General features: G+C 39.8%; 8 protein-coding genes across 12 annotated transcripts; 5 read left to right on the top strand and 3 right to left on the bottom strand.

The window, feature by feature from the left end:
* Positions 1–31,601: 31,601 nt before the first annotated feature.
* On the bottom strand, positions 31,602–34,197 carry LOC135468937 (large ribosomal subunit protein uL14m-like). Its single transcript, XM_064747427.1, has 3 exons — positions 33,980–34,197; positions 33,609–33,691; positions 31,602–32,576 (listed from the first exon to the last, which is right to left on the bottom strand). Exons 2-3 carry the CDS (start codon positions 33,680–33,682, stop codon positions 32,204–32,206), a joined length of 447 nt encoding a protein of 148 aa, XP_064603497.1. The 5' UTR covers positions 33,683–33,691; positions 33,980–34,197; the 3' UTR covers positions 31,602–32,203.
* A 5,550-nt stretch (positions 34,198–39,747) lies between these two features.
* On the top strand, positions 39,748–60,244 carry LOC135468167 (uncharacterized). 2 transcript variants are annotated; one of them, XR_010444207.1, is made up of 7 exons: positions 39,748–40,223; positions 40,859–41,015; positions 45,217–45,387; positions 47,817–47,932; positions 51,599–51,716; positions 58,644–58,790; positions 59,169–60,244. XR_010444207.1 is itself a non-coding variant. In XM_064746256.1 (6 exons), exons 1-6 carry the CDS (start codon positions 39,925–39,927, stop codon positions 58,728–58,730), a joined length of 948 nt encoding a protein of 315 aa, XP_064602326.1. In that variant the 5' UTR covers positions 39,748–39,924; the 3' UTR covers positions 58,731–60,244. The 2 variants fall into 2 exon arrangements, 1 of the variants encoding a protein (XP_064602326.1); XM_064746256.1 differs by having other exon boundaries at positions 58,644–60,244.
* A 7,315-nt stretch (positions 60,245–67,559) lies between these two features.
* On the bottom strand, positions 67,560–72,977 carry LOC135467814 (sphingolipid delta(4)-desaturase DES1-like). Its single transcript, XM_064745679.1, has 3 exons — positions 72,739–72,977; positions 69,926–70,668; positions 67,560–69,446 (listed from the first exon to the last, which is right to left on the bottom strand). Exons 1-3 carry the CDS (start codon positions 72,818–72,820, stop codon positions 69,204–69,206), a joined length of 1,068 nt encoding a protein of 355 aa, XP_064601749.1. The 5' UTR covers positions 72,821–72,977; the 3' UTR covers positions 67,560–69,203.
* A 1,724-nt stretch (positions 72,978–74,701) lies between these two features.
* Positions 74,702–90,401, top strand: LOC135466871 (transcriptional repressor protein YY1-like). 2 transcript variants are annotated; one of them, XM_064744624.1, is made up of 8 exons: positions 74,702–75,183; positions 76,734–76,896; positions 85,602–85,652; positions 87,214–87,271; positions 87,776–87,934; positions 88,139–88,308; positions 88,678–88,753; positions 89,742–90,401. In XM_064744624.1, the coding sequence occupies exons 1-7, from the start codon at positions 74,748–74,750 to the stop codon at positions 88,727–88,729; spliced, it is 1,089 nt and encodes a 362-aa protein (XP_064600694.1). In that variant the 5' UTR covers positions 74,702–74,747; the 3' UTR covers positions 88,730–88,753; positions 89,742–90,401. The 2 variants fall into 2 exon arrangements, with proteins under 2 accessions (XP_064600694.1, XP_064600695.1); XM_064744625.1 differs by lacking the exon at positions 85,602–85,652.
* Positions 90,402–97,180: 6,779 nt separating this feature from the next.
* On the top strand, positions 97,181–105,341 carry LOC135467758 (solute carrier family 25 member 45-like). Of its 2 annotated transcripts, none has more exons than XM_064745596.1 (6): positions 97,181–97,196; positions 98,880–99,023; positions 99,540–99,583; positions 99,829–99,909; positions 100,772–101,021; positions 101,367–105,341. In XM_064745596.1, the coding sequence occupies exons 2-6, from the start codon at positions 98,975–98,977 to the stop codon at positions 101,843–101,845; spliced, it is 903 nt and encodes a 300-aa protein (XP_064601666.1). In that variant the 5' UTR covers positions 97,181–97,196; positions 98,880–98,974; the 3' UTR covers positions 101,846–105,341. The 2 variants fall into 2 exon arrangements, with proteins under 2 accessions (XP_064601666.1, XP_064601665.1); XM_064745595.1 differs by lacking the exon at positions 97,181–97,196 and adding an exon at positions 97,350–97,474.
* A 1,653-nt stretch (positions 105,342–106,994) lies between these two features.
* LOC135468112 (cyclin-dependent kinase inhibitor 3-like) lies at positions 106,995–114,579 on the bottom strand. Of its 2 annotated transcripts, none has more exons than XM_064746181.1 (8): positions 114,524–114,579; positions 114,349–114,431; positions 112,468–112,517; positions 112,056–112,100; positions 110,401–110,623; positions 109,974–110,005; positions 109,661–109,764; positions 106,995–107,627 (listed from the first exon to the last, which is right to left on the bottom strand). In XM_064746181.1, the coding sequence occupies exons 1-8, from the start codon at positions 114,533–114,535 to the stop codon at positions 107,541–107,543; spliced, it is 636 nt and encodes a 211-aa protein (XP_064602251.1). In that variant the 5' UTR covers positions 114,536–114,579; the 3' UTR covers positions 106,995–107,540. The 2 variants fall into 2 exon arrangements, with proteins under 2 accessions (XP_064602251.1, XP_064602252.1); XM_064746182.1 differs by having other exon boundaries at positions 110,401–110,572.
* A 438-nt stretch (positions 114,580–115,017) lies between these two features.
* Positions 115,018–158,474, top strand: LOC135469219 (uncharacterized). The gene is made up of 22 exons (XM_064747800.1): positions 115,018–115,127; positions 116,987–117,241; positions 117,464–118,716; positions 119,127–119,323; positions 119,947–120,053; positions 120,254–120,350; positions 121,170–121,236; positions 121,588–121,740; positions 122,156–122,215; positions 122,673–122,720; positions 123,447–123,593; positions 124,927–125,044; positions 126,425–126,524; positions 127,855–127,977; positions 132,008–132,136; positions 132,593–132,661; positions 132,995–133,083; positions 134,421–134,561; positions 143,736–143,817; positions 150,923–151,074; positions 151,936–152,023; positions 156,784–158,474. The coding sequence occupies exons 2-22, from the start codon at positions 117,000–117,002 to the stop codon at positions 156,910–156,912; spliced, it is 3,591 nt and encodes a 1,196-aa protein (XP_064603870.1). The 5' UTR covers positions 115,018–115,127; positions 116,987–116,999; the 3' UTR covers positions 156,913–158,474.
* A 17,473-nt stretch (positions 158,475–175,947) lies between these two features.
* LOC135466599 (bone morphogenetic protein 2-like) lies at positions 175,948–207,176 on the top strand. Its single transcript, XM_064744174.1, has 3 exons — positions 175,948–176,546; positions 203,938–204,316; positions 204,654–207,176. The coding sequence occupies exons 2-3, from the start codon at positions 203,953–203,955 to the stop codon at positions 205,535–205,537; spliced, it is 1,248 nt and encodes a 415-aa protein (XP_064600244.1). The 5' UTR covers positions 175,948–176,546; positions 203,938–203,952; the 3' UTR covers positions 205,538–207,176.
* The last annotated feature ends 31,801 nt before the right edge of the window (positions 207,177–238,977 follow it).

Below are 238,977 nucleotides of genomic sequence, written 5' to 3'. Positions count from 1 at the left end.
AAAATTTTTGAGTGCAGTGTTAAACAACAAAGACGTAAGCGCACAGAACGCCCTATGATGATGATGATGATGAACCACATAAACCACAGGTCATCCCAGTACCAATTTCATTCTCGAAAGTTCGCGCTTTGCTTGCCGCGACGTGCGTCAATGAACAGCGTTGAATTTTGATCTCTGTCACCATTGTACATACAGGTTTGCCTCCATCTGGGTAAATTGACAATGTTTGCAGCCGCATGCTAATTTTATTCTGAAACGTTTCAATGCGTAAATTGAGAGATTGTTATCAAATGCCAGGCAGAATGGCACCTCCATGGAAAACGAAATAACTGCTCCGATGAAACCAGGGTATGACTTGTGGTCCAAGAACGGGCGTAAAGAATATAACTTGAGTATCCTCAAAGACTGCACAGATGCTACGGTTCTATAAGAACAGCCTTTTTCTAAACTATTAGGTTAATCTAAACGATGTACGTGTTGGCTATTTGGAATGGCTTATCAGTTGATCTGCAATGTGTAGGAAATCAGTGCCGTGAAATCTGTACATTCTAGCCTGGAAGTGGAGATTCGCGTCATACATTTAAACCTGTACACAGACACATATCGTGCAACGTCGTTATTCAACCTGTCTGAATTGCTTGAAGCATTCTTCTGCCATAACAGCCTTCAGCTTTCTTAAAACAACTGCTTCCCGGTCCCAGTGTCCTGTGTCAGTTAATAATTAAGCAGCTCCCAGGGCGAGGGCTTTTTACAGCTTTTGTCGGGATTTATCCGCCGCCGCCGCGTTGTCTGCCGCCTTTTGTTTTCGGATTTACTCCACTACCTCAAGGACTCTGGGCATTTCACCCGGCGTAACGGCCATGGGAAATTGTTCATACTGATCATACGGAGGTCAAAGGTCATTAACTTGCTTTTGTTAGTGTGGAATTCAAAAGTCAAAGGATCTGAACTGAGATAATCAAGGTCGAGACAACACAGTAAGGTCTAAGCCAATACTAACGATAGCTAAAAGAACTCTTCCAAAGAAAACGCGATTTTGTCAATAAATCGCCTTCGAAAAGGAACAAAAGACTCCACAACTTGGATCCGAATTACTGTAAACGGTAAAACTAGATTATCAGTTGGTGAAGGAACTATTCCACCATGGTGATGATTGGGTTATATAGGCTATAGGACATTTTGTTGCAATGCAACCAACTTAGCCGTAAAAAACTACTAACCGAGAAAGCTATTTTATTCAAATATACAACAGAGAAAAATCTTTATAACTATTGTAGCTAAATCGCACGACACAATAGCCTTTAGATCATTTAATTCTAGCTGCATGATACGGGACCCATGGTATTTGGTTAGAACGCTGTGGAACAGTTTAGATTTATAGCTGTGCCATAGTATTATTATTTTCAAAGTGACCATGTTTTGTTATCAAAGCTATTCCTTAGATGTTTTATGCTGATACGGCATTGCGATAAGTGCGATGGTTCATTAAACATGTACCAAGTCTGGTCATCTGACAAAGGCTGGTTTTGTTGGTTCAAGAATGGCATGCGCCATAAACAATAAAAAATATAAATGAAGCACGTATGCAAATGTCAACTGACAATGAGTATGAAGGGATCATAATAGCCTGTTTGCACTGTGACCTTCCTCCGTTTATGTCTTATCTATAATATATCAGGTGTTAGCATGAATGTTGCACGGTGCTTGCTTACACCTAGCTATCGTGCTTCATCCATGCTGAACTGGACGAGAAAAATATATCAGGGAACCCCATTAAGTAGGGTTGTCTTCTGATATGCGAACCTTGGGAATCTCATCTCATGGAATCATGGAGATCTCAGCTCAGAGGACAGCGGAGATTTTTTACTCCGAAAACCACAGAATCACTCGTTTCAAGAACCGTGCATAGAGATCCCATTTGAGAGAATTACGGGGAGGAACAATGGAGATGTTATCTCTAAGAACCATAGATATCTCTTTTCGTAGAACGATCAGGATCTCATCTCTGATAACCATGGAATCCCATGTAAGAGAAAAACGTGGATCTCATTTTAAAGAACCATAAACATACCATTCGAGGGAGTCATGTGCATCTTGGATATACAATCTCATTCTATAGATGTAAAACAGATATAACCCATAGAGACATAAACTATGAGGACTAAGGGAATATCTTTTTTCTTCTCGTCTCAAAGAAGCGTAGAGATCTCACCTTCAAACAGCATATAGATTTGATATTAGAGAAGATCTAATTGCAGATCACCATGGATGTTTGATCTCGGAAAGCCATTGATATATAACGTAAAGGATTTAAGGAAACCTCATTTCATTTAATGAACTCATTTCAGACAATCATTAAGATATCATTCTAGGCTACATGGTGGGTATCTTATCAGAGGATTAGATGTATTATCTCACTAACTATGGATATAAACCAGACATGAACCATACAGTCCTCTGAAGAAAACAGAAACCTATTTTCGCAAAATCAATGGGGATCTTGTCTCCAAGAACCGTGGGGATCTCTTCACCAGACACGTTGGGAATCTCCATCTTTTCAAATCTAAGCGTTAAGTCCGCCATTTGTACAATGGCAAGTAGACCATGGAGGGACCTCCCAACCTTAAAACAGCAGGCACTATTTCAAAGACGAACTAAAGGATCAGTTCACAAAGAAATATGCCAGAAATAATATACAAATAGTACATAAAGTAACATGTAAGAGAAAATAAGTCAGAGAAATGCAATGAGGCTGGGAAGCGGGGCGAAACTATGGACATCTCATCTCGAATAACCCTTGAGCACACAGAGAACTTATAAACAAGATAGGTAGCTTCTTTCCAGGGATGCCCATAGATGTAGATAGTCATAGGACATTCAACATATCGTTACAAAGAACCGGTGTGTCATAGAACCATTAAGACCTTACTTCATAAGAACCTTGGAGATTTTCTCCCATAGTCGTTCATTTCATCACATACCGAACTACTGAAAAAGAAATCCGAAGTATAGAGTCGTCAATGCAGTGTGTTTTAGCTTAAACATTTAAACTTTTTAGATCACTTTCGTGTTGTTTTTATTAACTTAGTTTAGCATTATGATGTGAAGAAATCTACATGAGTTGGTCTGCACAATTCCAGAGGCCAACCTAGGATAGGATACGAATTCCAAAGAAGACACAATATAGTGAAATTAAAACAAACTATAAGCGCGATTTTTACGCGATGTTCTGGACATTATGTCGCTGTGTCTTCCGGATTCTGTTCATTACCTTGTCGTACGTAAATTACAAACAAATCTTGTGCTCCAGTCATGTCGATATTCCTGTTTTGGGTAGATGAAGCTGTGTAGAGCTTAAATGGCCAGTTCTGAATTCTATAAAGTAAGCACTCATTTATACTAAGTGAGAGTATTTTTTCCAAATGATATTTATTCATTCAGTACAGTTCAAATCATGCATTTTTAACAAATATTAGCATTTGGTCAATATGCACGGTTTTCCTCTGTGGATGTTTGCAATAGGCCCTAATCTAGACGTGCGAACAGCATTGACAGTTTTGAACTGAATGACGATAAATGATGCTAATGGGTCTGAGGCAAAAAGAAACAGGGAAAGTGTCATTGCGGACTGAATTGATCTGTCTGTATATCAGCAATTCCAAACAGCAAACTGGTTAGACGAGATGCGGTTGTGCTGGGTAGTGTTTGCGGAACATGTCTGACAAGGTTTCCAGCCTCTGAGCTCTACCTGAAGAAATCTTCTCTCGGCTAGGCAGAGATACTTCGAGCGAGAGGGTAGTGAGGATGCTGGCGATTTCCAGGCACCGACGGTTTCAGCAACAGATCATGAAGGAAACAGTACATTCCTTCTTCCAACACCAGATCACCATAACCGATATTAGCATATCATGATGGTAGCTCACAATGAAGTTATGTATTGATGCGTGAATGGATCACTATATAGCTGTGTACATAACGTAAGGTTGAACACCGTTGTCTCATCAGAAAAGGTAATCCATCCGAATGGCAAACTTACGAATGGTATCGGCTTTCATTGGCATGTCCATCTGGATGGCGTCCGGTATAGGCGCAACGTACAACAATACCACTGTAATCCAGTTAGGTGAGTGTTCGGTTTTATTGACATGTTTTCTGTTTCTTTCCGATTATTCTAACCTACAGTTATATTCCAATGTTTTTGTTTTTCCAAGTCAGTTTGGATCCACTCGTATTTGGTGAAATTACTATATACACCATTTTCATTTATACGATATCTTGTTGGAATTATTTATTTGTTTATTTCATTGGTGTTTTGCGCCGTACTCAAGAATACATGTACTTCACTTATACGACGGAGACCAGCAGAGCAAACCGGGCAGAGAAACTCACAACCATATATTCTTTGAAACTAGTTTGAAACATGGCTACAGAGAGATTGCTTGGTAGGAGGTCCTCTCCATGTTCCACATCCTGTTAAACTGCCGTCTTTATTTATTTAATATATTAAATATATTTAATATATTTTACAGTTAGTATAAATCATTGATTATTAGGAATGAAAGGCAAAGAAGACACTAAAGCATTTATTACATGGAAGACCATTAAAGACCATAAAAAATAGTTTCATTTAACTTTTTTAGAATTTGTCTGTTAAACCGACTAAAATGCATTTAAAACATATGATTTCATGGTGGTTTGTTGGGAACAAGAGGGTGTTACTGACGTCACAGCAATATTTTTTACTTGAAATAGTTCATTTCAAGGTCCATTTGTTGTATTCATTCATAGCTCTAAATGAAGATGCATTTTAAGGGATGAAATATAACAATCTATGTGTGCCAAGTGGCAAAAAGTGACATCACTGGTATCAATATGGTCAGAAAAGACCACAGTAGAATCTAAAATTTTAAATTTTGTATTTTACGCGACCGAAATAATATTCTAAAAAGATAAATCAAGCTATTTTCCCGGACAATATTTAATGGCCTTTCGTCTGACATGTACTTTGTGCTCGTGTGTTCATAACCTTTAAGTTTCTGGCGAACTTTGCCACGTCATATTGATGGAAGCCAAACTATTCCCCGGGAAATTAATGTAAGACCACTCAACTGATTCTTATGCACTAGGCCATGAGAGCAATGGAAACACCCAAATCTGTAAGCATCCACATAATAGACTGGGACTGAATCTACGTCTCGAATGGGTTAGCGATTGAAAGCAAGCACCTCAGCCACCCCTTTCCTCATATTCCATGTATGGTCACAGATTACAGTTTTATGAGGGTCTACTTTGTGATCAAGATCAGCTGATATGAAAGCTACCTCTTTAAATATTGGCCCGTCAGGGAGCAGTGGTTGCGTCAAGCGCATGGTGATGTATCTCTTCAGTGCGCCGGCGCAGTTCACAACTGCTTCAAATAACGAGCCCCAGATCTTATCCACACAGAGTAACCTTTGACTCGAATGTTATCATTGCATTATGGGCTACAACGCATTTCTTTTTTCCCACTTTAACTCCCATACCTTTTCTTCAGATGAGTTTCTGAGATTACCACAAGTTCTCGTCTTAGACTCTTATTTGATTGCCTTATCATTCGCCTATCTTTAAATTTTCACATGCTTTGATTCTCTACGCTTTGATTCTCTACTCTTTTTCAAACCAAATATTTTTTTTCAAATTATGTGTTGTTGTTTAGAGTAGTTTCTGGACAGGTACAGTGGAAATAGCCGGGAAACCCGTTTGAGTTGTACGTGCACAAAAGTAATGCCATTAGAATCAGAAACGCTCTGTACTTTACTAAAACAAGAACAGAGCTGACACAATCCAAACGCATTCAGTTACTAAGGCGAAATTCGAAATTCAGTACAATCCAAAATTACACATGACCTTCAGTTTAATCTAGAATACCTATAAAATTCTACAATTCATAAGAGTTAGCTATCACAAATCTAGGGTAAGAGAAACAATCTAAATTACAGTTCTAGAGCGAGGGTCAATTACAACGTAGTTGTACAATGAAAATTCATGGATCTAGATGACATATGAAAAGAGATTAGACTAAAGTCACTACTCTGATACATAATGTTAACGCCAGAGATACTAAGGCGAGATGCAGATTTTAGATCAGATGTGCACTACTGAGCAAGCAGGGGTAATCAGATCAATGTGTCCCCAGGTCGTCTATTCGAATCCAGACTCCAGTATAGCTCGGTTGAATACCGGTCAGATAAAATAATCAGTGAATATACAGCAAATTATGCCACAGATTTCAGCTGTGATTTTATACGAACAAAAGCACTGTAATTGGAAATGACTTGTCAAATATGGCATTTATCAATACTGATGTTTCTATTTTAGGACTCATGCAGCGAATTGGACTTTGTTCCCTTGTATCCATGGCCTTTGATATGCGTGTGTCGAGCGGGAATGAATAGTTTTCTAGTCACGGGCTTTTATCTGTACTGTTGATAGATTTCAAAGGAGGGTTTAAACTCTTATTGATCAGTTATGCTGGCGTACTCAATACATGTTAGCTTATGGTGAAGTGATTACAAGTATATTGTCTATGCGCAACATGCAGTAACATGGACATCGTAAGAGGCTAACCCGGAATTCTTAACGATTGCACAAACATGATATGTCATCTTAGCATAATGCTCATTTACAGATAACACAATTCTCCAGGTATGACAGGTACTTGGCTATCGACGTGGCCGTTTTTACTCTCCATGGCACTCCCATCATTATGCAGCTGGTCAAATAACACCGATCCGCCATTTTGCCATTGATTCTCTAAACCATGTCATTATTTTTCCAATGGGATGCAAAGCCTGGTTTGTATGTTGACACATGCTCATATTATGCTAGTAAATATACAGATAAACTTATAGATTGACCCTGTTTGGGATTTCCCTCAGCGTCTGAACACGTGATTCTCTTCAAGGACGTTTGTAATTCCCGAAGCTAGTTCGTCCAATACTTTTTCCGACATTCCTTACAGCGCATGGGCCGATCTCTACGCCTGCTTTAAATGACTGCCACCGCCAGACAATTTCAATCTTTGGACCAGGCTGCACTCCAGTCCACATTAGCGAGTATACCTGAGTGTAGTGTTCTCGAGCCCTCCGATGAGAAGTACAAAAAGAAGACTGATGGCACTTTATTTCACCGAATATCTGAATTGCTGTTTGTGGCCACCATCTTCGTTCTTGTTGCACCTCATGTCAACCCCGGGGAATTGGGAAGTAAAAATCTCTTTGGCAAACAGCGATCTCATGTTAAATATTGACTTTCGAAATCTCCTTCTCGTGTGGCCTCAACTCAACACGTGGTCTTAAGTCTTGCCACAGACCTGTAATAAACATTCATCAATAAATTGTTCCAGGCGTCCGTTGGAATATTGTTATGCATACTTTAGTTAAGGAAAATGCATTTGTCTCAAATATGAACACATTGTAGAAGTAATGATAGAGGCAAAGTTCTCGTGTTTTCTGCCATCAGAAAAACTCCCTGCTTCGTTCTCTTGCTTGGGGTTGTTTCACATTTCTGTACAAAATTTGCTAGTGGTGGCAGTGATGTGAAGTGAGCGTGGAGAACGGCACAAGCACTGTAAGAAGTATGACATTAGCCACTTGTCTTTGAAAGATTGAACATTACTTGGTTCATGTAAACTGTTCATTGGTGATTCATTCTGGCACCATACACGTTTATACCATCATTTACACCTTGTAACTATCGTGTTGTATTGGGGTGCTTGCTGGACAAATCGGTATAAAGTATTTGTCATGGGGAATTCGTCAATTATGTTTGATCTGCCAATACTGATTCACCGATTGGTGTTTAACGCTTTGCACAAGAATTTTTCATTTATATCTGTTCGACGGCGGTCAGGTTTACGTGTGGAGGAAACCAGAGGGCCCAGAGTAAACCGCCTACCTTTGACGGTACCTTAAGTCGTAACCTAAGGCAAAACACTTATGGCTGGATTCGAACACGCGACATCATTGGTCAATGGCCTGATAGTGGCAGAGAGCAATCGTTTTAATCATCTGGGCCCAGTTGTACAAAAATGTATTGGCGGTTAAACTTATCAACTTTAGACTGGGATAAAGTGCCCTTGGTTTTACATTAGGTCGATAGTGGCATTAAGATTCAAGTCTCGTTTAACTTTTAATACACTTTTGACAACCGGACCCTGAACAAGCGAGACCGTGTGAGAGTTTTATGAGCCGTATATGTAACAGTCGTGATGCCTTTCCCTGTCTCATTATAAGTAATCGCGAGTAAACTTTAAGAGTATACCTGTCAACCAAATTAAGGAAGAAATATAGACAGACATGGTGCATTTCATGATTTTTGATGTTCAGGTACTATGACAATGGCATGCCAAATTTTTTAAATAACACTATAGTACGAAGTAAGTTCTTATGATACAGACAGACATATTTGGCATGGCCTCTCATAGATTCCCCAGCTTCCACTGCTATCGACTCCTTGGCGACAATATAAGTGATTGACATATGAGATAGTTCGTCATGCAATGGCCTAAGGGTGATGCTTTATATAAATAATAAATAAATTCCATATCTTTGACGTAAATTAAAACCTGGTATCAACTATATTTTCACGGGTCATTTTTCAAAATAATCAGAAAATTGTCCCTTGAGATAGTCGCTGTATTTTTTTTAGTGAAGTAAGGTTATGATGGTATCATCAATCATTATGTATTTATGACCTTTATACGATATTTCAATCAACGTACTTTGATTTGATTAGATTCAATTTAAGCTTAGCTGGCACAAAGTTTCCAAGGAAGTAAACTGATATCGACCGGCCTTTGTTAGTAATGGGAAAGAATATTCAAGTCTGTTGTAATTGACTCCTTGTTTTCATACAGGTATAGTCAGGAATTCTGCTGCCTTTTCTGGCACCTCGGGATATTGGACAACCAGTCTGCCGCCATCAGCCCCAGACGAAGAGAATGATCTCTACAGAATCTCACTTGACACCAGATATCCTTTCATGATATTGAGACAGACCAGAGGTAAGTACAACTAAATACTTTCATTTCCTATGAACAGAGATAAGGCGATGTATTGTACAAAAAAGATTTGAAAGCCAGCTGAATAACAATATATGGAACAAGGTGACTACAGATATAAATAATGCATGTTTTTATAATAAGTAAATAAGTAAGTAAATGTAATTATCGACATGCGACAGCAGGCTTGCTGGGACTATTGTTAAACATCAATAGATACCATATCTCTTTGAATTCCCGTCGTCTGTCATGATCAACGTATCGCGAAGCACAATCTCCTCACATCTTCTTGTCTTCTCTGGCCCATCTGAAAGGCTAATCCTATGCTATGTCAGGTTTTCAACTAGCTCCACGACCAGCAGTCCGGCCAATTCACTGAAAACTTGCTAGCTCGGCTGGCTTCCCACAGTGAATGTTACCTGAATCACTTGTTTTGGAATATATATCCACATATCCCATGGTTACACATCTATTGCATTGCCTAGCTCTTTGGTAGTTTGTGTTAAACGTCGTTTTGGGAATTCGCCTTGCGATTATGGACCTGGAGCGATCTTCTTGGTTGACGGCTGGTATACGAATGTCTGTTTCGAGGCATAGATTTATATATTTGAAGAATTTATCTTACTTAAGCTTGTCGCCCGCTCCCTCTGAAATGAACAGTTTAGTAACACATCACTTGGAGGATCTTTGTCCAGTATGTTCAAGATGATCAGTGATGCCCTGGGATCTCTGACGAACCGATACTTTACCTGGACTTATCATTTCAAATTAGTCACCTATCTGATTACCTTTTGGATCCGTGTTCAGAACACTTTACGTGGTTCATAGGCAGTTCATAGACATGTGATCCCTGAAGAATAAAACCTCACCTTCAGCAAGTAGTCTTATGCTGAAGTCAGGAGAAGTCTAAGCTTTAAATCAGTTGTGCAATAATTGTGACTTATCTGAGTATTATATTACTTTAATACTAAGTGTGTACTACAAAATTGAAAATTATCTTTTAAGTTGAAATTCCATAAATAATATCTTAACTTAAGAATAAGCCTGACTTGAGTTTGTTCGCTGCCTTGATCCAGGATGTTCCAGAGGGCTAGTGGGCAATGGCGCCATGAAATTGCTGAAGAACACCTGAGATTGCCCACCAGGCAGGTGACCTGACTGACCCATGGGTTTGTCCGTGTCCCATTTTCAATGTGCATGTAGCTCATGACCAACAGCGAGTGGTTAGAAGAAATATCTTTTGATTTTCTTCATGCAGGAAGATTTCATTGACCTTTCTCCATCAGTATTTTGGGGGTTTGAACTGAAAGCAGTTTGGAGTTAACCTGATACAGTGTATATTTCATTGTTGTTAAATATCAATATAGCTTTCTGATACTTTTTATATTTTCTCAGATATTGCTCGAGCGTCTAACATCTTACTCTTATCGGCTCACCCAGTCTTCATCAATTCCACACTGCGCCTACTTGGTGACCAGATCCAGCCAATGAGAGTATATGAAGCTCTTACGACAAGCTCCTCCCAATTCTGTCGCCTGCAGGATTCAACGAATTCAACAACACAAGGCTCCAATCTGCCATACAGATCATTTGGTTCACAACCTGGATGGACTCTCCTACCTTTAATGTGTTACCACCTGTCTCCGGTTGACCCCATTACGGCAGTGCTGTTCTGGCTGAGGTGGAAATCACTAATTATTATATCTGATGAGAGTGCAGGTAAGATGTTCATTCTTACTTAGACCATTACACACGATAGACAAAACATTGTCTATCTGTCAAATAGTTGAAGTTTTGGTAAAATTCAAGAAAAAATTTACTTTCCTGTTTTCCATGATTTTTAGATCAATTTATGACATTCAGCCGCGTACACTATTTAAATCCTTTAATCATATCTCCGTTGACATTGTTTGACAAATCTGATTAAGAATACGCGCGGCTCTCGCGTGACTTAAGGTCCGTACCACGCTCTCCTGACACGTTATAGTAGACCTGGCTCATCGTAACCCAAACGACCGGTAGATCCAGGATCAATCCTTGGTCGAGTCACACCTAAGACTTTAAAAGAGGAAGTTGTAACTTCCTCGCTTGGCGTTCAGCATGAAGGGGATAGTGCAACGACTGGTTGACCCGTATCAGTATAATGGCTCGGGCGGGGCGGCTTACTTGCCTTCGGTAAGTCGTCTCAGTGATGCAGCACTAAATAAAAGAGCGGTGGAAATCCGTCCTGCAACAAGGAGGCACATTACACGTGCATGCACCCTAATGATTCCTTCGTCGTCATATGACTGAAAAATTGTTGAGTACGACGTTAAACCCCAAGCACTCACTCACTCACTCGTAACCCAAACAACGTCATCCACAGGGGCATAACTTTAGTTCCGGGATAGCCGAGCGCACTAATAATGTATGCGTGTGCATTTTAAATGCTGCATTTAAAAAAATTAATTTGGAGATAATTCTGTAATTAAAGTCTCTGAACAGAGTGGTTAATGTTTGTGTGTTATCTGTTTGCAGTTGATCTGTCGGATGCGCTGCTGTCTCGTCTATATGACCAAGACATAATGGTTTTACACCAGAGACTCCGTGTCAACGCGTCCGAAGCTTTGATCAATGATCTGTTGTTATACCACTACAACAGGGAAGAACGACATACCCTCAACTTCATTCTGTTATGTGGGTGGCCATTGGTCGAGAGAATTTTCAAAATGGTACGATGACTGGCAGCTGCTGTTAGGAACCCATCTTCAAGCGGTATTAATCACTCATGCGTATGGGTGACATGTTATATGATCAAAACAGCTTTCCGTTTGCCAAGTAACCTACTAGTAAAGTATCCTCAAACAAGTATATATTCAACGCCAGTACGTTGAAGTCAAATGAAAACATTTTCTTCCTGAACCTTTTTTGCTGAATACCGAGATTGCATTAATCATGCAGGCACGAAAACATGTTGTCTGTCTACACCGCCCTTACCTTCACTAACACCTAATGCACGCAAGGTGAAAAACCATGTGGTGTATTTGTGTCATATTACCTGAGATAAGAAAACCTCATCAACACAATAATAACAATAAAATAATCACGCATGCATTCATGCTGATTGTAATTACAAGCACCCTCTATCACTCCTAGCCATTTTAGATCTCTCTCAGTCATATCTCTCAACATTGTGAACTTTTTTATTTGTTTTAGTGGTGTTTTTATGCCGTACTCAAGAATGTTGTGAGCTTATAACGTTACATTCTAAATGGCGATATATGTACTGTGATGCAGTTCCGGAACACCATCCTAAAAACACCAGACACAATGCCATATAAAATCGCAGTATGGTGGACCTTCCTTTCCACTGTACAATTTTAATTCTAAGTCAATAATGGAGACACTGTCGTACGTAGGAAGGTCATTCAGCAACCTGTGGACAGTCATGAATATCCCCTGGGAAAAAAAGTGAAACATTATTGAGTATGGTGGTTGTTTGTTTATTTGCCATATTAAATCAGATGACAGCAAGTAAGAGTTGATTTTAAATACAAAGATGGCGGAGATAAAGTCAAATGGACTTGTTATATCCCATTGAAACATTCGTATATCAATGGACAATATTACAATAATTGTGAATAGCATAGTACACATTTCCTAGGGTGAGCAGTAAATTTGGATTTAAACAAAGTGTTTGACTGGATACTTCTGAATGAATGATGCAGTCTGTTCCATTCGCGAGGACCAGAGAACGGTAAGAAGTAACGGTAATGGTCTATGCAAATTTAAATTTTCTGTCCTTGTGGGATAGTGGTAGATATCAGACTGTTTTTTAACAACTGACGTAGTGATAAAAGAATGAAGTTTTTGAAGTACATGGACAAGGAACAAGGCATGAGAAGAGGTTGATACAAAATTAAGTATTTGGTAAGATTTGAAAATAGGGGTAGTATGCTCAAGTCGGTGTGATGCGGATCTGACACAGCACGCTTACTGAGGTCGCTATATTCTCAATAATACCGATATTTCAGGAAATTTTGTTACGAATATAGTTTATATGCAATGTCCATGTGAGATTATCATTAAAGTTAACAGGATTCCTAAAAATTTAAATTCATATATCGAAGCTATGTTTATGTTGCCCAAGATCACACATGATGAGAATGACCTGCATTTAGTAGGCCTAAAGGAGAAGGCAGCACCCGGCTAAAACATATTTCAATCGAAGGCAGGGTAGTCAACCTTTCTAACAAGTGTCATACTTTATTATTTTAGTGAGATTTCACCGAATAACATGTAAAACAAAATGACAATGCTGTACAAATGGCTGATGTGAATTATGAAGCCATTTTGAGATTTGTATCCAATCAAACAAGTTCCTATCAGATTACGCGGCCTAAGTTGTGACGTAGCCTTTAGCCATTCACTCCATAAAGTGACATATGGTAACACAGAACTACGGCATTGAGATCGTTTACAACGATTTATTTAGGTGTTTCCTTGAATATAAGTAAAACAAGGCACGTACACCGAAGTGAAAGACAGCACCTGGCTAATGTTTATGTCCACTGAAAGACAAGATCCCAGATAGTAAACTCTCTTAGTGAATATTTTTATACATGTTATCTATCCAGGTAGCGTTGTTAATATTAACTCGAGTGGGCTTTGTAATTTGCGGGAAGAGAGAATTGGATTTCATGATTTCAAGAAACTCTTTCGATGGCTGGTGTGCATCCGTCTTAAACAAGTCAACGTTAATACCTCCAATCAACACGACTTTCTTATTGGCCGTGATTGGCAGAGTGGTATACAATAGTTTAACATGAGTAACTTTCTGAGCTGGTGGGACGTAAATGATGCCATTGATAGAGTTTGAGGTTTGCGTAGAGATATCAACACAACCAGATTCAAATCCAACAGTTTCATCATATATAGCTAAGTCGTCTAGCACTTTGCATGATCGTACATGGTTATTTACATAAAGAATAATCCCTTGCCCACGCTTGTTGCTTCTAGATTTAGAAGTGCGGTGTAACCTTGGATATGACACAGCTGTTCCGTCGAGGACCTCAACCGGCTCTTTATAAATCCTAAAACAGTAAACTCATGATTAATTTTTGAAAAAATGAGGGTTGCACCAGTCTGAGGTATTTCGGACTCAGAATGGAAGAGTAAGATGGAGAAAGGATTCTGGTATGGAATAGACTGTGTCAGTTTCAAGAATACCCATAGTTAACATCATTTAGTGGGGGTAATATAATATACGTGTCTACAATGCATTCACAGTAGTCCTGGATATCAGTAGTAAACTGTAACAAGCTAATCACTACATAACAAACAATTATAATGAGAAACAATTCAAATGACAAGTAAATTACGCGTGTCCCAGAGAGACCTATATACCACCTGACCATCTGAATAGGCTCGTCCACATGAGAGGGTCACTGAGATCCAGACACGGCCATTTAAAACATTTTATCTCGAATATAATACTTGGTCACTAAAACTTTGGAGATCAGGTTATAGTCTTCAGATAAGATTCATTTAGTATATAGTTTGGTATATATATTTGTATAATTATATCATTATATACGGTATAATTTATCAAGAATATATTAGAGAATTAATAGTAATACGGCGAGTAAATCATGAAATTTGAAAAACGTATTAAAACCGGCCAGAGCTTGGGGGAAACCAGATAATTAATACATACATGTCACTTGTACGATTGTGATCTGATATGCGGCTGGAGAATGCCGTTTAGAGCGTTTGGGGAAATCATCACATGCAAATAGGTCCACATGTGTAGTACATACATCCAAGAAAAGGAGAGTACTATACAATCCATAAGGCAGATTTACGGCCGATTATGGGTAAGAATCAATCTGTTTGTAAAAACCCTGGTGACATTTACCTATTGTATACAAAACAGTTAAGAAGTTAGATTTCAATGACAAACTGTACTCGTTCTACAACAGGCACACCCATGCGGAGTAGGACGAGGTGGGCAGTTACACGCTTAAGATTTGAGTTATTGCCCGATTGACCACAGTCATACATTGACCTTATGTAAAGGAACATTTAGTTTGTCCGTCATATAAAAAACCACCAGTAGTAACACAAAGTAACGGATGCTTCCATGCGACACATAAGGAGGAGTTGAAGTCAGAGTACGAGTGAGATTAAGTAGTCCATGAAGGTAAGGGGCATATTTTGTAGGCAGCGGAAATATGACAGTTCATCATGTGTGAGCCCATCTTCGGTTGGGTGTGCACTAGGCTCTGAAGGAGCAGAGACTCGTAGCGTTGATCTGACAGGTGGTGCCGAACTGACAGATGGGATAGATCTTGGAGGTGATGTTGACCTGCCATGTGGAATAGATACAATAGGTGGGGAAGATCTGCCTGGTGGAGTAGACCTGGTAGGTGGGGTTTTCATGCAGACCAATTGATCAAAAGCTCCAAGTAAAAAGCTAATAAATATGAATCGAAAAAGGATTTCACGTACTCTACGTGCCCCTCCCCCCCCCACCAGCCTTGTAAATATACATACCTAACAGTACTGAACACAGCGACAATATCTTTCACGTCATATTTTGGATCAATTCAAGCGATAATGAGTGTTTTATTTTCATAAAACCTTTCCCAATCATCGGGCTTAATTAATTTAGCTTAACATAGAAGGCTATACAATACCAGGTGCGAAGGACCGGGGGGAGGGGGGGGGGGGGGGCGGTCTGCATTTATCTGTCAATAGAGCCTTAAACTTAGGGTACACAGACCTAATCACAGTTATACACCGGGCTTTGTTATGTCTTATCATGTGCATCTGTTGTTTTTTCCTGCAGGTGCGGAAGCTGGATGATGAAAAATTTACAGCTATGTTTTTCTACACCAAATGGATAACAGTATGCCGACTTAGTCAGTTGCCATATTATGGGAAGCTAGTGAACGCCATGAATAATGTGTTGTTGATGACTCTTGACGCGGGTCTGAGTCCGGTAAGATTTGTCCTGTCGTCCAATCAGCCTGTCGATGCTCTAAACTGTATATTCAATCCATATCTAAAGTCACTCCCTGAAGTATCGGCTCATAGAAGACCGATTAATAAATTTGATTTGTTTGCATGGGGATTTAATTTCTTTCAAAGTTGTTTTAGCCATATATCACTACAGTGTCTTCTTGTAGGTTCGTCTGTACACATACCGCCAGATTTATGGCGCTGCTTCACTGAAACGACATGAAAAAGGCACCATTGTGATTTTCAGCAAGCTGCAGCATTATGACACGAAACCGAAGAGTAAATTTCAGATAAAATCAAATAAAAACTGCAATTTGCGAAAAAAAATCCAAAAAAGGCTACATTTTGCGAAAAAAATGTCAATGGCAAGTAATCTTCCTGAAAGCCCCAAGTCAGCACTGTCCTGTCAGTGCAGTGAGATTTATAGGTCATTTCTGCTTAAAGATGTCTTTTTTAACATGATTTTAACCGCTCATTATTATAATCATATCATAGTGTTTAGAGTGATAACCGCATGTCAACTTTCTTACTTGTAAAATACATCGGGTTGTAATTATATTTTGGTTAACATGCATCGGCAAATCTACTTGATTAACGCAATGCTTTCGGTTTACCAGTATTTTGGGTCCATCATGCAAAGGATAAAACCTACATCGGTTTGACCGTCTTTCAACCAGTCATTCGGTTTACCAATGTTTTGGGTCAATCACAGGAGATAATAACTACATTGGGTTGATCGTTTTTCAACGTCATTCGTAGTTTATCAATATTTTGGGTGAGCCACATGGGACAGCCTACACGGTTCGACCATTTTTCCACCAATCATTCGGCTTACCAATATTTTGGGTCAATCATACAGGACAGAATCAGTCACCGTTAAAGACAAAATCTACATCGGTTTATCCATCTTTTAATCGGTGCTTTTGGCCTACTGGTATTTTTGTTCATTAAGGACAAAATCCGGCTACGAGCCACGTGCCTAATTATTTTATTTGGCCCTATGTTTCACCAGGTAATAGTATCTGACCACTTCCGTTGGTGTAAGGCAGATGCAGAGCTGTGGTCGTCCCTGGGGCCGGGCGGTGTTGGTCCGGGCGGTGTGAGTTGGCTAGGGTGCTGGTCTCGACGCACAGGTCTCATTTTCTCCCATAAGCCTTTCCCAAACTTCGGATTCAACGCCAGGCTCTTTAAAGTTGGGGTTTTTGAGGTGGGTATAACGTGCAAAGAGCCACGTAGGAACCCAGACATATATTTCATATACCAGCATTATTGGAAGATGTCATGTTTATATGCAATTTTACTCAAACTTAAGAAAGAAGCGTCGGCTGGCATGAGATCCAGTCTTTACTGATTTCAGGAAATCCTTATGTTCCACTGAGACTTGTGTTTTATCTATATTCCAAATATGCTGATACGGGGTATCAACTTTGTCAGCACTAATAGGTCGTCTCATGTAGACGATGTAATACGAACGATATTTGTTCTATTCTATTTTTATTTATAGAATCTGTAACTTGTCATAGTGAACCGTGTACCAAGTTTTAATTCAATAAGATGAGCCATTTTGAAAAAATTCGGAACACTGTTGATGTTTAAATTTGGGCAAAAAAAGCCGATAATTTTGCCTAAACTAGCCATGGGGTCCGAAACTGAAACTTGATCTGTAACTTGTTATGCTGAAGCCATGTACCAAGTTCCAATTCAATATAATGGACGGGTTTTTTTATGAAGTTCGGACAGCTGGTGTGACTGACGGACTGACAGACGGAGTGCAAACCTATAGCCCCGCGGGGACCGGTAGAGAACTAATAACAATTTAACTGAGACAGCTTCCTGCAGGAATGAACAAATATCAAAATTATGATCTCATGTTGATGTTGAATATGTGTTTGTAGATGATGTTAATATTTGTTGTGTGTATCAGTTATCTAACATTTATCTAGCAGTTATCTTCAAACACATTCATCTGTAGTGCTTGTTGACACAGGCCTATAATGTTATTGACATCAATCTAACACTGGGGAGGTTTCGCAAGGCTACCTATAGACTTTCAGATATGAATGCGATAGCTACGGTGGCTCGTTAACTTTATGTAAAGAACCAATAACTGGTTCTGTTTGCGGCTTCCTTCGTAATTTAAGGACGTGTGTATTACCGTACTGAAGTGTATGGCTGCTGATATCCGTTGCACACAGACAGAAAAGGGCCTTATATAAAACGAATATACGTCACAGAAGTCCGCAAGCGTATAGGTGACGATCATTACTGATGTAAAGCTCATATTATTTTATCCATCGATTGGTTAAAATGTAAAGCCCATATCACACAGCACCGACTAACAGAATTCAAGAAAAAAGAAAGCTGTGAACTGTCAGTCAAATTTAGGTTCAAGGTACAAATCGTAGGAGGTATAAAGCTTTCATAGGACTATTGGCATTAATTTTACGACGCATCACAAAATCTGAAAGCGGCATTAGCTGTGTCTCTGTCTTTATACATGTGTATAGCCATACACCATAGTTCGTATGTTCAAATCTATCTTCATAACGGTCTGTATTCAACCTTGGGTGGTTGAGGAGTGAGAAGCATATAGCATTCCCATGGACATTTCTGTATAATTTACTGTTACCATGAGGAAATGAGGTGGTCATGTGCCCATCCCAAAGCCACATAAGTTGGCGACACATCGTCAAGTCACCAGTGCAGTTTACAGTGTAACCTCAGTTACAGTTACAGTGGTCTAGTTGTTATCTTCCAGCAACATGCGGATGGTCGTGGGTTTCTGCACTGTTTCCTCCCAGCGTAATGCTGGCCCCCGTCGTGTAAGTGAAATATTCTTCGGTACGGCATAAATGTAACAATGCACATGAAACAATCTTGTTGATAACCTAAGGCAGCATTCAAATGTATGCATAAATTACATATTTTCTTTATCTTTTGTACAGTGGCGACCATTTATCATGCAGAACCTTACGTCCAGTGAGAACTATACCGGCTTCTGTATAGACATCGTAAAGAATTTAGCAGAAGCCTTAAACTTCAGGTGAGACAACATTAGGTGACAAAACAATTTCCTCCCCGATTGTTTTAAATATCAGTAATGTGTTCATTTTGCCGAGATTTATTCGTTGAAATTACACACATATACACGTAAAAACTTACTGTCCCATATATACCGTAGCTCGGTTTGATGACTGTGACTGCGAATATTATCACAACCCAGTCTTGTTCCATAAGCTAATTTTGAACACCTCTTCACGTCTCGTGCTGTCTTTAATGGATCAATGCGTTAAGTCGTTAAAAACTCTCCGCCCGTACTTACATGTATACACATCTCAGCTATTCATTCCAGATTGGTGTTCCCATGTGTCATCACTGGTAAATCAGCACGAGCCTAAAGCTGGTCAAAATTTGACAAATTCCAATTCCAACAGCTATGTATGAACGCAAACTCCTCATAGTGAGGGTAAACGTGCATACAAAGGATAAAACTGCCACTACAAGACAAGTCTGACCGTTCAATTCTGAGCGACACAGATAAGCTTTCTTTTGGATCAGTCTCGCCAGTAATGACCTCGCGCGGACCTATACCGGTAATCAACTTTCATTATTCAGTGAAAAGGTTTCTGTACAAGTATTCAAGAAATGTCAGTCAGGTAAATCTAGACCAGAAACTAGCCCCTTGGTCGTCTCACTTGTATGGTTCCCTGCGCTTTTAGGAGTTTAAACATGGGCCATTTTAGGCCATTCAAACATGGCGGTTATTGTTGGAATTCATCCGATTTTGACCAGTTTTAGGCTCTTGTGAATTCACCAGTGATGACACGTGCGGACACATACAGGGATAGAAGTGTTCAGGACAGACTTATAGAACAAGACAGGGCTGTAAATGTATATGTAATGATAGGCCTACTTATTTGAACCGATGTTTTTTGCTATATGTTGTTTCAAAAGATTTAACTTCTGTAACCGATGATGTTTTTTCAATGACTCCCCTCTTGACTGACCTTTTCAGTTACACTTTTATGACAGCCAGTGACGGAGAATCAGATGCTTTTCTACGAAATGGCACATGGAAAGGAATTACAAGAGATATCATTGAAGGGGTAGGATTTGCAATTCGTGAATTTTTTAATACGAAATAAAAGAGAATACCGTTGAAACTTAACTGATGTTGCATTTTATTGAAAAGCTTTAAAATAACGCATACAAGTGCATTAGGTATACAGTTCCTATCACTACGTAAAAACGTCAAAGATCTCTGCCCGCCTTTTTCACCCTGTTCATACTGTACTTAACGGAACAAGAAGCGATTTAGTGTATGAGCCAGCTGTTTACATCTATATAACTATCTGAAGGTACACCATAACGTCATCAGTATAATAATTCATTGTCTTGTTTTACTCCTCTTTACAGCTGCTGGATTTTTCTATTGCCCCGTTCTCTAGAACCTGGGAGAGAGAAAGGGCGGTAGACTTTACTTCCGATTACTTCACTGACTATAATGTTATCCTAACAAAGCGATTCACCAAGGAAAATAGTTGGCGACTCGTTATCGACATCTTCTCCTGGCCTGTCATCGTCGTAATCGTGTCTGCTGTGCCAACCACGGCTATCGTCATCTACGTCCTGGAGGCCTGGAATCCTTATCCATTCCCTGTCCATTACAAATCCCGAGGGTTGGGGCGCTTAGGTCAGCTCGTCTGGTATACCTATGGCGCACTCCTCAGCCAAGGTAAGCCAATGACCTGTTGTTTGCCTTTCTAGGAACTGCACATGCAGTATACATTAGTAGTACTGTTTTTATAAAGACTGTTCGAAAGAAACATCATAAGCTATCCGCTAATATCACTGGCATAAAATGGTCAACTGTTTGATTCAGTAAGACTCAAACAGCGTTTTCATTCATTGTTTATGTCACAAACCGTGGCAGCTTCGAGAAAACGAGATATCACTAAAGCTAATGTTCAATATTTACAGCCTTAAAAATGTTCTTTTGCTTCAAAAAGTAACACTTACATTTTAGCAATAAATCAAGCCTCCTATGAAATATTCATCAATTCACAGATTCACATGACAGATATGTGTTAACGCTTGGTGAAACATCCACGCACCGTGCAGTGTTCACCAAACCAAACATACAAGCCTTGTATTTAGCCAAACTCGATAATATATTAGGATTGTTACTGAACGCTACATTATATTTCAGTGTATACAATAATCCCGTGGTATAGTTTGCTTATAGTTGTTCTTGGGAAACCGACTTTTGCCAACTGCGCTAAGCGAAGCTAGTGGGCGTTAGAGGTGGGGGTGGGGGTGGGAACATGAACTTAAATATGATACTTGTACGTTTTGCATTCGTGTAATTGATGGCAAGAGATACACACGCTCGTTCTAGTATTACTAGAATGTGAAGTTTAGTATAAAACCCACAGCTTACGTACACTATATAGTGTACTCTTCTGAAAGTGACAAACGATACCAAAACCTATTCAACAGCACACATACCAGCGCTGGTTTTATTCACATCTGACTATATTCATGACAACGCTGAACAGAACAAACTACAAATAATTTATACTTAGTTCACGTTTGTTTCGAAAGGGAACAAAACTGTAATGGCTACAGTAGTTTTGTTCTGATGAACATGCTAACTCTGTAAACCAACTTTGAATCTAGACGTCTTGGTAGGCACCATCTTAGAGAACCCGTAAATACGGTGTTGCTTCACATGAACCTCAGTCTCGCATGACTAAAAGGCAGAACAAGGTTCGGATAATGTCGGCGGAAACAGGTACTTTCTCAGGCTATAACAATAACTCTCGCCTGATCGGTTAAAATTGATAACATGGAGAGGCTTTCGATTTTCTCAGTTGTGCGCGATTTTACTTCCTTTGACCTGCTATTTCTCGGTCACGCCCTATCACAAAAATAAGAAGGTTTGCTTTTTAAATTTGATGTGGGATGCTTTATCGATGCATATATACCATTGATGAAGTGTTGTCCTTTTGAATTACAGCTTCATCCACACACCTATGCATCACTGCTTAGGCAGAATGATGTGAAATGCACGATAAAATGTTTAAATACCTCAGTACGTGGAAAGGTCTGCCAGCAACCTGTGGATGGTCGTGGGTTTTCACCGGGCTCTGCCCGGTTTCCTCCCACAATAATGCTGGTCGCCGTCGTATAAGTGAAATATTCTTGAGTAAGGCGTAAAAAACCAATCAAATAAATAAATAAATTAAATACCTCAGTAAATCTCATTTTACTCTAGAGATACATGCGTCTTCATGCATACAGTCGAAGTCACCCCAATGCTAGATGATACCCAGTGGTTCACATCCAGCCTTGAAAAGGAAATTTGCAGATTCCTCGGCTGTCACTGTTCTTGGAACCTTGGTTATAATACGCGGTCGACAAAGCTTGTGTTACCGTTTGTGCAGCCTAAGGTTTGTTGAGGACAAGTTGTCTTTCATCAATACGATGTACATGCCTACACAATGTTCATCGGTTATGTGCCAAAGGTCCATTGTTTACCAAAGGCACTCTACTTTCATCCACTCATAAAACTGTTCCCCCCCCCACATACATGGAATATGTGACAAATTCTTGTACATGGCATTAAGCAACACTCAAATAAATAAATACAAAAATAATAAATAGTATAGTTCTTACACATTTATCCGCTGGGCGATTTTAGGCGGTAGCCATATCCCTGTGTCTCAGGCCGGCCGCACCATGGTGGCCTTCTGGTGGCTGTTCAGCATCATGCTGACGGCTACCTTCAGCGGAAACCTCATCGCTTTCCTTACTGTGCCCAAGTCCTTCGTGCCGTTCCAGAGTCTTGACAGCATGGTCCGCCAGAATCAGTTTAGCTGGGGTGTCAGCAGTACATCTTCATTCTTCACATTTTTACAGGTAGGTTTAATTATCAGCTTATCCTAGCAGTTCAGTTATAACAGGGCTTAATTAACAGCTTGTCCTAGCAATTCAGTCATAAGAGGGTTAAATTATAAAATCGTCCTAGCAGTTGTGTTATAGTTAAAATAACTTGAGATAATTTGTCTTATATATGTAGAAAAACAAAACATTTGGATTTCCCTAATCGCATAATCCATTGATTGTTCCAATAGTTCAGTATCACGTTCATTTTTTTATAATTAACTTCTTGCAACTATGTGATGCGTACTGGATACACTGTTAAACCTTTCTTGTTAACATTCTCATGTCATATTAAACACCATCATATTACAGATAACCACGCAACAATATTCATACTGAGGTTTGACTTTAATGAAAAGTGTTCTCGTTGGTAACTTGAAAATGTATTTACGAAACTCGAACATCTTACAACCGTATGTCCGTGTAGCAGTTTGCATTATATTTATCATTTTACATTCAAGACAACAAATATCACCCCGTATAACGCAGTCTGGCGTGGTGTAAGACACCAAGACTACTACCAGCGGACCCATGTGGACAGGGTGCTGAAGGAAGAATACGTATACCTTGGCGACAAGTCCGGATGTCTGTATCATATGACCAACCGCTGTGAACTGACCATATCCAAGCAGGAGTTCTTTGCCTTGAATTACGCCATTGCTTTACCCAAAGGTTCTCCATACAAACGTATTTTCTCAAAAAAGTAAGTTGAACTTCTTGAATGTTAGTAACGTCACGTAAATTGAAATAGAGGAGACGGATACATTATAAAACCTATCCTTGTAAAAAAAATGAAAGAGCTTATCATCGAGCTAAGACTGCAGCATAATCATGCTCGTTGGAGTAAACAACGTATTTGCAGTATGAAAAAAACAGGGCAAAGAGGACCAAATTTCTGCATTCACGAAACAGATATAGATTGTTGCATTCTGAACTTATTCAGCATTGTTTGGCGAAATTTTGAAACTTTACTGAATCCAGAATCGACACATTTACCCAGATGCCGGATGAAAAGAATAATTTTCAAAACAACGTAAAACCCAAACCATCAAAGCATTGCGAAAGTCAGAAATTAGAACTGATTCATGCAAATGGAAGCACTTAGCAGTTTTCAATGATGATGGTAAGACGCAATTAAGGAATTCAACTATAAGGTGTCTTTATCGCTGTAGACAAGTCGTGCTCAGTGTAGTTTCATGTCAGAATTTTGGTTATTTTTACACTGGACAAGAAAAGTCCCTCAACAAATGGTTATCCTGGCTATGGAAAAGACGATCCCTTAACGAATGGTTATCTTCACATTGGACAAGAGAGTCCCACATCAAATGGTCACCCTGATATTGACCAAGACAGTCCCTCAACAGATGGTCATCCTGACATTGAACAAGACAGTCCCTCAGCAAACGGTCATCCTGCCATTGGACAAAACAATCCCTCTATAAATGGTTATCCTGACAATGGACGAGGCAAGTCCTGAACAAATGGCCATCTGCCAATGGACAAGACAGTCCCTCAACAAATGGTTATCCTGACAATGGACAAGACAGTCCCTCAACAAATGGTTATCCTGCCAATGGACAAGACAGTCCCTCAACAAATGGCCATCTGGACAACGGACAAGACAGTCCCTCAACAAATGGTCATTCTGACATTGGACAATACAGTGCGTCAACAAATGGTTATCCTGACAATGGACAAGGCAGTCCCTCAATCTAGTGCTCAGTGTAGTCCCACGTTCGAATTTTGGTTATCCTGACATTGGACAAGACAATCCCTCAACAAATGGTTATCATGACAATAGACAAAGCAATTCCTGAACAAATGATCATCCTGACATTGGACAAGACAGTCCCTCAGCAAATGGTTAACGTGACAATGGACAAGATAGTCTCTTAACGAATGGCTATCCTGACAATGGACAAGGCAGGCACTCAGCAAATGGTTATCCTGCCAATGGACAAGACAGTCCTTCAACAAATGGTTATCCTGCCAATGGACAACACAGTCCTTAAATGGTCATCCTGACATTGGAAAAGGCAGTCCCATAACAAATGGTCATCCTGACACTGGAAAAGACAGTCCCTCAACAAATGGTTATCCTGACAATGGACAAGACAGTTGCTCAACAAATGGTCATCCTGACATTGGACAAGACAGTCCCTCTACAAATGGTCATCCTGACATTGGACAAGACAGTCCCTCAACAAATGGTCATCCTGACATTGGACAAGACAGTCCCTCAACAAATGGTTATCTTCACATTGGACAAGACAGTCCCTCAACAAATGGCCATTCTCACACTGAACAAGACAGTCCCTCAACAAATGGCCATTCTCACACTGAACAAGACAGTCCCTCAACAAATGGTTATCCTGACAATGGACGAGACAGTTCCTCAACAAATGCCTACCCTGACATTTGACAGACTGTCCCTCAACAAATGGTTATCCTGACAACGGACAACACAGTCCCTCAGCAAATGGCTACCCTGACATTGGATAAGACAATCCCTCAGCAAATGGTGATCCTGACAATGGACAAGACAGTTCCTCAACAAATGGTTATCCTAAAATTAGACAAGACATTTCCCCAACAATTTGTTTCCGTGACAGTGAACAAAACAGTGGACAAATGGTTATCCTAACAATTCACGCTTTCTTTTAAATCGCTAGTACAGGCAAGGTGAGGGTTCAAACCCGGTGGTGGACATGATTTTTTTAGAATCATTCGCTCTGCTACTGTTTTGGGCTTTGATGATAGCAAGCGGTCGATGGCACTCTTGTGTGGCCTTTTCCACAGTCTGGCCATCGTTAAAGCTCACTAGTCTTCCACCAATAAGGTGTGCATATCTGTGTCACGTGGGGGTTTAAGTCGGGCACTACAATTTCCTCCAACCAGGAGTAAAATCTTCTTGAGTGTGGCGTTAAGCAACAATCAAATAAATAAATAAACAAATATTATGTGTGGTTTTAATTTACAGGTTAAGTCAGATGACAGAGGGTGGATTGATACGAAAATGGCAGAAGGATTGGTGGCCCACGCGAAACTGCTCCTCTAAGACAACTAACGCTAAGAAGATGACATTAGGAGACGTTCAAAGTGCCTTCTACCTTCTTATCATTGGGATAACGTTGGGCGTAATAGCAGTAGCTTGCGAAAAAATATACTCAGAAGTGATAGCTCGAAATCGAACAAACCTAGCTGTGGAAGACAGAGGCCCTCGAAGAAATGGGAACACAAAAAGTGTCATTTGTGGATGGTTTAAAGGCAGGTTCAGTGCAGAAGTGGAAAGCTCGGCCGAAGCTATGCGCACGGATAAGCACAGAAATTCTGATGGGGACAGGGACAGTTTAAGTGAATCAGAAAAAGACTCAGTGGAAAATGGTCCGAATTTAGTAAAAACCATAGCTTGAATTGCTACACTGACACCAATTTGCATGTGTGTTGTGTTTACGGCTTATGCCAGCGAACAATGAACAATTGCTGGACGACAGAATGTGCGGGTTGTAAAGAAAGAATTACAGGTGGAATCGACGCCAATCCCAACTAATCACAACGGGGTAATTTTCCGTGCTGCCACATCATCCATCAGCCTATGAGTGATCGGCTTAATGGATACAGCTCTGGTTTTCATCACGTGTGTATTTCAATAGTTCCCTTCGAGTGTGGAAAGTTTTCATGGATATATGGGTTCCACAAGGATCACAGAATAAAGGCGAGGCGGCAACGCGTGGGACTGACCCACAGCTGAAACTGAGTGTGTCAAACTGAACGTAATCCATATGCCTACATTAGCCGTCAATCATCGGCTGAACGATAACTGAAAGGTGTATTTATTATTAAAGGAAAAGAGGTTTATTAGTCGAACCTCCCCCCCCCCCCCAACACACACACACAGAATAACATTGTCATGACCAGAATACGTCTCTGCCACTCTGCCACAATGTTGTGTTTGTTTCAATATCTTATGCTAAAATTATACAAAAAAAGGCGCAAGGGTATTTTTTTCGAGTCACATAAAAAAATAAATTTGAATCTCTGATGTATTTTGAATTATCCATTAATTTAAAACAAGAAATAGGACATGGACGTCACCTACTAGGACTCGATTCCACGACCTCCCCGTCCAAACAAGACATAGGCCGCCTTGGTATAATCACATATGACGAAATAACATTTATTTACTCAAAAGAAGTGTGAAAGGGAGTTATGGTAAAACAAAACGCAAAGTTACTGTTTTAATCATTAGGGATGCTGTGCCCCAAAAAGATGTTTAGAAGGTTAAAACTTACTACTGTTCAGGGGCCACAGTTACATGTACTTCAACAGCTTGTGCGAAATCAACAATGGAACATTTTCAGTTGGCAGTAGCATCTACAACGAAACCATAATTGACACTTTATTACAAACTCACATCAAAACATATATTATATATTTTATAACTGTTAAGATGTGGGGAAATATTTTTGAACCGATTTGATGTATCAGCTATGGATCAAATCCCCTTCTTACCGCCTCACCCCCTTTTTCATGAAACTTCAGTCCAAAAATTATTTGAAGATGAATTTATGAACTTTTATAATAGGAAAATGATTCCCCGGTAGGTAAACTACTCCTGGCAAATCATCGGAAGCAAATGGGGTTTATTAGCACACAATCTACGTATATTGTATACGATGTGATGACTTAAATTTGTCAACGTATGTTTTGATAATGACTATAATGTTACATCCCAGAAGGGCGTGAGAGACATTTTTGGACATCACTTTGTGATAAGTTCAATCTTCAGTTTGATCTAAACATTTCAGCGATCATAATGTAAACCCCCAGGTCAGATCTGCCCAAATCTCCAGGCCAGATCTGCTCTGGGTGTTCACCAGTAAGCTAGTCACATCAGTAACCAAGCCTTATGCTTGTGGGGGAGTGCCCATGGCCTGAGAGGGGGTGGGAGGTCACATGACCTCCACACCCCAGCCTTGCCATGCGGCCCTTTGTTTTAGCCCCATTCCCTCCAAGACAGCCGAGCAGTCAAGACGTGTTTTACCAAGATCACAGCCAGTCTTCATTCGTACATTTCACCCAGGTAAGAATTTAACCCTTGTGGTCTCAGAACACTTCCATAAACTGATATATGTAATTGTTGTTACATATGCACTTATCTGACTGTGCCATATAGGATATATTATGCACATCTTTTTGAGTAATTTAAGTTATTACTTTGGTTAGCCATTCACAAGTTAGTGTGATCTCTGCAAAGAGATACACACATTCTAAAAGGATTGGCTGAATAGATTTCAGGAATTTACACTAAGAAACAGGTGGGATAACTGCTTCTCCCATCAACCTGTTTACAGTGAAAATATTTGGTTAGCTGTGTTAGTTTGGGATAAACCTCCACATTGGAACTATTAACCCACTTAAGTTCACTAGTTTTAAAAGTGACCACTGTTTACTTGAATTAATCTGGAATTTAAGGATTATATGTATCAACTACTAGCTTTTGCCTAAAGTTAACTTGATCTCCTAACTTCTAGAACAGATAGTTCCTTTTACACTGGTTAACACATGGTCAAGCTTAATTCCTTTGTTTGAGCTGACCATGCCAGCCTCCAGTAGCTACAGACATGTGTATTACCCCAGTGTATGTAAGCAAGGTGGCAGCACATCTGGAAGGGATTAATTTCTCCTTGGCATCTATTGCCCCTGATGACCCCCGCTGGTTAATCTCATCCTATCAGCCCAGCCTCTATCAAGTGGCTAAACAAGATGGCTGCACCAGCAGTACACAGGCCAAATTAAAACTCAGTACAAGACCAACCACTTGTAACTGTTCTGAGTTTTTGTATTTAATTATGCCTGTGATTGTCCTAACACAACACAATCCTCAGAAATTATATATCACTGCAGATGCACATATACTGGAATTTATCATGCTTTTGGACTTTGACATTTTGAGTCCAGTGTTCATGTTCTCTATGGCCAGTCAGTAAGCATTTGTTATTATTGTTGATAGATACATATATATATATATAGATATTAGCTTTGTATATACAGTTAATATGCATATAGGCTATCGCCTGGTAATATTGTATTTAGTTTATAGATATTATCAAAATACCCTGCGTGACCCGTATTATTGTTCTTCATGCGGTAACCGTTCTGGGTTGTACAAAATGTATGCAGCCCCTAGCATAAAAATGTACCACTCAGATTATTAATGCATACATTAGCCTACACTATTGATTTGTAACCTGTATGTTAAATGATCGAAAGAGTAATTTACGAATGTTATGTTTTGGTTGGAGGTGAAGGTCAGCTGGCATAGACCAGTATGTCTTGTTATATATGAGATATGACCTGGCATCATAAAATGCATTTGTACCCATCATGTGGATACACTGAGTCATCTAAATTTCTAATGCGAGCCTGGCCCCTTATTAGCCTGGCAACGTACTCGACATTATGTTTAGATGCCTCTCTTAAACAGGATACCGGTAACCCTGTGACCCTTGGCCTCTCTAGTATTGACTATATTGCAATCATTGTTAGCATGATGTCACTTGGTTTCTAGATGCCATGCTTAAACGTTACATGCATTATGGTCTGACTGTCAGGCTGACCTCTCAACTTCAACCTACCTTGACCTACATGTATGTGTACAGGTCGCTGTGTATACATGTGGACACACATGTAACATGTCTTATATAATTGGGTTAATTATCATGTCCAACATCTTAACTTGTTTAACTTACCTGTTATGACCATATGGCACTTCTATTAAGTCTTTGAAAGCTAAGTTCTAAATCATTTACTCATTAATACTTGAAAGCTCTAGTAGCTTTCCCATTTCCCTCCAAGACAGCCGAGCAGTCAAGACGTGTTTTACCAAGATCACAGCCAGTCTTCATTCGTACATTTCACCCAGGTGCTGTACCGTCTTGACTGCCAGACGTTACTCTCCAGGCTGCTTTCCCTTGAGAGTCCCTCAGCGGGAACACTATCCAAACTCAGAAGGAAGGAAGGAAGGGAAAGGAACATATTTACAGATACCCCTACTTTTATACTGATTACCTCTGTCTTAAATAATAAATTCTCAGGCTGTGGCACTTGTGAAAACCCACCAGAGCATTTGCGTTCTTTGTCCAGCATATATTTAACACTTGTTCCCCCAAACGCCAGTCACGTGTCCACCCGACAACGTAAGATAGTCTCGCAGGTGATTCAACCGCAGACAAACAGGTCTTACAATAAACAGCTAGATTATACTGTCACATTCATTTTCATTCTAAGCTCAGTGCTTTAGTCCAAAAAATATGACAAATAAAGCGTGTTAAAAACTTGCCTCTTTAGATTCACGTCCTCCTCTGAAAAACTGCGGTGTTTCTTGTCGACGTATTTAATCCAACCATACGCTATCGAGGTCTATACAAGATCTGCGGAACTAGGAATTTGGCATCATATGGTCCTTTCCCCACACCAGTCGACAACTACATGCAGCTGTGTTACACAAACTAATAGTTGGCATAGTTGATTATTATTACATTCGCAACATACAAATATGTCTTGAGCAGGTATTCTCAAGGCAGTTAAATTCAACCTAGCTCACAGTGGCTCACCCTGAGCAACAGGGGCCCGGCTATGATCTGGACGACCTGAAAGACGACACAGCTTTCTTCTGTTGTGGTTATTGAGTAATTCAAAGATACTACAATTTTCTAATATTTCAAAAGTTTACTTGTTTTGACAGATTCTGTGAACAATATGTCCTTGCTCCAGAAATAAAAATCACGCTGCACGTCATTCAATCAGATCATATCATGGACAAAACTGTAATCCTGAAGCCGTCGTTACCAAGCTAAGTTTGTTTCACCTGTGAATTTAAATCAAAACGCTAACCATACTTGTCGTACTTGTAAGATATCGCACATAAAGCTCAATGATACGGTAACAGTGACGTACAAAATATCGCACGACAAATGCGCGATAAAAGATGTACGCCGGTTTGTGAAATTAACCTCAGACCCTTGACAACGAGGTCGCGTAGTAGAGTCAGCTCACGCTGGCTGGATTGCAGCGATTTACGCCGCTTTCCTCCACTCATAAACCCGGCCACCCACCTATATTTGAAAATTCCTGGATACAGCGTTAAACACAAATCAAATCAATATTAATCTGTATACACCTTTTGTCTGTAGGTCAAAGGCTAAGCTCAGTTGCATTTAATCACAATGAAACAGTCGAGGGTACCCACCATTAGATGAAGTTTCCATGAAGATTGCCCAACACTTTTGGACATATTATGTTCAAATCAATGTGCAACCTTTCCCATCGAAAGCAGTTTGAGCCAAATTGAGCAGTGTAGTCTTTTGTTCTTTCCTGCCTGTGCAATGAAGACTTGTTTGCAAACTGGTGACGTAGTACTCGTTGCAACAAAACGCTGGTCAATCCGACTTGGACCTGAGTCACCACTGCGCAGGACAAAGTAATCTCTAACATTATCCTGAGAAAGTAGATCAAACCCAAACTGTAACTTGGTCTCATGCCCAACCAGCCAGTTTTATCACATTTGACCAGGTACATGGAAAATAAAGTTGGATATTCAACTCAGGGGGCATAACTTCCCAACGACCGACTCGAATGAAAATGAACAAGTTCACAAAATTAACTGATAACGGTCATATAAATGTACATAATCTATCACAATATCTTCAGGCAATATTATTTGAGGTTTATAAGTGGATGAATAACTATATGATCATAAATTCTCTCAGCAATACGACAATAATTTGGTGAAGAGAACCTAAACTTCCCTGTCTATGGCCTGGTTTGAACCTGCAGATGCCCTTAACTAACAGACACTGCGAGTGGGCCATCCACAATTCTGAGAAAAAATCTGTTGAAAACTGCAGGATGAGATACAAATCTCAATCTTTTGTGCAAATCAAATGAATATAGACAGGTGTAGGGACAGATGGACAGATCTTACGAATGTATGAACAGATGGGCAGACAGACAGACATGCTGAACCCTACATCTTCTAGTATTATATACTGAGAGAAAAAAACAACAATTACATGTACATCCACCAGATACTAAAAATGTAGCTGTATTTCATAGAAAACACAAATAACAAAAATCAGACTTCAACAAAACCCCTACAGTTGATGTCTTTAAGCACAATTTCAGTGAATGTTTCTAGTGTGGCACAGTCTGGCATCACACAAATTTTGTGGCCAGGGCTAGAAGCTTTGTGAAGTCACCACCCTTACCCCGCAGCACTGAGGGCACAGGTACTTTAATACGCGTCCCACTAGGCATTCCATTGTCCTCCACAAGAACTATGTTGTTACTGTCAAACTTTGGGATGTTAGGTTTCTGTTTCTGCTTCAAGCCAACCAAATAGCCACGTTTCTTCTGTCCTTTGATTGCCACTAATACCTTGTCACCAAGGAAACCGACCCCTGTGGGAGTGTACACATGGATACAGCGTGGAGGTTTCCCAGCAGCCATTGCAGCTCTCCCAATCGAACTATTGTCGACTACTCGTAACCGAGCCATTTTCCTTATCTCTTGTAAACTTGTGGTTGTACTGCAAGAGAGATAAGAAAAATATACTAATTCAGTACATGTAGTAAAATGAACAAAAGTTTAGAGTTGTACAGTAAACAAAAACTGAACTTGATTCAAACATATTACATCAGGTTATCAATAAAAATATATTCACTGGGCCTAACCCAACCTACACTCTCAAAATGGCCCAGTTATAAGTTGGTGAGCTTTTAATAAAAATTTTTTTCTCTCAATGTTAATTTCTTTACAGTGGTTTTCTTTAAAAAAAATTGCCTATCGACCTAACAACCAACAACAACAGCCCCACCCCTGCTCCACCACCTTTTTCTATTGTTTTTGATGTGACACCAAAAGATGTCCCTGCAGGAACATGGTCTACACTGAGCCAGCTGTCAAGTTGTAACATGGCAGTAAGACAAGACATGCCAAGAGGAAATTTCAATGGACCAAGTAGACTATGCCCTGACACAAAATGACGCAAAATGACCAATGCTACAGCTAAGTTATCAGATGCCGTTGATGCCAATGTTACTACCAGAAGTGAAACTCCACTGAGCATAGCCTGTGTACATATCCACGATCATGAGACAATGACATTATCAAAGATGACACTCTACTGAGCATTGCATCAGTCAAGCAAATTTTATATCATATAGGGCAATGTTACCATCAGGTGACAGTCCACTGAGCATTGTCTACATGTAGCCTAGTTATCATATGGCTTTAATATATTGTAATATTCCTCTGCCATTAGATCCCCTTCCCACCCTACTCCACATTTCTTATGCTATCCTAATTAGGCTCACCGTCAAAAATATTAAAGTCAAGCAAACCTTAGAAAAGAGGTGCCTCTTGACCTACTTGATGAACAATAAAACCAGCTTTACCCACTTGTACTGTTACTGAAAGCACTGATGTATGTTCCAAAAACTTCAATTTGTAGAGAGTTAATGTGCCTGTTCAACTGAAGGTTTCAGTTTGCCATCATTAACTTTGTTAAGCCTCTTTTAATACAGATAAAAAAAAGTATCTATATCCACCTCAGCATTACCTAAAGTTCTTTGCTCCTGTTGCCATAACAACCCCAAGCTTCGTACATTTGGCCACTTTAACAACTGCTGTCATGGTGATAATCTGAAAGTTGAATAAACAACACAGACGATGAAAGCAGATATAGCAGAAGGTTATATATATGGTATAACCTAAACAACAACGAAATAAATGAATATGGCTGAGGTGAGGTGTGTCAGAAGACTCTAATTAATCAAGTATTTCAAAAATCTAGACATGAGACGTGTGAAGTGACGTGGACGTTCCTCACAATGATTGCCACAAATTGGTTTTGAACGTATCCACAGACAATTACCCAACAAAATGGGTTAGTTTCCACATGTAGGTGAGTGTCGAAAATTGGACCCTTACCAACTCGAAAAGAAACCTTGGTAAGCTTAAAAAGTCAGGGGTGACAAGCAGGATGGAGGAACGCAGATGACGTCGTGCTAATTCATCAGTCAACGTTACTGTTTCCACACGAATGACAAATTGCAAGACTGTCAAGGAACAACCTCACTGGAATAAATATCCACACGTTTCACGTCGCCGGTCGAGCCAGTCCGTTTTTGTCATCTGCAGTTAGCTCCCCTATCCCACACAACAACACGTCCTGTCTGCCTCGCAACGATAACATAAATATCTGAACTGCTTAAAAGGTTGTGGTTTAAGCTTCGAACGTGCAAATTCACAGGTTCATTGATTTGTTTGCTATTTTCACGCGGTGTTCAACAATATTCCATTGGTAAGCCATGACACAGTCCTGAGAAAATCCTTTATGCAATGATATGCATTCCTTATTGGTATTCCTATGCCGGACTTACAGGCCTACGTGTCGTGCTTATTTATAGGCCTATACATATGATAAACTTGGGAATTCCCAGGACAAACCGACTTTCCTATAACGTTTATGCAAACGCCAATGTGGAATTTGAAACAGCGCAAACTTAACTGTGAAAACTCCATCTTTGTCTTTATTTTACACAGTAGCCGTACAGCAACCAACCCATCGGGCATCAATATAGCCTACACCTCCAAACTGAACACTTTGAATATAATAAGCACACGTTACGTACCAAGATCAAACATATATACACTAATTACATCCTTTCTTATTCTGTTTGTAGCCTTGCCCTCTCTGGCACCCTATATACTCATATTTTGGAGAATTTCTGACACTTAGCACACAGCAGACCGAACACATGTTCCTCTAATTCAACATGAAGATTGTATTAGGCTAACTGAGAACCACTATATTATGATGAATATCACACAGTATTATGGTATAATAACAGAATCCATTCAAGCATCACTCAGACAACAGACTTCAATCCTGTTAGAATAAATATCATTTTTTGAGTGTAGCTATAAGTTCATATATATTCTGCAGCATCATCTTATTAAAGGACTATTCCTCTACCGACCAAGTGCACCTCAGTTTCTGAGAGCAAAGAATCGTCTGCTGTTTTACCAAAGCGGCCTATATGCACTTTGGCTGAACTATACGTGACAGATATGAACAGATACAGGAGAATTGACGAGTCCGAATACTAGGCCTATATATAGACTCCTACCGCTGAAATGGAGTAACTTGGGAAACTTAATTCTGCCTATATATTACAGTTTCTTGTAATTTATTTATTTATTTATTTGATTGGTGTTTTACGCCGTACTCAAGAATATTTCACTTATACGACGGCAGCCAGCATTATGGTGGGTGGAAACCGGGCACGGCCCGGGGGAAACCCACGACCATCCGCAGGTTGCTGTCAGACCTTCCCACTTACGGCCGGAGAGGAAGCCAGCATGAGCTGGACTTGAACTCACAGCGACCGCATTGGTGAGAGGCTCCTGGGTCATTACGCTGCGCTAGCGCGCTAACTGACTGAGCCACGGAGGCCCCCAGTTTCTTGTAAAGTATTCGACGTACATGCATGTTAATAACACCGACTTGTATGTATTTTCATCCTATAAAATTGCACGATTACGCCCGAGTGCATGCATGGCTATACCAACATAATCTGACTTAAACTCGATGTTTAAGTCATGCAGATCTAACTTACATGCATGTAATGACCGCACGCCCCATGCACTTGGACCTAAAAGTTGTCACGTGTATTCCACGCAACATGCTGTTCACGTGTAGACTCAGCAATCAATAACCAGTGAAAGCTGATAAGAGTTGTCAAACCTGATACTAGGAGTCTATATACTATCACTCTCGTCAGTGTAGGCCTATCTACCAAACACTGTATAAATAAGAACAGTTCACCTTTGAAGTTCAAGATGTCTGTACACACAATGACATATGTTAAGGTATCGAAGACATGTAAAGGCATATATACCTTATACAAAGGGAGACTAAAATAACTCCATGCAGTTCTGTTAAGATTAATATAAACATATAAGGAAATTTAATATAATGAAATCTCCTAAACAAATATGTGCTGAGTGAAACCAAAAGATAATCACTGGGTGGTTCGACTGTGTAATGATGGCAAATGACAGCAAGATTGGTGATATAAGCTATGTATGGTGATATTTTGTTCATGGGTGGTATAGTGGTGATATTTGATAAGGGGCTATCATGCTTGTGTCAGCGACATGCCAGTAATTGGCCTGCTCAATTTCACCTCCATTGCTTTATGCACTTTTATGATGTATAATCCTAGCCGTGGATGACTTTATGTTCGATTTTTATGTTTGCTTTTCTGTGTTTGAACTGGCGTTCGCATAAGTCAATATGGCAATATAATCTACATCGCATGATGCATATATGAACACGTCTCAAAGCATTTATTTATTTTATTGGTGTTTTACGCCGCACTCAAGAATATTTCACTCATACGACGGCTGCCAGAATTATGGCGGGAGGAAACCGGCAGAGGACAGGACAGGGAAACCCATGGCGCGCCTATCCGCAGATTGCAGACAGACCTTCCCATGTATGAGCGGAGAGGGCGCCAGCATGAGTTACGTCTCAAAGTATAGCATTAACCTATAAATTTATTTCACACGACACTTTCACTGGATTGCGCTGTTTTGTCCTGCATGAATAAACATTCACAGAAAGCGTGACAAATTATCAAGACAAGTTTGTTTCATTCCGGGAGTTTTTTTAAAATTTTTTGTATTATAAAGAGTATATATAAGTTAGCTACAGGAAACTATACAGTATAGGTCAAAGATCTGTACATTGTACAACAAGGTAAATCTTTAATGTGAACGGATCAGGTTGATTGCATTACTATTCAATTTATTGATTGATGGGCGGGGGGGTCTCCGTGGCTCAGTTGCTTAGCGCGCTAGCGCAGCGTAATGACTTAGGAGCCTCTCAACAGTACGGTCGCTGTGAGTTCAAGTCCATCTCATGCTGGCTTCCTCTCCGGCCATACGTGGGAAGGTCTGTCAGTAACCTGCGGATGGGCGTGGGTGTCCCGGTTTCCACCCACCATAATGCTGGCCGCCGTCGCATAAGTGAAATATTCTTGAGTACGGCGTAAAACACCAATCAAATAAATAAATACATAAATTGATCCATAGATGGATGGATTTACCGCCTTATTTCTTGCTTCATTACAAACACACACTCACATATATATATATATACAATGGCTAAATTTTGCATGGGATCAGTGTATGTGTTGTGTCTTGTACGTCAGCTGCATGTATATTTAATTATAATAATAGCAAAACCTCGGATTTAAGCTAATAACCTTGTCCACACGAAACAGTGTATTGGCATGAAATGGTAATTACAACAGAAACGTAAACGGTCATGTACATGTCTCTTAATGTGGTCCCGTATTCATGTTACCTGTTGCTATGTAACCATCGATACATGCACTGTTAGGAATATGAGAGTTTAATGATATTTTGTTTTTCACTTAGCCATGCATGGATAACAAGCTGTAGGTATGCAATGTAATTGTTGCTGATAGGACGTTGACGAGACCGCATGCCAGTAAGACATGCCAGTGTCTCAGGCCGAATGTACCATTCCATCGAACGTACTCCCTCATATATTCATTTATTTGATTGGTGTATTCATTTATTTGATTGGTGTTTTACAAGAATACTTATACGGCAGTGGCCAGTATTATGGTGGGAGGCATTCTGTCGTGTATGTCGTGTATCCCCTTGGCGCCCTAATCTACACTGAATCTCGACTAAAGTATCGGTCAAATGTCGCTGTTTCTGGTTTGGGGCAAAACCGGGAGAGACAGAATGGCCGCACCCGGCTTCCATACTACATATATAGAATATATAGATGGAGGGAGCCTCCGTGGCCGTGGTGGTTATCACGCCAGCGCGGTGCAATGACCCAGGATCCTCTCCCCAATGCAGTCGCAGTGAGTTCCAGTTCTTGCGGCCTTGCTCTTCGGCCATTCACAAGAAGGTCTTCCGAAACTTGCTCCCACCATAATGCTGGCCGTTGTCGTATATAAATGAAATATTCTTGAGCATAAGGCCTAAAACACCTATGAAATGAATAAATAATATGTATATACATATATAGAAAGAGTGATGAACATGGGTCAGAGAGGGTAAAAATACGAATTTGTGAATATTAGCAGAGCATATTAAAATATATGGTTCTAGTAGTCCAGAGCAAACAGTAAAATGTATCTAGCCTTTACATTCCTTGACTAAAGAGCCTTTTCTGCATGTATATCTTTAAACATAGACAGCAAGAGTCTTATTGCCACTTTATGCAGCTTTTCGCCAGTGAATACAGTTGTACACATGTATGTTAATTGGCGGGAACGCGAACACAATTTCGCACGTGCACAATTACGTCATAGCTAGTCTTTGTTTGAACCGTACAGAGAAGTAACGTGACAATGCAACCTTTCTGTTGCGAGGCAGTCACCAAGAAGGAGAAAATGATTTACTTAAAATAAAGTACTGAACATAAGCGTAAGTGGTTTACCAAGTTTTCAGTTATATTTTAAAATCTATAAATATACTATAATCGTATATAAATCGTATTATGTTATTTTGCGAGAGACAGCCAGTTTACTAACTGCGGAACCAGACTGTATTATAATTATATAGTTTTAGAAGTCTTAGAAGTCTGGAGTTTCAGTTTCTTCTTCTTCTTGAGTATGAGTTCATGATCTAGTGCTGAGAGTTTAATATATTAAAAATTCTGTAGGCCCTATTTAATTCATTTATATATATATATATATATATATATATATATATATATATATATATATATATATATATATATATATATATATAGGGCCTACACAATTTACAGAAACTCTCAGCAGAAATTTACAGAAACTCTCAGCACTAGATCTTGAACTCATACTCAAGAAGAAGAAACAGAAACTCCAGACTTAGACAACATTTTCAGTCAATTATCGGAGCCATTTTTTTCAAGACTTCTGGTCCAAGATTTGTAACTGTATGACAAATGACATCCGATGCTCAAGAGGCATTGATTAGCTATTTTCGGAAGTTGATGGACAGCTCCTCGTGTTTCTGTAAATTTGGATCGGTTTTTAATTTATAACTTTCAAATTTTCACTCCCATCACGGTCTTAGCAGCATTTTAAGATATTGACTGTTTTTATTAAAGACTGTTTAACGATAAAAGTTTGTGGTATAGTGTGAATGTCTTTATGCATATGCTTCTCCACTGTGTATGGACAGCGTTGTGTGAACGGTTTGCTTTTATTGATTGCACCCGTATGTCCATAATACATGTATGTATGTGTATCAAATATGTTATGTAAGTTTTAACATATATCAGTGTTCATTGACTTTTGTTGTCTTTCCTTGATCTGTTTCATTTATATGCAATGATTATATTATCAATACTTCGAATAAGCTAATAACCTTATCCACACTGAACACCATAGAGAAGTTGTATGACCGCATTTTTGACAGTTTGGAATCTGTTTCATCTCTTCTGACCTGTTTCATTTAGCATGCTGAAGTGCCTACACATATGGTCAGGTATATATAAGCTGATCAGAACTAGTGTTTCTGTTTGTACCGCTGGGTATAAACAAAGTCCTCCATTGTGTTGTACAGGCTACATATTTTGTACGCTCTTGAATTTTGATCCTTTTTTCAACGGGTTACCTCCCCTTAAGCCGACGTATTTCACAACCGGACACCTTTCTTGAATCATGTCTGTTCCCAACGTTCAACGTTCAGAATGTGTTCAGTTTATTGCAGATACGGCATTCATTAAGCGTTGATGAGACAGGACGAATTTGAAGTCGCATTTCGCCTGCAACTGACTAAGTGGCTCGAGAAACTAGACTCCGTAGAACAGTACGTAACAGCGCATAGTGATAATGGACGCAGTAAAAGGGCAGGGGGAGGTAACTCTCAAACAAGATGATGTGTTTGATTTATCCATACCTGGGAAAAAAGAAGATTATGTGGGTAAGGGAAAAGCAATCTCTGTATACAGTGATCCAACATTTTCACCTCAGAACGTGTCGCGTACCGAAATCCTGGACTTTGGAAACGAAGGATTTTTGTTGAATAATTTGTTAACTCGGGATGAGTGTGTACACATTATTCAAGAGGGAGAGAAGATTGGTTTCGAACCCATCGAAAACGGACGGTTAGACTATCGCAGTTCTGAGAGGTATGTATGACAAGTGAATTCTGCTGTGCTTTATCAGATGATTGCGGAATTCCTTACTGTCTATTGCTTGAAAGAAATAATATTTAGCATTTTCCTCTGAAGTCATCATGCAAGAATAAATTTACTCGCTAAAAACGATTGTTTACAAATTTGCACGTCCACAATGACGCGTATCCGCTGTACACACTTATATACACACAAGTCACTGTGGATGTCATACATGAATTACACAGTTTGTGTACTGCTGGCTCATAAAATTATGTGGATGTGTATTTTTGCCACGACACTGTGTACCACGAGTGCACAGTAGTTTTTATAGAGCACATGCGTGCTGAATTAACAATAATCAATTATTAGGCCTAACGGTCGTATAACGGGCCTAAATGACGCTTCATGCGTGCATGTATGCATGTATGCATACCGGCATTCTTTCCATATTTTATTCGTCAATTTATAGCGCCTATAATGTTTTAATAAATTATATACTTTTTTTAAACAAAATTTAACTGGCTGCCAGTAGACATACAGCGGAGAAAGTGCCAGAAGGTTTATTTGAAAATATGGGTAACAGCGGTATATATTATGGTCATAAGAACGACATTGGTATATTCTGACTCTGAATGGATCGGTTACAGGATACTGCTGAGATGTCCCGAACTCTCTGAGCTGTTATATAAGCGGACCGAACCCTTCCTTGGACAAGTCACCATTGACGGGGAGCCCACCGACTATCATGTACAGGGGGTCAAAGCAGCTCTCCAGGGCACATGGACACCAATAGGTCTTAACGAGGTAGGCTAATATCTGATAAGTCGAGTATAAGCCCACACTGCTGCACAACATTGTTTCTACGGTTTTTATGCTTAGTACCACAGTGCTTCTACGGCTTTGAAGGAAACAACGCGATGGTACTCAGTGCATAAAGTATCAGGGCCTCATTCAAAAAGCCTTCAAAAACAAACAAAAAAAAAATCTTCTTTACAAAACAAATATTTAAAGCTGAATTCTCCAACCTGGCTGAAATTGTACTACCACAGCATAAAAACGGTTAAAATTCTATCGATTTCATCAATATACAGTGAGGGTTTAATTTGGATTACTAAAAATCGCTTGGTGAAAAGCGGGCCCCAGGACTGACACACAAAATACATGGCATTGTGACAGGATGAGTGAATCCAAGGAACCGGTAATTTATAGTGTGGTGCAATGACTCTCCACCTATGAACTCTAAATACATCCGCTGTGGCTTGTTGTTTGTGTCTCCGAACCTCCTATGATTACCTAATTCACCCATGTATAGGGCTGGCCGCCGCGTCATATTTAAATGACTCTAATTTAAATTCTCTTCAGTATAGTCTATATATTTTACCTTTATAGGTAAAATCATAGTGCATAAGCAAAGATACACCGAAAAAAAGAAAGAAATCGGATATTTGACCTTTCAGTATTTTGACAACATTGTATTTGTCATGCCCAGGACCAAATAATCGACTTCTCATTTTTTTGGAAGTATCTTTGCTTTTGCACTATGCCAAGCTAAACAAGAATATGGTAAATTACCAAGCGAGAAATAAATGAATGCTGAACGTCGTTTACGGCTTCGACCTCCAACACAAATATAGTATACTGGCTTCGCAAACATATGCCTTTCTGTTTCAAGGAACAAACTAGTGGATGCCCCATCTAATTTCTTCATGGAACTTTTGGCTGCGACGAGCAGATCTTAAAATGGCTTCGTCTGTCTATCTGTCTGTCTTTTTGTCTATCTGTCTGTTTGTTTGTCCGTCAGTCGGTCAGTCCGCTTTTTGACATCCTGATGTTTTTAACTTGGGCCATTCGCATAACGGTCGAGAGGCCTGAGTTCCACAATACATCTGCTGACATCGCCTGTAGGCCTACAGATTATTCTCATTTTTCTGATAACGGGGAAGTGTAGACTTTCAAGGTTTCAGTTCACCAGTACTTGCGTCTTAATACTCGGTTACCCCACATTTAATGTGAATGGAGATATTGTCATAGAATGGCAAGAATAGTAACAACACACTTTCGGACGACGGTATGGGATGAAGGATGGGTATACGGACGGACGGATGGGTTGATCGGTTTAACGGACGCACAGTCAACCGGTTTTGCTTGTCGGTGGTTCTTTCATTCAGTCGGTACGTCAGTAGATTAGTCGGTTGGTAGCTCGGTTGTCCCGTCGATCGGCTTAATGGTCCGTTTGACTATCGGCCCGTTGGTGGGTTAGTTGGTTCGGTTGGCCAGTCGATCGGTTGGTCGATCGCTCGCTCATTCGTTCTGTTGGTCGGTATAGCTTAGTAGGACGGAGATACTGTCTGTCGGTTTGTTAGCACCCGGTCGGGTGGTTGGTCGGTAGATTAGTAGGTTTGATGATCGTTCAAGACAGATGGCCGCTTTCGACGTTGTCGCTAAGGTGGGGGTTAGATGGCCACTATCAGCCACCATAAAGATCTCTCACACCGCTTCACGTCACATCTGGAGTTGACTACAAAGAGGAGCAAGGTACTGATTATTCTGATCGACACAATTTTCTGCTCGGTCACATGATCACAGATTTACATTCAAACAGCCTCAAAAAAAAAAAAACAAAAAAAAAACAATTATCACGTGACGCTTTTCAGTGATTAGCCAAGTTCACTCTATACATAAATATGACTGTGCTTGCGCCTGTATGTATATACATAAATGTATTTCTACTTGTATTTGGTTTAAATTGGATATAAATCATGAGATACTTATATGATATATATTTGGCTTTGATATTATTCATGAGATCTATATTTTTTGAAATTGGCTGCGATATTATTTATGAGATGAAATTCATGTATATATATTTTGATTGGAAATTAATCGTGGGATTCACGTATTCGTACTTGTATTGAATATATATAAATATATACCATTCCGTTTGGCTTGGATATTACTCCTGGACTCCGGGGTTTGGAATTTAATATCCACCTGTCTTTGCACCATCATTAAAATGTGTCCTCTCGCAACTTGTTTACATGTATTTCAGTATTTATTACACACGGCACACCTTGGTAAATAGTTTTAATGGTCGTTTTGAAATGGAGTTTGCCTACGGATATCGACGTGCTAGAGAAGTTAAATAGATAGACATAAATTAAAGAGGCTGTCATCCAAAGATGTCTGGCAAAAAATCGATCAGTCGAACTCAAATAGGTATCTTTCACTAAATATCATCCTTGTGTGATGTGCACGTGCTATTATGCAAAATAGGTAATAAGTTCGGTTTGCGTTATAACTTTTTCACACGTTAGGATCTCTGTAACATTATAAATAGTACAGACAGGAATCTGATGTGTATTGAAAGGTAATTATTTGGGCTGTTCTTGGTAAATACAGAAACTTTGATTTGATTAGCGAATAACATTTGTTATATTCCTTACCCGCACACAGCAGATTGGCTTGTAACGTCTTGGAACGAAGTTTACGAGTGGTATGCGAATATTGATACTAATTGGCATTTGTGTTGATAAAATAATTTTCAAGCTGATTTGTTCTGACATTGTTCTGCTGTGTGGTTCTGAAATAACCATGTTTTATGTGTACGTGAATTATTGACAGAACAATATGTAACATATATATATATATATATATATATATATATATATATATATATATATATATATATACACACTGAAAGCATGTATACGTTAGACATTGCAATGTCTATGTCATGTATACTTTAGACATTGCAATCATTCCACTCGGACTGGACATACTGCTCCATACAAAACGGTTATGGGTTGAATAGAAAGAATTCGCGATGGAATGTTAATTCTACGTTCTGAAAGCTGCAATCACGGATGCGTTCATGTGTGGTGCTATGTGCAGATATTAGGCAGGGTGTAGGAAGCAAATAAAATTCGGGGTGGGGTGGGGGCCAATATCCCATCCAGTCAGGCGAACTTCAGGGTCCGCCAACGCCCAGGATGCTAGCCATATACCCGTGTTTTAAGAGAAGAAAATAGATATTCATCTCAGAGTTGTGATGGATGAACGTTTTGTGCACAAATTTATATATAGTTACCCAATGGCTTCCATTTATGCATAATAGGAAAATATGTATCATGAATATGTACACGGTATAGGCGTTCGGCGTGTACCTGTGAAATACAATAAATGGTGTTTAATGGCTTCTTTACTTCATATTTTTTACACAACTTGCAGTGTTAACTAACACAGCACGTGTGGTTAAACCGAACAAGATGCAAAGATACCGTGTTTACTGGAAATCACTTCTTCGGTTTGCTGTCCGTTGCTGTTCTTTGATATGTTTGAACAATAGTTTTAACAGAAGGTTGTAACGATCGAAGCTAATAAATTTAACAACATTGAGGTGAATATTGAATATAGAGTAGGGTGTATTTTTTAAATGTTTGGGCTGGAATATTAGGGGAAGGGGCCTAACAAATACTAGCCCTCTACACAAAGTGCGGGGAGTACCGAACCCGGTTAGAGCGTCGACCGCGAAGACCTGGGATCAAACCCAAGTCAGGCCATACCATAGACATTAAAAATTGTACTTTCTGCTGCCTTGCTTGCATGGCTTTCACCACTGAGCGGTTAGAGCAAGGAAACGTGACTGATTGGCCTGGTGTCAGTATAATGTGACTTGGGGTATCATGTCTGGTCTCTTCGACATGATACTTCAGTGGCGGCAGCATTTTGGCGACATAGACTCGCCTTGCTACAAGAAGACAGTATACATGTATGTACACGCACCCAGTGACTCCTCGTCGTCATGTGCTTGAAAAATTGTTAAGTACGACGTTAAACCTCAAGCATGTACATACATACACCCATACATACATGCATACATACATACCATACATAGCGCTGGAAAAGGTGACCTATTCAATCTTCATGTCTCCAATCTGTGTTCATTCTGGGGAACAGCGCTGTATCCGGTATTGTCTTAATCAGCTGACATGTTTTTTTCCGTTAGATCTGGAGACTATGTCGTTACTATCCCGAGGGCCATTTCGCTCCCCACTTTGACGGACACTTCGTGAGGAATCAAAGAGAGAGGTCATTGAAAACGTTCATGGTCTACCTGAACGCCGATTTCACTGGAGGTACCACAAATTTTGTGCAGGAGGGACAGCAGCTCTATAAGGTAACACAACTTATGTCTTTACACACAGAACTTTCTTTATATGCTACTAGATGGAGAGTTACAAAGTGAAAACTATAGCGAAAATAAGCTGGTGGCGAAGCTGTTCAGGCGTAGATCCTTAATTGGCTTATTACTGAATTAAAACGTCTGTTTTCAGTAAAGTTATACTAGTATCTTGTGCAACAAATCAGGATATAGTAATTTACCACAACTTCCATACACTGCTAATATTTCTTTTCACACCAGGTAACCCCTCTCCAACTGAATCCCGCCATATATTGCCTTGTAGCCTCGTTTTGGATTGGACTGGATCCGCCAAATGTCTGCTTGCAACGTCCTCTCTGTAGCTCTTTGTTCATCAGCGCGTGTAAAAGTGAGAGCTACGGCGCTATATCTATTGATGTCTATGCATGTGCCAGTCGCACAGTTAACATGGCGTGAACGAAATCAAAATTTAAAAACGCGGTGCCAATTTTACAAAGCATTACTTTCATGTATTTATTTATTTATTTATTTAAGATTTTTTTTACTCAAGAATATTTCTCTCATACAACGGCGGCTAGCATTATGGTGGGGCAGGGCCCGGTGGAAACCCACGACCATCCGCAGATTGCCGAAAGGACTTCCCCCGTACGATCGGAGAGGAAGCCAGCATGACCTGGACTTGACTTTCATGTATTAACGGCGGCCAAGTAATGAGGTTAACAACAACAACACATTAAAGCATACGATTACTTTGGCAATTCTCAATTATGTTAATTAGCGATCTGTACCAGGTACATGTATGTGGCCTGGTTCAAAAGAGGTAGTATTGAAACGGAGGGCCACGGGCAAACAATCAAATAGCAATCCATCAACAGCAACTAAACAGAGCTGCGTTCGAACACGTGGCAATCATACTTAAAGCTTTTGGTAATCTACGCTGGGACACTTGTATACCGATTGACCAACATGCGTCTGTTATACTTTCAACATTGGCTGCCGTGAAAGTTACGCTCCGGTTAGGTTATATGTATATAAGCTTAGTGAAATGATCACACTGCATCATCTTTGATATGTCTAGATCAATGCCGTCCGATGGATTGTAATTGGCATCATTACCTGTTTTTTTGTTTTTTTTTTTTTGGTTTTTTTTTTGTTTTTTTTATATCTAATTCTCCTTTTTTTACTTTTACAAAATGGTTGACGAATAAACTCCTGGCGGAGGCACATTTAAACTGACAAAATGTTTCACCGGTTATAGGGATCTTCATGGCCGAGTGATTAGCTTGCTAGTCCACGACAATCACTCAGGAGCCTCTCACCAATGCGGTCGCTCAGAGTTCATGCTGGCTTCCAGCAGATGTGTAATTCTGACTCGAGTGGCGGAGATCTGAAAGTTACAATGCGGAACGAGATCAAAGGAGATAACACGAAAATGTGATTTTATAGATGTGATTTTCCTGGCGGCAAGTGGCCGAAAACATTGTACAACTATCACTGACAGTTGTGGGGTGTAAGCGTTACTTTTATGTGAAGAAATCACACGAAAAATATGGTGATTATTTTGGCGACTACGACATATTACCACGCATTGTAACTCTCTTGGCTTGGTCACTCGAACCAGATGTATATATTTGCGATTATAATCTGTTTCTTTTAGCCAGTCGGCTTTATTCAGGCGTCAGTAAAATCAGTCATACGCGCAATCAAAATTGCCTATAGTCAGTGACACGTAACGACATAAGCTCTACACATCCATATGTTGGAAGTCCATATTCTCGCAAAGGAAATGAAGTCTAAACACTTTTTCTAATGTTAAACTCCATAAGCCCTGTTTCGACACCAAGAAGTCATCGCCTCGGGTAACGTCATAATTATACTGAGAAATTAGTTTCATGCTGGGTATTGGGCGGAGTTCAAATTTGTTTTGACGAAGGGCGACACCAGTAACCGAAACTGCTATCGACTTCAAATTAAAACCTGTTTCTAACACTGCCATATTTGACGTTTTTGACTGCCATATATGTTCGCACGTTTTATTATCATGTAATCGTCTTCTCTCAATTGATGCATGTTAGGAAATTCTGTCATAAATAAACCAACAATATTTGGTGCAGTTAGGTTAAACCAAATTGATCTCCCTGCTCATTGCTCAGCACATAAATAAATACACTCACGTGTTACGTGTAGCGATTTGCCAGATATCACTGGTCTTACTCTGTATGCTGAAGTCTTTAATATTTTATATCGTATCTGTTCCCGCCAAATACCTGATTTAAAGCCATTTGACTTCTCCTAACTCACGCTAAAGGTGATGGTCACCATTACACTTGAGAGGAAGGTAACGTTAAAACCTTGTGGTCTGACACATTATAGGAAGGTAACGTTAAACCCTGTGATCTGACACATCATATTACAACTGGGTTTTGTTGTTGTTGTTGTTGTAGGATGATACAGGGAAGTTCTGTGCCGAGGAGAAAAAGATCTTGTGTCGCCTTCAGCCTCTGGAGGGTCAGGCCATTGTATTCAATCATCATCGCCTGCACGAGGGCGGGAGACTTAAGTAAGGCCACTATACGTCTTTACACTAGTATAAATGTAAATGATTGGAACCAAACTTCTTGCACGCATGCACCGCTCTGTGTGTCTGCTTTATATTACTGCCACCACCAACAATTTTGTACAGAAACCTGGAAGAACGTCGAGAGCACTGGGGTCACAGTCATGAGACAGGAAAAGGTCAAAAAAGGCACACATTCAGCCCCAACCGTTGTTTGTAATAGTACCTGATGCGTGTGCATATGCACTATTGTCCACAATTAAACCTCTGCGCACTGAAAGGATTGAACTAGATCCATTGACCTATTAAAACTACATGTTTAGGAGTATAGCCTAAAATATGTATTTGTACAAGAATCTGGCTGTATATGAATCTCTTAGGTGCCCTATATACATAGAAGTCGGGTCAAAACAGACCCTTTATTTCACGTGTTTCTAGGAGCATAAGATGCAAATGTCGCTGCTGCTAAACAAGCGGCATATTAATTGTCAGATTTTTCAGATCAACCCGAATAAATTGCCGCCATATCCTTACACCGTTACTGCTATTCAACTTGTCGTTAACTTTAAACTTCTCTTCTCTCGTCAGTCTTCTGTGACAGAAAATAAAAACTATAGGTTGACAATTCTAACCCATCCACTCATAAACCTAGCAAGTGTCGTTTATATCCATATGCACTTCAGCATTATAAGCGTTAAGATGTAGTTTACAGGAAATTGTATGGAGATTTTTATTATCGCAATTGGTATTCTGCTGCAAATATTACATACGAATGTGGGTATAGTTTTAATGTTACTGGGAAGAAGGAAATGAAATTATTAAAATTAGAATAAGCCTGACTGTTGAAGAGAGGAATAAAATAAAGGGCGATGTATTGAGAAAGTAGCTCTAAGAACATTATTCCTGATATATGAGAAAATTAAGTGGTCCTGTACTATACTCGACACCATGCCATTTTGTGATATTTAAGAGGGGACAATTTCCGTGTGATTTTGGCGATACTATAATACCAGCAGCACAATTTGAACTTTGGTGTGCAAGCTAAAGGTCATGCATGTTGACAAAGTACATGACCACAGTGTCCCAAGAACTAGGCCATGATGAACGAAGCAGAAGGCCATGCATGGTGAACGAAGCTGAAGGCCATATATGGTGAACGAAGTTGAATGCCATGCATGGTGAACGAAGCTGAAGGCCATGCATGGTGAACGAAGCTGAAGGCCATGCATAGTGAACGAAGCTGAAGGCCTTACATGGTGAATGAAACTTAAGGCCATGCATGGTGAACGAGGCTGAAGGCCATGCATGGTGAACGAAGCTGAAGGCCATGCATGGTGAACGAAGCTGAAGGCCATGCATGGTTAACGAAGCTGAAGGCCATGCATGGTGAACGAAGCTGAAGGCCATGCATGGTGAACGAAGCTGAAGGCCATGCATGGTGAACGAGGCTGAAGGCCATGCATGATGAACGAAGCTGAAGGCCATAAATGGTGAAAGAAGCTTAAGGCCATGCATGGTGAACGAAGCTGAAGGCCATGCATGGTGAAAGAAGCTGAAGGCCATGCATGGTGAAAGAAGCTGAAGGCCATGCATGGTGAACGAAGCTGAAGGCCATGCATGGTGAACGAAGCTGTGGCCGAAACACAGAAACGTGATGGTGTCCAAGCACAAGGTCGTGGTATACAAATCACAGTTCCATGTGACCAAAGCACGAGACCAGAAGCACAATGTACTACGGCCCGTTTTACGAAGCAATTGCAACATCTGAACGACGTAATGTTTATGGCAACATGTACTGGAAAGATACATCACTATGTATTTAAGATATAACGCGCATGACGTGGTGCTGCGACATGGTAACTAAAGCACGATGACATGTATGATAACCGAAGCCCAAGGACCTGTATGGTAACCAAAGCACGAGGAACTGTATGATAATGAAGCACGAGGACATGAATGATAACAGAAGCACATGGACCTGTGCGTTAACCGAAGCACGAGGACCTGTATGATAACGAAGCATGAGGATATGAATGATCACCGAAGCACGAGGACAGGTATGATAACCGAAGCACGAGGACGTGTGATAACCGAAGCACGAGGACGTGTGATAACCTGAGTACAAGGACATGTACATTAACCGAAGCACGAGGACCTGTATGTAAGCGAGGACCTGTGTGGTAACCGAAGCAGAGGAACTTGTGTGATTACTATGTTTAAAATTTAATGGGCCTGGCGTAGCGTTGCGCATGGTAATGCGCGTGAGGTGTTTGGACCTGTATGTAAGCGAGAACCTGTGTGGTAACCGAAGCAGAGGAACCTGTGTGATTACTATATTTAAAATATAATGGGCCTGGCGTAGCGTTGCACATGGTAATGCGCGTGAGGTGTTTGGACCTATATATAAGCGAGGACCTGTGTGGTAACCGAAGCAGAGGAACCTGTGTGATTACTATATTTAAAATTTAATGGGCCTGGCGTAGCGTTGCGCATGGTAATGCGCGTGAGGTGTTTGGACCTGTATGTAAGCGAGGACCTGTGTGGTAACCGAAGCAGAGGAACCTGTGTGATTACTATATTTAAAATTTAATGGGCCTGGCGTAGCGTTGCGCATGGTAATGCGCGTGAGGTGTTTGGACCTGTATGTAAGCGAGGACTTGTGTGGTAACCGAAGCAGAGGAACCTGTGTGATTACTATATTTAAAATATAATGGGCCTGGCGTAGCGTTGCGCATGGAAATGCGCGTGAGGTTTTTGGACCTGTATGTAAGCGAGGACTTGTGTGGTAACCGAAGCAGAGGAACCTGTGTGATTACTATATTTAAAATATAATGGGCCTGGCGTAGCGTTGCGCATGGTAATGCGCGTGAGGTGTTTGGACCTGTATGTAAGCGAGGACTTGTGTGGTAACCAAAGCAGAGGAACCTGTGTGATTACTATATTTAAAATTTAATGGGCCTGGCGTAGCGTTGCGCATGGTAATGCGCGTGAGGTAGTGCTGCAACATGGTGACCGAAGCACGGGGATATGTATGATTTTATTTATTTATTTGATTGATATTTTACGCCGTACTCAAGAATATTTCACTTATACGAATTATAACATTATGGTGGGAGGAAACCGGACAGGGCCTGGGGAATACCAACGACCATCCGCAGGTTGCTAGAAGACCTTTCCACTTACGACCGGAGAGGAAGCCAGCATGAGCTTGACTTGAACTCACCAGGACATGTATGATAACCGAAGCACGACAACATATATGATAACCAAAGCACGACGGCATGTCTGATAACCGAAGCACAAGGACTTGTATGGTTACCGAAGCACAAGAGCCTGTGTGATAACTATATTTAAAATATAATGGGCCTGGCGTGGCGTTGTGCATGATAATGCGCGTGACGTAGTGCTTCGACATGATAACCACAGCACGAGGACATGTATGATAACCGAAGCACAAGGACCTGTAACCGAAGCAGGCTCCTGGCGAGAGGCTCTTGAGTCATTGAACCCCGCTGGCAGGCTAACCACATCGGCTACGATATATACTAACCGCAGTGCGAGGGTCTACTGGGTAACCGAAGCAAAGGGATCACCAGGGTAACCCATTCCAAGAACAAGGTCTTGTGTCGGTTTGGGTGTGTGTAATCAGGTTTGTTGTTTTCTTTCTAGGAGCGGTGTAAAGTACATCTTGCGGACGGATCTGATGTACAGGAGGTGTGATGACGGGAGAACCAGCCCGAGGGAGGAGAGGGCTATCCTGCTGCTCCAGGACGCAGAGAGGTGTGAGGTGAGAGAATGGGGTCAGTGAGCTCGACACGGATTTGTATATATCCATTTTGTCAGTATCATACCTTTTGAAGACTCGAACTGTTACATATTTCCAAGGCAGTCGAAGATTTCATGATAGAATTTTATGTTTTGTGGACATCTATATTTCCGTCCACTTTGCGTCCACGTTTATCGTCTTTTTAGTTTTCGGGCATCGTCTGAATTTTAAAACACACTTCTATGCCCGTCAAAGTGGGTCTTCAAAATGACACCTATTTATTTTTTTTATGAAAATAAGCATTTTTCATCATGACAGCGGTCTGGTGACAGGTGAAAGAAACCGGAGTGCCTGGAGTACCCCCCCCCCCCTCGGCCCCCCTTCCTCAGCCCCCCTCCCCCTCACACACATTCTACACACGCACGCGCAGATGCACACATACCCACTAACGCTCTCATCTGGCGCACTTTCAGTGTCGCGAGTCCTGACATGCCATGCGGCAATGTTTAAATAAGAGCTACATGTATAACCAGAACATGTCAGAGTTACTCTGATTACGGGTCTTAGCTTGATCTTTGCCTTATCTTACCGGCATTATCTTCTTCCGTACCAGCATGACCGCGCCCTACCGGTGACATGTGTGCTGCTATTAGATCGATACAAGGTGTTCGTGCTAACGTGAATATATGCAATCGCCATCGGATATGCTAGTCCTAAACCCCAGTGTAATGTCACAACGGTTTGTTATAAACCCGAATTCCCAGAATGCAGGCTTTTACGATCCAGATTATATTAAATTTACGATCCAGATAATATTAAATTTACGATCCAGATTATATTAAATTTACGATTCACATTATATCGATAATGTCTGGCAGGATCATTCGCTTAAACGTTATTTTCGTAGCAGCGGATTAACCTCTGAACAGAGAGGTCGCAGTTTCCAGCCCATGCCTTCCTGATTCGACCGCGTCTTTCAGTCAGGATGTTAAACTACTTCTTACTGGAATATTTATTAGTAAAGGATTTAATAAATAATTAAAGGCCAAAATAAAGGAAGAAAAAAAACGGCATCTGAGCGCTTGTCGATGTGGTATAACACGTGGATGTTGTGGTCATGAATGAAAGAATGAATCAGTGTGACTTAACACCACATCGGCAATATTTTGGCCGTATCGTGGCAAGACCATTCGTATGAGAACAGGCTTGTACGTCAGTGATGCCGTGTACACATGACCACACGTCTGTACACCAGTGATGAGTAAACCACTAACATAAGTCAGTGCACCAGTGATGAGTAAACCACTAACATGATAAGTTTGTGCACAAGCGTAAACCACTAATATGATAAGTTTGTGCAACAATGATGCGTAAACCACTAATATGATAAGTTTGTGCACAAGCGTAAACCACTAATATGATAAGTTTGTGCACCAATGATGCGTAAACCACTAATATGATAGGTTTGTGTACAAACGTAAACCAATAACATAAGTTTGTGCACCAATGATGCGTAAACTACTAACATGATAAGTTTGTGCACAATCGTAAACCACTAACATGATACGTTTGTGCACAAACGTAAACCACTAACATGATAAGTTGTGCACAAGCGTAAACCACTAACATGATAAGTTAGTGCACCAGTGATGAGTAAATCACCAACATGATAAGTTTGTGCACCAGTGATGAGTAAACCACTAACATGATAAGATTGTGCACCATTGATGCGTAAACCACTAACATGATAAGTTTGTGCACCATTGATGACTAAACCACTAACATAAGTTTGTGCACCAGTGATGAGTAAACCACTAACATGATAAGTGAGTGCACCAGTGATGAGTATACCACACCACTAATATGATAAGACTGTGCACCAGTGATGAGTAAACCACTGATATGATAAGATTGTGCACCAGTGATGAGTAAACCACTAACATAATAAGTTTCTGCACCATTGATGAGTAAACCACTAACATGTTAAATTTGTGCACCACTGATGAGTAAATCACTAACATAAGGTTGTGCACCAATGATGCGTAAGCCACTAACATGATAAGTTTGTGCACCACTGATGAGTTAGCCATTAACATCATAAGTTTGTGCACCATTGATGCGTACACCACTAACATAAGGTTGTGCACCATTGATGAATAAACAACTAACATGATAAGTTTGTGCACCATTGATGAGTAAATCACTAACATAAGTTTGTGCACCAGTGATGAGTAAACCACCAACATGATAAGTTTGTGTACCAGTGATGAGTATACCACACCACTAACATGATAAGTGTGTGCACCAGTGATAAGTAAACCACTAATATGATAAGACTGTGCACCAGTGATGAGTAAACCACCAACATGATAAGATTGTGCACCAGTGATGTGTAAACCACTAACATGATAAGTTTGTGCACCAGTGATGAGTAAACCACTAACATGATAAGTGAGTGCACCAGTGATGAGTAAACCACTAATATGATAAGACTGTGCACCACTGATGAGTAAACCACCAACATGATAAGCACAAGTGATGAAAACATACGAGTATAGATTGAAGCCGTGAATGAGCTGCGTACGAAAGCATATGGATACGGAGGATCGAATAAACCACAGCGTGTCGAAGAGTGTGTGCACAGAGTAGTGAGTGATTCACTACGTGTGCAAGAATGCGGGCACAGAGTAGTGAGTGATTCACTACGTGTGCAAGAATGCGGGCACAGGCGATTAAATGAACTACTGTGTGTGAAGGTAACTCGCTAAAGCGGTGATAAGCAATCCTTGCACTGATGAACAACTACAGTAACTTAAAATTTAACTGGATGGCCTCCTGTCCGTTTTCTCCTATTTTTGCATCAAATGCTAAGCGTGGTCCAGATCATTGCATCATATGTTAAGCATGATACGGTGCCAGGGTAGTACGTTATACCTCTACAACATAGGCTGTCCGGGTAGTACTTCATACATCTACAACGTACGTTGTCAGGGTAGTACTTTATCCCTCTACAATACACGTTGTCAGAGTAGTACTTCATACTTCTACAACATACGTTGTCAGGGTTGTACTTTATACCTCTACAACATACGTTGTCAGGGTAGTACTTCATCCCTTTACAACATACGTTGTCAGGGTAGTCACAACTTAGCTTAAGCTAAGTTGAGCCGGGTCCAGGGGTCGACTCCACAAAGCCAGTTGTGACTTAGGTCAGAATTTGAATATAGTTTACATCTACCGTTACCTTCGATTTAAACTAGAGAAGAATGTCTAGTTCGAGTTGGCTTAATGTTAACTGATTACTAATCGAGTGACAAAGTACAATAGGCAGTCTGTTAAAAACCGGTCCGGATGTATACAATTAATGTATATCCCAGAGAAAATGATGTGTAATATTTCAGGCAGCCTGTGCACTCTGAGAAATCTCCTCATCCCAGATAACGTTCGTACAGGTGCTTATTGGCGGCAACGTAGAAACAGAGCATGTTTCATTAAGTTAAAAAAAAACCTCTCCTACACCCGAGGAACATGCAGACGAACAAGGTCACAAACACCAGACTGGTTGGCCATATATTTTGATTTGCTGCTTTATTTATACATGACGGACAGAAAAAAAAATAATTTAGGCATATGGGGAATGCTAGCCCCAGGTGACTCCAACTCCGCACACGCAACATCCCAGGTATATTTCACTCAGCAATGGCACACCAGCTCCGAAATCACGAGACGGTCACCGCTGAATCAGCAGCCATTTTGCCTTCACCGCAGTTATCGGTCTTGAAAAAGTTATTTTTCCAGGATGGCGCATATGCGTTAACCCTGAAAAGACAGTCCTAATGGCCCAATATGTTGTAATGCCGTGAATACGGGGCTGTTGTGCCACTACCAAGTGGAGTATAGCTGGGATGTTGCGTGCACGCGTCGGCCGAAAGGTAAGAGGCACAGATGACATTTGTTTTGGACTGCAAACATCGTGTAGAAAGGACTTATCAGACAAGGCGTAACACCCATTGGTTGCTCCTATGGCTACGATACTTCGCCAGCCCAGTATAAAGAGAGGAGTTGAAATAGCTACATGGAGCTAAGGGAATACAGACAACTCCCTATCCGAAAATGGGATTGAACCCTGTTTCCTGTGACAAGATAGAACCCTGCCTCGTGTGACAGGATAGAACCCTGTCTCGTGTGACAGGATTGAACCCTGCCTCGTGTGACAGATTGAATCCTGGCTCGTGTGACAGGATTGAACCCTGGCTCCTGTGACAGGATTGAACCCTGCCCTGTGGCAAATTACCTAGGGATAGAAAGGCAAGCGCCGCTCTGCCACATCCAGCTCCGGTTGACCGTAAACCACTGAGCCGTCTGGTTAAGCCATGACACTTCACCTCCTAACTGGCTGTCGCCTGGTGTATATTTTATAATTTGGCCAATCATGCATTCAATTCTCATGTGTTTCTGTAACACTGGATTTTACTCAAATTAACAACCGACATGTATACCAGGTATTTAATATATACGCCGTGCATAGGAAGGTCTATCAATAACGTGCGGATGGTCGTGGGTCGCACTAGGACTCTGCCCGATTTCCCCCCACCATAGTGCTGGCCGCCGTCTTATATGTGAAATATTCTTGAGTATGGCGTAAAACAACAATCAAATAAATTAATTATTTGATATATATTACCATATATATGTCTATTACCATTAGGACTAAATAGCATTGTAGATTGCAACATAAAAAGAGAAATGTTAAATAGGCCGAGAGAAAATTACACTATAATATTCGAGAGCCAAGTTAATGTGGAAATAGATTAAGGTCGAACTATATAGTGTCATACAACACGTAATACACTCGTGCGTTGCTCTTTATAAGTGTGTACTTGTGCATGTACATGTATATGTGGTCAATCGATTTGACAGACTTGTGTGTAAAAATAATACTGGATTCAGCATAGTTACCATAAACAGTACTGTAAGCCTTTCGTGAGGGACAGACAGTGGATTGTCTGATGTATGATGCCTTTCACTAGAGAGTGCCGTATCGAAGGGAGAGTCGATCCGGGAACAAAAAAAAAATCGGTTGATCTGTATGTATGTTAAGAGTGTTACCTAAAGTGTTACCAGCACATTTACGATATGAGCATATGTTAGAAAATTTAATTGATACATTCATTTTTCATAGTGCACCGGGTTTTTGTAAATCAGCTCGTATCTGCCGAACTGTGGACACACGTTCGTGGAACAGTATATAGGGCCTAATATTGTAGCTCATCTGGGTTAACACAGGCTTTCGGAGAAGACCTGCAAGATGTTACCCTGGTACAACATACGATTTGCATACATATTCTTCTCCCTGAATGATCCATTCTCCCTGTGGTCTTCAATGGGCGTCATAGCAGCATGTATATTTATACAAACACACACATGTAGCTTTTTGGTTGTTGTTTTTTAGCTGTGCGCACTAAACAAATTCACGTGACCTTCATCATATGCATGAATCTAGAGTTTTACATGTTTAAATAATGTTATTCAGAATGTGTGACATGGCTATACAAACTCTAAGGCTGGGGAAGTATGCTATGTCACGTGACCATATCATATGAATCTCGCGCATTTTTACATGTTTAAATACTGGTATTCAGAGTGTGTGATACGACTATACAAACACTAAGGAGAGGAAGTATATACCATCTGGAATGGATTGCGTTGTACTGACTGGAGGCTCATGCAGTTTTACATGCAACACAGGATTTGCCTTATGACTCGAATGAAACATGCCGTCCCTGGCATGAGATATCCTAATTCCTCAGCCTGTTCGCATATAAAAGGATAACTTTGAGCTTGGAGACAAACTACATGGCTAGATTCGCCAACTTACAGCCTCTCTGTGTGTGATGTATACGCCTCTCTGCGTGTGATGTATACAGTCTCTCTGCGTGTGATGTATACAGCCTCTCTGCGTGTGATGTATACAGCCTCATGCATACATCATGTGTAAAGAGAGGCCGTATACATCACATACAGAGATGCTGTATACATCATATGTAATGAGAGGCTGTATCCGGCATATGTAAATCACATCACATACAGAGATGCTGTATACATCATATGTAATGAGAGGCTGTATCCGTCATATGTAAAGAGAGGCTGTATACATCATATACAGAGAGGCTGTAGACGTCACATGTAAAGAGAGGCTTTATACATCACATACAGAGATGCTGTATACATCATATGTAATGAGAGGCTGTATCCGTCATATGTAAAGAGAGGCTGTATACATCATATACAGAGAGGCTGTAGACATCACATGTAAAGAGAGGCTTTATACATCACATACAGAGAGGCTGTATACATCATACTTAAAGAGAGGCTGTATACGTCACACGACATAGCGACTCTACACACACAAAACACTTGAGTTGTATGAACACAAACTTGTATTCTTTCCAACAAAAGTCTTGTGCCTCATTTGAACAACTCTGTCTTATGTTGAATTAACACATGGCCTTGTGTTGAAAGAACACAAACATGTGTTGGAGGTTATACGCAAGCTTTTGTTGTATAAACAACTGCCTTTGAAATGCATAAATTACTTCTTTTGGTTGAAAACAAGTTTTTGTTTTATTATTTTGTAACACGAACATGTGTTTGTCACATTTATTTAACACGCTTGTGAAGGCCTCACCTGGTTTGTACTAATAGAAAGTTTTGTTCAACTAAAAATATGGCTTGCACTATAATACATTGTTCCGTTTCACACAGATTGTGTCTTACAGTAGAGTTGGAGAGTAACTGAAAGTTTGACACATGTAATACAGTATAGTAGATTACATCAGGAAATATGTACGTTTTCTAGAAAACTTCTGTTACTGTCATAATGGATGTGTAAAACAGCGTGTAATTTATGGCAGTATTAATTTTTTATGTGCTTGTGTTTCGTTACAGGAAAATGGGGAGAGCACCCGGGCTGCCGAACTTTACCGGCAAGCTTTTAAACTGTCTCCGAGCATTGCCGAGCAGTTTCGGAGCTGAAACAGCAAGGCATTGACTAGCTCGACCTGCTCACAGGAAGATAGGAATGGATTCAAGCATGTAAAACACTGAACTAGAGTAAAATAATTGCGATATCTCGTGGTGCCTTGAGAGTATACAGCATGCCAGTCGGGTATATATATTTAGCAGTAGTAGCAGAGATTTTCCACAACACTAGTTTTTAATAGAACTAATTATTTTGAGTAAATGTTATGGAGTCGGGAAATTGAACTACATTTAAGGATTATATATTCCAGAGGGAAGTTTAATTTTAAAAGACGACAAACACCATTTGAAAAAAAAATCATAATTGGAAATATGTTATCGCGTATATTATATTATATTAATGTCTCCGGCACACATCACTCATTGAAAATATTGTATTTTCATGGACATGTCAATTTTTGTCTTTCCTTTTCTCCTTTTGTTCTCGTTCAGTGTATTGTGATGAATCGATGCTGAGTTCAGCATGTCTCTCAGACAATGAGTGAGTTCCTGGAGATAACTGGATGTGTTGAGCTGTATCATCCCGCGTGATTCATCACGCCATTAGTGTTGAACCTCGTCGTCTTAACGATCAACATACAACACGGATGACAGCCGTTAATCTCTTGTCAGCACAGAGGATTGAACATAGGACACAGGACAAAGACTTCAGGTTGCACACAAGGCTAAAGGTAACGGTGGAGCTCCAGACAGTACATTGGCGCTGCAATTAACGAAGGCCATAGGTAACTGTTGGGATTGAGATAGTACACAGTGACGCAGCGAGGGCGAAGGGCAACGATGTAACTTCAGATAATACATGGACGCAGCATTTAGTGAAGACCTTATATGTGACAGTAGAGTGTTACGTAGCACACTGACGCGGCATTTAGCGAAGAGCATAGGTGACAGTGGGGCTTCAGATAGTTTAATGCTGCAGCATTTAACGAAGCCCGCATGTGACGTTGGGGCTTCAGCTAATACACTGACACAGGCTGAAACGGACAAAGGTGTACATCATCTATGCATCATGTGCTAGCTAAACATCTTCATTGTTCCTCCAATGGAGGCTTTCCGTTCGAGCCCATGCAAGGAGCTCGTACTGAGGATCTCACTATCACACGAAGAAGTACCTACATGAGTTAATATCCTTGGTGTAGCTTTCTTTGGTCCAATTATAGGAGCCACGACTGGACAATCCTTTTGTGTTATATAAAAAGATACACACATATATACATGTTGTCAAGCAGGGGATTGGTGCATGCATTGTTTGGAGAAAGCGAAGTGGATCGATGATGACAATAATACTGGATATATCACACAAGCGAATACTGAATGGTTCTTCTGTATAAACTGTCACCATGCATGGAAATGGAAGCACTTACGCATGCACTGATGCAGCTTTTTTATGTAGGAACACTGTTGGATTCGGGCCATGAAGTCAGAATATTCCGATATGTATCGCATATTAGCTGTGCAAATAATTTATCTTCGCCACACATAGGCGTTGAAGTATATGCTTTATACTCCCCCCCCCCCCCCCCCCAAATGAATCTGTTAAATTTAACAGAAAGTCTGTTGTCTGAGTGATGCTAGAATGTATTCTGTTACTGCAGCACATTTATTCTATTAATTCAGCATAAGAATTGTATTAGACTAACAGGATATTATGTTAAATATGACACACTGTTAAATCATAACAACAGAATGCATTGTAGCATCACTCAAGACAACATATTTTCTGTCAAAATTAACAGGTCATTTTTTTTAGTGCATGTATGTGTTACGACCCAAACTGTCTGTATTATAAAGATTTTTTTTTTTTTTTTGATTGGTGTTTTACGCCGTACTCAAGATTATTTCACTTATACGACGGCGGCCAGCATTATGGTGGGTGGAAACCGGGCACAGCCCGGGGGAAACCCACGACCATCCGCAGGTTGCTGGCAGACCTTCCCACGTACGGCCGGAGAGGAAGGCAGCATGAGCTGGTCTTGAACTCACAGCGACCGCATTGGTGAGAGGCTTCTGGGTCATTACGCTGCGCTAGCGCGCTAACCGACTGAGCCACGGAGGCCCCTCTGTATTATAAAGAGATGGCTTGTTCGAAATACACAACAGTTTAGCCGCACAAAAAAAGTAACCAAAACCAGCAGATTTTAGTTTACAACAATTTATTATCCTTAACAAGAACAGATAATAAGACTTATACAAATACTAAAGTACTTAAGTTTAACAAGAAAGGATAGCAGTATCTATACAAGTACTAAAGTACTTACATGTACAACGGTGTCAAGTCCAAACGGACGCATATATTCCACAATATACACCACACAGGCATAAATGCTCAGAGGCAAATCCACAAGAGGGAAAATCCACAGTATAACTGAGTGTATGACGAAATATACACAAAATTCCACAGACAGGGCCCGTGTACTAATAAGCACTGTGTACACAAGAGCACAAATTAAATATACAAGTTCAGACTGAACAAGTGCTCGGTGGAGATAGGATATAACAAAGCCAGAGGCTATAAAGACACCAAAATTCAGCACAAAAGGCCTACTAAAGTAACACACAGCGAAAGCATCCAAACTCTCAATAATTCTCCTTTCTCTTCCTTTTGACCTGCTTTCATAGGTCTTATATAGACTGGTGGAATTGTCTAGAATAAGAAAATTCTTGAACACTTTTTGTAAACAAACAGGCACCGAACTGAGCGTATTCTGGAACATCCTAAGGTAGAGGCAGACAGCAGGCCCTGAACTCAGCATATCTAAACAGTGGCAAGCTAAACTTAGAAGCTAACGGCGGTTGTTCACATAACATATGTGTATGCTTGTTTTTTAAAGTCGTACTTAACAATTTTTCAGTCATTTGAGGATGAATGTACACAGTGTAGGTTGTATATAGCTTTAATAGTGTTTAATTCAACACTGTAGAATTGGTGGAGGAGAGTAATCAGCTACCATGTTAGGATAACTAAGTTACAGAAATATACTTGATTAAAAAAAATAATTAGAGAATGTTTAGGTTTAATATTATTTTAGATCAAATTAACACTTCCACGCATTGCGTAGCTGGTTATAAATGTTAAAATCGTGTATCTTCAAGTTATACACCTTACAAAAAGCATTACGTGGTGTTAAGATCGTATTACAGCATTTAACACGTCTTAATTTAAATCTTAAAAATGCCAACATGTGATCAAGAGATCGCCGCGACCTTCACTCTACACCATATATAACACAAATTATAGATGATAGGCTGCACAATACCGAAACTTCACAGTCTATCCACCTGCAGTGAGATCTACAAAGGTTAACTCTCTCCAGTGAAAATACCTCTGTTTGCGTCCGGTTGCCTAACCCAAAGAAGACTAGCAACAGAAACACAATCAGTCTAACGTTTTACTTTTATATGGAAACACTGAGGAATTCAGTGAAAAATTCAATTTTCAAGATAAGGTTGTTGAGAAACTCGACAGGAATCGAAAGTGCGAAACTTAAGGCCTACCATGAAAACGAGAACAAGAGCAACAAAAACATATGAACACTCACACTAACATGGACCCACATTACGAAAACAAGTACCATTTTAAAGTCTTTGACGAAGGCTCTTTGAAAGAAAAGAAAATACATAATATAACCTGAGGTACTCAGGAAGACAGGTTACTCAGGAAACAGACCTAAACGGAGGCAAACATTTTTCTGATGTGCTTGGTAACAGAGTAAATCAAGTTTTAATCTGAATTCTTATCAGGACATGACAGGCGCCATATTTAAGCAACCGGAAAGATGATGTCGTGTCATTCGGGGGCCCGCAGGAGGAAATGTTTTCTCAATATGTGAACTGCGATGTCTAGATTATATGCAACATCACATAGAGAAAGGTTATGTATCGATGCATACAAATATTTAGTCTCGTGTTGTCTTTTATAAGGCTGTGGTCCTTTACTTGATGAAACTATCATTTCACATCATATAGAGTTGCTTAATTCTTATACTATTTTGGTCTGCAGCTGTAATTAAAATTTTGTTTGTCTGACACACACACACACACACACACACACACACACACACACACATATATATATATATATATATATATATATATATATATATATATATATATATATATATAGAGGCATATAGGCCTACAGGTCTTAACATTTGATAAATACCTAGTTAAAAGAAGACATGCTACTATTAAACTATGTGAATTTATTTATTTATAACTGGAGTTTGATTTATTTATTTTTTGGGTTGGCGTTTTACGACGTGCTCGGGCATATTTCAGGCGGCCAGCATTATGGTCTGAGGAAACCGGGCATAACCTACTCTCAGTAATAATAATAATAATAATAACAATATCTTAAATTTAACAGAATGTCTGTGTGTGCTACTAAAATGCATTCTGCTATTGTAGCAGATTATACGTGTAACACACATATTCTATTAATTCAACATAAAGATTCTATTAGACTAACAGAATATTAAGTTGGGTAGGACACACTATTGTGTTATAATAACAGAATATACTCCAGCATCACTCAGGCAACAGACTTTCTGTCAGTTAACAGATTATTTTTTGAGTGTATACGCTGGACATCAGTGTACAGCTGTGAAGCCATTTTTTTTATGATGGATGGGTTTATATATAGTTACACCCTTACGTAAATATTGCTGCACACGAAATCTACAGAATCCAATTTTCAAGCATGCAATGCATATTCATGTTCGTCCTGTTCAATGTTATTCGTTGTTAATGCAAGTAATCAGAACCTTTTCAGACCGTTAACAGTGTGTACAGCTCATTCACGCAGAGCAAAGCCAGTGTACAAATTAACGCAGTATTATTATATGTTCAATTACTAAATGTAAGGTACGTGGGAAGGTCTGAAATATTCTTGAGTACGGCGTAAAACACCAATCAAATAAATAAATAAATAAACAAATAAAATGTAAACCCGGTTATCTCCCACCATAGTACTGGCCGCCGTCATATAAGTCAAATACTCGTACGACGTAAAACACCAATCAAATAAATAAATAAATCATAAATAAATAAATAGATGTGAATAACAAATTAATTCAATAATTATTCACAGTATACAGCCTCCTGGGTTAATGCTATTTGGATTGCCATTAGGCCAATTGCTTGTTATCATTATAGATGCCTATGATAGTTCAGTTTTTCCAAGAAATGTACCGATGCAGGGTTGTGATTCGATGTCGTATAGATCGCCCGATGATCTATACGACATCGAATCACAACGACAATCACAGTGATTCGATGTCGTATAGATCATCGGGCGTTGACAGTACACTTGATTCAATCCAAAGCATTAACTGCCTTATATATTGGTATCGGCGCAGGCCTTGTGTAATTCGATTAACCAGTCTGCCACTGAAGTAGACGCTGCTGTTGTGTGGCTTTCATGACATCAGCAGAGTTAAACATCCCAAGGTTTATGCTGAAAGGCACGTATACAGTTAGTCTGACTGACTGTGTCACCAAGTTCTCTTGAACGCCTAGCAACCCCACCCTGCCCTTATCGCCCACCACCCACCCCACTGCCGTGTAAAGTTGCCATGCACCATATGTAGAATACTATACCACCTCCAGCTCTGTTGTCTTATTGCTGTCTAATTAACATTAACAGATTACGTGGCGTATACATGTGCCACAATAGGCCCATACATGTCTGTGTAGCTATATATAGAGACTGCACCTGCCAGGAAAGTATTGCTCATCTGTAGATTCATGCAGCTGAAAAGATGTCAAATGTGTTAGCAACATTGGACAAAAAAAAAAAAAAAAAAATCAGTCGACATTTCCCATGTATGAGTCTGAACACCAGCCAAGTGAACATAGATGCTATGAAATGTCAATTTTGAATGTGTGTAAACCTCCGTAACGCATTTCCGGTAAACACCTGGGAGTAAGATGGTCCTTAATCCCAGGTAACACTAAATATTTACAGCTTCCAAATGTGAGCTCAGGGATTATTACAATTTGAAACGGTTCAAACAAAATGCAACGACACTACATGGTTCAGTTTAAACTATTAATTTAAATAATTCTACTTCATTGAAATCTGGTTTATATAAAACAATGTTGCATATAACAGTACCCTAGTGGCACAAATATATTTACATAGTACTTATGTACAGCGTTACCCCGACACATTGTATGAATAGCAGGACCTAGACTATACTATACGGCTCAAAGGTCTGCTTTCATAGGTCCCAGGCCCACTATCATTTGAACCCAGGGGGAAAATTAGACACTTCGGATGACTGATAGAGAATCTGTGTACACCAAACATGTCAATTGTTTTGTGAGTGGCAAAGATCAGTGAAATTTTCTACGTGGGGTCAAATGATGAAACGTGAGCTCGGATTTGAGGTTGTGCGGGCTACACAAGATAAATTTAGTTTTCCTCAATATTCTGTAATAAACGCAATGAAAGTAGTGTCAGTCATTCTGAATGCACAGCTACGGTGAACCCACCCCTTCATTCCGATATGGGATAGGTGTTTGATCGTGGTTATACACCTGGTAAAAGGCTACATGATAGATCGAGGGGCTTTGACATTTCGTCACACAAGTCACATGTGCACAGTTCTGCCTTTTCTTTGTCAATCACCAAAAGCCATATGGTGCACGAACTTATTCTATCCTGCATTCAGCTATGCCTATATGCCTATACATGTAAATACATAGTATCTGCTGGTTGTCACCCCGCTGATACAGGCTCGTTGCAGCTATCAGGCGCGTGCTCGAACACAGCTATCGTCGTTTTGGTCGTGGGTTTTAGGTACTAGATGACGGTTCCCTCCAGTTTCCTCTACCCATAAACCTGGCCGCCGTCATATATCAGGGAGTAGCATTCAGTGCCTACGCGGATATATCGTGCCTTAAAAGTTCCGTGGGACCTCCGTGGTTCAGTCGGTTAGCGCAGCGTAATGACCCAGGAGCCTCTCGCCAATGCAGTCGCTGAGTTCAAGTCCAGCTCATGCTAGCTTCCTCTCCGACTGTACGTCGGAAGGTCTGCAGCAACCTGCGGATGGCCGTGGGTTTCCCCCTGGCGTTGAGCGGTTTCCACCAACCATAATGCTGGGCGCCGTCGTATAAGTGAAATATTCTTGAGTATGGCGTAAAACACCAATGAAATAAATAAATAATTAATAGCTCCGTGATATAGCCGGAGGTAAGTCTTGGATTCCAGGAAACAAACGATACCTAAGAACTGCATGTAGACTCATAACCTTCTTTCCCTTATAGGATGTTTTATAATGCCAGTGACAATGTCTAATCGATATATCCCTGAGCCTTATTCCCGTCGTGGATTCTTCAGTATATTCTTGAACAATAATCGATCGTGCAGATAATGGAACTTCAAAGCGAGCGTTTAACCACAAATGATTGAAAAATAACGTGGTATTCCTAGGCTGAGAAGTAATGACTCTCCTTTTCATTTATTTGACCGTTGTTTTACGGCGTATTTAACAATATTTCACTTATAAGACGACAGCTAGCTAGCATTATGATGAGGTGGAAACCATGCAGAGCCTGGGGGACTGAAGATCATTCGCGGATTGTTGACACTCTTCTCATTACAATTTCATTTTAAGTTAACAGGGCATCATTATGTGGAATACATTCAATATGTAGACCTGTACCATTCCACGTGTTATGTCATAAACATAGCAAACTTACACTACTAAATTTGTTTTTCTTTTTTACAGTTAAAGTTGTTTCCTGATTGCATGCCAACCTGCAAATGCCGATATATTCAGGATACGCAGAACACCATACTAAAGCCACCAGAAAAGATGTCACATATGGCAACAGAACAGAACAATGCTTACATCAAGTAGCGCGGTAGCTAAGCCATCGTAAGGCTACATGTATGGTCTTACGTATGACCCACCATGAATCTAACATAGATCACCTTCAGGAACGGAGAACGCAGAAATATAATAGAAACCTCAGCATTTTAGTGCCCTCAGAATAAGTGAACACGAAACCACAATCCTCCGGACAAAAGCCATGCATATTTTATTCAACATTGAAAATCGGTAAAAAGCAACAGTTAAATATGTACATTCGATCATACGGCAATAATGCCAGTACTTAATTTAAATACAGTAGGGTACACATAGCAGCCTGAGAGGCAGTCACTGGGTGCTACATATTGCACACTGATCAGTTATTACAAAACGCCTGGAAGACTGAATACCTGTGTGATGATGCCGTGATCGTTCTGCCCTACATTTCACTGTGCCATCAGCCTGGTAGTAGTGAACCACTAGATGACTCTTGGTTGAACATATAAGGAGTCTTACCAGCATACAAAAGCTATGAAAACTCCCTTGTTTGTGAAATTCTTCAAAAGGACCTAGAGTCACCTTTTAAAATTATTTTCATCCTAAGTATAGGCCGTGACTATAATATACAGTCCCAGGCATAGGGCTATCTGGTTTCCTGTCCAGGCACTCCGTGATAGACCACCCTGTGAACGTCAAAATGTGACTGAGAGCATAATCCATTCCATTACTTACAATGTACCATTCTTAAACATTACTGGATACTCCATCATGCTAACCTCCACAAAGATAACAATGACAACTGAAAATCTATTAAAATTCGAACGTATGTATACGTGTGGAACAAACCAAAAACACTCCAGAAAAATGTAACCGGTAGCTCTCAAACAATTTTTTCACATGCACGTAAAACAAAAGGCTCAAAAACAGGAGAAATACTGATGAAAACAGATACTCCATGAGTATTATTGAGATAAAAAAAAAAAAAAAAAAAAAAAAAAAAGGAAAGGAAAAAACAGTACAACCTTTGGTCATTAATGTTTAATATGTACGCCCAGGATGGCTAAAGCATTCCCCTATGTTATTTTTGGTATCTTCACCTATCCCTGGCCAAGGTTTATGAGATAACATGTATATAATGGACTTCTTTCTGGTGTATTAATACCTTTCTACATGACGACTGACGTCACTATGACGTCATAACACGTGGTACCCTACTATCCATACACATATACAAAATTTCCCTGTGACTGTCAAAGCGTATATCACAATTAAGAAAAAAACCGTTTAAGAACTGGAAAGAGAAAGTTAGATGAAAAGTAGCAGAAAAACAGTGAAAGCACAAACATGAAGTTTAAATATGCACTGACGGTTTTCAAAGCTCAATGCATTTATCATAGCTGTACCTAGCCAACAAACTGAATGCCTCATCCCACAAGAAATCTATAGCTGAATGTTCTCTGTGCTCTAAGGTGCCTTACCTTACAGGTGTTTGTAGGTTAACAGGGCATGTCGTGTCACTGCTAAGTTTGACACATGATTTCACTTCTCTTGGGCTACATCTTCTGTCAAAAATAACAAGGGCTGCTGAAATGCAGCTTGCCACAGTGGTTTTCAAATTTTTAAGGAAATGCGTCTATTGTTCATGCCACAGGGCCATTTTGGATTATGTAGTTTGTATAAAATTTTCTGCTGGCTTTGACCATCTATTCTTTCTCGCTTTGAACTTTTTAGTTTTTGATGGCAGCCAGGGGTACATACATGTAAAAATCCTATTGTTTTATAGATCCATATGCCATCCTTCGATCAAACCATGTCTTCACTATACACATTAACCTTACTGGTCAACATGCCAATAATATGCAAGGACATCATTGCCTTAATTAATCCAAATGACGTAGTATCATGATCTTTGAAGTACAATATTAAAATCGTGTAAGTGTAACTACTTTAATTGCTCACCTGCCTGTAATATGTCAGGAAATATAGAGTTACTGTTCAAACTATGAACAGGATTTCTTGACCTGGCTCCACTAGTGTCAAACTTATGCAGTGTACACAAGAATATCCCTATTCTTGTTTGTCTCATGTTTTTTCACATAGATGAACACCATCCTAGCCTTGATTTTAATGTATAAACATTATTAACAATATTCGTTGTTTGAAACAATGTAAGGTAGATCTTTTTTTTCCCGTCAATTTGGTAATATTTGATTTACAAAACATGGTGGTGCGAGAGGGAATTTATTCTTTTCCATCATGTTATGCCTAATAATGTACTAATTTGTCAATAAAGAAATGAAGTTAATGAGACCATATTAAATACACAAACAAAGAGTAAGGGGAGACTGAATACAGATTCTGGCTAGAAACTGATATACATACATATACATACACATGTCATACATCAGTGTTCTGATCATATCATGAAGCAGAACAATAAACAAGAGAATGAGCTGCTGTTACACAAACCTTCTCAGCAGCTTAGTTATTCTGGCTGGTATGGCAAGAAACACAAACAATTTCACACAGGAAAGCTGACAACAAGGTTAAAAGTACAGCCAGTACCTCATCAACACACACAGAAGGGCAAGGACCATACGGATCATACAAAATTAGCTAAGATATCATGACAGAATGAAGTCCAACAGAATCAAAGTGCCCTCGCACCCTTCTGGTTTGGTATTGCATGGTGTCTATTCTGATCTGTGTCTACAGAACATCCACCCTTCATCATCCCACTTGAATCAATGGGAACATTCTTGCCATCTCCAGTCCTCCTCTTGACTCGAGCATATGGCCCGATGTCAGGGTCAGTTATGAAGTCCCAGATGACTTTGGTCCAGGAGGTGTGGTATGGAAGATCCTCATAAAACTCAGGGGCAATTTTACTCACCTGAAAATGACAAAACCAGACACTTTCAGCTAAACTCTTGATTTCACAGTTTATCAATCATCATTTGTCATAAACTTAAAAACAGGAGGAAATATAACGTTCATCTCACACCAGAAAAAAAAAAAAAATTGAAATGACGTAATCTCAGCTTCCAAAGCCTGGCTGGTCTTCAGCAACATCTACATGAATACTAATTAAGACAAATACACACATATACATTGTACATGTATGGGAGGATCACAGAACATCCAAAAACATTGGTGACATTCTTTGGGGCAAAACTGAAAGTCCAAGTTTCTGGTCATAGGTTTATACTTAACATTCGCAAATCTGGTCACTTATTTCTCCACTGATGTAGTACATAACAGTTTTGCTAATCTTACACTCTGAAGGAAGGAGCTATTAAACTTATGCACTGATTTTCAGATTTGACACATAATGAATCAAATACATGATACTTCTAAATGTATGTGACTTACCTGTGCCAATCTGGAGCCTGGAATATTGGGGAAATCATGGTGTTCGTTGTGGTACCCCACATTGAAGGTGACCCAGTTGAGGAGGCCATAGTAGGAGTAGGTCTCGTATCCCTTGACAAACACATAGTGCTCAGAAATGAAGTGGCCAGCTACAGGATGTAGTCCCATGGCCAGCAAAGTTCCTCCCAGCAAGAAGACCATGGATTTCACGCCCAAAGTAGAGCAGATGATGTAGTTAAAGCTAACCTGGATGGCCACATTGATAGCTTCCAGTCCAGATAAAGGTTTGGGATTTACAAACAAGGGTCTTAAGCTATAGAAAAAAGGCTGGAGTATAACCCAGACAAGCTTTGAAAGCGTATTGATGAAGAGGACCCCTTCAAGGCGAGACGGTATGTCCACATCCATCAGGTCATCGCCCTGGAACTTATGGTGCTCCAGATGGTACTTTCTGAATGATATAGACATTGGCACACCTATCGGCAGATTAGCAAACATACCCAGTGCTCGGTTAGCCAATGGGCGAGTGTGTCCAAAAGCCAGATTATGGGCAATTTCATGAATGGCTAATGTCAGAGCATGGTTAATGACACCTCCCACAACATAACTCAACAAAAAGACCACGGGCCAGGAGGCATCTCGTACCATGCAGGCCAGCCAGATATTCACTGTCACCAAGACCACCACATAATATTTCATATTGCTGTCAGGGCCCATCAACTTTTTCACCTCTGGGTGCTTTTCTGCAAAGGTAAGATGTAAGCGATGTTGAGTTAGATAATGTAGATAACAGTGCTGGAATTTTGATGATGTACATCTATTTACTTATTTGATTGATGTCTTATGCTGTAATCAAGAATATTTCACTTCTATGACGATGGCACACATTTTGGTGGGAAGAAACTGTTGAAACTTTAAGGCTATCAACTTGTCACCATGCAAGCATTCAATTGCCTAAAAATAGAAAGAAAAAGTTTTCTGTAGATGTCAAAACAGATCAACTGTATCCATTTTGTCAGGTTTATGGATTTATTTATTAATTTGATTGGTCTTTCGCGCAATACTTAAGAATGAATGCTTGCGGTACAACGTCGTACTCAACAATTTTTCAGTCATATGATGATGAGGACTCATTAGGTGTGTGTACATATACTGTGTCCATGCTGTCAAGGTGCTGTAGCCACTAAAGTATCATGCTGAAGACAATCATCGCTATATACTTACTGGTAACTTTCAGTTCCTGATAAAAATCCTTTACAGTTCATATTTAGGGATTATTTACCACAAATCTATACTTGAGCAAGGCCAGGAGAACAAACCAAATAATAATAATTTTAGAAATCTGCAACTATACTGTACAGGTAGGGAGAGCTTTTGTTATCTTTTTTACTACAAGGTTACCTGGAAAATTGGCTAGCTACCAAAGAGCGAATTAGATGAAGGAAAATACAAAATCTGGTCAAAATCAGCAGCTACATGCCCATTTTTTCCCCAAAAGTAGCAGGCTGCAGGTAGCTGGTAACTGTTTTCTATTGGACAACCTGGGTAGGGGGAATATGAACTTCACAGAAATTATGATATGATCTAGATCAGATAATGCTCCTAATACAAGCACTTTGTAGTCAAATTGTTTCAGGATTTCAGGGCAGTTACTATCACAGGGTACAATATTATTTCATGTCACCTCACCATGCAATGAACACAATTCTAAGCTCACATACTGACATTTTGACACGAACTTGTGGGGTAGATACCGGGTAAAAAAAAAATTTGACCCACATATTGCTGCACCTAGGTCAACTGGGGTAAAATCTTGTGCAGACAACTAAATGCTAAAGTCAATGACAGTTAAGTTTAATCCTCATTTTTATGTTGCATTTGATTCGAAATACATGTACACAACAAAGACATCATGAATAATAATATGGGACTCTTTTTAAAATTATAACAGAAAAGCTGATGTGAAACGCTCATGAGCACTACATCTGGGAAGACAGCAACTGTCAACCATCGGTGCAAAAACAAAACTTGCTTAACCACTGGTTCCTGATTATATTCACTTGTTCAACAACTGGCATTTAATAATGTAGGACTACACACAAGTATCAAAACGTCCATGGATTAAGTGAGTGAGTGAGTGAGTGCTTGGGGTTTAACGTCATACTTAACAATTTTTCAGTCACATGACAATGAAGGAATCCTTTGAGTGCATGTAATGTGCCTCCTTGTTGTAGGATGGATTTACACCGCTCTTTTATCTAGTGCTGCTTCACTGAGATGCCTTACCAAAGGCAAGTATGCCGCCCCGAGTCCCAACCAGTCGTTGCACTGTCCCTTTAATGCTGAACTGATCTGGATCTACCGCTCACGAAGCGGACGCTCCACCAACTGTGCTATCGGGGCCGGTGGATTAAATGGATTGTGAGCCTATGTCAAAATATAGTAACTTATGTCCATACAGATATTCAAAACACAGTGTTTCTATTTGATAAACTTATTAGATTCAATAATCAAATATATCCCGGGGAGGCTGTCGTTACTAAGGTCATTACGATTGCAGAACTGACGACTGGACCACTCAAACGACCGTCACCGTGGGCGGAGCGAATAATCGAACGATTCACGCTACCGGTGTTTATGTAACGTGTTTTCCCCACGCTGACTACGCGATACTCGGAATGCCATAACATGGCGGTTCTGTCTCTTCATCGATCCCGACTAGAAGCCGACATTTCTTACAAATCATGTCGCATCTACTTAATGCTGATCAACCAAATTTGGGACTGTCTCAATCCAATAATCTACTCCCTTACCTAAAATTTGCTTTCGCCTTGTCGCGTGAGGCTCCTCCGTATATACCCACTCAAAATCCGTCCTTGAAACACTTCCACCCATGGCTGCTCCGTGTACACTTTCGAACTGACAACACCGATTCGAAAAGCAAGATCACAAAAACAGCTCTTCACCTAGGCCTCCGCTTTCTCCTGTTCTGTATCAGACGAGTGGAGTGACTCAATGCACCACGCGATCTTTCTGACACCACTCGTGGGCTTCACCCAAACGCAGGTTAACCTTAGTCATACGGGAGCAGGACCGACTATATTGTAGGCTTGTTTGGACCAGACTGAGTAAGTTAAAGCGCCACACGGAGGCTATGGTAACGAGGTTAATCTCGTCGAGTGACTGGTACCTTTTCTACAGTTTCTTCTCTTGTTTAATATTTAAATTGCCATATATAGGCCGATTTAACACGCATGGTTTAGATTTTGTACGTTGAAATATACCCACCAGAATAGACATTTAGTATGAAAAGAAACTTGGATTATCTAGTTATATACACTTTGATATGGAGTCATTAGTATGTACATTTAAATTATGTTTAGGTCATTAAAATTGTGTACATTACCTATATACATTTATACTATAGGCCTATACGCATATATTACACCCGTAGGTCTGCCAGGAACCTACAGGTGGTCGTGGGTTTCACTCGGGCTCTGCTCGGTTTCCTCTCACCATGATGCCGGCCGCCGTCGTATAAGTAAAATATTCTTAAGTACGGCGTAAAACACCAATCAGATAAATAAATATGTTATAGGCCTAGGCACTACGTTTACAAGGGATCACGATCATTACACCTCGTATATTGCTTTCCGTTACTTTAGCTGAAGTTTTTTCTACAACAACGATGACTTAAATGAGCCTAAGATCGCTCTGAGATCCCGGGGCCTACACATGTAGTTTCTAACCGTAACTTGTTTCATTGTAGGTGTGTCTTTCAAAAGACGGTCACGTCAGTTCACAACAATTCATGCATTGAATTGAATTTATCCCGATAGTAGTCGGTGGGATGCCTGACGCCGCCTTCTATAATCCAGTAAGTATATAGGTGATGCTGAAGGCTCTGGTGAACATGCAAATATAGCCACTGTAGCCTAGTTCGAATTGACCTTAATAATGCATCGGTTATTGCATATAAGTAAGACTTCTATAGGTCAATTCAACTGCGATATAATTTATAGATGTTGCTTTTACGTTGTATATTCAAACATTCCAACACCTGAAAAAATTCCTCAAGGTCACCCAACTGCTGCTCCCCCCTCCACTCCCCAAAACGTCAGTCGGTGTTCTCAGTTATCTACTGATCAGTCTAAAAGTCTTTGGAGAGTAGATGTTTGAAGGAGATGGGGGTGGGATGGCGTTTACAAGGCTATATATTACCGATACTCGACCAGCCCAAGGGTGAGTGCTTCATAATATGTTGTTTCAATGAAGATGTCTAACGTACACCAACCACCTAGGCTATAATGTACAATTTGTTGTTTTGGTCTATTATGTTTTTACTTAATTCCTTTCCAGTGAGCAACATTTTCCCAATCTTATCTAAATTCGATATTTAACACAGCAAAATACTTAACCATCCTAACATTCCTATCATGTGCATACGACTTTCCTGAATGCAAAAGGTAAAATTAAATGTACTTAATTGTGGATGTACATGCACGTCTACATACGTCAGAATTATTTCATTTATTCAATTTAATTAATTCCTCATGTTCTGCATGCTAGAATAATTTAAAAAAGTAGTGTCAGCCATGTGAATCACCATATAATACAGAATCTACGTCACCACTCCCTCACACCATATCTCTTCTTTATCAGATTGAGCGATGTGAGAGATCTCAGGAAAAGTGTGGACCATGTTTGAGTGAGGTCACACAGAGTACGAGTCTCCTGCTCTCGCGCACTGAACGAGATCTTTCACGACCCCCAACGACGCCAGTCGCGGCCATTGCAGAAAGGGACGAAAAGAGTTTCCAAGATGGCGTCTGTTATCGGCTCAGAAGTGGAAATACAGGAGGTGGAAGTAGAATCCATTCCTGTAGAAATGCCCATGGAAACGGTAGAAACTACAGATGACACAGTTGAAGTTCAACCTATGATAGCCCTACAGCCTTTGCCAGAGGTAGTTCAAGAAGAAATTGTCTTGCAAACGAGAGAAGAAGTTGTTGGAGATCCCCACCTTGTCTACGGAGATACCATCCCTGTCCCCGCACCTGAAATAGAAATATCTACAGAGGAAATTACTTCATCAATAAGGAAGGGAAAGGGTGGGAAGAAGAAAGGTGGGAAAGCAAGGGCTCTGAACATTTCTGCGGCTGCAGGGGAGTTGGCGTTTGAGACACGAAAATGGGAACAAAAACAAGTTCAGATCAAGACTTTGGAAGGAGAGTTTTCAGTCACAATGTGGGCTTCAGGTAATTGATGTTATTATATTATTTTGGCTACTTTCAGACTTACGGAGTTTTGCTATTTTGTAGTTGCTCATTTCTTTAGCACCAAAGTTAACGGGAAATAGGTTTTCGGATTGGGGAAGTTGTCGTACAAGTGAACATCGAAACCAGCCTAAACACGCCACGTTTGCGCAGTGACGTATGTCATATGTGCAGGCACACGCGCCCTACGAATAGGCGTCTGAGGAACTCATGGGATTTAATTTTTGTTTTCAATTTAAGAAAATATAACCAGCTTTCAGGGTTTGTTTTGATTTTGAAGTCCGCCATCATGTTGTTCATGGGCGCCGCCATGTTCTGGTAATATGGCGGAAAAAGTACGATGGCGGCTGGTAGCCATGTTTGATCAGATGGGCGGATCTGTGCTCCCGATTTCATCGATCAAAAATCTTGTTTAGATGTCATAAATTGCATCAAATCTTGGTCTATTGACTCCAGTTTTGCATAAAACGTTGCTTTCTGTGAAATTCAATCGAATTTACAGAGAAATAAATGCGTTTTGACCACCCCTGTTAGTGACCTTGAAGTGTCCTCTGCATGAGAGTCGATTGTAACAAAGAGCAGTGGGTCGGCTACTCTCTTGATGATAACCGTAAAGCAGAGGGATTGGAGGCACCCCTCCAACTGTGGGGTTGATAGGTGCAGAAATAATCATTACAAGGTAGAGTACTATGGATTTTTGAGCAGCAGGAGTTCTGTTTAAGAGGAATTTTACTAAATTTCCCCAGATTCAAAAGTTTAGGAATGTAATACACTGCGCTGTGTTGGTAAACCTAAGCTGGCCTACCCAAGTGAATACATTTTGGACATCAGCAAATGTATCTGAGTTCATGTCGAGTACAGATTATTCACCAACTTTTTTTTTCATGAATCATGCCACAAAATTGCTGGCCAAGTGTGTTACTACAATTTTATAATTCTCTGAAGATGTGGTAGTAGTTAGAACATGCACTGTCAGTGATAGTCCTTATACACAGTGAAAAAATCTAAGAACTGCTCAGTCTTGATTAAATGTCAGACATGTGGTATTCGTTGTATTTTATTTCTAATTGTTTTGACAGAAATGTAGATACATAAAAACTGAATAGGGAATAGTAAAGACTAGGTTGATCATTTGGTTAGCGAATGAGCTTCTTCAATGATTTAACATCGCTTTACCACATGATAGAAAGCTCAGTTTTAAAAATCCCACCAAATATTACATAATGATGTTTGCATGCCAGTTGTAGGTATTGTCACAAATGTGTCAGACAGTAAGTTATCTACATGTACATGTATACTCTGCATTGTTTTGTATTGAAATGTCTCTGTGCACGTCCCTTTACTTTTTGACATTAAACATTGAAGACAAAGAATGAGCTGCTTTTTAATAACTAAAAGTCTGAAATAAGAAACCGTTACTCTGCATTCTCAGGAATACCCCTCCAGTATAGCATGATGTACTCTCCAGATGTAGATATATATTTTTGGGATGGAGTTGTGAAAATGAATCTGACTGGAATGATGTGTTTCAGGTAATGATGATAAGACAAAATTGGAGGATGACGCAACACTGGCTGCTGCTGTGGCTGAAACAGATGCAGATTTTACAGAGTACATGACTGGTAAAAAACTTCCTCCAGGGGGAATACCTGGTTTAGATTTGAGTGACCCTAAACAGTTGGCAGAGTTTGCACGGTGAGTTAATACCATGGGTTAAACTACACAAGCACATATCAGTTTTAAATTTTAAATACGGCAGGTAGAGTTACTGCTATTGACCTGTCAAAAAAAGTGTATGTGGCATGTGTACGACAGTAGAATTGTGACAAGGCTCATCTATTAGGACTCTACACATATGTATGTTCACCTGGGATATTCAGGATCTTCACTGACTGTTGAAACTGTAGCCCTTTTTTTAAAACTAATAGCTCTGAACCAGTGTAGACTTGCTTACTTATGAAAGCTTAGTGCCACCATACTAGAGTAATGTTTGTAATATTGAGGACAGAAAACTAATTAATATTAGTCAGTTTATATGTTAATTTCAACAGAACACTCCAGGATTAGTGATCACAAGCATGTTAACCCATATGTCCTATTTGTTTTTTCTTAGTACAATATTCTGACCATCCACCCAAGCATATGGATAGTTGGCGTGTGTTGATCAGAATTTACTAACATTCTTAAAGATGGTTTTCTGGAAGATAAGTGGCAACATAATGCGCTGGTACCTGAAAAAAATGACTTTGCAACTAAAAAAAAATGTTTTTTTTTTGTGTACAAGCTTAACTGAAGAAAATGGATTTTATTTTGAGTTACTTGCACTGAATCATCAAGTTATAACTAGATGTTTCTTTAGTGAAAATAATCAGTGGATGGTTTTGGTCATAAATAAGTTACCCTTAAGTCGGCAAAAGGAAAGCATGCCTGTCGTCAGGAACAAAAATCAGCAATTAGTTGAATTTATAACAAAAGTTCAAAGTTACCCATCACTGTAGTTTGTTAATTGACCATTGTGCTAACAATAGATTACTTTGTCTTTTTAGACAGTGTACATGTACATGTAAACACTGTTTGTTTGGTACTCTATTCTATGACTAGTAAAGCAAACTTACCTCTTCTGTGAATATATTGATGAGGCAAACTACTTGTTAACAATACTGGACTAAAATCCAGCAGCCAGTCACAGTGGGGCCCACACATGAGTACTGTGAAACTACAGTAATGGTAATGGAGCAGTCAGCAATCAAACTTTCTGATGATCTTTAAACTTAGTCTCTCATGGATTATATATTAAGAATAGTCTAGATTACGTGGAAGATGATTACAACCTGTCACAGCGGCCAGAAAGTAGGGAAGTCACGATTACAACCATTTAATGATGCTAGAGCCCCACATGGGTGAAATTTTGCCTGTTTTTTTTATTTATTTTCACATTTTGATTTTCCTCTTTCATATCTTTCCTCTCAGTTAAAGATAAAAACCAATTTGAAATATAGCTGCTAAAGCAGCGATGCCGGGTTCAAGCCGGTATTGCCAGCCTAGGCGGTGTCACTTTGGGTTAATGAAGTCCATGTATAGATACATAACCAACTTAATTAGAAGGCCTCATAGTCACCAGTGCATTGTAAGTATAGTGTATATCATATGTATGTAGATGTACCAAACTAAGTAAATTGAGCTTTGGGCCATATTTGAAGGCATGCAAGTCCCCTCTTGTTTTTTTTTTTTACACGGCTCAACGATTTTCAACATACATAGAGTACATATATTGCGCTTTGCACGCAGAGATTTTCAGCTTTACAGCTGTAACAGTTTTCTGGAAAGAAATAAGACCAGATTCATGGTCAGGACTTCAAATCATGTTGGGTAGCATGCTTACAATATTTGTACATTCATCCTAGACAAAAATACATTTAAAATGCATTATATGACACGGGGACCTAAAAGTGCCAAATATGGTAAGTCAACCGTTGGATAATTTTTGGAGCGCTACAACTCCAGCATTTGTGAAGACACTTCAACGAATTTCCACACACATATACTACACATGTACCCCTTTGCACTCAGCATTTTCAGCTTTACAGCTACAGTGGTTTTGTGTCACATGACCTCCAAATATGGGGCAAAATTGCACTTTTTCAGACTTTAATGGCAATTCACGACAAAACTATGCATCAGGGAAAAAGAGAAAAGGAAAAAGACCAGACTCATGATTTGAACATCCAACTACGCCAAGCAGCATACTTTAAATATTTAAATTCAGAAAATTGTGATCACGTGACGAATTCGCTAAGCTGGGATGAAACTCTGACATGACTGATTGGCGTGAGCGATACAAGCTCGGCGTAATCTGCCTAATGTCAATTTCCTGATGTCAATCATCTTCACCGTTCAACTGCCCAGGACACATCTGCATCATACCACACAGCTGGGAGACGGCTAGCGTGTAAATCCATCTGTAATCAGGTCCAGTCTGGGAAAATTTTGCTAAAATCCTTTTCGGGGTAAAATTTTGCTAGCACCTCCCTTACTATCCACTCTATTATATATATGACTAAGTCCAAAAGGCAGTCGCAATTTTCACTTCAAATTTCCATACACCTTTACTTTACACTTATATATTTCATATGAGAGCATAAGTTATTGGTTGAAAATCAATACATAACCAGATACACGGTCTTAAAACTTTCAGTGTGACCTTACACAGTTTATCACTGAGGCAGTTGGCCCCTCATTCGCATTCTCACGAATAGATAGGCGAGCTTGATGATGGTACTCTATACCCAAGGAGAAACAGCGAACCCTTCACATAAGTAGCATGCTTTTGTGTAAGAAATAACATAAAAATCATGGCCCATGTAACAGCAAGTTTATACTTCCACGTATGAATCGACTACCTGCCATGCACAGACTGCTTGCTTTACTGATTAGTGATAGCTCAGCCATAGTTAGAAACCGAACATCTGGGGCAGCGCACGTCTTGATATCTGTCAATCACTGGGGCCTGGTTAGCATGTAGTAAAGAAGACCAGGTTTGCACAAAACAAAGCTTACAACATAGGGGTGCAATGGCACTGGGTGATCCAATGGCAACTGCAGTGCAAACCAGATAATTAAGAGAACATATACAATGATACATATTACCGGCCCGGATAGCACAGTTGGTAGAGCGTCAGATCCAGGATCAATCCTGGGTCATACCTAAGACTTTAAAAGAAGAAGTTGTAACTTCCTTGCTTGGCGTTTAGACAGAAGGGGATAGTGCAACGACTGGTTGACCCGTATCAGTATAATGGCTTGGGCAGAGCAGCTTACTTGCCTGTGGTAAGTCCTCTTAGTGAAGCAGCACTAGATAAAAGAGCTGTGGAAAGCGGTCCTGCAACAAGGAGGTACATTACATACACCCTAAGGATTCCTTCATCATATGACTGGAAAATTGTTGAGCACAACGTTAAACCCCACGCACTCACTCACTCACTCACAATGATAAATATTCATCGTAGCCATCCATACATTTTATTACACTGTATATCGTGTACATGTAAATGTGCCAGATGTGGTAAATCTGTTTTTGAACATTATTCAGAAGCGTACATGTCCTGTGTGTTTGACAACAGTTTTCACCATATGTACAGTACATGTGTAGCCCTTCATACACAGCGATTTTCAGACTTACAGCTGTAATAGTTTTCTGATATGTGACGTGCAAAAATGGGGAAATTGTGCTTTTTTGCGTTATGATCGCAGGAAAAAAATTAGACCGAATTTGGGATCAGGACGTCAAACTATGTTGAAAGTATTTCTACATTCATCCTAGACACGAATAAAGTGTATATGAATTGTATAACGTACACTTGTAAATGTGCCAAAATATAGTAAATCAGCCTTTTGTCAAATGTTGATGCCCAGTATATACTGTGCTTAATATGACAGCTCAGATTTTCAGCATACATCCAGTACATATGTAGTCTCTTCGACTCAGCACTTTTGAACTTTCCAGAGATATCAGTTTTTTTATCATGTCACCTACAAATGTGAGTGAAAAATTGCAAATTTTCGATTTTTGATGGCAATATGCAACATGAGTACAAAAAGTCAAAAAAGAAGACCATGTTCATGATCAGGACGTCAAACTACATCAGATATCATTTAGAATAACGAAAATCAAAAAACAGAAAAAAATTATGTGACATCATTTCCAGTGTATCATGTAAAACCTGATTTGCATAAACATTGCATTCTTTCTTCCAAATAGTCCCTAGGGAAAATGCCCAAAAGTTATGATGTACAAGTCATACAGACAAGCATGTTGAAATATTATAAACTTAGGACTAACTGTTTTTGCTGGAAACATGACACAGTTTTGCCAAGAATAATAATAAAAACAAACTAGAACTGCATGCAGTTATACAGCTTCCAAGCGGTCTGTACATACAGCTTTTAGCTTCCACGTTCTAAAACTTTCCACTTTCTCCACCACAGACTGTTCAAGCCCATTAGTTCTATGCTCTTCTGAAAAGACCACAGGGTTGTTTAATACGAGCAAAAAAATACACGTAATTCTTATTAGACAATAAACTCTGTGAATGAGTGAATTGCATGTACCTTGTGGAAACCACATCTCGTATTTTCAATGAAAACAAAGCTATCTCCCGCAAATGAACCATAGTGTCTATATTTAAATCAGAAAGGAATTTGGTGAGAATGGAAAGGAGTAGATTGGATTTGAATCCCAGGATGCTAGGACTGGTAGTCTGGTGTCTAATAATTTCATGGTAATTGAACAAAGAGAGAACAAAGATTAGCAGGAATGAACTGGATCTGGACTGGCTAGGGACGATGTTCATTGGGACTATAGTGAAAACAGTGAAAAAAAAAAAAATTGCTCTCAAATAGCAGTGGTGGGCCACATGTACATGTATATAGAGAGATTGCTCCTTTAACCTACTGCTCCTGTCGCCAGACAAAATTAGAATACACTCCCTGTGGCCGGCACTCAACAGCGAATGGGCTTCTTGCAGTTTAGAATGACTCTCCCGTGTTGGTCTTGTCAATGTTTGTATGTTTTTGTACACTAGGAGGTTTTATGTCACACAGATTTTTAATGTTTTTTTGGTCACAACTTGAATTAAGTAAATGAATTAAGTAATAAAATTCAAAATTGCTGCTAAATCAATTATAGTTCATTTTTCATGTGCACAAAAAACAGCACAAAACGTCAACAAGTGCTTCATATGTTCACTATTAAAAATACCAAGTTTGTTTTTTCTATTTGATGATATTGCAGTTTTACGAGCTGACTATGAATCAAAGTAACAAGTTTTTAAATGCATTTTAATGGCAAAACTATCAGTAATAGCTGTGCAATCCTAAATCCTAAATGAAGATCTGTGGTTGATCTGTCTACTGACCAGTTTTCAGCTTCATAGCTATTATGGTGTACTTTCACATGAAAAATGAGCTATAATTGCAATTTAAAGAAAAACCATACATCATAGGGAAAAACTAAAACCACAGTTGTATTCAGCAGGCCAAACTACATCCAGTTGCTATCTTGTTTTTTCAAAACTTATCCACAGGTCATCACGTGACTAGAACGACCAATAGCAAGCTTCCACATTTCTTGACCTATTTGCATTTTCAATCCTGATACTCCCCAGTCAACTTGTACATGCACATCAATACTGCTCCAATATGGCTGAAAAAGTGGGTCACAGGTAGAGTTTACACTCTAGCAGGTAGCCCAAGCGATTTAGTAATGAACATGTTTAGAAAGTTAACAACTATGACACGCAGTTTTCTTGCAGAGCAAAGAAGAACTATAATCAGAGCGAGAACAATAGTCTTCCAAGCAAATCTTGGAACAGGCATGAGATTTGTTCTCTTTTTGGAGGAATTCATCTTTATTTATGTAACAAATGCATCAGAAAAGTGTTCAGAATTTAATTCAGAAATGCTAAAAATGACAAAATTATGTTTGTGCTGTATAGTTTCCTTTTTTTCATCCTAGTGTCTGTCCCTGTTGGAAGGCTAATAATCCTTATAGATACAATAGGGACTCAAGCCTGAATGGCTTGAACCTCTAATAAAGACAAATAATCCGAAAAGATACATTAGGGATTCAAGCCTGAATGGCTTGAATCCTAATTGTAAATTACCTTGTATTGGACCAAATGTGTAAGTTGGGAGCCAAGGCAGTCTGGTTTTCCTAGTTCCTGCAGATTAAGGGGACTAACTCACTGAGGGAGGTTAGTATCCTGCGATGAATACACAAGCCTCTGATAAATGTCTATTGACTCCTGCTTATACATGTATTTGTCTATAAACTGTAAACCACTACATGTGAAACATTTCACATTGACCTTCAGGGCAACACTTTGAAAATCATACACATTATACCTAAAAAAAAAGAAAAAAAACGGCCCCATCATTCCCCAAATGTGGCATTGTGGGAGGGGTTAATAGACACATTCCAGTAGCTTTTGCTCAGAACTCTAAAACTCTTATTTACAAATTTTGTTATAAACAGGGCTCCTGCTTATTTTCTCCTGTTCTGTATATTTTCTCCTGTTTTGTTTTTGAAACAGTGATATGGTGAAATAGTGTTATTTCTTCTTTCCCAATGTGTTGCTTTGACATTTGTGTACATGTGTAACTAAATACTTAAAAGATGGCCAAATTTTATATCTCACTTCCGGTTTGAAGATCTACTTATATGTAGTGAAAGAATGTCAAACATTTCAAATTGAAAACTTTTGAAACTTTCTGAAGTGTTATCTTTAAATGATGAAAAATAAAAATCAATGCTAATATCCTGTGAGACTGTCATTTATTTAGTTTAAATATTTGACCATACAAGTGGACAATAAATGAAAAGTAGCATTAAAAGGAAACAGGTCTGATTTGGTTTTACAATTTTCTTTTCATTGTGACAAATTTAATACTAATAGTTAGATGAATATGGAAGAATAAGATATTAGAATGGAGAAACAATTCTAATGTGGAGGAATGATAGAGCAAAGAAACAATTCTGGTGTGGAGAAATGATAGAATAAAGAAACAGTTCTGGTGTGGAGAATTGATAGAATAAAGAAACAGTTCTAATGTGGAGAAATGATAGAATAAAGAAACATTTCTGGTGTGGAGAAATGATAGAATAAAGAAACAATTCTAATGTGGAGAAATTATAGAATAAAGAAATAATTCTGGTGTGGAGAAATGATAGAATAAAGAAACAGTTGTAATGTGGAGAAATGATTGAATAAAAAAACAATTCTAATGTGGAGAAATGATAGAATAAAAAAACAACTAGTGTAGAGAAATGATGGAATAAAAAACCAATTCTGGTGTGGAGAAATGATGGAATAAAAAAACAATTCTGGTGTGGAGAAATGATGGAATAAAAAAACAATTCTGGTGTGGAGAAATGATAGAATAAAAAACAATTCTGGTGTGGAGAAATGATAGAATAAAGAAACAGTTCTGATGTGGAGAAATAATAGAATAAACAAGCAATTCTGATGTAGACATGATAGAATTAAAAAAATTCTGATGTGGAGAAATGATAGAATAAAGAAACATTTCTGATGTGGAGAAAGTATAGACTAAAAAAACAATCCTAATGTGGAGAAATGATAGAATAAAGAAATAATTCTGGTGTAGAGAAATGATGGAATAAAAAGACAATTCTGGTGTGGAGAAATGATGGAATAAAAAAACAATTCTGGTGTGGAGAAATGATAGAATAAAAAAAACAACTCTCGTGTAGAGAAATGATAGAATAAAGAAACAGTTCTGATGTGGAGAAATAATAGAATAAACAAGCAATTCTGGTGTAGACATGATAGAATTAAAAAAATTCTGATGTGGAGAAATGATAGAATAAAGAAACATTTCTGATGTGGAGAAAGTATAGACTAAAAAAACAATCCTAATGTGGAGAAATGATAGAATAAAGAAATAATTCTGGTGTGGAGAAATGATAGAATAAAGAAACAATTCTAAGTATAGACTAAAAAAACAATTCTGATGTGGAGAAATGATAGAATATGAAAAAAACAAAACAATTCTGATGTGGAGAAATTATATTTTAGATTATATATACACACACACATGAATATCCGATCCAATACTTTGAAGCAAAAGTGTGCTGAAGAGTAGTTGTAGTGTCTTGAACACTTATCTACGAAACCTCCTTAGTAATTTAATTTCTAAAACTCCAAGCTTGATTTTAGCCAGATCCCATACTTCAGGAACCAGTTTTTTACATTTTTCACAGAGGTTTTGATAAAATTATAAATTTAACTTCGAAATCTAAAAATACAAATGTTTTTATCTTCATGGAATGAACAAAAAAAGGACCTTTTGTGATACAGTATACAGATTCTGGGCCAAGTGGGGTCCATGTGTGAATCTAGTTAAACCATACATGAAGTGTTCTGGAACACCTTGCGATGATAAAAGCCAGCAATCTTGGATGATGTGTAGGTCCCTATATCTCAGCCAGTATGTTTCTTGCCAAGTCTTACCAGCTGTGACCACCGTTTTGTAAATGATAGCCAAGAGACTGAAATGAGTTTTGACTTAATGGTTTATGTCCTGTAGTGCAAGTATTGATAATGATCTGTAGCATGAAATGTACAGATCTTGCAACTGGTGCTATTAAAGGCAATCTCCATCACTAAAGAATGCTTAAATTACATGTTGAGTGCTGAGAATTGCTTTTTTTGTGGCTGGTTTAGTTGTAGTACTCTACAATGCTGCTTGACAGATCTTGTTGCTGGTCGTTGAACTTCCAAAATTGGCCCTTTGTTGGTGACTGGGGTGATAACAGTCTTTGGTATGCCATTGACTTCCCGTTGCATATTGATTTGACAACTTTTCCCTCTATTTATCAGACCCGGGATTTCAGTGAACAGTGCTGACTATATACTTCAAAAAGATCTAAGGTAACACATTAAAAATAACTAATTTACTGGTAATGTTGTTGAATTTTGTCTGTTCAAGTTCACATGTTAAGGACAACTCGGTCCACATCTGATTTCCCTTCCCCTTTTTTAATGTTTTCTTTTTACACACTGATATCAAATTTTTTTTATCAAAGTTGTATTTAAACCCCAGATCAGCAAATAAATTGACCTGAAAAGCTGTATTATGTGTGGTTTATTCTTTTAGTGTAGCTTTAAAGCTCAGAGACAAGAATATAGTTGGTATTGACTAAGGCAAAGGTCTGATTATCATGGTGCATAGAAAAGTGCTATTTTTCATCGATACACAATTAAACAGTTTCTGTGATGTTAAAGAAGTGGTGACATTTTAAAATCGTGCCCTCTCTCTTGTTTAGTGACTGTAATAAGAAATATGTGTGTGATTAGGGTAGGACCAACCACAATATTGTTTTAATATATGAAGTTATATAGAAAACCTTCCGAGTCCTGTTTGTACTGACATTGGTTTTCATCACTAATTTCTAACTCTTATTGGTTTTATATTAATTGTTTTTTGGTGATTTGTCTTGACGTTGTTTTTATAATTTATACTCCGTTCGCTTGTGTAGCTTATGCGTTGAGATATTTTTCAAAATTTTCTGGTTTGAAGTGATGTGCAAGTTTTGGGGTGTTCCAGGTAATTTTCAAGCAAATTTTGAGGAACTTCAAGTGAACATTTGGCAAATACACGTATATGTAAGTGTAGGAGTCCAAGGGAAGCGCTCTATCAGATTTAGTCAGTCGTATCTATAGGCTATGTGTTCAGTATTTGTTTTTTTTTTTTTTTTTTTCTGATGTCATAAATGTTTTTCATGTTATGGAGGTGCGAAACATAACATTATGAAATTTAACTGAAAATTCTAATTCAGAACGTAAGCAGCATATTGAACATTTCATTTTGGCTAAAGTCAGAAATTCCTTTGTAGTCTCTGTTCATTACATCAGAGGAATTAACTGGAACTGACAACTGGCTGGGTTGTATAATGTACAGATCCAAATGTTTTATTGTTTAGTTAGTCTGAGGAAGGGATGTTCAAGAAGCAGGAATGCGAAAGTTACACATGCGAATATGGTATACTGGTCCATTTGTCTTTTAAAGCTGTTATATCTCTACTTGTTCAAACTCTTACTAATCTTTGTTTGCGGGTTATGTTTACACATATATACAGTATATCACATTGATTCCTATATTATGAAAACTTGGTAGAATACTCATGGAAAGTGCTGATATGCAGTTTTAAATCAAGTTCTTTTCATACTGTATGGTCTTTTTGTTTTCTGATTTCAGATTTTGACTTTATTCAGAGCTATTAAAATCTGTTGTCTGTTTAAGTGAATACATGTATATGCACGCCATGTATTCAGTGGGTGTTTTTATTTTTCCACCATCACAGGTTCGTCTGTTTATAATTGATCATCGATGATGTGATGAACTGCAGCATTTTTTTTTTGATAGCTACACTTTCTGTCCTTGTGTCCCTGCATCATCCATATCAGGTTGTTATTGAAATATGTTTTCCAGAATCAAGCCCAGGAAGCCAGCGGATGATGTGCCAAGAACAGTGCCTTGTCCACATAAGGTAATGAAACCTAGCAAACCTGATTGTGTCTTTCTCTGTGAACACATCTCGTGCCTCTGTGTTATACTTTTGAGATCATTTGGTGTCTAGGGTCAATGCTGGTCAGATGGTATAATAGGTTCAGTTACTAGCCCATTAGCCTATGACGAATGGTTCAAACTCAGCTCTGGTTGGTTTGGCTGTAGTGTTACATCTGGGTCCAGGTCATTTATTAAGGCAGTTTAAATATTTATACTCGTCACATCCTGTTAAAAAATAAATGACATTTATTAATGACTGGACTAAATACTGGGCTTCAGTCCCATAACACTTTTGAACAAGTGTTCCAAGAATATTTGGTAATTACCTAAGGATGTGGTAATTAGGTTGTTTCCCTGGGCTCAGCACTGTTTCTCTTGAGTTGTTCAAGTGACATATTTTTTAATACAAGTTAAAACACACATTCAGGTTAAGATTTCCAAAATATGTGTCAGTATTGATGCATTGTGATATATTTTTGTGCAGGGCTGTAACAAAATGTTCCGAGACAACTCTGCTATGAGGAAGCATCTTCATACCCACGGCCCTCGTGTACACGTTTGTGCTGAGTGCGGCAAGGCCTTTGTGGAAAGCTCAAAGTTAAAGAGACATCAGCTGGTACACACAGGTGAAAAGCCATTTCAGGTGAGCTCTTTTTAAATTAACCTAAAACGAGAAAAATCTCAAAATGGTGTGGTTGTTATGAGAAACTTCATTGTGCTTGGCTCCCCTTTCACCTCAAATCCCACAATGGATTGGGATTTATGTGTGTCACATCGCTATTATTATTTTGTACCTGAATCTTCGTGTATTAAACTGTTTATCTGGGAACATTTCTTCTGTTGACAGTGTACATTTGAAGGCTGTGGCAAAAGATTTTCGTTGGACTTCAATTTGCGGACACATGTCCGGATTCACACTGGAGACCGACCATATGTGTGTCCATTTGATGGCTGTAATAAGAAGTTTGCACAGTCTACAAACCTCAAGTCTCATATTCTGACACATGCCAAAGCAAAGTGAGTTCTCTTTATATTACATGTTTAGTGTTGCAGCATCATGGCATTATTAACCAAATTTAAGGCAAAGAAATCTGCACTCTGTACATGTGTATTAAAGATGTAAGATGATTTGTGGCTTAGGTGAAGCTATGCTCATAGACTTATCAACAAATGTTGTGTACCTTAAATCTGGTATTAAGCAACAGTTAGGCAAATAAATAAATGGTTTGTACAAAATATTATTTGAGAACAGTACAAAATAACATCGGTTCACATATTGAAATGCAGTGTGGTATATGGTGCAGAAAGAAGTACTTCGTAAAAATTTCATTAACTGGGAATTACCCAAGGATTCAAACATTGTATTTCTACAATTTCTTTTTGCAGAGGTCAAACAGGAACGACTTTACAAGAATATGTTTTTGCACCATTGGAATGAGGGGTGAAATGCGAATGTGTTCCAGTAAGTTACTCTTCAGGTACTGATTCAGGCCTGTGTCCTTGGGTTTTAATTTTTTTTTGTTTTTTATTGTTTTTTTAGCTGGTTTTACGAAGTTAGAAGAGGTATTGTGAGAGGGTGATCAGATGCTGTAGCCGTCCAGTTTGGTGAAAGATTTTGATCAATCATAGGGTTGCAGTGGCCGCCCATAGTACACAGATAGCCAATCATTGGTAGTGATTTGCATGTCAAAGACTTGTGGTAAAGTTGTGCAATGACTTCCCATGGAGTCTTTTTACCACCACAATGTTTTACAACTACATAACATATGAAGTCACTGCTCTGCAAGCTTTACACATATGATAAACAGTCATAGTTGTAGCAGTATAGTATTTTGGCCTTTCTTGTTGATCTAATGATCTTAGCACTATATGATTGATTGTGTATGACTGTGTCAATCATTCAACTTTTTGGAGTTTAGCGGTCAACATTTGAATGTATCGCGTGACTTAAACATTATGTAGTATTACAAACTGCTCAATCAGGCGAGCTATCGGTATTCTCTGAATATCTTGTTTTTTTGTGTCTAGCTCTACTCAGTTTTCATTACTTAAGTCAGTGGTATATAATAGTGATACTATTTCTATCATGGTTTAAAATGACACCATACACAGGCATGCTCTGTAGTGGAATATTAATGGCTGCATGCATAAGACATAGTCGTGTAAGTGAAGTATTCTTGAGTATGGCGTAAAACACCAAACAGATAAATAAATACACAAACATTGATGGTGTGCTTACAATGCTTAATTGTCAATTTTGATTTTAAATCTGTGAAAATTGTCACCATGGGACAAATCAATCATTAATCTTAGTATAAAATGGGCCTTACATTTGTGTTTGTATTGAATGAGTTTCAGTGGTGCTTATTAAAGGTCTACAGTGTGTCATATCCAGTTGAATATTCAGTTATATTTGCTCTATGGTGATTAGAGTATTTTGTGTTTTTCAGGAATTATAACAGTAAGCTTGAGGTGCTGTCCCACAGATCTATGAGCACATGAGAAGACTTGTGCAGTGTCCTGAGACAAGTGCCAGATGTATTGTACATACTTCTTCACTCCACTTCTCACAATGGCTGTACATACTGTAAATTATGCCAGATGTGGCTCTCTGTTTTGTTGGAGTGAACAGACACTCAGATTCCTTGGAATATTATTTAAATTTGACTTCATTGGACCAAAATGTCTACTTCAGGATGTGAAGTGGTTGTGTATAGAGTGCTGAAAGCATCGACTTTGGCTTTTCTCAGATAATGAGTGTCTGTGAGGCTATGTGATGTCAACAATTATTTTGTTATTGTGACATGCGAATTTTGTTCAGTCTGAACTGCGCTTCATACTAGGGCCTCAGAGTGGGCTCTCCGTGAAACTCCATGTTTACCGGTATCACAGCAAGGGCTCTTCCGGAAGGAAAATAGTCCGACTAGTCCATGACTGATCATGGAACTATTTTACAGGCTACAGCCCTTCACAGAAGAATGGGAACTGAAGGTGTCTCTCAACAAGACACACAACCGTTCAACAAGCAGTGGCATTGCTACCAATCAACGAGTACTTTATCAGAAAATAAACTTTCAATAAAGTTCTAAGCAGATCTTACGTACAAAGTACACATGTATGAGTGTATGAGTTGTTTCTTTATTATTTTATTTATTTATTTCCTTTTTTTTTGTTTTTTTGAAATTGCTATGATACGGATATAAAAGTACCATTACTTGTCAAAAGTAACATTCTTGTTTAAAAAAATGGTTGCCTGTTCAGAATTAGAAAATGTGGTTTTCTCATGCTCAAAGGCAGGTTTCAAATCTTGTTTGCATGAAGTAAGAAATCGAATATCTGCTCTGGTTTGGTTCACAGTGACCTCTCAAGTTTAAACTTGTTTTAAGACTGCTAATAATGTTTTATTGACTTTGGGTGGGGGGTGGGGATTGATCAGAATCTGCGAATGATGGGTTGATAGTGACTCCTGTTTATGGGCCATGGGTCTTTGAAAGATGAAGCTGTTTAAATACATGACTATAAGCACTGCCCTTAGGAGATGGCATCTTTAAATGGCCAAAATAATGCTGACTGTGATGTATACACTAAGCAAATAACCAACCTTTAAATTCTTGCAGCAACCATTTAGTTCATGACCAGTGATGTCCCAGGCTCAAATCCAGCTCAAGCTTGTTATAAGTAGATCAACTGTGATTGTGAAGTTTTACTCTGGAGGGGGATTCAGTGGCTCAGGTAATTAATGCTGGTTCTTTGTGGTTGTGGGGCCGTAGGCCAATGAGGTTGCTTGTTCAAATGCAGTGCTGTGTTGGCTGCGGTTTGACAGGTACATGTTTCAAGCGAAGGTCATCCATGGGGAAAAGTCTGGACCACTGCGGTAAAGCATCAGTTAAAAACTGGGAGGTGAAAATATACTCGGTGCACTCCGGTTTCCTTCGTTCATGAACCTGATGGTCGTCTTACTGGTGAAGAATTCTTAATTTTATGATTTCCAAATATCTGTTGCTGTATGAAGTTAGAAGCTGGAATTTAATGAAATAAGAGTAGATATACATGTTTTATGTATCGGTAGTTTTCTTTAGATTTTCATGAATGTGTACCCACCTGAGAGTAGTTGACTTGTGTTAAAATGAGATAAAATTTGGCTTTAGTATAATGAGAGCTTCTCGACGCAGTTTCTTCAAGCTGTTTCCAACGGATTGGTTTTCATCTGAAAACCATGTTTCAAGGCATTTTTTTTTACCACCATAAAAGAGAGTTGATGGGATAGCTTTTCAACAATGAAATAAACAGATTTTAATTAACGGTAAATATGAAAGCAGAAATTGCTGTAGGACAGTGTGTTCAACTCCCCAGCTGTACTTGTGATGATGCTTTCTTTGCTTGTACTCTGTAATTCTTCCAGAATAAATTAATACTGTTTAGTTTAGCTAAAGTGAAATTCTCTCGCGTACTAGTAATGGTCATGAGATTCAAAGAAAACAAAAAAGAAAAAAAAAAGAATAGTTTTATATCATCCTCTGATACTCAAGAACATATTGATTCCGAAATCTGCAAATATCCATTTTGAGGAATAGTTTAAGCCAATTTTTTAATGGATGGTTGCAGTTTCAGCAACATGTTCATGTTTTCAATACCGCTGATTCTCAAGTAGTTACCAGTTTTTCTGCAATGAGCAAAGCGCAATCCTCAAAGACAATGTCATTGTGTACTTGTTTGGTTTCCTTAGAAAATCCCAGCTACCCGAAGCTTTATATGAAGAGAGATGAAAGAGGGCAATGCAGATCACATGATACACCAACTTGCCCATCTGAATGATAGATGTAGAAGCATATGCCTTTTATGTTCGTGTGAAGGGTGAGCTTTTCCCTAGCAGAGCAAATCTGGATGTATACTGATATTAAACCTTGATCTGTTCACACCTAAAACCTTTCAGACTTAACCATAATTCTTTGCTGCACGGGTAGTAAGACTAACTTCAGTATTAGACAAGTACTGGTCTTCTTGGTCTCTGCACAGTGACTGGGTGGGGTGTGTTGTCTTGTGTCATCTACATGACATTTCAGTGAGGCAGCAGTATAAGTACGTATAGGGATAAAAACAGATTTGTTAGAGAGATAGTGATATCAATGAAATGATGTTTAAAGCCACGAATGATGGATTGTTGTGAACGAATTGATGGACTAGACAGGCACTGGGGAGTTGTAAAGCTTGGGTTGCTGTATACATCAGGTGATCGAGGGAAGGAGGGGCCTCCGTGGTTAAAGCGCTAGCGCAGCGTAATGACCCAGGAGTCTCTCACCAATGCGGTCGCTGTGAGTTCAAGTCCAGCTCATGCTGGCGGCCGTACGTGAGAAGGTCTGCAGCAACCTGCGGATGGTCGTGGGTTTCCCCCAGGCTCTGCCCGGTTTCCACCCACCATAATGCTGACCACCGTCGTATGAGTGAAATATTCTTGAGTACGGCGTAAAACACCAATCAAAAAAAAAAAAAAAATCGAGGGAAGGACGTCAGTTCATTGAAGAATCTGCTTTACACAGTGAGCATCAGAGAAGCATGTCAACAACAGAGGACAGCAACCCCAGCTTTATAACTCCTGATTGTTTTGTTGATAGGTGTTTAATGCCTTACTCTAGAAATTTTCACATACACCATGGTGGTCAGCTTTGATGGTGAAGGCAGCGCAAACTGGGGTCAGTTTTATGAAGCATACTTAGTGTTTAGTAGCGACGAGCTAAGTGCATTTTATATCTTTATAACCATCCAGCCCACGATAGTTTTGTGATCCTGGGCCCAGGAGAATCTAGGCCAGGATTGAACTCAGACTTTGCGTGCCTCGTGGTCAGTATTGTGGTTAACCAACTCTACTTTCCTGCTTCGCCGGCCCTTTATTTAAAGGACTTAATTTTATCTTATTACAACACTTGCTCATAAACACTAATTTACTCTTAACATTTCCCTACTCTCGATGTTTGTGGGGTGGGTGTTGCTTGTGGATCCATTTGTACAATGTAATATTTGTTGAACAGGGCAGGTCTTCCATCAATAAGGTGTATGTGCACATGTCCACACCACACATGGGAAAGTTCATTATCGACTTACCAAAGGTTTGTGGCTTACTCCAGACACCCATAAAGCTTATGGCTAAGGTGTAACCATAAATTCTTGAATATGGTGACCAGCAATAATCAGACAACTAATGTTAAAAACTGTGTATTAATTATATATCAGTCTTCTGTATATCACTTGGCTAGCATTACTACAAAAAATGACTGCACTTCACCTTATATGAATGACAGGAATGTATGTTTCATACTTGTTGGCTTATGAACAAAGTGAGTACTATAGAGTATTATATAGCGAGATACAATTTTCTGTGGAACATAAATTAACATTTATCCCAGCATGCCAATTAAAACATTAGCAAGGGTATAGTCACGCAGCTTTTGCTTAAAATGAATAAGTTATTTATAAAATATAAGCTGAAGGACAAGTGATATACAATAGTGTATACCATAATATGTGTAGTCATGATACACAGAAATGATTATGTGGATGTGTATGTTTTGCCGCAATGGCAAAAAATACAGTGGTACACACAACTGTGTAGGCCTACATGTATCACATACAGATGTGTACTATGTGTACATAAAGTTGAGAACAGTGTACACATTGTAGTGTGTCGTGTACACACTGCATGTGTAGATACATGTGTACCTTCCTTCATAAGTTACCGGACCGGATAGCACAGTTGGTAGAGCGTCCGCTTCGGGACCGGTAGATCCAGGATCAATCCTTGGTCGAGTCACACCTAAGACTTTAAAAGAGGAAGTTGTAACTTCCTCGCTTGGCGTTCAGCATGAAGGGGATAGTGCAACGACTGTTTGACCCGTATCAGTATAATGGCTCGGGCGGGGCAGCTTAATTGCCTTCGGTAAGTCGTCTCAGTGATGCAGCACTAAATAAAAGAGCGGTGGAAATCCGTCCTGCAACAAGGAGGCACATTACACGTGCATGCACCCTAATGATTCCTTCGTCGTCATATGACTGAAAAATTGTTGAGTACGACGTTAAACCCCAAGCACTCACTCACTCCTTCATAAGTCATTCACACACTATATATATATATATATATATATGGACAGGCGCTAAACACAGCTGGCAAGAAAACACAAAACGGCAATAAAAAAAAATCCTTTGTTTCTCGATTGTTATCCCACCTGTTCCCACTAGACACATATCTTTTCTAATCTCAGCGCATTAAGCGCAATTCCGCGTGAATACCACGAAAATGTCCAAAATCTATCGACTCCATCATTAAACCCGGCGATCCCGCATGTATGGCCTTCGGGAGCTGACGGAGATTCACGAACTGACGTGCATGCATGTCATACTTAATTGACAAAGATACCAACCATCTGTTAGTTAGCGTATTACAAGTCCAAAGTAGAGGACACCGTGACAAATATTTATTTATCAGTTGAAAAATATGGAGGTGTAATTATTTTAAAAATCTATTCACAGGCACAATTTAAAAGTTAGAATTTACATACACATATCATACTTTAACTGCTTTTTCACGTCCACTTACATAACTTGATGTGCATATAAATTGTCTGAAGACAATAAAAAAAAAAGAAGAAATAATGGACGTATTTAAATTCGCACAGTAACCCCTACATTGTGGCCAGAGACGTATGTGGTCACAATAAGTGAATCCACAGTTCTATAATTATCAGCTAGAATTTTTTTTGTAGTGTCCTATTTCTACAAAGTAAATTAAACATAAAATATGTCTTTGACAAATATATAAATATTTAATAATAGCGAAATCCCATGTACATATATAGGCTGAATTTAAATCCTGAATTTAATCTTTTCAGTAATTTATTATTTATTAGTCTATAGTTATTGCTATGATTATTTCTCTTCTCTTCTGACATCTGTTTTTTTTTTTGTGAAAACTGCGTGTCACAGCTGTAAACTTTCTACACATGTTCATTACCAAATTGCTTGGGTTACCTGCTGGAGTATAAAACTTTACCCCACCTGTGACTTTTCCGCCATATTGGAGCAGTATGGATGATCAGATTGCACGTAAAATTGATATGCATGTATAAAACTACTGGGGGTACGAGGATTGAAAATGTAATGCAAATCGGTTGAGAAATGTGGAAGCTGGCTATTGGTCGTTTTAGTCACGTGATGACCTGTGGATGAATTTTGAAAAAACAAAACAGTAGTTAGATGTAGTTTGAACTGCTGAATACAGCAGTGGTTTTAGTTTTTTCCTATAGATGTATATTTTTTCTTTAAATTGCAATAATAGCTCATTTCAGTTTCATTTTTCAAATTTCATGTAAATGGACACCGTAATAGCTATGAAGCTGAAAACTGGTCAATAGATAATCAACCATAAATCTTCAGTTTTAACCGGTAGGACCACACAGCTAAGACTGATAGTTTTGTTATTAAAATGCTTTGAAAAAAATTGTTATTATTAATCACAATCAGCTCGTGAAATTGCTGTTTGGATAATCACATGATTTAACAGCCATTTTGAATTTTACTGATAAGCTTAAACCATCTTTACCACACTGCTACTTGGTATAGTTTTCAGGTTATGACCAAAAAAAAAAACAAAACAAAAAAAAAACATCAAAGATATAGCGGCTATAAAGCACCGATCCCGGGGTTCAAGCCGATATTGCCGGTCTATGCGGTGTCACTTCAGGTTATCTTAATGGAATGCATGTATAGACACATAACCATCTTAATCAGATGGTTCCCCTCTTTTTCAACACAGCTCGACGATTTTCAGCATGCATAGAGTACATGCATAGCGCTTTGCACTCACTGATTTTCAGCTTTACAGCTGTGACAGTTTCCTGTACTGGGACTGCTAAATATGGTGGAAATTGCGCTTTTTCGCAATAAGTGGCAAAACCATACGTCACAGGAATGAAATAAGACCAGATTCATGATCTGGACGTCAAACTACGTCTGGTAGCATACTTACAATATTCGCTCATTCGTCCTAGTCACGAATAGAGTGTATATGCATTACATAACACACTCTTGTATAAATTTCCAAAATACAGTAAATAGTCCTTTTGTCAGATTTTGAAGCCCTGTACATCCTGTATTTATTAAGACAGCTCACAAATTTTCAGCATACGTACATTACATTTACCGTCCCTTCCACTCAGCAATACTGAACGATACAGATGCATTAATTTTCTGTCACGTGACCTGCAAATATGGGGAAAATTGCAAATTTTCGATTTTTAATGGCAATTTGCGACATAACTACATATTGCAGAGAAAAGTAACACCGTCCACACCACCGTGTGGCCGTCCAGACAAATTCGGACTGCATCCCGCTGATGTGAACTGCTGGCTGTCATTAACAGCTGATTGGTATCTGTGTCAACCATGACGCACACGCGCGCCAGTTCGTGAATCTCCGTCAGTTCCCGAAGGCTACCCAAGGAGGTTATAAATGGTGGAGAGCCGGGGTAAATGATGGAGTTGATACACTTTGTGCATTTCCTTCGAAGGTGATATTCACGCGGAATTCAAGCTGTTTATTGAAGTGGGATTAAGAAGCATATGTGTCTAGTGCCAGCACGTGCGATTACAATCGAGAAGGTTTTTTATCGCCATTTCCTGGTTTCTTGCCAACGGTGTTTCGCGGCTGACCTTATATATTAATATTTAACTTGTTACTATTACATACATTATGTATTATAGTATATAATAGTCCCAGATTTGACTGACTAGTAAAGGGAGATAACTTCGAGAGCCTGTGCCCTGTGGCTACGACACTCCGCCAGCCAAACATAAAGAGAGGAGTTTGACGAGTACTGTTGCACCTGGGGCTAGGGTGTACAGAGTTTTAAGGCTGAGTATGTTGTTGACCCATTTCTGAGATGCTCATTCTGTGATCTCTCCTATATACAGAACAGCTGAACGGGGATGTGTGAACGTGACGCTGATGTTTACTTCACTTGGCGGAGGGTAGGGTAGGGTAGACGTCTGTCTTAATCTTATGGTATATGACGTCTGATCATTGAAGAATGTGCTTTTTACACTGTGCATCCCAGAAGTGGATTAATAACTGACATCAACCCCAGTTTACATCATTCTGCTGTTCGCAAAGATTCGACAGCTGAACTTGGAAGAAGTGGGTTAACGTTAAAGAAATCAGGGCCCAGTTTCACAAAGCAGCGTACAACATTTTTTAATCGAAAGTTTGTCGTATATTTCTTATGTCACTAATACCGTACCATTTTCCTATAGGTGCGAATATTGTACATATATGACATCTTTGTGAAACTGGCCCCAGCACTGTCAACTTGATGTTTCATTAATTAAGCGTATAGTGTAGCCTATATAATGGAGCATGCTATCGCTGTCATGTTGGTAGCATGTAGCCTACTGACAGGTAATCCGTATCAATGTGGTATATGTAGGGCTGCACCTGTAACGTCAGGTTGATACATGTAGCACAAGGGTTGGAATAAAGCAAAAGCTGGTAGATGGGCGTGGGTAGGTGGGCGGCATAAATTAACCTTGTCAACCTGACACCCTGGAAGCTGTGGGGTATCAACATAGCCGTACATACATCTGAATAAAGAGAGGAAAAAGTCATGAACATTTTGGCACAGTTTTACTAAAGGGATGGCCTAATATCCATACTTTCCATGTGCTACTTGTATGTCGTGCAAAGCTGCATTACCAACCACATCAGAATTACAACATCTTTCAAAAGTATAGAGCTGAATATCAGTTAAATGCTGATTTAGATCACAGGATATTGTAATTTACAGAACTTGAACAACAAAAACCTGCTTGCTTAAACGTAAGCGAATTTAGAAAATCGCTCATGATAAATTTCACATCAGTGAAGAATACATTTCAGATTTCACATGTGCAGTATATCTTAAATTTTTTAAATATGGTAGGGTTAAAAAAATGGAGGATGGGTGTAAGATATAGAGAACCAGTGGATTTTGTGTCATTGTGGTAGGCTTAGATGGATGGAATGTATTATCTCAGTGGGGTTAGAGAAGGGGTCAGATTGCTGGTTGAACATGAAGAACAAGTGAATGTTAATGGCTTCACGCCACATCAGCAATATTTCAGCGATATTGTGGTTACTGATCATGTAGAGTGTAAGCCATATTGTTTTTATGTTACTACCCTAAATCACCATCATTTTAATCCATGATAAATTTCGTCCATGACTAACTTGCCTGTTTTTCTTGATTCTGAGAGTTCTGTTGATTTTAGATAGTTGTTTTGAGGTTTGGTTGGAACATGAGATGATATTATACTGGAAAGCATCAAAGTAATATTTTATGTCATGTATTTGCCTCTATAAATGCACTTTTGCAGATGAAGTTTTAGGTCATTTTTGATTGGACTGAAGTGAAGTGTATCTTGTATTTTGTGTAACTACAGGGCTAATGAACTGTATTTCCAGGAGGATGTCATTCAAAAACACTAGGCTGGAATTGATATGAGTAGCTGAAAATTGACTGGTTCTCTGTCAAGATTTATGTGTAAAATACTATTTTCTATTGTAGATATGTGAAGAGTTTTACAGATGTAGTGAGCAGTGAACATTTTGGTTGTGAAAAATAATCTGGAGAACATGATCCAGTTGGCACAGAAATGAGACATGGTCAACAACAGCTTAGTCAACGATTACATAGCTGGAGCAGTTGGTGGTAGGCAATAACTTCAGAAAAGACTAAATTTATTATATGCATTGGTGAAGTGCCACCATGCTATCAATTTTAGCCATCCAGGTGCACTGAGAATACAACTGTTTCTGTTTGACTTTTAGTCACATGATAATAATGTTGTTGTTTAAAAGTTGTTTTATAGAGTTAATATAAGCATTGGAAAAGAACAGCTGTGGTAGTTTAGATCTGCATTCATCCCTCATCCAATCTAAGTAAGCTTAGATTATTTGTTGTATTTTCTTTTAAGGGCCATGTGGACATTTTACATCTATGTATTTACATGTATATAGAATTATATTTTAGTTCCTAGAATGGTATGGCAGACACAAAAATAATGTTCATTGTACTGTAAACAAATGAATTTATTAATGCCAATAACTATATAAATCTGGGGCCTCCATGACCAATAGACATGTGTGATTGCTTGGCCATATGTTCCTATGATATTGGAAAGCGAAGATGGGTTTTTTTCATGAGACTGTCTTATGTTTTCTACAGGATGTGCGGGGCTGGTTGTAGGACATCCTTTCGATACCACTAAGGTAGGCACACATATCTTGAGGATACTAAGGGAGGTGTTACTGTGTGATTGGACATAGATGACATCTGACCCTCTTTCTCACTTAAAACAAGTCTTGCAGATTAATCATCTGCAGATTTTTCTATCGTATATGTATGTAAGTTAAACAAATGTTTGCTAATATTGTACTGAAAAGTATGATTCACAACTCAATTGTATATCCTTAATTGTGCAATCAAGTAAATGACCAGTATATGTTGTTTCCAGGTGCAGCTGCAGACGCAGGCAGCACACAACAGGTACTCTGGCACATGGGACTGTATTAGAAATGTTCACAGGCACGGATGGGTAAGAGCTGATGCGGGTGGAGCTACTGGTATTTTGTGAAAACAGCCTATTTAAGAATCTTAGTTGGTTTATCATCAGCAAGACCTTAAGCTGGAACTGTTTTAGTTCCGCAAAATGTTTGGTCTCTCAAGCTGAATTAAATGTAACCCAAAAAATTAACAAAAGTATAAGAGTTGACCAATAAGAAGTTCAGTTTCCATACAAATTTCTTTCACAGACTTTAAAGCTGTCAGACAACATCATTTGGAGTTTTATAAAATTTTATACAATGTCACCTATAGAGTTTTGGATCAGAACCTTTAATTTTTTTTTCTAGACATGGCCTGGTACAGTAAATTACCTGTGTCATGGATTTTGTCACCAGCTAATCTTCCAGTATTAAATAATATGCAGTTGACAGTAAATCATATACAACTTTATGCAATTTTTGAACCAATTAGTTAACCTTCTGTTCTGTGGCTCTGTGTACTTCTGTATTATAGGTATTTGATTTACTCTATATTACCTGGTTTTGAAATGTCCCTCAGATGTTACACTATCATGCACTGAAAATTTATAGCTGAACAAGTAAAAATTTCCCTTTGGACAAGTGGTAGAAGCCCATATTACGGCCTGAAAGGCTGCTGGCTCAAAACCCCAATGGGGTCACCTCAATCCACGTTTTTGTGCTTTTGCATCACTCTTCCGGGAGACCCAGTTTTGGTCTTGAAGCCAAAGTGTGGACCTTGAACAATGAAATCATGGGTTCTAATCCAGCTCTTATACTGGTTTGTCTTCAGCTTTATGTTAGAAGGTTTATCAAATCCCTGGTAAAAACCAAATAAATAATAAATCCTTTATAATACACTTTTTTGTTTTTCAGACCAAAGGTTTTTTCCGTGGGATGTCTTGGCCTGTTCTCTCTTATGGCGCCGTGAACTCTGTGTTTTTTGGTGTCTATGGCAACAGCCTGAGCCTGATTCAGCGTTACAGCACTCATACAGGTGATAAACCTCATTACTGGCAGATTTACCTGGCAGGTTGTATGGGTGGAACCGCTCAGCTGGTGCTTGCCTGTCCAGTTGACCTGATTAAGGTTGTGTTACAGTCTCAGATCCCTCATGGCTCCATAGGTATGACATTACACACCATTTTAATTAGTGTAAGTATTTAATTTTACACAGAAAGCCAATATGTCTGGTGTACTGCCAGAAAATCCAATAAGCCTACCAATACATCATATATGACAGTAATGAGGAATGTTAGCAGCGTGAAATGATTTAAGAACCTGTGAATGTGTTGTGTGAAACAAAATTACACTTTTATTGTGTACAGGGAGTGATTACCCCTATCATAGTGTTGCTCTTTAAGTCAACGGGGTTTGTTGGGTACTTGGAGAAGTGTGGTATTCTGTACAGTTTCCTAAACTCATTAACCTTTAATGGCCTGCTTCCTATTCTCTTCCACTCCTTTTCCAGCCAATCCTTCTCCTGCTTATAAAGGCCCCCTCCAGGTGGCAGTGAGAGTCCTGAAAGACAGGGGATTGACTGGCCTGTACAGAGGCTTGAGTATACAAGCAGCAAGAGACCTGCCTGCTAGCGGCACATACTTCACTGTGTTTGTGTGGATGAACAGATGGTGTGAGAGTTACCTCCCTTCAGTCCCTATGTCACTCTTTCACTTCCTCTCTGGGGGCGTGGCAGGAGTCCTGTCATGGATGTTAATCTTGCCACTTGACGTCATAAAGTCGCGATACCAGGCTGACAGAGAGGTGGGTCGTTACAGGTCCGTCCTGCACTGTGCCTCACTAAGCTATCAGGAGGAGGGTGTGACGGTATTCTTCAGGGGCGTCTTGGCCATGTCTGTGAGGGCGTTTCCTGTCAATGCCGTGACACTGGGCGTTTATGGGTACTGCATAAAATTCCTGAACAGAAGCTCCTGTGTGACAGACATGTAGCTGTTTCCTTCATAATAAGCCATGAGTCAACTTTTGTCAGGGAATTAACTCCAAGCTGATAAAGTACACCGCAGTACAGGTGATATAATAACTAAGTTATGTCCATGAACTAATTCCAGGCTGATAAGTATATTGCAGTACAGGGGATCTGATAACTAACTTATCATGTCCATGAACTAATTCCAAGCTGATAAGTGTATTGCAGTACAGGGGATCTGATAACTAACTTATCAAGACTCAACAGTAGACTATTTGTACTGATACTAGAATGTTTTTTTTTCTTTAATTTTTATGTGAAAGATATGTGTGGCAAATGTGAAAAATTTTACATTTATATGTATAGGCTACTTTTGAAAGGGCCGTATGTTCTTTTGAAAGGATTCCAACTTCACATGTTTGTTTGCTGATGATTTGATAACCATATGCATTATAAACACAGGTTGCAGCTGATGGTTTATTGACCATTGAGAGAATTTAACATATAGTGTGGCTCAGCCAGAAATGTCATCATACATTCCTGTATCCCACCGAGCTGGTCTGACCTGTTTGCATGCTGAGCCCTTCCTGATGGGGTGACCTCATGCTCCTTACCTTTCCATACATGTACCTTTATTTGATAAATCCCAACAAGGAAAAAATTTAAAGCCAAACAATATCTAAAATAGTAAAATCAGTGGAATGTATTGACCCTTGGATCAGTATTGCTTAAAAATGCTGTGTTTTGGGCTAACATCTATCACCACAAATCTGATCAACTTCTTGCTATTTCATAATAACCCAAATTTTTACCTTTCACAAACTTTTCATACATTAGAATCATTTACCACAATAGAGCCTGATATTTTCTGAAAGGCAATAATTTGAGTTATTCTTGAATAATTGAGATAATTTGATTTGAATAGTCAATATGGATCTTTTGTCAGAAATCTCTTTAAGGTACCATTCTTGTTTTACAAGTTTTATTCTCAAGTTGTACAAATGTTATGCCACTCACATGGTAGGAAATATTCATTGCCAAAGGTATTAACAGTTATTGTTGTACTCATCTTGCCAGTTACTCGGTGTGTGTTTGTTCATGTATTCAGGGAAGAATGACCAGTTACAGGCTGATGTACACCGCATCCAGTACAGAGGTATGGTGGACTGTATTGTATAGTCTGAGGTCAGGGGAATAACCTCGTTATTGCGTGGCGGGTCACTCATTTGTATCCATGCCTCCCTAGTCAATGCTGTCACCTTCCTATTCTACTCACGAATGCGAAAATACCTCAACTCAGAGTAGTGGGCATTAACTGAAAACTTGTGATATCTTTCGAATCATGCATTTGAAAGTTCTTTAACTGAACTTTAATTGAATCGACCAATTTTCATTATGAGGATTGTGTGTCGTGACTATACGTGTGTGTGTGCTTGGAAAAGCAAACCTGCAAAGGTTGAAAACGGTTGTGTATTCTACCTCATATGGAATTGTTGTGATTTTAACGAGTGAAAAACAATCATGTGTAGACATTTTGGTGAGTGACCTTGATGTCCATTTGAGTATACATAGAGTGGAATTGGTACAAGAATACTCTTATGGTTTGTTTAAGATGTGATATCAGTTTTCTTACAACTAATAAATATACACTCAACATTGTATAACATCACGTAATAATATACTCTGCATATTGTTGTATGATTGTCACAGGATGTATTACCAATATTCCAAGCTTATCTTTTTATTTGTAATATTATGCAATAAATATATACTCAACATTGTATAATATCACGTAATAATACACTCTGCATATTGTTGTATGATTGTCACAGGATGTAATGCCAGTATTCCAAGCTTATCTTTCTATTTGTAATATCATGCAATAAATATATACTCAACATTGTATATATCACTTCATAATACACTCTGCATATTGTTGTATGATTGTCACAGGATGTAATGCCAATATTCCAAGCTTATCTTTTTATTTGTAATATTATGCTGATAAATGTTCAACATTATAAAATATCTTACATAACACGGCATCCAGGACCAGCTTAGACCCCTTCTAGCTAACAGAGAAGCTATTGTTCAACATTGAAAGGTTGCCAGATATGACAAGTAATATCTTGGATAACACTGGTGTCAGAATGAACCTTGCCCTCATCTTCTACGTCTGTACAAATTCAGTGTCAAGGCATGTTCCCCTTGACTTCTCTGTAGGGCTTAGTCTGCCTGAGCCAACATTTTGTACATGACTCCAAAATAATTATGCATTCAGCTTTTCATACCATTAGGGAAGTGTTTAAACGTGAGAATAATCAAGGAGATAATAATTGTGGCAGTTTTAAAACCACTGTTTTACAAATTTTGTAAAATTTCTCAATTAATTAAACTTTTAAAAATGTAAATAGGATTAAATTTTCTGTCGACATACCAAGCAAGAAACTTATGGGTGTTTTCTTCCCAACAGATGTATTTCTGATAGGCTATTTTGCACCATCTTGGGTGCATTTGTTAAAATACAAACTTCAGGAAAATTCAAGATAGCAATGGTTACCACAGCAACCACCAATGTGAACTAACCATGTTGACTGAAAAGTTATTGGGTAAGTTTTGTGCAAATTAGAGATGAATTTGTAAAATGGCTTAGACACTTGCCATGAGCTGCCAAAACCTTACACATGGTGACCTTTACCCATATACCTGGTGACTTTTACCCATAGACTTGGAGACCTTTACCCTACACAAGTGACCTTTACCCTACACCAGGTGACCTTTACCATACATGTACACCTGGTGACCTTTAAAATGCATCTGGTGACCTCTACCCCTTCATCTTGTGACCTTTACCCATGCATCTCATGACCTTGACCCATACACTTGGAGACCTTTACCATACACCAGGTGACCTTTACCCCTACACCTAGTGACCTGTACTTTACCCATGGTGACCTTTACCCATAAACCTGGTAATCTCTACCCCTACACCAGGTGACCATTACTGTGCACCTGGTGACCATTACCTAGCAACAGGTGTCCTTTACCCATGCTCCTGGTGACCTTTGCCCAGCTGACTATAGCTATATACTATACAAGTTCCAAGTATGGTGGCACAAACATCCATCAACTACAGGAATATAGTTGTTGAAAATAGAATTTGTCAGAGATCATGGATACAAATTTTCGTGTAGTTTTTGGTGTGAATTTGATGCAGTGGTACATGAACATATGCAAATATGAATTCACACATAAGTTTAACTCATCTGATAATTTTTGATATGTACATAAATGGATTATAGCAGTAAGCCTACATATATTAATAGTTTTATTTTGTGCAGGCTGATGAAGGGTCCAATGAGCAAATGTTTCCATAGTAAGTTGTGCTATTTTTTAAGTTTTGCTGTATGTTTTAAGAAATTCAAAACCAATTAACCTTCACAAATATTTTTGTTAAATGTACACATAATAATATTAAATTTGTATGTTTTGTACAAGATAAAGTTAAATGAATAAATGTTTCCATATCAAGTTGTATGCTTTATTTGCATAATGTCATTTCTAGGTCATCAGTGTTGTATTGATGTTACGAGATTTTAAAGTAACTTATGCCTCTGGCATTTTCCATCATGGCTGGATGACTTCAGAGTGATGGTGGAGATTGTCTTGATTAACTTGGAAGTCAGCTGTTCGACTGCTTAAAGACTGAGTTAAGATTGGTTATTCTACTCTAAGGTATAAAAACAAGAAATTAACTCAGAGTTTCGAATGTGAAAAAAAATGCAAGTTTCTTATATACAGTTGTAGACTGATGTTACACAAGTTGTATTTTTACTCTATCTGCCAGCCCTTGACCAAATGAGATAGTGTATTTGAGTCTAGCTGTTGCTGGCTAAAGGCCCTGTCACACCTACACATGCAGCAATACCAGTTAAGGTAATCTGCAAGTGAAAAATCATGCAAAATAATCATAAATCTTGGGTTGATCATACAGTGAGTTGTGAGGGATCATGGCGAATCTTGACGAATCTAAAGATATTGTCAGTGATCTTGAGGCAGTTGGAGTGGTGGCAGGTATTTTTGTGCGCGCTCAAAAAACAGCAGCAATCTACATACATTGTTAATCAGTTCAGGATTGTCACAGACAAATTGTATAAACATTTTTGTCAGACATGACCTTTGATTTTATGCAAAAGTCTTACAAGTCCTTAGGTTTGACTGCAAACAGTTTTGATGTCATGACTGTGGTGTGACTAGGCCATTAGGCCATTGCAAGAAAAAGCTGAAAGATAAAAATAAGGAAAAGCCACTAGTTCCGTACCTCAGAAATGTCATTCGGGTTTGGTCAATTTTTGCAAAATTATTGTCTGTATTGACATGACATATTCACTGCACAATAGTGTGCAGTTACAGCTTGCTTTATATGTGGTAGCATTGTTACGTTCTATACCTAAGTGGAAAACAAACCCACTGATACCCTGCAAACAATATAGGTGGGGTGGATTATCTGAAGTTCACTGTCCAAGGCTGGGATAGAACCAGAACCTCTCGTGTCCTCACTCCAGTAGGTAAAGCGTCTGCTTTGCAGGGGTCAATCCTGGGTCAGGTCACACCTAAGACCTTACAACAGGAAATTGTAGCTTCCTCGCTTGGCATTATCAGTATAATACCCATATAAGTATAATGGCTCGGATTGGGCAACTTACTTGCCTTCGGTAAGTTGTCTCAATGAAGCAGCACTAGATAAAATCCGTCCTGCACCTAGGAGGCACATTACCTGTACATGGATTCTAAGGACTCTTTCGTCATATGACTGAAAAATTGTTAAGTACGACGTTAAACCACAAGCACTCACTCGCTCACCCAAAAAGGCCTCGGAGGCAGTGAGAGGTGGATAACTCACAATTTCCCTGTCCAAAGCTAAGGATGTACCTTTAACTCGTCTGTCTTAGTGACTGAAAAGCAAGTGCCTCTATTCACTAGACGGTGACCAACTCAATCCTTGCATTTTAAAGAAAATTCATGTTGAGAAGCAGAATATAACAGGACATGAACTGTATGCCAAGACCCAAACTATTCCTCACATCATCACCTGGAGCTACTCCAGGACTTGGGACTAAACTTTGTAATACCAAGTCAAAAATGGAAAATCTGAACACTTTTATGGTTTGATTTTATTGTTGCGTTATATTTTTGTATTATACACATGCACATTTGTCATAGTTTACTTATTACAGGTACTGAGAACAAGTTACATTTTTGTACAGACATACAACACTGTTTGTGTAAAGCATCTTCAAACAACACTTAACCATCACAATATACCTGTTACCAACTAATATCTGGGGTAGAACGTTTTAGAGGAACATATTTATAGTAGTGTGTAAAGACACATATACAGTACATTTGGTAGTATTTTTATCAATGTTAAAATTATTCCTCTTTTCTCATATAATCCTCTCTTCCACAACAACAACTAAAAAAACACATATACTGGATATATTTTTCTGTTTGAATGAGTGCTGTTTGAATGAGTGTTGGTAACAGTCGTGTTAAAAAAATCGGCTGTCACACGATAAGCTGTCACATAATAATATGTCATTTAAAAAGAATGAATGACAATAAATATTTAAAATAATCTTAATTTCTGTCTAGATACTGAGCCGTCTTTATCACCCTTATAATGGATTTGCTATACTGTTAAAACAATAGCATTTTCTATCTTGATAATGAGCGATCTTCATCGTCCTTGTCTTTGTTGTGTTTGGCCAAAACCTGACGGAACTCATTCACAAAGTTGTATTGCTGAAAAGCAGTAGGAAAGAAGAGCATAAATATTAGACAAAAGTAACGAAAAGTTTGCTGGATAGTTTTATGATTCTAGACACCATCTATCTAGTATGAGCACTATAAAGCTGGTTCCTTTCCACCCATCTATGGAAGCCCGATAAGGCCATCATCATACCACTGTACTATCTTTTTTCTGAACTGACACTTTTCCACAACAACAACAACAACGCGTTGTGCATAACGCCTTTTGTCCCAACTATTTGAAACAACTAAAGATAAACATGTTTCCATTTTTAGTATGGTGAACTAAATTTTATGAGCTACTGGATTATTTTTTTTCCAGTAAATTTGTTATTTGCAATAATCAGAAAATACCTATAAAGTTTCTATCTGTCAGCATCCTGCGGATGGTCGTGGGTTTCTTCCGGGCTCTGCCCAGTTTCCACCCACCATAATGCTGGCTGCCGTCGTAAAAGTGAAATATTCTTGAGTACAGCGTAAAACACCAATCAAATAAATAAATAAATATAAAGCTTCTAAAAGAGTCGTTTTATGCATCTGCACAAAATTATTTATTTAAAGCTGTACAGTACATTACTTGGAATTTTTGTTTCGCCTGTGGTATTTGTTGAGAAATATAATTTTGCTTCAGTCCCTAAGTAGATCAAGCTCTACTGGTATTTGAAGGCTGTACAAACAGAGAAATTTTCAGCATTCTTTCAGGCTAACGTAAGTTAACTTATTGAGTACCTCTAAACTCTGTTCGAAAAACTTACGAAATTGATTAATGTGAAGGATAATATGAAGTAAAAGTCATGTGGTAAACATATGTAGTTTGTCACGGCACTTGATGTGTGATGGATAACATCTTAAGAGCTTCATATAAGACCACATCAATATCGCTAATATATTAGTTAAATACATAGTTTTACAAGTGTGTGTTGCATACGTTTTATTTATTTGATTGGTGTTTTAGGCCATACTCAAGAATATTTCACTTTTATGATGGCGGCCAGCATTATGGTGGCTGGAAACCGGGCATAGCCCGGGAGAAACCCACCACCATCCGCAGGTTGCTGGCAGACCTTCCCACATACGTGTTGCATACGTATTAATTACGGTAAATTTTAATGCTTAGTCACTAACACAGCGATCTCATGAAACGAATGATTCTTGCCAAACAATGAAACCACTGTTTAATCCCAACCTCTGTGACAAAAGATGGCCTTGAATGGGCGATCATCTAGCTTGAATATCTCACCATCAGGCAGTAACTGTAATGACTGACATGCATGCTTTATTGGTGGAGGAGGTCTTCATGAACATGTGGCTACCCTATGAAGAATGTGGGAAATGGAAACCAGAAATTCCCTGTTCACAGCCAGGATCAAACCTGTACCTCAAGCCTCAAGTGGGTCAGTGCCATGGACCTTACCAATTAGGCATATTCCTTTCCCTGTTGACGTGTTTATTACATATGGATGTAGCAAACTGCTTTTATACCATAAATGGTTAGAACATTTACAAGGTCCCTACCCAAGTGGAGATAACTCTTCTCAAATATTGGTTCATATGTCTCGTTCATCTCCTGTGTACATATTTAATACATGTACATTTCTTGCATTTAACTAAAATCAGTTCACCACTCAGATGACAAAATCTTGATCAAATCCTAAAAATATAAGCTCGTACTTCAAACTGCAACAGGAGAAAAGGGCAGAAAACTTAATAACAATATCAAAGAAAAGGGTCTGTCGCAAGAACAAATCTTGCAACTAAGAAATCGTCGTATTGAAACTGGTAATATATTCTAGAATCAAAGACATCTGATGTATCTACTTGATGATCTATCTAGCAAAAAATAACATCCATTTCAAAGGGCAATGGACAGGATGCTGAATTAATCTGGTACTCAAAGGATCAACATTAAATGCATATAAACTTTGTAAGAAAAACAGTAAGTATGTAACCACTCACAACATTCTCTTGACACCAACCTTACCCTTTGTCTGAAGGTTAATATTTCACACAATGTTAACCAACATTACCTTGACACTCTGAATTGCTCCAGGGCCCCTCAATTCTCGCACTTTAGCAATAGCGTCATCAGGTGTCAATGCCTCATCCATCACCATCAGTAAGCATACAGCCACTGTCAACACAACACAAGACATACAGTATGTCATGTACATTTTTTTCTCAGGGTTCACAAAGAATTTTAAAGTTTAGTATGTAAACTCTCTCCTTCTTTTAAATTATACCTGCAAATATGGAAAATGTCTCAATAGTCAGTGTCCCACTTCAACAATTTCACACCACTACTTCCACACCTAGAGCTAATAATGCATTTTTTAAACTTACCCAAACATGACCGGCCAAGGCCTCCAAAACAGCTGAAGTATACAAAATACAGAAGGTATGAATTGCTTCTCAGAAAGAACAGGAAAGACTGATAAATTTTACTTGGCATAAGACAGATTATTCAGTCAAAACAGCCAACTAACAAACTGATTTATTATTTGTCAAGCCACCAACTTGATTTATTTATTGATTTGACTGGTGCTTTAAGCTGTACTCAAGAATATTTCACTTATACAATGGCGTCTAGCATTGTATGGGAGGAAACCGGACAGTGCCCTGGGTAAACTCACGACCATCCGCAGGTTGCTCCACCAATTTGAATAAAACATCAAGAGTGTGAAGGTGAATGGAGAATTTTTTAATGATTGCCTGACATCCTACACAAAACTGGTACATGTACCTGCAGAACCAGGTAGACTGTACTTACTGAATGAGTGGTTGCTTCCCATTCAGTAATGCCACTTTCAGCTCATCTACCATTTTCAGAAGGGCAGACAACTCTGGGGTGCATCCATCCAGAAAGGCATAATGATGAACAGTCAAGCCTGACTCTGCAACCTGCTGCAGAAAGCGTGGCACACGGTACTTTTTTAGCTCCCCTTTAGTACAAAGACAAAACAAGTCGGTCACACCCGCATTTTCCAGGTACTCTAAATCAGAAAAGAGGCAGACATAATGAGGGGGAGGAAAAGATTATAAAAATTACAACCGGTTTAAACAGTATATTACCTGGAGGGCTTCTGAGAAACTGGTGACGTCATAGTTGGCCAAATGAAGCCTAGCTGGCCTATATAACCTGGGAATTCATATCAAAATTATGCCATTTTCGAGAAGAATTCTAGCTACACAGAAGCAAATATACTGCTGCATCAATCTGAACCCACTGTGGATGATGTTGAAGTTCAGATCAATCACACTGACATCTTTGGTCAGACTTCAAATTCCAAGTTTTCCAACCTTGAATTTGGTTTTGGCCAGACCTTTCCAACTGCACTGGCTATACCTACAGGCAAGCGGTAGCTTTATCCTGTGTTACACTGTACGTGTCATGTGTTTATTTGAAGATTTAATATTTATTTACTTTTCTTTCCGTCGGTACACTTCAAAGTAAATATCATAGAAATATTCATTCTAAATTCATACCCATAAGCAGTGACAACCACCAGTACATATTACTTTTAGTATTCAGAATAGCCTATGCATATAGGGGCCTACTTTTGTGCACAATGTAAATACATGTAGGATGTGGAACATTTGCCTTCTATCAGTTTTCAGTTCAGTCAATAGTATTTTAGAACCAGTGCCATTGTGGAAATCTTTATATTTTAGCTGTATTCCTCTCGTAACTTTCAGCTGTAAAATGGTGAGAGCAAATTCCCTCTGTCTTGTGTTGTAAATCTACACCTTTCTGAGGGCCAAATAGTCTGGCAACTTTAAAAAACTGCAGGATTCTTCGACAACCCGTTTTTACAAACAGCAAACAATTTTGTGGAGAAATTTCGATATGCTTGTTGTTACCCTTATAGTTTTATTTAACACTGAACTAAATGGCAAAGCTCTGACAGCTTGTAAAGGTTGGACTTCTATGACGTAATTCAGTGGAGTCTGCCGAGCGTTGGCAAAAAAAATGCACAAAACCAGCCTCAATATCTAGTGAATAAAATGCCATATTGCTCAGTGATTATTTTAAACTTTTTTGCACTTGATTTAACACTGTATACAAGGGTAGCTAATTATGAATAAATAATAAATCTGGACACTAATCCTTTAAGTCAAATTTTTAAATCTGAGTTTAGTCTTGGGCCCTAAAAATTTTGACCACCTCATAAATGTTATGTAAAGGGGACATTTGGGGATATAACTCAGAGCAGTTTTACTCACATAGCCAGGTAAAAACTGGCACACTAATGCTTGGCTTAAGAGAAGACATCAACTGAGGGTGAATGACCTAGTGGACATATTTATAAAAAATAAACATGAGTTTAATGATGTTCAGGCTAGCTGTTTGGAATATCATGGATATTTAAGGTGTGAAAATTGTTTATACCAGCATAAAAGTACTCTGTAAGAGGCCAGACTTACTGATATCATTTTCCAAGCTCCTCCAAGTGTCCTTGAATCTACAACCTAGAAGCATGGGTCAGGTACATTGTGGAGTCAAGCACAATTATTGTATGTAATGTAATAAGAGCTTTCAAACATAATTTTGAGAAAATAAATGACACAAAAGCCAAAAGTCTATCCCACTAAAACACTGTGAGCATTAAATTTTATATATATGTATGTACATAGAAAGACATGGTGCATGTACATGTAAGTTAAACTGAAAGTCATAAGCAAAATAAGTAGTCATGGAGTGTAGGTTTCTGTATTTTTTTTATCAGTATGGTTAATTCCTTTACTGTGTTTGTCTCTGAGGGATTAGATGTTCAATTTTGGGTATAAGTCTTCAAATTACAAGCAATCTGACTTGTAACCTTAGGAATTCCTGTACCTGGAAGACCACTTATCCCTAGCTTTTCTTCGCACATTCCATGTTCTAACCTGAAAAAGAATACAGAAATGGGTACCTGTATAGAATAGTAGCTATGCATAGGTTAATACATGGTTTGCTTATGTCCCTTTGGGGTTTAACATTAATTTGCAAAGCATTCCAGTGACAATGCTGAAATATTTACAGGCTTTTTATTTACTGTAAATCTTCAACCTTTTTTCAACCACTACAGCAATTTTTTCAGTGGAATTTATACATACAATTGTTATAAAAATGATTTGTTTATGTCATTAAAGATGCAAACTTCATAAAACTGTCCAAATTATTTCCCTATACCCCATAGTTCTCTCAGAATGTTTCAAAATGTTAGTTGCAAAAGTGGTTGGAAAGGTTGAAGATGGTATTTATCTCTTTCATTCAGGATTTATGACATACCTAAGGATATTTCACTTATACAATGGAGGCTGCCATTATAAACGTGGGAGGTAACTACATGGGTACAGCATCGGGAAACCTAAGATCATCCATAGTGACAAGTTGCTGGCAAAATGAGCTGGAGATGAACTCATGGTGACTGCATTGGTGAAAGGCTTCCTGTTCATTATGCTGCATTACAGAGGGCCCCCTTTAATTTTATAAAGGTGTTGCCTGCCAGCCAGCCAGCCAGAAACGCCATGCCAGCAACGGTTATGCGCCACCTATAGTCAAAGTAAACTGACAATGAGCTAACCAGTACATATTCTTGAGCTGAGTGTAAAGCTGAGCAATCTTTATTTCTTGTATGTACAGTACAGCCAGATCATAGCCCAATACTGTACATCCATCATGTGCAGACCGTGGGAGTATAGTCCAGCCACCATAGGGGGACGATCACGTCAGGGTGACAGCAGGGAGTGGATCAGGGTCCGCAAGGGGCCATCATGGTATCATGATGGGTGGATCATCCTACCAACCTGATCAGAACTTGCCAATGTTCATACTGTGTTTGTTACAAACTTATTTACAGCAAATTCATCACGTCTCAACAATTTGTTACAAAATTCAAGTCTGCAGATCCGGTGTTTGTTGTCTACTACAAGTCTACACAAGCACACATACGCCGAGCAAATATATAATACAAAGTACATTTTAAACATGCATGCTTTTACAGGAATATTTAGGCGAATGATGCTTTGATGTCACCGTTAACTACTGTAGATATATCTGCAGACAGATAAATAGTTACATTGCTTCACACAGGCTACACAGACAGAGGTTGTAACTGGATGTCTTTTTAGTGACAAATTCTACAGGTGAACAAACTCACGGATTTCAATACTGCTTCAAATTTGATTACCACTGAAAAAATGCCGACAAGGCTGTAAAACTTTACTCTATATGTACAAATTTGTTTATATATTAAGAGTACAGCTGCTGTAGCAAAAGGCACAATTATATATATGTACTCGCTTTAACATAGTATCCTAAGCCTCTGATATTTTAGATGATGATTCTACTATGAACTAAGTACACATATCTACACCTGTTTGCGCCTTTTCCATGGTGGCACCACATATGATACGCGTATACTGATTGGATCCGAAGCCCATGATGAGCTGACAATCGATCGTCATTCAACCATGGTGGGCCCACCACATGCGGGCTGTGCTGCCAAGATGTGCGGAGAATATTCGGCTCGGATCCGGCTGTTTATTCTTTTCATCTTAACGTTATTATTATTATATTACTAGGTATTACAACTGATAATTTTTGATAATTATATTCTGATTATTTAGGTTAACAAAGAAAATTTGTGAAAACTTGGATCCCACTTCTTGGGCCCTAGTGTAATCTATGAAAATGAAAATCTAAAATCGAAAAGTGAAAATGAAAATAATTTACCAGTCTATTTTCAGCGGGGACGTATCAACTTCGCCCGCCTCGTCCTCTGACGAACTGAATGGGTCCATTTTATCACTAGATCCCTGTAAAAGAGACGGCTTGTGTTTGAATCATCATTACAAAAATGTAAATGGCAGGCTGTTTAAGGAATTACACGAAAATTAGCTTGTCTTACGTCCAGCACCATTGCACTTGCTTCCGGGTCCGTTGGCTACCTCGGTTTAATTCTCCCGCCGCTGTCATTTGATTGGCTACTTAATGAACTGAAACAAAGTTATTATGAAAGGACATAGCCCTTTCTTTTCCTGTTTTTATTCATAAATTACGACATTTATTCTTCCAGTTCTGAGTTCAGGGCTTGTGCTACCCCCAACACACGGATAAATTACTCATATATTATAGAACTATTTCTTTATGAATTTCTCTGCCTCACTCAGAAACCACGGGGGTGTAAACACGCGTAGAAAGACACGTAGAAAGAGAACCACAGACCAGTAGGTGTTTTCTTTTTCCATCATAATAAGCATTCACATCCATTTCTTCTTAAATATTTCAACTTGCTTTCTCTTTCTTTCAACTATGCTGTTATGGCCCATGAATATATTTAAACGTCGAAATGATGCGTGGAGGCAACAGAGTCGATAGGCTAAAATAGACACTGCGTGGAGAGTGACATGGTAACCCGTGTTAAAATGGCGGAAGTTGTAAACAAGCAGACGACACCACCTGACAGAACATCATAATATGATACTGGTTTAATCAGCAATAATCTATACAAGGTGACTTGATGTATTTCTTCCTCTGCTACTCTGCTGCATTTACTGTTCAATGTTGCACTTTTCAATGTCGCTTACTGTTCAGGAAACTTGCCTCAGGCCGCTGTGTGGAGAGTGTGAACAAGCAGGTTGTTGTAGTCAACAACCTGTATTTGACACCCTAGTATTGTGTAGACTGGCGGCAAAATATTGTAACTGTAAGTTTGATATTATTGTTTCTCTCATCGATTAATGTGTGACTTCCTGCAAAGTTCTTGATCTTGTTACTGTTAGACAATGTGAGTGTAGATCACAAGTTTTTATTCTATGGCGCTGTCGAGCTAGTACATGTTGGCCTACTCTAATACTTATTCATTTATCAATTGGTGATTTTCACCATACTCAAGAATATTTCACTTATACTACGGTGGCCAACATTATGGCTGGAGGAAAGCAGGCAGAGCCATGGGGGAACCCACGACCATCCACAGACTTTCCCACGTACGCCCAGAAGCCAGCATGAGCTGGTGCAAGGCTCCTGGGTCATTGCGCCATGCTGGCATGCTAACCCTCTTAGCCACAGAGGCCCCCCACTATGCTACTAAATCATGAGGGTAGGTTCGCCTTCGAAGCAAATGAGTTCGGCTAATGGTGGTTGGGTGATGTGGCATGTTGAGAAAAAAAAAAAAAAGGTTCATTTCCATTGAAAGAGGGAGCTATGTTTTGACTGACTACAAGTAGTAATGTTCAATTTGAGTGAGGAAGGTATCTTCCAAGAAAAGTTTTGAAAAATCTTGACTGACATGCGATTTCTCATTTGATCCCTGAAAATCACTTGTAATATCAGGCGCTGGACCTTCACCTTTTGTGCTGGGCTACTCACTCAATATCAAAACCATTTTTCTTTGAAACAGAGGTGGCCATATAGAGTATAATTTAGCAAAATATACCAATATAGGATATATATTATGAGAGTTATTATGCATTGTTATAATTTCTCATTTTACTCCCCTGGACATTGCATAGAATGCCTCTTCACCAGCCATCTGGTGTTCAAGAGCTTCCAGGTCCCAAGACACCTCCTGGACCTTTGCATTTTTTGCCCTCCCCAAGTTCCACAACCAGCCTACGCCCCTGTATAAGCCCAGATGACATCTCTCATTTTCAGAATCAAACAACATCCTCTTCACTTTCCTTGGGCACTTCGCCTTGTATTTAGACTGCCCTGAGAGAGTGGATGAAGGTGTGATTTCCTGTTAGTTTGTCAGTTCTTTGATCCACCAAACATATCAACAAATAGTAAAGTCTTGAAGTTCTAAATTAAATTAATTAAAGACAATTGGACGTCAGATCTGTTGGCCATGAGCTGCTGATTCAGCTAATTGCACAGACCATTTTTTAGTTGAAGCTAGGCTGTGCAAGAAATTGCGTGACTCCCTAACATGTGTATTTATTTGATTTGTATGGAAGCTACCAAAGGAATCAAACATTCCCTATAGCTGAACATAGTACCAAAACAGGGAAGATTGTGAATATTGAAGTCTACATATGACTCAAAACTGAACTCTGGTCAAAGTTCTTTCTATACATGGTACTGTAAATCTGAGCAGAGGCACATGTCAAGTAGACCCACCTCTGAGGTAAGGTACCTGAAAACCTTTAGACTAAACTCAACCGGCACTAATGAACAACTACTGGCTTGGAACAGGTGATCATGTCAGTAAAGGACTTAAGGTCTACAGTGTACAACACCTTCTGAGCCTGTGAGGGCATTCACGGAAGCGAACAAGGAGACAAATAATCATAAAATGTTCTATAATCCATATTTGTGACTGAAAGCATAATTTTGTATGAAACACATATATTATTTTTTATTTTGACAGGTGGACTGGAAAAATGCCATCCTCAATACAGTCTCTGGATTACTCCAGGAGCTATACTTTTCAATTAGATGATAGCCCAAGGTATGGGAACTTCCAGAACCTTGACCATTTGCCAGCAGTGGGCAAAGGGGGCAGAGCAGGGGAACATTACATTCCATACTTTACCAATCAGCACATCTTCAAGACTGTCTCTGATTGGGTGGAGTCTTGGCAGCCATGGCAACAGGAGGTGTTGCTGATTGGAATAGCAGACAGGTATACATCATATATACATACATCATATTTGATGGTTTTTTTTACTTGCTCTTCATTTGGATACAAATTTGTTGACGTTCATTATTTCATTATAGTTATTATTATAAATTTGTAAAATGGTTGGTGTATTTAAACTCTTTTTACTACACTTTAATGAACTGCTTTTTTCCTTCTCTTACAAACAACGAAATATTAAATATATTAACTGTTTACTCTTGCCAGATTGCCTGTGCGACAGATTGATGTACTTGCTACAACACTTGAACCAGTATGTCATAGGGACTATGTGACCGCATGCAGACATCAGTATCCTTCCACACCATTCCTGACTGTTAGACAAGAGCAGGAGGAGATGTATGCTGGGGAAGGCAAGAGTGATATACTGAACGAAAATGATCATGTTTCAGTTGTTCTCGGTGAAGTTTCACAACCATCCAGCTCATGTCGCAAGGATGGTCCTACAATAGGGATTGGTCCACTGCAGCAGATTCCAACACAGCCAAGAACATCATCCAAAAGTCAGCTGATGGCGCGAGGTGGAAGAGGGGAGATAACTCCCTCACCTGTGGTGCCAGGGGGAAGAGGTGAGACAACTCCCTCACCTTTGGTGCCGCAGGGAAGATGGGGGACAGCATCATCACCCGTGCCATTTTCCGTCCAGGAATTTGCCAAAAGGCTTTCTAATGATATCATTAAATCAGCTCTCCAGTTTGTGTTTGAGAAACAGAATGTTTTATGTGAATCTTCAAGTAACCAAGAGGATGTGCAATTTCAGCCTTCTTCACCATCTCTTGCTCTAAATGATAATGTAAATCAAGAAATCAGTGGTGATTCAAAGTCAAAGGATCATGGAAATGAGACTAATGAAAAAAAGATTGACAAGTGTTGTACAGTTCTGTCTTCAGATATTATGAAGAAAAGAACAATCCTAAGCCCAATCAACTCTGCACCAAATGCTTTGTCTTTGGATGTCCTATTTCCAGAATTAGACTCTGCAACAGACTTATCACATGTACAATCAAAATCTGAAGGAAAAGATTTATTGGTGGATGTTCTTATTGCAAAAACAGACTTTGATAAGAAGGACTTGTCTAATGCTGATGGTTGTTTAGCTGTGAATGTGTCATCTTCATCATCATCAGCTAAGTCTAGTCCTAACAGCTTGTGTGATGAAATTGTACTCTCCTCATCACAGATCCACAATGAGTTCCCGTCTCCTTGTCCATCCAAATCAGCAGAAAGCTATCAGGCCCATAAAAGCTCCCTGCTTCAGACAGACCAGAAAACAATGACCATTCCCCTGGCTAAACAAGTTCCAAATGGACTTTCTCAGAGTCTTGACTTTATTGGTGATTGGAAAGTCCCCAGACTGTCTAGATCCACCAATATATCTTACAGCCCTTTTAAGAATCATTTAGGGTACTTCCATGTGAATACTCCAGACTTCTTTGGCAAAACACCTCACAGGAAACTAGGTGAGTTGATCCAATTGTTACATCAAGATGCTGGTGTCTGTTAAAATCAGCAAAGGTATGATTTTAGTGATATAGATACAGTAGTAGCTACTGATTTCACTTTTAGGGAACAAATGAAACGATGCATGTGAAATGTTTGTTAAATAATATGTAACTGTGCATTTTCCCCAGACCAACTTCAGGGATTTAGCTGGTCCCTGTTCTAGTTAGTGTCCCCCAGGTAGAAATTTAGGCGCACTTACACGTACATGCATTTCTAAGGGTCACAGATGACACATTGAACTGTCATGCTTTAAAAATTTAAGTGATAAATGTACAATCATAAGATTCTTCAACATGTTCAAACAAATATTATAATTCATATAGACAGTTTATGCATCTTATAAAATTACCTGTTATAATATGTACAGGGCCTCTTCAGACGAGCTTGGACCTCACTGATAACAGACAGTGTCTGAGTGACAGCAATGTTTATGTCCCTCTTCATCGGACGTACAAGAATGCCAAATGGTGGCCAGACAAACCTGGGACAGGGCGCATGTACCTGAGGGCTAGGAAGAGGGAGCTGCTGCCTCATTACAAACAGCAACTACAGCAGGTCTGGCAGGTCAGTTCATGGGTATATAGTTGTGCCCTATTATGAACCTCAACAAACTTACTTACAAAGTTCTTGTGTAGTTTTGTAGTCGTGAATAAAGAGAGCATAAGACAAGTCCTAGAAATGGCTGTTGAATATTCATTGGCTGTTGAATATTCAACTTCATTTAGGCTTTAAGGTGTAGATACTAACCAGAGGTTTAGCCAGTGAAGTGTCTCACTGTCTTTGAGACACCCTATTCTGGCAAAATTAACACAGGCTAGACAGGGAAAATAGCAGAAAGTTGGAAATGAGACGGTCTTATTTCAAATTCTGGCTAAATCTATGATACTAACATCGTTGATGTTAATGTTGATGTTTGTATCTCCAGTGAAACATCATGTTAATAAACCAAGAAGTTGTATACCATATGGAACATTTTGTTAGTGTAAAGGAATGCCATCAGAATGAATTCAATTTTGAAAATCTGAGGTAAGTGAAAGATGTATATGGACATTCTTAATATGCAGTAGACAACTGCAAAAATCTCATATGAGTATAAGTAATTGTATGCATTTGTGTGATAATAGTTAATAATATGCAGTAATATATAATAACTGTTTGATGTTGGATGAAGTAAAATTTGTTTCCAGTGGCTGGAGATGTGGACTGACTTTGAACGTGTAGCTTTTGTAAAGGAGATCATTAAGATGACTGACACAGATGTACTGACAACATTTGCCAACTATGTTCAGCAAAGGTATGACAAATGTAGCCTAACTTGTTGAGTTATGGTAAATCATTAGTGGGAAGTCTGTGATGCTTCCAGAAGATATTCTTGCCAAAATCCAAAATCTGTGTTCTGAGGAGAAAATCTGATGAATAAACTGTGCTGATAAAGTGTTGTATTTGATAGAGTTCTAGACCAACTGGTAGTAATAATCAGATCCATTATTTCAGGCTACGTGACTCACGGGATATCAATTGTCTTCCTGATCACACCCTCTTACAGGTGTTCTCCAATCTGAGCCCTAAGGATATAGCCTCAACAGCTCAGGTGAGTACAGATCTACTATTGGCAGATTGTTAGATTGACTATTTAAACTATATCCAGTCCAGTTTATTGTGTATGCTGTTGTTTTGATGCAGCTACAGAACAGCCTTTCTCTCATATTGTTTTTATAATTATATTTAATCCTATGAACACAACAGCAAAGCTATCCCTCTGATTCGAGAGATGAATACTATATTTTGTCATTCTGAGTGCTGATAATAATGTCTGCCTGCTGTTTGTGTACGGAGTTGCCTCACACAAAACAAGAAGAGTAATTGGAGAATTGTCCATATTCTATCATGGCCTTGCCGTAAATGTGCACTGTTGTAGTATATATGTGGTCTTATGTGACACACATCATTGCATTCAACCAAAGGGATGGACTTGTCTACTGATACATGTAACATTGGCCCTTAGGAGATGATAATTGGTGACAGTTAATGCACCTGATTTAGATATCTCTTTAGTGTTGTCTGCAATTACAAGCTGAATTATCATAATAGACAAATAAAAAATTTTTTCATATCAGTCTTCAGCAAGGAGCAGGAAAATTGTGATATCTGCCCGTGTTGTTGATTTATTATGGTATAGATCAGTGAAACACTATATGGTACACTTTATATGCGATTCAGACTGTATGAAGTTGAGCGCTCTTTGGCCTTCTGCATGCTAAAGAGCTGCTTACTAATTCTTATTTATATTAAATGTACCAGGCAAATTTGAAAGCTTTCATCTCTCTAAAAGCATCAGCCAGTGTGGGAGTAAGTAAGATACCTTTTTTAGACCAATTGTATGCCATCATTTATTTTTATCTTTTATAAGGTGTGTAGACGCTGGAGATACCTCTGTGCCTCAGATAGCCTGTGGATGGTGAAATGTTATCAGATGGGTAAGTTAAATGCCATGAGATATGACCAGATATACATGTGCAGGTAAAGATCATTTATGTCACCATTATTATTTTATCATTAGTAATGTGATAAGTTGAATGGTTATTGTGTTCTTGTTCATGAAGATCATGAGGAATCCTATTGTTGCTGCTTCAGTTGTAGATTTAAATCAGGAGGTGAGTTTGTCGGTTTCCTCCACCCGCAAACTTGACAGCTGTCGTACTGTGTTAGTGAAAACTTCTTAAGTATGGCATTAAAAACCAGTCGCACGAATGAATAAATGTGCATGCAGATGATGAGTTCTGATTATTGATTGCTTGCATTATTCTTGGCTGTTTGGTGTGTGTAAGGTGAGGAGGAAGGTTTGGGCAATGTGAATGACATGGTGCTGAGAGCGGGACAGGGCAGGATGGGGGTAGACTGGAGGAAGGCTTACAGGGAGCTGCAGAAGATCGCCATCAATGCTAAAACAGGCATCTCTCCCTTACACAGACCTCCAGAAGGTATCCATCATTTTTCAACTTTTGAAATTTTTCTTAACATTTTATGAAATATAAATGTGTATTTGCCAACTGGTTGCACACTGAATGCGTGCACAAGCAGACTCGGTGAAGGCATTTTGCACGCTACCTACATTTAGCTGCTTGCAGGCTACATGATACAGTGTACTTTTAGCCAGAGTGGCATGTTGCATGTCATTCATTTGGATATATTAAAAATTACCTTAGAATTATCAGGTTAAATTTTGTGGTGGCAAACTGCTAAGATATAATGTAATACAAAGAATAAATGTCATTGTCTGACATAATTTTTTTTTTCCAAAAAAAGAGAAGGATTTTGGGATATTAATTATTTTCAAGAATATCATTTTCAGTTGATTGATGTTGAAGGTATGTTTTATATACCTTTGTGATTCAGATGAAGAATCAAATGCTGTAGCAGATGATGAAGAAGAATCTCCCTCTTTATTACAAGATTGTAAGTGTATGTATACTAAGCATAAAATGTACTTTAAAAGTTTAAGGAACTATATTATATATGGTATGCCTTATAATGTCATGAAATGATGGTAATTTTCTCGAAGACAAGTGTACAATTGTGCAGAGATCAAAAGACTAAGTTTATGCTTGTGAGCTAAGCATCCAGGCTAGAGAGTTAAAAAGATTAGATACACATGCAGATATGGTGTTTGGAAATGTTTTGATGGAAAGAAGACAGTTTGTTCATTAATTGATAGAAGTTTTTCAATCAGGTTTATTGTTTACATTCTAGACACCTGTCATTTACTTTTGGAGTTATTGTGCTTTTTTAGCATATAAAATTAATAAATACAACACATGCCAATCTTGTATATGTATTTTTACATACAATCGTTAATATCTCATTAATGATTGTCATTCCTTGTTGATCTACCGACATGTATGTGACTTTACAGTGCCTGGGCTCATAGGACAAATTACTGATGGAGTCAGTGCTACAGTTGGTAAGGAAACCTATCCTATACCTATCCCTGTTGTATATGACATGTATAGTGTGTTTCTTTAGATAAATTTAGAAGAAGAAATATATACATATGTGTGAAGACAGAAGACCAACTGTAAAAGGTGTGCAAGTCCACATTATTTTTAATATGTCAACCCAGTAAAACTTTAAGATACTCAGTTTCAGTTTGATAAAAACAATTTATTTAAGCCGTGAGAGTGGAGGGGGGGTGGGGGGAGAATTCATGTAGATTGTGGTAAACAGTATACATTTAATTTTTGTGCTATGATGTATGTGTGACGTAATGCACATGTGCGGAAGACTACTGCCAGAAAGAGTGGGAGCATTTGTAGATGTGCCGTTTTACCAGAAAACACTCAATCATTTACACAAAGCTTCTTTTGCTTTGTTTCCTGCCCTACTAATCGAGCTGTTTCGTAGAGTGTAAAGAAAAGTCTGAAATCTGTGAAAGAGAAAATACTGCATGCATTTTCTTTGATATTCTTGTTTTATGTATAGGTATATAAACCAGTATTGCAGTTTTATATCGTATTGCTTGAAAATGGAATACCAGTACTAATGATTTAGAGCTAAAAAATATTCATGATGTAGCTGAATGGAAGCAAAGTAGGATCCTTTTTAAAATTGTGATAAACTTCACAACTGTCTTGGGAAAGGCTTATGTTTGAAATCAGTACATTATGAACATGATGGCTTTTGTTTTCAGTGGATATCAAAGTGAAAGCTGGAACAGAGTCAACCATTCTTAGAGAACGTGAACAGGAGGCCTTAGTAGAGGACAGTGACTCAGACATATCTGAGGACCAGATTGCCCTGATGACAGATTATAACTACTACTCTGCTGATGCTCTCAGTAAGAACATCATGCTCATTTTATACACATGCTGCTCATAGGAACACCTTATATCACTTCATCTGTACAACTGAATTAGCATACTTACAGAGTTGAAGATATACTTTGTCTTGAAGCTCTAGGATCCAAAATACTTGAGAAAATTTCTTTTATACCTTAAAGGAAATGGCTGTATAGTTTTCCAGTTGAAACTGGCAGAAACAAATCAATTACCAAGCATCAAACTTGATTTCAGTTTCTCTCTCAACCACGGTCACGTAAGTCAAACAAGTTTTTTTTTAAAAGGGGTGCATTTTTGTACGAATTATTTCTTTTTCTTACTTAGAAACATTTGTATAACAGTTAATTTTTTTTGTGTCGTGTTTTTTCCTTGTTTGTTCGGGTTTTTTTGGGGGTTTTTTTTGGTTCTTTGACGTTTGATTTAATGTTACGCTTTACTGTGTAGACCAAGGGAGGCCATTCCCGGGTCACTTAAGTTTGTTTTATGATTTTTGCTTACTTCCCTTGGAGTACATTGGCTGTTGTGGCCGTAGATATTCATTTATTTATTTGATTGGTGTTTTACACCGTACTATTTCACTTATATGATGGCGACCAGCATTATGGTGGGAGGAGACCGAGTAGAACCCGGGGGAAACCCATGACCATCCACATGTTTTTGACAGCTCTTCCCACTTACGGCTGGGTCTGCCAGCAACCTGCGGATGGTTGTGGGTTTCCCCCGGGCTCTGCCCGGTTTCCACCCACCATAATGCTGGCCACCGTCGCATAAGTGAAAATATTCTTGAGTACGGCGTGAAACAACAATCCAAAAAATAAAAAACTTACGGCCGGAGAGGTGGCCATAGATAAGAAACTTTATCAATATTAGTGTGGTAAATTTACCACAAGCAGTGAATGAGCCAGACATGTAAATGGTGACAAGCTATGACATAATGTGTGTAGTGCTGCCTTGTGCCAAGTTGCTTCACTAGGGCTAGTCTCTCACTGGGGCTATTTCCAATTTTCTGGAAAAGGTAGCCTATACAAAAATGAGAATTATAATGGACCATTTGTCAGGATAGCTTTGCTTTCGTGTTTTCATTTACTTGTGTACACAGGAAAATTGTTTTATTCAGCACCAGTCATTTAACATTTTTGTAGCTCTAAAATTTATTTGATTTATTTATTTGATTGGTGATTATAAAATACTAAAAAATATTTCACTTATACGACGGCGACCAGCATTATGGAGAAACCTACGACCATCCGCAGGTTGCTGCCTTCTCACGTACATGTAGATCTAAAAGGTATAGAAATGTGATAGTTATGGTTACAATCAATTTTTCTTTAGAGGCTAAGAAAAGATGGTCAAATCGCCGTGGTGGAGTTAAAAATCTTCCTCCAAGACTAGGTCTGCCAACTAACCGAGCAGATAATCCAGATGGACAAAGATGGAGTGAAGGCCCAAGGTACACAAACAATTAGCCGAATTGGCATTTCAGGAGTCTGGCAAGTGCCCACAGATTTGGACGAGATAAGGTTTTACAGTAGTTGCTACATTGAATAAAGATCTTACATAGTTAGGTCTTGTGGCCCAACAGCACTGTTAGCAGCTACCATAAAATTCTGCCTTTTAGCTGTCTTAGTTGGCGAGAGCCTCCCACTTCTGTCGTGAAAACTCCTGAAATGCTGATCCAGCTTATGTAGAGAACATGTATCAGCTCTCAGTTAGTGCCTAACTTGTCACAGGTGCACCTTTGATTTTGGTCTTTGTGTTATCTGATAACTGAAGAAATCACCTTTGGTACAACAATCATTACTCCTTAATCATCTGATTCAGTTAAAAATGTTCAGCAGGACATGGCTTATGCACAATTCCCAATCACAAGGCACACGTTCAATGTCGGCCTTGGTCAGGAAATTTATAGATGCACCCATTTTGATTGTTCGTTGAAGCTTGGTGATGATAAATGGTCATTGGTGTTTGTGACGCTGTTTGATTCTTGACTTTCACTGGTATGAAGTGAAAGTCTGTATGTCACATGCAGTAAAGTGTGTTTAATAGTAGCTTACTTAAGATCAGTGGTTTATTCTGGGCACAAATGCTTCTTCTACCCAGATAATTTACCATCATCATAGTGTAAAATACTTGAGTATAGCATTAAAACATCAATCAGATATGAATAAATAGATCAACTACAACCAACAGCAAACAGTCACCACTCAGTCAACAGCAGCAATTGGATAAAACGCATTTGCAGACAAGTTTAATTCTGTCTTGGGATGCACATAAAATTGGCCCACTGTTCTTACATGCTTTTGTGAATAACACATAATAATTACTTCATGTTTCACCCAGGCTGCATGGTACAAGCAATGTTCATGACTACTCAATGTCTCCTGATTATAACTATTATTTTGAACTGTATTATGCCATGGGCTCTGTTACCTTTTTGATACCATCTACCAGAAGTAGTACTCCAAAACAAAGATGATTAAGCATGTAAGAACAGTTGATACATTTTATATCTTGACTCTCATTTTGGTACACCACGTAATCAGTAGAATATTTCCTCTGCACCCACTGTGCGCCAGAGGGGAAAGAAATCAACATCAGACTCATGTAACATTACCTATATGACAAATCATATGCATAGTTCTTTCAAAGATTTAAAATATGCAATTATTATCATCATTTTCATGTCAGATAAATTAATGAAATAAATATAAGCTTCTGCCCATCAGCATCTTTATGCAATAATACTTGGAGGTTAGATGGCAGAAATTATACAAACATACCTGTGTAGTTATAGAAATACTTATTAATTGGGGTTTTTTTGGCCATACAGGCCACTTGAGCCAGTGGTAAAACAAGAGAGACAGAAGCCAAAGGAGGAAGACTTGGCCTATGACATTCGTCCACACTTGAGGCCTACCGTAGATATACTGGTGAGTTTTGTTTCTTGTGAACACATATATATAGTGAAGAGTTCTGGTGAAAAAAACAGAAAAATCCATTTCAATTTATCATTTTGAATCAAATTAAATTCTGTATTTATTAGCTATTTTGAGGTATCCAGGCATGTGAAGATAAGAACAATTGTAAATTTATCGAAAAAGTTCACATTCACACCAGATTAAACACAGTTGTACATCATCAACACATCTAGTACTGATGCTGGCATGATTCAGGGAGAAGTCCCTTGGATATAAAACAGTTTGATTTTTCTTGTAAATTATTGTGATATGCTTAACATAGTCATTTACATTTATCTCGGGGAATGTAATGTAGGTTTGGGAAGGTCTGACAGCAACCTATGGATGGCCTTGGGTTTCCCCCAGCTCTGCAGGATTTCCTCCAACCATAATGCTGGTTACTGTTGTATAACTGAAACATTTTTGAGTATGGCGTAAAACACCAATCAAATAAAACAAATGTAGATATAACATGGGGAATATAGTGATTAGATTGTCAGTCCATCTTTCGGGAATCAGTACCGTGTCAACTCATCTCCTCCTACAAACTTGATTGAATTGTTATGAAACTTTGTGGACATGAATACAACCATGTGAGGATATGCATGTGCATGAAACTTTGTTGGCAGGACAGAGGCCTTGGGAAGTTGTGTATGGGATATTTGTGTTACACCACATCAATTTTTAGCTTGCCTTATGAAATAAGGAGATGTATTGTGAGAGGGAGATCAGATGCTGTCACTGGCAGTGGCAGTGTTGGTGTCCAGTTTGGTTAAAGTTTTTGGCTAATCATAGGGTTGCAGTGGCCACTCATGGTACATAGCCAATCAGCGGTATACATTTGCATTTTAAAGACCAAGGAAAAAATATCATGTTTTACATGAATAGTATGGACCTTGTGACACTTTCGCCATGTGGCAGTTACTTAAAGTGTCCTGTTACTTAAAGTGTCCGGTTACTCTGATCCATCAGCTGTATGTCTTGTTAGTACATTTGACATAAGCAGTTGAAACATTCAACAGTTTGGCCTTTGGTCTGGAACAGAAAAACATACAGTAGATGCATGTAAATTTATCAAAACATGTGTTTATATCCATGCACAGGTTCTTTGTTGAGTTATTATGTATTCATAGCCATTCTGCATGTAAACGGCTTTTGAAGTGCACAACCATCCCTTGAGTTGCATAGTCCTAGACCACTAACATTCTTGCTTTCTACAGATGTACTCGTAAATGAATACCAATGTTTTTGGAAATATTAAAAGGTGAGTGAAGTTGATTGTTGCTTTCTTGTTTTTTTACAGGGTAAAACAAAAGCCAGTCACAGTTTAGAATGGGAGACTCCTGCACAAGGCAAAGACTCAAAGTCATTCCAACTGTCATTTGCAGGACAAGTGATAGGAATGAAGAGGGTGAGAAAGTTACAGGTAAGTACATCAAGCTTTCAGATCATCATAACATTAGCTATTCATTTCTTATGAATAAATTGTGTATCCTGTAACTCAAATGAGATTGTAAAATATCTTGATATCATACAATTAAACAAACCAGTGGCAAAGGTTGAATAGAATGGCAACATGTTAGCAGTTTTATGGGACTGAATGATTTTTTTCTACTTCTTGTCAGTCTCCTTCATATGTTTTAGATGTCATTAGAGTATTTTTGATGACACTTTACTGTTAAGTAATGAAATATATTCACTGTCCATATGAAGATAATAATATATTCTTAAAAATCCGAATGTGTGTTGAGTGACAATGAAATTGAATTGGTTAGAGTTTTCAGCTAGCCTAGTGATATCACAGAGGGTAAAGTCTAATACATAAAGCCAGTCCATCAGAGCCTGTTAACATATATGGCTATTTCTGGTAAAACATGTGTTTTTTCTCCTCACTGAATCTGAAGAGGTTTCAATAACAAGATTTCTCTTTCCCAATGACAAGATTCCTCATTCAAATGAAAGCCTAGACATTTAAAGCCAAGACAATTCAGGAAAATGATTGAACCAGTTTATAACACACATCTGGACTAGAGGTAAATAATGTGTATTCCACAGGATTCAACTTTAGCTCAAAGACATGACTCAGTTAGGTTATACTGTAAGTTTATTAATGTTCAAGTTGATATGGAAAATAATATTGCAAAAGTATGTTTTGATTTGATACTTGCAAACTGATGGAGGTAATTTTGGTATTACTTCGGTGTTTTCGATCCAGTTGCCTTGAGCATAGTTTGACATTTTCATACGTGGATTTTGCACAAAGTTTTAGCCACTTGCTCATGACGCTGGTACCCCTGCATGGTGATCGATGTCTCACAACTTGCAGATGGAGGAAAGGTGTTCATTTTAAAATCTTAATTTTTCAGGAACCATTCTGTACTTGATTAATTTATTTTTTTTTACCAAAAATAGTGTTAATTTTGTGCCAAATTATGTGCTTTGTTAGTGAAGTAATTGCAGGAGTTGATGATAACAAGACTCTTGTTCATACTGTACTGATGCACGTACACATAGTTGTTCATTGATTTAATTCATGTGAAATGGTTATTCTCTGAGCTCTGTTGTGCTTTACTGAGGCAAATGATGATAGCCAAAGAGGGGTTACAATACCCCAGGCATTATATTAATCAGATGCCTTTGTAGTCTTTTGATTGTGCTGATTCAGTGCCATTGTTAAGCAGATGCAGTTTTGAAAAAAGAATGGAAGAGTCTGAGTGTTTCATAGTTTATTTGAGCTGTCATGATTTTCTTAGATCACAAGTTTTTAAGCCTATACTTAGTGAAGAGAGAGACCCAGAGGTGTGGAGCTTAATGCTATTAACTGACAGCTTCTGTGATGTGGTTGGAGATTTTCTGTTTCACATGCCAGCGGTAAAATATTTCTGGTCTTTTCCCCACCTAACCCTGCTTTCAAAATCTGTTGACTTATTGCAGTGTTGCCAATTTACAGAGATAATGGATGGTTTTTATACCAGATTACTGTCACCTGAACACGAGCAACTCCCTCTTGTCAAAAGTAAAACTCACAAAAAATTAGAACAAAATAAGACAGAAGGAAATAAAATAGAGATTAAACTGTCTTGACAAATTCCTGCCCTGTAGCATTAGCATCTTCTTTTATCCTTGAAAGGAAGGTGTTCTTTGATCTTGGCTTTTTATGCATTACAAGCTGATCCGTTGTTTATGTACAGACAGTAATTTGAATTTAAGTGAAATGATTTGTTAAAAGCTAAAAACTATTTGACAGTAGAAAAAAAGTACCTGGACATTTGACACCTGTGCTCATATTTGGAAGTGTGAGTGAAGACTGTTGTTCATTTACATGCACCATATATTAGTGTAATCGTGTGTCATAATAATGATGTAGTGACAGCAGAATTAAGCCTGAGCAGTTTCCGTGGTGATTGCCCGAAAAGGGAAAGTCTGTTTGAAGTAATTAATTTTGTACTAGATGACCTTCTTGAAGCCAAAACTCAAAATTAATTGGGTTTATTACTCAGGGTGTTATTGAGGCATGTCACCATTACACAAGCGTGTTATTGTGTTGTCGACTTGAGCATGGCTCTTCAGGTTGACTGAGTGCTTTACGTGGAGTTAGTTGACACGCATGCAGGATGATTGATGTATATGTCTGGTGCCAGTTACCCATCAACTTTGCATGTGAACATGTATATTACAATGGCAGATGCTTCTACACTATAGTGCTATACCTGACTGATGCAATGGTAAATGGTTAATGTACAGGTATATTATGCCCTTGATGGCATATCCTTGCACAAGACCCACAAACTCTTTGAATCAAGCTTCTGCAGGCTGGTCTGCAGACTGGCATCATACAGATTGTCATACAGTTTGTATGGTATCTGGCTAGATTTGATGATAAATTCTACCAGGCTATTTTGTCTACACAAAAGTCTGTGTGACATCACAATACAAGCTGAAAATGAATAAGTCTGGAGTTTAAATACCAAATAAATAAATTAAAGTTTTACAACTAAACACTAGATTACTGTAACTAAACATCACAACTCCTATAATACTTTTTTAAGAGTTGTAATTTAATTAAGGAAAACAAGACCAACTAGAAAAACAAGTTAGTTACGTTTTTGGTTTTGTGTATGAATTATTAAACAGTTAGATTGTATTATACATTCTAAACACTGCTGTAAATTATCCAGACATGAAATTATTATCACTAAAATTTGAGACATTGCCTTCCTGATTACAGCAATTGATATTTAACGCACAAATTTCTTAACTAGTTTAAGTTAGATAGCTTCACAGGTATAACAGTCTCATCAGAGACAGACTGAGCTTTGTGATTATATACAAGTTTTGGTTTTAATGCTTTTTGATATGTTAATATTTATCTGCTTGGTTTGAAACTCCAGTCCTGGGTTTTGGTTCCCTCTCACCATAACACTGCCCTCTGTCGTATAAATGAAATATTTTTGAGTACTGCATTCAACTCTGGTCAAGTGAAATAAATAAATTACATATAAAAGTTGTATGGAGCAATTTGTATAAGGTATAGTACAAAGATGTTACATGTACTTCCAATGTAAGTCTTCCTCAGCTGGACTTTCGTAACTAGTGTTAACTGATTCCTGATGCCTGGACCAATATACATTTGCATGCATACCATCCAAATGCAGTGTGATTGTACAAACACTGATTTCAAATCGTGATTCAAGTACAAAATATATATATATATATATATATGTTCACCATTGCTTAAATTTTATGCACATTAGGCTCTGTTGTGCAGTAATGAATGAAAGAAGGAGCGATTATGGCTAATGCCACATCAACAATATCTCAGCCTTAACATGGTGAGAACAGGATTTAACCAAGAGGCAGAGGATGGTTTTCGATACGCTTATGAGAACATCCAGAAACAAATGAAATAGATGGACACGTTTAAGAACATTTTAAAAGAATCAATCTGCAATTCAAACTCGAAAACCATGATATTTTAAAAATACATAATCTGGAAAATTGTATGTATATGTATAATAAAGATCTATTTTGTATGACATATATAGGCCAGTGGTCATCAGATATTTAATGACAGCATCTCCAGGAATCTTGCCATGTACAGTAATGAAATCAGACTTGTAAAACTATTACCGTTAGCAAATATGTTCTAGTCTTACATTATGAAGTATATTATATTTATGATTATTTACTACCTCAGTAAATAATATAAAAATGAAAACTTGATGTTGAATCAGACTTTGATGTAGTTGTTGTCTCTGGTTCTTTTTATTATAATGTGGCCAACTGAATCTGAAAAAGAAAGGCTTTTTTATTTGAGGCTTTGCTGGTTCACCATTAAGTTCATGCCTGAACTATATTTCTCCTGATTTGTCTTACATGAAGATCATTGACTGCAATGAAATAAACGTATGAGTGAAAAAGTGCAAACAATTTTTTGCTTTTTTTTTTGTTTGCAGGGTCATTCTGGAGGAGTTTTGTGTGTTCACTCTGACCAGAGACGGCTGGCCTCAGGTGGGTGGGACCGCACCATCCGACTGTGGGACATTAGAAGTGGGCGTAGTCTTCACAAGTTCTATGGACACAGGGTGAGTTTCAGTCAACACAACCGTGATGTCATGTTGTGGGATGTGGGCATTCGCTCTGTTTTATGACAGATCAAAATTACCTACATGTATGTAATATCATGTTGTGGGTTTACAGCATGGTACACCGGTCAAGCAGTCCGCCATTTGCTCTGTTTTATGATGGATCAAAATTACCTGCGTGTATGTATTTCTGCTGAGGTGGGATCATGTGATTGTAAAAACTATTCTTATTCCTTCAGTGATCAGATTTGGTAGTAAGAACATGTTTTTGTTTTTTGTAGGAAGAAAACCCAGTGTAAAAACTGACTACAAATAAGTTACATGTATCATTTCTACAGTGAGTTGTCAGTTTACTTGAGAAGAGTTATGATTTGACATATACCATTTACACATACTGCGCTCAGATATTGTTTGAGAACCAAATGCATATATTAAAAACTGGCTTGTCTGTTGTAGGGCGGAATACACAGCTTGGTGTTTGATAACGACATCATGGTATCAGGCTCATGGGACATGACTATTATGGTGAGTGTAAATGGCGTCTTCCAATAAGCTATTCTTACTTCCTTACATTGTCGTGTATTCAAAGACATTTTTATTTGAATTTTTCCTCATCAACAGGGGATAAAAATGTATATAACAGCATTTGGCATGCTTTCTTTGTATCAACCATCTTGTCTGTTCTCTTCCTTTCATCATTATGATATTTTTTTTTCTTCACAAAGAATGAAATGGTTTAGATTGTGTGATGTTAACTCTTTGGAGTCTTCTGTTTTCTTTAGAAGATAATCAGCTCAGGTAAAGTGTCTAATCTAATACTTAAGGCAGTTCATTTTAGTTTTTCTCTCTTGTTTTCAGGTGTGGTGTATGAAGAAGTTTACACGGCGTCTGGTGCTCCATGAACACAAAGGATGTGTATCTTGTCTGCTACTTCACCCAGAGTTCATGTAAGCTGGCCATTCAGTCCTACTTTAACATGACTCGACATTATACAGTATCAACTATACCTGTATATACGTTGAAAACATTTACGGGTAACGAAAATCAAAACTGACATAATTAAGTTATTATGAAATTACCAAAGTATCTCAAAAGCACATTATATTTGTGGTATGTGGAATCCTTGTGTGTGTTGGTGTTGTAATGGTATGGTTAGCTCCTGATATATGCAGCCCCCCTTGAACATGCTGAGTGTTTTACGTCAGTGTACATATGTAAGACACACATTAAAGGATTACCCCAAGGTAACTATGCAGATGGATGGGATTACTTCATCACATGAACTAAGAGACGGTTTGTTAGGTGTTTATCAGCCATTATCCAGCATTTAGCCCCATGGGTTTGTGAGGCGTTTGCCAAACTTGTGGATTTACTGCTCCATTTAGTGAAGTGAGAGAGGTGCATCTGGACAGCATCTGCCAGCAGATGGCGCTTCAACCACAGCACTTTAGCACTCTGTGTGGGACAAAATTAGAACTTTTAAAGTTTACCTTTCAGTTTTAAAATACTTCATGTGAGCAGAAGCAGAGTGTGTGGGTCGGTCTCAGGTAAGGGTGAGAGATGGGCACTCCCTGGGTAGGCTCAAGGCCTTGTCATTTTGTAATCTATGACTACTAAACATAACCCAGCCCTTTCTTCTACATTCACGTCTTCTGACATCTATGATTTACAATATGGGATTCTTCCAGCCAGCTTCATAAACAAACCAGTCCATTTCCACTACAATGAAGCAGACGATATACCACTGAAGGATTCCACTGGGTTCAGTGAAGCTGATAAAGCATCTCAGTCTTAATTGATAGTGTCAGCATCCATTTGAGCTGAATTTAGACCATTATAGAAGTAACCTATTGCATACCATGTTATGTAAGTGTGTAAATGAATGAATCTGGTGTTCTGCATTGCCATGTTTACCCTTTCCTTCTCAGTACATTCTGTCCTCAGCTTCCTGCCAGACTATAGATTTACATGTGGGTTATTTTGTTAAGCAAGAGATTATGAAGTGTTTCAGCAAAGGATATTTTGTTGTTGTACACATTACAACTTGTTTTTTTGAAATTCTTGAAGTTAGTCAATCTTCACAAAAAATTGTTATATTTCTCTGTAAAGTGGATGAATCAGTCAGAATGAAACAGAATGTTTCACTTGAAAAGTGCTAACTTTAGGTGAAATGCAGTATGAAAGTCTTCTGTAGTTGTAATGTTTTATGGTAGTGATTAAAGGATAAGGATTGAGATATGTTAATGTAGTAAATCTTCCAGTATCTTCTTTGATTGATTTGCAGAGTATCTGGTTCTCATGACACAACAGTCCGAGTATTTTACCGTAACACCCTGCTCTGTTACAAGGTGATCACTGGTCACACAAAAGCTGTCAACTGCCTGGCCTTGGATGGAGACTGTGTTCTCTCAGGTTCATCAGACAGGTAATTCTTCACCCCTGTAAACACTATACCCATGCTGATCAGGACTGCCTTCTGGTAGTCTACTCTGGCCTTGTTTCTAATCAGTCATCAGCTTATAAGGTTTAAGACAATTGTTACAGTTGGTGTTGATTGCTGTAGGGTTAAGGAGACTCTTGATGAAAGGGACAGTAATAGGGGAGTTTTGAGTTCAAAATCTTTCATTGCTAAAGGTAAAAAAAGTCTACTGTGACCCGTCAGAAACATTATGGAACTATTTACATTTACTTTTACATGGGCGTCTGAAAAACATGATAGAGAAAATTTAGGAGCTGAACGTTTGTGAACTTGTAAAGTATGGAAAGAAGTGTCTCTGTAATACAGTAAGACAGGTGATTGATAAATTGATGTCAACAAAGGTTGCATAACAATTTTCACTTGTCACATGATACAGCAGGACTGTTTTCACCTTTAATGGCAAGTGAGTGACTCAGAATCAGAGAGATTCAAACTCAGAACTCCCCTATTCTCATCTAATGGCCTTTGGGGGTTTGCTCGTCCCTGTCTCCTTACCAAACACTCATGGAGGCATTCATGAATATGCATGAAGTTTGACTGTAGTTCAACTGAAACATGAAGAAAATTGTTTCTGACAATTTCTTCAGAAGTTGACCCCAAGTCCTCTACTGATGTACTAGGAGGACATTGGGGCAGGATGAAGCGTTGTGTTGAAATGTTTCAATACCACTGAACACTGAATATGTCAGTCTTGACCCAAAGGAGTTAGTACATTTATAAATTGACATGGTACGCTGATGGATCCTGTGGATTCTATCCAATTCATGCATGTATGTTTATGCATCTATCCCTGAATTAATGCACAAAAAAGTTTTTTAGTAGAATTAGCTAGTGACATTGATGATGGATCACTGTTTTCATGCATATACCTTACATTTAAACATACAAGTCTTCTGGAATTGCTACAATGTGGATCCACACTCACATTTATATTTGTAAAGCATTATATGTGGGAAACTTGAAAAGATGTCATTGTTAAAGCTGCATGTATATGTACATGGCTTACTTTGTGAACATGGAATATGAACCTCCCAAAATGGGTGAGATTAAATTCCAAGTGGCATAAAATAATAAATCAGGTGTAACTTATAGTGTATTTTATTAATATTGTTTTGGCTTGTGTAAGTTGTTATTGCCATAATACTTTTATGACTGCCTAGGTCTAGAGTTACGTGTACACTGCATAGGCAAAACAGCTTCTCAATCATTTCAAAGTTTGGTTCAATGAACAGAATTGTAGTGAATGAAATAGATAATTTATGCAGATATTGTATATAGTGAAACACTATTGGAATCTCTTTCAGCGTCTTAAGTATGCTGATGGTCAGGTGGTCTGACGAATAGTCTGATAGTCATGTGAAGACTGATCACATTCTGTGTGAGAACGTTAACTAACCATTGATAACTCTGTGTTTTCTGTTCTATGGCACAGAATAATTATTGTTTCATTGTGTGTGAAGAAAAAGGATTATGCATACATTTACTGAAGTAAACTGTGCCTGAAAATGAAATGAAAGACTGTCATGCATTCTAACACTTGTTTAATCCTGTTTGCACTAAATCATACTGGTATTTGTTCTTGAGTTAAAAAAAACAACAACTAATTTCCATCACAGTTTTTTTATTTTTTTAAAAATACCTGTCTTTTATCTTCTAATTAAAGAGATAATGAGTTTATCCGAGGTGGCGGTGTGTGAATTGAAAAACTATGAATACCTATCATGGTTTTATCATGGCTCAGACAGATTTCCCTGAGGCGCAGGAAATCAGGTGTGAAATCTGACGCTGATAAGCGTGAAATTTGACAAGATTGTTTTAATTAACGGTGTTTATCTTGTGTAAATGTGTTATGCCCTCTAGGCAGAAATAACTAATTTCCCAGGTAATTAGAATACAGGGTTATCAGTCAGATGGCTTATTGACACTACAACTTGAGCCATACATACCTTATATCTTAAATGCTCCCTTATATATCGTAAAAACAGTGAATTAGCACCAATTGTACCTTGTTTTATACTTTTCTGAAGTGTCAAGACCTGTACATGTTTGTTCAGGTCTTCAATATGTTTTACATACTTCTAATACACGCATTCATAGTGAATTAAACTGTAATGGATACATACTCTTACTACATTTTTAGTATCTGTTAATTAGTGTTAATTATTTATTATAGTTTTAATACCAATTCAGGTACAAGTATATTTATATATAAATACATTAATTTTTAGAGTTCACGTTTCTACTTCAAATGCAGAGGGAGATGAATAAATATTGATGTAGCTCAGATTTCAATGAGAAGTAGGATTCATTTGTGTGAAAATCAGTTGGTTTCTCCAGATACTATCAGCTGTGTATGCAAAAACAAGGGAAATAACTGTGAGCCTCTTGTTATGCCAGCCTGTGAGATAATGTGGAGAATACAGTAACTACATGCTTACTTTCAATAAATTTGCCTTGGTATACTACGCTGTCACTTTTATTGAGATTCCAGATAAACGTAATGAGATTTACATTTAAATGGATAATAGATAATGATGATAAATAGTCTTGCCAAGTGGATTAATGGCTTCACCCAAACCCCTATAACACTTGACCAATGATGCTGCAGGTTCAAACACAGCTCTTGCTGTTTAAGCTCATTATGATTGAAGCATAACTATGAACTTCCCTCACTTGGCTGAGTGTTCCTTGGTTGTGCTCTTAACACTGAAAAGCCCCCAAGCACACCTAGACTTACTACTAATTAAGACAACCAGATTACAGGTAATCGCCCAATATGTCATGGGTTTAGTCCAGTACTTACTGAATTTGATGCATCTTTAACAAGTTTGTCAATTGCTTGGCAAGTTGTTTATTGCTCGTTTGACCCGTTCTCCTTCATTCATAAAAATATAAGATATTGTAACTTAATTTTATGTAACTATGGCAAACATATTTGTTCTCAAAAGCATTTGGAATGGAACACTTTAAAATGGCCTATGGATCTGTTTATTATCATGGTGTATCTTTTCATGAATCAACTTTATCTTTCTTCTTTTCTTTTATGTGTGTACAGTATTTGTGCAGATAAACATGTTGAAAACAATTGTCAGTGGAAGTTGATATATACTAGTTTGTCATTCTGAACAACCAGAAAAGTCTAAATGTTTTCTTGCATTTAATAACGGTGAACTCTTCGTGGCATGACAAACCTGATATTTATGTAATACAAATAGCCCACAAAGATCCAGAGAACGGTGGGAGTAGGGAAAGCCAGAAAATTGCCTGTCTGGGAATGGAATTCTACCCAAGTTCAACCTTGTCACAGGCACCTTATCCACTCAGATAAGATAGATATTGATAGGTTGTGTATCTGTATGGGTGTAGTCAATCATTTGACAGCTAAGTCATTATTATTAAATGCTTCATTGTTTAATGTTAAATTAGAGGCTTATCACATAATGTGTTACCTTTGGATCATTTCCTACTGCTTTGATGCTGGAAGGAAACAATGATGATGGTTGATTATGTTTGTGTTAGCCTGCGGGTATGTATAATAATGATGGAGGACTGATGAGAGCAGGGGCTGTCAGACTTTGTTTTAGCTGTGATATTTTCACTATCCCAGCGGAACATTAACAATCAGGTGTAAATTGATATTCATGTGGTGTAGGGGATCTAGTTTAATCTGAAAACATGTTACTATGCCAGCCAAGTAGTGAAATGGAATCACACAAGATCACAGTCTTATCAAACATTTCCACATACTACAGTAAGAACATTTGTTGATCAGAATTTTAATTACAGTGAAGAATGATCAAGTGTTGGAGACAGTCACTCATCTGTGTACACATTAGCCTCGAGAGGAGTGGACCCCTCTGAGGTGGGACATCCTATGGAATGGTTTTTTGGGCTTGTTTCGTGTGGATGAGTGCAAGGATATAGCCCAGATCAACTATTAAAGACTGTGTGTTTTGGAGTCTGTAGGATGAGCCTTGTGGGTCTTGATGTTGATGTGGATCACTGCATGAATATAATCTGGGTGAACTAAGACTATGTTGTGGGATCTCTAGGCAGATCTTTGTAGGTCTTGTTGTTTTTGTGGATCACTCCATGGATATTACCTGTGTCAACGAAGGTAAGTGTGTTGTGGGATGTCTTGGATGATCTTTGTGGGTTAACTGTTGTTGCTGTTTTTCTCTCTATGCTGTACGTCTTAATTATATTGTTGTTCGTGTGAATCACTGATGGATTTAATCTGGATTAACTGAGATAAGTGTGTTGAGGAGTTTCTTGGGTGATCTTCATGGGTCTTGTTGTTCATGGGGATCACTGCATGGATATAATCTGGGTCAACTAAGATAGTTGTGTTGTTTTTTTCTAGGATGATTTTTGTGGGTCTTGTTTTTGTGGATCTCTCCACGGATATAACCTATCAACCAGGATAGTGTTCTTGGGATATCAAGGATGATCTTTGTGGGTTATCTTATGTTATGTGTGTGGATGACCAGACATAACATGAGCCTGGCAGGGCAGTGACCTTGTGTGTGGTGGTTTGGGTTCTGTGCAGTTGTGTTTGTGTGTTTGGGGTGTTGGGGAGTTGGGGGGGTGATAGGGAGTGGGGAATGAATGGACAACTACTATAAGATAATTATCTTTGTGTGGGTGGATCATGTTGTTTTTGTGTGGATGACCGGTCTTACTTCAGGGAGGACAATGATCTATATGCATTGTAGGCTGGAGACTGTAACATCATCTTTGTACAAACTGGACGAAACCAGGCTTTACACCTGAATTGAAGGATTTGGATATGCTTGTTGTGGACTGAGGCCTCTGAAATGATCTGTGTGTGTCCTGGTTCATGTGTGGATGACCAGTCTTGGTTCTGGGAGGACAGTACGTGATCTATTGTGTGTTCATTGTCTGGGGTATATAAGATCACTTCAGTGAATAACTGGACATAACCTGGCTTTACAGCTGAAGGATATGGATATGCTTGTTGTGGACTGAGACCTGTGAGATGATCTCTGTGTGTCCTGGTTTATGTGTGGATGACTGGACAAACTCTGACTGAGACACAGTCCATTAAGAGACAGAGTGATTTATAGGCCTCCTCTTAGTGAAGAGGACTCTAGGTATATAAAACTCTTACCTCAATAAAGATAGAGATTGTTAGGTTTATTGGGGACTAAACCTAAGTCTGCAGGTGTGACATTGTATACTCTACAAACACACACAATGTTTCCTGCTGACAAAATGGTTGACCTTATTTCTCTGTCAACAAGACTTTTTCTTTTGCCTTCGTCTGTAGTGGTGCATTCACCACCTTTAAACATCTCCATTTATTGCTGATTTGCTGGAAAGGAATTTACTTGTCCTATTTCAGAAGGATCTCTTAGCAGTGGGTTTTTCTGCTTCAAGGAGAGTTTTTTTCGTTCTGTTTTGTCCAGGAAGACTTGAGGATGTTTCAGGGTCTGTGTTGATGGATATGCTGTCAGGAAATGTGTTGTACTATTGCAGACTGTTTATTTTTTCACCTATAATTATGGTATCTCTTGTGTAACACCTGTGCGGAGAAGTGGATCCTTAAGTGATCTCAGTGTGACAGGTGGAGGTAAAAAAAAAATGAAGATGGATAGCTATAACCAGCTGACCCCCTCTTTACAGCACACTCCACATGCAGACATAAGCAATAAAGGTGCTATATAATTATTCTCTTGTCATTGCATCCTGGCCATGTGCTGCTTCAATTGATTCAAGAAGTAATTAGCTAAGATTAATAAGAGTGAGTGTGTGGAGATAGGACAGAACTCAGGTAGATTGAGGGAGGAAAGTTCTAATTAATTCTTGACTTTCTGTTGTCTGACAACACTCAGTCTCAGTTAAAACAATAACAACTCAGCCAGTCCAACCAGTCTACAGCTAGCTAACTGCTTGCAAATTCCTTTCTCAACCATTAGCTCTTTTTTTTTTCTCATCTGATCTTGAAGACAAATGTTTTGTGTGTCACAGACCTTAGTATTTGTTAAATGAACTTCGAGCAATTAAGGAGAATTTTTCTCCAGGCCAAGATGCTCATATTGTCTGAGGAATGAGATAGAAACATTTGTTAGTACATGCGTTGTTAGTGAATACTTTGGAAGAGTTACTCATATCATCTGTTTGCAATTACTACAAAAGCACATACATGTATGTATATATATATATATGTCACAAGTGTAGGTATACACATGTATGTTTGAGGGTTCTCTCAAGAACAAAGATGTATACAGAATAAATAGCGTTTACAGAATAACCAGCATTTACCACTACCATATAGTGTACATACATGTATTTTATTCTGTCAAACAGTCGGACATCCAAGGATTGTCCCAAAGTTTCGAAGTATCTTTTGCCAGTCTTCATTTCTGACTTTCCCCAAAAAGTTCCTGGGGCATTTGCCTTACGATGATCCTACATGTTGTTCATTTGTATATCATATATACGGGCAGTTGCAGTGACGAGTGCATCACTTTGTATTCAGATTGTGATAAGCTGCTGCAAGTTAAGTAATAAAGAAAGTCTGACGTTTGTAATCCATTAAAACAGTAAACTAGGTGCTCCCTTCTGTGTGGGTCTACCTTTGCCAATACCAGTGAGTACTCAGAAAATGCCGGAAGGCCATAGTCTGTTCTGCATCTGTTTTGGATTAACACCGCTCACAGCCAGGAATCCAATCAAAGATATGCTTTTATGTTGATTTGCTTGGACACCAAAACCTATCCCTACCAATCTGTAGTTGGGTAACACTTTTGTGAATTGAACATTTGCACTTGATGTACTTAAAACGGTCACTTTTGTAGTGCTATCAGATGCAAATGTTATTGATAGGTTTGTGGTTATGCCCTAAGTGACCTTCTCAGAACCACTCCTTCCAGCTCTTGTTCCTTGTTTCTTGTTTTAGATCTTCCCAACATTAACTGTAAGTAGAATGATGTCAGTGGCTAATGTCTGGCCAGTGGTTCTGTTTACAGTGGTAGACACTGATAAAGTACAGCCCCCCCTACTGGGATCTTCTTCATTTCCTAACCAAGTAACAGCCACAAACAGCTGAACAGATCTTGTCTGGAAACTCTATATTTCTTTTAGGCCAGACACTTTTTACAGGATGATCGTAAAGAAGGGGAGGTCATTTGCTGAAAAAAAAAATGTAAAAAATAGAAAGCAACAAGAACAAAAGAAAGAAATCAACAACTTAAGCATGATATGTTTCATTCATGAAATATGTGATAAACTATGTCTGTCTGGATGTAAATGAAATTGTGTGGAATTTCAAGAACCTCAAACAAAATGTGTGCCCTGTAATACGTGTTAGCATGACGTAATAAATGTGAATTGATCCCTGATCAAAGATTGGCATATACACCAGTCCCGATTGGTTTATCTCCAAAAACAAGTGGGGAACAACTGGTGTTCATCAGCTAGCTGAATCCTGGCTGGATCTGTTCCTCTCCACACCAGCACAAATCAAACTGAATATCAGTAGGCAATGTTGTGTGGATCTCTTTACACATCCGTATCCGTATGCCCGACCATATGGCTGTATTATTAGGGACTGTTTATAAGGCACACAGCATTCATGTTGAGTGGTAAGCTGAGCACTGAACCCTGCGGTACTCCACTCCGCACTCCCCGGCCCAGGTTTCCTACAGGTGGTTTCTGTACCCAGGTAACTCTCCCTAATTGGCAGTCAGCACAGGCAACACCTGTGTGTAAACTAGGTCTGTAACCACTGACTGTAATGGTCTATTTACCTCCACTGAGCTTGCAGAAATGGGAATGCAGCTCGCATGCGATCTAATTCTACGACAACTATTTCTCAGTCTGTAACAGTGTCAAACTTAGTTGAGGGTGAATTATGCCTTCCCTTGTATGTATTAAATACATACCTTAACTTCCTTCAGAAACCTTCAGGTTGTATAAAGTGCAAATCAGAGGTAAGAGGATCTTTCTAGAGTAGGTAAAGTGTTACAGGCAACAGTTGTTGGACATTAGGCTCTACCCTTATGTGTCACTGTATGAAGTATACGCTTGTATATAAACTTTTCTTTTTATGGTTGAGGCTTTTGAATCCTTGTGAGGAAAACTTGGGATATTGTTTTAAGTAATGAAGTGTTAAGTGTGCTTCATTTCTTCATAAACAAATAAACATTGGTTGAAAATGGGAAGATCTCTCCATAAAATTTAGCCCTGAAAAACTAGCTAATTATTCACATAATGTACTTGTAACAATGAGCTTGACGTGCACTGTTCCTACACTCAGGTCTTTTTACAGCTCCATGAACCACCCACCCAAAGTTTTAGCTCTGTCTGTCACATATCATTACTGTTGTTAGGTAATCTTATACCAGTCCTAATGATGGTGAGCATACAGGAACTTACATACTTTACACGTCTGTGTTTAATTTATTAATTATCATAAGCCTTTCAGTGAATACTGTCAACTCAGGTGGAAATGGAGGAGAAAAAACCTGGCTGTAGTCAGCAGACTGTGTCTGGTTAGGATACAGGCATGTCTCTGTGAATTTTCCTTCTCGGAATTCCTGTGATAAAACCCAGGTCGGCTAAATCAATTATCGTTGCCTTTACTTCTACTGTATCTGACAAAGTATCTGCAAATGAATAAATTGATATTTAAATATGTGTTGAAAGGGAAGCCTGGTGAGCTGGTGGGTGGGTAAGTACAAGCTGACAGAGTTAGCTAGACACAGGAGCTGTGAGAGGAAGGGGTTCACAAGTGACAGGCTCAGGACAGCTGTTGATGTATTTCACCTTGTCTACTCCAATACACCCTCCAACCAAGACTCAGTCTCTCATGTACATGTATGTGCGGGCTTATTTATAATATTTCTCAAAGTGCAAGTATAATATATTTTTCAAATTTGTGTTAGCCAGATGACTTGTTTGGCTCCTGTTATGCCAATTAGTTCCAAACAGGGTGATCCATTCACTTTTCACATCCAATCAATGTGTTGTATAACAGGGCTTCACTTCAAACGCAGCCATGGATGTTGGAGAAGTGCAGACTGAGCTCAGGCTGACAGGTTCACCTTAGCTGTTCACAGTGTCAATCCTAACTGGTGTGTTTTCTCTTCCCCACAGGACACTCCGGCTAACTAACATCCACACCCTGCAGCTCTTGCAGGTGTTTGAGGGAATGCAGGAGGCCGTCTTATCAGTGCTGGTGAGTGTCTTCATCACTCCCCCCTCGTTAACACAACTGTGGTATCAGTGTTGCCAGCAGCAGCACCCAGTCAGTGTTTGATCTCGTGGGCAAGTATTTAGAAAAGCTATATAGGACCACTGCAGACGTCTAAACCTGGTACATGTACGATACAGCTTTTTGTTCTCTGAGCACAAACCACAGAGGTACATTTCTTTCTGGTATATTGCCCCATTATTATATGAGATAACGTCAACTGTTTGGAAAGCTTGATAACGGCCTTTGCATTTTTTGCAAAGATTGCAGATAGATGTGGACATAATATGATGATGTAATACAGGCATGTTAGGTCCTTGATTATTCAACAAAGAAAACATGCCATTGTCAGCTAGCTTGATGATGTACAGAATGAGCTGGGGCCAAAGAAATGAGTAAATCCAAATGCAGAATTCTGCTAGTGCCAGGTCTAAGAGAAGATATGGCAACCACAGCGGTGGTAGAGAAAGAGAATATTCAAAGATCTTATCAATCTAGATGTCAAGAGCAGGAAACAGAAAGCTGTGAGATGTCAAATCTACAGGTTATCAGCAGTTATAAATATCCAGAAAAGTCCTATATTTTTTAAGTAGATTTGAGCAATACTATGAAGCATTTAATGGGAATTTTAATACAGTTCAGGCGGGGTGGTTGAGATTGTTGTCTTTCACCAGGATGCACAAGATACAGGTTTAATCTAAACCTTGGACAAGAAGTTAGTGGATTGCTACAGTCTAGATGTTTATACAACCTTTGTGCTGTAAGAGGTTGACGCTGCTTGCGTGGCTGTTTGCGCAGCCATTGAAGATCTATTGTCTTCCACCAATATGGTGTGCGTATATGTACCTGTGTGTCCCTCTGTGGAAATACTGGAAAAGATGGCAGGGTTAATACCCTGAGCACTCCAGTTTTCTCCACCTAAAACTCTGGCCTTCATATAAGATACAAAGTCTTGAACGTGAGCGTAATCAACCTATGTATGTCTGGCTCCACTTCATCAATATTACAGATGATCTGGTCAGTGTAAACCCTTGTATGTCTGGCTACACTGGAGTGTTACAGGTGATCTGGTCTTTGTAAACCATGTGTATCTGACCACAGTGGAGTCTTACAGATGATCTGGTCAGTGTAGACCCATGTGTGTCTGGCTACACTGGAGTGTTACAGTTGATCTGATCAGTTTAAACCCGTATGTGTCTGGCAACACTGGAGTGTTACAGTTGATCTGGTTTGTGTAAACCATGCGTATCTGGCTACACTGGAGTGTTACAGTTGATCTGGTCATTGTAAACCCTTGTGTGTCTGGTTACACTGGAGTGTTACGGATGATCTGGTCAGTCTAAACCCTTTTGTGTCTTGTTACACTGGAGTGTTACAGTTGATCTGGTCAGTGTAAATCCGTGTGTATTTGGAAACACTCAAGTATATCTCTCCACACAATACTGTTACAGATGATCTGGTCAGTGTCTGGCAACACTGGAGTGTTACAGATGATCAGGTCAGTGTAAACTTGTATGTGTCTGGCCACACTGGAGTGCTACAGCTGATTTGATCAATGTAAACCCATGTGTGTCTGGCTACACTGGAGTGTTACAATTGATCTGGTCATTGTAAACACACGTGTATCTGGGTACACTTTAGTGGTACAGATGATCTGGTCACTGTAAAGCCATGTGTGTCTGGTTACACTGGAGTATTACAGTTTATCTGGTCAGTTTAAACCCGTATGTATCTGGCCGCTCTGGAGTGCTACAGCTGATCTGGTCAGTGTACACCCGTGTGTTTCTGGCTACACTGGAGTGTTACAGATGATCTGGTCAGTTTAAAACCCATGTGTGACTGACTACAATAGAGTGTCACAGTTGGTATGACCAGCGTAAACCCTTGTGTCTCTGGCTGCACTGGTGTGTTACAGTTGATCTGATCAGTGTAAACCCTTTTTTGTCTGGCTACAATAGAGTGTTACACATAGAGTGTTGTTTTTTAAGCATGTCCTTTTTCATGTTCTTTTTCGTTTCTAGTGAAAAGTAGTCATGGACAACACTGATATATACATGTATAAGTAGCAGGCAATCTAGAAGGCACTATTTACCAAAGTGTTGATTGGAATCGCCAATGGCCATGAAAAGGTACCTTCCGTAAATATGACTTTCATTCTATTCCATTCCATTTTAACGATGCCTGCGTCCTTTTGAATGCCCTATACATGTACTTTAGAGTTATGAGATTTATATGATATACAATCATTACAAAGAGGCAACGAAATTGATGCTTGGATTGATAGATTTTAAACATTTTAACTTTCTCGATCCACCAACAGTTTCATCTTTCCAGTTTGTTGGCTTGTAAATTGTTCGTCTACATGAGTGACACACGACAGTTGAAACTTTAGCATGAAAGCTTATATAGCGAACACGGCCACCCATACCGGTCTATTTCAGCCTCTTCCTATTTGCTGTTAATGGCTTACTTATTCTGTTCTGTACAAAGAGAGGTTGTCACGAATACAGCTAATGGCGTGTGATAATAGCTGGTAATCATTGCATTGTCTTACAGCATACCGACGATTTACTGGAGGTACACTTACAAGCATTTTGCTTTTATCTTGTGACGGAAACAGCTGCAAAAAGCGCTTTAGACGTGTTAGGACATTCTCAGTGCGTCTGGATAGTCCGGTCAAAACGAGTTTAGTGGTCGTGAACACCAGTTCTAACGCCGTTTGCACATTATCCATTTTCTTCTATGAGCAACAGATGATTGGTTTGGTGTTGAAGGAGCGGTAGTAATCACACATCTAAATATAATTGTTTGACGGTTAAAGCTATTTCAGAAATGTCGGTAAGAAATATTGATCTGATTGACTAAACTTATATATTATCCATGACTTATTACTATATCACCCATCGTATAACGGACACAGTTTAAAAAATTTCGAATGGTCAAATTTCCCACATATAAGCATGGTTCGTTTGTTGCTCTATTATATAGTGCACATAAATTTCACAAAATGCCCATATAGTTGTTTCTTAAAGCGATCGAAATCCAAAGTTTCCGATAGCCTTTTTAATAAAGGTCTGAAGGATCGGAGCCGTTACTACTACAACCCTCTGTCATGCAAAAGTGATCAGTGCATGTTTAAATAAAAATATATAAATAGATTTGTTAATAAATATAATAACGCACAACCAATGATGAAAATAACACGACAACCAGTTCGCCGTATGTTGAAAGTCGGAGTGGTGAATTAAATTCATTGTTCAAATTCCTGCAATATTCGTTAATAGTAAAACGGCGCTTTTCGGTTTATAACTTGAATGTTAGTTTTGTCTGGACAATTAAAAGCAATCAAAATTTTTGAAATACCCGTATATTTGATACACCGTTGCATGACTTATCAATGATATGCCAATATTGGTGGAATTCAAAGATGTTCTGATGCTAATTTCATATTCTACAGAAACATAGGACTTGTAGCAAGTAATAGGGTTTGGGCTGAAATCCGGTGGAATTTCAGCTACAAAATCATTTGGTGAGACTCCATGCAATTGTAATAACAATGCACTAAGGAGAAATATACACATGTTAAACTATGCACGGGGATTTTTTTTCTCTGTCTGTGAAAAGTTCTTTTTTTGCATTTTCTCTGGAATATTTTGTTCATGTTTTAGATATTTAAAAAAATAACATCCAAAAAGTATTGCAATGTAAGTGCTATTGTAAAATATGTTATTTCACAGGCTACATGTACGTGTTGAATGGTTGTAATATATATACCTGTATTTGCAATGTGGTCTTCGTGTTGTGGTGTCATAATTCCTTCTGGGTCTGCATGAAGTATCCAGGTCACCTTGGTGTTGGCACGGAATTCTCGTCCATTATGCACCTTTTGGATGGCTCGAAAGGATGTAGATGGGAGACTAATAAGAGTTGGCGGATTGAGTGTTCAGTCTTTGATCAAACTCTGCGAGGTTAGGGACTGGGTGGAGAGATCCGTCATTAGCTGTTTACCCAGGGCTGTAAATCTGCGCCCTAATCACTGGCACTGGCAAAACAAATGGAGAGTTGTGAGAGAACAGGCTGCAGTTAAACTTCCTCCGGCACACAGACAAGTCTTCTGAGTGCAGTTTGCCAGAGACATCAGCCTGAGTGCAGAAATAAAAAGTGGGGAGAAAAAAAAAGTACTACATATATTCTGCTTGGTTAGGTTTTTTAATGGGTAATATGTCAATTAGGTGGTGGTTATTGCCTCTTTGGTCTGGCTCTTTGCTCTCGTATAGAGTGTCAGTGTCGCAGATAAATACATCAGATTTATCGTCACTCAAATCTCACCAGAATCCATTGCTTCCTCCAAATTGGATTTCAGCAAACTTTTTTGGTCATTGACATCAACTTATAGAGTGGTAGCATAAGGACAGTTGCGTGCAAAATGAGCGGTGCCGAACTGGAAAAAAATAATGGTGGGAAATAAATTTCGTTGTAACTTGATCTTTTGGATGAGACCTTTCTTCCTTCTTCCTGCTTTTAGTGCCTCTCAACGTGTATTAAATTGGCCAGGTCCCTTTCATTTCTTCTGTACGCTTTTTCTCTAGTCTACAAATTTCCAAGGGAGAAAAAAACCACGTTATTATACCTTTACAAATTCTCTTTGGTCAAATTACGTCTTATCTTCTCTTATATTATGGAGATGGGGACCACAGCGGTGACAGAAAACTTGTTGTTGCATGTTTTGCTGCTCATTTTCGCATTATCGTAAGTGCTGATTACGAAAATTAATACAGCATCGTTAAAAGGTAGTTCCAAAAGGTAAACTGTGATGTGCTTTACTCCGTTAGCGATGCATACATGTACTTATATTGATAGCCTCAGCGCGGTTATTTTATAACCGTATACATATATAAATGGTTTGGTATTACTTTTTCGGCAGCGGAGTTCGTGATTAGGGTATTTTAACGTTAAATCAGTAACACTGCTTTAACAGATCAGGAGTTAAATCTGAAAGAAATTGGCGTGGTATTTTATTCTCACGATGTTGTGAATCCAGAGTTCTAAAATGATGTCAGGTAATTATTGCGTGTCTTGCTTAGTACCCTTGGGTGAATTATGTGTTGCTTCCAGGATATGGCATAAAACTTTAATTGTTCTTTCTTAGGGCTTCAACAAGCATGACACTCTTGCCATGGAAGCATGAATCCCTTGCATTCAGTGATGATAGTAAGATTGAGATCCAGTCTGATCAGATTTACTCCACGCGATACATTCTGTTGTACTGCATGGCGTTACCCTGTTCCGGAGTAGGGGCGTAAGTACCAAGATGCGAAAACAAACTTTTATTGAAACCTGCTATTACTGCAAAGCTCAACTGTATCTTTGCGTGTTATCAGACGGTTTCAGACGTAACATTTTGGAGAAAATTCACGATGAGACGTGAAAACATACCTATATTTATGTTCTTGATTTAATTGCGATTTGGTGATACCGATTGGTATTTTGCTTGTTATTTTGAAAGCAGGCGTCTAATCAGCCATATCTCTCTCTATCTCTCTCACACACACACACACACACACACTCACACACACACATACATACGGACTGTGATCCATCTTAGAGCTTGCTTTTCACTCAATGTTGTCTATGATATACCACTGATGCCACAAGATTTCATTCAGTTCACTAAAAAAAAAACTTACTTTTAACAGAAAGTCTGTTGTCTTTGTGCTGCAAGAATATTTTATATTATTATGACATGAGACTGTGTCATATTCAACATAATATCTAATATTCTATAGTCCAGTACAATCTTTGTCTTGAATCAGTAGAATATGTGTGCTGTAACAGGATAATCTGCTGCAATGGCAGAGTACATTTTAGCATCACTGAGGTACAGACTTTGTTTTAAATTCAACGGATTAATCTTTTGAGAATCCATTATTTAAATTGCGAAACATGTTTTCCTTCAAATCTCAACCTTTAAAAACCATGAAATAGCGCCGAGTAGGTCCCTCGGCAGGGTCAATCCATGCAATGGAAAGAAAATAAACTTTTGCGCAATTTAAATCTGGAAATATGACTTTAAATCTCAGTGTTGTGACTTCATGCTGCACTTTGTTATAGACAGCAACTTTAAAATTATAGAAATTTTAATGTATTAATGCAAAGGGTAAGTCTTCTGTATTTTATACCGGAGCATATGTCATTATTATCCATATGGAACGGTAGAAAACGTACATGATGTTGAAAGAAAGAAGCAAGGGCATTGATTACGTATAATTCGAAATTGGTGAAGGAGTAATGGCTGTGCGGACAACTTACTTTTATGTTATGTTTCTGCTTGTGTGTCTGTTCATCTATACTGCCTCGTCTTTATGTGAACAGTCTTTTATAATAAGTGTATACATTGCCTGTATTCGTCTTTGTGGTTCCTATCACAAAGTTTACACAGTGGTGTCTATATTACAAATATGCGACCATGACCAGATGCTGTTATCTGACCATATTTCTCTGTCCCTGACAAATGCCTACTCATCTACTTTTCTCTGCAGAATGTAAGCTATTTACGTCAACAATGCTCTCCAGCAGAAATGTACTAAAAGGTATACTTCGCTTCCGGAATGTGGTCTTTATGATATCAACAGGATGGCACTCGAGCGTAAATCCAACAGCTTACATTTGCTGTCAGTGGACTCCCTGTGCTGGCACCATAGAATTAGATTAAAATTGAAGCTCCAGGGACATTTAATTTATTGACCAAAGCCTTATATTGTGGATGATTGGAGTTATTACTTTTCGGCTGACTTTCTACCCAGCCCCTGGTGACCCCCGTATGTGAGCCAGCGTGCAACTTACAGGGCATCAATTAGACATGATGGCGGTCTGTTTATGTTCATCTTTGGCAGAGTATCCCCCGTACAGAACATTTTAGGGTATACTTGTCGAAGCGAGGCAAACCCCTTACAGTACATTATTCCAGGCCAACATTAACGATCAGTTTTCCCGCTAGGTTTCTCGTCGCTTGCATCTCTGGCCAAGCATTAGTTCCTTTTATGACCAACTTTATTCACCGAACCTCTGTTACTTCTCTGTCTGTTTTCAGTCTCGGGGCAGCCTGCTAATCGGCGGAGACAGTTTAGGGCGGGTATATTTCTGGAACAAGTCAACAGGAGAGAGCGAGGCGGCAATTCAAGCCCATGATGGCCCCGTTAACAGCATCGGCTTCTGGGGCAGCAGACTGCTGACAGCTTCAGGGTTTGTGTGGCAAACTGTCTGACAAGTTTCGCCAGATGCCACGAGCAGTAAAGTGGCCCGAAATACCAAAACTATCCAGGCGTAAAATCTTTGAAATCCTTAAACTGTTTTAACTTAGATACTGTAAACAAAAGTTGATTACCGGGCCACCTAGTATTTTTGAGCGAAGGCTTCTGTGTTTTCTGGGCGTAACTTCCGAGTATTACTTTCCCTAAGCTCTTCCTGTCAGTACCAGTTTGAGTGAGCGATGGCCAGTTCGAACGTGGCTTTGTGGGTGGGGTTGAAAACAATGATTTATTGTTTGTATACAAAATTTCTAGAGCACACATTTGCAGCTGAATCAAAAATGGTTGTACTAAATTGAAATGGACATTTCTTCGTGTTATTTTTTTGTATCCATCTGCTCTTGTAGATAGATTTCCTCGGATAAGAGGATAAATTTGGTTGGTACTTGACAGGTAGGAACTGCGATTAGTGCCATACATCTGATTGGAAACGTAGATGAAATTTTGGAACCCATTTCCTCATGTTCACCGTCAACTTGACACCGGGGAAAACAATTGCTCTTTGACAAAAACCACTGCTCAATCATTTGATCGTCTATTGACGTTTGTAGGCCATCGGACTCAAAATATATCACTTGTTATACTTAAAGGGAGAGCTTTCTGAAATAATGAACATTATGGTTCTGTACAAAATCATTTATTTTAACTTTCAACTCAGATTTGTTGTATTTCTCATAGAAAAGAATTTTTGATATAACATTGTCAGATTTATTACATAAAAATGACTCGGTTTGATCAGCAGTATCATATAGTTTTGTCTCTGAGTAAGTTAACTGAACATGTGTGTATATTGTAGAGATTGCACTATGAAGGAGTGGGATATCAACACGATGACTGCTGTTCGTTGCTTGGATGGACACAAAGGGGCTATCAACCAAATGACGGTAAGGCAAGGGTCCCTCGAGAACCCCACAGTGTTTAAGTTCTCTGTTCATTGTAATGGCCCTTTCATGTATTCAACTCTCAGCTTCCAGAATTATTTCAGTTGGTCCTTAGCACTACAATATTTATCACTCAAGAAGGATTTGTTTACTCTGGACAGCGCTAAGTTGGATATGGTGGCTGGTGTTCTCGCTGTTCACGTCAAGGTTCTATTTGGTCTTTCTTTTTTAAGTGTAATATTTTATGACTGTTATGGTGAAAAACAGTACATCCTAAACATACTCCAAGCCACTTTTCGGCTTGCAACTATTAATTATTATATGTCGAACTGAGTGAGTTTATTAATTATATATGTGTTCTTTGTAAATACATTTTACTACACTAAAGGAAAACCAGCATTTGCAATATATCGGTCATTTATACATAAATCACATATAGTCAAATTAACGCTGTTGACGACAGTCAGAGATTGCTACGCTGAGGATGTTGACGGGCGATGTGCTTCTGATACGTAGACCTCTGAAACGCCATGTTTTGTGTTTAGGGAAGTAGAATTCATCCCACAAACAGAATGACAATGTGCTGTAAAATAATATTAATCCGCCTACTTGAAGTTCTGAAGCATCTGTGAGGGGTATCTTGACTTGTTTCTTGGAGCTGGTGCCACTAAGGTTCACGCCCAGTGTCAAGTTTTCACCTCCTAATCCATTGGGCAAACCAGGCCTTCTGCGGGGTCAGCAGAGAATACAGCAGATTGGTTTACTCACATTGGCAACCTTTTGTCTCAGATCATGTTGTTGGGAGGTGGGCCGGGATTAGTAGTCAGGGCTACTCTACTCTCTTAACAAATTGTCGTTATCTATGGCCAGACAGGACGGTGTGTGTGGTGCTGAAGGAATGTTCACCGTTACTAAACAGTCTTTACAAATGCGATTTCAATGAACAGGCTATTCATTTGTTTACCTTACCGACAGCCATACCCAGTTATGTCATACACATTTGACTAATTCCACTTCATTTCTAGCTTCAGCAAATTATCTTGTCATTTGATTCCACCTTTCAAATCTGCTCGATAACCTGTTTTGTCATCACATAATTATATTCAGTCTGCTCGATCTGTTTGCGGTTTGTTCATGGCTCAGTCAGTATTGTTCAGTCTTATCCTGACATGTGGTCCGGATATTGCGGTCATTTCATGCGGCATTAAGGTTCAGCATAAGGTCTGTTGACGACTGTGGTTCTGTTTTACCTTTCCAGGGATTTAAGTATGTTTTTCATGTCTGTGTTAATTGCTCGGAAAAATGAACAATGGTTGGAAGTTCAGCGTAAGTGCCCTGAAACTGTCAACTATAGATGGAACAGTCATTTTAATGATGGTGGTATTTGCTAAGATTCCCGTTTGTGTGATACGAATGTCTGTAGTCTGTGACGAGGGGCTCTGGTATAAGGATATATAAGCATTTCTTACATGATTTTAGCCAGAAGGTTGAAAATAGATCTTCTTCACAAGGAGCACTCTCAATTATGCCCATGTGGTCGATTTCACTGTCACCGTCAAATTGGTGAGTCCTGGAAAAAACAAATGATGATCCAGGTAGGTATGTAACAAATTGTCTGATTTACCGAGTCATATAGGCTGAAATGTATGTTCACGATCCTCTCCCAGTCACACAACCATGTCAAGTCGCAGGCTGAATTAGCTGTCAGCGGGTAGATTTATCTGTTTATCATCCATCTCTCAGCTTGAACTGTTGACGTCGGCAGTTGGTGGTAATCTGTTTAAGATCAGAGCCAGCGAATTGCAACTGACTGTTCGTGAGTGATGGCGGAACAGGCTGAAGGTTCTATGTTACCCGAATCATTCTCTAGCGCGACTCTCTATTCACTGTGAGATGACGCCTCAACGATGATCCTTATTTACAGGGGAATCTTTATTTATCTCTTCGGGGTGGCTTTTAAATAGCGATAAGAAGATCCATTTGATTTCAACTACCTGGCTGTGTGCTGACGGGGAAAATGATCGCCTGTTTACCGGCGTATTTGAAAACTATCCTTGGGATCGCATTGTTTGACTATGTCAACCCCATCTTAACCTGTGCTTGACAGAACTTTGGTTCATGGTAATTTATACTTGCCTACACCTGCATGGCACAGGTCAATTAGTATGGGAGTTCACAAGGCTGGCGGAGAAACACGAGGCTAGGGTTTCAGCCTAATTGAGTCCCAAGTTGTAGAGTGTGACACATGCCGGGTATGGCCCCTGCTTCGTCACAATCCTCTTGCTTTCACATCGGTGACAAGTGTGTTTGATGTGAGCGCTTCTCCCCAGGTGTGCTGTTACCTCTGTCATATACTGATGGCACAACAAAGACACAGGTGTAAGCCTCTCCAAAAGAAAAGAAATTTCATCCACACAGGTGCATCCCAGTGTATGCTGAAATTCACAGTGTCCCGTCCATACTTAGACGTGATTAGCCGTGCCTACGACCAGGCACGGCCAAATACCTACACGCCACCTGATAAAGATCAGCGGCAAGTACGAGTAACAAATTTCTTAACAGCTGCGATAGCATCAAAAATGTGCCGTAAAAGAAGAAGCAGTTAATAAGCAATTGAACCTTTTGTGGCTTATCTTGTCATCAGATCTAGGTGAAGATCACAGACTGGGGACAAAAAGGTTAGCAATACGAAGCAGTAGGGGGCAGTGTGGAAGCGAATTGTGCTCGGGTAAATAGAGTAAGCACGTCGAATCCTTTCACGGAGAGGTCGTCTTGCTCGGTCATTCAAGAGCTGCTTAATCACCACCAGAAAAATTCATAAACTGACGAATGTCTTTGTGAGTGGGACGGGAACGGTTTTGCATCATGCGAGGGCTGGATGGGGACAAAGACCCTACTGCAAGTCGTGTTGAAATGGCAGTGAATTATTTGTGACTCTTTCAGTATGTTCTTGGGTTCTCTTGATTTTTTTTTTGTGACAATAATTGCCAGCGATTATCGCCGCTAGAAATGGTCCATCGTAACTCGTTATCAGGTTCGTTTTCAAAGCGGCCTCCGGATCGGGGCCATGCTGTGGCTCATAGTTGAAAGGTATAATTATATATCAGCCTCCCCCGGTTACGGGTCGTCTTGGGACTATGCAATCCTCGGGAGAGCTATTGTGGCTGGTGATTGTGCTTGTAACGTGAATAGGGCCATATCGCCGTTTGATCTGTTATTAAAGCCATGTCAAGAACTCCCAAGTGGTGTTAATTTACTGACAAGAGCTGTTGCGAGAAGCACCACACATGTCCTCAATTAGATCAATGGTATTTTTATCGTCAGTTTCGTCTTAAAGGAATTAAACCAGCCATGCAATAAGTTTTGCAGTGGATTGTCGGAATGACACTACGCTAACCCATTGCTAATTGATTGCCATTTGCTGTTGGAGAAGACCATTCCCTGTATGAGACGATTAATGAAGCGTTTGTGCTATAGGCATGTAAATAAAACTAACCGCACGCAACATTTTGCACATACTTGTTAGGTTTCAGGCAAATGAAAAAAAGATGAAATTGAGATGAAACTGAAATAGATGTGATAACTACTTCATGGCTAGAAATGCACATAACAGTTGCAGGGATAAACTCGACACTACCTCGATATAGGGCAAAAATGCCTTAATGGATACAGAATTATTGCACCATTCTGTGAAATATATGGTATTGCAATTTCCAAACAACAACATGGCTGGTAATTCTATATAGCATCATAACTCATAAATACACTAATCGCTACGTTAGATATATGAACTGTTGCAATCAAAGAGCAACTGAGATACATATTCTATTATCGCCAGCTTACACACTATATAGCATGGTACACGATTTGAATATTTATTTCAGTCATTCGCCTTGAACATTACATTCGTCTTTACAATATCATTGAACACTATTGACTGCTTCTCTTTCTATGATCACGTTCTAAATTCGTGCTTTATATAGTTTCTTAGTTCTTAGGAATTGACCTTGCGGTTGTTGAGCGTCCATTCTGGTTGAGGACTGGTATACGAATTTGTGTTTGGACGAATAGATTGAAATTCATTTTGAGAAAAAACACGTCGAATCTATTGAATTTATTGATGTCATTGATGTTTGACGTTTTGCTTTTCATTTTAATGACTGAGGGATGGTTTTTGAGTTGAAGTAACCTGATTAAACCACCCTCTTTGCTAGATACTAGTACCTAACAAACAACTTAAAGCTGCTATTGAATTGTCGAGGGCTGGATATACGAGCTCGCGACCTTATTGATCAAGGGTTAATTGTTGACAACTAACCATGCCTTAAAGTTCACGACGAGCACTGGGAATACATTATTTTGAGTAAATCGTTAAATGTGGAATTTGGTAGTGGTTAACATGAATGAAATATATGTTTAAAACCTCTTTCTTCGGCAAAATTCTAAAGGATGTGAAACGCACACTCACCAATAGACCATATACATGCAGTCCTTTTTGAAACCCCAATATACCATAAGTGTTTTGTTTTAAGGGTAGATTTAAGTCTTCTAGAAGCATCGCTAGTGTACACTAATTATTTCTATCTTTACAAAGTTTATGGAAGCGGTGGATTGGCATGTGCATTTTGTTGGGTACAGTTTTCTTTAAACATTTTATTGGTTTTCATGTTTATAACTGAACCTTTGTTTGTAACAACACAGCATTATGTTCGGTTTTATTTCAAGACTGCCATTAACATTGACTGTCTCTCTGTCGTTAACAGGTTTCAGAAAAGCGGATTGTCACGTGCAGTGAAGACGGAAATGTGCGTGTGTGGGACACCTTCTCTGCCATCCCACAAAATAAGAAAACATCAAAGGCTAGATTACAGCGAAGGAAAAGGGTTGTGTGAATCATGGAGGTTGGAAAGGGTCCTGGGACTGTCCCTTCGCTGAAGAACTAGTATATCCTGTAGAATACTGAAAACAATTCGGTGTGCCTGAGAGAAATCGAATGGCACGAGGCCTATGTAGGATAAAGCGAACAGACTTGATTGATTTGTTATAGGTTGTCCGTAAATAAACCTTTGCATTTTATGCTTTATGAGGTCCGTAAAATAAATCTATTGGTCATGGGCTAAGCTTAAGGCTCGGGCTGCCACAAAAGACTGGGTTAACTGTGTACGACCCGTGGTCTAGGTTAAAACGCGTACAGGACTGTATGGTAGACACACTTGTGTCCCCATTATGTATATTATATGGGATGAGGTTCGGATCAATCCGATTAATAGGGAAGAGGAGCTGTGCTGTAACTAATTCCATACATCACTGTCCACGCTCGGTCCGTCATCAAACGGTGCCCAGGGAGCGACAATCACTCCACTTTAATTGAAGAACGGTATTTCCCATATTTCTATGTCAACCCTGTCGTCTGAAATCGACCCTGTGCCGCTTGCTATGATTTCAGTGATAAATGACGTGATTTGATTTAAGCAACATTTCTCTTTCCAATTCAAATATTTTAAAGATACCTGAGCATGAACGGTGTGTGTATGTAAGGTGCCCTTTAATCATTAATTGTTTTATGTAAGGTATACACTTCATAATTCCCAGTGCGATAAGCTTTCAGTTACGGTTTCTTCCCAATCAGTGGAGATCCGACTTTCGGTGTTTTATGATATAGGCTACAAGAGCCATAGTAAGATCTCAGGAGATCTGCATAAAGGGTTTACACGAATTCATTATCATCATCAGAACATGTACATATATTTAAGGAAAACGACGTCCATGAAAGTAATCCCCTGCTGTTGTTTTCTTCATCTGTCACTAATCTGATATAACTGTGATCATGGAGTGGTACTTTGATGATCGGCATAATAAGCCGATTCATTGATGATTTAAGTATTAACTGTGGTGACGTCTTTCATATGACGCGCATGCTTGTACCTGTGGATTATGATTCTATTGTCTTGACATGCTTGAATAGGTTTATATATATATACCTCGCTCAGAGTATAGAGAATAAACTTACGTGGTCTTTTTTTCTCTCTTTTTTAAGCAATCCGTTTTCAAGTTTGGGCCAAACGCTATAACCCAGTGCAGTGATAGGTTGACAAGTTACGTCAATGTAATTAATGATACCACTTACACTTTTGGTTATATTGCACCTTAAATCTCTTGTCAGCTGCAGGGTGTTCTGTTAAATTCACTCACATGTCAGCTGTGTCATCGGAACAGATCACTCGGTCAAAACTACACAAGTTAGCTCGCAGAAAACAAGCAGTATAGACGTATTTTTTCGACATCAGGTATAGGCCTATTCATTCACATCTAATGAACTATATTGCATGTGCGCTTGTATTTAAACAAATAATTTTATGTAATTAAAAATTTAAGATTTTGAACATGTCAATGTATAACATTTGAAAACAGGTATGCGCACACCGATGAATACAACACGTTCATGAGGAAATGATTAGAGTTGAATATATATATATATATATATATATATATATATATATATATATATATATATATATATATATATATATATATATATTTACGTGTGTGTGTGTGTGCGCGTGTGTGTGCTGCCTAGAGTATGCAGGTGTTCGCTCAAGGCTTGACCTTACATGGGCTTTTAGTGACCTGTAACATGATTGTTTACGATATAAAAGGTTCACTAGATGTACCTTTGGGTGCCAACGTAATAATTTAACTAGATGAGCATGACGGAAAGCTCCGAACTGCATGGTTGCGGCGGAACGTACCGAACTTACTTTGTCGAAATAAGCCGAAGCCGATGTCGCCGCGTCGTGGCTGTGTGAATGAAGCACACAAAAATTAGCATCAAGTGGAACAAATAGGGGAAGGCGGTACGGACGAGAACTAATTCGGTTGTGCTGGTGTAGCCAGTATCTACGGGAAATTCTCACAGAGATAAGACATCTGGAAACAGAACCACGATGGAACTTTACCATTTCTACTGTAGCGGACACGTTTTATGTGAGGCACACGTGCGAAATAATCGCTGTTTGTAGAGTTTGAGCACGTTGTGTACTTCAAGGCACACCAGGCCACAATACCCGTATTCTAGCCGCTCATTCTAAACCATGATGACTTTATCGTGACCGCAGAGCCTTCCGTGTAGCAACAAAACACTGAACTGCTGAATGGGCGTCAGCTGACATTTAAATTTTTGAGGCTTCGTCACAATTTAACAACATACTTTTTCATGCTGTTGTGTTTCCTCATGTTTCTGCATTGTTACATCTGTTTAATCTCAAAAATGTTTAGAGCGCTTCTGTGTGCCACCGATGGGCTAAATGATACAGGTTTAAAAGCACATTCATGTATGGTTCTGCGTATATGATAACAAGATCTTTCATAACCTGCTTGATGGTCGCTTCACTGACTCACAAAATGTATCGTGGACACTGGAAACCCTACCTCATTTCCAGATTTTCTTTACTGTCTTCTGCCAAGTCCCTGCGTGACATGCTTTTCTTTAACATTCCTTTATATGAAGTCATAGTAATAACAAATCAAATATGTGTATGTAGCTATTCGTATATATTTTAACCAGTGACGTCATGGTATTCCTTGTGCCGCTTAGCCAAATATTTACTGCATTTTACTTTGACCCTTCTGTGAATTTATGTCTGTTTTTTTGTGTGTGTGTGTGTGGGGGGGGGGGGAGTCGAAAGATGCAACATAACTATTTTATGAGATTGTATATACTCTGTTTAAGAAATTGTGTTTGAGTATTTGAAATTTTAACCACGAATGTGTATTATTCGTTCTTTGATGTGCGTTTTAAAAGTGATATATTTTTATTTACTCGTCGGTCTGTTTTGAAAGGGCTGAGATGAGATGGTAGTAGAATTTTATAGTCTGTTGTGCTGATTAATTTTATTAAACATATTTTTAAAAATATAAACTTGTTACCGAAAATAAAAGCTTTTTGTAAATATGTTATCTGTGGTAGACAGTATATACTGTACGCAATTTGCAGTATGAAGAATTTGTTCATATTTGTATTCTTGGGAAAAGGTACCTGACACGACGGTTTCCTCCATCCATACACTTGACCACCATCATACAAGTATAAAAATCTCTGAACACGGCGTCAAACACCAATCTGCCAATCAATCGTTCTTGGTAAAAGTGAGACGGAACATGCCTGGTGTATAATTTCTAGAGGTCTGTGAAGATAAAACATATAATAATTATTATTACATGCTGTACACTGCATGTACAGAATCATGTAAATAACAACTCGTGACTTGTTGGTTATAGCATAAACTATTTTTTGGGGGTATATTTGGACCAAGTCTATCGTAACAATGTAATATTGTTACATATACATTAATTTTGCGGAGATAATTCTTTACGAATGGTTCTTTGTAGAGGAGATCCCCGAACATTTGTTAGCCATGAATGATACTGTGGGCGAGCTCGCCTTCTGCTTAGTTGCTGTCAGGGTAAGGTTATCTTTCCAACAAGGGCCACGTGTTTGACCGGCTGCTCTCAGCATGTTGTTGGATTTGTTTACAACAACTCACTGCCAAGCTGACTTGTTGAAGTTTTTCCACAGCACAATGAACGTCTGGCGCACCTGCCCGCCATACTTCTGGAATGAAGACGTTTTGCATATGTGGCAAGCTTAAGGGCAAAAACAAGGGAATACCCGGGGACCTTCGATTGAACATAATCTCACCTTTTACCTGCAGACAGATATGTTGCAAACGTTATTTAGTCTGTGTCTAATTTATTCCATTTTTTACTTCTTTCACCGCACTGCTTGTCTTAGCAATCTAAATGCGCAAATGTCTGGAGTGGAATGGGGTCTTTGGCTTTTCTTATCAAAGCCTTTCACACCTTAGCTCTCATGGTTTTAATAAAGCGCTTTTTAAACTCTTGTTTTCTTTCTGCTCGGGCTTCTTGACTTGACCTGCATGTGCAAGTCGTTGTGATATAACACTGTTTATTGGATCCATCTGCATACGAATGGAAAAAAGTAGTTGTTGAACACATGGCTTTTGACTCAAATTCACCAGAAGTTTCAATATGCCTTACTCGAGTTTCATTGATGCATATAACCATCTTCTGTTACTGTTTGGAACGCGAATTTGATCTGGTCTTCAGTTTTAGAAGATGGTGTCAATTTGCTCTTAGAAGATGCCCAATTTTAAAAGGTCCCTTGTCTTTGTCTCCGCGAATATGAATATGTGTGGTCCATGCAAATTCGAACCTTTTCGTTTTCCTCTACTTAGTGTAACATAGAATTGGGGAAAAAAACTGACGTTATCCATTTCAAATGTTGACTGATGTAGTCGAGATATCATTTACATGCAAAAAACCAAAATTACTTTTATGTCCATGTAGACCGCCATTTTATGTTCCAGTTGACCCAAAATTGCCCATAACAAATCATAAGCAAATCATAGCTGTCATTTGTAGGCCTTTGCGTTACCAGTTGGCATTGCCTTTTGCACGCTTTCAAATTAACATTTTATGGGCAATTTATTCAGTTTTTAAACTTCATGGTGCGACTGGGAGATTGTCCATTAATATTAATCAAAACAGGTAGCAATTACAATTTAGATACACCCCGTTCAGGCTTTTAACATTCTGATTTGTGGTGCGTCCAATTTCAACCTCCTAGGTTCTGACAAAAATCGGTTTTGCTCACGGACAATACGAGTTTTGATATCTTGGCTTACGTCTGATCCATTAGTAATTTACAAAACGGTGTGGCTTGCCCCTCCCCCCCCCCCCGTCACACCTAGGGGGCACATTATCGTATAATGTACAATACCGTAATAGTTCTGTAAATTTTCACCATGTGTAATCTCAATAAACCTTAGTCAAAACTATATGACTTCATATTTATGAAATGCTGAAATAACTCAGTTCTGTCATGACAGCTTGTATATATAATACGTCAGTAGTAACAAAGCACAGGCAGGATTGTTCATTAAGTGGTGTTGTGGTCAGTTTCCAGACTAATTGACCAGCACTCAATCTGCTTACTGGCTCAGAGTTTCCTTTGGCTTTTTATGAGTTGGAGGGACATTGTGTGACTTAGCGAAGTCCGTAATCAGCGCACATGTCGGCCAACATTTACCGTGTTGGCCGTCGACCAACTGTTAAGTGTTGGCACGTGGTCCGCAGAGCTGGCGTGTTAATCATCTCCAAAACAGCTTTTCTAACAGCACATGTGCCGGCTCTCCACTCCGCTTCTCTTACTCCACAACTCACTTCTCGGCTTTTTCTTAATTCCCCTTCCAGCTGTACACCTCTGCCGATATATTTATCAATCTGTTTAAATATCGCCTGTTCGGACATAACGTTTGAGCCAGCTGTGACCCACAGACCGACCACCTAGCTCCCTCGACTGCTTCTTAAGTGTATGCTTGCATTCAGCAAAGTGATTGCCGTGGACGAGAGTGCTATTGGACCATATCTACAATGAATGCCACCTTGACTTTCCACAAACGATAACTTTATTAAAGTCCAAACATTGACATTTTCTAAATGCATTTCATCGAAGTTAATTTGACTATCTGTGGTATCCAGTTGTACATCGAATCCACTAAAACGCTTTCTTCTTCTCGAAGCAACTTGTAATTTTTTTAAGATCACTGTGTCCATCAAGTTTACTCGAAAGGTCAAAGAGTGCTAATAAGTTTTAAGTCTGTCTTTCGGTCTGTCAGTGGGTCGGTCGGTCGGTCAATTTTTTATGTCCATGGCTATTTTTAGCTCATTCATACAACCCCTGTCACTGGCGTCGGCGTCCAACAACAGGGAAAGCAATGTTAAGTTAAATGTTAGATGTAGCTTAAAGAGCTGCATGTAAAACACTATAGCACGAGGAGGATGTTTCAGTGTGAATGCTCTGTGTGCATATTAATTGAATTAAATTGGAAAGTTCACGATTTGTGAATAGGAATCCACGTCTCTTGTATTAGAATCCATGTTAAGGTAAATGTTTCAGTACTTTACATATTTGGCTGAATTTTTGCATTTATTTCAACGTAAGGCAAGCTCTTTGGTATAGCCTTGCCAACAATTCTAGGCTTAATACTCACTGACGGGTTTGAGTGCCAGATGACTTAACTTCTTGGGGGAATGTGATGTTGCAAGGTTTTGCTTGTTGATCTTCTAACTTCTGTGACCTAATGGTTAGAGCGCCCGCCTCGAAGTCGAGAGACCAGGGATCAAACCTGGCAGGGTCATATCAAAGATTGTAAACATGGTACGTGTTGCTGTTTCGCTTGGTGCTCAACACTGAGAGGTTAGACCAAAGAAACATGACTGGTTGGCCCGGTGTCAGTATAATGTAACTGGTTTGTCACTCATTTCTGTGGGGTCAGTCCCGGATGTGGATCTAACCCAACAAAAAATCCCGTTCTTGAGGGTTTTCAGTTGTATGAAATACTAAACGAAGTGCCCATATTAGAAATGTCAAAAAGTGTTTGTGCATGGCATTATTGCAATTTCTGGATGTTCTATTCTGCTGAACGATGAAATTACTGCTGTGGCCTTGTGAACTTTTCAAGTTAAGTTCCTTATAACCGACAGTGTCCGTGGACATCTCACCGCGTCATGGAATGGCTCGTAACAACTTTTCCTGCACCAAGGAACAGGTTGAGGGCAAAAAAGAAGAGCTTCGGGTAACTGAACTATAAAGTGATTGGCCTTCTATCAGGAGTTTATACCTTGTAGAGCATACCATGGAATATGACTTCGTAAATTAACAAGATCTCGCACTATTTATCGCGTGCATGTTACAGAAACGTAGTTACGTAGCAAAGAAAAATACAAGAAGGAAACGTTCATGTGTGAATGGATTTTGAAGAAATGAAAGAATGAAGTGTGTGAAGACAGAAGAATTGACTGTACTCAGTGTGCTAAGCCGGTTTCCAGCAGTTTGACTCATTTGAAACCCTTCCAGACATATGGGGAAAGTATTCGCGGCTCTTTATTCCAGGCAGGCGTGTTGGTAGCGGTCCCACATTGCCACATTCGCAAAGCATTTGGCGTGGAACAAAACAGTTGTTAGCCTTTAAGCAGGTTAAACTGTCTACAAGACATGCCATGACTTTGCCAGCAGTAATGACTTAAGCAAAAGGACTGGTACTTATACAGATTGTGTTTGGAGGGATTCCATCGTATGGTGCACCAAGCTAGAGGCACCATCACACCCATCCGACTGCTGTCAGCATCTGCCGCGGGCCGCTTGCCACAAACCTTTCCATTCCGAGAAGCCTGAACAGATGCAACCTGATGTATCCAAGTAAGAGACACAAAGTGGAGGAGATGTATCTATTGTAAACGGGACCACCGTGAGGCAAACAGCCCCACCTGTAGCCAGATTTCAGCGCGCCAGTCTAGACTGTGACAGTGAGCTACAGCTGTAGACGTCAGGGTCGGGCAGGTGGATCTGATCAGGACTGGCGCTCCCCGGCCCGCTCCCCTCCCCTTTCCCCAGACCGCTGCATTCCTCCCTAAAACACACACACACAGAGACGCGGTACATTTTACAAGTTGACAGAAGAAGAAATGACGAGAATGTCCGCGAACGGAGCCGTTTTCTGCAATGCCACCAGGAACCAAATTCTCAAAGCAATAGTCCGAGACTTTACAAGTAGCGTATGTTTGCAGGCTGATTGGAAAGTTTTGTCAGTGAAGCATTCTTCGTGTCGTACGAAGACTTTTTAGAGCCATTGTAAGCCTGCTAACTCCTCCTAATCCAGATACTGGCCGGCTGTTTACCCCACAGATTGCCTACAAAATAAATGTTGTTGTTGCTTTAAATTCAAGGCGTTCTTCGGACACGATCGGCCTACACAGCGCATGGCTGTTGATGACATCTGCCGGTGACAGCCTGAAGTTTCCCTCGGCGCCCTAGACTCTCGCCGAAAAATGTCACAACAAGATGGCAATTACTAGAAGCTACATTTACAGTGCAAACGCATATTTACTCTAGCTCTTCGCGAAATACTGTGTTGTTTACGAGGCCAGTCGTGTCAACTCACAAAGATCGCAACATTTTATGTGTTTACCCAAACCACGTCTGTCGCCGAGAGTCGCTGCGCTTCGCGGAGGAGTACAAGTGTTTCGCGTAGACAAGAAAACCGGACGGGCGACAACATGGAAATATGTGGCTGTAACTGACCAACAGGACCTAAATATAATGACTGCAAGTTACCTGTTACATAGCAACTAAAAAACACCGTTATCCGGCTAACCATCTGCTGTGAGCAACTGGCAAGCTTCTTGCCCTGTATGAAAATCGCGTGTAGTAATGCGAGGCCACAGGTGACCACCTACCGTTGACACGAGATGTAATTGACGCCTAGAACGGTCCTACATTTTCCTGTACCTTTAGCGCTCAGCCCTAAACCAGTATTGTAAATGACATGCTTATATTGCACTGATCTACACCGAGAAAGTGACCTACTATTTTATACTATATATAATGTATTGATCTACAAAGCATATTTTGCAATGTAATAGCTTTATCTATTAACCCACTGAGTTAAAATTGGCTTTATCTACCGGGCTATACTATCGACAAGCTGATTGCCTGATATCTAGTGTCAGTGTGTTACTGAGTTCATGATACTGGGCAACTTTCACAGAGTTTCATCAAGTTTTTTTGTCATTTTTCTCCCATCTTATGTTTCTTTATGGATTTTTAACCCAAGCAACAATTTAACGATGAAATTTCATCAACGAAGCTTTGTATACTCATAACTGTTCATGCGATATGTCAGATTGTTACGAAGTTGTACATATGTGATGCTGACCGGCTGGCGTTAGCAAAGATTTGAAACCGCTCATAGCTGCCATCTACCGGTATTGTGATGGGGGAACGACCGGTTTTCTTCGATAGAGATATTACAAAGCTGTTTTTGGTTGTCGCCGACAAAGTTTCCCACGAATGAATGTCCTCTGACCATCTGTATATTGTGAAGAGCGGACCTTAGAGAAAGCTCCGTGGTATTTAGCTTAGTGTGTTCGGCTAGCACGATCTACACATAGCTTACGGAGAACACACGTGCGAGACTTGCAATATCGAAGTCTGTTCGTCATCGAGCTGGGAAGGCCCCTCAACCAGGCAGTCGGGCGTTGTACTCGTATGTATTCATGCGAGTTGACTTTGCAAGCAAATTATTCAGGTTGTTTTCCCTAAATACACAGTATCATTTGTATAGGCTAGCAGAGTAAGCCCCTAGAAGCGCAGAAGTCATCTGTGTCATGTTTATATAAGGTCTATCTGTTTAGTTGACAAATACGAAGACGGGCCGCGGCGAGCTGTGCATGTTCGACTCGACATTCGAACAATGTCCAGTAACTAAATATCATTTCAATTTAACAAACGGCGGAACTATTTTCCTTACGTGAAAAGGCGGAGGGACAAGGGTTCGTCAGAGAGGAGCTAGCCTCTCTCATATGTTAGAGGGTCTCGTACAATCCCAAAGTAAGCAACAGGACGTGCCCGTACAAATCGGGATGAACAAAAAAAAAAAAAAAAAAAGAACTAGAGTAGAGAAGAACTGGTGCTTTATCCGGGGCGTTTTATCAGCTGATGGTTTCAGTGTTTAGGGTATTCCTGATCAGAGACTTCGGTGATGAGAAGGGACGGTGGTCCGTAGCTGACTGTTAGTCGTGGGTCCTACTCTGTCGTACAACATATTCCCCGATCCCAACTTCCTCCTACATGGTGTAACGTGTTTGGACGGGGTTTAACTCGTTACATTAGCATATTGACTCAGGTTAGCGGCGCGTTTCTGTCCATTTTTGCGGAACTCAATTCAAGTCATCAAAGACTGGTTGATAAAGACTAAGATAACATGGGAAGCCCATGTACCTAATGTACATAACCAACAGGCACATCTTCTTTACAGGTACACTTTGCGTTACATATTTGAAAGGTGCAGGTACTTTTTGTTTGTCATTTTTTGTACATGTTCTTATTTGACGGTTCACGGATTATATAACATCAGTATATAGCAAGGTGATTTGTGAATGTCACTTTTTGTATGCATTCATTCAGACATGCACTTTGTAAGGACGCCAGCATTTGGTACGGACAACCGAACCGGATGTACTGGAGAATTAATGAGCTAATATCAACTGCAAGAAACTCAGGCAACATTCACGAAAGTGTTTTTTTTTTTTCTGCGTAAATACAGGCAGCGGGGGTGATGTCGTTACAGGGGAAACCTATCATGAGAAGTTATCAAAAATGACTGTGATTGTCAACTCGTTTGACTGTTCATTCCTATAAGAAAGCGGGGTAAGCCTTTTCCAGGTTGTAAAAATATTTAGAATGGCACCTTAGTAGCAAAAAAGAGGCCAGCAAACTATAGATAAATCTGTGATTGTTTTCGGTATGTCGTGACTTAATCTCCCCTTAGTTGTAATGATTTTTAACGATTTTTTTTCTGAGCCTTGTGACAATCCTTTGTCATCACCCGTTATAAGGTGAGGATCATTGTTAATAATCTAGGCGTTGCATAACAGACATTCGTACACAAATTCACAACTGTTATTGGAGTTCCAGGTCAACAGTAGTAAGACCAATTTCGAATACAAAGTCAACACCAAACCGCAAAAGAAATAGAATTTAGGACAGAGTCATGCAAAAGAGAATCGATCAACGGTTTTCAGTGATGTCCGAAAGGCGCATATAATTCGTTGGGAGCGTGAATTAAATTGACAGTATCCAAATCGCATACCAAGCTCGTTTAGAAGTTGTCTTTAATAAAACAAAAATGTATTTCAGTTGATCTTGATTGCAACGATACGTATATCAAACGTGGTGATTGTATTCAGCATGATGTATATACGTTCCCTGGTAACCCAGGTTAAGAGGCATTAGACAGCCTTATGAAACTCAGTAACATTCGGGAATTCTGTCTGTGAAAAAGCGTTAGCTATTGGAAAAGTTGGGGGAAAACGTCTCCTTGCCCCCAAGGTACTGGCTACATGAAGTAAATAATTATAATGAATGCGTGGATCAGAATTTCAATGACTAGGTATCCAGTAACAAACGGAAATGCAGAAGGTGGCCTGGTGTTACTGATGCCATATCCCCTGCATGAGTTTTACCGTTTTTATATTATAGGTGAGTATCTTAAGGACTTTGATTTCATATCGGCATTGACATAGTAATACTGGGTACAACTCCAGCATAAATGTGGGATTTTCTCTCTCTTTATTGAAAAATAATGGCCATTTATTGAGTTGAGGCCAAGAAGTCAAACTGTACGTGCGTGATCAATCCACCAAAACTGCTATCGCCTCCCGCGTGGCAAGCCGTCGCGGTACCTTTTATTCTCAGAGAATAACGATATTAAAGAAGGTCGATCATGCCAGGCCCTCAGTGAAAGTCGCCGCTCCCCTGCAGCTCCTCCAAACTCAACTTTCTCGTGCCATCAACAAAAGACACCGTAAATTCGTTTTGGTTTTTTTTTTTCCTTGGCAAAGTTTATTGGAACTGTTTACGTCCTGGCGCTCGTCCCGGGGCCCTTCCATCGTGTGACAGAGACGTGTGAAAAGACGTTGAATCTCGGGGCCATTTCCTCCGCCATTTCATTCCAGTGGCTTCTAAGGCGTCTATAGTGATAAGATATCAGCGGAAGGATTATATTCAGCCGTCTTTAGAGGCCCTATCATGGTGAATAAACACGCAAATCGACGGTACGGTCGAGTCAGGTGAAGTGTATACAGACTAGTTGAAAACGAAAACAAACAGTGGTCAACCTGAGTAGGGACACAGCGGGAAGAGTTGGTTTTCGCCAGGGGGCGTTGCTGTTTCTAATTCTTCCCAGTGTCCCGCACACGTAGGCATCTCCCTCTGATGATGATATCCCATAAGACTTTTAATGCTTTGTTTGAACCAGTAGCCGAACCGAAAGGATCGTTGCCAGAAGAATGGACAATTACAGCGCTGAGTAGATGGATCTGGCACCGACCAGCCGGTAGATGTTCAACGGCCAAGGAATCCTTTTGAGTGTTGATACCAAAGATGAGTTATCTGTGTTGTTCAGAGCGCTCTCTATAGACGGCTCCAGGGATTTCTCCACACCGTTTGCTTGGTTAGCAATCGGACACTGTGTAACGATCTCACCCTCGCACACATCACTTACTTGTAGAAATCTAACCTCATCTCCCTCAGAATCAACTTGTCGGAAAACGCACCATTAATGGCTTATTAAAACCACAAGAGTACACATGTATGGAATTCCACGCGAAAAGACCATGCTGCTTTCTGCTTGGAATGTGTTCTCGTTGATCATTGCTAGTGTGGATGAGAATCACTTTGTATGTACGTGTATTTGTTGATCGTGAAGATCGGGTATGGAGGACCAGTTGTTGAATGGGACGAACGGAGTCTGTTCTGCTATAGCTCATCAAATACAATCAAATAAAGCAATAGATTAGACAACAGCTGTCACATCTTACTCAGACCGCCGTTAGTCTTCAATGCAATTATTAAAAACGGAAGGGATACATTCTAGTGCGTATTGATACTCCTCTAAACCTGTAGAAACCTTTACATGAGATACAAATTGTGCTAGTACTCTTAATTGTTTTAAATTACCGACAATTTATTTATTTTAAAATCAAATGGCAATTATTACCGTAAGAAAATATAGCACCGCCGTGGGCCTGTAAGTATATGATTCATATCATGAAGCTATATGAAATTAGGTATAGAATAGTGGTTGGGAATTTCAAGGGCTGTAACCATACATGCATCGCGTTTTTGACAGGCACATTCCTGATTCTGTATGAATTCATCGCCAGCTTAGATGGAGTAAAGCTCTGGCTTGTTGGGATCACCAAGGCCCTCACCATTTATATCGGTCATTCGGATTCTTTCTCTGCGTCGGTGGGCTGTGGTTTACTCTGAGCATTGCGGCTTCCACCACCCATGGACCTGGGCATCGTTATACACGCGAAAAATTCTTGAATGTGGCATTAAATACAAATCAGTCAATCCTGTTGTTGTATAATATATACGATATGTACACGAAAACACGAAATAACGCAGAAATGAGTTAAACATTTTTCAAGATGTATGCCATGTACATTCATTTACCATATACGGCACAAGGATAATGTGAAATTCACGAAGAAATTCCAAGGCCTATATTTATCTACATATCTTTGCTCACTTTAAAAAAGGCTAGCCTCATAATTGTACGAAATCAACAAAGATTTCCTGTCAGCTAAGCCGCAATGCAGAACAAAAGGCTTCATCGTCATTATCTGGATGGTAAAATATAGTCCCATCCTGCATATGATTTCATTAATGTTGCAGAAGTAATGTGGAAGGATTTTGAAGATTTCTTTATCTTAAAGTTTACAATGGGTAGAGTACAGCATTCCCTCCAGGCTGTCGCTTAACGCTGATTGGCTGGCGCGTTACCTATAATGTCCATTCCTGCAACAGTCAAAATAGTCGGAATACAACAACAACATACATATGGCACCATTGAAATGTGATTGGCTCTCAGCGACATGTTTTTTGTGCATGCCCTTGCCTGCTCACACGTGGAAATCAATACGCCAATCAAACTTTACATACACTGTTCTTTTGAAACATTGTATATATTGTTGGTGCATTTGAAACTTTCTGACGGTTTCTCTGGTTTAGCTAAGCGTCCGCTGGAGCGCGTCAGGTAACTCGAAACACGCGCGATTCTACGAGACTCGGCTCCAGCATCAGTGTAATGGTGACATTTGGCGTTATGGTGACCGTTATAGTGCCACATTTTCGGCCATACAGAAATTGGACACCAGCGTACGTACCTCATTGGGTTAAGTGTGTAATCTGACAGAGACTCGTGCGGATTGACTTTGCGTCGGTGGCAATCTGATACTCAGACGCCAAGCTAATTTCAAAATACCTGAAATTTGGGTGAAATTCCCTTTTCCGACATACCTGTACGGTATCCGTGGCTTGCACTGTGGTTGGCACGGATTACTGGCGTTCTCTGGATGCACCTGACTGGCGTACCGAGAAGATCCCCTGCTCACATTTAACGTACCATGCTGGGTGTGGAGGAAAGGGAATGTCGTGGGAGGGAGAACTCATACACTGTAGCACCCATTTACATGTATACAAGCTAACGTCGTACACACTAGAGACGGGACTTGAGGGTCAGGTAGCGCGCCCCACCCTCTAGCAAACACACCTGGAAGTTTACATGACCCGTCGGAAATGACCGGAGGTTAGTTATGGAGGCTATCATATCTCTGTCAAACAATCAAGGTGGCTTACCTGATATCGGTAAAACCACTTTTACCTGGCGTGTTTATCAGATCAACTCTCACGATTGAAACATTCATTATCCAAACAATGTAATCTAACCCAGTAGAGCATGAGGCGAGGTCTTGGTGTTTACAGATAGGGAGATACATGGCGAGGGGCTGATGCTGTCTATAAGCGCCATACAGCTCATAATGGATATGTCTTGCATGCTGACATTAACAAAATTGTACCGCAATTATTAACATTTGTGTAGTCTCTAAGGATACATTTCTTATCTTGCATGCTTAAAGGAGGTCTAAAGTGAACTGAGATGGTATCGCAGTTCTGTGATATGACACTGGGCATACAAACATGACACACTACAGCACACATGCAGAAAGCTTTTCGGAAATCCATCCGATGTATTCATTCGCCCACTGCCATGAATTGCAGTTTTTACGTGTTTTTACGAAAAGAAAGCTCGAAGGCGTTGGCATCAGTCAAGCTGAAGATGAGGACACATGCTTAGATAGCTAATTGTTTTCATAAACAAAAGCAATTGTATGTGGTATATTATTAATATTTCACAATTGTATAAGTGCGAAAATTAATAAATGTATCCTCATAAGGAAGGTGAAATACGCGAGCAGAGAAACATGTCACACACAAGGATTCATTGTAGTAAAGAAATATTGAATATAGTCAGTTGACACCTGTGCATATTTTCCTTCGTATTTAGTATATTATATCTTACAAATGACACGTAATACGTACCTAGCCGAGGTATAAGCTTTTTATGTGGTTTGATATACGGTGTATGTGTGGTAGACTTACAGCAGGAAATACGAGGGACAAACAGTATACAGGTTTCTAAACACCAATCAACAAAATAAATAAATAAATACATCAAATAATATTTTAATTGTGTCACTGGTCATTGACGAAGAAGAGAAAAAGGCTTGGCGTTGAATTCATTGAACTGGTGGCGTAATCAAGAATGTTTCACTTCTGTGTAAGACGGTAATCTGGTTTATGAGCTTTATTTCTTTATTGATATCTTTATATTTATAATTTATTTATTTATTTGATTGGTGTTTTACGCCGTACTGAAGAATATTTGACTTAAACGACGGCGGCCAGCATTATGGTGGGAGGAAACCGGGCAGAGCCCGGGGAAAACCCACGACCATCCACAGGTTGTTGCCAGACCTTCCCACTTGGGCTGGGCTTGAATTCACAGCGACCGCATTGGTGAGAGGCTCCTAGGGCATTACGTTACGCTAGCGCGCTAACCAACTGAGCCACGGAGGCCCCTAAATTTATAATTTACAGTGCCTTATATTATTATATGCTGTTATGATGTGGCTTCATAACACCGCAAGCAAATAAGGGCTTTGAGAAATCAGTGACGTATTTACTGTCACTTTTGCGAATAAACACAAAAATACGTGCCTCTTTCATTTTTTTGTGTTTTTGAGGAAATGGGTCAAGGAACACCGACCTGAAATTGCAATGACTATTTACTGTTTTTGTGTCAAACTACAAAATGGAAACAATTAATCTTGTTTGTAACCCGCGTATGACAAGCGTGTGGACTATGTGATCAGTTGATGTTAACCCAAGCGAAATACCGGAGTCAGTAGGTGGTTTGTTCTTAATACTAATCATGTGTTCTAATCCTTACTTTGGACAAGGTTTTTTTTACACAAAAAAATGATGTTAGTGAACCCCGAGCTGAAGATGAGGACGTCTATGGGGAGTATGGGAGTGTATAGATGGCAGGATCAGGCAGAGTGGAGGGGGGAGGTGATAAGACCAGTGGTGTATCGGTCAGATGAAGGATCGGCTGTAGTGACTTAAGCAGCTTGGCGTCCGTCATCAGGCTAACCTCCCTGTTTGTTCCTCCTTTACCTTCCTGTCCGTGTCAAGCTTACTCAATCGGGAGATGTGTTATGTGATGGGTCGGTGTTAGCACCTTCGTGAGACTGGACGGGTCAGGTGATGAGACCACGGGGACATGTGTATTAGTGGAGTTATCACCCTCACGTCATCTACCCTACAGCCATGTTACGTGGACTGTCACCTGATCACTGTGCTAGTCTTCACCTGAATATGAGGGTTGGAATTCCAACAGTGTAGTGTGAGGCTGCCACTTGTACCAGGTCTGAAGTTTGGACAAATATATTCAGCCGAGAATTCCACATGATGGCCTAATGAATATAATATCTTGATACGTATTTCTGTATGCATGAACAATGCATTGAAACGTCGACGTATATGAAATAGACACCCGAAAAATATACACAACTTTCTGTAAAAAAACTGACATGCACCAGTGTTTCTGCATTATGCGAATGATGTAAGGATTGGAAGTAGTACATAACAATTTTTCATTCATATGACGACGATAAAAAAGGTCAAGAAACCAATGAAATCTTCACTCACTTCTACAAAATTAGACAGCCATTGCCTATAAAACTACAAGGACAATCGTCATTAACCTTTCAAAGGTGATTTTTTACTTATCATTTCTAATCATGTCAGTCTTGTGTACAAAAGTTAAGTGTGTTGATCTAGGAATATACAGCTTGATTGCGAAGAAAGCAAAGATGCCCAGATCCTCTACATAGCATTTCACCAATGGGTAATGTTCCAATGACAAACTTGAAAACCGACTTAAAACATTCAGTAATTTATCTAATCAAATATCTAATGTCAGTATATGTGACCCTAAAACTTGACTATTGACCCCGGCAACCCCTAATTATTAGGAAAGGCCGTAGTGGAGAATGTCTGGTATCGACAGGTAGAGAAAGTAGGTTTGGACATTCCTCTGGATAATGGGATGTGTGTATTTGTACCTAGCAACTCAGTCAACAATGGTGTGATATGAACAGATATCTTGTTAATGCGGCAGTGACTAGGTGTGTGGTGCCATACAGACAGAGTGAAACACGTAGAGATGCCGTATATAGCCCGAACATTGGTCTATGGTGGAAACAATTACAAAAGGGTGGACTTGACATGGTCTTGTGAACCGTCGAGGTGTGGTCGCCCGCTACCGAATAGGTCAGAGATTAATACGCGCAGAATGAACCTCATCCCCGCCCTGTAATTTTCATCCACCAAACGTGTCATTCCGTAGGGTAGTCCACCATTATAGAGACAAACAAGCCGTGTGTTTATTACCTTTTTCAGGCATCGGTACTCACACCTATAAAGTCTAGCTCAGCGACATTCCTCCCAAATCATCTCCTCCGTTTGTTTTCCCCAGTCACGTGATGCACCCCCGCACGCAAATAATCGACTTTTGCCTGTGCAATTTACACCATGCATAAGAAATTCGTGTGCGGAGAGTTCAAGCTAATTTAATCCTGGATCACATTTATCACCACATGCCAGGTATGCTGAATCACTTACTGTTTTAAAAGCATACTCTGTTTAGTGAACAAAAAAAAAATAACTATAAAAGGTGTATTTAGACAGATACATTTGCAGAAGCATGTGAAATTCTTAAAATTCTGGAGTGTGTCACGTGATTATTGCATAATTGCGCAGGTGGCGCTGTTATTCCTTCATGCCAGCGACCCGGATGTTTGAGAGATCGCGTTGCAGAGGAAAGGACATGGGGATGCTAATGGTTGCTTGTATCAAATAAAATTACAACATAAACATTTCATCCAGATGTTCGTTGGATCTAAGTTCTGCTCGTAGTTGTTTACACGAGTTAGCTACCCTGTGTGTATCACGTGACAACATGGGCTAATGAGTTAATGACAGAGCCCCACGTGTCAGTGAAAGTCGAGGGGTAAACAATGCCTTAATGACACCAAGCACCTGTCCCACAGCTCAACCTTGATCTTAATGCCGCAGAGATGAAAACCCTGTAATGCTCTGTTAATTGCACAATGTTCATTTCAAGGCGGCTGTCATTTTTGTATTTAAACACATGACTGCATTAGCTAGATTAGCCTATGTATGCCCATGAAGTTAGCTTTTTAAAACCGCCAGTTAAATTTAATTAAGTGTTGAATGTTCTAAAGTGCAGTTTGGGGTGAAGATAAATAGTTAAGTTTAGTTAAGCTGCTTCGATGTCCCATACCTCAGGTAAGTGCAGTTGAGATAATTGCCTACTTGGTTAGTCTGCCCGTCCCTAGAGACAAAGGGTGAGGAAATCACACCCCTCTCACATTAACCACTCCAGATACGCGTGAAGCTGTTACGCACAGGGATGTAAACAAAAGGTGAGAGCCCTTAATTATTTATAACAGCCTTAGTTTTAGTTCCTCACTCGGGATAATGGCGCTAGCTTGTAAACTCCGTGTTGTGTAAATTGTGAGTCTATATACAGGCTAAAAGCTGTCAATGACTGCATGTATATAGCCCACGTGGTCCATGCTTTTAAAGCCGCCGAGGAAGGGAGTGAGACCCAGTCGCGAGCAGTCTTGTCTTACCTATGCTCACCCCAGTTTAACCCTCTGCCACTCGGCCTACCTGGCCGTCAGTCGCTTTTGTCAACAAGTACGCCTGCGCGTCAGTCCGACTCGCCCATTAGATAGTGGGAGTTTTTGCTATGTCCTAAGCCAATGGGAGACAGCGTCAGAGAGAGTACACTGGCGCAGAGTAAGTAGTGATCAGCTAGAGGACATCCCTGGCAAGCTCTGTTCACCGGGTAATAGAACAGCCTTAACTACGCCGAGAAGTGTCAGTCAGTGAAATTTTAGCCATGTTTCGGGCTTTTAATGTGGCCATTGAGTTAAGCGGATTTGTCGTGGACATGTGAGTGGCCTGTTTGCTGTAACATGGAGCGAGGTGTGCTGGTAACGAGGAATGGCTACCCCGTGTACACGCGCTACACTTACTCGCTTTCTACACAACTTTAAACGTCTTGTCGGACCGAAATGAAATGCTTGCTTTCCGAGATAAGGAATCGGGTGTTTATTATTGTGGGGAGAATTGGCTCCCGTGTGCATGTGTACAGCAGCTCCACGACGAGTTGAAGTGGCAACCGGATTTTATTACAGTGTTAATATAATACGAAGGATATAAAACAAAAAAAGTAAAGAAAAAAAGAAAAGCATTAACCGAAAAAAATATTTTGCATATTTGAATGTGAGTTGGTACCAGAAAGTGAATCGCATGTGTAATATAACAGTGCTAAACTATAGCTTCTGGATGGGACAGCATCAGGACTGTCATCGGACAGATGTAGGCGCAGAGAGGCTGGTGTGATAACCTGACTGAAGAGCGGACTGGCCTCTGTACGGCACGGTAAGTAGTTCTACACTTTGCTACCTCCAGCACCCCTCCCTGTCCCGCCCCTCCGCCTCACCCCCGGGGCTATATTTTGCTCTAGCTTGGCAGGACGGGGCGTGGACTGGCCCTTCACTGTATCAGACATATACCACTGTGTTAATGTCCTCTGTATGTTCATACACTAGTCTGCAGTCAGTATGTATATCTAACCCCTGATCAACTCGCTTTGAGTCAGTGAGAACTCTTCGTCGGATCTGAGCAGAAGTATTGAGGCAGTCCCAGCCTATAACTGTGTTACACACCGAAACTTCCCTCTCCCTTGACTCACACCTGTGCACCGTCGTGAAATGGACTGTGAGGCAAATGTTGAAACAACTTTTCGTTCTCCGAGAGGGCCAGCGCAAGTGAGCAGTTTGATACCGCACGGGCACTGTATGGTGTACACATAAATATACATACGGCTTCTACCGTGGTCACTGTCGACATATGTCTACACCATTGACATGCCTATAGTACTAACCTCATATCATCTAGCCGGAGAAACCTTGTTTGTACCCACCCACCTAGGTCCGGACCCTTGCCCATATATAATAATCGGAATCAACTGACACGTTACATATGTTTACCAAGTGTTCAAGGTACCTCAGTTGACAGAATCTAGACAGACATCAAATTCATCGTGGATCACTACGAATGTTTACGATATAGAAACGAAGACGCACGGTCTACGATCTTCTGTGTATGACTTCCTTAACCAGCAGTGTGGATATAGCACAGCAAACCGCCATGTGACGGAGTTAAACGTTCTCATATTAATAGAAGTCCTTCTCCTTTGTCACTGACATTTCCCATACGCACCAAGAGTCTGGTCGCTCACTCGGCTCGCACCGACCGGTGGTATGTCACCGAGCGACAGGACTGGTCCTCGTCTCGATCTTGCCTTTCCCTGGGGCCCAGAACAGAGAGACAGATGTTAACATACCTCAACATACCCCCGCATACCTCAGCATACTGCCCCTATACCGATCTAGGAGAAAACGACCACGTATATTCCGTTACACGTCAAGTTCTGCTCGGAGCAGGACTTCTCACTTACCCCGAATGCCGGGAACACGTTTTCGTCGTGCGAATGGGTACATTTTGTAACGGGTGGTAAAAATATGGCAAGTAAGTTATGGGAAAGACGTATACAGCTGACGTTACACAAGCTCTTACAGTTTGTGTATTTTTGAGCGAATTGTTTTTCTCCTTAGTTCGTACTACGGAGAAGGAATGACTTTCCTTCGTACTCCACTTTCCTTCCAGACATTTGCTGTATGTGACGAGTTTGACGCTTTTGTTTTACCATAACGTTATGGGATTTTTTTATGCGTTTTTTTTACGAATGGTCTTAATTGAGACAATTTCTCACCCTAGGAAAATGAGTGTTTCTTGTTGTCAAATAGAGGATTGTGGCATCACGGTATAAATCACTGTAACCTGAACTCATCTATAGGTAAAACCAGAGCCTCTATCTCATGATCAACTCTACTGATAGACCACACTGTCCAAAAAGATTCATCTGCGTGAAATCATTACAATACTAGGAACGAATGGTTTTCTACACAAAATACATACCATACTGTGATCAATGTATAGGGTTAATCAAGGACCTTATGAGATAGGTTTTGAACAGTGATTTTATCAGTGTGTCTATCATATTGTGCAGGTCGAGTGCACTGTGTACACATGTCTGCGGATATATAAGCGTGTAAAATATCTTACAGAAGACCTATTCACCCCATCAGTACACATCACGCCTCGCATTCTTAGAGCGGACTTCAGTCGTCAATAACGAAAATGTGCCAATATTTTGTGTGGATCCCTAGGTGTGATGAGAAATTTAAGATGATGATTGGAGCAGTGTTCGAGCATTTGCCAACAAGTTATGCCAGTCAGTGAGGAAATCATAGGCTTTATAATAATAACCCGTGTGGATTCGGAAATACCAGTTGCTTTGTCTGTGTGACAATGTATGAACATTATACCACATGCTGTGAGATTATCTGTTCGAGGGTGGAGGTTTTGATCTTTGCATGTTGCACAATTTATAACCAGTTCTTTCTTTGCCCCTTAAATATTGCACTGCATGTGTTCATCCTTCAATGATTTGGTGTTTTCCAAAAGTTCTGTGAGTGTGGTCCAGTCCTAGTTATTAACATGAATGTATAGGAAAAGATTTTCAGACCACATGGCCCACTATGCTAGACTTTCCCTCATGACCATTGTGAGTCCATGTGACCTTGATTTGATATATCTGATATTTTGTCGTGGCTTCGACCCCTTTTGATCGTTATTTTTTTTATATCTAAACGTCAGTCATGATTTTGATACCCGTTGATCATGATGTCGTATATCTGATTTTCTATCGTGGTTTTGACCCCTTTTGGTCGTGATTCCTTTATATCTAACAATTGTCGTGATTTTGATACCCGTTGATCATGATGTCGTATATCTGATTTTCTATCGTGGTTTTGACCCCTTTTGGTCGCGATTCCTTTATATCTAACAATAGTCGTGATTTTAATACCCGTTGATCATGATGTCGTATATCTGATTTTTTCTATCGTAATTGTCACCCCGTTTGTGCCTCATTTTTTGTATCTAAACGTCAGTGGAGATTTTGCCTGCCTTTGGTCGTGATTTTGTACGTCTGATTTTCTACCTTGATTTTGAAGTTTGAACACCTTACATAGTGGGTATAAGCTCGTGGGTTCCCACCTCTCTATGACAGAATCGCAATAGTTATACCCTCGCTTACCCTGTCTTGTTATCTGCATAGATTCACTGCTGTAACTTCTGCTGACTTACCTCACAAACCAGAAACACTTTGACCTCTGTTCACGTGTACATGTGTAGTCTTCAGATTTAAATTCGTAGTCGCTTTTGTTTAATTCGGTATTTGTTATAACCTGACAGGTTAACATTTAGTTTTGTTCCATATGAAAGTTTCTTACCTCATGTATGTAGATAAGGTCGTTTGAAGAGTAAAAATAATGTCGCGTTTAAATCACTTATCTTGTCTATTTTTTTTCGCCCGCTTTGAAGCCGTTATGTACTGAAATCAATGTAGCATGACGGGTACTTGCGGATCTTTGTCCGCATTTAGGACTGGTCGCTAATTATTATTATGTATCGGGCCACTTGCTGACTTGCTCAGTTTCCGCCAGAAGTGATGTATCGCTGAGCTTCGTGCTCCACTCTTACCTCGTATTTATCGCGTTTTCCTCTACCCGGGACATCAGTTCTAAGTATTGGACTACACGGCTATACTATAGGTACGATAACGCCCTAAAACAAGCTTATAGAGCTCGGAATTTAACATACGGGTGACCAAAAGGTAACGGTGATTAATAAAGCTTGGCAGAATAGATAACACTGATTTACTCAATCGTTATGTCTTATGTATGTACACCTACTCTATCTTATTTCTGTGTATTCAGCATACATTACAAGTGTTTAATATGTAATCTACTGGCTGCGCGCAGAAATCACGGTGTAATGAACTGGTATTCCAGGACCTCCATGTATATATCAAATAACTGGTGAATGTAGACCCTGGATGGATCCTTTTTAACCGAAACCAAACCTCCACTCACTTCTGGGAACTCTCTGACAGTTTTCGTAGACATTTTACGCCTCTGTTGTATATATGTCTCATACTTCCCATGTATTTCTGCATATCAGGCATTATACCCTACTGGGGTATGTGTTCCGAGCGTATACTGCCGCACTTTCCCCAAAATAACGGTCATCCACATGGCGTCTGTGTCATGGGCGGTATGGACATCTATGGTTTGTTTCTTAAGCGACCAGATCACAAAACATGACTCTCAACCGATATCTTTTTAATGGGCGTTATGGTCAGATGGGGTCTACTTTCTTATCACCCAAGCGTATACTGAAGTCTGCTCACAAGTATAACGGTGTCTGGTTCATGAGATTGATGGATATCTGGGGCCTGGTTCCAAAATGTTCCAGACCAGGGATTTGTAAGCATATAAGCATAAGAAGTTTCTGGTATCTGTTGTTATGTGGGCCTAAGACCATGATGGAATCGGTTTTGAAGTCACAAAACGTCATCTTAAACCAAAATCTTAGGTCTTCTGTACACCATTTACCTCTATACGTAGATTGTAACCACTTACAAGCACGTGCACAATGCATAATATGAATATGAGCGTTCCCTGTTACCGGTATACCTGTGCACCCTCTGACGACCATTGTTGTAACTACACTATGTATACATATATATATACATATATATATATATATATATATATATGTAGGTTGTAAAAAGTTTGTCACCCCGGATAAATTCATTAGAGCAAGTATGTGAAAAAAGGTAGCTCCACTGAATTTTACTGATCGATTGATGTTTAACGCCAACTCAAAAACATCTCGCTTTAAAACTGCGGCGAAATCAGTGCGAGCTGGATTGTATCTCCCGATCTCATGGCTACAGCGAGAATAACGCTTCATATCGCTGAGCCAGGTAAATCCCTCATTAATGAGAACACAATTATTTGGGTTAGATTGTCCAAGTTAGCTGTCCTCCAATACGGCGATGTTTCATTGATAGATACTGTTTTTACAATTTTTTTATATAGCACGTGTTATTGCCATAGCTTGAAATAGGATTGTCGTTGTCTGCAAGATCACCATACTGCAACCTGGAGAATGCCAGTGCACGTTTCTATAGTAATCAGTTCGTCCAATATGTAGGACGCTTAGAGAAAGCAAAGTTACACATTCCGTTATTTGTGATTTGTGCGGCTCAATTGAACACGTAAACGTTGTTTTCGACCCGTCCATCCATTTTAGCCTTTGATGCTTTGTTTGTCTTGTTTTATAAAAGCACCGTGGCTCCCTGTCGTCGGCAATACCATACCACAGACATCAAAGCTACAGCGTAATCAGTAACCAGGTACACTAGCAGGTAAATCGAACAGGTGATAGCTGTGTGTGGACTGGGGTGTGCTAACACATACTCACGGATTGTCTATCTGGTGTATTTTTTCTCTGTATTCGCACGGAGTAGAGTGCTTTGAGCGGCTGCGATGGTTGTCGTTGGTTGTATCAGTTTATGTAGCTTTATATCACATAGGATATTGGATTAAAACGTAATCATCACTGGGGTCGATAAATTCTACTGTTACTTGAAATGCCACGCAGTAATGTTCACCACAAATGTGTCTAGAAACTATGTGTTACGTATTTGTCCTAATTCAATTTTCACGTGCCATTTTGCAAGATGTTTTCAACAGTATAGTTGGTGCACAAAGAAGAAAGGGGTTTTAAAATGATGTATATGTTGGTGTAAACGACCAACTATAATCTGTCATTCAGCATAGTCCATATACCACGGGTGGATGTGTAAGTCACGTGCACGAAACATACCGCTATTGATTGTGAGATTCAATTTGTGGTTAACATCCTTTGTTAAATGAGGCGGGGCGAACCATCATGGTGGGTACATTTTCCATTTACTGGTAATAGTCCCCGATAATATTAAATAAATCTTGCATTAACTCAAAGATATATTCAATGATCGCAAAAAAAACAACAAAAAAATAAGAAGGCGGCTGCCCGAAAGTAAAGTGGGATGTGTTTCTTAACGACTGGAGACTTGATAGAGTTCGTTCCTTTCTTATCATAGACGTCCACAAGAGTTTATGCTTATCTAATGAAAGCCTGTATACATGTATTGGTGAATAAGAATCATATGGTGTGGACATTTTTGACGTTGTGTTTTAATTCAAACTTAAACGAAGAAAGTTATGTTTCGTTCTCAAGGAGAAAGATACAAACTCGTACTTCTGTCCGAGGCATATGCATTTCTGCCTGAAGTAGATGCTTTTCTGTCTGAAGCAGATGGTTGTAAAATTTTTATTCTTTTTTGTCAGCGATTGAAGATTGTAAAGATATGTCTCTACGTAATGCATCTAGGCCCTACATGGGCAACCGAGACTTGATTATGTCAATCGAGAGGTAATAAATAACTGGCCGAACGGATGGGACAGTTAAAGGCTTGTAATCAGCATGAAACAATTAGTGGAGTTGAACTGATGCTGTGTTACAAAGCTGTTAAGGATGTTGTGCCTTACTGAAACTTGGGGACTGCGCAGGCGCGGACGCTGTAGAACTGAGTTGATACTGAAGTCGCTAGAGTGACGTGGTCTGTAGGACTGAGTTGATACTGAAGCCGCTAGAATGACGTGGTCTGTAGGACTGATTTAACACTAAAGCCGCTAGAATGACGTGGCCTGTTGGACTGAGTTAATACTGAAGCCGTTAGAATGAGGTGGTCTGTAGGACTGATTTAACACTAAAGCCGCTAGAATGACGCACCCTGTAGGACTGAGCTAATACTGAAGCCGCTAGAATGACGTGGTCTGTAGGACTGAGTTAACACTAAAGCCGCTAGAGTGACGTGGTCTGTAGGACTGAGCTAATACTGAAGTCGCTAGAATGACGTGGTCTGTAGGACTGAGTTAACACTAAAGCCGCTAGAATGACGTGGCCTGTTGGACTGAGTTAATACTGAAGCCGTTAGAATGAGGTGGTCTGTAGGACTGATTTAACACTAAAGCCGCTAGAATGACGTGGTCTGTAGGACTGAGCTAATACTGAAGCCGCTAGAATGACGTGGTCTGTTGGACTGAGTTAACACTAAAGCCGCTAGAATGACGTGGTCTGTAGGACTGAGTTAACACTAAAGCCGCTAGAATGACGTGGCCTGTTGGACTGAGTTAATACTGAAGCCGTTAGAATGAGGTGGTCTGTAGGACTGATTTAACACTAAAGCCGGTAGAATGACGTGGCCTGTAGGACTGAGCTAATACTGAAGCCGCTAGAATGACGTGGTCTGTAGGACTGAGCTAATAGTGAAGCCGCTAGAATGAGGTGGTCTGTAGGACTGATTTAACACTAAAGCCGCTAGAATGACGTGGCCTGTAGGACTGAGTTAATACTGAAGCCGTTAGAATGACGTGGTCTGTAGGACTGAGTTAACACTAAAGCCGCTAGAATGACGTGGTCTGTAGGACTGAGCTAATACTGAAGCCGCTAGAGTGACGTGGTCTGTAGGACTGAGTTAACACTAAAGCCGCTAGAATGACGTGGTCTGTTGTACTGAGTTAATACTGAAGCCACTAGAGTGACGTGGTCTGTAGGACTGAGTTAACGCTAAAGCCGTTAGAATGACGTGGCCTGTAGGACTGAGCTAATACTGAAGCCGCTAGAGTGACGTGGTCTGTAGGACTGAGTTAACACTAAAGCCGCTAGAATGACGTGGTCTGTTGTACTGAGTTAATACTGAAGTCACTAGAATGACGTGGTCTGTAGGACTGAGTTAACGCTAAAGCCGTTAGAATGACGTGGCCTGTAGGACCGAGTTAATACTGAAGCCGCTAGAGTGACGTGGTCTGTAGGACTGAGTTAACACTAAAGCCGCTAGAATGACGTGGTCTGTAGGACTGAGTTAACACTAAAGCCGCTAGAGTGACGTGGTCTGTAGGACTGAGCTAATACTGAAGTCGCTAGAATGACGTGGTCTGTAGGACTGAGTTAACACTAAAGCCGCTAGAATGACGTGGCCTGTTGGACTGAGTTAATACTGAAGCCGTTAGAATGAGGTGGTCTGTAGGACTGATTTAACACTAAAGCCGCTAGAATGACGTGGTCTGTAGGACTGAGCTAATACTGAAGCCGCTAGAATGACGTGGTCTGTTGGACTGAGTTAACACTAAAGCCGCTAGAATGACGTGGTCTGTAGGACTGAGTTAACACTAAAGCCGCTAGAATGACGTGGCCTGTTGGACTGAGTTAATACTGAAGCCGTTAGAATGAGGTGGTCTGTAGGACTGATTTAACACTAAAGCCGGTAGAATGACGTGGCCTGTAGGACTGAGCTAATACTGAAGCCGCTAGAATGACGTGGTCTGTAGGACTGAGCTAATAGTGAAGCCGCTAGAATGAGGTGGTCTGTAGGACTGATTTAACACTAAAGCCGCTAGAATGACGTGGCCTGTAGGACTGAGTTAATACTGAAGCCGTTAGAATGACGTGGTCTGTAGGACTGAGTTAACACTAAAGCCGCTAGAATGACGTGGTCTGTAGGACTGAGCTAATACTGAAGCCGCTAGAGTGACGTGGTCTGTAGGACTGAGTTAACACTAAAGCCGCTAGAATGACGTGGTCTGTTGTACTGAGTTAATACTGAAGCCACTAGAGTGACGTGGTCTGTAGGACTGAGTTAACGCTAAAGCCGTTAGAATGACGTGGCCTGTAGGACTGAGCTAATACTGAAGCCGCTAGAGTGACGTGGTCTGTAGGACTGAGTTAACACTAAAGCCGCTAGAATGACGTGGTCTGTTGTACTGAGTTAATACTGAAGTCACTAGAATGACGTGGTCTGTAGGACTGAGTTAACGCTAAAGCCGTTAGAATGACGTGGCCTGTAGGACCGAGTTAATACTGAAGCCGCTAGAGTGACGTGGTCTGTAGGACTGAGTTAACACTAAAGCCGCTAGAATGACGTGGTCTGTAGGACTGAGTTAATACTGAAGTCGCTAGAGTGACATGGTCCGTAGGGCTGAGTGAATACTGAAGTCGCTAGAGTGACGTGGTCTGTAGGATTGAGTTGATACTGAAGTCGCTAGAATGACGTGGTCTGTAGGACTGAGTTAACACTAAAGCCGCTAGAATGACGTGGTCTGTAGGACTGAGTTAATACTGAAGCCGCTAGAGTGACATGGTCCGTAGGGCTGAGTGAATACTGAAGTCGCTAGAGTGACGTGGTCTTTTGGACTGAGCTAATACTGAAGCCGCTAGAGTGACGTGGTCTGTAGGACTGAGTGAATACTGAAGTCGCTAGAGTGACGTGGTCTGTTGTACTGAGTTAATACTGAAGTCACTAGAATGACGTGGTCTGTAGGACTGAGTTAACGCTAAAGCCGTTAGAATGACGTGGCCTGTAGGACCGAGTTAATACTGAAGCCGCTAGAGTGACGTGGTCTGTAGGACTGAGTTAACACTAAAGCCGCTAGAATGACGTGGTCTGTAGGACTGAGTTAATACTGAAGTCGCTAGAGTGACATGGTCCGTAGGGCTGAGTGAATACTGAAGTCGCTAGAGTGACGTGGTCTGTAGGATTGAGTTGATACTGAAGTCGCTAGAGTGACGTGATCTGTTGGACTAAGCTAATACTGAAGCCGCTAGAATGAGGTGGTCTGTAGGACTGAGTTAATACTGAAGCCGCTAGAGTGACATGGTCCGTAGGGCTGAGTGAATACTGAAGTCGCTAGAGTGACGTGGTCTGTTGGACTGAGCTAATACTGAAGCCGCTAGAGTGACGTGGTCTGTAGGACTGAGTGAATACTGAAGTCGCTAGAGTGACGTGGTCTGTTGGACTGAGTTAATACTGAAGCCGCTAGAGTGACATGGTCCGTAGGGCTGAGTGAATACTGAAGTCGCTAGAGTGACGTGGTCTGTTGGACTGAGCTAATACTGAAGCCGCTAGAGTGACGTGGTCTGTAGGACTGAGTTAACACTAAAGCCGCTAGAATGACGTGGTCTGTAGGACTGTTTTAACGCTAAAGCCGTTAGAATGACGTGGCATGTAGGACTGAGTTAATACTGAAGTCGCTAGAGTGACATGGTCCGTAGGGCTGAGTGAATACTGAAGTCGCTAGAGTGACGTGGTCTGTAGGATTGAGTTGATACTGAAGTCGCTAGAGTGACGTGATCTGTAGGATTGAGTTGATACTGAAGTCGCTAGAGTGACGTGATCTGTTGGACTAAGCTAATACTGAAGCCGCTAGAATGAGGAGGTCTGTAGGACTGAGTTAACACTAAAGCCGCTAGAATGACGTGGTCTGTAGGACTGAGCTAATACTGAAGCCGCTAGAATGACGTGGTCTGTTGGACTGAGTTAACACTAAAGCCGCTAGAATGACGTGGTCTGTAGGACTGAGCTAATACTAAAGCCGCTAGAGTGACGTGGTCTGTAGGACTGAGTTAACACTAAAGCCGCTAGAATGACGTGGTCTGTTGGACTGAGTTAATACTGAAGCCGTTAGAATGAGGTGGTCTGTAGGACTGATTTAACACTAAAGCCGGTAGAATGACGTGGCCTGTAGGACCGAGTTAATACTGAAGCCGCTAGAATGACGTGGTCTGTAGGACTGAGTTAACACTAAAGCCGCTAGAATGACGTGGTCTGTAGGACTGAGCTAATACTGAAGCCGCTAGAGTGACGTGGTCTGTAGGACTGAGTTAACACTAAAGCCGCTAGAATGACGTGGTCTGTAGGACTGAGTTGAGAAGGAGGTCGTTTAGGTCGTTTCCGTAGAAGGTATAAAAATGTTAAAGATGTTGGATTGAATTAACTCTGGAGCTGTAAGACTGAGTTGACACTGATGTCACGAGACAGAGTTGACATGTGCCGTAGAACTGCTGTGGGAATGAGCTGATGCTGAGAATGTCGAACTGAAATGAAATGACACTGAAGTTGTAGGACTGGGTGGACATTGAGACTGCAGGACAGAGTTGACACTGAAGTTATAGGACCGCGTTGACATTGAACCTGCAGGACTGAGTTGACATTGAATCTGCAGCACTGAATGAAGGCAGACGTCATAGGACTACGTTAAGGCAGAAATAGTAGGACACATCTGAGGAAGAAGCCTTTCGACAGAGTTGACAGGATAACTACGTTTGTTCTTGTCGAAGTTTCTGGTCTGTATAGACAGATATGCAGAGAGCTGGCTGCTGGACGAACAGCCGTGTCACGTTTGTCTTCTCTGTCTAATTCTCCGCAGCCTGGTCCACATCAGACGACCTGACCCAGATATATCAGCTCTTTGACAGAAACGGGGCTTTATCACTAAAACAAAGGTATTGTGCTCGTGAGCATATTACCTGAATATAGTATATGCGACTAACTGTGAATCAACGGCCATATGTTGCAATCAGGACCGGTGGGTACCGGGGCAGACCGAGTGGGTGAGCAACGGCTCCCTTTGGGCACACCTCCGTACTCTAGTTAGTCAGTTTTTTTATGCCTTTTTTCCGCACCCGGCAGATAAGATCGATGCCTATGCTGTGGTTTATTTGAAGTTGTCCTTTGTAGATATTGTGATGGGACATACATTGTTCTGGTGGGATTACCGGTCAGGCCAGTTGTAATACATCTGCCCGTGGCTCCTCAAGTTAACTGGCCCGATAACCCTCAGTGATACCGCTCTCCCCCGGCCTTTTCTGACAGTCAGGCAAGAAAACAATGTTGTTGTAATTGTGACTGGGTATTTTGTTGAGGTATTGGGCCCCGCTTGCCCGCTGGGTAGAACGGAGTAGAAGCGGGAGCCTCCCCGAGGGGTTGCAGAGTAGATAAGAATCTGGAGCTTCGTTCATTCTAATGTCATCTGGGTCAGATAAAGGAGGGCTAGTTCCTTTGCTAGCAGCATTGTTCACTTGGACAGGCTCCGCTCTTCCTAGCCAATTGTGTGTACGCAATGTGGGATTATCGGCTCACAGACCTGTTAGTACCCGCTGTGTAACCAGCTCTACCAACACAACTTCCCTTTTTACCCAACTGCTTGATACACGCCAGCTTTCACTGATCAAATAATTGACATTTAAGTTGTTTATCGATCAAAAACCTGCAGTTTGTTGAAACCCTTTTTTCTGTCTTAACGAGCCGTGTCCTGTGGGAATGCCCTTCGCCCTGGGGGATGCTACATAACCCTCTCATTTATCCTGAACGGCAGATATGATATTCAGAAAACCACAAGCAGCCATATGGGGATCATCCAGGCTTGGCCTCTCGCTAAGATGACTCGATTTGGTATCCCGCCGATCTTCTCCCCACATGGTGGTCATAGTTGTGGTAGGGTTTGTCTTCTGTCATGACCGTGGTGGTTGTTAATTCCCGACGATCGCTGCTCGTCTCCTGTCATCTCCGACTTATCGCTCTCACTCGAAAGTCGATTGAGACAAAACACCCGTGCTAGTAAAAACAAGACACCTGAATGATCTTCATAATTGCATTTGTCTGTACAGGCTGAAGTGCCGGTACATATATCACTTACGTCTTACAATAATCTTATAGTTGCCGTACGTTCCAGTACAGAATGCATATATATATATATATATATATATATATATATATATATATATATATATATATATATATATATATATATATATATATATAGGGACGGTGTGCCAGAGAGAAAATGATACACTTTCATCCAAGTTTTGTTTTCTTGGAATGGTATAATCAAACTTGATAAGTCGATGCCTCGTGGATTCGTGAATAAATTTATTAATGCCTCTACCAAAGTTTCTACCTGCATGTCCGCAAAAGTCATTTTTGTGTTGCCATCTCTGGTCAAAAGAAGGGGTTTTCATGTCTTTGTATAGATATTAGAGAAATTCAAATGAATTCACAAATCTAGGCGTTTTAACAGAAATGTCTGCATGAGTCGTCAACCATAATGGAAGCTACAGGTAAATAGTCCCAAGACAAATTTTCGAAACAAGGTTCCACACAAAACATCCTAGGAGTCTTTACTCCTTAAATTCTGAAGTGAGAATAGCATTCTTGTTGGCAAATGTGGACACAGCGTTCAGGATCTCTGGCGGTCTGTGCCCTAGTTGTATCTATTCCCCTTCATTCCGCGGCTAGTGCTTGTGTAAGCATACCTGTTTATTACATCCACATGATGCGTTTATGAACAGTAGGATGTCGACCGTCTCCCTGCATCATTGGCAATTGATGACTGCTTGTCTCTTACATGTTATCAACCATTCATGTTGCTTTTGGAACTGATATTTCAAGTTGCTTAAAAATGAGCCTTCCGATTCAGTATGGATGTGGAACGCCCCTTCGTTGACTGCGGGTCATATAAGAGTATCGGCAGTCTACACAGTGAAACAGGAAAGACATAAAGAATGTGCTAGGAGCATAAGATTAATCAGTATCCAGACTGTGCACCTTCTTAGTTTATAAATTGTCGTTAATCAAAAATAGGTATCTCGTTTGCCCTTTGTTTGCAACTGTTCATTGATCTAGTGATGGGTTTATTTAACACGATGGATATACATCCCCTAACGCAGGGTTAAGGTAAACTGAAAACAGCTTTACAACCAACAGAATGTTCCAAATCACAACAAAACATGAATGATGACAGAAACCAAATTTGATTAACCATAACCTGCGGCAATAGTGGGATAATTGTCATATGACATTGCTGGTCACCAAGCAGTGGCGACATGCAACTGGTGACCAAAAACAGCGACGCCAGTGTGACGATTGGTATCTGGACTCATATAACTGGAAAGCAAAGTAATTATGACATGCAGATGGTGGCCAAGACAGCGACGACAGGGTGATATTTGGTGTCTGGACTCGTATAACTGGTGAGCAAAGTAATGACGACATGCACATGATGGCTAAAACAGCGACGGTAGTGTGATATTTGGTGTCTGGACTCGTATTACTGGTGAGCAAAGTAATTATGACATGCAGATGGTGGCCAAGACAGCGACGACAGGGTGATATTTGGTGTCTGGACTCGTATAACTGGTGAGCAAAGTAATGACGACATGCAAATGATGGCTAAAACAGCGATAGTGTGATATTTGGTGTCTGGACTCGTATAACTGGTGAGCAAAGTAATGACGACATGCAAATGATGGCTAAAACAGCGACGATAGTGTGATATTTGGTGTCTGGATTCGTATAACTGGTGAGCAAAGTGATGACGACATGCAGCAGGTGACCAAAAGAATGAACACATGGTGATAATTGGTATCTGGACACACATAACAGGTGACCAAAGTTAAGACGACACGGAGCGGGTGGTCAAAAAAGTGACCACAGTGTCATAATTGACGTGACCACACTTAACTGATCCCCCAAAGCAGTAACAATAAATACTGAGATAACTGTTATCGTGTCACGGATGTTTAGTGAACTATGGTCACAGAGAAGCGTCAGTCAGTTGTCCAGAACGTTTCACGACAACTCGTGAAAAAGTGACATTCAGCACGGTTTTGTTAATCAGTAGCATTGAAATCAAACCCAAGTAAGGATACACATTTTCATTTGATGATAATATGAAAATGCTGTTGTGAGGTACTAGTATTTATATCTTATGAAGTCCAGATTTATGTCGGTATAAAGATTGTTTACTGTGTTGCCTTCTGGAGCAAAATGTTTAAATCTTGTCACCGGTCGTTCTCAAGAACTACAGTATATAGATACTTCATACGTTGATTTTTACGACATGTATGTATTATCAAAGAATAATGTCTTAAATATATCTAACAAACTGTGCATATAATGTTTACGATACAGGTAATAGTGTCAGATGCAGCCCTAAAAACTCAATTTATATCTTAGGATCACATGATTAATGAAAAAAAGCAACAACCGCGTCAATTAGGTTCCGTAAGCGGCGCAGTAGGCTATAGTGAGTACGCTTCTTTCCATATCAGAAAAACAAGTAATCAGCATCAGAAAATGGTAGGAGTTCATTTATGTGTTTTCCACGCATTGAAGTTAAAGTTTGATTTCTTTTACCATTGCTAGTACGTCGTATATGATTAACCTAGTGCTTAAATGACACCTGAAAATGATGTACACGGCATTCATGTCATCAACAAGTGGTACTGACCATCCCTAATGCAAGTTGTCGTCACGTATTTTATCGGCTAAGTTCAGGTTTGGTAGACTTGGTATCGTCCTTGGTGGACATGTCCTTCCCTTCTGACGCATGTAATTGTTTTGTTCTTGCAGTATCCTTTGTTGTTTAATTCTTTAATAGAGTTAGAAAGAGGTTAGTGCGCATGTCCTCAGATACATAGCTTATTGCATCGACAGTTGTCCTCATATTTGTTTGGTGGGGGGGGGGAGAAACATGTGAAAAAGTGGCGACTAAAATGTTATTGGCTTGTCGTCTTCCATAGCTTTTATGCGTCACACAGTTTAGAAGAATAACAGAGAAGAAATTCCCCTATGATGTGAACCACAACTATTGGCTGATAAATTTGATGTGGAGTCGAGGTGGGGGTGGAAGGGGAGAGGGGGCACCAACTGGTGTATTTTTATACAGGGCAAGGCAACACCGCCGATAAGAGGTTTGAACAATAGTAGTTTTGTCTGATTGCTCGTTAACAGCCACCCCCGGATCTTACGCTGTGCCGTCTCACCCCAACTGAGTCCAGCACATGCTCTGTGCTTCTGGGCCGCTGTGCTTGTGAGCAGTTCAATTCCCGCCAATATCCGAACACAACTCACACTGGGGACGGTCGGCCTCAGTCGGCCCGAGACTGTTGTCTAGAGCAGGCCCCTCCGCGTCTAGTCTGTACCCAAGGTGCTGCTTGCAGTGGCTGGTGAATCGTGACCAGCCGGCGGTACCTAAGAGAGCGCTGACGGCGGCGGCCTGGGCTGCAAAACGCCGGAGACCTGCCGCTACGGACGATGGAGTTAGGGAGAAGGGTCGCTCAACTCCAGAGGTAGGCTAAATCTGTGTCACTGGGTAATCAGTTTATAAGCTTCCAGTCAACACTATCAAAGCAATGACGTCACGCAATTAAAACCTACTTGTGTTATCAAAGTCTTATCTAATGTACGCTCTGGGATTTCCACCCCCGTGACAAATGGCTTTGTGAGAGATATAGGTCTAAGCTTCTTATACCCGTGATCAAATTTATACATCGGCTCCCACTTAGCCTGGAGAACGTTGCACTCGGCAGATCTCTAGCTTCCAGTGTTTATCAAAAGGGATTCAAATTTCTTTTGTGATTTTGTCATTTTATTGCGGGTCTGTATCGCACCAATAAGCACGAGTGAATTTCAACGCCAACACAGCGTTATCAGGAGAGAAATTGGCAGTAGTCAATTTTCAATGTATGTGTTTTCTTCCGTGGGTAATATGGCAAATGTTCGCCGCTTGTTTTCATGTTGATGTAACACACGTGGGCTAATGAAGTATCTGTCAGTACTTCAAACTGAGCGTGCAGGCTTTACCATACTAACAGTGTTATGTGTTCCCCAGTACTCCACAGTAAGAGCTTTTGCCCCCACCCAGCTGTTTCTCTTACGAAACTCTCTCCACTCTGCCTCGGATCTTGCGGAAGGCATGCTGAACGCGGGCTGAGACAATATAATCAGTTCTCAACGCAGCGAGTGACGCATTGAGCCAGAAGTACTAACCAACGTAAAATTAGAGAGTTTTGATTTAGTGTTGATTTTCCATGTTTTGGGGAGTTTTGACCCATGTACAGCCGTGTATTGTTAATGCAGAATGACATTTAATGACTGGATAGATATTTGTCCGGATTAATCACGATTGCAATTACGTTTAGACAAGAATCCTTGATGTTTTGTTTGACACTTTGTAATTGTACGCATTTTGAGTTATAAAACACTTGTGCCCCGAAAACCCGTTTAACGTGCATGTTAAATCTGGTGCACATGTATAGGTCATTGATAGTCATATAAAACAGAAGGCCAGTTAAAGTGTCTTACCATTAATATTTAATTTATCTTGACGCTATTTCTGAAACATCTGCGTATCATACCGGTAGCAGTTTAATTGGATTTAACCACTTACGTAACCTTACAAATCTAATTGTTGCGTTAGTTTCCGGTTGAGGATATTTTGTTCTCCAACTATACACTTGAGATACATAAGTGTTTAAACCAAGGGGCGGGGTAGGGAACAAAAAGTGACCATGTTTGTAATTGACCACTGTAAATAACGAGGTTAACGATTCCACTGGATGAGTGACACTTCAAAAGTTGAAGGGGTGGGATAAGGGCTCTAGTGTAGAGATCAAGCCCTGAATAAGAACCCCACAGGGCATGTTGTGAGTGGAGCTGTGGGTGAGGGGTGAGGTGTGGAGAAAGAGTTGAGGGTGGGGGCTTTGGGGTGTGGCTCTGCCTGTTGTCAGTTAAAAAAAACTTTCTCATTTTCCACCCGAGTTTCATTTCTTAAATATCTGGGCAAACAAAGCAAGCTGTGAAAAATGTTTCCATTGTATTTTTTCTTTGGATTGCCTAAGAGCACAGTAAGGCAAGAAAGGCGGACGAAAAAGAAACATCATGATTTAGTTATTGCACAGAGCCAAGGCGAAATGATAGGGGATTTCTTATATCTGGGAATTCAAACTTTCAACTTCTGTGAACAAATAATTAAGATGATCAAGACAGTCAAACAAACGAAGATAGAAACACAAAGAATTGTACAGATGCTCTGAAATTACACCACCAATGTACTGAATAACTAGTAAATGGACTTAAGCACCGATTACATACAAGGTGAACTGTTGATGAATTTAGAATTGAATTTACAAGAATTATAAGCCCAGTTTTTCAAAGCATTTGTAAAACGCATTCTGAAGTGTGTTGTTCCGCTGGGTTCGGAGTACATTGCTTCGTGAGTTGTGACGTAACTGCTTTGACTGTGAGAAGTGAAACACGATATCGGCATGTGGATTCACCTCTATGTATGCGTTTCTACTTAACTTGTCTAGACGTCTATATATGTATCTCATGGAACTACCATTCTGGATATATTTCACCACCTGTTCTAAACCATATTTCACCACCTGTTGGAAACCACATTTCAACCACTGCATGGCTGCTTCTTCATCATCGTGGTTATATTTGTAGTGCTCAACCATATCAGCTAAACTGAACTGTAACTCTACCTATCCTAAAATAGCAGTCAGACTATTAAGTCAGAAGAGAATTTGATCTCCATATTGTCTTTTCACCCAGATTCCAACCTAAAGATCTTTCATGCTCCCCACCCAAAATCATTTTCCTCTCCTACCCATCCAAATCCTTTTCTATCCTCACAACTGTAGACTTTTCTTACATGCATGTCTACCTACCCAGAATTCTTCAAGCACACTTCAAGCAGCCCAGAAATACCCTGACTCTGCCCACCCCACTCAGGACCTCCACGCCCTTTCCTCCCCTCCCCACTCACTGACATCTTCTACTTTTTTCCTACTCACACAGAGATTCCCTTCACCGTGAATGATCCCATATCCATCCCTCCCCTTCAAGACGCCATGTCATTCTATATTATATCTCCTTGCGTTCTCTGTTTACAGAGATTCCGTGTTCCTCTGTTCCCTCCTTCCAGATATCCAGTGTCTTTCTGTTACCTCCTTCCAGATATCTCGTTTCCTGCTGTTCCCTCCTTCCAATGATCCAATGTCCTGTTGTCCCACCCTTCCAGCGACCCCGTGTCGCGTTGTTCCCTCCTTACAGTGATCCCGTGTCCTGCTATTCCCTCCTTCCAGAGATCCCATGACCTTTTGTTGCTTCCTTCCGGAGATCCCTTGTCCCATTCTCTCCTTCCAAAGATCCCATGTCCTTTTGTTTTCTCCTTCCAGCGAACCTATGTCCTTCTTTTTTGTCCTTTCAGATATCTCACGTCTTCCTTTTGCTTCCTTCCAGAGATCCTATGCCCTTCCTTTGCTCCCTTCAAAATCCCACGTCTTTCTGTTTTTTCCTTTTACACATCCCCTTTATCTATCTCCTTCCAGAGATCCCGTGTCCTCGTCTTTCCTTCAAATGGATGATCCCGTGTATTGCTCTTTTCACCTTGAGATCCGTTGTCCTCTTCGTTTCTGATTCTAGATATCCATTGTTCTTTTTCTCCGCTTAGAAATCCGGTGTGCATTTCTTTCCGGCCATCTCAGTTAATGGGCAACTTTATTGAGTGTTTGTACCACTTTATTAACTGCATTTATGTTATATATATATATATATATATATATATATAGCATTTTATATATATATATAGCATATATATATAGCATATATATAGCATATATTTATTTAGCAAAATGTTAGCATTTTGCCACAGGATCACGGATTACTGAATGACGCGGATTTGTCACTTATTTCACCCCTCTTTACTGCCTCTGTTTTTACATTTTCATCACACCATCTTTACCCTCTCGCTCTTCATTATACATGTGTTCCTGCTATCTTCGGCTGTACCGAGCTGTTTTATCTGCCATCTGCCGCGGGAGTCCCGCGGCACGTCTCCGATCCAAACCGTACCGTGTTAACAACCTGAACACCCCAGCACTTTGAAGGCGTTTTATACAAACTGATTACGTATCATTTTGATAAGAATAGAACTTCAATCTCGTGTTCTTACGATTTTTACTCCACTGATATCTTGTCTTGTCTGATGTCGTATTTTTAGAAATCTGCGCCTTGGGTTTAATTACATGGATATACAGAACACAGTCTGTGTGTAGATTTCCTGCTGTGAGATTTTCTCTAAGTTTGTCGCACTTACTCTCTATCCAACATCAACGATTAGGTCTCAAGATGCATCTACAGCACGAAATGATTTGTTAACATTAGTGTTATCAAAACATAATTACCCACGTGCATTGGGAGAGATACCCAATACATGTATATAAATATATTTACCCTTTCATCTTTACACATTCAGCAAGGAAGTATGAAATACACGTTTAGCAAAGAAGTATAGAATACACGTACACATATACTTATGGCAAATATTGTACACAAATTTGTATCTAAGCATTTATTATTATAAATATAAAACTTGGCTTGATAAGCATATCCGCTTACATGGAACTGATGAAGTAGAATTAATTATATATATCGCTGTTTTATTCTATTTTTTAATTCAATTAAATTGGAAGATATATTTATGTTATATGATAAAGCGATAAAGTAGCATTTTATTCATGTACCGAAGGTTGAAATTATGACAGGGTGTCACATGACAAACTTACGTTATTATCAGTCTACCCATGCCGTTTCTTGATTAAACCTATTAACAGATAAGTATATAACGACTAGGCTTTGTGTGTTCCTACATATATAGGCTTACATATACATATAATACTTCTTAAACATTAGAAATATTCTGTGTAGTTGATTCACTGAAGAGCTTATCATAATAAACAAGCAACGTAACTCCAAAGAAATTATTTCACATGTATATATACAGCTAAAAAGTGCCTCATTTGGCACGATTCTCCTGGGGATGACTTCATTAAAGTCGAAATATTGAGGTCGTCAAAATGAATTTCTTTGGAGTTACGTCGCTTATTTAAAATATGCTGCCTTGGTGTTAAATGCCGTCTCTGAAAAATCAACCTATGGTCTTTGTTATAGCCAGTGTTATCACGAAAAGTCCTCGACCAATTCACATGGATAAATTATAAACGTTTTACGCTTACGTCCATACTTTGCATTACATTTCCATGTATACTGCCATGCGCCCATATAGCAACTTCCAAAATGAAGCTCAGATTACGTCAAGACACGTTTTTTTCTTCCAGTTTGTTTTCCTAGCTCCCATAAAGCTAGCCATGTCATACGTGGGCAGGTAGACTCATACTGCATGGCAGTTCAATTATGACTTCCAAATGTCTCGTTTTGAGATTCGAGAGATAATCCCGTGCTGTGATTTATGGCTTGTTCCTCATTAGCCGGTGTGGAGGTTGTCGTCAATTTATCCCATGTTAGAATACGTGTAATATTTACACAAAACATAGATAATAGGATAAACGCCGATAACACATATTCCGTCAAAGGAAGTATGTATAGTTTAGTGTATTTAAGTATGTAGGCACACATGGATGTAGGCGTCTGAATAGTTGGGGGTGGGGGTTAAGGTCTGGTTAATTCTGGTTAAGGTCTTCATCAGTCGTGGGTGCTTAGCTCATTATTATGCTTGTAAAATAACTTTGCCGCATGCAACACCGTTTATAATTATCTTCTTAGGGATGACAAAATTTGTTCTGGGCTTTTAAACGTTTGACCTAACTTGAGCAAACCATTGTAAGCATATTTACGTATTTGTGATTTGGGAAAAGAACTGTAAGTATGTTTACATTTTTGTAAAAACAAAAATTGATAGCTGGTTCTTATTTAGAGGTACTGATTTCACTTGACAAACGAAAATATTGAAATCATAAGCTATATTAACTAACAAAATCTGCGAGGGCATATCCTTTCAGATTTTTATGATGCTTGCGTTTGTGTATATGTATTGGCCAAGGGGTTTGTCTTGCGCTGCCCAATACAGTCAAACTATGGGAAAGTTGAATCTGAAGCAGGGTCGTAGATTGCCTGCGGGCACACCGCGCGACGTGCCTTACCTCTCTTCATAAGGTAAATAAACCCACTGGGTTTTTAGCTTGCGAGGAAATTGCCTCTCTGTGAAATATATATGTTAATTGAGCTTTTCACTTAGTATGAAAATGTATTTTTGGTTTTTTTTTGCTTTTAAGTGATTTTGCTGTCTCCCGTTCAGGAAATTCTTCCCCTGCTCTGCTCTCTAAATATAGGCGATATCTGACTGTTGTATGGCTCTATTGACTGCCGTCTGTCGACCGGGCCGGCAGAGTGCCTGGAGGCGGCCAGCACCGACAGCCGAACTCCCGTACTCTCCGCGTACCACCGGCCAGATTAAACCACCTGACTGCCTGTCTGTAGACCAGTATATATAGGCTCAACCATATATCCACACCAGCTTGGTGGAGTGCATCTTCTTGGCGCTTCCCATATTATCAGAAGCGCCTTTTCTCTCATTCTTACCACGTTATAAAGTTTGGGAGATGCTGATTAAGATATGCGTGGGGAGCTCGTGGTATAATTGAGGACATTTTAACCTAACCACTTCTTAGTTCCTCGTCTGTTTTTTCCTGGTCGTGGGTGGTACTTTCTCTTTATAAAGTATGACAAGCTTCTCGCGAAATGACAGAGACATGAATTGCGATCTAGGAGAACCACAATCCGTCAGCCCGTCACACCGAGACAAGCGTCACTCTCAACTTTACACGCCGTCCCAATGAACCGGTGGGGGTGAGTCTGCGCGTGGTCTAGGGGAGAGGGTAGACGTCATTTACCGTTAGCTCGATCTAAATGATGATAGTGCGTAGTTAAGCACACTATCAATGCAGTCATCGCGTACTCTCAGCTTGGCGCTACTCATAATTCTATCGTCATAAATAAACGATACGGCCTTATTCCCAGGTACACCATTCACATTTATTCTCCGTGAGTTCAGAGTGTTACACAGAGCAGAGTACGGTAACGACAGGTATAGAGAATCGCCTCATGTGGCTTCCTGAAACCACTGTACCATGTAAGCTGCTGGTCATGTATATGTACCGTACATAAGAAGATATTGTATATATCACACTGATGCATTGGCCACGTGTACCAGCATATGTTATAGGATATGGGAGTTTTCTGCAATGAAATGTACAAGGGCATTCGGGTGCTTATACATGTGAAATACATATTTATTTATGTATTTATTAAGTTGATTGATGTTTTTAGGCCGCACTTGTGAATATTTCTGTTATACGACGGTGGCCAGCATTATGGTGGAAGATGTAAAGACAGAGTTATCAAGTTCATGGATTACATACGGTGAATCACACCTACAAAATTACAATTTATTTGTGTTATGAAGTCGATGCTTTCAAAGTCAGTGAACTTGATATACTTAACACTATATGTCGTCTATTTATTTTCAGTAGTTGTCAATGAAGTAAAGCTTTGCCCTATACGCATTCAGATATAAATAACCGCGAGACACTGTCAACGAGTTGATACTAATTCAGGCAGTGTCATGTAGCCAGAAGGCAGATATCTTACTCATTTGCGTTCGAGTTGATTTTTTGATGTAGTTCGTGTGTTTCTTACCGCGAATATCTGTAATGTTTGTATCCTGTTTCAGTGATACATACTTTGACATGACTGACCAGTTGAATATTACGGTGGCCCGTTCTGGTCAAATCTCGGCTACTGTAGCACAAGCCGGTATCGCAAATGTATCCTAGGATAAAATTATTGTAACTATGCCATGGTGACGTATGTATGTTGCAACGATGACTAAAAATACGATGGCTTTACATATGGAACCAGGCTACAGAAATGCATATAGTGTTCTTAAGTGATGCGTACTTATTTGACTTACACATACGCTCTTTCTGATTGCAGTGCATTAATGTCTATTGCCAGTATGTTAATGACTAGTATCCTGTATGTTGATGTCGAATGCCACGGTATTAATGCCTAATGCCAGTGTGTTAATGTCCAGTGCCCCGAATGTTTAATGCCATTAACAAGCGTACTCTTCGTACTACTGTGTACTATAAGTTTACGTGACTAAGATGAAGACTACTTTTTGTTCTGTATACGCTTACTGAAACAGTACATATTGTAATTATGATGATATTTTGAAAAATACATTTATTGGCATGCATATACAGTTAAAACTGTGAAGGGTTATTAAAAATGCAATATTGATGACTTTATGTAGAACTTGTTTCTGACATATCTATCTACGTAAATATTCTTAATTTGGTAACTTTATAGGTGGTGTATGCGAATTTCCGATTGGTTTTTAATTGAGAGTTTTCAAAAAGACAACGAATTATTGGCAGTTATGTGAGCGTTTTCATATATCTGTTTATTTTGCTTCAAATTGTTACCTATTCATCATTTTTAATACGTCTTTCCTGAAAAGAGTATATATATATATATATATATATATATGTATATATATATATATATATATATATATATATATATATATGATACAATATATGGCCTGCATGCTCATTAACCGGGTATAGGTTGACTGCGGTCAGGCTGACAGCCTGACAGGATTGTGTTGGTGCCAAATTCACTGAACCGATGTCCGGTGTTCAGCGTGAGGGTGTGGACCAGTGGGTGTATGTGGAGACAGGGCTATACCTCAACCCCTCATCATCTCCGACACACTGTCTCTGTAGCCGTACCTGGATACCCACGTGGTATACACGCGCATTCAGCTAATGCAACACGTCACACACGCACCTCTACCGATAGTCAGAGTTTCCGGAAAAAGCCTCTTAGCTGACGCTGGAATTTCATAACAAGCGTATCTCAGTTTCATAACAACACGGTGCGAATGTCTTTCCAAATAAATATCGCCAGTGGTTGCACGGCCTGGAATTTTAAGTGTTTCGGTTTTGACCGACTCGTCACCATTCTGATATTTCTGAGGTTGGTAGCATCGGACCGGGTTCTTTCTGACGATCTCCGGTAGTAGATTATACCCTCAACACAGGCCTGTCATCAATACTTTTCCGATTTTGTCATAAGTTCATTTATAACCAATGGTATCATCCGGATGTCGTGCGCTGTGTGGGGTATTTTGAATGCACGTATTAATTGGGTAGTTGAGGCCCATCTACAAGAATTCCGTACTTGGTTAAATCCCAGAAATTTTTGAAAGAATGTAAACCGAATTAATTCATGCAGTGAAGTGCGAAAAATGACAATTTGTGAAGATAAAGTAAATAGATTTCATTCCAGAGAACATATGGTTTTGTAGCATTACATGTAGTGCATGAGGGCCCTCTCCGGCTCAGTTGTATAAGGCGTCACTCTCGTCATGCAGCTATCTGGCCCTTGACCAATGCGACCAGCTCCCACTCCTTCGTCTTCTGCTGAGAGTGTAGGTTTGCCAGGTACCTGGCGATGGGCAGAATATTTTTGAGTACGGCGCAAACTCTGAAAAAGTAAACAAAAAATTTGTAACTTCCAATGGCAGTTTTTCATACTTTTAATGTAGGTTGAGACAGGTAAAGTTAGCATTTAATGAGTTTGTATCTCAACTATTTGTGGATGCTGACATAATTGGTACTAAAGTAAGGATTAAGTCCGATGATGCAATGAACTCATGGGGATGTTTTTATGACATAAGCAGGTAGACTGTAGAACTGGTGTGAGTACAGTTGATGCAGTTGATAGAAAATCGGACGTAATAGCCCTGAATAACACACATATGTGGATCTCCGATTTGATATTGATATACTGGCGATAGGCTGATATCCTCATTTATTACTGATATAATAACGGGTTGATGATTTGCTATCTTTCAGTCGCTTACAAAGCAAAGCAGATTAACCCCTTATGAAACGAAGGCGCATGCCCGAATATATGTAGCTGTGCCTTGAAATGAGAAGTTTCTCAAGTGATAGGCGAAGGGCAGTGGTTTACTTTCGGAACTCCGGTTCCCTCCACCCGTAAACCTGGCTATACCGCGTTAGAAGTGTAGAATTCTTGAGTACAGCGTTAAACACCATACAATCAAACCATTGACTTAATCTCTATTGACTATGGATGTATTTATTGTTATAACATATACACGAACAGTCAGAAGAAAACACCCGAGGTAAATTGACAAGAGGCTGAATTTCACCTGTAATACGTGTCACCATACATTTGACAACTACCACGTTGTCGTCGCTGTCCTGGTTTTATACTATCTATCCTATAGTCTTTTATATTATTACGACTGGCATAATAACAGGGTAGAAGGACGGTGCAGTAAATCCGCGCACCTGCTATAGAAGTATAAAAGTAGTTCCGGGTGTAGAAAAGCCTCTTTGTTAACGCCTGGGTGTCAGCGGCTTGGTCAGCCGATATACCATGCCGATGGGTCAGCAGACTGGCACTATTCGCACTTTATCCCATCCTTAGTTTTGCCTTAGCGTTAAACCGAAGTAATTAACTCATAGTACGTGCTAACTGTAGTTTTCATTTAGGACCGTTAGTTGCTTCAGTCAGGTGTGAATTGTGAGACAATCCAGTGAATTGCGAACAGATTCACTGCCGGATTGACCGTACGCTCCCCATGAGACCCTGGCTTTACCAATACAGTGTAACCTGTCCACATCATCACTGGGCTTTGATCTTCGGATAATTACCAAGTTTTTAAGTTTCCTTTGTAATACTCTCTACACTGTAGTGAGGACTAAGTAGGCCGACCTAGCACTGATCGTAGATTAGCATCATTGTGTAGAGGTGCTCTACTGAGGACATTTCACTGAAAGAGTATATATATACTTTGCTGAATTTGTCCATATCAACATAAAACTAAATTTTCCTAAGATTAGAAATTTGGGTAATCTGTAAGGTACACATGACTAATCAGATCTTGACATATTTTTGAGCGAAGCGTTCAGGCTTGTTTTAAGGTCACGAATAATTTTTTTGTCAATGTAATTTTGATGTTGCCTTATTTACATTTGAATTTTTGCCTCGAAGTTCGTAATCTCCTATAAAACAAGATACACTTGTGCTTCACACTCATTATTTATGTAAAATATAATGCTATTCCACTGCATCCAAACGCCACATATATACAGGAACCAAGTTGCGTGAATGTTTTGACTGTTGCAAGGCCTGAATGACCTCATTTCAATAAAGTATGACTGGATGAAGGGTTTGCCTGAAGGCGCGAAGCTCTCCATCCCCTGACACCTTCACTGAGGTGACAGTATGCGGCCCACTCGAGAAGGCGTATGCAAATGACCAGCGGAAGTGAGGTGGAAACACGCGATGCAATCCGGTTGCTGCCAGATAAGATTTCCGCTAGCTGTCGATCTAATGCGCCCTCTCTCCTTTTCACCCTCCCTGCTCCCGGACACCCGTCCCAGAGTGTGACTTACCACGACGCCTTCAGAGACTCATTCCTTCGTTACCATTCACCACACCTATAGAATCAGTCACTCCACTGTTAGTATCAATTTCGTTTGGCCTTACACTATATAAAAACGGATCGCTTTTCCAGTGACATCAGATTAGCGACTGTATACTGAGCGTCGATAAGTGATACATTGTTTGGTACGTACTGGTCACTGGTTACCAGCCGAGACTCACAAGCTTTCCACCATGTCAGTAGGTCAGATAAAATGAGTCGTTCTTAAACGCGGCCTTTTTGTAATCACTCAAAACCCATTTCAGCCATTTAGTTTATTATCGCATGTGTCTTTCTGTTGATTTCCATGCCTACCCCTTTGCACTTTTCTTGTCCTATGTTAGTTTTGTTTACAGGATCTGTTACTCTGTTTGGACGTTGTATTAACTTTTTGTCTAGTATGTACCATAAAATCCGTATTCGGTTCATTTTTTTCCTGGTTCCATTTTCCGTATTCACTGCATATCTTTGAGTTGTTTACTCTAATCGTAGGCATGGTTCATGTATTGTGCATTTCCCTCTGTGTTCTGTTTCACTGCACTGTTTTTATATTTATCTTCATTCTCTTTTTTTATTTATGGACTTTTCTTGTTTTATTTCTCTCGTGGAATCCAATACTTTACTCTATTTGGTGTTTCGTTGTATTCCACATTTTATTCGATATGTCGTTGTTTCGACACTTTGTTGTATCCAGTATTTTCATGTATTCGATATGTTGCTGTATTCGATATTTTGTTGTATCCAATATTTCCTTGTATTCGATATTTCGTTGTATTCACCGGTGGCTGTCTGTGTTTCAGGCGCCGCGAATCATCATGGTAGTGGAGCACACGGGCATCTTGTTGTTGATACTGAGCTGTATGGTGACCGGAGCGACCACTTCCATCACGTCCCCCCAGGAGCCAGACCCGAGCCACGACTCACCAGACACGCCCCTGCCACAGCAAACCATCAGCGAGAAAGATAAAAACGAGGCTATCCAAGCGTTCGAGACCAGTTTATTGAACCTCTTCGGTTTAAGTTCTCGGCCCAAACCCAGCAGAAAGTCAACAATACCGCAGTACATGCTGGATATGTATGCCCGCCAGCTGCACGAGTTAGACGGACTGAGCCTGAACGCCTTTGTGACTGGACCGGGTACCAGCAATGCCAACACAGTCCGCAGCTTCCTTCATGCAGGTGAGCTATTCCTCATTATCCTTGCTCAATGAGGCGACCCATGTCAAATGACCCTTCAGTTCGTATCCACTCCGCCACTTTGGGCCAATGTGAGAGCTTTTCACAAGGCTTAATCGCACTTCATACCGTATTAAAGATGTCACGGGGTACGTTCGACAAAGGTAGAATTGTCCTGAAATTATGTCCTGAAAAGTGCCTCCAGTGGACTTTATTGTACAGAAATGCTGGTTAAGAATTGATAATACCACTAGAAAAACATTTTACTTGCCAATTGTATACGTGGCTCGTTTTGTATTGAGTACTTTAAAGAGGATTATTTGTGTTTTTTTAATCCCAGAGAGTGAAGCCGAGGAATCAGGAGATCAGCTGCCCGAAAAGTCCATCAAGTTTAACGTTACCTCAATTCCTGAGCACGAAGAGTTGACGTCGGCCGAGCTGCGTCTGTACCGGAAGGAGTTGAAAGACTTGCAATCCTCCCTTCAGTTAGAAGGGAATACCTCTGTGAAATGTTTGAAACTTCGCATAGAAGTTCACGAAGTGATAAAACCAGCTCGGCGCGGCCGGGAATCTATGACTCGTCTGATCGATGTGAAGACAGTAGATGTTCGGAATAGTTCCTGGGAATCTTTTGACGTTCACCCAGCAGTATTAAAATGGAAGCAGTTTCCTCACTTGAATCACGGCCTGGAGGTCCGAGTCCAGGCCAGGAGTCCCGCCCTGACGGACCGACGTAAGGACATTAACAACCATGTCAGGTTACGGCGCTCCGCCACCAACTCCCAGGACGAGTGGCATTCTCAGAGACCGCTACTCGTCACCTATAGCGACGACGGCAGGTCGCCAAGAACTCGTAGGAGCAATCGTAGGCGAGCCAGGAGTCGCCATTCGAGGAGGAAAGCGCGCCGAAATCAGTGTAGGCGACATGCTCTCTATGTAGATTTTAGTGACGTCGGTTGGAATGACTGGATAGTGGCGCCACCCGGTTACCAGGCCTACTATTGCCACGGCGAGTGTCCATTTCCTCTAGCTGACCATTTAAATTCCACAAACCATGCAATTGTGCAAACACTGGTCAATTCAGTAAATCCTGCCGCTGTACCAAAAGCATGTTGTGTGCCAACGGAACTAAGTCCTATTTCAATGTTATATTTGGATGAATATGATAAAGTTGTGTTAAAAAATTATCAAGACATGGTTGTGGAAGGTTGTGGATGCCGGTAATGCGGAGATTCGTCATCGGACAGTCCGTACACAAAGTACTGATGTAGACTATAGTCTATGCAAAGAACAAGGTCACGTGCCAGGCGTCTCTGCGACTCTCCTCCAGACCTGGTGAAGGGCCCAATCCCCACAGAGCTGACCCGGGGCACACAAAAGTACCTTCTTGTCTAGACCTGTCCCTGAAGCAGATGACACCGACAGCATGGGACGCCGAGTACTCAGTCATTGCTTGGGGTGACGGAAACCAAATCGTCCGTTGTTCTGTGAGTGCTGTTCCATAGTGGTGCAACTAGGATGTCGTACCCTAAAATGTCCAACTTCTGTGACCACTGGGTGCTACGTTCTGTCGCCAGAGGAAACAGTGCTTGAGAGCGAGTGTGCCCCATTGGATATCACGTACAGTCACTAGTGGGTAACACAGTAGTGGTCATCGGATGCCACGATCTGTCGGATGAGGACCTGTTGGCAAGGTTGATGTCATGGCGGGCCCCTAACGCACTGGGGCAAGAGAAGTGGACAAAGGACATCCCGTATGTCCAGAACGTTCGGCCGTTAATCTATACCTCGCTTCTGTGTTAAACAGAATAAGTATCAATGTAAATTATGTATTTGTAAGTGGAAATGTGTGTTGTGTGATGGCACAATGGAGAACTAAAACTTCCAGTCAAAGTTTTTGAGGACATGCCCGGATGATATCGCTGAATGAGGCACTGGCATGTTGTCACGGGTATGATGCCCCAGTGCGCATGTGTAGTGCCTGGGTGAGGCATGTGTATGTTTTGCTCGCATAGAGCATGGGGAGGAAATGCCGGGATGTAGTAGTGCGTGCATGAAGTGCCAGGATGTGGCACAAGATGACGGACGTATCTACGATGATTTATTTATCATTAGGATAAACACTATGTTTTGACTGTATACTTCAGTAGTTCGATCTTATCACTTCCTTGTAAATTTAGTGCTAACGTTCAATCCCAGGTTACTATAGTGTCACGAGCTCAACAAGTCACGTGATTGTTGTGACATGTAGTGGTGAGAAGAGGCCGGTTAATTTATATTTATACGATGTACGCTATAGCAGAACTTTTTACCAGACAAGTGAAATTTTGTACATATTTTATAAATATTTTAACAAGAGGACGTGAGTTACATTTTATGGTTGTATTGTAGTGTTGAATGATTGTAAATGGTGATGTACAAAAAGATTGAGTTTTATTCCTGTAGATATGATTACTGGATGTTTCCTGACATGGAACGTGTTTTCTCTTTTCATCCTTTCTGATATTAGGGTTCAACATTTCTTTTAAACTTAAACTTTTAGGCTTTCGGGATGTACTTTAATAAATTGTCTAAGATCTGTTTCCTTTTAAATTCTGTTTACATCTGTGCAGCTTTTTCCCACAGTCCATTGACGCTTTCAATTTTAAACTTGACCCTCTTACAAAGCTCTTAGAGCAGTGATGTTTCTGTTTACACCGTCGCTGAACTTTACTCAATGTTTCCAGCATCAGCCTGGCACATAATCTCAGTCCGTCTTAAAGCATTTAGCATTTCCCCTCCAATCTGTGTTTCTATTAGCATTGTAATATGCCTGGCCAGTTGATCTGTCGTTGGTCAAACTGCCCTTACGTTGGTATTATGAGAAACCAGTCCAGACAATAAAGGATAAAGATTGGTTACATCGTTTGTGTGTCCACTTGTTGCTTTATTTCTTAAGGAAATGTGACGTTGTTGTCATTTGTGTCAGCCAGATACACTTTTACTTTAAGTATTAATTAGGATACGATGGAGAACATTGTACCTGCGGTAAGATAAATTCCCAAGTGGTTTGGATTATCGAAGTTCTAATATGCTGTAAACCTTTTTCAAAGTCTCCGTAACACAATATAGACTCAAACAACATCGACCTTATTGTACTGTCTATACATACCTGCAGATGACTCAAATCTCTTGACTGGTTAGATTCAAGTATCGGGTTAGAATCAGGACTTACAGTTGTCCTACCTCATATATATTCTTTGGGATTTTCTCGGATAACATAGAAAACATGCAGCCATTTTATTTTACAGTATGACCCACAAAAATGATGCGCTCGCTATGTCATGAATAATGACTCATCCCACAATGGATAATGACACACGCTTGTCGTCGGGCGAATTCAATATGACTGCATGCACGTGGCTTCACTGACAAATGATTTGGGGATTATATTAAAGGATACTGTGGATGTCCATGTATGTGATTCGGAAAACGTGGATTTCGTATATAGCCCAATCAAGACCTGAATCTGAATTGGAGTACACATAACAGTTATCGAGATGGATAGATTACACTGTGTCGTTACAATGAATAACTCATGACCCGGAATCCCAGTTTTGGAAATATCATTGTGGACATGAATATGCATGCTGTTAAAGGTTCGTGGGTATGCTATGTGGAAAGAAGTCCGAAGCATGCGTTTATTTGAGATAACATTCGATAAAATAAGGCCATTAAGTACTTCCTATTTAGCTGTAAATAATTCCCCTATAGTTCCTAGACCCGGAATTAGTATGATCTCGGTCTGGGGCAGATCAATCCATCTGAATAGGTATTAGTTGCATGTTGCTGTTTTGGTTCGAAAGTATAACCAAGAAGTACATAGAATGTATTAGAAAAGGTTACAATTTGTCACGATGTGACAGGCATGAAGAAAGATGATGGACGGAATGACGATGCTTGTGACTTATGTGAGTCCTGAACTATTTTACGGTGGATTAAGCATGTTGTTTCTGCTACGTCAATCAATTGTGCTTGAAAAAACATAAAAGGTTTAAAACGTCACCGAGGAAACATAACTGATCAAATTCGATCAAAGACGGGTAATTTTAACACAAAAAAGTCTCCACACAGAAGGAAAGTGGATAATGCAGATTAATAAGCGTTATAGGAAAATACATTGATCAGCAACTACGAATGTTTTAAATGGCAGAAATATTCTTAAAACAAAACAACCCTTAATGAATCCGTCTTTTCTTACCACGGGATAATAGAACTGATCACAGGAACATATTAACTCGTTTCTCAGTAAGGGGTATACTAGGTTAATACATTTATTTGTCTTGATTGCGTTTTCTCACCTGATATAGAGGTATTTCATATTTCAAGTCCTGACGTATATCCGTATATCATTTTTAAGTGAGAACTCGCCAGTTACCTATGACTTAACACGTGTCATGCTCACCAGGGACCGGTTGTTCAAAACTGTATTAAGCCAGACTTAAATCATGATACTAGTCCTGGCCTAATACAAAACTAGAGGCACTTCAGTTCAGACTATAAAGTTAATACGGGGCTTAGCAGCCAATACACTTGGGAACAACTGAGCCAACATTCTTACCTGTGACTGATCACAGGACCTTCTCACCTGTGACTAACAGCGGGACATTCTCACCTGTGACTAACCACAGGACATTCTTACCTGTGACTGACCACAGGGCATTCTTTCCTGTGACTAACCACAGGACATTCTTACCTGTGATTAACCACAGGGCATTCTTACCTGTGAGTAACCACGGGGCATTTTTTCCTGGGACCAACTACGGGACATTCCTACATGTGACTAACCACGGGTTATTCTCACCTGTGACTTACCAGGGGACATTCTTTCCTGTGACTGACCACAGGACATTCTTACCTGTGATTAACCACGGGACATTCTTACCTGTGAGTAACCACGGGGCATTCTTACCTGTGAGTAACCGCGGGCATTTTTTCCTGGGACCAACCACGGGACATTCCTACATGTGACTAACCACGGGTTATTCTCGCCTGTGACTTACCAGGGGACATTCTCACCTGTGACTGACCACAGGACATTCTTACCTGTGATTAACCACGGGACATTCTTACCTGTGAGTAACCACGGGGCATTCTTACCTGTGAGTAACCGCGGGCATTTTTTCCTGGGACCAACCACGGGACATTCCTACATGTGACTAACCACGGGTTATTCTCGCCTGTGACTTACCAGGGGACATTCTCACCTGTGGCTAACAACGGGACATTCTTACCTGTGATTGATCACAGGGCATTCTTACCTGTGACCGATCACAGGACATTCTCACCTGTGACTAACAACGGGAAATCCTTACCTTTGACTGGTAAGATAACAGGGCATTCTTACCTGTGACTGGTAACATGACATGACATTCTTACATGTGACAGGTAAGATCACGGGACATTCTTACCTGTGACTGATAAGGGACATTCTTACCAGTGATTAACAACGGGACATTCTTACCTGTGATTAACCACGGGACATTCTTACCTGTGAGTAACCACGGGTCATTCTTACCTGTGACTGACCACAGGACATTTTTACCTTGACAGGCTACACAGCTTTCTCGCTTCCAACTTACCACATGGCCTGCTCAGGTGACTAACCACGGGTAATTCTCACCTTTGACTTACCAGGGACATTCTTACCTGTGACTGACCACAGGACACTCTTTCCTGTGACGTATCACAGGACATTCTTACCTGTGACTGACCACAGGACATTCTTACCTGTGACTGATCACAGGACATTCTTACCTGTGACTGGCCACGGGACATTCTTACCTGTTTCTGATCACAGGACATTCTTACCTGTGGCTAACCACAGGACGTTCTTACCTATGACTAACCACGGGTCAATCTCACCTGCAACTTACCACCAGACATTCTTACCTGTGACTGACCACAGGACATTCTCACCCGTGACTGACCACTAGGCAGTGTTTCTTATAACTAACCACGGGCCATTCTTAAATGTTACTGACCACAGGACATTCATACCACCGAGAAAGTACACTTGATTTAGAATGCGAATATAGTCCTACGGACTATTCCTACAGACTATACATGTACCTTTTGAACATTTATATACATTTTTTTATATACTTACTTGTAACTGATAATACTATTATATTTACTTGCAACTGACAATGTTGACTCACCGACATTCTTGTGACTCACAATAAACTTACCTGTAACTGACAAGGCGAATGTGCTTTCTTGTGACGGAAAATGCCAGCATAGGTTTTTATTTGACTGACAGTTTTGTGACTGAGCTAAGAGATATACTTGCTCGTCTCTTACCGTTAACATGTATACCGTACTCTTACTTAACTCAGGAAACAATCTGTTCATGACTGATCATATATATTACTACGTTAGTGCAGAGATGTCGTTGCTCTTTGACTCATGAAGCAGAAAAAGTAGGATAGGTTACTTGTGGTAGCCAACCAGGCTTTGATAAATGGTAACCTGGAACTGAACTTACCTCTGACTGAAGTAGCAGAATCAGCTGTAAGGTGTAAATAGGTAAGGTGGCCGTACCGGGTAGACCCCTCTCCTATTGCACACAGATCGGCTCACCTGTCCCACACCTGTGGATATTTAGGATTATCCTGTCAGTGCAAAGCTAGGAGACATGTTTATTAAGAAGGGTATAATGAAGACTGGGGTATATATGTTTTGAATGCCATACCGGAGCAGTGTATTCCCTTTACACCAGCCCTCATGTGGTTATCAGCCTACTAGGATCGAGAAGCATAAACAAACCAAATATACAAAGTCTGCGCTTTAGTGACCAAGTGCAAATATCTGGCAATAATCCAGTTAATAAAGGAAATAATTTAGATATATTGAGAATGATAAACATACTTTCTATTGCTTTTATCTAGCGGGTTACAAACGAGAGTCTTACATATTAAGGGACCCCGTTTGACTGTTTGTAATGTGTAGGATTAATATTTATTTATTCATTGATTTATTTATTTATTTTATTGATGTTTCATATCTCAGTTATATGGCAGCGGTTTGGTTCGTGCATAGAGAAAACACAGCTCAGCGGGAAAGTGGTGTCACGTAGCATTTTGTCAGGCACGGGTCAACCAAAAAAACTGAAAAAAAACCCTCTCGGATCTGGATTCGACCGCACCATCTTAATGTATACAGATCATTTAAGATTAGTGCGCCGTGGTTATAACGCCTTAGAGCACTCTGCCAGTGAACTTGTGTGTACACTCAACTAAGCTTATCAGCATGATATGGATGGCTGGTATCCACTGATCAACAATCTGTGAAACTTGACATTGTGATTTACATGAGTTCAATTAGCAACTCACCCAGCACGTTGCGAGTTCGAATGCGAATATCAAAACAACCGACCGCTGGATTGTTGAGGTGCCGTAGCTGCCTCTCCCAGTCTAATATATTTTGTCCTAATAGATGGCTAACTAAGATGTCGTCATACCGAAAGCGTTAATCGTTCATTTGGGGGTGGGTTTCCTTTGATGTGAATAGTTCTTTGCTCTAAAACCGGTCTTCACATAATAACAGGCTAAATGTTCACTAGATACTACACGATTACAGACTTCACTGAAGTAAGCTTTATTTACTAGAGCTTTTTTTCTTTTGCCGTTTTTGCGATGATATCTGATAATCAGAGAAATTATTGTTACAAATGTTTGCGCATGCGTGTAGACCAGCTGACAAGCGCTCACCGGTAGTATTGACCATCTACCACACACACACGGAATGTCACCAAGAAAGACATTATTTTCAGAATCGTTGATGGTTGTCTTTGATCCTTGATACTCGATATGGGAGGTAGAAAGGGGATTCAATATCGGCTGAGCTAGAGTGATTTGACGACCTCACACACACGACGTCTTCTTACTCATAGGGCCGAATGTCGGCGCTGGTTACGCCGAGTTAACGCCTTGATCTGTATGTGAGAGGGAGAAGATGGGGTGTTTGCGAATGTTTATCGCTTTATGTGTGCCGGGCTAAGGTGCTAGTGTGTGGTCCTAAGACTCAGGAGGATAGTTAATGTCCCCGCTGGGTGCCCGCGAGCCGCCCCAGACCGCTGCTCTGTGCTCGCTCTGGTAAAATTACAGGCTCGCCATCAGTTTACCTGGGACTCGATTACACACCCAGGTCGCTAACAGAGGCGAAATGAGCGGATGAAAGGCACCTGGGAGCAGGGGAAACTGCACACCTTTTCCAATTTACCGTAACGGTCCACTGAGGATGGGAGAAGGGCCATATCAAGCAGTTCTCACACATAGTACAGAGTGACTGTTCAGGGCCCTCAGTAATCAGAACTACATAATAACTTTCCGACGCGTTGGTTGTTATATAAGCAATTCGATAGTGTTTACAAAGGTATGCTAACAAGTCCTGAAACGTTTTCTTGTCACGCATTTTGAGAATCCAACCACTTTAGCTCAAAGTAATAAATTCACCAAATTTAAGAGATATATTACAACGAAGGCGTCATCTTTCAACTGAGAAAACAGACCTGTGTCAAAATATGTCTAAATCTGCTACAAAGCAACTGTTGATTCCAATATTTCTCCCCAGCAATCCGAGACTTCTCAAAAACAACTGATGAACGAACCAACACTGCTCCATTGTAAATGATCCATAGCAACTGATGAAGCTGAAACTGCTCCACAGCAACTAATGAATCTGGGACTTCTTCACAGCAACTAATGAACCTTAGACTGCTCCACAGCAACTGATAAACCTGAGACTGCCCAATAGCAACTGATGAACATGAATGGATGAACCTGAGCCAAATATACAGCAACTGCCAAACAGCAATTGATGAGCCTTGGACTGTCCAACAGCAACTGATGAATTTGGGACTTCTCCACAGCAACTGATGCACCAGAGACTACCCCACAACAACTGGTGAACCTGAGATCGCTTCACAGCAACTGATGAACCTTGGACTAACCCACAGCAACTGATGAATCTGAGGCTGCTCCACAGCAACTGATGAATCTGTGAATGCCCCACTGCAACTGATGAACCTTGGACTAACCCACAGCAACTGATGAATCTGCGAATGCTCCACAGCAACTGATGAATCTACAAATGCTCCACGGCAACTAATGAACCTGAGGCTGTTACAAAGCCACTGTTCCGCCGGGCTCCAGTTTTCTCTGACCATAATGCCGGCTGCCGAAATATGAATTAAATATTATTGAGTATGGCGTAAAATACCATTGAAAAAAATAAATATATCTAAAGCAAGCAAATAAATCCAAAGCAACTTACAATGACAATTAGACGTTATCAATTACAGTTAACCAGATACTACTTCTTGAACCACAACAATTGGGGAACCGTGAACTGATCCACATCGAGTGATGAAGCTGGTAATCACAAATTTATCACGTGTGTGAAAAATTCATAAGCGTGTGCGAACAACGGATGAAATGGATCCGCTTCGCCACAGCATCCAATGAACCTAAACATTCCCGTCAACGGGAAGAGCCTAACAATCAACTGATTAAGCGGACAATATTCCTCCACCACAACTGATGAACCTAAAACAACTTCACTTCAACTGATGAGTGTGACAATCAACAACTGATTAAGTAGGCAATACTTCTCCACAACAACTGATGAATCATAAAACATATTGACGTGTTTGACGTCGTACTCAAAATTATTTCACTTATACGACATCAGCCAGCATTATGGTGGGAGAAAACCAGGCTGAGCCTGGGGGAAACCCATGACTATCCAAAGTTCAAGGCAGACCCACTCACGCACCACCGGAGAGAATATGAACTCACAGTAACTGTATTGGTGAGAGGCCACTGGGGTCATAGTGCTGCGCTAGCATGCCGGCTACTCGGCCACGGAGAACACCTACCTGATTTTATATTTTAATATAATATTGTATGAGTGATGATATTAGGAATTATCTCATCTGCTTGCTAAACCAATGTTAAATAATGATAAATATAAGCGTCATGTCCGACATTCATATACCATTCGTAGTCCGTAAAAGGCGTTCCAAGTCACTAACGTGTAACACTCTAACGTGTAACACTAGCTCCCAAAGACAAAGGTATGAAAGAAATGATACAAATAAGAAATAAAGCCGGTAACACACAAGAGAGAAGCGGTCATCAGTTTTCAATGATGCCGGGCAGACAGTGGATATTCAAGGCATGAATTCCATATCAAAGTTCAAATTCGTAGTCCGTGAATGAGTTCCAGGTCAAATAACAATTAAACAAGTATCTCAGTCGCGCTTTGATTGCATCTGTTCATAAAGGCATCATGCTGATGTAATGAGCATGGCTACCTTTACGGCCCCTAGCCCCAGGTTAAGCGGTATTAGATACAGTTCGTAAATGACGAGCGTTACCCTAACAGATCAGATTGTGATTCAAAAGTAATGGACGATTACGTCTTTCCCGGTAATATGTAAAGATCTCATACTATAAGAGGCGCCATCTATGATGTCACACATGACATACAAGATAGACGGTTACACTTGGCAACCAGCGTCATCTATGTTGTTAAATACCATATACGTGATAGATATGTACATAGGGATAACGGCGCCGTCTTTGTGGTTGATCGCCAGAGATTCTGAACGCTCTGTCCATACCTGCCAACGAGAGTGTTATACTCATTGTAAAATGTGAGAAACTTAGAATGAAGGCGTTTGATGGAGTATCCTTGACAAACTAGTTTTTGAACTAGCAACTTGTGACGCGGATTAAAGTCATCACAATTAATGCAAAATCTGACAAATGCTACAAGGCGAGATATGTATACGCCATTTGCACGACCCTTTGGTATATTGCTATCCAAATAAGGATAATTTACAATATCAAAATTGAAATTATCCCTTTTGTCGCGAAGGCGGCGTGAAAGGAGACCTTGTTCGTCTTTGTAGAGATATAGATCCAAATAAGATGTAGCATCAGGACTATATGTTGCCTCCTTTAATCCAATGAAGGCGGATAGATTTCCTTCACCGCTTCAGCAATATGGGGGTTATTTAACGCCAGTAGATCATCAATATACCGCTTGGTAAATGAAAAGGATCGAGCTTTAAAGATATTACTTTTAAGTAATTTCTGCATATAGTCGTATTCAGGTATAGGTCTGCCAAAAAAGCCATATACTTTAATGCTGTAATACAAGTAGATGAGTCAGTAAATCGATACTTAAGTCAGCTAATCCGAGGCTCAAATGTTGCGGATGAGTCGTTCTCTCAAGGGAGATGACCCACTCCATACGTGTATATTCATTTAAAATATCAATCAATTCATGAACAAATAATCCAATCAACCCGCCGCCTATGTCCCCGCACTGTAATCTCCCGTGGACCTATAACCAAGCCGCCAAGTCGGGTGTGATTGCTGGGAGGCTGACTGTCTGATTGGAGACAAGCAGGGGAGGAGATAATTTGTCTGTCTGATATCTCCCGTGTCGTGCTGTCGCTTCCCTCTGATAAACTAGGCCCTATTATCCCCACGCGTTCACCTGACGACTGTTTACACCCCAGTGTAATTTCCACAAGGTTATTAAGTTCCTCCTTATCTTAAATGCGATCTGGCTTTAGTTGGTTTTTATTTACAATCAAAACGGAAATTTAGCGCCCTGTTAAGATAGCGTGGTTGTTCAGGATACAGACAAACCCCAAACCGGTCTCGTCATTCTCAACACAATATGCAGATACATCTTTTTCCACGACCTTTTTCATTTTCAGTATTTTGAAAGGTAGTAATTTTCGTCCGGAGTACAGTCGCGATACAAGTGGCTCTTTGATGTCGCATGAATGATTAATTAAGATAACATCAGCAATGATTCTCAGTTATGCCTTCAGAGACCCCTTGTAGTCAGCGGGGTTCCAGGAACCATGCCTGTTATTATAGACTTCAGTGACGGCAGGGTCAGCGTGTATGGACAGCGGATCGAATCAAAGGGTTTTCAGTGCGCATGTTTCAAACGGATATTCATGTGACGATTGTGTTTTTAATTTTAATTGGTGGGGTTTATATATATATATATATATATATATATATATTATATATATATATTAGACCTAACTTCAACTTCAACATAACCATATATGCACAGTAAAGCCATAAGCCATGCGGTACTGTACAGAAAAGCACACAATAGGCAGCACTCTGAGGCAACTGCACAGTATTGTGTAGTAGTATAATGCCAGTACCGCACAGTCAATGATCGCAGTGTATCGCCATGGTCTCGAGGACAACTCTGTTCAGTACTTTGTAATAACATTTAAAGGCAAAGAAAGCACTCAAAAATGAAGTATATGTCAGATGACAGCCATTAAAAACTGTTAACAAAAATAGTCGGATTTATTTTGTTTTTAGAATTTTTCAACCCAGAAAAATGCATTTGGAATTTTGGATTCTTATGGATACCTTATCTGACCATAATGGAAAGAGTGACGTCACATCCGGTTTCTGCCACTTAGCACACATACATCGCTTGGTACCATCTATTTAATTGCATATACATCTATATCTATGAATGCAGTCGCCAAATGGACCTTCAAACGAACTATTTCAAGAGAAAATGTGGATGTGACATCATTGATACCCCAGGGATCATTAGAGACCGCCGTAGAATCTGATGTTTTAAAACCATACCAAATTCCCAAAAATTCGAACTAACTACCGGGCAAAAAGAAACGTATAACCTTGTTCAGCACCACAAGAAAGACAAAGAAAGACAGACAGAATCAACATGATAAGCCTTATATTGCAATAAACCATTTTCCAAGTTCTGTTCAAAAATTCAAAGCCATATGGATATTACACTTGCTGTCAGGCCGAGTAAAGAAGGCATGGGGTAAATCTGAAAAATTACACAAATGCAAGTAAAGGGACTCCCTTAAAAAGGTGTACCTAATGTCCTATCATGTCATAAGACAGATCGTTAGTAGCGTGTGTGAGCACCCATTGCATCAATTAAAGCCAAAATACGTCTCCTCATGGAAGTCGTCAGCCGCCGGATGACGTCATCAGGAATTCTGTCCCACTCCTCAAATAAAGCCTGTTCGATCTGTTGCCTGTTTTGTGAGGGAGGGACGCGTTGTCTCAGACGTCGATCAAGATGATCCCACAGATGCTCTAAGGGATTCATGTCTGGTGATCGTGCTGGCCAAGGCAGTACGTTGACATCAACGGTGTCCAGGTAATTTAGTACAACTCTGGCGGTATGAGGTCGTGCATTGTCCTGCTGCAAAAGGATACCCTGTACTGTTGATGCACGAATGGCACCACAACAGGTTCCAATATTTCATCTCGGTATCTTTGGCCAGTCAGATTTCCCTGGATGATGACCAATCTCGTTCTCACCTGTCCACAAATTCCGCCCCATACAAGCACCCCACCAGCACCAAAAGGGTGGACATTCTGAATGCAGTTTTGTGCCAATCGCTCTCCCCTGCGTCTACACACACGAATTCGACCATCATTTCTGAAGAGGTTATATCGGCTTTCATCAGTGAACAGCACCCTTTCCCAGTCTCGTCGCTGCCATCGACGTACAACTTTTGCCCAACGCAGCCTGTTTCGACGGTGTAGAGGAGTCGATGCCATTCCACGGAAGGGGCGATAGGCTCTGATACCACTCACGCGGAGTCGTCGTAAGACTGTGCGTCTGCTGATGGGGTGTCCCAGTGCCGTTTCCGCCGTTGACGTCGCCGTCACAAACCGGTTACGCAGGCGGATTGTGCGGATGTACCGGTCTTCGCCAGGCGTTGTAACACTTGGCCTGTCCGATCTTGGACGATCTTGTGTCCTGCCTGTTAGGCGGTAACGACCCAACAGTCTGCTGATGGTGGCTTGACTGCAATTGAATGTTCTGGCAATGTGGTGTTGGCTGGCCCCCATGTCGGCCATACCAGGGGCTCTATCACGTTCTGCTTGTGTGAGTCTCGGCATCTCTTAGATGTTTTTTATGGTATTGCACCCTTACCATGTGCTACATCGGTATTTATACGGCGGTCATTATTGAGAATTTTCAACAGGGCACGAAACTCTGTTTTTCCGATTTTTCATGATGTCTTACACCAATTTCAATGAATTTCGTTAAAAAGTGACATGTACACAGGGTGCTTATGTGCAAACGTATTCGCACAACGTTCAAACTTATTCAACTTATTTTTCCATAGAAAAAACTGCATTTAAAAGTTATACGTTTCTTTTGCCCGGTAGTTTATTTTGATGGACAGTGTTTAATGGTTTTTCGTCTGATGTATATTTCATAATTAGTGTTTTCTTTGCCTTCCGTTCGGGCAGTGTAATGTTGCTCCACTATACACAACACCCCTCACGCAGAACATATACACACCTAGTCCTTGTGTTGGTCTTCTCAACATTTAGCATGAAACAAATAAGATATATGGGTATCGTCAAGAAAGCCCTTTATGCAGAAGGAACTCTAACGGGTAAAAAATGGGTTATATATCGTAGTGATGACCTTGGTTCTGTGTCGATTGAATAGACAAGCATCAGGAAACAGCTTGGAGAAATTAACTCTCTTTTCTCAACTTTCTTCGTGATACAGTCGTATGTTAGAAATGTACATGAAAACGCCTTAATAAGTCTGGGCTCGAACGTTTAAAGCAGAGAAATTCTTTTCCGTACAGATTTTCATATACACCAGTTACACAATTTGAAAGTTTGAATTGTTTTCCTATATACACATTTTTATCTGAGGTGTTTGTGACCAGCTAGCGGTGCTTAAGATATTGCGGACTTGTGCTGATTTGGTTGCCATGTGGTATGAGATTTTTCACTCGCTTTTGTGTGGTACATTTGCTATGGAGCTGGGTTCACTCCATCAAACATACACAAATACAAACATACACAAATACAAATATACACAAATACAAATTTATGAATACTTTGGTTTAGCAAGCTGCATATTTAGAGAAATGTACGAGGATAGAACATCGTGCGTATATCGTCCATTTCACTGAATCATTCAAATGCAGGATCGAAAATGTACAAATACGAAATTATTGATCATATAGCGTATCTCTTCAAGATGATAGTATATTGGGTCTATTCAAGGGCATGTTTGAGAAGAAAAGAATCAAGCTCTTCACCATCAGTCTCCTGATAGGGAAACTATCGGACACGTGCAGGAATTGATTGCCTAATGTCCCACATTTGATGTATTGTTTCGTATTTATTTATTTATTTAATTGGAGTTTTACGCAGTACTTAAGGGTATCTTACTAATACGACAGGGACAGACATTATAAGGTGGGAGGAAACTGGGCTAGTGAAATCCACGACCATACGCAGGTTGCTGACAGATTTTCCAACGTGCGACCGGAGAGGCAGCTATCATCACCTGGACTTGAACAGCGACCGCATTGATGAGAGGTTCTTAGATCATTATACTGCACTAACAAGCTAACCACTGGGCCACGGAGGCTTTCAGAAAAGTTCAACTTTTAGAAAACCAATGACATAGGCATGTGGAAGTCTAGAACTTGTTTTAGAAGTCGCATGATGAGACCATTCTATCACATAGTTATATCGAGAAGAAATGTATATATGTTTGATTTTATGTTAATATATGAAGGAACATTTCAATGTCAAGTAAGACTTTCATTGCTTTACAAACGTCTTATTTCTCATGAATCAACTCGTTAAACTGGTTTAGCCCAATCCGCTGCCAGAAGAAAATCTATAAATTAGTATTTTAACAGAAGTGTAACACACCCAGACATAAATCCTCTCTCCGACAGGGGGCGTGGCTGTTTAACTGCACGTGTTACTTATGCTGGTCTGGTTAAACAGCTGAGAGCCATGATCGGGTCCACTAGCTGATCTGGTCAGATTGCCTGACGTCTTCATTACCTACCTGTCAACAGTTTGTTGTGACGCGCCCATAGATAGACTACACATATATCCGATATGGAGCAACACAGAAAGGCGGGATTCTCGTCTAATTTAACCTGGCACCGCTTTTTGTGTTATGTGCTGAATTCGATGATACGACAAGCTTACGTCAAAATACGTTCAAATCAAAGAGCAAACTATCATACTATGCTAGTTTTCTAACCAGTCAATCTACCAGGTGAATCGGTTATAATGCAGTTCACCAAAGTAGAAGCAAACTCCAAATCCTTTGGTGTGAAGAAGTAATCAGCACAAAAATAGTGACAGTCAATTTATGTGAGTAATACCATAGACATCCATTATAGTCAATTAGGAGATATACCCCGTATAACAATTTAAGATCTATTCAATAAATCCTTAACTCCGTTTTAATCTTATTGAGCTCCACAGCGTACGGTGTACTGTACGCCATTGGCTATCAAAGATCACGGCCGACTGGCGAAAACGAAGAAGTATCTTGTGATGCTATCCACTCATCAGAAGGCTTGTCAAAAGCTTGAACGACATATGTGCCCGCTAGGTGTTGGTTCTCTGGACCTTGGAAGCAATAAGAGGTCGGTTAGTAGGTCTTACATGAAATTCGCTGGAAATCACTTACCTTCCAGCAGTAAGATGTACGTCACACGTGGGAAAAGTTGTTAGTTACTTACCAAAGTTACTTGGTGGTTTATTCTGGGCTCCACCACCGGCTATAAATCACAACGAAATAAAAATAAAGAAATAAAGAATTAAACAAACAAACAAACAAATAAATAAATATATAAATAAATACCACCTTCCCTTGAATGACCTGGTTTTATTTCAAAGGGTCTACAGAAAGCTCTCAAACCGTGCAACCCATCAGTGACTCCGAGATTTTATATGGTATAGATGTGGAGAATTGTTTTGTGTTAAGTTCTACCCTGGTTATATCTGTACATGTGTGTCTAGCTCAATGAACGCTAATTGAGTCATCCAGTCCAGATGATATTTAATCTTTCTCTAACCCACAATCCTCTAAGACTATATTCACAAACACAATCACAGCTGTTTCCTCAAAAAAGTCCGACCAAAGGTGATTGTTTAACACCTGGGCGCTATAAATACCGCTGGCTGTCATTATAAGACACCTGCGGCTCTTTATACAACAGAGGAATGTCTGAGGTGGAAAACAAACATTGGTTAAATCGGAGTTTTATATGCCAGCTAGCATTACACAATTAACACGGGTTGTAGGGTCAGCTGACATGCACTAGAGAGACCATCTCCAGTTCTAGTGTGTTTGTCTTACAACATATACACTGACTGATATAGGCCCAGGCGAATAAAGAACCCTCAGATTGTTTTGTTTGTTCTTTCCTGGCTTATTACTCTGACATCTAAAGCAGTAAATCAGAAATTACGGCCCCGGGTTCTGGACAGGTGCTCTGGACATACATGCTAACGTATGCTGGGAATCCGGGTTATACACGCACGTGTGGGTATGTACATACCCGTCTTCATGTAGTCCAGTTGAGTATACTATAGTCAACCGGCGCTTATGACAATGGTACAGTTTCACACAGGTTATTCGTAAAGTAGAATTTACCACGAACGAATTTCTGTAGGCTTTCTTACGGCTAATAATTGAGACTGTTTGTCTGCTTTCAGTAATGTTTTAATTAAACTCAGAAAAATACAACGGTGGAAACTGAGGCTAGAATTTTTATATCCAGGACATATACCGATCATGCACAGAGAAAACGTTATTATTTAATCCATATATTTAATATCTTTTTATGTAACGGCAGATTTACATTTCCTCGTGATTTTCAATGTGTGTATACAGTACTGCTTTTTGATTTTGTACCGCATGGTCTAGCCATCCCGCTTGTCCATCACCACAGCGAATGTTCGAGACGGTTGGAAACATCCATTGCCTTTGTTGTTTAATTGGCTGCATATAGCTCGTTAGGAGTTAAAAAAATTCATAGAACTTTCAAAACCCGTTGATTATGTACATTTCTCGAAGATTCGACGTTTATCGTATGTAAAAGCACCGTGTCACTGTACGTCTTTCTAGTGTAGTAAACAGAGTTTATTCATGAGAGAACAGCGTATCTTTTTACTGACTTTTGAAGATATATCTCAAGTACATGAATCAAGGCTGAAGAGTGTCATATTCACCAGGACACAAAGTATCATATTGCGGAGGAATAAAAGTATCAAATTCACGAGGACTGAAAGTACCACATTCAGGGGGACTACAAGTATCATATTCACGAGGACTAAAGACAGCATATTCACAAGGACTGAAAGTATCATATTCAGGAAGACGAAAAGTAACCCAATTCGTGTGCAGTACTGTTGCTAAAAGCAACTTATTCACGAGGACTAAAAGTATCATATTCAGGAAGACGAAAAGTAACCCAATTCGTGTGCAGTACTGTTGCTAAAAGCAACTTATTCACGAGGACTAAAAGTATCATATTCAGGAAGACGAAAAATAACATATTCACGAAGACTAAAAGTATCCATTTAAGAAAGCTAAAAGTATCACATTCACGAGGACTAAAAGTATCATTTCCAGGAAGACTAAAAGTAACATATTCAGAAGGGCTAAACGTACCAAGTTCAAGACAACCGAACGTATCCCATGTAGAGGGACTACAAGTAGCTTCACCTTGTGACAGAACATTCGGGACATCCTGTAGTGTTTTTTTGTATGTACGGTCATTGTGATTTAGGCGCCAAATTTGAACTTTTTCTGTACATTATTTTTAAACTGAATTATCTGTTGTAATTTTGTTTGTTCAGCTATTTGAATCCGCGTCAACTGATCAAAAGCTGGCTAACCTTGTCAGCTGTTTACAAAATGTTTACAATTTGAACATCGAGAAGGTATTATTATCTCAATTCAAGTCATATTCATAATTCAAATATCTACACATTTAACGACTTCCTTCCCTTCTGGGTTTTTCTTCTGCTGTACAGCGTTATTGTATTTCTCATTTACACGATTAGCTTAGTGTGTTTATATACAAAATGATGGCAGATATATCTGCTAGAGAGCACAAGGCACATTCCCTTGTGTGAGATTCCTACTCTGACACAGAAATCAGCCACATAGATATAAACAATTTTGTAGTTGGTGTAGTTAAATTTTCCATTATCGTAGTGTAAAGATCTCCCAACAAGCTTCCCTATTTCCTCCCACCATAACGCGTGCTACCGTCGTGTAAGTGAAATACCAATCAGATAAATAAATTAATAATTAAATAAATAAAGTTTCCATTAGGCACCGCCACATTTGACAATGTCTTTACCTCTTTGTAAGGCATTGATATGGCAATTATTTTACCTTGTTTTTTTAGGCCTTATTGAAGAATATTGCGCTACAGTCATGCTAAGGCGGGTCTTTCCTGTCAAACAAAACACGTTATACAGTAAGAGACCTGCATTACTCATCTAGATTTCTTACATGTCTGTTTCCTGTAAGTTGACCTCTCGACTTCAGCTAGAGTTCACTGAGGGGACCAAGTGAACGAACAGCATGCGAACGATGGAGGGTTTCTTTCTTTCAGCGTGGGATTTGTATTGCATAACACAGTTTCTATTAATCGTACACAAAAGCCAACTGAAACGCTTCTTAACTTCTTTATGCGGCTTTAATTGTAGACCACTTATTCGTTTAAAAACAATCTCAATAATTGTGAAGGCTAAGCTTTTATTCCCCTACATGCAATGAAGCACACGCAACATAATCCGTCACGCTCCAATCTTACCGCTCAATGTTTCGTTGCACTCAAGCAAAGAAAAAAAGAAACAAGGCGGAAGAAATATTTCACTGATTGTCCATAACTGTATATACGTAGAGGTATACACATGTAATTTTTGTAAAATCCTGTATAAATCCCAAACCGTATCGGATTACCTTTAAACTCGCTTTAAACTTTCTCCTAAACGATCCATGAAAAGCTTTTTAATATTCAAAATGTATCCCTTCCCCAAATATGTGATAAGTTAACTTATTCACATTTTGTGTGTTTTTTTTACAAGGTTAATTTTGTATAAACTATTTAAGACTTACTACACACTGATTTGAACGGATAAACAAGGCTACTAAGCACATCAGACTGCTGAGGTCCATGTTCCACGTCTAACAGTAGCAACCGAACAACGCTGTATTTGTATATATAGAGCTCTTATATAGGCATCATTTAACACAATGTACTATAACATGGGTGTGTGCAAAAAGTTTCAGACAAAGTTATTTCGTGTAGACGAACGATGGAGAACACTGAGGGGCTGAACGTGTGTGAACCTGAGAAGTTTCTAAAGCAAAGAGGTGTCATTTGTGACTGTTGAACACGGGGAGGCACTTTCAAGTCAACAATGATTGCCTAACATTTTTAGCAAGTCACTTGATACAGTAGTACTATTGCTACGTTTAACGACCTTAGTTCGAACTCCCCAATTATCCTATAACTGTGCACGGTGGCGATCAAAATGTGTGTGTGTGTGTGTGTGTGTGTGTGTGTGCAGCTGCTGTATTGTTTTACGTACATACTTCTCGCTAATAAAACAAATCCCAGTCACTTTCTGTTTAGTCTCATTCCACAGTGTGAAGACAATCAGTCAAAGCGTTGTCGAATTATCGTCTAAGGTCCGTTTGCATAAAGCCATGATAGGCTGACATGGTAAGTTGACGGTAACTATCATAGCGACATATGTTAAAAGCAAACCCTGCCATGGTAGTTACAATCAACTTAGTCCACGGTTGCTTTGTGCAAGAGGCCCCAGGGAAAGATAAACGACTAAAAAGAAAGATGTCCACGAACAACAATGTTTCACGCATCCTGCAAAAAATCAACCCCAAATGTGCAGTCATTGATGTCACAGCACTTCCCCAAGTTTTAGGCCAATGGGTCACAGTCGTTTGCGGGACGGAAAGACGGAATTTGGGACAGCGTAACTTCCTATGAATTTCCCTGTGTAGATTAAACGATACAGATGCCATTCGACATTGATACCATTCAGAGTCCAGTTTTTAAAATTTGTCAAGAATTATTACTGCTAAGTGATCTTAGCAGTACCGTAATTAAAAAGCACATTATTCGAAACTGATGGATGGATATTTTGCATATTGAGTTCTTGTAACCATCTTTAAAGTGAAGATCAGTACGTACAAGAGAAAATTTCTGGTTATTAGCATATTCATACACGCCCGGTGTCGGGGAAACAAAACATTCCATATGGATGTACACCTTGGATTTGAGGTGTACTCTACATCGATGTTTGTGTACATGTCCTGTGTTTGTATCTTTGAGGTTTACACAGATGTGGTTCAAACCAAACGAAGTGCATGCGGCATGGAAACAAAAGGTAAACCATATTGGAAGGCAACATGTCTAACATCTGGCAGAGGTTTATTGGAAGAGGAACAATGCTCGATGAGGGTCAGATGGAGAAGTACCTTTGGTTGGAATGAGGGGGGATCATCAGATACACGGAGACTGATTTGTCCCCCGGGGTCGCCACTCGGTGGTCCGGGGCTCTGGTAAAAGGGCAGTGCGAGCCCCGGGATTCCATCCCCGTCCCCCTGCGTACCCAGAGACAACAGTACAAGTTAGAGAGGGGACTCGGGTATTCTCTGATCGCCAGTCACCAGGTAAACATTTGGTACCGATACATCCAGTCAGACAATAAATCTGATACAAGAGAGCATGTGTTTGTCTGAGCGATATACTCTGGGATAACTATACTCTTATATCAAACTGTACTGATCTACAGGTTATTATTATGGAAATTTAATCTATATGGAGTACAAGATCTTCATGTTATCTGAAGTGTAAAATGCGCAGGTATTGGTTGTCAGCTGATCATTTGTCTTCTTCTTCGAGTCTTACGAGCAATCAGTACCTATTGATTAAAGCATAAGAAAAAGGAGTGGACAAATAAATACGGACACCTATACACAATCAAAATACACATAACCAGACGTACAGTGTCACAAAATATAGCTCTTTAAGTTAAGAGAGAATGCTACACGGGGATTGTAGCAAACCCTGAAAATATGTAACAAACAAAGCGAAAAAAAAGTCTGTCGTAAAATAAATATACAGACAGCGATGATGAGCTCAGTTGTGAAGTACCGGACGCCCAGTCGCTTGTCTGGTGATGGAAGAAGATATTCCCTTGGATTTCATTATTCTTGTCATTAACAGCGTTATGACATTGTCAGAATGTAATGCAAAGTCATCTTTTTTAACTGACAGATCTTTATGTGAAAGAACGTACTGGGCGGCGGGAACGTCTCTTTCTGTTCACAGCATAGGATTCTGATTTGTCTAAATGTTCAAGGTCACACACATCATACTACCCCTCTATATCTGACGTTGGTCTGTCGTGTTCCGTGAAGTTTAAATGAGTTCAAGCTTCAGAGAATTTCATAGCTAGCATGTCCAAAAGTTTGAAAGTTGACATGCGGTTTGACCCTCCTTAAGACGTAATATTTGCATAATGTGCTGTCGTTTTCTTAAAGGTCCTTATGAATTGTTAATCAGTAAGTTAGTAAGTTTTATGAGCTTTGTTGATCTCGTAGTTTTGGAGATACTCACAAAGGAATGAATGAGTATACATGGACACAGCCTAAAAGTTGAGCACATCTAAACTGGCTGGAATTTATCTCATAAAGGTTAAGTTAGTTATTTGTGGTAAAATTTTGGAATCAAGTAACTATCGAGAAAAACAAGCACCAGGTATATACTATAAGCGATGAACGAACTGGCTCCAAGATCTGATCATTTGTTGAGTTGAGTTTACAGCAAAATAATGAAAATACGCGCGCACAGTCAAAACCGTTGCGATGGCACCGAAAGGCAAACGACGGTGAAACAAAATTGCATCTAGTTAACTTTTGCCCTAGTCGGGTTACATGTGGTTCTGGAAATATCTTGTACACACCATTTCACAACCAAAACGGCTAAGAAACCACCGAACGGAAACACGAGCTGACATGTAAACATATTCCAAAATATTGTCACTTTTGGTTCTTCTGGTGTTGGTGTTATAGAGAACTGTTTGCAGAACTACCAAACAGATTACTGACCAGGTATGAAAATCTAACAAGCGCAATTCGCCAATTCTGCGGACGGTACACAACGGTCTATAAAAAAGTGGGCTGTCATCATCATCCAGAAGCAGACACTAATGCCCTAATGGTTAAGTCGGACCTTACATTTGTCCACATTGGTTTAGGTTTGCGTGACATCTTGCAGACAAACATGGCGCATAACATCAGCATGCTTCGTCTGAAAATCAACAGCGTGAATAGGGCTGTCATTATCATCCAGAAAGAAACGATTTAGTAATGCCATGAATCTTCACCAATCCCGCAGATGTTTGACTTTAAAATTACAAATCAGACCCTCAACCGAATACATTGATTTAATGTGGAATTCCCAGAGGTAAGTTTCAATAACAGACTACAACTGTACGAAATGTAAATTGAAAGCATCCCTGGTATAAGGATAACGCTTTCAATGTAATATATTATGTTACACATTAAATATCACTTACATAAATCAAAATTGTGTATATCACTGATAGTGCCAGCATTTATCGCTCTGCAGTGGTTAATTTGTCTGGTGCACATCACCATTCGTGAAGTTTGTATACTGTCAGGGTACTTTCAATGCACAACCAAATGGTTAGCTTTGGAACAGAACGTCATTCATCTGAATTATGTTGACGTTGTCTGTCCATGTTTTTGTGCAAGAAGAATCTGAGACGTTAGCCCATCTTATCTCGATGGTCCCGTGGCAACCAACAAATAAGGCCTGTGTTTTGTACCAAATCAACAGCAGCTGTGTTTATCACATTTACTTCATAGGTCTCTCTATGATACCCTTGGGATACCCGTAATAATGCGACCATTTTATCGAAGATTGTTGAATCGCATGCATCTCTGAGGGAAGTAATGTCCAACCCTTGCTACTGCAATCCAGTATCCTCAGAACACTGTTTTTTTTCTTCAACGGACGCAATAATAGATAGGACTCGATCCACGTGACTGCCTTCATACATATTGTTGCGACACGTGTACTATATGAATTTGCCTACAGATGGGTTCGCGATGCGTCTGCATTGGTAGTAAGTGTCCGTGTGCAAAAAGCACAATGCATCTATCTGGACAGGTAGGGATACCACACAACTACTGGGCTCCTGGGTCATAGGCGTGTCTCTTCCAGGTAACACGTGGGTGGAGGGCTGGGGATGACCAGGCGTCTTGGGGAGGAGAGAAGATAACTGGCGCTTGTCACAGACGCCTCAGAGTCTCTGCTTCGCGAACGGCCCTTCTGTGGGGATTCCTGTTGGATCAGGAACTCTCCACTGCTGCAAGTGGAGGAAGAAATGTCTGACTCAATCCTGTCGCTGCGGATGCAGTCGGATCGCAACATGAATTCTCCATGCCCAGTAGACACGTCATCGGTCCTGTCCTCGGAATGACAAACGATACTCGTCATCCGCTTCATCCTGTCTTGGAACAACCCTTGATGTTTCCCACACTGAGGGCAAGAGTCCCCGAAGTCAAACGCTGAGGCAGACATATGGTGACTGCAGTCACAGATCGGAGCAGTTGTGGTTGAATCGAAGACTTCATCATCTACATCCTTGTTGACGAAATCTTCGCTTCCAGAAACCGAATTCTCGGGGGGTTCAGCAGCTAAAAGCACGGGCGGTTCTGGGGCTTCAACAGTTTTTGAGCTTGTTTCCCCGATGGTGTAGCGTGTCCTCAGGTCTGTGTTGACTGAGACTTGGGTCCCTTGCTGTACACAGCCTTGTCCCGATGCCCCTCGCTCCGCTGACCCCTCAAAATCGTCAGTGTCTAGCTGCAGGGCATTTAGGGGAGGGAAGTGGATGTAGTTCACATCGGAATTCTGTTCTATCATGGCTTCCAAGGCGTGTCTGAGTGCGGTGAAGGAAGGTCGTGATGATGGCAATTCTCGCCAGCAATCCAACATCAACTCATAACTGAAACAACAATAGATTAAGTCATAAGTAGTGAGAAAACAAAAGAAACTGATACAAAAAGGATTGCGTATTGCATCCAAGGTCATTTTTATCAACCAGTAGCGCTGAGAACCACTGAAAACAAATCAAGATGAAGGTGTATAATTCTGCAGTCACACCCACATGAAACTCTTGGCACGCAGGTGAATTTCAATGACTAAATAATATAAAAGAATCTTGGAAGTCGTAAGAATGTCTGTGGTTTTGTTTCGGGTATGCTGTGGAAAGTGCTGAAAGCTTAATGCATCTAAGATATCGCTTACAGTTATATGACGGAGATTTATACTTAAAATTGCACAAAAGTCACAGTATAACCATCTCTGAGTGGGTTTGAGTAACAGATTGATCTACTCCACAGTCGCTATGTTTTTCCCAACATGGACCCTGACATGAGGGCCTTCACTCCGCCACGCCCAATCGGCATCCTAAATTCAATACGTTATCATTATAAACCTTCCCGTTAAACCGTATGGTTTTACTGTGTTAAAACCAAACTGGAAAAATGTGTTCAATGAGTTAAGAAAATTGTTCTTAAATATAAGAATATTTTTTCGCGGTTATGTTTGAATGGTTAATTGAGGACTGGTACTTGACCTCTGATCTAATACCTGACATAAAGGGGAAACAGTAGAGAATTATGGTGGTGTGACCAAGCGCCGTAGTCAGAGTGTAAACATATCCATTAAAGAGGAGAGTAGGTTTAATCAACGAGCGTGCCAGAAGAGAGGCCACGACACCTGTGGACGAACACCTCATCATTACTCTAGATCTAAATGAACTGACAAACAGTAATTGGTCTTCACAGCCAAGTCTGAATGAGCCTATTGTAATTAGGTGGGATACTGAGAAAGAATACAGGGCTTTGTCACTTCTGATGCAAAGAAGGAAAAAAAACCCAGTGCCATGCGCTTATGTCGAAATGTCATCGTGTCAGAAAGAAAAATGTGAATGGCGAACATCGTTTTCCACAACTGTCCTTAAAGTGTCGACAGTTTGATGAAGATTCACGCAAAACCCAGGTGACAAATGCATAAATTCTAAAGTCACTTCGCACAAAATGACAAAAAAGACAATTAAACGGTTTTCCAGTGGCGAAAGGTGTAAAGAATGTCAAGTGTCTCAACCCTGAGAACAGGTAACACCTGCCATAAATTCTCCAATTACATATTTTCGTTCTATAAAGACAGGTGGCTGTCTGAAACAGTCAACAATTAACTCCTTTCTCAAGTGTGTTAGCAGATAGTTTGCGTCATCAACTGAAACTAGATCAAACTGTGACAATTTGAGGATTAATAACTAAAACAATAATGTGCCAGGACTGGTATGGTGATATTCTTGATAAATTGTTTCTACAAACATGGAAATGAAGCAATGAAAACAATTAAGAGGGCCAACAAGTCCAGAGTAATACAAATGAGGCTATCGCCAGAACAATGCAACTAAAGTGGCAAAACAATGCAAAAGAGACAATCAACACCTTTGTACGTCCGAGATAATCAACTGATCAATACATTTCAATACAAGGGTATCAATGGCAAATTGGGCGCTTCGTTCTATGAAATTACAGTTGTCACTATCCTGAGGCAAACAAAAGTACACGTATGTAAGAAAATTAACTGAAACGGGTGTAAAAATTAGATGGAACACGCAAGCTAAATCATTTATGTTGAAGAGACAAATGGTTTAACGATTCATTTTGATGACAATGCATGAATAAATACAACTGGTTTTAATTAAACTCGAAAGATTATGATCTACTACATCGCATGATGAGGTGGTAATCAATTCATTTATTTCAGCAAGAGAAATCGGCCATTCTAGGGAGCTAGATCGTGAGGTGTGTGGTGAAAAAGTTTCGTGTGGCGATTTTTCTTTTTGTTTTCGTCGCTTTTCGGGTGGATCAAAAGTTTAGGCAGATAAAGCAACCATCGTTTCGGCAGAAAACCCTTAAGGACTGATGTTGATGACCTCTTGTTTTTACCTTAGCTGTCTAGTGTGGTCTACTTGACTGAGACATATCCCAATAATTAAGAGCTTTGTTGTCTATAAATATACAAATTTGTAATTGATGACTAAGAGTGCCATACTTCAGGCCCGGAGTGTCAAGTGATGAAGATTTTACCTGGGCTAAGTGGCTTTTTTCCACCTGGACAGGTGATGTGTCAAGAGCTGCCGAGAAGTTGACAGCTGGACACTCCACTACTGTCTGTAGCCTGACAGATCTCTATTTAATCCATCTTACACCAAATTAATAAGTCATTTCTTCATCACTTTCTGTTCATTCATTCACAAGAGACATCACCGACGGTATCCTCCCCAGAAAACTTACTCCCATTATTTCGCAGTACAGGTTACCCCTGCTTGATTAATTGCAGCTTTTTTGCGAACAGGAAGACAATTACAGAAGTGCGGTTGTCTAGAAGATTCTGTCAGCAATAACAGCCAAACTTCAGAGCGACATATCTTAAGGCTACAAAGTCCATGATAGTGACGCCCTTTCCTATAGGTAACGTAGCAGAATAATTGTAAAATCAAAGGCTACAAATAGAATGTTCAAAAATGTTGATTGTGACTCGGAAATCCGTGTAGGGCCGAGAATTTGTCAATCTACACCCACTAAATTACACTCCAATTCGTGTTCCCACAGAACATTCCTCGGTAATTATCGTTATTCATTAACATTTAGGATCTTAAAAACTTCCCAACACTAAATAAGAAAGGTAAATTGCAAGCGCGGTTGCGGTTTCCAGAGATTTGTCCCACAGGCCTGGATGAGAAGTAAATCCTGTTTCAACATTCACAAAGTAGCATAATCACCTGATTTCTCTACATAATACCGTGTGCAAAAACCGTCTAAAGCGCGCTGCGAGAAACCTCACGTGGGCATGCGCACAATCAGGTAACCAGATGTCATCCAAATACACCAAATAAGTCTACTTTGCAAATATATTGCGTCAACAATCACAGGTGCTCTGTTGCGTATTAAGCACACCAAAGTAAGACAGTATGTATTGGGTCAATTTTTGTGCTAATTTCAATACTAAACATAATGCTATTGATTAATGTTCATCAATGCTTAACGTCCAATAACAAAACAATTTTAGTCAGTCTATTTTGTGAAAAGAATCACAGTAGCACACTTCTCACCATACTATACTACGGCTTAATACATTCAGGGTGCATTTAAGCCTTCAGAACCGTGAGAGCGTTGTACGAGGTGCGTCATATAAAATACATTTAAGAACTGACTCTTTGGCTTTTTCATGCCTATTGCATGAGGTGTAAGCAAAACACCGACGTGAAAACTCGCGGGTCATATTTGCACAAAGGTGATTAAATAAGCACATCAAATTCAAAGATGAGGAAACGTACCATGCAATTCTTTCAAAATCAACCACCAGTTAATTTTGGCAGGCATGTTAATGATTTGGATCTTGATATCCGAGGCTTGCGCTCTTAGAATAGATCAGTGAAAATTGCTTACTGTCACTCAGCAATGTTGCAGAAATATCGTGCCTGACGATGAACTATTAGAAGCAAAATCTGCATGTACTATGAACAAAACTGATATCTTCAATCCTGTGAATTGGATAGTTCTCTGACTTTGACAATTTTTAATATTTTTGCCTTATATTCTTCCATATAAAATTACAAATTCATCTCTCTCTTCATGTTTCCAGAAGGACTTGCTTTGGTGCTCTATAAAATTATAAAATTTGCTTCATTTTTTCCTGTCCATTTTAAAAGACTTTTGAAGTGTTTGTGAATATTTTCAATCGAGAATGTATAATTTCTATTTGTCTTGAAAAAAAATAATTGTTCGTCATGCCAATGGTGTTTTGCGCATATCAGGAACAACGCTTTAATTACATGGATACTTGCCGTCACGAAGTAATGTGGGTGTAGCCACAGATACTCAGTGGCTGGGTTAGGTCAGAAGAGTTCACATGCAACATGCGCATTCTACACAATTAACAGACACAAACCAGATGGCATAAACTTTAATTTTCCAGTCTTCTTGATCAAGTTTTCTATTTCACACCGAATATTTCAAAATCTCCAAAAGTTTCTCTTCAGTATCCGACCGTGTCCCCTAGCTAATAAACACGTGGTCCTACACTGCAATAAAAATTTGTGTTGTCAACAAGACAACAACTTCCGGTTTAAAATCATACAAAAAGGTTAAGCTGCTTATGAACAAAAACATTTTTTCGATGTTGAAGAGATATTTCTGTTGGTGGACTTCGTAGAATATACCAGAAAAAGTAATTCTAGAACATTCTATGTCTTAACGAGAACTGTATTCGGGAGTGTGAAGCAGCCATTTTAGATTATTTTTTTTTTGGAATGTTCAGAATTTGATTTAATCATCCTTGAAGATAACATTTTGCGCGCTTGATTGGAATTATAAATTGAAATCGTTATTTATATTCGGTGTTAGACAATGAAACGATGTTAAGAATGAATGAATGAATGAATAATTACGGTTTTACGCCACAGTATAGGCAGTATTTGCATAGAAATAAAAAGATACACTGTATAGAAAGAAATGGAAGACATTGTGGAGTCTGAATGCTGTGAATCTGTGGATCACATAAAATGTGGGTTTATAGCTCGGCCGAGGATGAATCCAACAGAGAAGTTTACAGCTTATAAGCTATTGATCTTCAATCTGGTGAAACAAGATAATAAACAACAAATAGGATTATAGAGAAGTTCTGTTGCCCTAAAAATAACTGTGACAATGGGTAGAAAGCCTTCTAGTTGTATGTTCTGAGATGACAGAGGAATTAAAACCCGCTGTTCACAATGGCACTGGAGAATCCAGCATCTGTGTGTTCAACTTTAAATGTTTTCTGTTACTTTTGTCACAATTGACAGAGAGGGACCGCAAACTTTGCTAATCTGGGCCGAGGCAAACACCAGCGGAGTGGAAGCAGCAGATAGGCTAGCCTCGCGCACCTGTCTAAACTGTGGAATGTACAGACAGTAACTAACCTCAACAAACTCTCTGTTTGCTTCCCAATGACCACGTCAAATAGTTCCACTCTCTTGTCAACACAAACATGTAGGGATGCTCGACAACAAGGAAGAGCAGGTGCCCGATAACCCTTGGCTATGGACAACCTTGTAAAGGGCGATGAGTGAAAATCTCTCATAAACACACAGGGAACTTTATACATTTCTCTGATGTGACAGCGCTTTGTGGTGGCTAGAATTTGTTACAGTTTAACGTTTGCTTCGTGTTCCAGACAGAAAAATAACAATAGCACTGAACACCACGAAATCCACTCGAAGAAAGAAACAGATCTCCGGATTTCTACCCGTAAAACCAGTGTTCATCCGAATAAAAACAGGCTGCTAAGTGCTGCAGGTGTTCCCTTGATGAAAGCGTTTGTTTGCAGAATCGTCTTAATTATTTAGATAAACAAACGTCATGTAAGTTTCTTTTGGTAATAAAGATGTCAACACCTTTGGGGGGAAAAAAACACACAATGTGCTAAAATGATATTGCGTGCAAGCAGAGCATAATTTATTTCTATTGATACAGAAGCTTGCAATTTCTTCCCATCTGTCTCACGTAAAGTGCGAGTCTAAAATGCAAATGGAAGTAACACTATTACGGTTGTCTCCCCTGAACACACACACTCTCCTGTTACTCATGTTATAAGTCTAGAAGCGTTCAAGTGCACTTATAATATGCTAGAATGACATACATTTCTTAAAGCAAACAAAGTCTGGAAAATTTCGTGTCTCAAACAGACACAGTTGTTTACACCACGATACTGAAGTCAAGAATAAAATCCATGCAGATACTGCAACATTTTTACCATGGCAATTTATGGTCATAATATCACTATAATGGATATGTATGTATCAACAAAAGCGATTTTTTTGGGCTTGGCAAGTTTGAAAAAAAAACACACACACATGTGTAAGTGATCAATGAAACGTGAATAGCAAGCAGGTTACCATGACAACCTCTAAAATGAAGAATTGAAATGTGTCTAACCACCAAAGTCGGGACTAAGAATTACTAATTTGAAACATTGAAATTCAGTGCTTTAGATGAACTCCAAGGTAAACTTCCATCTGATTTCCATATCTTTAAACTGAACAGATAGCGGATGTAACTCTTTGTTCTCTCAGAATCTTATATCATACCAACAATTAGAACTGTACAGTGTAGATCTAGAACTGCCTAAGGTATACTAGTGGACTTCAGACACGAGGTTTCTATTGAACAGATGACGCGAACATTTCAAGACAAACCACGATGATTTCACAATATCTCCTGCTTTATAAAACCGCTGCGTGAAAAAATCATCCTCAACTCACACATGTTTGCCCCTAGCTTCAGAGGCAACAAGCCATGTAGATATACACTTTGCTTTGACAATAAGTGGAGGGTACAACAAGTACTTTACGCCGTGTTTCCTTTGCAAACTGTCACGAGATGTTTTTTTTACACTGAAAACCGACCGTTTCAAAGATGGTTATTATTTTGTATTAGTACATACATGATACAAGCATGAGTGTTACGGCAGCTGGGGTCAAGCAAGAAATCCAGTAAGAAAAAATACCTTAGCTTCTTAAGTTATGTAATTGATACGGCTTTTAGTACCGAATGTTAAGTAGAACTGTAGGCCTTTAATTAGGCACAGGGTTAAAGTGGCTAAGTAGCAGGTAATTGATGTGTTTAGAGAGAAGGCAAGGTCTACAGGCATAAGCCAGGTATGCTGATGCTGCTATCACAGAGCCCTCTCAAAGAGACACTCCTTATTCATAGCCAGTGGTACAAACACACGATTAGTAACAAACGCCATGTAGAAAGCTGGCAGATTTCAAACCCTGTCTAAATCAAAGAGGGGAGAGGAAGGGAAGCACTCAGATGTGTGGAGGCCAGGGACAAGCAGTACTGGTGGTGGGGGTTTGGGGGGAAGGGGGGTCTCTCCACAGGCATCTGGTACCCAGCGGACATGTCAGTATTAATCTACACAGAAAGCGCCTGATAAAGCCCATTACACCATCATAAACAGGAGAGCATTAAGAGAAAATACTTGTATGTGACAGTCGGCTGGTTCACGTTTGATCCATAGATTGCAGACTGGGCCAAGATTCTACGGCAGAAGTTCTAACAGACGAGAAACTGTACTCGGCAGCCCACCTCAGGCTTATCAATACCCAGACTAACACATCATCTCGCGCTATAACCTGACCTCAGCTATGATCAACACCCATTAAATGCCACTGACATTTCAGAAATCTAACACAAGTCAAATCTTCAATGGCCACATGTCAGCTGATAGTAAAAATACAAGGCTTGTGACTTTACTTATCAGTGCCAAAGGCAATCCCACATCGTTCTGACGTAATATCCGAATGCAGAAGTTCTGTAATACAACTGGATGTAATCTAACCAACTGAAACCATATTATACAGCAGCCTTGCAGGAAAACATTAACAGATAACGATAACCGTTTGAAGCAAACCAGCGCGATTTTAATACAAAGTCAAATAAGACACCAATATGAAACACTGATTGAGGATACATGGACACTATTGGAAATGAAAATAGTGATGTCTTGAATTAAATAAAATGCAGTGAACCATTGACAAAAACTGGATATCTGGATCCCATCTGTTGGATAACAACGATTCCTGGAAAGGCTGAATGATTACATTCTCCTACTATCCGTATTTTATTTCTAGTCAAATCATAACATTTACTTTCAATGATTTCAGAGTTTTGGAGTCATGCAGTTCTGTAAACTTCTTGTCAACAACCGTCATTGATGTACTAAAGGACAATTGGTGACCGCAGTGGAATAAATCCCGAAGACTGAAAGAGCCCCATAGGACATGAAGGTCAAAAACTAAGTGCTGGCTTCTATGAACGTTAAGATTGTACCTGGACAGGAAGGAGCGTCTGTGACGCCGGAACATGAAGAGACTCCACCATATGGAACTAGGCATCGAAACAGACATTCGGATACCAGCCGTCAACCATAACAACCCGAGTCAATAAACACAAGACAGATTTCCAAAACAACATTCAACACAAACCCCTAAAGAACGAAGAATGTATAAAAAATAATAAATTCGGAGGTATTCATGCATGCAAAGAGAAGTACTCAACAGTTTTCGGTGATGGCGAAAATGCTAGTTCATAAGTTGCCGTTAACCAAAATACATGTATGTATCTTATTTGCGCTTCGACTGCAACTATTATACACATATACATTCAACGTGGCGATGTTACTGAACGATGAATATACCTCCCTTAGCCCAGGGGGAAACCGAATTAGACACAATTATTAACCATAGCGACAGAGATTCTGGACATCCTGTTCATTGCCATTTACAACAGAGGCCCTTGGCATATTGCTCTTCAAGTCAGGATAACTATTAAAACTTAAAAGTATCCCTATTTTCAAAACGTATTCTTCTCAATGCCTATGCTTGCTTAAAGCCAGCGCCTTTATTTTCACACTGAATGTTCTCTAGACACAGTATTTATGCTACGTTACTATGTAAACTGGATGTTACAAAAATATTGTTTTAATTAGTTCAACGTAACAAAAACACATTAAAATTGGACCGTCAGCCTATCTTTGTCGGCCGCGGAGCCCCTGGGATTATGTATTGAAAGTCCTGCAAAACACTGACGAATCCACTATCCACTATATGCTTTTCCAGAAGCCGCGGTATGACCTAATCTATAATTACCCCTACGTGTACACTTCTTAATTAAAATCCTGAAAGTCATATAAGTAAAACAGTTTTAGAACAAATGTTTTGACAGACAACGGAGTTGCATTATAGATCCTTGAAAAGCGTGTACAAGCATAGCGACTGGGCAATACGATGACCATTTTTTTCTCACATACCGGTCAACGTAGATGACATAAACGTGCCCCTATCAGGTTTGTCTGACACGAATTGGACATCCGCGGAATGATGGTAGTACACGTGGAGAATTTGGCACGGTTTGTGAGTTGCAGTGACGAGAACAGTCGTTTGTTTAAGACTGGTATAAGTTACAATCGAGCTAATCTTTAGATTATCACCGGTAAAATAAATAAGACTTGAATGGAAACAGCGATTGGTAGGTAACTCATAGAAATGCCAATTTAAATTTTGTCCGGGGTCCGGTAAACGGACGCACGTGCACGGCAGCCCATCGGTGAGGTTTGCACTGTTTTAACAAAGCAAGCAAGAAATTTGGCATACCAGGAGTGAAATTTGGACTTTCTTTTTCCTTTGGCTTCATTTTGAGGTAAGCCTGGCCGTTCGGTATTTGCTTGTAGTGGATAGACCTGATTGAATTAGAAAGTCTCGCACGACTACGATCGAGTCCTAATCGAAGGGTGTTGATGAGATCTTGTCCATATTTTCTCAATCTGTGTTTTGTTAGGCCATGCATGTAACTTTACAGTATTCTGCGTTTCTGTGTTACTGCACTCGCAAACCCACACTTGGGCACGGAATAATCTCGAAATCAGTTGTGAAACAATGGCGATTGTCTCCTGTGATCCGTATTGTACTCACATGCCTGCAGTGAATGTACCGCCATGACGTCACAAGGACAACGGTTGCTCGATCTTAGTGGAGTAGATTTTCTGATGTTTGATCAGCAAATTCTACCGTTTTTCTTCCGTTTTCGAC

Source organism: Liolophura sinensis, chromosome 6 (assembly GCF_032854445.1).
Source record: "Liolophura sinensis isolate JHLJ2023 chromosome 6, CUHK_Ljap_v2, whole genome shotgun sequence".
NCBI lineage: Eukaryota > Metazoa > Mollusca > Polyplacophora > Chitonida > Chitonidae > Liolophura > Liolophura sinensis.
This window is presented reverse-complemented; position numbering and strand designations above follow the sequence as displayed.

What these genes read in the sequence shown, in the direction of transcription:
- LOC135468937 (XM_064747427.1), bottom strand. Translation starts at nt 33,682, where the DNA reads ATGACAGCAGTTGTTAAAGTGGCCAAATGTACGAAGCTTGGGGTTGTT. An exon ending in ACAGGAGCAAAGAACTTTAG is followed by an intron (nt 32,577 to 33,608) that starts GTAATGCTGAGG and finishes TCTCTCTTGCAG; the next exon opens with TACAACCACAAGTTTACAAG.
- LOC135468167 (XM_064746256.1), top strand. Translation starts at nt 39,925, where the DNA reads ATGGACGCAGTAAAAGGGCAGGGGGAGGTAACTCTCAAACAAGATGAT. An exon ending in CACGAGGGCGGGAGACTTAA is followed by an intron (nt 47,933 to 51,598) that starts GTAAGGCCACTA and finishes TTTTCTTTCTAG; the next exon opens with GAGCGGTGTAAAGTACATCT. An exon ending in AGGACGCAGAGAGGTGTGAG is followed by an intron (nt 51,717 to 58,643) that starts GTGAGAGAATGG and finishes GTTTCGTTACAG; the next exon opens with GAAAATGGGGAGAGCACCCG.
- LOC135467814 (XM_064745679.1), bottom strand. Translation starts at nt 72,820, where the DNA reads ATGGGTGGAAGTGTTTCAAGGACGGATTTTGAGTGGGTATATACGGAG. An exon ending in AAGGCGAAAGCAAATTTTAG is followed by an intron (nt 70,669 to 72,738) that starts GTAAGGGAGTAG and finishes TTACCTTTGCAG; the next exon opens with AAAAGCACCCAGAGGTGAAA. An exon ending in CAGGCTCCAGATTGGCACAG is followed by an intron (nt 69,447 to 69,925) that starts GTAAGTCACATA and finishes TGTCATTTTCAG; the next exon opens with GTGAGTAAAATTGCCCCTGA.
- LOC135466871 (XM_064744624.1), top strand. Translation starts at nt 74,748, where the DNA reads ATGGCGTCTGTTATCGGCTCAGAAGTGGAAATACAGGAGGTGGAAGTA. An exon ending in CAGTTGGCAGAGTTTGCACG is followed by an intron (nt 76,897 to 85,601) that starts GTGAGTTAATAC and finishes TCTATTTATCAG; the next exon opens with ACCCGGGATTTCAGTGAACA. An exon ending in CAGTGCCTTGTCCACATAAG is followed by an intron (nt 87,272 to 87,775) that starts GTAATGAAACCT and finishes ATTTTTGTGCAG; the next exon opens with GGCTGTAACAAAATGTTCCG.
- LOC135467758 (XM_064745596.1), top strand. Translation starts at nt 98,975, where the DNA reads ATGGTCAACAACAGCTTAGTCAACGATTACATAGCTGGAGCAGTTGGT. An exon ending in CATAGCTGGAGCAGTTGGTG is followed by an intron (nt 99,024 to 99,539) that starts GTAGGCAATAAC and finishes TGTTTTCTACAG; the next exon opens with GATGTGCGGGGCTGGTTGTA. An exon ending in GATCCCTCATGGCTCCATAG is followed by an intron (nt 101,022 to 101,366) that starts GTATGACATTAC and finishes CTCCTTTTCCAG; the next exon opens with CCAATCCTTCTCCTGCTTAT.
- LOC135468112 (XM_064746181.1), bottom strand. An exon ending in GAGCTTGGAAAATGATATCA is followed by an intron (nt 110,624 to 112,055) that starts GTAAGTCTGGCC and finishes TTTCTGATTTAG; the next exon opens with AGTACCTGGAAAATGCGGGT. An exon ending in GAGCAATTCAGAGTGTCAAG is followed by an intron (nt 107,628 to 109,660) that starts GTAATGTTGGTT and finishes ACTGCTTTTCAG; the next exon opens with CAATACAACTTTGTGAATGA.
- LOC135469219 (XM_064747800.1), top strand. Translation starts at nt 117,000, where the DNA reads ATGCCATCCTCAATACAGTCTCTGGATTACTCCAGGAGCTATACTTTT. An exon ending in AACTACAGCAGGTCTGGCAG is followed by an intron (nt 119,324 to 119,946) that starts GTCAGTTCATGG and finishes ATTTGTTTCCAG; the next exon opens with TGGCTGGAGATGTGGACTGA. An exon ending in CTACTTCACCCAGAGTTCAT is followed by an intron (nt 133,084 to 134,420) that starts GTAAGCTGGCCA and finishes ATTGATTTGCAG; the next exon opens with AGTATCTGGTTCTCATGACA.
- LOC135466599 (XM_064744174.1), top strand. Translation starts at nt 203,953, where the DNA reads ATGGTAGTGGAGCACACGGGCATCTTGTTGTTGATACTGAGCTGTATG. An exon ending in CCGCAGCTTCCTTCATGCAG is followed by an intron (nt 204,317 to 204,653) that starts GTGAGCTATTCC and finishes TTTTAATCCCAG; the next exon opens with AGAGTGAAGCCGAGGAATCA.